The sequence below is a fragment of the Mustela putorius genome, unplaced genomic scaffold (genome assembly GCF_011764305.1).
Source record: "Mustela putorius furo isolate JIRA1106 unplaced genomic scaffold, ASM1176430v1.1 tig00003898_pilon_pilon_pilon, whole genome shotgun sequence".
In the NCBI taxonomy this organism is placed as follows: domain Eukaryota; kingdom Metazoa; phylum Chordata; class Mammalia; order Carnivora; family Mustelidae; genus Mustela; species Mustela putorius.
Genome location: NW_025422047.1, coordinates 28451881 through 28665918, shown reverse-complemented (window position 1 = coordinate 28665918; position 214038 = coordinate 28451881). Strand labels below are relative to the sequence as shown.

Here is a 214038-nt window from a genome sequence, read left to right as displayed (position 1 = left end):
TTAATCTCTGACTTACTTATTTTATTAACTGAAAGTTTGTATCTCTTACCCTTTACCTATTTCTCCCATCCCCCTACCCCACTCCCTCTGGAAATCACCAGTTTGTTTTTTGTATTTAAGAGTCTGTTTCTGTTTTCTTGTTTGCTCATTTGTTTTGTTCTTCAGATTTTACATATAAGTAAAATTATATAGTATTTGTCCTTCTATGACTTATTTCACTTAGCATAATACCTTCTAGGTGTATCCATGGCACAAATGACAAAAAAAATCTCATTCTTTTTTATGGCTACTATTCCATCACACACATACATAGACACACATTATATCACATCTTCTTTATCCATTCATCTATCAGGGACACTTACGTTGCTTCTATATCTTGACTATTACAAATAATGCTGCAATAAACATAGCGGTAGATGTATCTTTTCAAATTAATGTTTTCATTTGTGTAAGGTAAATAACAGTAGTGGAATTATTGGATAGTATAATTTTTCTATTTTTAATTTTTTGAGGAACCTCATACTGTTTTCCATGGTGGCTGCATCAATGTAATGTCCCATCAACTCAGCATAAAGTTTCCCTTTTCTCTACATCCTTGCCAACATTTGTTATTTTTTTCTTCTTTTAAAGATTTTATTTACTTATTTGACACAGAGAAAGAGATCCCAAGTAGGCAGAGAGGCAGGCAGAGAGGAGGAAGCAGGCTCCCTGCTGAGCAGAGAGCCCAATGCGGGGCTTGATCCCAGGACCCTGGGATCATGACCTGAGCCGAAGGCAGAGGCTTTAACCCACTGAGCCACCCAGGTGCCCCTTTTTTTTGGTTTTTGATACTACCCATTGTGACAGGTGTGAGTTATTATTACGGTTTTGATTTGCATTTCTCTGACAATTAGTGATGTTGGGCATCTTTTCATATGCCTTGTTGGCCATCTCTAACCTTCTCTGGAAAAGTATCTACTGAGGTCCTTTGCCTATTTATAATCAGAGTATTTTTTTGATGTTGAGTTGTATATGTTTGGTATATTAATTTCTTATTGAATATATAATTTGCAAATATTTTCTGCTTTTTTGTTTTGTTGATGCTTTCCTTTGCTGTGCAAGGGCTTTTAATTTTGGTGTAGTCCCATTAGATTATTTTTGCCTTTGTTTCTCCTGTCTGAGGAGGCACACTCATAAATATTTTGCTAAGACCAATGTCCAAGAAATTACTGCCTACATTTTTAGGAGTTTGTGGCTTCAGTTCTCACGTTTAGGTCGTTAATCCACTCTGTTTATTTTTATGTATTGTGCAAGAAAGTGATCCAGTTTTCCCAATACCATTTATTGAAAAACTTTCTTTTGGTCATTGTATATTCTTTCCCCCATTATCATAGATGAATTGACCATGTAAGTATGGATTTATTTCTGGGCTCTTTGTATCCTGTTCCACTGACCTATGTGACTATTTTTTGTGCCAGTACCATACTGTTTTGATTACTATAACTCTGTAGTGTGTCTTAAAATCTGGGAATGCGATACCTCCAGCTTTGTACTTCTTTCTCAAGATTGCTTTGGCTATTTAGGGTCTTTTGTGGTTCCCTAAGAATTTCAGGATTATATGTTCTAGTTCTGTTGTCTTATATTCAGTTTACACTGAATACTGGACATCAAATATAGGATAGTAAAAATGGAAGTAAATAGTATTTATGGCTGAAATGTGCATGACTCTTTTTGTTAGAAACTTAATGTACAGGACTGAGTTAATTTAGTCAGGAGTTCATCTTATTTAGGTTTTGTTGTTGTTATGGTTACCTTCAGTACACCACTGGCTTCAAACCCCTCTGGTATTACCTTGTGCTTAAACTGAAGGATGGGTTCCTCCACTCTTAGCTTTTAATCTCTCTATTCATAGTCTTTACCCCTCCTCCACCAGTGGATACTACTAATATATTATACTTAGTGTTTGCTAGCTTGCTGTGGGGCAGGGTATTCTCTGTTGTCTTGATCTAGCCTTAGCTCAGATAAGACCTATGTCCCTGAATCTTGGTGAATGGGCTTCCTCAGTGATGCCAACCCTCCCCTCAATGATAGGATGTCTTTAGTGGCCAGGGTTAAGATGACTTCCTGTTCTCCCCGATGACTGGAGGGTTTTCTATTTCCTCTCCTACAGTCATAATGTGTCTTCATCTGAGGACAGTTTTACTACCGTCCCCTAGTGACTTATTGGTGTTTGTTTTATAGGAAAGGAAAGTCAGGAAAGATTTTGTGTTTTTCTCAAAGCATCAGCTACTCTCCTTCTCCAGGCCTGTACTACTCAAGGCTTTCACTAGTCCCTTGTCCCATGTTCAAGTCTTCTCTTGGGCACCCTGTGAGGTCCACAGAGAAAAACCCATGAGTGGGTGCAAACTCCCCTCCAATAGCAGCTTCCAGGTGTGCTAGTTACTCTGTTATTCCACACTCAGTTGTTAGCAATTTGTTAAAAAATTTTCACTGGATTTTTCCTACCTGCTATTACAGGGAGTTTGTCATCTTTTTCTTCTGTGTTTTGCCAAAGGTATACCTGCATCCTGTTGCTCCTTGAAGGGATCTGTCTTTTCATACATTTCAGATGACTTGGCTGTTAGGATCTCTGGTGGGTTTAAGAAAAATTATGATTTTGTAGATCACACAGTTTTTTCTTGTATAATGCTCTTCCTAATCTTCTCCAACCTCAGCAAAATTGAGACCCTCCAGTAGTTTGATGTTGTTTTGAATGTCACAAGCTGGCCCTAAAATTTATATAAAAATGAAAAAAAATCAAGAATTGCCAAAACATTTTTGAAGAACAAGGTAATGATAAACAAAACAGTGAGTTATTGGTGCAAAGGCAGACAAATAAACCAATGGTTCAGAATAAAAGTCCAGAAATAGAACCATAGAAAGAGAGACATTTAATTTACAACAAAGGTGGTACTGCAGAAAAGTAGAGGAAAAGGACTGTCTCAGTGGACAATTAGATAGCCACAAGAAAAAAAAAGCCCACAAAATGCTTAAAGGCTATCTCAAACTAATAACCAAAAAATAATTCCAAGTGGATTATAGAACTAAATGTAGAAAGCAAAACAATGTTAAAACTTCTAGAAATTAACATAGGATAATATCTTCATTGCCTTGGGGCACTGCACAAAAATCAATAATCATAAAGGAAAATAAAAAATTTGAACATGTTAAAATTAAGATTGATTGTCAAAACGACAACATTAAGAGAGTGACAGACAAATCAAAATAGAGTGTGAAAGATATCTGCAACACAGAACTGACAAGGATTCATAAACACTCCAAAAACACAGAAAAATGGGCAAGAGATGTGACTGGACAGTATACAAAAGAGGAAATCTAATTAGCCAATAAATACATGTAAAGGTACTCAACTTCATCTGTAACCAGTAAATGCAAAGTTAAAACCACAACGAGATACCAACTAAACAACTACCAATAATCCCACTCCCAGAAATAACAATGGAAATTTAAGTATGAAATACCAAGAAAATATGTACAAGAATGTGCAAAGCAGCACTATTTGTAAGGATAAAACATTGGAATCAATCCAAATATCCATCTACAGTGGACCAGGTGAGTTGGGTATATTCAAACAATGTAATGTTCTATAAGAAATAATATGAAAAACTGCTATATGCAATAGTAGATGTGGAACTCAGAAACAATATAAAGCAGTTAATATAGGGCAAAATAAAAGTCATTAATATACAGCAAAATACTGCATAACTCCATTTAATATAAATTGCAAAAAATAGGTGAGACTATAATGTTGAAGGGTATAAGCTTAGGTATTAAGATATTAGTATATGGTTATTTTTGTAAGGGAAGGAGAGCACAACAATTGTGAGAGAAAATACTGAGGCTTCTGTGAGGTCAGTGTTGGTTTACTTCTTAACCTGGTTGGTAGTTACCTGGGTGTCCACTTTGTAGACAACTGACCTATATATTTATGTCTCCCATGCTTTACTCTGTGTGTGTGTGTGTGGGTGTGTGTATAATACTTCATTATAGCCTCTTCCCACTTCCCCCCACCCCAAAAAGCTTCTGGCTTTTGTGAATTTATTTTTTTATTAGAAGTGTTTCCGATGGAGTGATATAAGTATCTGAACTCTAATATACTTTTTTTTTTAAGATTTTATTTATTTATTTGACTGAGAGAAATCACAAGTAGGCAGAGAGGCAGGCAGAGAGAGAGGAAGGGAAGCAGGTCCCCCCGCCGAGCAGGGAGCCCAATGTGGGGCTCGATCCCAGGACCCTGAGATCATGACCTGAGCCGAAGGCAGGGGCTTAACACACTGAGCCACCCAGGCGCCCTCTAATGTACTTTTGTAGAAAGATATTTGGTATGTTTTTGGAATGTGGAGGTTGGTGGGGGGGTGGGGTGGAATTCTTCCCCTGTTTATAACTGAGAAACACAGAATTCAGATAAAGGTAAATAATATTAGCTATCTTACTGACAAAAAGCTGGATTAGAGGATATGTGACCACAGTGGGCTACCTAGATGGACTTGCACACCCAAGTCCAAGGCTGAGATGGACAAGTTTCCCTGCAGCCTGCCTTAGAAAGCTCAGGATTTGGTTGAAATCAAAGAAATTCAGACAGGTAGAAATTTACCCATAAGATGCATCACTCCTCCTTCCCTGGCATGAAGAGAGTGGGGCAGCTTGCCTTTGCCTCCTGGAGAATGGAAGACTAGCTGTGTCTATCTTTAAAGTCAGCTCTTTGAAGCTTAGCAAAGGCAGCCACAGGCTAAATTTTAGAATAAGCTTCATTCTTGCTCTTATTGCTACTTTTTCTTCTTCTACTTATGAACCTGTATATATAATCCAACCACCATCTTTTCAGTGCCTTTCTTGGAAGAATCTGCAGAGACTTGTAGGCAAGGGTAAAGGAGAAGAGGGCAGGCGATTTTACATGAAGCTCTTTTCGAAGTCGTATATTTATGAGAAAAAAAAAAAAGACCTTTCCCATTTCCCTATGAGATGTATTAAATTGGCACACAACTTTTATTGTCTCTGGAGCTTCTTTAAATCATTTTTTTTCTAGGTAAAGTTATGCCTAGTTCAAGTAAATGCTTTTTGTTATTTAGAAGTGCTCAATGATTATTTATATCAGCCTTGTCTGAAAAAAATGTAAAAACACAAATATATATCTACAACTTAAAGTCATTATTTCCTTCTAACAGTGATGAAGGTTGATTACTGTGTATTCACAAATACTTCTATTCATGATTTTAATTAGCATGGATAATTTGGCCCAAGTCATTTCAATTCAGACACAGCAGCATGTGTTTATTTAATTAAACATTCATTCATTCATTCATCCACTTATTTATTTATTTTTAAAGATTTTATTTTACTTATTTGACAGAGACACAGTGAGAGAGGGAACACAAGCAGGGTGAGTAGGAGAGGGGAAAGCAGGCTTCCCACAAAGCAGGGAGTCCCATGTGGGGCTTGATCCCAGGATCTTGTGATCATATCAGGAGCCAGCCGCTTAATGGCTGAGTCACCCAGGCACCCCCTAAACTTTTATTTTTATGTTGAGGCAACTGTAGATTCACATGCAGTTGTAAGAAATAATGCAGATTCCATTTTGCCCTTTTACCCAATTTCCTCCAATAATAACATCTTGCAAAACTACAGTACAATAGCTCCCAAGATACTGACATTGACACAGTGACAATAGAGAACACATTTCCATCATCACAAGGATTCTTTATGTTGCCCTTTTATAGCCATGCATAATTCTCTCCCTAGCAACCCTCCCCCCTTAAATTCTGGAAACCACTAATCTGTTCTCCATTTCTATAATTTTTGTCATTTCAAGAATGTTCCATAAATGGAGCCATATGGTATAAAACCTTTTAGGATTGGCTTTTTCATTCAGCATAATTCTCTGAATTCACTGTTGTTGTTACATGTATCCATAGTTTGTTCTTTCATACTGCAGACTAATATTCCACAGTATGGATTTATCACAGTTTGTCTTACTACTTGCCCATAGAAAAATTCTGGGTTGTTTTTAGTTATTACAAATAAAAATTCCATGAACAATCATGTTCAGTTTTTTTTTTTTTATGGAATATAAGTGTGTGAAAACATGTTTATAATGACATGTAACTCTTTGCCTAATTTTCTGGCTATTTAAGTCAGAGGCAAAGCAAAAGATGTAAAGGTATTTGCCAAAGATCATAGACTGGTTCTTTATCAACCAATGATTCTTATCAGTACTTGCAACTTTGTAACTATCTTGCTACCTGACCTTGGGAAGCCCCCTGAATTTCTCTGAGCCTCCATTAGTAAAATAAATGTTTTTCAAAGCATAGCATTTGAAACACAAACTCCATGAAATGCTCCTAAAAGAGGACAAGGGAGATTTTTCACAGTCCAGTAAGTTTGAGGAAATGCTGAATACCACATTTCTCTTTTGAAATAAATATATGCTCCTTGCTATAAAAAAGGAAGGATCCAGTATCCCACTGCCCAAGTTCAAATTCCAGCTCCATTGCTTGCTGGAATAGTAACCTTTAGCAAGACACTTAACACACCCATACCTGTTTTGTCCTCTATGCAGTGGAGATAACAATAGTACCTCACTCATATGAATGGAAGATTAACTCTAATGACAAGAAAATACTTGATAAATTGTTTCCTATTATTCTATTTCCATCATAATCAGATCATCAAAATCATTATAATCTTGTTAAAAAATATACATGTCCAGGTCCACCCCTGCAGATTATATTTAGTAAGTCTAGGGTAAAGCCTGGTCCAGATGAAACAGAGGTCTATTTATATTAAGAATGTATCCAAGATAGCCCAAAGCAAAATTTAAATCTAGACCCAACTTGACTGATGGAGAGCATCATAGTCATATCAGCACACAAATTTAGTAAATTCTTTAAATGACTAACTCTGTAGTCCCACAAAAAGAGCACCTTCTTTCCTGAATGGAAGACTGGGCTTCTAACACAAACTCATGATTCCCCTAGGGGATGTTCATTAAAATAAATGCAGTTCTGTGCAGTTGGTACACATCAGCTTTCAGAAAAATTCCTAAATGTAGCAGTTAGCATCAATATATAAAAATTTTATTTGTGAGTCATTGCTTAGCAAATTAAATCTGAAAATAAGACATTATTTCCTTAGAAATAGAAGAAAACAATTATGATTGCTATAATTCCTGTAGGTTTCATCACCACACCGCTGATTTCCGAAAGTCTTCTTATTGTTAAGCACCAGGCAAATTTCCAGACCACTTGGGGCACTCACTCTAGAGGTGGTGGCAATCTTTTTACCACTTCTGCAGCAATCCTTAGGTAAGCTTTGGCCTGGAAAAGAAGAGATTCATTTGTTCTGTACTTCTCCCCAGCAGACATCAAATGACTCATGAACTGTCTGCCAGAGCTGTCTCCTGAATGGAATAGGGAAAAGGCTGAGTGAGATGAGGAAATTCAGCAGCAAGAGGATGCTGTTGTGTACACTGAAGGTGTGAAAGGGTAGGAAGAATTTTAGATTCTTTATTGGGCAAATACTTACAAGGTGAATTTCTGAAAAAATATTTAATACCAGCAATTACTGTTTTTAAGCTTTAATTCCCATTTCAGCCAACCAGCAATCCAGTCTAGTTGTAGAAAAATTTTATCTTCCTCTTCTGACAAATTGATATCTTGAGTTAGATACTGTCAAAACTTCTTTGGCATAAGAGCTGTTAGTAATTTTAAATAGGACTGTTTATTACCACTCTATGGTTTATCTTTGGAAAGCACCTTCCTTATCTCTCTGAGAATGGCATCTAGTACCAGCAGTGAGCACCTCATAGGCTTCTTCACTTGCTGAATTTTGGATCCCATCAAAGAATTCCTGGGGTCAGTTGTTACACCCTTCTTCTGTGGGGTCCTTAGTGCAGCTGAATATTAAGAGCAACCCCCAAGCCACTGTGCACCACAAACTAAGCCAAAGCCTACATGGCCCAGTCAGATCAATGATCATGACATCTGCATCTTAGAAGCTCCAGACAATTGCAATTGTAAATATTACCTATTTTCCCTATCTTATCTATAAAAAGTATCTGTAAGACACAATAGTAAGATCTTCTAAAACCATTAATTTCTACATTTACATACTTGGAGTTATGCATGTACTACTGCCACCACCACTGCTACTACTCTTAGTACTACTACATCTACTATTCTGATAATAGCTAAAATTTACTTGAGTACTTCATATCTACCAAGTACTGTTTCACTTAAACTTGCAGCTACCCTAAGGGATAAATTCTGTCATTAACCCCACTTAAAGATAAGGAAACCAAGAACCAGAAAGGTGAATGGTCTTGCCCAAAGCATTATAGTTAATATGGGATGAGCTGGTCTTAAGTCTAAAATTTTTGTGATGAAAATGTAAAGTTCACTAAGGCAAGCTGACAGAAGGCCATCATTCTATCATCTTTAAATTCTTACTTATGGTAAATCACAGTCATAAACCTATCAGACTACAAAAAGAGATGAATGATTCCAGAATAATCAAATTTGCTACATTTAACCTTTGTTTTTTAATGGACTATCTCCAAGCTTAAACTTTCAATATATCACACTCAAAGTACTGATTAGACTGTCATTTGCTAAGAAACCACCGAAAGTGCTTAGTTTCAGTTTCAATTTCTACAAAACTGTTGAGATTGAATTTTTTCAGCCAATGCAGTATCATTTCAACAAATACATTTTGGTTCTTATCATATGCAAGTTACTGTTTTGGGAATCTGTGGGATGTAATGATACAAAAGGAAGGCAGAATAGCTCACTTGTGAAGAGTTGAGGCTCTGATGTCAGACAAGCATGGTTTAAAATCTTAGCTCCATCACTTATTAGCTATGAGGCCTTAGGCAAGTTACTTAATTTAACCCTTCTAAGACTCAGTTTCCACATCTCTAAAATGGCTAAAGTAATAGTATCTATCTCAAGCATTTGGGGGAGTATTAAGTAATAATAAAGTATGTTCAGTACTGGCACAAAAGAAGCAAACAGTTAGTAGCTGCTATTATCACTGTTACATCCTCAGGTAATTTACAATCTCACTGAAGAGTTCATATGAACATGTACCCACAGGTACTTCTCCTGGGCTAAGGAAAGGTACCTATGGATTTGTCTAATCCATAACTAGCAAAAGGCAAATATGTGTATCATATGTAAAAAATATGATTTAGATTTCTCAAACTGTTAATACTCTCTCTTTCATCACCTCAAATATACACAGAATAACACTTCTATTCAAGATCTTTTATTGGGCCATCCAGAAGCACAGATAAGACAGCTGGATCCCATTTGTCTGCTGTATATTAACAAGTTAAAGGAAAGGGATGGCAATCAAAGTGCAAGAAGTTTTATAAAGAACTTTTTCCTTTGTCTTTATTTTTAAATATCTGAAGTTCTACTTTATCATATACAATCATTTCATATTAACATCATAAGGTAATAATTTAGAAGTTCTAAGATAATAAAGATAATAAAGCTTCCACATTACATTGAAAGTCTTTACCAGGAATACCTTATAGCACACCTTTCTGTATGCCAATATTAAGACCCTTTATTTGATAACAAAAGGATGAAACCACAAAATTATTAGTCAATCATGGTTCCACCACTTGTGTCCTGGACTCAAGTAAAGGCAAAAGATAGATAAAGTTAAATTAGCAATTATAATCACACCAACAAGAGGCAATGCTACTGGATTTAAGAGTTCTGAATCCGAAATGTCCACTTCCTCTCCCCTCTTCTGTGGCTTTCTCTGGCTATTATACACTACTATATTTGGAGTTTCAATTACTCCCCTTTCGTTAGCAGTACACATGTTCAGAAGATTTTGCCCAATGACTGAGGAGGCAGCAGCTTGCTGGTACTTTTTAATTGGTGCAGTAGCTCCTTACAACTTTTCTGATGATGCCTTAAATTCAGCATAAATCATATTTGAAATTAATCACTATTACTATAGTATTTGTGTCCACTCAAAGTTAAATGTTCCTGGGAGAATGAAGCCCCTGTTGCCTATTTTTAAAAGATGGGCTGTGCAGAGAGTGACAGTCCTGGAATCTGGGCTTGGGAGAAGGGAGTGATAGAAAACGGAGAAGGTGGAGTTAGAAAACAAAAAGCTAAAAATGAAACCTTTACTAATTAATAATTTTACTTGTAGGTCAACCCCTAAAAGCAAACAATAAAAAGTGTTCATCTAAGAGGCCAATGATTGACAATTTTATTTGTTCAGTCCCATTAACTTTCACAGGAGTTTATAATGTTGAAAAGTATAAACTTTATTCTTTAAATGAAGACATGTAAGTAGAATCGATATTAAGCTTCCACAAACAACAACAGAATTTGCTGAGAGGGATGTGACTAGCTCCTATGAGTGTATTTCTGTTAGTGTTCATAGGGTAAAAGGGAAAGAAAAAGTTTATCAAGAGGCAAGATTCATCACAAGAGTAAACAGAAGGATCCTGTGATATGAATAGGAGGCGAACCGAAAGCTAGTCTAAATGTATATCACAGACACCGAACTAATCCCGCAGTTTATTAGGAAGTGAAGTACTGCATTCATAAGAGAATACATAGAGTACGCTGTCAAAACTGAGGGGAAATAGCCTCTAGCACTGTCTTGGACAGTTCTTTATTGTAAATGAACCTTTGCTTGTTCACCTGAAAAATGGAAATTATTATACATATCTCACAAATGTGTTAAGAGAATCAAATAAAATAATGTATTTACTGCACCCAAGTATTGTACTACCTTTTAAAACAAATTAAAGAAATCAAACCTAAGACCTGGGAGGTGATATAATGGAAAGACGCCAATGTTTGCAAGGAAAACCCTTGTCTATTAATCACATTTTATCATTTATCTGTTCTATAACCTTGGGAAAATTATTTAAATTCCCTGTACCTCAGTTTCCTCATGTGTAAAATGGGGACTATTTATACATTGCATTAAATTGTTGTGAGCATAAAATTATGTAAGTAAAATGTCTGACAGCATCTGTTACACTGTAATTGCTATTATTATTAGGAGGATGATTACTAATAATGAATGTCTGCAATCTAAGAGTAGGAAGTAATATTCTGGAAACAGAATAAACATTTTTTTTTTCTTTTCATGGCCATGCCTAAGTCTCAAAATTGCTCAGAAGTTTTCTTATTTAAGGTTGACAATGTGGAACACGAAATTCTCACTACTCTTGCCAAGACCTCACCAAATCAAACCTAGCACAAGCTACAAAGGGTTAGGCTGTCCTCATTCTCATAAATGTCAGTGAGCAACAGTAAAATAGTAGGTCCAATGTTTATGCAAATGTAAATGAGATTAAAAAAACTTAACTCCAAAAAACTACACAGACACTACTGTTTAGAGTTTTAAATCACATTATCTTTTGATGGTTGCTTTATGTTTTCTCTTTTATTACATTCCTTTTACTTCTTTTCAGAAATCTCAAAGAAAAAAGTAATAATGGATAGGTGGAGAAAATACTTAAAAATCTAAACTCATAATTGATATAATTTAGTAAGTAATTATTCTATAAGAAATCACCATAGAATGTCTTTAGTCTATTCTTTGGAGGCATTTAAAAGTATGTAATTAGGGGGGCGTCTGGGTGGCCCAGTGGGTTAAAGCCTCTGCCTTAGGCTCAGGTCATGATCCCAGGTTTCTGGGATCAAGCCCTGCATCAAGCCGACCAGGGAGCCTGCTTCCCTTCCTCTCTCTGCCTGCCTCTCTGCCTACTTGTGATTTCTGCCTGTCTGTGAAATAAATAAATAAAATCTTAAAAAAAAAAAAAAAAAAAGAAGTATGTCATTAGAGGCTCTTGGGTGGCTGAGTGGGTTAAGCCTCTGCCTTCAGCTTGGGTCATGACCTTGGGGTCCTGGGATCAAGCCCCCCATCGGGTTCTCTGCTTGGCGGGGAGCCCGCTTTCCCCCCTCTCTGTGCCTGCCTCTTTGCCTACTTGTGATCTCTCTCTGTCAAATAAATAAAATATATTTTTTTACAAGTATGTAATTAAAACACACTCGAATTTCATACAACTTTCATCCACTACATAAAGTACACCTATGGTAGCTGGGTTGCCAGACTAATTATGAGAATAACAAAGGGTTACAGTTTTTGCTTATCTGGGAGATTTCTAAGAAAAGACTGAAAAGGAAATTTAACATTTACTATCTGTAAGTCAGAGAAAAGAAACACAATGATAAGTGCTACACATTATACTCTTCCTCAGAGATCATATCCCCAGCAACTTAATCACCTACACCATAACTGTGGACTTTGAAGAAAGGGAAAAGACCTTGGGCCCCTGAAAGAAAGAATTCTAAATGAAGGTACTTTACTTATCCAAGATTGGTGTTCATAGGGTAACCATCATTTTTACCCTTACTTTATTTTTAGCTTTAACCAACCTCAGCTCTTTTATTTTCCAGTTCACACAAGATTTGAGAAGGGAAGGAATGAAAGTAGTAGTAGTTACGGATAGCCAAAATAATAGTACTATAAAGGTAAACCCATGAGCTAAGGAAAAACAAAAAGGAATAACAGTAAGAAGGCTGACTGGGGCTTTTCAGCAAAGAAGCACAAAAACTACATCAAAGCTGATGCATCTAGATGATAGCTGAGCTTCTAGCTTATATAGCAAGTGTTACTTAGGACAGAAGAAATACATATAATTAATTTTATTCCTATCTAAAAAAGAGAGTAAAATAAAAGATTTTATTCTTAAAGTCATAAAGCTTCAGCAGTCTTGAAAATCTATCAACTATATCTCCAATGACGTTGGCTCATGAAACACAACCAGTTTTGACCTTACCTCCTCAATCATATTTATTAAAATATATGTAGTGAAAATCCCATCTCTAATGCATAAAACAACTTCCTTATATCCAACTTAACACTTTTTCTTTCTTTCTTTTTTTTTTTAAGGTTTATTTACTTTAGAAAAACAGCATGAGCGGGAGAGGCAGAGGAAAAGGGAGAGAAAATTTCAAGCAGACCATGCACTGAGTGTGGAGCCTGATACGAGGCTCTATCTCACGACCCCAAGATCATGACCTGAGTTGAAGCCAACTGGGATGCTCAATCAACTGCCTCATCCAGGTGCCCCCAACTCAATACTTTCTTACATCAGTTTTCCTTCTCCTAACAATCAGATGAACGTCTAATACTGAAATATGGTAATCTTGGGTATTTAGATACTGCTAGCCAGAAAAATAAGAATTTGATAAACACTCATTATTTGTGTTCTTCATGAGAAAACTGGCTAGGTGATAGGCCTTTGCAGGTAAACTTGTTCAGATAATAATTCAGAGCAAGCACTGATATACTTATGATATAAAATAGTTAAAGATGCTTTAAATAAATTAACTTATCTTTGTTTAAAAATGCATTGCAAATAAACTGGATATTCCCAATTTTCTTTGTAAATATCAGAAAGTATATTTATATCCTGTAAAAAAAACACTAAAATACATTTATAAAAACATCACTTACCTCATCACTTTCAGGCTGTGAAAACACAATCGGCTGGCCTGTATCTGAAGTTTCCCTTATATTAAGATGTAAGGGAATGTCTCCTAAAAGAGCCCACCAGACATCCATTAATACTACAAAAGTTTACATAGGCATTTGGAATTTCACTATTTGAACTTCAGAAAAAAAACACAAAAAAACAAGTTTAAATTAAATTCATTCAAGTCAACTTGAACTATGACTATCTTTAAGTTGCTAAATCTCTGAAAAAGGAATTTCAAATGAAAATTAGGGCCAACGTATTTCATTGGAGGGTAGTTCGAGGATTGTGTTATGTATATATGAAAGCTATATGGCAGCCGATCAAGGGATAAGGCCTCTGATTTATTCTTTGCTGGAGGTCTTCCAGCAAGAGATGGCTTGGAAGACATTTGCAGAAGTATTTCTCTTGGTAATATCTGATATAGACACATCATACCAAGCAATAAGAGGAAATGAGACAAAAAGATGGGGAGACAAATTCATCAAAAAAAAAGTGTAACAAAATTATCTTCCTGATATTGGCAGATGAGTGAGCTAAGAGAACTGCTGAAAAGTAAGGCAGATCTGTTATCTCCACTACCTTTCTCTTTATCCGATGGAACTATTTTTCTTTTATCATGTATCGATCTTTATAGCATTACATAAAACTTGTGAACCAGATGAGATCTCAGGAAGTATTTAAGAACCTCCTTTATACACACTTGAGGTTGAAAAGGTGGTGTGTCTTTCCTGTGTTACTATTAGATGGTAGAATTTAGGGGGAAAATGCTCTGATCCATCATACAATTGACTCTACCACCCCTTTACAAATGAAGCCTTTCAAAAGATTTAGACTTAAAATGCAGTAAATGGAGTCATAAGTAGAAAAGTTGACTTGTCATGATACTGAGCATTCCTAGAACCACTCCAAATCCATGCAAGCATTACTGAAACATACATGTGTGTTTATATAAGTAAGTCAGCAGCACCAGGCCAGGCTAGATAAATAAAGCAGAAGTATATGCTACAAAATTAAAAATCTATTACAAGTTATATTATAAAGTACATAGAGTAACATAATTCATTCTTCTCTTGTCAGCAAATTATTTTGTCTTAATCAATTCTTTAAATCTTTCCTAAATGTCAATAGCCAATGACAAAATACCTGAATATTTCTGTAGTCACTTAAAGATTAGCTTTTCAGTAAATCTGATGTCTATTCTATATATCAATTTAAGAGTGCAAGAAACTGTCACAGGGGTACGGAAAAATATGTTAAAGAAAATTCTTAGAAACCCATAAAGCTTTTTCCTTGATTTATGCCATCATACTAAGGAATCCTGAATGGTTCCAGTTCTACCACAATCATGGAAGGAAAAAAAGCAAAACTGTTTTCTTTATATATAGTCACCTCTCAATATAGTTTCTGCCTTCTAGAGACTCATAATCCTATCTATAAGCAAAGAAGAATTGATGAAGAAAGACGAAAACCTTTTTAGAAAACAGGTGGCACACCATAGTGAGACTGGTAATGGGCTAACAGCTATTTAACAGAGAGGGACAAAAAGGAATAAAGATATGTAGAGTGAGTAAAGTGCAGCCTGGCCTTTAAATTATCTTTGAGGGGCTAGGTCTGAAGGAAGCAAGGGCATATTTCAGAGACATAATGACTATGCATAATCTGTCCTTGTAGGTAATACCGAGAAAGTTCTGACAGCCATTTTACCAAATAATTTTTTAAATATAGCCCAGTGGATTTAAGTAAATTAAATGGCAGCCAGGGAGTCAGTAAAGGACATATAAGGGTTCCTGGGGAATTCAACCAGCCATAAGGCCATAACTGGAAGAGCTCTTACCCTGACTTCAGTTCCTCCTTCCTGCTCCAGATCATGGGAGGTCTCACTGAGCCCCATGACTGCATTAAAAGGAAGAGATGTGCCCTGTATTGGAACACTGAATTATTTTTCCCAGAACACTATTAGATACAACAACCTATAAGCACTATCTGTTTTTTGTGATCAGTATTCAGTGTTTCTGACACATTTTTAGGGTAACTAAACATTTGTGAGCTGTTGATTAAAATGGAACTTCCATATGTGAAATTGTTTCTCTATGAGATATATTTCAAATTCAAAATAAGTGATTTACGATATCATACCACCTATTTATAAATCAGGGAATTATAATATTGTCAGTAAAATTCAATAATGCCATTATAATTACACATTTACTTTATTACATAAGTGAATGTCAATCTGTTGTTATTACGCAGATTTGGGAAATTGAACTTTCGAGGTTAGTTAAATAAAAAACAGTTGCAGAATATAATTAGTGGCTATAATTATAGCAATGTATCAAAATATATCATTAGTATTCACCTGGTACTGTGGTGGCTGCTACAGTACAAATGCATAATAACAATAACACATTTAACATCAACTTTTAGAAATTTAATTATAATCAAGAATGTTTTGAAATTCCCTGATCTCTAAGGGATCTTAATTGTTAACTACCTAAAACTAATAATTCACTCTCTTCCTCCCTTATTCAGCATCTAACATCTGCCTTTGCCCAGAACAGAAACTCATTCAAAAGGAAAATATCAATACGTTTCCTAAAACGTCCATTAAGTTGCCTGTGGATTTTTAAAGAATTATGTTTTACTTAAAATCTATGTTTTGCTCACTTAACACCTGGTTTTACTTCTTACAACACTAATTAATCCCTCAATTCAGTAACATGAACAGTACATATAATGTGTATTTCAGGTGCCATATCTTTTGGACCAAAAACATATAAAGAGATTACAGAAAACAGAAGACATTATCTTTCTAGAACAAAAGGAGTGACAAGTTCAGAACTTCTCAGACAGGCATTTTTTCATATATACCAAGAACTGAAACTTAGAAAGGTTGCTACAACATATTAACCAGGTGTTTTCATATACCTCTTTATACTGAAAGATGTGTCCCCTTAGCAAACAACCAATGACCATTATTTAAAATAAGGACTTCAATTACAGTACTCAAACCATGAAACTCTTCTCGAATTCAAAATACAGGCAGTTTTTACCTACAGCAAAAGTTATAATTGGCAGAACAAACCTCCTCTTCAAAAAGCCTTCTACTAATGAAGTATTATAAAAAGCAAAGGAAGGTTAACACATACAACTCCCAATACTGTCTTAATTTAAAGCACAAACTGAAGACAATTCATCATTTTCTGAGCCATTTTTCATCACCATGCTTTATCCCCGCCTTCCTTTCTGCCATTTCCTTTGCAAGGAATATCCTGTGGTCTTACCTAGAACATCAAGATCAAGAGTCCGTGCTAGTCTTCTTGCACCATCAGCACCAAAAATATGAGTTCTCTGTTTACATTTTGGACACTGGAAAACACTCATATTTTGGACAAGGCCCAGGATCTAGAATAACAAAAACCACTGAAATTAAAACAAAATTAAACCAAATTTTTTTCTATTTTATTTCTTTTCAGTGTTCCAAAATTCATTGTTTATGCACCACACCCAGTGCTCCAAGCAATATGTACCCTCCTGAATACCCACCACCAGGCTCACCCAACTCCCCACCCGCTCCTCTCCAAAACCCTCAGTTTGTTTCTCAGAGGCCACAGTCTCTCATGGTTTGTCTCCCCCTCCTATTTCCCCCATCTCACTTCTCCTTTAATCCATTATTTCAACAAGTTTTTACTGAGTGCCCACTGGGTTCTAGTGATACAGTCATAAATAAGTTACGGTCTCTGCTTTAAAGAGAACTCACAAACTAGTGGGAGAGCAAGACACATGTAATTAACTTTAGTAATGTGATAAATGCTAAAGATAATGAAATGACAGGGATAAGAAAAATTCTGTCTGGGAAGAACAAGAGATATCTCTGAGCTGCCCATATTACCCAGAATTGTTTCATTGGGTTGAGGGTGAGAGGGTTGAGGCAGGAATTCTAGGCAGAAAGTGGAACACAAGTCAAGACAGTGAAATATAAATGCACATGGCTTATTTGGGCTGCACGCTCTTGGGGGGCAAAGGCAGAAGCTGGCTTGATAAGGGAGGTCAGGGTGCAATGGCAAGGTGCTAAATGCCACTCATGATTTTCTTCTTGTGACAACAGAAAACCACAAAAGATTTTTAAAGTTGAAAAGATGGTCCAGGAAAGGTTTTTCAAGTTGAAAAGATGGTCCTAAGAGGTAATATTACACAATCAGATCTGTATTTCAGAAACTTAGCTCTGATAACGATACAGAAAAAATAAGCAGAAAGACGCAGGGAGAAAAAAAATGGAAAAGAGGCTATTGTGAATGAAGTCTTATGATAAATGACAGCTAACAAATACTGAGTGCTTATTATACACCAGGCACGGGGTAAGTGTTTTAGGTGAACTATCTTATTTACTCCTATCAAAAACTTTATGAGATGGGTATTTTGTCACCCTCATTCCATTGCTGAGAAAAAGAACACAGCTAGCAAAACACTAAAATTCAACTCTTATCAGAATGCTATCATTTGAAACAAAAATTTAAAGTCTTATAGAAAGTATCCATCTCTGAGTTTCATTAGCTTCTGGAACAAAATAGATACTTTATAAACATGTGCTGAATAAATAGGCTCTGCAAATATAATCCTTATTCATGTTTCTTTTAATCCCATTTTCTTATTAATGAAAAGCAGTGAGTCTCTTCTAGAATAAAAATAAGGAACACAATTATCAAAGGCTTAGAGATAACATGTCTCTATCATCTTATCAACTCCACCAAAAAGATCATCATTATAGGAGATTTCTGTTAGAACATTTGCATTTTAAATGAAGAATAGCACTGACAATCCACAATGAACCATACAGACAAGAAAATTTCTTATTCTTTCTGAAAAGGGAAACTGAACAGACTAAAGTTTCCCAGAACATAAGGCAAATGAAGACAAATTGTGAGGGACATAAATTTGTAGCTAAGCATTTTCCATGCATCTAATATATCTTTTGCTGATGCAAAGTATTATAAAAAATAAATCATATTGTACTTTTGTAATTCAATACCATCTCCAAAAAGCCAGCAGAAAACATAGCTAACGACAGCAACCCCTTATTTGTTTATTCAGTATGTCTATATCATACACCCATTGCTTGGGCAGTTTTACTGCCATTTATGTTAAATGTGATATACTCCCCTCACTGTACAGCTTTCAACTTAAACATAAAAATATCACTCAAGAAATGGGAAAAGGGAAAACACTTAAATATTGTGAAAATGTAGGTGAGGGTATATTCTAATCCAAAGAGAATAGGAAAAGCATCTCTACTCCAGAATCTCTTGGACTCCCCAACACATAGGAGGGTATGGGGCAAGACTGTATTTTCAACTTACATGATTAACTTATTATCAATATCTTATTATTGTTCTCCATGGCCTATATAAATGTCTCAGTCATGTTCTCTATATAGACTACAAAATGTCACAAACATAAAACCATAAGCAAACTCAATATTTAATAAGCTCCTATTACATGCCAGTAACTGAGCTAAACAAAAGGAGTAGCATACAGAGGTAAGCAAAACAGACTTGATTCTTGCCCTCCTGGAGCTTGCACACTAATTAGAGAAGCGGACTGAACAATTAATAGTTCAAAAATCTACTTTGAAGATGGAAGAGCTTCTCTGGAAGCAAAGCACAGAGGATTATGAGAGCATAGAACAGAGAAAACCGTATCTATCCTAAGAGTCACAGAGGAGTTCCTTCAGGAAATATGTAACCTAAAAGTTAAAGAAAAAGCAGGTAAAAATTAGGAGAAAAGGAGGGAAACTCTCAAGGAAGAAGTAGGGGTACAAGTCTCCTTCAAGGAACTGAAAGACCAGCATGGCTGAGTTATGGTGTGAGCAGTGTGAAATTTTTCCAGCAGGACAAAAAGCACTAAACATAAATTTAAAAATTATTTTGTTAAACTGGCTACATTAAAATTAGTAACTTAGTTGGAAGACACAATTTAGACAGTGAAAAGACAAGCTATAAAGCAGGAGATGGGATTTATAATACACATTCATGACAAAGGGCTTTTATCTGGAATATATAAAGAACTCTACAAGCCAATAAGAGAACATCAGAAATTTTTTTAAAATGGGCAAGACTTAACAGGCACTCCTTAAAGACAAATAAACTTGAAAATAAAGTTTTCAAACTTCACTAATCATCAGAGAAATGCAAATTAAAACCACAATGAGATGCCACGCATTCATTCTTAAGACCTGATTAGAACAGTGGAATGTCTATAAGACAGCAACAACATCAAATACCAAATCATGGTGAGGACACAGAGCAAGTAAAATTCATAGTTTCAGCCGAATGCAAACTGGTACAACAATTTTAAACTGGTAAAACCATTTAGGAAAATGAAAACTTATTTCAATTCAATTTAATTAATATATACTATATTATTAGTTTCAGAAGCAGAATTTAGTGATTCATCAGTTATAACACTCAGTCCTCATTACTTCAAGTGCCCTCCTTAATATCACCCAGCTACCCCAACCCCCTCCCTTCTCCCCTCCAGCAAATCTTAGCTTGTTTCCTGCAGTTAAGAATCTCTTACGGTTTGTCTCCCCCTGATTTTGTCGTTTTATTATTTTTAACTCTCTTCCCTATGATCCTCTGTTTTGTTTCTTAAATTCCACATGAATGAGATCATATGATAACTGTGTTTCTCTGACTGACTTATTTTGTTTAGCATAATACCCTCTAGTTCCATCCTCATTGTTGCAAATCACATCGATTTTATTTTCTCAAGTATGGTGAGCAGATAGTGGTATCTCATTGTGCTGGACTGTTCAAAATCATTAATCCGTTTATACTGGGAATTGTATTTCCTAGAGACTTTCTTCCTTTATAGCTCCTCGTTAAAGTTCCCTAAAAGTAAAATGACACAAGTTTTAGGAGGTGGAAGTGAAGCCATAGGCATTACACTCTATAGTTTCCTTTGGTTAGAGGTGGGGAAAGAAATGTGCAGGACTGCAGGTATATTCCAGTTGGTCCTCTTTCTTCCTGACATTGGGCCCATCCTCTGTCCTGAGGTTTTAATTTGCATTGCCATAATTATTAAAGAAGTTGAGCATATTTTTACATGTTTATTGATCATTTGTATATTCTCCTCTGTAAAGTGTTCAGTTCTCTTGTCTATTTTTTCCATTGATTATATAGGTCTTCTTATTGAATTATAAGAACTCCTAGTTTTTCAATAGAATTCCTTTGTTGATAGGTTCTCAACTTTGATATTGATTACACTAGTATATTATTAAAATTAAGGTCATCTGGGTTTTTCCCTACATTTTAAAACATGGGTACTAAAAATTTTTACATCACATTTGTAACTTGCATTACATTTCAATTGGAAAGCACTGTTGCAGACAACTAAAGAGTGACCATAGAACCGATTTTGGTAGTTCCCCTTAATTTTATGTTGTTTCAAGGTCCTAAAGATGAACAAAAACATTTATGAGGATCAGTGATTTAGAGTACTTTTAAAAATTGAAGGAACATGAAACCTTTACCTCCAAGACTATATAGGAAAGACAAAATGTCAAGTTTCTTTGCTTTTAGTTGAAATTACATCAACTGAGTGTGATAACACACATATTTATCTGATTAATTAGAAAAAGAGAACAAATTACTTATTAAAATATGCAGAGTATGTGGTAGACAACTTTTTGAAACCACAGGGTTAGCTGGAAGAAAATTCAGAAAAGAACCTCGAGTATTAAAAAGATTAGAAAACACTATGCTAGTTTTTAAGAGTAGAGTTCTATAATCAATGAGTTTTGAACAGGAGCAGTTAATAAAATTAGAAAGAACATTAGAATATCCATATGACAATTTTATTCAAAAAAATTCTTTTAAACAGGAAAGCGTTCATGTCCATACCATCCTCTACTGTCCTCCCGGCCACAGCTTTATACTGTATGAATACTTTATGTGTTCTTAAGCTGTTTATTATAGAGCTATTACGTATATCTTTCATAGTAGAAACATTAGAAAACAGATGCTTTGCTAGAGCTTAATTTACATAATACCATTGAGATGCAGCTGTAAGCATGCTCAATCATTTTTTTTAAATGTCTCATCAAAATATAAGATCCTTTTTTTGTGTCAACTAGACTCAAATAGAAAAAAATTTCGGAGGAAAAAAATGTATAAGATCCTTATCTCTTTTTCTTCTGCTATTTGTATACTGAAAGTAAATGCTACATGCCTGCTTAACATCAGCCACCACAAACCTTTTATGTGTTATTTTTATGTTATTCCAATCCATCGTTGCCTCAGAAGGGTACTTCTTTTATTAACTTTTAAAAAATCGACTCTCTTGAAATATCAATGTTGCTCTGAAATATTGGATTTTTGTGTCCAACTGAATTAAGCAAGCTCAAAAGGCCCCAATTCTAATTTCTTCTTGGTATTTTAAATTCAGATTCAGGTAAGTAACAAGTAAGATTTTCAGGCTACTATTTAATCCAATTTCTCAAGGTTACAATCAGGTTTAATTCTTGCTGCTTGGAAATTGTCACAAGGATTAAAAACTATGATTTAAGAAAAAATGAGGAGAAATTGATTGTTAAATAGAGAATGAATAACAATAACTGAAATAGATTAGATTCTTAAGTGCTATTCAGTTCACCATTAGCATTGAACCAGTTTTTATTATATTTCCTGAAACAAGTGTACAAATATAATTTTTTTAGAGACTTATTTTCATTTACTTTAGAGAGAGAGAGTTTGAGTGAGCATAGCGGAGAAGAGCAGAGAGAGAGGGAGAGAGAAGTCCCAAGGAGACTCTGCACTTGGAAGTCTGCAGCGGGGCTCCATTCCGTGACCCTGAGATCACCACCTAAGCCGAAATCAAGGTTGGATGCTTAACTGTCTTGTTCACCCAGGTGCTCCCAAATATTATAATTTTTTAAAAATGAGATGGGTGGCTTGTTTTCTCTTTCAGAAGAAGTAGTCTGGCATGGAAAGAACAATAAGTGGGGAAACCTTACATTCATGTTCCTTTCAGGAACCAATTAAATAGTTGTGGGTCCTTGAGGTACAATTCAACTTCTTTATATCCTGAATCCCAAAATCAGGGTTTACAACAAATGATGATCTCTATAATAATGACTCCTAAAATCTAACACTAGAACAATAACATTCAGAGCCACCCTTATAATACCATATATACATATGGTATTATTTTGATATATTTTGATATACATATGTATAATCTCATTGAATTGCCAAAAGGACCAATGAAATGGATCACAAAACATTGAAGGTATATTATTTGCTCTAGATCACACAGTTAATAAATAACATAGCCAAAATTCAAACCAGCTGAGTCATTGGTTTGTATGTGGAAGTCACCAAGAAAGACAAGTAAATGGACTCCAGGATTTTGTCCTTAGAACTAGGTTGTCTGAAACAATGATGAGTCAATACAGTTTAGTAGGGCAATTTAGCACAGTAATTAAGAGCACAGTTATAAAGAAGGACTAATTTGAACCCTCTTCATACTAACTACTGCAATCTAGGAGGCTTTAGACTTCACTTCCTTCTCCTGGCCATGGAACTCCCCTTACCTAAAACACATTCATTATACCTCTCTTGACTATCAAAACCTATGGCCCCTTAACTCCTCCCCATTTTTCAATCCACCCATTTCCTGTCTCACTTGCCCATCTAGACAGTCAGAACCTAATGGTAAGCAAATTTATACTAAAATCTATCTATCTATCTATTAAAATCTATACTTTGTTTCCAGGTCAACTATAGCAGACAGGTAGCTGTTGACCTAAGTCCATGGTCTCATCTTGCTTGGCACAGATCTAACCTACATTTCTTGGGCTCCTCGAGAACAGTGACAAGTGACCACATGACTGAGTTTTAGTGAAACATGTACACACACATATGTATGTCTGGTCCATAAAAATTTCCATAAGCATGCCTCTATGCTATCTTTCCCTTCTGGCTGGTTCAAATGAGAATAGCCCCAAAGGTGGGCTTAGAACTCATTTTGAACATGGCAGAGGCTATAGTGGCCTAAATAACTTCCTGGAAGAAGACCACTCTGATCACCTGTTCATCTCTGAGTACTGTCCCAAGAGTAAGAAATAAACTGCTATTGTATTTGCATCATTATATATTTTGAGGTTTATTTGTGACAGTAATGAACTGTATTAAATAATGTAAATTTTATTTAAAATTTTTTTTTAAATAATGCAAATTTTAAATAATTTTGACTCTATATAACTTTAGCAATTTAATCTGTATGAAGAAAATGGTTTAGGCTCAAGTGAAGTACTCATGGAATAAGGAAGTCTCAAAGACAATATTCATCTAAATTTTTAACAATTTCTTATTAAAATTCTTATTAGCAAAAAAGGAACTAGTCAAAATATGTAGGCCAAATGCAAAAATATCTATGAATTACAAATTTATCTGATTCATGATAACATTCTAAAAGTAATTATGATAAACAACATTAGTTACATTGACATTGGTTGGTCAGCCTGTGCCAAACACTGTGCTAAGCCCTTTGTGGGCATTATCTCATTTATTTCTCCCCTCAAACTTCTGAAGGAAACAGTACTATAATTCCCGCATTATGAATTAAATAACCTGAGTAGGTCCTACAGCTACAAAGTGAAAGAGCTAGGATTCAAACTATAGCATTCAGACTTCTGAGCTCATTCTCTTTACCACTATGTAAAAATGTCTCTGTAAGTAGCACCCTATTGCTTAAAAAATAATTATAAAATTTCTAAAGCAATTTAATTTGCAACCATAAAAGAGGTTATACATATATTAAAGAATATACCTCTCCCAGTGCTAAGAAAAAAATCAATCTGTGTAAAAGAGGCTACAAATATACAGATTAATAAATCTGGTTTTGTGAGGAGAAGGGATGGTCACATATATCATGTGATCTGAATAGTACTAAAAAGGCCAACACCAAATCATTTTCTCTACTAGTCTCTTCCTTGCCAAACAGTTTTAAATCACAACCTTCATAGAGAATAAGGGCAGGGATCTGTGACTGAGAATCTAGCCTCTTATTTCTACCTCACCATCATCCTGAGCAAAAAACTAGCTCCTGGTAGATTTATTAATGGCAGCCTAACTCTCAAAATCTCTTAGATTTCTGCCATTTTTTTTTCTAACCACCCCACCCTATGTAATCAATTGCCAAGCTGTCAATTCTTCCTTCAAAATGCCAACTACATTTATTCCCCTTTCCATCTTCAATGCTGTTATTCTAGATCAGACTCTTCCTCCCATCACCTACACCAGTGTTTTTCCAAATTATTAAAACTGTAGGCAGAGGGAGAGGAGCCCAAGCAGCCTCCCTGCTAAGTGCGGAGGGAGCTCAGTCTCAGGACCTTTGAGATCAGAACCTGAGCAGATACCAAGAGTGGGCAGGCATCCCTGTATTGATCAAATATGAGACTGAGGTGAATAGGCCATCAATCTGTTTGAAAGCATATAAATCATCCTTCTCTGAGCTTTAAAGAGGCCATATCCATAGCAGAGTCCAGGGAGCACCATAGCATGTGTGTGGGAGTATGTATCTGGCGGTGCCTCTTGGAGCCATAAGAGATAGAAGAGAAGAAGAGCAGCAATTCTAGAAACAGAAAATTGACCACTTTCTGAAAGGGCTCTACAAAAAGCATTCAGGGAACAAAGGATCTGGCCAGCAGATTACTTAGACTGGCCCCTGGCAAGGACAGTGCAATTCTGCCTCAGGCAAAGGCATTTGAGAATCACAGCAACAGGCTCCTCCCCCAGAAGATCAGCAAGAACATCCAGCCAAGACCAAGCTCACCAATCAAGGAGAAGAGCAGAATTACAGAGGAGGGGAAAGCAAAGCATAAAATTCATGATTCTTTAGTCTTGCAAAGTTAATTAAATTTTTAAAACTTTTTTTCATATTCTTTCAAATCTTTTTCATATTTCTTTCATATTCATATTTTTCATATTCATTTTAACTTTTACTCTTTCCTATTTTTAACATTTTTTTAACTAGTTTATCTTAACAATACCCTTCTTAAAAACATCTTTTTGAGGGGTGCCTGGGTGGCTCAGTGGGTTAAGCCTCTGCCTTCAGCCCAGGTTATGTTCTCAGGGTCCTGGGATCGAGCCCCACATCGGGCTCTCTTCTCACAGAGGAGCCTGCTTTCCCCTCTCTCTCTGCCCGCCTCTCTGCCTACTTGTGATCTCTCTCTCTCAAATAAATAAATAAAATACTTTTTAAAAAAAAATCTTTTTGAACCTTCATTATTATAGTCATATTTTATCCTTCATTGTATCTAACTTTATTTTTTGTATACATATAGGGTGTTTTGTTCTGAAAAATTTTGGAATACAACTTCTAATAGATCAAAATATACCCTAAATCTAGTACAGGGCTTTGTTCTAGTCTCCAGCTTGAGCAAATTCTCTACACTTTCTTTGTCTTTCTTTTCCCAACCAACTTACCTTATCAACTCCTTTTTTAATTTTTTAAAAAAATTTTCAACTTTACAGGGGGGCCCGTGTGGCTCAGTGGATTAAAGCCTCTGCCTTCGGCTCAGGTCGTGATCTTGGATCCTAGGATTGAACCCCATATCGGGCTCTCTGCTCAGTGGGGAGCCTACTTCCCTTCCTCTCTCTCTGCCTGCTTGTGATCTCTCTCTGTCATGTAAATAAATAAAAATCTTTTAAAAAATTTTATTTATTAAAAAATTTATTTTTATTCTTTAAAAAAAATAAAAATTTTCATCTTTATAGTCATATTTCATCCTTCATTGTATTTACCCTTATTTTTGTATATATATGTTTTTCTTTCTTTAAAATCTTGGGAGGTAGTTTCTTCTAAGAGACCAAAATACACCCCAAATCAAGTGAGTGGCTCTGTTCTATTCACCAGTCTAATATATATATATATAATTTTTATTATATATATTATATATAAAATTTTTATTTATTTTATTTTAATTTAATTAATTTATTTTAATTAATTTATTTATTTTAATTAATTTATTTATAATTTATTTTCTTTTAACTTCTTTTTACCCGCTTTCTTCTCCCCAACATCTGGGGTCACTTCTGATTTGGTTAACGCACATATTTCTGGAGTCTTTGCAACTCTTTTATTTTTTTATTCTCTCGTTCTTATATTCTTATCTAGATAAAATGACAAGGCAGAAAAACTCACCACACACACACAAAAAAGAATAAGAGGCAGTACCGAAAGCTAGGGACCCAATCAATAAGGACATTGGTAATATGTCAGATTTAGCGTTCAGAATGACAATTCTCAAGGTGCTAGCTGGGTTCGAAAAAGGCATGGAAGATGTTAGAAAAACCCTGTCTGGAGAAATAAAAGCCTTTCTGGAGAAAGAAAAGAACTAAAATCTAACCAAGCTAAAATCAAAAAAGCTATTAATGAGGTGTAACAAAAAATGGAGGCTCTTACTGCTAGGATAAATGAGGCAGAAGAGACAATTAGTGATATAGAAGACAAAATTATGGAGAATAAAGAAGCTGTGCAAAAGAGAGACAAACAACTACTGGACCATGAGGGGAGAATTCGAGAGATAAGTGATATCATAAGATGAACAATATTAGAATAATTGGGATTCCAGAAGAAGAAGAAAGAGAGAGGGGGGCAGAAGGTATATTGGAGTGAATTATTGTGGAGAATTTCTCTAATATGGCAAAGGGACCAAGCATCAAAATCCAGGAGGTGGAGAGAACCCCCTCAAAATCAGTACGAATAGGTCCACACCCTGTGATCTAATAGTAAAACTTACAAGTCTCAGTGACAAAGAGAAAATCCTGAAAGCAGCTTGGGACAAAAAGTCTGTAGCATACAATGGTAAAAGTATTAGATTGGCAGCAGACTTATCCACAGAGACCTGGCAGGCCAGAAAGAACTGGCATGATATATTCAGAGCACTGAGAAAAATTTGCAGCCAAGAATACTATATCCAGCTAGGCTATCATTGAAAATAGAAGGAGACACAAAAAGCTTCCAGGACAAACAAAAACTAAAAGAAGTTGCAAACGCCAAACCAGCTCTACCCGAAATACTGAAAGGGTTCTCTAAGCAAAGAGAGAGCCTCAAAGTAGTAGACCAGAAAGGAACAGAGACAATATACAGTAACAGTCACCTTACAGGCAATACAATGGCACTAAATTCATATCTCTCAATAGTTACTCTGAATGTTAATGGACTAAATGCCCCAATCAAAAGACAGAGAGTATCAGAATGGATAAAAAAACAAAACCGATCAATATGCTGTCTACAAGAAACTCATTTTAGACCCAAAGACACCTCCAGATTTAAAGTGAGGGGGTGGAAAACAATTTACTAAGCTAATGGACATTAAAAGAAGCTGGGGTGGCAATCCTCATATCAGATAAATTAGATTTTAAGCCAAAGACGATAATAAGAGATGAAATAGGACACTCTATCACACTCAAAGGGTGTGTCCAACAAGAAGATCTAACAATTTTAAATATCTATGCCCCTAATATGGGAGCATCCAATTATATAAACCAATTAATAACAAAATTAAAGAAACACATCGACAATAACACAATAATAGTAGGCGACTTTAACATCCCTCTCACTGAAATGGACAGATCATCCAAGCAAAAGGTCAACAAGGTAAAAAGGCCTTAAATGACACACTGGAGCAGATGGACATCACAGATATATTCAGAGCATTCCATCCCAAAGCAACAGAATACACATTCTTCTCTAGTGCACATGGAATAGTCTCCAGAATAGATCACATCCTGCATCACAAATCAGTTCTCAACTGGTACCAAAAGATTGGGATCATTCCCTGCATACTTTTAGACCACAATGCTCTGAAGCTAGAGGAATTTGGGAAGACCACAAATACATGGAGGCTAAAGAGCATCCTACTAAAGAATGAATGGGTCAACCAGGAAATTATGGAAACAAATGATGATGAAAGCACAGTGTTCAAAATCTGTGGGACGCAGCAAAGGCAGTCCTGGGAGGAAAGTATACAGTGATACAAGCCTTTCTCAAGAAACAAGAAAGGTCTCAAGTACACAACCTAACCCTACACCTAAAGGAGCTGGAGAAAGAACAGCAAAGAAAGCCTAAACCCAGCAGGAGAAGAGAAATAATAAAGATCAAAGCAGAAACAAATGAAATAGAAACCAAAAAAACAATAGAACCCATCAATGAAACTAGGAGCTGGTTCTTTGAAAGAATTAATGAGACTGATAAACCCCTGGCCAGACTTACCAAAAACAAAATAGGAAGGACCCAAATAAATAAAATCATGAATGAGAGAGGACAGATCACAACCAACACCAAAGAAGTACAAACAACTATAAGAACATACTATGAGCAACTATATGCCCCCAAATTTGACTATCTGGAAGAAATGGATGCTTTCCTAGAGACACAAAAACTACCAAAACTGAACCAGGAAGAAATAGAAAATCTGAACAGACCCATAACCAGCAAGGAGCTTGAAGCAGTCACCAAAAGTTTCCCAAAACAGGGCGCCTGGGTGGCTCAATGGGTTAAGCCACTGACTTCTGCTCAGGTCATGATCTCGGGGTCCTGGGATTGAGTCCCGCATTGGGCCCTCTGCTCAGCGGGAAGCCTACTTCCCTTCCTCTCTCTCTGCCTGCCTCTCTGCTTACTTGTGAACTTTTATCTGTCGAATAAATAAATAAAATCTTTAAAAAAAAATTTCCCAAAACATCCACAAATCAACCAATGTGATACACTACATTAATAAAAGAAAGAATAAGAACCATATGATACTCTCAATAAATGCTGAAAAAGCATTTGACAAAGTACAGCATCCTTTCTATTTTTTTTTTTTAAAGATTTTATTTATTTATTTGACAGAGAGAGATCACAAGTAGGCAGAGAGGCAGGCAGAGAGAGAGAGGAGGAAGCAGGCTCCCTGATGAGCAGAGAGCCCGATGCGGGACTCGATCCCAGGACCCTGAGATCATGACCTGAGCAGAAGGCAGCGGCTTAACCCACTGAGCCACCCAGGCGCCCCGACCTTTCTATTTTTTTTAAAGATTTTTATTTATTTATTTGACAGACAGAGATCACAAGTAAGCAGAGAGGCAGGCAGAGAGAGAGAGAGGGGGAAGGAGGCTCCCTGCTGAGCAGAGAGCCCGATGTGGGGCTCGATCCCAGGACTCTGGGATCATGACCTGAGCCGAAGGCAGAGGCTTTAACCCACTGAGCCACCCAGGCGTCCCACAGCATCCTTTCTTGATCAAAACTCTTCAAAGTATAGGGTACATACCTTAATATCATCAAAGCCATCTATGAAAAACACACAGCAAATATCATTCTCAATGGAGGAAAAACACAGCTTTTCTGCTAAGGTCAGGAACACAGCAAGAATGTCCATTATCACCATTACTATTCAACATAGTATTAGAAGTCCTAGCCTCAGCAATCAGACAACAAAAAGAAATTAAAGGCATCCAAATCAGCAAAGAAGAAGTCAAACTATCACTCTTTGCAGATGGTATGATACTTTATGTGGAAAACCCAAAAGATTCCACTCCAAATCTGCTAGAACTTGTACAGGAATTCAGTAAAGTGTCAGGATATAAAATCAATGCACAGAAATCAGTTGCATTTCTATACACCAATAACAAGACAGAAGAAAGAGAAATTTGGGAGTCAATCCCATTTACAATTGCACCCAAAACCATAAGGTACCTAGGAATAAATCTAACCAAAGAAGCAAAGAAAACTATAAAGTACTCATGAAAGAAATTGAGGAAGACACAAAGAAATGGAAAAATGTTTCATGCTCATGGATTGGAAGAACAAATATTGTGAAAATGTTTACGCTACCTAAAGCAATCTATATGTTTAATGCAATCTCTATCAAAATACCATCCATTTTTTTCAAAGAAATGGAAAAAATAATCTTAAAATTTATATAGAACCAGAAAAGACCTCGAATAGCCAGCGGAATGTTGAAAAAGAAAGCCAACATTAGTGGCATCACAATTCCAGACCTCAAGCTCTATTATAAAGCTGTCATCATCAAGACAGTATGGTACTGGCACAAAAATAGACACATAGATCAATGGAACAGAATAGAGAGCCCAGAAATAGACCCTCAACTCTATGGTTAATTAATCTTCGATAAAGCAGGAAAGAATGACCAATGGAAAAAAAGACAGTCTCTTCAACAAATGGTGTTGGGAAAATTGGACAGCCACATGCACAAAAATGAAACTGGACCATTTCCTTATACCACACACAAAAATAGACTCAAAATGGATGAAGGACCTCAATGTGAGAAAGGAATCCATCAAAATCCTTGAGGAGAACACAGACAGCAACCTCTTTGACCTCAGCCGCAGCAACGTCTTCCTAGGAACATCGCCAAAAGCAAGGGAAGCAAGGGCAAAAATGAACTATTGGGATTTCATCAAGATCAACAGCTTTTGCATAGCAAAGTAAATAGTCAACAAAACCAAAAGACAACTGACAGAATGGGAGAAGATATTTGAAAATGACATATCAGATAAAAGACTAGTATCCAAAATCTACCAAGATTTATCAAGAACTTATCAAGCTCAACACCCAAAGAACAAATAATCCAATCTAGAAATGGGCAGAGGACATGAACAGACATTTCTGCAAAGAAGACATCCAGATGGCCAAAGACACATGAAAAAGTGCTCCACATCACTCAGCATCAGGGAAATACAAATCAAAACCACAATGAGATACCACCTCACACCAGTCAGAATGGCTAAAATTAACAAGTCAGGAAATGACAGATGCTGGCGAGGATGCAGAGAAAGGGGAACCCTCCTACGCTGTTGGTGGGAATGCAAGCTGGTACAACTACTCTGGAAAACAGCATGGACGTTCCTCAAAAAGTTGAAAATAGAGCTACCTTATGACCCAGCAATTGCATTACTGGGTATTTACCCTAAAGATACAAACACAGTGATAGGAAGGGGCACATGCACCCGAATGTTTACAGCAGCAATGTCCACAATAGCCAACCTATGGAAAGAACTTAGATGTCCATCAACAGATGAATGGATAAAGAAGATGTGGTATATATGTACAATGGAATACTATGCAGCCATCAAAAGAAATGAAATCTTGCCATTTGCAATGATGTGGATGGAACTAGAGGGTATTATGCTGAGCAAAATAAGTCAATCAGAGAAAGAAAATTATCACATGATCTCCCTGATATGAAGAATTTGAGAGGCAATGTGGGGGATTTGGGGGATATGGAAGGAAAAAATGAAACAGGATGGGATTGGAAGGGAGACAAATTATAAGAGACTCAATCTCACAGAGCAAACTGAGGGTTGCTGGGGGGAAGGGGGTAGGGAGAGGGTGGTTGGGTTATGGACATTGGGGAGGGTATGTGCTATGGTGAGTGCTGTGAAGTGCATAAACCTGGCGATCCACAGACCTGTACCCCTGGAACTAATCATACATTATATGTTAATAAAAAATAAAAATTTAATTTAAAAAAATATCTCTTACCATAAGAGAAGTATTTTAAATCTTGATCCAATATAAATGCATACTTATATATATGTACAACTGAGACCAAGTCTTTATGAAATAACACTTTGTCTTCCTAAGAGCAATCTACCCTAATATTGTTTAAAACCTTTGGTTTTGGGGAGCCTGGGTGGCTCAGTCGGTTAAACATCTGCCTTCAACTCAGGCCATGATCCTGGGGTCCTGGGATCAAGTCCCACATCAGGCTGCCTACTCAGAAGAGAGTTTGCTTCTCCCTCTTCCTCTGCTATTGTGCGCTCGCTCTCTCTCTGTCATAAACAAACAAACAAATAAATAGATAATCTTAAAATAAGAATTCTAAAACCTTTGGCTTCATCTTTCACTGTATTGGTTTCATGGCTTATTGGTGGGTCACAACCTGCTGTGTAACTCTGGCCATTGCAAATACTTCCTTAATGCTTTAACTCTCCTGGCCCCTGTCCTTTCTATTCATTTCTACCAAATTAAATATTTTTAAAGCTCTATTCTAATTAAGTCTATTTCCCAACCAACATTATTTATGGACTCCTCTAAAATTCTCAAGAAGCAAGTTCAAATCCTCAGCTGGTTCAAGCTCTACCAAACTTGGGCCTAGCAGAGCCACAATGAAACATGCAACTTCAACTATTGACAAACTGAACAATCTCGAACACAACTTGTGATCTCCTGATTCTTTTCAGACTAAATTCTGTCCCTATTCTCGTCCTCTGATAGGACTATGAAAATCCAACTCCATTCATTCATTCTGTGTATATTTAGTTGAGAGCTATATGTTCTTGGCACAGAGGGAGGTAAGGGGTCCCTTAACTCAGAGCTTACAGCATGGCACTACAAATGCTGTAGTAAAAATGAAAGTACTGACAAATATGAAAACAGTTACAAAAAGGAAAATAGAGTGTTACTAGATCACACACTAGAACGAGTTCACCTGGTTAACAGTCTCTCAGAAAAAGAATGATTTAATCTAAGTAGCAAAGGATAAAAAGGAGCTACCAAGTGAAAAATGAGGGTAAAGGGCTTTCATGTGGAAAAACAGCATGCTCGAGGCCACAAAGAAAGAAACTTTGTGGGAATCTACAAGAAGAAAATGATCAGTCTCGCTGACAGAGAGAATGCAAGACAGAGTGGCCTGTGAGTTGGGGATAAAGACAACAGATTGTGGCTGGCATTATATACCAGGTCAAATGTCTATATGATAAGTATTTATCATATGTCTGCTATACACCAGGTAACTGAACATTTAAGAATAGTCAAGGCATGGGGCGCCAGGATGGCTCAGTGGGTTAAAGCCTCTGCCTTCTGCTCGGGTCATGATCCCAAGTTGTGGGATCAAGCCCCACATCGGGCTCTCTGCTCAGCAGGGAGCCTGTTTCCTCCTCTCTCTCTCTCTGCCTGCCTCTCTGCCTACTTGTGATCTCTATCTGTCAAATAAATAAATAAAATCTTTAAAAAAAAAAAAAAAAAAAAAGAATAGTTAAGGCATATTTTCTTGCCTTCCAGAACTCACTTCTTCTGTGGAGAGCCAAACCAGAAATATGTTCAAGTAGTTCAGAGAAAAGATTAACCTTTTTGGGGAGTATGATAAAAGCTTCCTAGAGAAAGTAATGCCTGCACAGGGATTTGAAACATGAATCTGAGTTCCCAAGCTAACAATGGCCTATCAGGAAAGGGACCAGGATATGCAAAATAACATGGACATGAAAGAAATCATGACTTTTCCATGAAAGCCCTACTTTAATAGCCCAAAGAAGAAATGTCTTGTGTTCTTCAGAATTCAGAACCCCTTCACCATAATAGAGCTAGTCTACAGGATGATAAGGTACTTGGCAAAAAAGGCTTCATTTGTCTTCTTTTTTTTTCTAATCAATAAGGGACCTTATCACAGTATTTTCCTTATAGAAGGCACTCAGTAGGAGTAAATATATATATTTGTAAAATAAACTACTTACTGAATTAAAATTAACTAAGGGATCCTTATGTACAGAAGGAATAAGAGGGGAAATATACTTTAATACTTCAATATATTTATCAGGAGCTGGGAAGGAGACTGCCTGCCCAAGGAGTCAGGGCTGGATAGTGAAATCCCTGTAACTCTACAAGTTCAAATGGTAGAAGAGCTCCAAATTGAGGTACCTGGGCCTCAACTGTAGAAGAAGCAATAAAAATGGGTAAAAATGACATAAGGCAAGAAGTACCCACCGTTCAAAACGTGTAAGATTGAAAAAAATTTATTATTTAAAAAAAAACAGTTTATCTACAAAAACTGAAATAATCCAGGATTTGGCAGAGCTGATATGATTTCAGGCACAGAACAAAGAATTCCACAGTTATCTCTTCTTCTCCTTCACCTATCCAAGCCTTGAGGGTTTTTTTTTTTTTCAAGATTTTATGTATTTATTTGTGAGAGTGAGTGAGTGAAAGAGAGAGCACACGAGTGGGGGGAGGGGCAGAGGGAGAAGCAGACTCCCTGCTGAGAAGGGAGCCCTTTGTGGGGCTGGATCCCATGGCCCTGGGGTCATGACCTGTGCTAAAGACAGATTCTTAACCAATTGAGCCACATAGGCACCCCAAGCCTTTAATTTTAAGAAACCATTTAAATCAACTTTAAAATGTTCTTGTAGACATTACTAAACTGTCCATACCAATGAATTTCAATGACATCACTGTTTCCATGGTAACTAATGCACTTCAAAAGGGGCAAAAACAGAAAGCAAGACTAAAAACCAGGAAAAAAATGAAGTGGTATAAACAAAGCATAATATTACTCCTTTGCATTTATGGCACACTTTCTAATTTAAAATGTTCTGCCATTACTTAGACTCCAAGGCTCTTAAATGCCAGAAAGATCTCAGAAATAATCAAATCCACATCGCACTCACAGCCAGGATTCCCTTTACAATGCACCATGGTTGTCCAATTGTTTACAGAACTCATTGCTGGAAAGTTCTCTCATTCACTTGCAAAGATTACAGAGCACCTATTTTGTTCTGCAGGTTTAAGAGATGATTAAGATATTCTACCTCCTTTTAAAATTTTTGCTATTTAGAAATAATTGAAACATAGGGGTGAAAAAAAAGAGGGTTATAATAAAGATACAGGACAATGTTAAAGAGCCAACTTGGAAGGATCATCATTTCTGATGACTTTCACTTGTATTCCATTTCAGCCCCACACACCCATCCATAACCAACCACACCCCGGGCTTTGTCATGACCCAGAACCATTCCAATTCTGCAAACTTAAACCCCAACATTAACTTTCTGTTTACAAACAGCTCTTTCATTCCCTAATACTGCACTAGTCTATGAGCTTTATGCAGCCCAAGATCCTTCACGTGAAGTATTTCCTCGCTGTATTTCCTTGCTGATATCTTTAACTTTCATTTTCAGTGACACCCACCTAGCAACAGCCTAATATGAATGTAGTGACCAACCCCCTTCCCCATTGTTATGTCCCATAGGAGTCTCTGTCTCACCCTTTGTCCCTTTATCCTTGAGTGTAGAGGAAAATCTGTTAGAACAATTATGAGATTGTTGCCTCTTTACTTACAGGGCCATAAGAATCAGGTGCTGTGGATAAGTGAAAATAACCTAAAGACTTAAAGGTACATGTGCTGAATTTGCCAACTATGGTCATTAGACCATAGACTAGTAAAGTGCATGTAAAACCTGCCCCGCAGTCATAGTCACATCAAGTGACAACACTGGCTGAAATAGTCTCTTGGTGTACAAAATAATAATTTACAGAGTGAAGAATAAAAAGTGCTGGTTTCTGCTTTTTTTTTTTTTAATATTTATTTATTTATTTGGCAGACAGAGATCACAAGTAGGCAGAGAGGCAGAGAGAGAGGAGGAAGCAGGCTACCCGCTGCATAGACAGCCCGATGCAGGGCTCGATCCCAGGACCCTGAGACCGTGACCTGAGCTGAAGACAGAGGCCCCAACCCACTGAGCCACCCAGGAACCCCTGGTTTCTGCTTTTAAAAAACTTTTCCCCCAAGAATTTCATAATGCTTTTAAGTAAACAACATATGCCTCTATCTTCATCTTACAGAATGAGAAATTAAGCATTCACTGATATGCTGATAGGATTACTACTGCCTTTGGAGTGGCAATAACAGACCGTTGGCCCTGTTACATAATTTCTGCTAGAAAGAAGGATTATGTATCACTTGCTCTCATAATTTTTGGCAGATAGCTCTCTAACTTTTTGCTGACTTATATTTTAAAATCCAATATAAATATTCTTATTTAGTTATTTGGGTAGGTAATACTTGCACCTGGTTTATCTTGGAGGGCATAATAGGAAGTCACATTGCTCAAACTATGTGTTTGAGACATTTTTCTATGGTGCTCATTTGGTTACCATTGCTTTAAAAAAATTTCCAAGCTAAAATTCACAACAGAGAATACAATGGGGGTTTTATCACTCATTTATCCAAATATAAAGACTGGACTTTAATACTTTCTGATCATGGAAATACTCTGAGATTATCCTTATCGGGCTCTTCAATTTTCCTAAGACAATTTTCCTAAGACAATGCTCTCAGATTATCCTTATCGGGCTCTTCAATTTTCCTAAGACTTCAATTTCCCAGTGCAAAGCTCCATGGAGTGTTAATGCCTACAGCTCTGCACTAACCGGCAAGGAGAAGAGATACCTGTCAAAGAGGATCATCTCAACTCCACTACTCTACTGTTTTACACTTCTCAGATGCTCCCCTGAGAGAAAAACATCTATGAGAGTCCATTCATGCTAGTGCATCACTGGATCTCATACCATTTCAGTTTCACTGAAGAATTCAATGAAAGTTATAATTCTTTCCATACCAAAACAAACTCAAAGTGAACATATCATTTGGGGATGGGGAAAAGGAGGAGGGAGAAAGAATCATGAGACCCCTGAAGCTAATTCATGGCTGAAGTCTAAAAAACTCTGCTCTATAAGCTCTAAAATCTATTCCTGAATTAAACTAGGCCACTAGATAGTCATATAGATGGAGGCATCACATTGGCTTTGTACAAAAATGCTTGTTCTAAACCATACTCTGACGTAAGTCCACTTGCTTTTGCTGATGCACACTAGGAGGAAGAAACCTCTATGGTTAAAAAAAAGGTAATGAGAGTGTGTTTATCATATAAAGGGTTACTTTATTCAGAGAACCTAGGAGAGATTTATGCCTCTCTGGTCTCAGTTGCTGTGCTCTGTCCAACCTTATAGAAATGGGCAGTTTTATAAAGGCCCTACATGGTTGCTAGAAAATTCATGGATTACTTCTGGCATGTATTTAAGTCCCTTAATGGCCTGCAGTTTGTTTACAGATTCACTTCTGTTTCTGATTTTAATTGTGTTTTGTCTTAATACTATTACATTTTTATTTTGTCATATTGCATAGAAAATCCTTGGATATTTTTTAGAAGGTGGTGACCTATGAATGAGTTATGAATGAGACAGATGGAAAAAAATCACCGTTTTCACCTGTCCTCCTATCAGTGCCTTATTCAAGTATCTCCTTCTAAACACTGATGTGGGGGTGTTTTTGTCAATAATATCTGCAAGTATCTGGAGAGGTAGTACTTGGTCACAAAACTCATACCTGAAAGATGTTTCAGAATTCTTCTAAAAATATTTTAATGCAATTAGAATTTTTCTTGATTAATATAATATATATACGTGTTTGCACCTGTATGCATGTTGTTAAAGTAACCATAAAGATGAAGTAGGTTTTTCTACAGATTTCTGTAAGAACTAAATTAAAATTTGGACTGTATTTCTCAATGACTTGTTTCTTCAGTTAGAGTGTTTCATATAATAACAATGAAGCTGTAAATGCTTACAGGCACATGGACTTTTCGAAACATCTCAGCACCCTTGCGTGCATCCATCAGTGCAATGTCCTGGGGTGTGGAGACAATCACAGCACCTAGCCAAGAGAAAACAAAACAAAAAGAAAGTAAAATGATGCCATCATTTAATTCTCTATGGAAAGATTACTTCCATAATTATATTGCTTACATGCTGAAAGAGTACTACATTAACTAGGTAATTTGTATACAGTTTATTTTATTTATTTATTTTTTTAATTTATTTATTTGACTGGCAGAGATTACAAGTAGGCAGAGAGGCAGGCAGAGAGAGAGAGGAGGAAGCAGACTCCCCACTGAGCAGAGAGACCGACGTGGGGCTCGATCCCAGGACCCTGGGATCATGACCTGAGCCGAAGGCAGAGGCTTTAACCCACTGAGCCACCCAGGTGCCCCTGTATACAGTTTAGACACATGAATGGGAAAGATGAGGAAATGTCTACCTTGCTCTTGCCTATTTTTGACTCCTCAGTTCTAAAATAATAACTGACTGACCAATGATTCAAGATCACAGATATATCATCAGAACTTTCTTCCAGACAATGTGCTAGTTAGAAGATGCACAAGACAGGCACTACTTTCAAGAAGCTAATAATCTATTTGGAAAATCCAAAAATTAAGGATCACAAAACAATGTGCTAAGCAATGTAACAGAAGTATAAGTATGCCTCTTTGATACTCTGGAGTTAAAAAGGAGAAATAAAGGAAAAGAGAAGTAATTCATTCTATGGGTCAGAAAGGCAAAGATGATAATGCATGGGATGAAAAAGGAGAGAGGGAAGGTTTCAGAGAGAGGTGATTCCTGAGCTGAGTCCTGAAAGTTTGTATTAAAGAAACTCACTAGTGAAGAAGGCCCTATGGAGAATAGTTTGGTGGGTAAAACTAGAAGTTGTGATAGAAACTGAGATGCAAAACAGAGGTGGCCTCGATGAAAGCAGTACCAAAAGTAAGTGGAAATCAAGGCTTTCCTAGGTTTCTACTATGACCCTGCAGAAACCAGATGGTTCTACCATAGTGTTTTGAGAGAAAGTGTTGTGTAAACTTTTAAGTAGAAACACCAGAGGGGAGGTTATGATTTGTAGTTTGTGATTTCTTAAATTTTGTGGGTTCTTCTACATGATAACCTAAAAAATAATTAAAATAAACATATCCTACGTGACCTGGATGACCATATCTTCTAAATAAATATACATTGACATGATATTTCAGAGCTCCAAACCATCAAATTGGTACCAAGTGATAGTAGTTCATCACAACTTATGAAAAGATAGGTAGTATCAACAATAAATAAGGGACTATAGCAAATGAAGATCATAAGATACTACGAAGTATTGCTGAAGGGATATTTTGAAGTCAAAACAAAGACAAGTAGCCGGGGAACCAAGTTAGCACAAAGCACACTGCAGTACAAGCTTGCCAAACAAAAAATGTGTGCTATAAGAGTTAGCTACAAATTCATCTTGCAATCAGTATTTTCCTTTCAGCCAAAACACACTCTAACTTTCCTATTAATGTCATTAATTTTAATTTTATTGATTTTTTAAAGTTTTGCTTTTTTTTAACTCTAATGTTTTTAGTTTTTAAAATATTATTTAAGAACTATAAATTTAAGAAATTTACATTTACACATAGTTAAGTAGTCTTATGATAAAAATAAGTCAATATGGGGTATGGAACAAATTATTTTTCCCTCAGAAGGAGGGCCTATTCATTACTCAAGTCTGAGAAACACTACCTTTGGAATTCCAACAGAATCAGAATTCAAATTTTTATTCCATAGCCAACTTCCTCTGTCACTAAGGTAATTACCTTAATCTCTCTGAGATTGGTATTATCATGCCATTTTGTAGATGAGGAAACTAAATTTCAGAGAAATAATTAAATGAAACTAATATACCGAAGATGCCTGACATGATGCCTAGACACAGGATAAACATTCAGTCAATAAAAGGTAGTTGATGTTCTTGTCGCTCATATAATCACATTATCTTTATTACTGTTATTAATAAAATATCTTAGAAGTTGCTGGGAAGGTAAATTCTATACGTACCATCAGGCAGCTCATTCTACTTTTCAAACTGTTCCATGGGTCACTACAGCCTTCTATTTTTATTTGCTCTGCCCAAGGAACCAAAAACTAGTCAACCGTTCTCTTTCCTGTCTTTCAAAGATTGATGGAAATCACATCTCTGTAAAAACTGTACTCAACTCTACTTCACAGATCCAATATATATCCACAATTTGTCACCTTCTAGGTTCTTTTATCAATCTATTTAAACTGTTTTTTCATATCCAGGCATTTGGAAGGAATCAGATTCCAGTACTGCCCCCATCCAGCTGTGTGACTGACCTTTGGCAAGTAACTCAGACTCACTCTAGGACTCAGTTTCCTTAGCTATAACATTAATGCAAGGACTAGATAGTCTCCAAGGTCTCAGCTAGCTCTGATTATATGCTTTAGCACTGCCTCTTAACTATAGTTTCTAAAGCCACTCCTGTTCATCCTGACTGTTCAGTGAACCTATTTAAGTGAATGTGAAATACTATCCTACTCCAAGAATAATGACCTCTCAATCGCAGAGCTACTCTCTTCATGTAAATAAAACCTCCTTGGCTATTTCCACCAAATTCTATCTTAATTATATACCTGTACACAGGGAGTTTTCTATTGCATTAGCCCTAAAAAGCACTTTTAGCTTTCACAGGATATACTCATTTTATTATTCTAAATTACCTTTGTCTACTATTTGTATTACCACTGTATAATACAATTTCATGGACAGTTATGATTTTTCTCATTTTTTAATCAAACAAAACTGCTATAATGCTATGTACAAAATAGGCACTTAACAAAAAATAGGTGATTTAAATAATTTTCTTTTATTTTCAAATCATCTATCCTGGACTACTGCTGCATGAACTCTTAGTGGGTAACTCCTTGAACTAGGAGTTAAGAGCTCTGGATTCTGGCTCTGTTTACTATGTCTTTGTAACTATACAACCTTGAATAGTTCACTAAATCTCAATACATCTCAATGAACTCTTCTAAAAAATCCACCTATTTCCATTGTTCCTATTTAACTTAAAGAGATATCCCATTTAAAAAAAAAAAAGAATGTGAAAGTGTTATAAAAATATTTGGTGACATTATTTTGATAGCTATAAGATCCTAGAGAGAAGGACTGAAGTGCCTTGGTTTTTCTCTGTACTTAACCCTAACACAGTATCACAAGTAAGCATCCAAAACATTTGAGTTTCTCTGTAATCTAAATAGTACCATTCATACACCAATTAATAACAACTTTTTTTAAAAAGATTTTATTTATTTATTTGACAAAGACAGACTGTGAGAGAGGGAATACAAGCAGGGGGAGTGGAAGAAGCAGGCTTCCTGCCAATCAGGAAGCCCAATGTGGGGCTCGATCCCACAACCCTGGGATCATGAGCTGAGCCACTTAATTTAACCAACTGAGCCATCCCGGTGCACCTAGTAACAACTTTTTGACAAGGACAATGAACATCTTCTATGTCTCATCAAATACTTACAAGATGTAAACATTCCATTAGAACAACTAACCATATATATAAAAGATTTTTGCGGGGTGCCTGGGTGCTTCAGTTGGTTAAGCATCTGCCTTTGACTCAGGTCATGATCCCAGGGTCCTGGAATTGAGCTCCACACCGGGCCCCTTGCTCATTGGGAAGCCTGCTTCTCCCTCTCCCGCTGCCCACTCTCCTTCATGCTGGTATGTAGGTGCTCTCTCTCACTCTCAAATAAATAAAATCCGTATAAGAGTTCTTTTGCTGAAGTACATGTTCTTAAATAATTAAGTTCTTAATCACAATGTAATCAGTCTTTAGGATTATTCGGAAAAAAAATTTCTAGCCTTCTTTGAAGAATACAAAAACAACTGGCTCATGCAAAAATCACTATTTCTTTTGTTGTATCAATTTTTATTTTATTTTTAATATTTTATTTATTTGTCAGAGAGAGAGGGCATGCAAGCTCAAACAGGGGGAGTGGCTCACAGAGGGAGAAGCAGGCTCTCCACTTAGCAAGGAGCCTGATGTGGGACTCGAACCCAGGACCCGAGATCATAACCTGAGCCAAAGGCAGATGCTTAACAGACTGAGCCACCCAGGCATGCCTAACATACCAAATTTTAATACATCATACAAGTAACCATTTCAGATAGCCCTACAATGACTTTTAAAATGTAGAAGGAAATAAAGCAAGCAACAAACAAAACCTATGTTAAAATTAAATTTAATCGTTACTCATCAATCTGTGTCTTACAATCTAGATTTTAAAATTTTCAAGGAATTATATCAATTTTTTTCTTGTTACCATATCTCATTTCTTAAAATATGGTCTCTAAATCTGTTATTACATTTTATCTTTATGATTCTTGGCTGTCTACCTCATAAATTTTCATTTTTATCAGGGCAATAACCAATATGAACTAATCCAAATTTTTCCCCTTTAATACCATCACTGATGATGTCACTTCAGTTTTCTGATGGGAGGGTTAGTTGGGAAACTTGTGCTCTTTTTACTGACAACAAGGAATGTTAGTAGTAACAAAGAGAAGGCTCAGTTTGTAATAAATGGAAGTATCTTCTGGGGGTAAAACACAGTATCATAAAAACCCCTATCTCAAGAATCCCAGGGAGAATTTTCTAACCATTTTCTAGAGTAAATGTCTAAGTCCAAGCAATTAAATAATATTTTTAAATGTTATCTTCCAAGTTGTAATCTTTTTAAAAGGTCCAACTAACATCTACTATAAAAGATTATCTCGCAGATTCTGGCAAGTATGTAAACATCCTAAACAATAATTATTCAGAGTATTGTTTTAATTGCTAATTATCTTGACTATTAAAAAGAAAATCTGTAACTGTATATCTGAATTTTGGTCAGAGTTCAGAGAAGTGAAACATTTGAAATTGATTATTCCAGATGTTGAGCTGATCATAATGATACCAGTGTGGAACTACTCAACTATGCCACGTTAAGACTCAGGGTATAAATTATATCTAATTCCCATGCTTGATTGAGAACTTCAGTGTTGGAACCCAATATGTGCAACAAAAACTGCTCATACCTAGATGAGCAACTACATACTTTACAACTTTTGAGTATATCAATATAAAGTCAATTAAGACTTAAAAGAATAAATTAACTGCTATTGTTTGTTTGTTTGTTTTGTTTTTTTAAGTAGGCTCCATGCCCAGCATAGGGCCCAGTGTGGGGATCGAACTCATGACCTAGGCTGAAATCAAAAGTCGGACATTTAAACCACCCAGGAGGCCCAAATTAACTATTCTTAATGTTCACAGAACTCTAATATTTAGTGGTGCTGATTCTCTTAGATACTTGCAGTAAAATAACCATTCAACTTCTGTTAGTCTAACATAAATAATACCAAATATATCATTGTTTATTAACTATAAAGTAGATTAGCTTTGGCATTTTTTTAGCTCCTCCTTTCTCCTCTGTAGCCCCCAAATTCCTTAATTATAAAAATTATTTGCTGTAAGATCAAAGAAAGTCCACTAATACTAGATGTAATTAAATAAAACATGATTAAAAAGGTAAATCTATCCAAAATGTACCCACAGACTGTGTTTCAACAGGAAATATAAATAATTCTTTCATGAATCAGTTTTGGACTCTATACTCCATTCCAATAGAGAACTGACTATAGTCACAAAGGGGATATGTTTTACTAATCTAAAGATCAATCATTATTTTGCTCACTTTAGAAATGAATTATGGCACAGGAAGTTTGTAAATGGCTACCAAAAAGAATTATAAAAACACTGTAATTAGTGGAAACCACAGTATTTCAAAATTACTCATGAGAGAGAGTGTGCTCTTCAGAACTTTAATAAGAATTCAAGTTTGTCAAAGGAATCTAGATGTGTCTGCCACTTAGGGACAAAGACTGGCTCTTCAATAACAGAGTTAACAGGTAATGGGGCTTCCAATCACCTCATCTTAATGATGTTAATAAAGAATTCACTAGGGCTATCCAGACTGCTGGTCACTAAGGAACCATCTGGGACAAGTGAGACTTTCAGAGATTTTAAAGAGCTTGGGCTGGAAACAAACAGCTCATACTCTTCACTCATGCTCTCTTGCTCTTTTATTCTTTTCTTCCCCTCACTTTTGATGTTTCCAGTAAAGTTAAGATAAAACCCTTGCTTCTTTCCAGTCTTGACTCCATCCTTAATCGGATCAGTAAACACCTTGGGGAACCTACTTGTTGTATACCTATGTTTCTACAACAGAAAGAAAGCTCTTTTGCTCTTCCATGATAGTCTGTTCATATTGTACTCTTAGATTTAATATTTTACATTTCAAATTCTGTTAGATGCATATATAGTTCAGTCTGCCCATGCTCACAGTGAGCTGCCACCAAAGGCTGTTTGTTTAATAATGAATCACATTCCTTTTATACATATTCTTTCTCTAATATAAACTCTAGAGAGGAGAATTACTACTCCCTGATTACCCTAACTTTATTTAAGCAGGTATGTCTCAGGAAATAGAGACTGAGACTTAATATGGAAAAGCTTTGTTCCATTTCCAAATACCATCATACTTGAACGTAAAAACAATCTTCAGAGCTAAGCTTCAGATTCTAATCAAATTTCTAAAATGTATGATCAAGCGCAAAAACTTTTAAGTGATGGATTGTAGAACTTGTATTTTTTCTATATACAAATAGTTAATGAATTTAAAAGTAGCTTTTAATATGACCCTGACTAACCATCGGCCATTATACTATTCATTGAACTTTAAAACATTAAGGAATTTTAGCTGTAAGTTATATATCATGAAGGAAGTACCCAGAAATTCTTAAACAATGAAACTGAATGAACTACCTCAGAAGCTTCCCAACCAAACACAAGCTAAATGATTCAGGAATTCAAATGTCAGATAGGTTGGTCAAGACAAAGTGATTCTGAAAACCAATTATATAAGAATCATTTGAGGAAAATTTTAAAATCCTGGATCTTTCCATGTCATAGTTCAGAATTTGTTAATTCTCAGACTATTTCTTTGAACTATTAAGTGATATGTTATAACTTCCACCTATAAAATATGTTAATGTAAATATAAAGCCCCAAAAAGCTTATTTCTTTAAAATTTAGATTGAAAATACTGTTGTTCATTAACCAATGACATCATATTTAATTTTATAATTTGATTCCTAATGTAACAAAGACTGAAGTTCCAGACTGAATACCAGAAATCCCCTAAACAATAAAACCCTGGAATAGTTTCTATTCTTTAACACCTGGCTACAATTTGTGTAACAAAAGGACATATTTATTTTGAAAAGAATTCTTATAATTTGACAAATAAAACAATAATTCTCTCCTCTATCATGTAACTCTTGACAAATATCCATTCATTTTAACTCTGCCCAATATTTGCATGGAAATACAGTACACATGGAAGAAGTCCAAAATTGACTGTCTCCTTCAAAGTTCCATTCTGCAAATTGAAAACATAAATGAAGATTTAATATCTTTGAATAGGAACAGCTATGACCTAAGTTTTCTACTTTTGAAGTATCAGCATGTTTCTAGCTTTACAGTTTGAGGTCATTATAAAATGTAATTTTATATTGTTTATATTAAATGTAAGGGAAGCAAAGCACTAAAATCCAAAATAGCCAAACATTTTTCTTTCAGTTTAATAGTTTTTCAAAAGATCAGGACTGGATCTTAAAAGAATTACTCTTTTATTTTTTATTTTTTTTTTAAAGATTTATTTATTTATTTATTTGACAGAGAGAAATCACAAGTAGATGGAGAGGCAGGCAGAGAGAGAGAGAGAGAGAAATAGGGAAGCAGGCTCCCTGCTGAGCAGAGAGCCCGATGCGGGACTCGATCCCAGGACCCTGAGATCATGACCTGAGCCGAAGGCAGCGGCTTAACCCACTGAGCCACCCAGGCGCCCCAGAATTACTCTTTTAAATTTGAAAACAATTCTAATAAGGAAAAGAAATAGCTATACAAGAAAAAATTAAAAATATTTCATTTAGATTACCTAAGTGAAACCACTGTGCTCCTTTTGCTCTGAGAGAGTAAATACCAAATAACAAGGAAACTATTTCAAGTGATGGCCTAAGGTAATTCACTTACACAACAATAGTAACAATAAGCTTCTGATCCTCCCAAACCCAACAGGTTTTCATGTTATCAAAACAACTGTCCAAATTAGTAATCAAAGAGTGTTACCTGAAAAGAGATCACTGATTAGGCCAAACTACTGGTGGAGGCAAAAACTCTAGTGTGGACTTGTACAGCTTTTTCTCATGTATCTCTGATGAATGAATCGGTTACTGTAGCAATAAGCCCAATGCCTTTCACAAGCAATAAATGCCTTTCATTTTAAACAATGACTGAAATATTAAGGTGCCTTAATTTAAAATTCCTACCTCATCTCATTTAAATGAATGAGAGGCAGAAAGGCTTCTGGCTTTCCTTCTGACCACAGGGGCCAGACAGAAAGGGTCATGAAAGAAAGGTCAATACCTCATTTTTGTAATGTAAACACCAGTTTGCTAGAGCAGCTTCTCTTGAGCCCATGGACATTCAGCATATTATCTAGCTGACTACTCTGCCATATACAGTAACTCCCTCTCTAGGAAAAAGAAATCAAAGCAGGACCCACACTACAACTATCTGGCTGTTTTCTGTTTCACTTCTGCCCCTCCCTGAAAGAAAAAGAGAACAAAGAAGGGACCATGATGGCTCCCCTCTCCAGTGTTCAATCTTTGTCCATTCTATTATAATAAGTTTCCAAAAATTTCACTCCTACATCAATTTTTACTTAATAAAGGGCAACTTCTTTTCATAACTCTATCCTATCAAAATAAATTCTTTTATACATTACTCCCCACTATACAGAATATACTTATGTCACTGCTTATCTACAAATAAATAGTCTGTTCATAAACCTGATGACAGTACAATTTTGCCTTGTGATCGTATGGATTTTCACGACTTTGACTTTATTACTGGTATCTGTATTATCCACAAATCTTTGCTTTGTATTTCATCTACTGCAAGCCACTAATTCACAATTATAATGAGGACCAGAAGAAGAAGAGAAGCTGTTTTAGTTATTTTCCACTTGTTGCACTTCATCTCCTTCCCCCCACCAAGTTCTGCTTCATTCTTTACCCCTCTCTGTCCTGACCAGTGTCTGGGTAGCTGACCTCTGTGGACTGTACCACCTGAGTTTTCTTACCTTTTGGCTTCCAATGGGGAATCTGCCAGTAGGAGGCACCTGCAGGATATGAGACTGAGAGGAAAAAGAGGCTGAAGTATTATTACCTACCTCATACACCACTCATTCGCTGCCTTGCAGCAGTTCTGGCCATGGCTTAGTTCCTCTGTGGCCACACTTCCAAGAGGCGGACCCTCTTCCATGGCTCAAGCAGCCTCTAGGTTCTACTGACACAGTTCATCCCTTGGCCCCATTAGGCAGAGGGGACAGTAATGACTTCTTGTCACTAGTCTCTGGGTACTTCATCCTCTCTTGCTGGTTTCCTTAATGCTGCCTACACCTCTATTACCAGTCCCTTCATTAACTTCATTCTGTTATTCCTTTTAAGGTATGTCATCTGTTTCCTGCCCAGACCCTGATTAATATAGCATCTGAATACAAATAACTTACTAAAACTCTCCAGTGTCTTGAATAAGAAAATATGCTTCACATAAAAATGTGAAGCATCAACTTTTCACTTAATTTCAAGAGTTAAAATCAAATTCAGATAGTCTTTATATAGTCATGAAGAGGACCTCAGTTCAAGCAAAGGAAGAAAGAAAAAAATTAGGTAACATCTTTTAGAATTCAAGTATCACTACATGCAAATATTTTCCAAATATTCAAGGTACTTATAATGTTCATCAAAGAAATATTAATCCTCTTCTACTATGGAAGAGCAGATAAAGGTCTGAAAATTCCCAGGAAGGTACTCAAGGGAGAGGGGGGCCAGACAGTGGAGGAGTAGGGGACCCTATTTCCAGAGCTAGATATCTACCAGACCACTCTGAACAACCACAATATCAGCCTGAGATGTAAGAAGATATATCAAGATCTATACCAACAAATTATCACCAGTTGGTTTCGAGGCATGAAGCAGAAAGCCATGATTCCAATCTTCTACTGGAAGATAAATGGAAGGGAAAGGGAGCCTCTGGATCCTGGGCCATAGGCGTGCTAAAGCCTCCTGTGCTGGGGACTGGGCACAGACAGGTAGGTAGGGTAGGTAGCCATAGGGAAAGGACGTTAGGGCAACCCCCAGACTGAAATCTGGAGCTACAGGGCGCATGTGCAAATTAGGAGCAGCAAATTTAGAAGCATAAAGGGGAGAGACGTCCCTGGACCTGGAAGCAAGGGCTGGGAGGGCTGCTATGGGGCACACAACCCAGGATGCTGCAGCTTTTAGCAGCACAGATGAAAAACAGAAGCAGTATGGCCTGGAGAGATCACTAGAGAACAGACTCCAATCTCTCTGTTCTGAGATACTGTCACTTCTGCTCTGACTCCTGGAAGAGATGCAGAAAGCTACCAGATAAAGACCCCAGAGAAGAAAAGCCCTCCAAAAATGGTTTTCACTAAGCCCATCCCCAACAGGGGGCAGGGCAACTCTGCCTAAACAGCATTGTCTGAGCAAGAGCACAGCAGGTCCCTGCCCCAGAAGACAGGCTGAAAGATCAAGAGGCCAGCAACCCTAAGGTCCCTTATAAAACAGGTGCCATCTTGCTTGGGTTGTAGGCAATAATTTGGACTCTGTACATTCCCTCAACTACTCCTCAACAGAATGACTAAGAGGAGGAACCCCCAACACAGGAAAAGTTCAGAGACTGTGACTTCTGCTACAGAACTAACAGATATGGAATAAGCAAGATGTCAGAAACAGACTTCAGGGTAATAGTTATGTAGACAACAGCTATAATGGAGAAAATCATTAATGGCAACATAGATTCTCTAAAAGCAGAAGTGAGAGCTGATCTGGCAGGACATAAAAATTATATCAATGAGATCCAATCAAATCTAGACACTCTAACAGCTAGTGGTAAATGAAGCAGAAGAACGAATTAGTGATCTAGAAACAAACTGAAAGAAAAGAAGGGTCAAGAGGAGACCTGAACAAACAGCTTAGAATTCATGAAAACAGAATTAGAGAAATAAATGATGCCATGAAATGTTCCAATGTCAGAATTATTGGGATCCCTGAGTGAGGAGAGAGAGAGAGAGAGAGAACTAGAAGATATATCTGAGCACATCCTAGCTGAGAGCTTCCCTAATCTGGGGAACAAAACAACCATTCATATCCAGAGGCAGAGAGAACACCTCCCAAGATCAAGGAGAATAAACCAACATCCTAGCATGTAATATTAAAACTCTTAGAGAAGCAAGCTTCCTGCTAGAGCAGAGAGCTTGGTGTGGTGCTCCATCCCAGGACCCTGCAATCATGACTGGAGTTGAAGGCAGATGCTAATCGACTGAGCCACCCAGGTGCCCCCGAGAACCATCTTTCATGCCCAACCGACCACAAAAGAAAGCTGGGGTAGCAATTCTCATGTCAGACAAATCAGATTTTAAGCTAAAGACTGTAGTCAGAGATACAGAAGGATACTATATCATTCTTAAACGGTCCATCCAACAAGATATGACAATTGTAAATATCTATGCCCCAGCCAACTATATAAACCAACTACATAAACCAACTGGTTCATGAAAATAAAGAGACACATTGATAATAATATGGTAATTGCAGGAGACCTTAACACTCCACTCTCAGCAACAGACAGATTATCTAAGCAGAAAATCAACAAAAAAATGAGAGCTTTGAATGACACACTGGACCAGGTAGACCTCATAGATATATACAGAACATTCCACCCTAAAGCAACAGAATACTCATTCTTCTTGAGTGCACATGGAATTTTCTCCAGAATAGACCATACACTGGGTCACAAATCAGGTCTCAACTGGTAAGAAAAGACTGAGATAATTCCCTGAATATTTTCAGACTACAATGCTTTGAAACTGGAACTCAATCACAAGAAAAAGTTTCGAAGAAATTCAAACACATGGAAGCTAAAGACCATCTTACTCAAGAGTATTTGGATCAACCAGGAAATCAAAGAAGAACTTAAATAATTCATGGAAACCAATGAAAACAAAAGCACATTGGTTCAAAACCTATGGGATATGGCAAAGGTGGTCCTAAGGGAGAAATACATAGCCATCCAAGCCTCCCTCAAAAAAGAAAAAGAAAAGTCCTGAATACACAAACTATCTTTACACCTTAAAGAATGGGAGAATCAATAACATATTAAGCCTAACTCATGCACAAGAAGGGAAATAATTAAGATTACAGCAGAGATCAATGAATTAGGAAACCAGAAATACAGTAGAATGCATCAATTAAACTAGAAGCTGGTTCTTTGAAAGAATTAATAAAATAGATGAACCACTGGCCAGACTTACCCAAAAGAAAAGTGAAAAGGCCCAAATTAATAAAATTATGAATGAAAGAGGAAAGGTCCCAACTAACACCAAGGAAATAGAAACAATTATCAGAAATTATTATTAACACCTATATGCCAATAAGTTAAGCAATCTGGAAGAAATGGATGCATTCCTGGAAACCTATAAATTTCCAAGACTGAACAAGGAAGAAACTGACAACCTGAACAGACCAAAAACCAGTAATCAGATTGAAGCAGTGACCAAACACCTCCCAAAACACAAGAGTCCAGGACCTGATGGACTCCCAGGGGAATTCTACTTAACATTCAAAGAAGAAATAAAACCTATTCTCCTGAAGCTGTTTCAAAAAATAGAAACAGAAGGAGAACTTCCGGATTCTTTCTCTGAGGCCAGCATTACCTTGATCCCCAAACCAGGTAAAGACCCTATCAAAAAGGAAAATTTTAGACCAATATCCCTGATGAATATGGATGCCAAAATTCTAAACAAGATCCTAGCTAATAGGATCCAACAGTACGTTAAAAGGATTATCCACCATGACCAGGTGGGATTTATCCATGGGATGCAAAGATGGTTCTACTTTCACAAGTCAATCAGTGTGATAGAACAAATTAATAAGAGAAGAGAGAAGAACCACATGATTCTCTCAATTGATGCAGAAAAAGCATTTGAGAAAATACAGCATTCTTTCTTGAACTCTTCAGAGTATAAGGATAGAGAGAACATTCCTCAATTTCATAAAATCCATCTATGAAAAACCCACAGCAAATATCACTCTCAATGGGGAAAAGCTGAGAGCCTTTCCCTTAAGATCAGGAACATGACAAGGATGCCCGCTCTCACCACTATAGTTCAACATAGTACCAGAAGTCTTAGAAACAGCAATCAGAAAACAAAAGGAAATAAAAGGTATTCAAATTGCAAAGAAGAAGTCAAACTCTCTCTCTTCACAAATGATATGATAATTTATGTGGAAAACCCAAAAGATTCCACCCCCAAATTATTAGAAGTCATAGAGCAATTCAGTAATATGGCAGTATACAAAATCAATGCACAAAAATCAGCTGCTTTCTTATATACTAACAATGAAACTGTAGAAAGAGAAATTAAAGAATCAATTTTGTTTGCAATAGCACCAAAAACCAGAAGATACCTTGGAATAAACCTAGCCAAAGAAGTAAACAATCTATACTCTAGGAACCATAGAACACTTGTGAAATAAATTGAAGATGACACAAAAAGATGGAAAAAACATTCCATGCTCATGGATTAGAAGAATAAACATTGTTAAAATGTCTATGCTGCCCAGAGCAATCTACGCCATCCTGATCAATACCATCGGGATTTTTCAAAGTGCTGGAACAAAAAATTCTAAAATTTGTATGGAACCAGAAAAGACCCCAAATTACCAAAGAAATGTTGAAAAAGAAAAACATAGCTGGGGGCATCACGTTGCCTGACTTCAAGCTATTCTACAAAGCCATGATCACCAAGACAGCATGGTACTGGCACAAAAACAGACACATGGACCAATGGAACAGAATAGAGAGCCCAGATATGAACCCTCAAGTCTATGGTCAAATAATCTTTGGCAAAGCAGGAAAAAATATCCAATGGAAAAGTCTCTTCAATAATCGGTGCTGGGAAAATTGGACAGCTATATACAGAAGAATGAAACTAGACCATTCTCTTACACCATACACAAAGATAAACTCAAAATGGATGAAAGACCTCAACGTGAGACAGGAGTCCATCAAAATTCTAGAGGAGAAGAGAAGCAGTAACCTCTTTGACATCAGCCACAGCAACTTTTTTCAAGACATATCTCCAAAGGCAAGGGAAACAAAAGTGAAAATGAATATTTGGGACTTCATCAAGATAAAAAGCTTCTGCACAGCAAAGGAAACAATCAACAAAACAAAGCAACAACTCACAGAATGGGAGAAGATATTTGCAAATGACACCACAGGTTAAGGGCTGGTATTCAAGATACATACAAATGGCTAACAGACACATGCAAAATGTTCATCATCATTAGCTACCAGGAAATTCATATCAAAACCACACTGAGATACCACCTTACACTAGTCAGAATGGCAAAAATTAACAAGCCAAGAAACAACAAATATTGTAGAGGCTGTGGAGAAAGGGGAACACTCTTACACTGTTGGTGGGAATGCAAGCTGGTTACAGCCACTTTGGAAAACAGTGTGGAGGTTCCTCAAAAAATTAAAAATAGAACTACACTATGACCTGGCAATTGCACTACCGGGTATTTATCCCAAAGATACAGATGTCATAAAAAGAAGGCCCATATGCACCCTAACATTCATAGCAGGAATGGCCACGGTAGGCAAACTGTGGAAAGAGCACACATGCCCTTCAACAGATGAATGGATAAAGAAAATGTGTATTAAAAAAAAAAGAAGAAGAAGAAGAAGATGTGTATATTCAATGGAATATTACTCAGCTATCAGAAAGGACGAATACCTAGCTTTTGCATCACCGTGGATGGGACTAGAGGAGATTATGCTAAGTGAAATAAGCCAAGCAGAGAAAGTCAATTATCATACGGTTTCACTTATTTGTGGAACATAAGGAATAGCATGGAGGACATTAGGAGAAGGAAGGGAAAAGTGAAGGAGAGAAAATCAGAGGGGGAGAGGAACCATGACAGACTATGGACTTCAAGAAACAAACAGGGTTTGGAGGGTGGGGTGGATGGGTTAGCCTGGTGATGGGTATTAAGGAGGCTATATTGCATGGAGCACTGGCTGTTACATGCAAACAATTAATCATGGAACACTACATCAAAAACTAATGATGTACTGTATGAAGACTAACATAATTTAAAAAATTAAAAAAAAAAAAAAAAGAAAATTCCCAGGAGCTCATCACTATGTCTTAAAAAACCCAGAAGTCAGCCCTGAAATTACCCCACTCAGTATATGGCAACAAGTAATTTAAATGCTAAACAAACAACAAGCAAAAACCCAGCAAACTTAATCACTTGGAAAAAAAGCGGGGAGGAGGGAGAGTAAGAAAAATAAAACCAGCACTAACAACTCTGCCTTTGTGCCTTGGCGAGTTCAACAAGAACAAATCCAAAGACTATATCTGGTTATCTCCCATCCTTTATTCTGTCTCTTTTCCTTCTGGTAAGCACTATAACTTCTAGGTATTTGTAGCATGTAATGATTCAATAGCCCATGTATGCTTAAATTTAAATCATTAGCCACGAATACTGCTATCAACATATTTATTACTGTTGTTGGTACACAACACTTTAAACACAAGGATTTTTTTTTTTAAGTTTCTTCTTATAATGAGCTTGTTATCCATTCGATGGAACAAAAAAATGGAATGCATACAAAGAGTTGCTAATTAGCATTCAGTAAAAGGATCTTCTTGCTTATACAGGTCTGCCTCCATAAATTTTCCAAAAGGATGTCCCTTTACAAATATAAAACATTTCATTTCATTCTCAACATGGCATGGAGACATGCAAAGTTGATATAAAGGCTCTTTCTAAATGACAACATCTCACCACCATCCCCACCAAAAAACTCAAAGTAGTTTCTAAAAAAATGTAATACATTTAGGTGGAGCTTTTACATTATCTTATTTGACCCTTATAAATCTGTGGGGTAGACAGGTATTCCAAAGGTAAGGATAAAAAGTCAGAGAGGCAGTTAGCACCTTGCTAAGCATCCCTGCAACGCTAATGATTCTCCCTATTAATTTGGTACAGAGCCTGTATGTAACCAAAGAGCAAGTGTCCGCATGCACATTATTTCCCAGACACCAAAACAAAGTTAATACTAAAAGGTACCATTCAAGCCACAAGGACATTATATAAAGAATAGGAAAAAGGACAGCATAAGTAAATCCCTAAAATGAAAATATTTTTCTCTCAAAGGGAGAGTGAAATAAAATGCATGTTTTTAAACTTGTACAGAAAAAACACCTGGATAAAACCAGTTGGGGTGGAGGAAATCACAGGACTGAGCGAGTCGGATGGTAAGAAAGATGAGGCACAAATCTGTTTATATAAACAGTGATAACTAGTCAACTATCTTTGTTATTTATTCAATCAATATTAATTGCATAAGCCACTGTCCAAAGTACTCTAAGAAATACTATGGTGAATAGGAAAAAGTTCTAGATTGAAGTAGTTTACCTCCCAGTTGAGCAGATAATACAGACATATAGATAAAACACTCATTCACTGATTCAACATTTACTGAGTGGAAGGCATGTGGTTTGGCACTGTGTGAAATACAAGGATGAATTAAACAAATCCTTAGCCCTCCAGGAAGTAACATTCTGAAGAAAACACAGTTTTGCAGGCTATAAATGGAGAACATTAGAAGTGCTATAAGAGCAGTCTAAATGAAATGTTATGTGAATTCCAAAGAGGGAGAAATGATTCCCAAGTAGGGATTTGAGGAAGATAACAGGAAGTAGAAATTTGAAATAAAGGGCATGTAGGATTTGGGTACCCACTGATTAGAGGGTCAGATATATATAAAGACAGAAACTTTGGGAAATAAACGGAGGATGGAGGTGGCAGTGAGTACTTAAGGGTTTGGGGAGGGGACTCCCAGGTTATGTGAAGGAGTTTAGGAGGATGGAACGGGAGGTTAGATCACAGAGGATGCTCAAATGGGAGTCTAAAAAGCTTATATGGTTTACAGGATATGAGACATAAGAAAAGGTAGAATACAGAGTATCTTAAAAGGGTTCTAAAGTCAATGATAAGAGGAAAGGAAAGTTAGGTTCATAATTAGAGAAGAGATAATTCATTCAGGCTTAGAAAGACGATATGAATCTGATAGGCTGTTTCAGATGATACAAGTTGATGAAACCCATGATTCAACCCAGTTCAGCAACTCCTTGGTTGGTACCCTTCCTGGGAGACAGCTCAATTTTTATTTCCTCAGATATATTAACTATGAAATGACAATGGCCTGAATAAAACCAAACCTCAGGAACTAAGCCTTTAACACACACACACACACACACACACGCATACACACACACACAAACACATGTATCTCCCCCTGCCGCCAACCCCCCACACATCATTTGGTAGGATACTTTTATTGTTGGATTTTTGTTTGTAAGTATAAAATTAACAGATGTTCAGTATAAAAAATCCAGTCTTTTCATAGCTGTTAATTTTAATATTGACATAATGACCCAGAGTATGAACGTACTAACAGTGATAGCTGCAATCCTATACTGAGAGCCAGTGCACCTGGAAAGTAGCCAACTGTCCAAGACCAGTATGATCAGCCCAAAGATGATACTGGTCTTTTCAAGAATCATTTGGGGCTCTGCTCCTAAAGGTCAAAGGAGACTGCTTCTAAATGATCTCTAGACCTTCCCTGGAATATATGAGTTAAAGAAGCCCAAAGTAATCTCTCAGGAATAAAAACAGAAACAAAACTGAATATAGTAAACACTAACACAGACTGCTGGTTGGATACTTAACATACTTGGGTGCACAAATTTATTTTTATCAGAGATCACCTACATTAGAATAATGTCAACCTAATGGGTTTGAATGGAATAGAACTAAACTCAGAAAATGAGTGAGTCAAATGTTGTTGGGCTTTGTATTAGAAGAGTTTTATGTAGAGGTTGAGAGCATGATATTTAAACTGAATCAGAATTGATATGAACCTTAGCTATGGACTACAGTAACTGTGTGACCTTGGGAAAGTTGCTTAAATCTTCAAAGATTTAAGAAAATAAGGATAATACCTGTGATAATTAAATATAAAAATTAATATATGAGAGACTGTCCTTAAATGGCAGTTTATTGATAATGGGCAATTATCATGGTACCAATTTATACAGAAATCTGTCCTTAAAGAATTAGTGCTTTATATTTACTTTTTTTTTTTTTAGATTTTATTTATTTATTTATTTGAGAGAGAGAAAGAGCACAAGCAGGGGAAGAAGAAGAGGGGGAGGAGGGAAGCAGGCTCCCCGCTGAGCAGGGAGAGCCTGATGCGTGACTCGATCCCAGGACCCCGGGATCATGGCCTGAGCTGAGGGCAGACACTTAACCATCTGAGCCACCCAGGCATCCCTATATTTACTTTTTTAAATTAAAAATAAAAATATACTCATTAAAGAAAATTTAGAAAATACTGATAAATAATAATTTTACTTCCATAGTCCAGAAATCACTAAGTTTATGAATTTTCAAAAGCATCTTTAGGACCTGGATCTATTTTTTTTTTAATGGATCAGACTTTTTTTTTAAATGGGAAGTAAAACATGTGTTTCTATCACAGAATTATAAACACCTTCAGTTTCATTTTCTGATTTCTATCCCTTGGGGTGAGAAAAAGCAAAGCAAACAAGGTATGGTGCTATCTTGAATGCTCTACAATGTATCATATTTATTCTTTTTTTTCAGAGACCAGGAGAGAACATGCAGGGATGGGGCAGAGGGAGAGAGAAGAGAGAGTCTTCAGTAGCCTCCGTGAGTTCATGACCTGAGCTGAAATCAAGAGGCAGATGCTTAACAAACTGAACCACCCAGGCACCCCTCATATTTATTCTTTAAAGCTCATCTCCATCAAGTGTTTTACAATTCTCTCATATCCATCTCTTTTTCCTTTGAGAGACCTGGTATCATGGGGTTTAGATTTCTCATTTAGCACTTTTCACACTGAATGGTAGTTCTTTTCTTAGCAGCCATTTGTTCCCCCTGCCCTTCCCCTTGTTCTACAGTCTATAGCCGGGGTTTCTAACCTAAGAACTGTGGACCTCCTGAAAAAACACATTAAAACAGTGTTTCTGTAGATACAAATACATCTTCCTGGAGAGAACCTATGTATTAATCTACCTCAAAAAAGTTCTGAGTATCAAAAAAGGTATGGAACTCTGATCTAGGGAAAATATTTGTGGTTTTAATTATCCTTGGATCTTCTACAGTGCTTAGCATCTATCTTTATACAGATAAACATTTGTTGATTTAAAATTGTATTAATAAAGCATAAAGTCAAACTGGATATATAAAGTTTATCTATCTAAAATATATTTTCCTAATTCATCATTTCCTCATCTTTTTTTTTTTTTTTTAAAGATGTTATTTATTTATTTATTTATTTGACAGAGAGAGAGATCACAAGTAGGCAGAGAGGCAGGCAGAGAAAGAAGGGGAAGCAGGCTCCCTGCTGAGCACAGAGCCTGAAGAGGGGCTTGATCCCAGAACCTGGTAGAGGCTTTAACCCACTGAGCCACCTAGGTGCCCCATCATTTCCTCATCTTAACATAAAAAATATTGTTTCTGAAAGAATAGTGGTTATCTGGGTTTAGTGAGAAGAGGAAATGAAGAGTTATTGTTTAACAAATATAGAATTTCAGTTTGGGAAGATGAGAAAGTTCTGGAGTTGGATGGTGGTGATGGCTGCACAACAATACGAATGTACTCAATACTACTGAACTGCTAAATTTTACCACCACTACAACAACAAAAAAACCTGCTTTTTATTATCAGATGATATTAATGACCTATTTGTTACAGGGCAGACTCTTCATCAACAGAAAGGAATAAAGAAATATTATTGGTTAAATTTTAGTATATAAGAAACAAATCTTAACCTCAATCCACACACTGTTGATTTTAGAGTATAAGCACAAATAAAAATAGGGTGACATAATCTTAAATCCTGTCCAAATGCAGGAGCTGTTATTTGAGTAAACAAAGGTAAATTGCTTGGGGCTATCAGTTTATCTGTGTGAAGTAAATTAAATTTTTTCAATGTACCAAGTCACTATTTAGGGAACAGACAATAATTTAGCCCAATTATATCAATGTATTATCCACATAATATTGTAAGTATTCTGGAAATCTGCAACAGGCATTTCAAGGTGTCTGGAGCACATTTTATTCAATAAACATTTAGTGAATATTCTTAGGATTCAAAAATATACAAGTCCCAAAATACTGGAAAAAAAAAAGATTATCTAGTACGCTGATTACAAAAAAGATGTATTCAACTTCTTTTGTGTTATTTCAATTTACTCTCATTTCATTATTTTCTAGCTTGCTTCACCAAAGAAAAAGTCTCAGCCTCAGGTAAGGTAATAAATGTATTTAAATATCAAAAATATTCATGTTACTGCCCTTTGAGGCAGTGGTCAAAAAAAATTCATTTTGATGATGCTGTATTGATATTTCCAATCAATGTGTATAACTTATCAAAAATCTAGATTCTAAACCTTTTGATGATTGTCAGTAATATTTCTTGGTTATTTATTACCAATAGATATTTGATTTGTAATGACATTTTAAACTTCCATTATTTTCCCAAAGTCTTTATATATAAGGGAGATTTACAATTATTTCTCCACTGGAATTTAGGAAAATCCTTGGAAACAGATTCAACATAAAAGTTAACTATTGAATTAAATTTTGTATCATGGAAAAGATATCTACTACCATAATGAAAAATTGGGTAGTTGATGTAAAGCTAATATGTCTATTGCTCTCTTAAGGTTAACATTAAATAATTAGCTGAATATAAAATTTTCCCATGCTTGTATTTACCAAAAAGCCAAACTTCCCTAATATTTACTCATATTCAGTATTTACTCAATATTTACTGAGTGCCTGCCATGGAGCAGGCATTATGCTGTCACTGCAGGACAGCTGTGAGCCAGTCATGTTCTACCCAAGCAACATTTAAGTGTTATTGTTTTTCTAGAACACAGATTTATATCACCACCTTTTCAAAATGTCTTTATGTTTTTGTAAACACACTCATTCTGGTAAAATTTTGAAAAATTTAATTTATGAATCTGATCTCTAAATAAAAATTTATGAATAACTATTTTTGAAGACAAAAATGTTTTTCTGTCATAAAGTTTGTTTTTCTATATAGCAATAGCAAAACAATAAAGACAGCGACAAATTACTTTAAGGTTTAAGATTACCTGAAATGGGAATATTCTGTGTGACTGATAACTGCACATCTCCAGTTCCTGGTGGCATGTCAACAACTAAATAGTTGAGTTGGCCCCAATCTACCTAAAAACCAAGATGAAACAAATAATATCACTGTATAACAATTACAGTGAATAGTGATATTAACAAAAATAAATGTATTAATAACAATATCTATAATAATAGTTTTCACTTAAACCATTACTATCAGGGACTACATTGAAGGTTAAAGATAAATAAATAAATAAGAGACACTTCCCAGCTCCAGAAGACCTTCTCTGAATGAAAAGGCTAAATTTCCCAATGACCACTCCTCTCTTACCCTACCCTCAACACACACACACACACACACACACACACACACCACACACTAAAGGTAAACCCATTCCACAGTGGGCTTCTATTCAGGACCATTACTTTATTTTCATTGGGAATTGCCTAGGAAGGCCTTAGCTTTGTGTCCTTGGATTTTGTGGTACAACATTTCCTATGGAAGATCCTAATATAACTGTTAATGAACTTTTTCCTTCATAAAACTAATAATGATAACCAAAGCTTAGAAATATAACTAGACTTCCAATACTATTAACATTTTGATTATTTCCTTCCAGGCATCTTTCTAGGTATCTTTACCTAGAAAATTCGGCTATATTACCAAGTTCTTAAGGCTCAGCCTCAGATTAGATAGGTCTTAAGGGTTCCTCAGACTCTTTTCTCCTTAGATGGCTACTCCCTCTGAGTAAACAGTCTCAGTGAATAGCCCTATGTTCTTCTCATTTGCCAAAGGTGGAAACTTGGAATCATATTTAACTCTGCCCTTTCTCTTACTAGCCCCAGTCACTTATTCTACCTTCTGAAAATCTCTCAAGTGTATCTACTTATCTCTTTCCCCATTGCCAAGAACCCAATAGAGAACACAACCATGTATCACCAAAGCTTCCCAACCAGACTCTCCACTTTGACACTGTCCACCCAGCCTGTTCCTAACACTGCTGAAAAATGGTCCATCTAAAATGCAAGTCTTATACTGCCACTTTTTTGTTTAAAATTCTTCTACTGCCTTCAGGATAAAATCTGAGCTGAAGCTCCAGAACACTGCCTGGTCTTCTTCACCTGCTAATTGATCCTCACTCTTCAGATCCCAGCTTGAAAGTCACTTCCCTTAACTTCCATTAGATTAGATACAGTATTCCTACTAGGTACTTCTCCTTATCATTCATTCATTCAATCATTCACCCATAGAACATTTCAGTACCTACTACATATTAGGCATTGAGTTAGGTACTAATAACTAAATGGCTCCATGGTCTCTAACTGCACAGAATTTATCATATAGAAGGAGACAGATATCAAGCATATAATGAAATAACCTCTGCAAAGGAAAGAGGTTAGTAAATGTAAGCAAGTGAAAGAAGATCAACATAGCTAGAGAGCAATGGTTCATTCATCTATTAACACATATATTCAACACATATTTATTGAGAATTAATTAGGAACCAGGCACTGTTCCAGGTGATGGGGATAGAGCAGCAGACAAAAACAAAGTCCCAGCCTTCCCATTGCCACTGTGGAATGAGTGAGGGAGTCAGGCAGACAAACAGAAAGACAAATCTAAAGGTACAAAGTGCTATGAAGAAAGTAAATTCCTTTACTATAAAAAATTGCTTCGTTCTTAATTCAGATATATAGATTAAATAGAAAGAGATAAGTTAAAAATGTCTTTAATATCTGAATTTCTGAAAGCAAGTAGTAAGAATTCAGAAAGCAAAGGATTTATCAAAGAACTGCTCTTTAAAAAAAAAGATTTTCTTTATTTATTTGAAAGAGAAAAAGCGTGCAAGAACACTAGTGGGGGGTGGGGTAGAGGGACAAGCAGACTCCCTGCTGAGCAGGGAACCCATGACATGGGGATCCATCCCAGGACCCTGAGATCATGACCTGAGCCGAAAGCAGATGCTTAACGAACTAAACCACCCAGGTACCCCAAGAATTTTCTTTTAATCTCTTTGATTCCCAAAGTCAAATGGTAAAGATACACTTACACAGTAGGGAAAAATAATAGAATGGTGGTCTAAGGTATTACTTTAAAGTGAATGAAGTCAGAAAATAACTAAAGCAGTTGACTAAAAGAAACAAAGCTTTCCAGGCAGAAGCAATAGCAAGTGGAAAAAAGGTTCTAACCAGTGAGGGTCTGCTTTGCAAATTCATGGAATAGCTAGGAGGTCAGTATAGCATTTCTAAAACAGCACCTCCACCCCCAACTATCAATCTCTCTCCTTCTCTGACTTTGTTTTTCTTCAAAACATTTATCATTATTTATTAACTTGTCTTTTAGGAATTTTATGATATTTTTCAGACACAAGTATTTGATAACTGATTGAATGACATATTTTAAAACAATGATGAAATGATGAATACAAAGCAGCTCATTTTCAATTTAGGGCTCCTTGGTTTGAAAAATAGTTACCCCAAACTTACCCAGGGCCATCATCTATGAAACTATCTATAAAAAAGATTAAGGACACTCTTCATTTTATATCCTCTACACTGAAACTCTTGGCACTGGCAGACTGACGAGCCTCTTCGCTTCAGAGAACATCAAATGACTGGTGCTAACAATTTATCATTGTTGTTCCCTGGCATTTAATCATATTTATCACACTGGCTCCAATTTCTTATTTCTTTAAGGAGAACTGCTATTAGGGTTCCAAGGAACTAAAAATACGTCACTGTTAAGACAATTTCAGATGACTCTTAAATTGCATTTAAACGAAAAAATGATTCTGGCCCAGCACCTTGATCACACACAGAAGGCATTCCACAAAGGCATGCAGACTTGAATTAAAGTCAGTATATGAATTCCTGTCCTACAGCAGTTACTAGTACTAACACTACAATATACCGGCTGCCAGCAAGTTCCAGTTCTCTTCTAAAAGAGTAAGCAAAGCATTGGTTTTAGAGTGATTTGGGTATTCTTTAGATTCTGCTTAGTGTTTGTTTATTCTTGTAAGTTGTGTGTTACTAAATGCAGGTAAGTAAGTAATAGCAAAATACCCAGGTACCTCATTTAGTAAAAACCAGTGGTGGATCCCACTGAGATTCTGTATGACCTGAAGCATATACAATTTGTGTAATCCCTTCTATGAATAAGAATACAAAATTATAGCACCTGGGTGGCTCAATCATTAAGCCTCTGCCTTCGGCTCAGGTCATGATCCCAGGGTCCTGGGATCAAGCCCTGCATCAGACTCCCTGCTCAGTGGGAAGCCTGCTTCCCCCCCCACTCCCCCTGCCTGTGTTCTCTCTCTCTGGCTTTTTCTCTGTCAAATAAATAAATAAAATCTTAAAAAAAAAAAAAGAATACAAAATTATGAAGGCAAATTTAGGTATAAAAATAAATACTTATTTAGAACGTGACAAGAAATCACCCTAAAATGCTGAAGCTTTAGAGATTCAAGTTCCTTTCTCTGAGATCTCTTGAATAACATAAATGATTACATAGAAATGCTTCCTGACTGCAACCTGCTTCCTCTCTCCACCTGGAACATTCTACACTCCCAGCATCCCACAGGAACCTATGTGAGCATGGAATCTGGAGTTTAAACTTCATTAGCCTCATGGCAACCTCACCTCTGGTAAAACCCTCTCAGGCTCCAGACTAAAAGGATTCCATCAATACAGAGTTAATCAGTCTATAAGCAGAGTTACCAAGCTCAGAGATGCCATGCAGGTAAAGAGGTGGCACTACAGCAGAGAATTCAGCAATGTGGTAGGGAGTCAAACATGTGCATCAAATCTGAAGTGGAAGGTGCCTCAGGGGCTCAGTCAGTTAGGCTTCTGAAACTTGGTTTTGGCTCAGGTCATGATCGTAGGGTCATGGGATTGAGTTCCACATGGGGCTCAGCAATAAGTCTGCCTGAGATTCTTTCTCCACCCTCTCCCTTCTGCACTGCTTCTCCATTTGTTGGTACTTATATACACACACTCTCTCTAAAATAAATAAATAAATAAACTCTTTAAAAAATAATCTGAAGGGGAACGCAAACAGCATAATGGGAGGATCAAAAACAATACCAATGGTCAACAATATCAATGGTCAGACATCTGTGCAAGATGTCTCCCTTATACAATAACATATAACCTCTAAAGGGTTTGAGATAATGGGATTTTAATATCCAAATATAATGGAGTCACTGAGCCTTTGTCCAAAGCCATTTAAACAACATTAGAACATCGTTTTTTCATCTGTCCCATAGATACATATGCAGTTGTAAATTGTTACATCACCTCCACTTATGTTATTGCCTTTCTTTAATTGCTCTTTCACTTTATTAAAATATTCAACACTTGAAAGTTATGCCACCAGGAGTAATTTCCAAACCTGTATTAAGTTATTTTCATTTCTTTTTTTTGCAGGGGGGTCAACCTTATGAAGGGAAACTATTCCCAACTAGCACCAATTGGGGTCATTTTAGGCTGACAGGCCTTCTCCAAACAATAGTTTATAATTTATATTCAAAATAACACTTGATAATCTGTAAGTAAAAAACTGGAATAAAGGCAATTCCCTCCTTTCTGAGGAGATAAAATGTATCTTCTATGTGGGTAAAGTAATTTATCATTTTCAGGACATTAGTTATGGAGAGTGTCGTGCTATGAATGGGAAAAGAACATGGTCCACTTTCTTCCATGGGCACTTCTGTTAAGAAGCTGACTGAAGCAGCAGCAATCAGGCCTCACTCTAGAGGACAATGGGAGCTTAAGTGCAAGCAGGTTGAGGTATAAGTATGAAAAGGAAGAGCCCACAGATGTATTCCATCTTTGGCTTCCTAGCTGGCTCAAGCAGTTTACCACAGTCAGCCTCGAGGGTGGCAGTTTCCATCATCATCATTAGACAATTTAAGCACCACAGGGTCAACATACGCTTCTCCAAAGCAGAGGAAGTGTCCCAGAAATCTTAGGTCTGCTAGCAAGGCCAATATGAGTCAGATGAAGATAACATCAGTCGGGTAGACCCTGAGCCCTGTGGAATCAGGGAGGAAAATCATAGCCAAGAAAGAGAGGCAGAGCTATAGCCTGCTGGAGGTAAAAGTAGTGGCCAAGAAGAATTAAACTCCTAAGGGCAAGAGAAAGGTGTAACTAAAGAACAAATAGAGAAATAAAAAAGCAAGATAAATGGGAAAAAAAAATCTAGATTGAATATTTAAAAGTGGGCTGTAACAGGCAGCCCATTTATAAGGCGCTCGCTCTGTTAAGTGAGAAGGCCAATTCTTAAAGTTAGTTGAGCTGGGCCAGACACTGTCTCTTCCCTTCCAATCTGCTCTTAATTACTTACTGTAGAGTTGGGTTTTGACTCTTATGCCTACTTTGACTCATAATTAGTAGATCTCAAGGTGGTGTCCCTATGTATGATTCTGGCCATGTATCTGTTGTTACATCTGCCCTATGACTAAGTTCTTCCATCTGTCTCTGATTTCCTGGTTCTCCAACTCTAGTTAGGTACAGTATTACCCAAATAGCAAACAGAACAGTAATTGTGCTTTGCTTGGAATCCCAGACATGAAACCATGCCACTACTAGGATAGGACATGAGATGCAGCTAACCTTATCTCAGGCCCATGGACAAATTGTTGGGCAAATTACCAAGCTCCCAGGATTTTCAATTCAACTAACTTCCAGGTTTTTACTGGGCCTTCAAGTTCTAAAACTTCTAGGGTACTTATTTTTTTATACATAGCTATTTCCCCAACTTCAGTGTAAGATCCCTGAAGGAAGAGTCTATTCTTTATTAATCTCTGGACTCTGCCTCCACATCCAAACTCCTCCATAATGCCTAGGCAGTTTTCCATTAATATCCACTGAGTGATTCTAAGAATCAAGTTGCCCTTTACAATTTTAAGTCACTAAAATTAAAATTTTGCCACGTGAGACACCTTTTATATACAAATAAACCTAACATAGAACATAGAGTGGTTCTCTTTAAATCTGAACCATATTTTTGCTCTATCCAATGGCCTATTCATAAAATCATACAATATTTTATTTTGGTTGTAAGAAGAAAATTGCTGCAAAAGTGGATTTAGATATAAATACTACAATAGGAATAAAATCTGAATAGCACAAGATTTCTACTTGAGTTGATGGGCTTACTGAATTGTGAAAAAAAAATAATAAATTTAACCATGAAGATTATTTTGATGAGACAGCTGACCCAATTATAAAATAAGAAAAAAATTATTCAAGTTATAATGATACAAATGTTTTCCCTAATATATCCACATCTTTTAGATGATAAAGTTCTCTAATCCATTTTCACATATGTTCCTTTCTATAAGTAAAGGTGTATGTGTGAGTGCTGGCAGGCGAGACAGGAAGATACTTGAATAAATACCTCCAAGGTACTACCAACCCAAGCTACAGCAGTAATGTTCTGAGAGCAAAGAGAAGAGAAACTTTACTCTTCATTTTTCCCTTTATCATCATCTCTTGTTTTTTCAGTTGGTCTAGTAGAGGTCTAGGGCAGACTGGCCCTGACAACATGGAGACAGCAAAGACGACTTCTTGTCTAAAAGTGGATATATGGGTCAATCTCTGGTAACTCTGTACCTAGTTTCTGAAATAGTATTTAAAAGATTATCCAATTCCCAGGCCAGCCCACAGATGCCCATGTAAATCCATACTACAGCTAAAACAGTAAAACCTCACAACATAAAAACAATGACACTACCACAAAAGAAAGAGTATTCTAGTTCATTATGGAACTATCTCTCTAAGTTTTCTAGAGTCCTGCTGTAGGCCAACTGCTAATACAGATGTACATAACCTAGAAGCAGAGGTTAGTGAAGGACAGGCCTGGTACCCAAAAAAACCCCTAAAATATTATAAACCTGAGAATCAAGATATTTTATTTTTAAAACATTGATTAAAAAAATTTAAAACTCTTCCTATATACCCAAAGGCTGGAACCGCAGAATTTCTTTTTTTTAAGTAGGAGTAATGCATCACTTTATTAACATAATTTGGTATAGTCTATAAAATACATTTAGACATGTAGTACTTTCTTTAACATGGAAAACTATAATATTCTTTAAAAGAATATCCTTAGAAAAAAACACTGTAGTGGCACCTGGGTGGCTCAGTGGGTTAAGTCTCTGCCTTCGGCTCAAGTCATGATCTCAGGGTCCTGGGATGGAGCCCCAAATCAGGCTCTCTGCTCAGCAGGGAGCCTGCTTCCTCCTCTCTCTGCCTGTCTCTCTGCCTACTTGTGATCTCTGTCTGTCAAATAAATAAATAAAATCTTAAAAAAAAAAAAGAAAAAGAAAGAAAAAAACACTGTATTGGGGGAGAATTCAAGGTCCTAAAGGAGCAGGATTATAGCTGCCATAAAAGCTGCAAGGAGCCTCACTAAGAGAATGCACAGTCATTGTCCAGTTATTAAGGATATAGAAATCGGGGGTACTTGCTTCAGGAGACCAGCCTGCCCAAGGCACTAGCCAGGAATAATGTGAATAGCTGCCCCTGTTGTGTTTATTTAGTTCAGTTACTCGCCATGTGAAGTCCTACTTCAGAGCCTTAGTCTATCAGGGGGAATTGGACCAGTGAAGAGGGAAGAGGTGGAGAGTAGGTCTATAGGTAAGTAAAGGAGAGCAGGAGGAAAAGAACTATTAGTGAGAGCTTATTATTAGACAGGCACAAACACTTTTTACAGACATGATTACAAAATATTATAAAAGAGGCATTATGATCACTATTTTACAGATAAAAATACGAAGGACTAGAGAAGTTAAGAAAGTTGCCCAAGGTCAAGCTGTTGGTAAGTGGTGGAGCAGTGATACAAATCCTAGTCTGTGTAACTCAAGTCATACTCCCAGTCTCTCACAGAACGGGGTTCAGCATTACTCTTCTCCAAGCCCCTGAAGAGTTCTGCTAGCAAACCTCATTACCACAAGAACATATTAACTTTTCTATATCACTTCTTCAGTGTAAAATAAAATAGATACATAAAATGAAGTCTACAGACCCAGAGAAAATTATTTACTTAGATAACAGAAGTAAGAAATATAAGAATTCATTCACTTCCTTTATTTTTTTCCTTTTCTGGTTAATTACAATGTTTCTTTTACTTGAGATTGTTTTTTATGATTTGTCATAGTTCATATTCTTTCCTTATACGATCCTTTAAAAGTGTTTTACATTACAGAGCAAGGGTCCAGTAACTATGGAAATGTTAACTATAAATTTCCTTTGAGCTGTTAAAGAATAATTTAGCTTTTGATAATCTACTATTAAATTTTGGTTTTATTTTAAATCAGTAACCATAATACAACCATTTATACAAAAGAATTATGTGGAGTAATTGTTTAAATCAAAGTAAGTAACTTATAGAAACTAAAAAGAGAAAGTAAATAAAGATTTTTTTAAATATCTACAGGTTTTGAACATAATATTTTTGAAACTGGATCGGATTTTATTCTAAAAATTTATAGATCTAAATCATATCAAGTAGGAAACCAACTGTGAGAAACTGTAGTTCCATATGCCATTGTATTTTAAGTGTGAGCTACTATAATGCAGTTTTTGGGTTTTAAATTCTGGTTCAGAAATTATTACAATGTTTAAAAAAAAATAAAAACAGCACAGCACTGTAAAGGAGGAGTTTGGCAAAAATCTAGACTATGAATCTAGCTGAGTACAGAAAAGAATCCAGATACCTACTCATCAGATAAAAGGGTTTTAGTTTGATAATTGGCATATCTAAATTCCAATAATCTTTGTTACTAATTAGCTATACAACCATGGGTCAGAGAATTAACCTCAGTTAAACTGGACCTCAGTTTTCTCTACAGTAAAATAAAGTGTTTTACACTAAATTTCTTTGCAACTACTTAAAAAAAAAAAGTGTGACTATGATTTACTTGTTTCAATCGAAAAATATCTGTGAGGAATTTTATATGGAATAGTGAATTAAAGCTGTTTTTATATAAAAACAAAAAACTAGGGTCGCCTGGGTGGCTCAGTGTGTTAAAGCCTCTGCCTTTGGCTCGGGTCACGATCTCAGGGTCCTGGGATCGAGCCCCGCATCAGCCTCTGCCTGCCTCTATGCCTACTCATGATCTCTCTCTCTCTCTGTGTCAAATAAATAAAATCTTAAAAAAAAGAAAAACCTAAATGTTACTTGTTATACTGAATAAATTTTATAGTGATCATATTGCCTTTAGAAAATTAAGCTAAGGGGCGCCTGGGTGGCTCAGTGTGTTAAACCTCTGCCTTCAGCTCAGGTCATGATCTCAGGGTCTTGGGATCCAGCCCCGCATCGAGCTCTCTGCTTATCAGGGAGCCTGCTTCCTCCTCTCTCTGTCTCTCTGCCTGCCTCTCTGCCTACTTGAGATCTCTGTCTGACAAATAAGTAAAATCTTTTAAAATAAATAAATAAGAAAGAAAGAAAATTAAGCTGAATTTTTCAAAGAACTTATATTTAAATTTGTACTGAACTACAATCTACTCTGACTGCCATCCTAAAACACCTCATCCTAGCTCATCTAGAAATTAATGTGTTATATCTATATAAAATGTCATAATTTACAAGATTGATACAATCCTGAAAAGTTGTGGAAGGGATTGTCACTGAGGTGAGGAACAGGAAGGAATTCAATCACAAACCCTTAAAGGTTGAGAAGTCTAATCTAACTTTCCAAATAATATAAAACTTCTTTCTATAAACACTCATGATAGCAATATATATACTCAGCCAACAAAACATTCCAATGCTTACTACACACTCAAATACAAATTTGGATCAATAAAAGGACAGAAGAAAATTGTCACTTAATAATCTTTCTTATTGGGGCGCCTGGGTGGCTCAGTGGGTTAAAGCTTCTGCCTTTGGCTCAGGTCATGATCCCAGGGTTCTGGAAGAGCCCACATTGGGCTCTCTGTTCCGCGGGGAGCCTGCTTCCTCCTCTCTCTCTCTCTCTGCCTGACTCTCTGCCTACTTGTGATCTCTGTCTGTCAAATAAATAAATAAAATCTTAAAAAAAAAAAAAGAATCTTTCTTATCCAGTGATAGACAGATTAAGGAAGATGTGCTATGGAATGCAATATTACGCAGTCAGAAAATCTGCGTTAAAAAAAAATGAGATCTTGCCATTTGAGACAACATGGGTGGGCCTAGAGGGTATTACGCTAAGTGAAATGAGACATACCATATGATTTCATTCGTATGTAGAATTCAAAAACAAAATAAAATATAAAAAATAAAAACAAAACAAATGAATAAACAAACAAAAAAACAGAATTAGACCTATAAACATAGAGAACAAATGATTATCAGAAGAGAGGAAGGTAGGGGGCTGAGCAAAATAAGTCAAGGGGAGTGGGAGATACAAGCTTCCAGTTATGGAATAAATAAGTCATGGAAATAAAAGGCACAGCATAAGGAATATAGGCAATAATAAATAATATGATGCATAGGGACAGATGGTAGTTACACTTGTGGTGAACATAGCATAATGTATAAACTTGTTGTACATCTGAAATAACATAACACTGCACCTCAACTATACTAAAAAAAAAAAAAAAAAAAATTTTTTTAAATATTTCCAGGATACCGGGATGGCTGTCAGTTAAGTATCTGCCGTTGGATAAGGTCATGATCCCTGGGTCCTGGGATGGAGCCCCTGTCATTGGGCTCCTCTCTCTCTCCCTCTGCCCCTCCCCCCACTCGAACCCTCTCCTGCTTTCTCTTGCTCTCCCTCAAATAAATACATAATCTCAAAAAAAAAAACTTTTTTTTTTTTTTTGCTACATGTGAGACTGGATTACTTCTGATTTACTTATTACTCATACTACATAACTTCAGATATGCTTTCTCTTCTGATTTGTTTTTAGTTGTCATGGGAATTGGTATTTATAAGAACTCCCCCTTTTAAAAACATGAATGAGCACCTACTAAATTATAAAAATTTAACTTGAAAATGCAGAAATATATTTTAGCTTTTTATTTTTCGTTTTTTAAAAAGATTTTATTTATTTATCTGACAGAGGGAGAGAGATCACAAGTAGGCAGAGAGGCAGGCAGAGAGAGAGAGAGGGAGGGAAGAAGGCTAACCTGCCGAGCAGAGAGCCTGATGCGGGGCTCGATCCCAGGACCCTGAGATCATGACCTGAGCCAAAGGCAGAGGCTTTAACCCACTGAGCCACCTAGGCGCCCCAACTGCTGTATTTTCAAATAGAAAAGAAATCAGCAAAGTTTCAGTAATAGGCATAAGGACTGTGGGAAAGGGTCAATAAACAGCTAATCAGAAAGTCAGATATCAAGGTATTATTATTAATTCATTATTTAAACACAGCCAAGGGCTCAACTTCTCTGTGTCCCTGTCCCTTCATTTTACAAGAGTATAAACATAGAATTACAGAGCTTGAAAGAACCTCGGAGATTATCTTGCCCACTGCTCTTATTTTACAGATAAAGAAAATGAAACTAAGAAGTCAAATGACTTGCCCAAAACTTACTCCACAAAATAGAGATAATAAAAAAAACCTTTGTCCACTTTAGAGACGTTTTTATCTGAAGAGGAAATGAGATCATAGATTTAAAAAAGGTAGCACTGGGTAATTAAGCAATAGTATAACACTGAAAAAAATCAAAGAGAAGTTTTTCTTATCATGTAAGTCAAAATTTAAATTTCTCTCAATGAGCATACCATGTTTATTCTTTTAACTAAATGCTAAGAAAATATTTGCCCATTTCTGAGGTCACCACATTCCAAAATGATTGAAACAAATAACTTAAAAAAACCTTTTCCATATGCCTAGATGACATAAGCAGTTAAATAGCTTTTTGCAAATTAAAGGAAAATTTCACATGCGCAAATACTACTAAGCTTGAAAATATTCAGTCACAACACAATTTAAAAATATGTAAATGACTAAAAATAAGGGCAAAGAAGTGAACAGAAAAGAAGTCTTACATGTTGTTTGAACGTATTAAATTTCTACATTTTAGTGACCTCTACCTTGTTCCTGTTAAGTAGACCTGCCATCTACAAAGCTATAGAGAAAAACAATAAATTTACTGTTATAAATGACTTCCTAATGATAACTAAATAATGCAGCAGCTTTAAACTATAACTACTTTTAGCACAAAGGATTTTGAGAAAAATTAAGGAATACATTTATGAGAATAGAGATGGAGATGATACAGATAATAGATGGGAAAACAGGTTTGAGGATTGAGGAAAAAAATAAACACATAAAACAACCTAATTCCCATCTCATCAGCTTCAGCAATTTCCAACTTCCTAAACTACATAATTACTTCAGAAGTACCCAAAAGACATGTAAGAAACCTGAGATCACTAAATTGCAAAGAAATAGGAAAACAGGCTAAATTTTATGCATCTCATTAAAAGACCATTAAAAGAGCGGCTATTCCTTCATTCTCATTTAAACACACTGGTCTATATTATATCTAGGCTTGTTCATAATAATTTTGTACCCTGATGAGCAAGTGAACATAGCAATGTATCTAGAAGTTGTTCTTACCTGAAAAGGTATCTAGTGTGCTCACATTTATCTTAATATTATAGATCACACATTAATATACATGCTTAAAGGCAGAGTATACACAAGCAAGTACAGAGGATAATTCTTACAAGGTTTAACTCTAAGAAATTAATACTAACATTTACATGTGCCCACCACTGTTCTAGACACTAAGAATGCAGCAATGAACAAGAAACCTGAAGTTCCTGCCCTCGTGAAGCTGGGAAAAGAGGACAATAAGCAAACCACCTAGTACATCACTTGTCATCTTGATGAAAGTCATCTTTCTAGACCTCGCTTTGCTCTCTATACAACTAGAAAGGTAATATTACCTAGTTAAGTATCATTATAACCTTCTCAAACAAAAATTATGCCCAAACCCCATAAATCAATAGGGCTTGAACTCCAATATTCCCTGCTCTATCCCTGCCTCCAGTGGCACATACATCACAGAATGCAGACCAGTGTAGGAGGTGTAAGCCATGCTATGAAACAGAAGAAAAATAATTGGATCATGGTGAAACTCAACACAGATCTGTGTTCTATATATAAACTAACTACTTAGTAAGTGATGTTTCTCAAATAAGATAATAATGATAAATATAGATTATTTGGAATATATTTTCTCAGTTTCAGTACCAGTGTCCAGATAAGTCATTTTTATTTCAAATATGTTTCAAATATCATGACTGCCAGTTTAAAAATCTTTTAGATTTTTAATTAGATTAATATTAGATTAATTAGATTAGATTAGATTTGTATTAGATTAGATTAATATTAACCAGACTATGATTTTAAGCCACATTTTAACATGATAATCTTGTTTTTCTTACAGTTGAAGAAATAATTTTATATGATGTATCCAAACTTTTGAAGAATTGCAAGAAAACAGGCATAGTCTGACATTTGAGTCTTGTATTTAAAACTGCAAACCAGACGGGCGCCTGGGTGGTTAAGTCGGTTAATTAAGCCTCTGACTCCTGGTTTTGGCTCAGGTCATGATCTCATGGTCATGAGATAGAACCCCACATCAGCCTATACAAACCATGCCTATAGCACCTCAAATAAATAAAATCTAAAAAAAAAAAGATTCCCTCTACCTTACCCTCTGTTCTTCCCCAGTGCCATGATCTCTGTTTGTCCTTCTCTAAAAAAAAAAGAAAACAAACTGAAAAGGTAACCTAGTTAACGGTAGAAAATACTTGACAGTTATATCTGATGATAAGATGTTACTATCCAAAATACAGAAAGAGCTCATATAACTCAACAGCAAAAAACTTAAAACAACCCAATTAAAAAACTGGACAGAAGAACTAAAAAGATATTTTTCAAAAAAAAGACATAAATGGCCAAAAGTTTCATGAAAAGGTACCTGATATCACTCACTAATCATGAGAGACATGTAAATCAAAACCACAATGAACTACCAAGTCACACCTGTTAGAATGGCTATCATCAAAAAGACAAGAAATAACAAGTGTTGGCAAAAATGTGAAATCCTCATGCACTGTGCTGGGAATGTAAACTGGTGAAGCCGTTAAGGAAAACACTATGAAAGTTCCTTAAAAAATTAAAAATAGAACTACCATATGATCCAGCAATCCCACTTCTAAGTATAAATTTTTCAAAGAAAATGAAAACAGGGTATCAAAGAGATATCTGCACTCCTTTGTTTATGGCAGCATTATTCACAAGAGCCAAGATGTGGAAACAACCTAAATGTCAATAAACAAATGGAGAAAGAAGATGTGGTGTATATGTATATATAATAAAATATTACTCAGCTATGAGAAAGACGAAAATCCTGTCATTTGTGACAACATTGAATGGACCTTGAGGGCATTATGCTAAATGAAGTAAGTCACACAGAAAGACAATACTGCATGACATCGCGTACGTGAAATTTAAAAAAAAAAACAACCCTCAAATTCATAGAGAGTTGTAAAGTGGTTGCAAGAGGCTGGAATGTGCAGGAAATAAGGAGTGGTTATTAAAAGGGTACAAACTTTCATCTGTAAAATGATTAAGGTCTCAGGAACTATTGTAAAACATGGTGAGCATAGTTGATAACACTGTACTGTGTAACTGAAATTTTTTAAGAGAGTAGAACTTAAATATTCTTACCAAAAAAGAAAAGAAGTAAGGGAAAGGAAGAAAGGGAGGGAGAGAAAGAAATGAAAGAAGAGAAACTGGCTCTCAAAAAACTTGGTATAATGTAAAGGCACCTAGGAAAATATCAAATTCACAAAGACAAGAACTTGGTTCACTTAGCCCACACACACATATATGTACACCATAATCCATGCTTTATTAGGTTAATAAACACAGAAATCATACATCCAAAACAGTGCTATCTCATATATAAAGATTTTGAGGCAATATTTTTTAAAATAAAGAAAAAATGGCTCAAAGAGCAATATCCTTTAATGAGAAAATAGTTAAATAAATAATTAACCAACACACTGTAGTTGTTGTGCATACAAAGACAGAATTAGGCCCAGTGACCTCTCCTCACCCAGGCTGGGTCCTGCCCTACTCTATTCCCCCTTGTCAGGATGCGCTTGGTCAAGAGCATCCCAGTCACTCCAGTGCCGCCTCCACTGGGCAGGGACGGCAGATCCTCATTTATCCAATACAGGTATCCTGTGCACTCCCATCCAAATGCAAACCCCACAGCCCAGCCTGCTCACAAAGGAGCACCTAGAAGGTCCTAATCAGGCCCAGGACTCAAATCCCCACTCTCCTACCTTTGGCGCTGCAGTGGAGACCCCCAAACATATTGGTAAGCCTATTGGTAAAACAGCTGAGTGAAGTATGTGAGACAGAGGTCCACAAATCAAATCATCCCCCCAGGGCCTGTTATGTCCCCAGAGGCACCTTCATCTGAATTGGGCATGTCTCTGAACACCTAGTTATCCCAGATGACACTCTGAAGCCAGACTGAGTTCCCCTCCAAGATGATGTTTTCCACGGAGGAAACAATTCAGCTGGCCATCCAGGGCTCAAACATACTCTTGTGAGATTTGAGTCTCCCCAGCCTTCAGGTTCTAAGTCCAACAGACAACCAAATGGCAAGATACTAGAGAGATCTCATCTCACCACTGTGCAAGATGACAATGCCTCCAGGATCCTGATACAAGAGGGTGGCAGTCTTCTCCCAGAAGTGAAATGTTAGGGAACTAGAGGAAGGAGGAATTCTGGGAACTAGACTTCTAAAAACCTGAGACTGAGCAGGGGAGCAAAACCAGGGCCATAACAAGGAAAACCAACATTTCCCTTGGTAGAAAACTAGGCCTTGTTAGACTCCAGCACTGGGTTCATCCGGGGCCTTGTAATATTCTGTCTTCTCACCCTTTCTTTCCCTGGGAGACTGGGGAAAGGCTCATTTTCTCTAACTCCCCCTAAACTAAGATAGGGCTAAACTAAGATAAATGTGTAGACATGTATGTAACTTAAAAATTCATTCTAAAGACAACTGCAAAAGAGAAGTTCTTTTTAAATACAACACCCCTGAATAAACATATTGTGTTTTGTTTAATCCCTATATAATTCCTTACAATCTCAATGCTTGTGTTTTTTACATGACAAGCCACAATAAACCTATGCTGAATAAAGAAATAAATGAATAAATGAGCAAAAGAATAAATAAGGAAATCTACGCAGAATAAAATATGTCTCTGCAAAGAGCCAATCTGAAAGAAGTTCCCAGATTTATACCATCTAATAGAAGAGAGTAAAGAAGAGAAGCAGATAATAGCATATTTCTGGTAGAAAGGTCATGATCTACAACTCCATATGCTACACATGGAGGATGATAAGAGGAACCACCTTGGCCATGACACAAATAAGCCCAACTCTGCAGCACATATTGTGCTGGAGAGGGAGAGCTTCCTAAGGACACAGGAGGGAATGCACCGGTCTGAATCATCTATGTATCTCTAATAAATATTAGGGTAAAATTACTTTGTCGGTTAAACATATCATTTTATTCTAATAACCCTTATGAACAACTTCCCTTAAGCATTATGTTGAAATGACAATACTTACTTGGAAATATAAATGTACTTATATAAACATATATTTATTTGTTTATATATGTATATATATTATATATATTTATTTTTAACAAATACATTGTTTTTATGCTTTTTTCTTTTAAATATTTTATTTATTTATGAGAGAGAGAGAGAGAGAATGAGTGGGGGGAGGGGCAGAGGGAGAAAGAGAATCTCAAGTAGACACTATGCTGAGGATGGAGCCCGACATGGGGCTGGATCTCATGACCCTGAGATCATGACCTGAAACTAAATCAAGAGTTGGACATTTAACCAACTGAGACATTCAGGAGGCCTTCTATTTTTTTTTTTTTTAATAAAGAGATCTCATAGTTTTATAGTTTCAGCTCCTCTAATATATTTATCTATAAAGTATTTCTCAGTTCCTTCTTGATAGAAGATATAATTATAAGTGTTTCATTATAATTCACATGTCATGAAATGTTTCCCAAATTTTCATATCATATATAAACACATATCACAAATTTTAACCTCTACTTATGTAGATACAAAAAAACAGCTCTTAAGATAAAATGTGACACTAATTACCCCAAATACAAATATTTTAAAATAAATGCTACAAGAAAATTTGACATTTTGTGAACTTTTTGAAATCTTTCTGAAGCTTTGCTACAAAGCTAATTCTGTTGCACATGAGCCTTTGAAAACACTAATAGTGAAAATGCCAGCTGAATTTTAAATACTTTCACTACGCAACAAAACAATATAATGTTGATATTCTAAAAGTAAAAGATTAATAATATTAATCTTCCTAGTATTCAACAGCTTCATAAACATTTAATTGACTCACTCAAAAAACACTGACTGAGTAGCAACTATATTTGCTAGTTATTTATAGAGAAAGTCCTGGAAATCTAAAAGTGAACAAGATAGGTAAGATCTTACCACTACCCACATGTAGCTTCTACTCTAATGGGTAGAAACAATGAATAAATAAATAAATAGAAAAGGAAATGTCAAATCAGGATGAGTGTTCTGATGAAAACAAAACTAGATTAGATGATTGTCACAGCTAGCTGTTCTCAGGTGACATTAAAATAAGGCCTAAAAAAAAAAAAATCAAAATGAGAACTGAATGCCAACAGGGGACAGATACTGAAGATCTAGGGGAAGAAGGTTCCAGATAGAACATCAAATTCAAGGGCTGTAAAGTAAGAATGAATTTGGGGTATCTGAGGAAAATGGAAAAAGCAAGTATAATGTGATATGGGGTAAGTAGATGTCAGACTGCGTCGAATCTGCTAAAATAAAGAGTTTGGATTAGAGTCTAAGTGCAAAGGCTTTTTGTTTTAAATTTAATTATAGAAAGTTTAAATGTGTGTGAAAAAAAAAGAACAGAGCAAAAGGGATCCACATATATTTATCATCCAGTTTCAACAATTATCAATTCATGCCTAGTCTTGCTTTATCTGTACCTTTATTCATTCCCCATCTACCCCCGAGACATACCATTTTTTTGGTTATGTTAGTCACCATACAATACATCATTAGTTTCTGATGTAGTGTTCCATGATTCATTGTTTGCATATAATACCCAGTGCTCCATGCAATACATGCCCTTCTTAATACCCATCACCAAGCTCACTGATCCTCCCACCCCCTCCCCTTCATTTCTATACATTTTAACATGTATCACTAAAAGATAAGGACTCTTCTTACAAATATAACCCCTATCAAAAGTACTATCACTAAATCATTATTTTCAGTAATAATTTATTAAAATCACCAACTATCTAGCCAGTGTCCAAATTTTTCTGTGTATCAATTTTTTCTGAAGCTCACTGGTTCAAGTCAAATCCAAATAAGGTCCAGACTCTTCAGTTACTGAGTTTTGTGGTCTTTTAATATATAGATTATGATTCCATCACTTTTTTCTCCTTACAATTTATTTGTTGGGAGGCAAAGAAAAACTGGGTTACTTGTCCTATCGGATTTTCCACACTCCAGACTTCCTGATGGCATCCTTACAGTATCACTTACCACGTTCCTCTGTCTACTGTATTTCCTACAAACTGGTAGTTAGATATGAATGTTTAACCAGATTCAGGTTCAAACTTCTAGCAAAACTACTCCATACCATAGTTGATGTTATGGACTCTGACTGGGAAGCACATAATGTGTTCTCTCTATATGCATATATTAGCAGTTAGTAATAATTATCTTAGATCTATTATAATACTTAATTAGGGGTTGTAAAATATTGATATTACAATTCTATAATTCCTTCTTTATTTATCAACTGAAATACATCAGTAAAGGAAAAACTTCCTTCATCAACCATTTGCTTAACAGTGTAAGAAAAATACTTGATTCTCTTTATTTTTAAGTTTGTTTTATTTTATTTTATTTTATTTTATTTTATTTATTTGACAGAGAGACATCACAAGTAGGCAGAGAGGCAGGCAGAGAGAGAGAGAGGAGGAAGCAGGCTCCCTGCTCAGCAGAGAGCCCGATGCGGGACTCGATCCCAGGACCCTGAGATCATGACCTGAGCCGAAGGCAGCGGCTTAACCCACTGAACCACCCAGGTGCCCAATTTTTAAGTTTTTCAAATAATAAAATGGCTGCTTAGTGTACTGATTAGTTTCAGTAGGGAAGTTTTTAAAGATCTTTCTAAATACTGTCAGGAGAATACAGTGATGTGTAGGAAAGCAAGAGTGAAAGCACCGACACCACTTAGAAGGCTCTTGCAGGAGTCTAAATGACTCCTAATGATGATGAGTTATACCAGGATGGTAGAGAAGATGAAGAAAAGCAGACAGATTAAATATATATTTGGAATGTAAAGTCTAGAGGACTTGCCGATAGATTATATTTTCGTGGTTAGGGGAAAAAATATCAACAAGCATCTAAGCGCCTTAGTTTATGGGAAACACTAAAAAGAGAGCAGATTTAAGGAAAATTAAATAAATATTTACCAAATCCTTATTACTGTTTTTTTCTTTATCCTGACTGAAAATAATTAAAAATTTCAGAAAGTAGAAATAAAATAGTCTTATGGTATTTTTTGATAATAATTTTTTCCTAAAATAAAAATAACATCAAAGAAGATAAATCTCTACTCTTTTTCCTCAGACAACTCATTTTCTCACCTTTCCCCCCATATAAATTAACAAAGGACACCGTGGCCAAAAAATTTTACTCTTGATCTTAACCAAATGGCTGAGAAGCAATACTGGGTAAAAAATTTTAAAATGTAATAAATATTATTACTATCTTTTTAAAAATATTTTTAATTTAAGTTCAATTAATTAACATATAGTGTACATTATTGTTTTCAGAGGTATAGGCCTGTAACCTTATAATAAATATTATTTTTTATAAGATTTTACTTATTTATTTATCTGAAACTGAGAAGGAGAACATAAGCAGAGAGAGGGGCAGAAGAAGAGGAGAGGCAGGTTCCCCACTGAGCAGAGAGCCTGACATGGGGCTTGATCCCAGGACCCTGGGATCATGATCTGAGCTGAAAGCAGATGCTTAACCAACTGAGCCACCCAGGTGCCCAGTAATAAATATGGTTTCAAACCAGAATAATTATCAATCTCTCATACAAGCTAACATACCACCATAAATAGAATGGATATACAAACAGCTGGATACAGAAAAATTAGAGAAACAGAGCTCAAAAACATTAACCAGTTACTTAGCATTAACAACTTAATCTTGGGGGAAGATGGGAGCTCCAATTCATCTTTTACAAGCTAATTTTCCATTCTCCCATTTCTAAGTGAGTAATAATAATTCAAATAGTACTGTTGGGTCCCTTGTCTCTCCCTCAAAAGGGAGAATATGGAAGGTTTAAGAAGAAAGAAAAGAGCCTAACCTCAAATTATTATCAACAGCAATAAAAATAGTTAATATTACTTTCTGAATGACAAGATTTCTAGACACAATACCTCAATTTTCATATACAAAATGGATATGAGATTTGCCACAAATCATTTCTTCATATAAAAATTTCATAATGTGGGATGCCTGGGGGGCTCAGTTGGTTAAGCGGCTGACTTCAGCTCAGGTCGTGATCCCAGTGTCCTGGGATCGAGTCCCACATCGGGTTCCTTGCTCAGCAGGGAGCCTGCTTCTCCCTCTGCCTCTGCCTGTCATTCTGTCTGCCTTGCTCACTCTCTCTCTCTCTCTGACAAATAAATAAAATCTTTAAAAAAAAAATTTCATAATGTTACCCTATTTTGATAACATACATTAACAGAATATCTGATTAATTGGTAAGATAAAAATGACAAATGAATCACTCCTTTGTAATGAATCATTCTTATATGTATTATACTTATGAGTAACAGCTAAACAAATGCTACTGATCTCCGTTAGGCCTTATAACTATACTTATGCATAAGTGCAGCTTATTTAATGGTAACTGTATTCTAGGATACAATGTCCTTCTTCTAATATGCAAAGATAGCTCTGGGTTACATTTCCCTACATCAACACTGCTCCTGTTAATTGTACTCTATTGAGCTACTCAGAGCAAAACAAACAGTTCTGTCAGCTAAAAAAAACTACAAGGTGAGAAAATAAGATACGTATAAATAAATTCTAAATATTACAAATACAGATAAAATATTTCAATAATTGAAGAGAGAGATATCCCGGACCTATAGGAAACTGTTGAAAAGAAAGGAGTCTAAGTTCATCTGCAAAAGCTATTAAGTCTAAAGAATTTTTTAAAAAAGATTCCATAAGATCTTCAATATAAACATTAAAATACATAAAATTCTATTTCTTATGTACAGTTATAAAATATTTTGAAATCTGACATAGGATTTTCTTTAAATACTACATTTTAAATGCTACTTTTAAATGCTTGTCTTGACATTAATTTTAAAAGAAAGATAATTAACTGTTTTGTGCTTCTGTGTATTTTCCTTGCTGAGAATCATGAATGTTTTAATGCAAATCAGCTCCACCAAACATCTTCATAGATGACATTATGTATTCTGAATATCAATTATTCAAAAATGCATAGTCAGAAGATTTCCAAATCGTTTGTTTAAACACAGAATGTACAAATATCAAACAATATATCAACATTCTCTGTAATACAAAATAGATCCTTTATATTCATGTATATGTCATAAGGCAGACTGACTCTTACCCTTAAATGCTTTTGCTAATCTACATTCTCCATCTAAAACAGCACATTTTTTCTCTCATTCCACTTCATTCCCACTGCCTCCCCTTGGTAAAATTTTGTTTCTTCCTTCTCATTCTCCCTTTCTAGATGCTAAGCAATCCCCAAATACAGTTTGTTACTCTGCCAATCTTCTAATAGATTATCCTTACCCTGTAAATAAGGTGAGAAATAGAGTTATAGCTTAGCTTGACAATAGCAGAGCACATATTTTCATTCCCTTTACCTTTCTCATTGCTATTTCTTTGACCTCCTCTCAAAAATACTTTCTCCCACAGTATTAGTGTGGGAGAAAGTATTTCTGTAAAAATTAGTGTAATATAGTTTCCAAGGAGTTGGGTTAGAATGTCACCCTAATTACTTTATACAAGTTAGAGATATGCAAACCCAGAATTTCAAGAATTTCAAGGATTATCTGATCCCAAGGAAAACTGTTGGGGCTTACTGAATCAAAATAAGCATTTTAATAAAAACTCCAGGTGATTTATGGACAGTCGAATTTGGTATCTTAATAGATTTTAATAGATATGTAACTAATAGATAATAGGAAAGACACAGGTAATAAGTGGATGATCCCATAACATGATCTTTGAGAGAGAAGTGAGTTTTTATAATTCAATGGTTAAAGAACATTAATTATATAATGCCAGTAGAGAATTAGGCCAATCCTAATAACATCTCTGGAGCTTGAGAATTCAGAGTAAAAAAGGATCACAGGTATTCTTTTATTATTTTGGTATGGTTTTCCTATCCCCTTCCTTTATATTTCTCCAGGTTTATCTTCTGTCTTGGGGTTTGGTTTTTGTTATATTTTTTCATGTTTTTATTTTAGATTGCCTCCAATTTCTTTTGTAAAAATATGGGATATTTGGGGTACCTGGGTGGCTCAGTGGGTTGAGCCACTGCCTTCGGCTCAAGTCATGATCTCAGGGTCCTGGGCTCGAGCCCCTCATTGGGCTCTCTGCTCAGTGGGGAGCCCGCTTCCCCCCTCTCTCTCTGCCTGTCTCTGCCTACTTGTGATCTCTCTTTCTCTGTCAAATAAATAAATATTTTTTAAAAACGGGATATTTAAAAAAAATCAATTCAAAAAAGTATTCATACATATATACATATATCCACACTCTTGGGTATACCTTTCTCTAACCTAATTTACTGACCAACTTACTTTCAAAATTCTGTGTATGTCTATCCAATCTTATTAAAATATCATCTCCATGGAAATATTCTTTGCCTAACCTCCAAAGTTTTTTTTTTTTTTTAAAGATTTTATTTATTTGACAGACAAAGATCACAAGTAGGCAGAGAGGCAGGCAGAGAGAGAGGGAGAGGAGGAAGCAAGCTCCCCGCCGAGCAGAGAGCCCGATGCGGAGCTCGATCCCAGGACTCTGAGATCATGACCTGAGCCGAAGGCAGAGGCTTTAACCCACTGAGCCACCCAGGTGCCCCTAACCTCCAAAGTTTTAAAAATGAACATAAATGACCAAATATTATATAACAGAATTTCCCCCCACTTTCTCCCTAAAACTAAACTTTATGAGACCAGGGATGGATATACCTATACAACAAAACACAATTTTGAAGAACATCTATTCATAAATCACTACCAAAAACTCCAAAGAAAAAGAGAAATTGGAAAGTTTAGTTTAAGACATTCTTCACATTCTTTTATTCCTTACCAATTAATGAACTAACATAGCTTTTAGTGCTACAAGAAATGCTAAATGCTACAAGAAATGCTAAAATTTGAAGCTATTTCTCTCCTCAAACATTAGGTGACACAATCCTGCCCTGGACTGTTCAGATTATCATTACCTCCCTGCCAGAAAGAAAATACACGAAGAGATATTTAAATCTATTCTTCAAAGTACCTGGAAGCATACCAAATAATAGTATAAAATAAAAACACGAGTTGAGAAGACAACGAACAAGGAAGGCCCACACCAATCATCTGAATCTGAAACTCAAGCTCACCAAATTTAGTCTATAAAAAAGCAAACCTCACATGACAAAATCACTTATCACAAACTCTGTAAGGTTGTAGCCTCTGATGAAAAAAATACCTAATGATTAAACAAACCATGTAACTGGCCATCTCTTATCTCAGTTCTCCAAATAGTCTGATTTTTAATTTTTTTTTCCTGAGTAATTAAGCTCCCTTTGAATTTTTTTTAAAAGATTTTGTTCATTTATTTGTCAGAGAGAGAGAGTGAGCACAAGCAGGGGGAGCAGCTGGCAGCAGAAGAAGCAAATCCATGTGGTTCCAGGGTCAATTTTAAATATATTAAAATTTTTAAAAATATATATCCTACTGGTTTGCTTCTCTACGTGAAATGTGACACAGATTTTAAAAGATGTAAGAGAAACACAAACCAGTTACACCATAATTGTTTGGGTACAGGCTTGAACAAAATGTAAAAAACTTCATAAAATCACTGAGGAAATTTAAACACAGACTGGATATTTGACAATATTAAGAAATTTTTGCTAACTATTTTCAATGTAATAATGGTATTTTGCATATTTTTTAAAAGATGCAATTACACTCTTTATAGAATGGCTAAAATAAAAAAGAATGACAATACCAACTATTGAAAAGATTGCAAAGCAAATGGAAATCTCATACAGTACAGGAGACGACTTGTACAAAATGTTTGTAATAGCAGCTTTATTCTTATTTTTAAATTATTTTTATTGACATATAATGTATTATTTGCCCCAGGGGTCCAGGTCTGTGAATCACCAGGCTTAAACATTTCACAGCACTTACCATAGCACATACCCTCCCCAATGTCCATAACCCAACCATCCTCTCCCTACCCCCCATCCCACAGCAAGCCTCAGTTTGTTTTGTGAGATTAAGTGTCTCTTATGGTTTGTCTCCCTCCCAATCCCATCTTGTTTCATTTTTTTTCCTTCCCTACTACATACCCCCCCACCCTGCCTCTCAAATTCCTCATATCAGAGAGATCATATGATAATTGTCTTTCTCTGATTGACTTATTTTGCTCACCATAATACCCTCTAGCTCTATCCACATTGTTGCAAATGGCAATATTTAATTTCTTTTGATGGCTGCATAGTATTCCATTGTACACACACACGCACACACACACACACACATATATATATATCTTCTTTATCTGTTCATCTGTTGATGGACATCTAGGTTCTTTCCATAGTTTGACTATTATGGACATTGCTAGCAGATTTATTCTAGCCACACAAAGATACAAAAAGAGAGACAATCCTTGTTTATTTACAAGACAGTAAATAAACAAGCTGTGGCACATTAATATAATGAAATATTATTCAACAATAGAAAGAACAGATTACTAATACACATGGCATTGATAAATCTCAAAAACTTTCTATTGAACAAAGGAAAAACTACTCTGTGATTTAAAAAACTCAGAAAGTGGGGGCACCTGGGTGGCTCAGTGGGTTAAAGCCTCTGCCTTTTCCTCAGGGTCCTAGGATGGAGCCCCACATCAGGCTCTCGGCTCAGCAGAGAACCTACTCCCCCCCCCCCCGCCTACTTGTGATCTCTCTCTCTCTGTCAAATAAATAAATAAAATCTTTAAAAATAGAAAGTAAATAAAATAAAAAATTCAGAAAGTGATTATCCCAGGGGTGGGGAAAGAAAATAACTGAAAAGGAGCACTAGGGAAGTTTCTGTTGTAATGGAAATGCTCTTTATCTCATTTTGGATGTTGACTACATGGATATAACTGATATCCAAAACTCACCAAAATGTTCAATTATTTATCCTTGCACCTTATTTTATATAAACTATACTTCCGTAAAATAAATACAACCAACCTATCAATAAAACCAGCTTTTTTCCTCAGACTAGTAAAACAAAGTAACATTTTGACAAGTATCATTAAGAAAATATTAGAAATAAGCGTTTTAAGAACAGCTATGAAACAAAGTTTTGATATTGTAAGAAAATACTAAATACATCATACCAATAAAATTTTCAAACTACATGAAATGGACCATTTTCTTAGAAACTACAAATTAATAAAACTGACACAAGAACAGGTAGAATACCTGAATGACTAAATAAATAACACACACAAAAAAATAGAAAACAGTCAAAGACCAACTCATAATCCTGTGAAAATAAAGGAAACCTCATTAAAATGGAGTTGTAAAGCTCTGAATGAAGAGCTCTTGTGCATGTACCACTCATTGTTGCCTACATAATCAGCAAGAAGGAAGTTAAGAATTATTTGAATAAAAAAGTACAGTTTTCACACAGTAATTTTATCTCCTGCTTTTTTTTTTAAGGTTTTATTTATTTATTTGACAGAGAGAGATCACAACTAGGCAGAGACAGAGAGCGGGAAGCAGGCTTCCTGCAGATCAGAGAGCCCAATGCGGGACTCGATCCCAGGACGCTGAGATCATGACCTGAGCTGAAGGCAGTGGCTTAACCCACTGAGTCACCCAGGCGCTCTTATCTCCTGCCCTTTTTTTTTTCCCTCCTGCTTTTAAGAAAGGAAGACCCCTCCTTGCCCCAGCAACAGCACACAAACCACTGATGGCAGCCATGACGACGACCTCAAAACTACCTAAAACTCTTGTTTTTCACAAATAAACCTTTGTTTAAACAACCCTTTCCAATTTCCTCCTGAAACAAAAAAAGCCGACCTTTCCACTGTCTCTTTGGACTTGGCTATAGGTTTGCTACAGCTTATCCTGAACTGCAATTCCTCTGCTATTCTTGAATAAACTCATATTTTACTGAAATAAAATTACTCTTAGCTCTATTTAAAGTTAACTCCCCAAAAGGCATTTGATCCAGAGAGTTTTGAGGAAGAGTTCTTCCAATAAGGAAATTAATACACCAAAAAAAAAAAGGGAAAAAAAGTGTAATCCTATATTTAAAAACTAGTACACTTAATCCAGCAGTGGATTAGGGAATATGATCCTAAAAATGTAAAATTTGGGGACGCCTAAGTAGCTCAGTTGGTTAAGCATCTGTCTTCGGCTTGGGTCATGATCCCAGGATCCTGAGATTGAGTCCCTCACTCTGCCCCTCTCAACCCCTGCTTGTGCTCTCTTTCTCAAGCAAAAATAAATCTTTTTTAAAATCCATGTATCACTTTCGACTCCTTAAAAATTTAATTACAAATAGCCTACTGCTGACTAGAAGTTTTACTGATAATATGAACAGTTAACATATTTTGTATATTATATATACTATATATTGTATTCTTACCACAAAGTAAGCAAGAGAAAGTAAAACATTAAGAAAATCATATGGAACTCTCGATTGGTGGAGTCTGAGCCGGTATGGTGGTGCCTGTGTAACCCAGTTGGTACCGGGAGTACCCACACCTCCCTCTGACCAGTGGGCCCTTCCCTCACCTCCTTGAGGTATCATCCTCCTGACCATTCATGGGCATGCCATGTAGAAACCAGTCTGTTAAGATGAATACCCACCCTCTTCCATACTGGAATTGAAAAGCTTGATGATATCATAAAAAGAATTTTGTCTTTGGAAATGGTGAATCAGAAGATGAAACTAAAAATTAAGTAAGGGCAGTTGATGAACAAGATCATGGCAAATCATGAGGTCACCAGTTTCGTGGAGGCTCAAACTGTTGCCTTGACTGTCAAGATCTGCACTTAGAAAGAACGCACACATACGTATCCAAAGAACAAAGCCCACAAGCACAATCTGCTGATAAGCATCGATCAGAAGAAAAAGCGGCTCAGAAACCTCCACAAGACAAACTACAGTGTCAGCATGCCTGCATGGTTCAGTCAGTTAAGCATCTTCCTTCAGCTCAGGTCCCGATCCCAGGGTCCTGGGATCAAGCCCCGCCTCAGGCTCCCCGCCTGCTTTGTGGGGAATCTGCTTCTCACTCTTCCCCTCTCTCTGCCCCTCTCCCCCAACTCATGTTCTCTCCCTCTCTGTCTCAAATAAATAAAATAAAATCTTAAAAAAAAAAAAAGAAAGAAAGAAAGAGAGAACAACTATGATGTCTTTGGGAAGACAGGCAAGGAATTGGGGATTGAGTGTACCTTCCCCCTCTGTACTACTGAAAAGCCCACCACTGCTGGTGACCAAGAAGGCTCTGCGCATTCACATTTTCCAGGAGGTACAAAAGTTGTGGGTGGGGTGGGAGTGGGGGCTTAAAAGCTGCGGCAGCAGCAACCTGGAAACAAGGCAAGAAGATTCCAGAGAGCCCTTTCAACCTTCCAAAGCTAGACCAGAGGCAATCAAAGAAAACCAAAAAATTTTATTAGAGTTTTAGAAAAGTCATAAGGAAAAGAAAATATACTCACAGTAGTTACTAAAAAAAAGTATGTAGAAGCAGACCTATGCAGTTTAAACTATGCTGTTCAAGAGTCAGCTATACTTTAATTCAAGTTTTTAAACACAGTAAAGCTATGAGAGTATGTGCAGAAGGTGGGGAATCTGAAACATAAAATAATTAAATGAGTTGCCCAGAGCCTAATCCAACTAACTACTTTTGAAACTGAGCAAGCTGAATAAAGAATGAAGTAAAGTCAGCATAAGTAGTAAAAGAATTACAATCTAGGTTCAGCTTCATTTCAATATAAAGAACTAGAAAGCTGGAATCACCTTGAATTCCTTAGTTTATATTATAAATCTGACTTGAGTTGTAGATAAAATTGAGATTATCTACTAGTGATGCTCTTTCCTAAGAAAGGCACAAAAAGGAGGCAGTGTTATTCCTGAATGATATTCACAACAATGGATAGTTGCCACAGTGTTGAAATGTTTGGCCCTGGGTTTTTAGAGCATAGGGCACTTCCAGGAATCAGTCTCTCAACTGTCCAGTTACACACTGAGAACTGACAGCAGTCTTCGAGCATCTCAAGAGCAAAATATTATTTGATTCCATTCCTGACACCTACATTATGGTTTGGCAGATATTACCTAGTAAATGTTTTCATTAAATGATTGAGTGGAAGATAGGAAAAGTTATAGCGAAAAAAAATTGAGCCCTCTATTGACTAAGCTAAGTAAGTGAAAACTGCCAGTAACAAAACAGTATCCATTTTAGAAGTGATGATACAAATCCAGAGGCACCAAAAAAAAAAAAAAAATGTAATGTGTCTAAGTCAAACTTAATATATACACTAAGTACGGAATTTTGAAATCAAGCTAACCAGCTTGATTGTCTATGTATCTTGAATGTCTATTACTCTCTCCTTTGTATTTTCCACTTTTTCACATTCTCCATTTCACTGTGGATTATTTCTTCAACCTATCTTCTGGTTCACTAATTCTCTTTTCAGTATTTTACTGAAAGAGTGCAAGAGGAGAGAAAAGCAGAGTGAGAGGGGGAGGCACAGTATAATCCAATCTGATGTTAAAGTTAAAGACTAAGTTTTAAATAGTATTTTTCCACTTCTGGAATTATCTAGTTCTTCTTCAAACCTGCTAGGTTAAATTTTTCAAGCCTCCAGTTCCTTGCTAAATTTTCATTTGAGCTTTATTTCTTCGAAGATAGCAAGCTTATTTGTTTATAGTCTGTATCTAATAATCCCAGTATCTCATTTTCACTGACTCCATTTCTATTTTCTGTTATATCTGCTAGTATTCTTACTCATCATGTCTTTTCTCCTTTTACGCCTGATTATTTTTGCCTGCACTGTGGAAAATGTAATTAAAAAACATTATTTCAAAAAAGCAACCTGATACATTGGATAATGGAATGCTCCTCAACAGAGAATTATTTACTTCTCTTATTTTTCTATCAATCTGAGAAAATCATAGCCCAGATTCCAGATTTAAAATTCCCTGATCACATGTTGAAAAGTTGTGTTGCAAGTTTTTAGGAGGGTTAGATTATCATTAATTCACTCTTACTCTGAGGACCCAGTATTTTGCTATTCCAGCTCACAGTAAGGGAAGACTACACATGGCACACTCTAGTAGGTTTTTATTTGTATCCCCAATTTAATGAAATATCTGAAAGCAGGAATCAGTTTCAAAGCTGGTAGGTTATGATCAATAAATATTCTTAGAAAAAAGTAGTTTTGAGAAAATGAGGTTATTTCTACCAGTTCTCATTCTCTCCCAGAGTCTTCTAAGAATTTGTTTCATATTTTACCCAGCTTCTTTAGTTGTCTTTGGCAGGAGAGTTAGACCAAATTATCTAGACTAACATCATATAAACAGAGTCTTGTTCTAAATCATTAAATCTATGTAAACTAAGAATAAAAGGAAATCTCCATAACTTGCTAAAAAGATATACTAGAAACATATGGCAAACATCATACATAATAGTGAAAGAGGAGAAACACTGCTATCAATATCAAATATAAGAGAAGGATGACTACTATTATTATTATTTATAATTCAACTAGTGATGCTAGACAATGCAATAAGAAAAAGAAAACAATTAAGAAATATAAACATTACAAAAGGACTACCTACCAAGAAATTCTTTTTTTTTTTTTTCCTTAAGATTTATTTATTTATGGGCACCTGGGTGGCTCAGTCAGCCAAGTATCTTGCCTTTGGCTCAGGTCATCATCTCAGGATCCTGGGATCTAGCCCCACATTGTACTCCCCGCTCAGGGAGGAGCCTGCTTCTCCCTCTTCCTTTCCCGATCCCCCTGCTTGTGCACATGCTCTCTCTGGCCAATAAATGAATAAAATCTTTTTTAAAAAAGATTTATTTAGGGGAGCCTGGGTGGCTCAGTGGGTTAAGCCTCTGCCTTTGGCTCAGGTCATGATCCCAGGGTCCTGGGATCGAGCCCTGCATTGGGCTCTCTGCTTGGCAGGGAGTCTGCTTCCCCCTCTCTCTCTGTCTGCTGCTCTGCCTACTTGCGATCCCTCTCTATCAAATAAATAAATAAAATCTTTAAAAAGATTAATTTACTTATGTATTTTACTGAAAGAGTGCAAGAGGAGAGAAAAGCAGAGTGAGAGGGGGAGGCACAGAGGAAAAAATCTAAAGCAGACTCCTTGCTGAGCATGGAGCCCAATAGAGAGCTCAATTTCAGGACCCTGGGCCGAAATCAAGAGTCAGATGCTCAAACAACTGAGCTATCCAGGTGCCCCTACCTAGAAATTCTATTAGAATAAGTAATACTATTTAGATGGCCAAACACTGGAAATAGACACAAAATCCATTCCGTAGACAACAGCAATTACTAATTAACATATACATATAAGCAAAAAGATTCCATTAGTATAGAAATAAGAAGAGTTTAGGTATAGTTCAAGTAATATGATGCTTTAATCTTTATGTTCTGATAAAATTTAAAAACTTGTACATTTAAATATAGGTTTCTGTGTTATGGATCATTTATAAAAAGGTAAGATTTGGGGATATAAAACCCAACTGAAATAAACTGGTGCTTTTTTACTTTTTTTTACTTGCTTATTATCTAACTCCCTTACTAGACTATACAAGAGGGCATAGACTGTGCCTGTTTTGCTCATTGTTATATATTCTGCATACAGTGACTAGTACATAGGAGGTAAGATATACATATTTATTGAATAATTATAAGTGAATAAACTCATTCAATTTTCAATAAACATCTTTATACTTTAAATTTTGTATAAAATTTACATTAAGTAAAGTTCACCATTTATTTGGTAATCAGTTTAAGAGAATACTAAAATCTCAAGTTCAAAATAAGGTAATAAATAAGTCATAACTGTGGCTTTCCAGTATTTAAAAGCAATCTGAAAGGATGATATAGAAACACCTACTCATAGTAACAATGACATCTCACAAAAACAGGGAGGAGCAGAAATCAGCCAGGTTATGACTGCAAAATAATACTACTCGAGGAGGACCATGAGAATAAGAATCCTAACTCTTTTTTTTTTTTTAAAGATTTTATTTATTTATTTGACAGAGAGAAATCACAAGTAGGCAGAGAGGCAGGCAGAGAGAGAGAGAGAGGGAAGCAGGCTCCCCGCTGAGCAGAGAGCCCGACGTGGGACTCGATCCCAGGACCCTGAGATCATGACCTGAGCCAAAGGCAGCAGCTTAACCCACTGAGCCACCCAGGCGCCCCAGAATCCTAACTCTTGATCATTAAAAAGTTATTCACTTTTGCAATCATACAGCTATCTCCAGAATCTCATTATAGCTCATGCTTTTAGAAGTTTCTCTGTTCCTAGTAAACCTGGATTTTATTTCCTATGGGTTTCATAAAGATACTTTCATGTTCTAAGGTGGTTCTAACAAAATATTTAATGCATCTACTCAGTAAATACTTTTCAAATAATTCTTCCAAAATTTTTACAGCACAACACAGGAAAAGAAACAAGCCTATTTAACTGGCTGTCAGTTTCCATTTTCTCACTTAAGTTAATGAGAAATAGATAAATATCAAGTAAAAAGCACCTGAATCCACTAAAAATATGAGTGTTTTAAATGCTGTGACGCAAAGTAGTCAAAAATACTAGCTTCAATTTTTCCCTTTATATAAAATATAACAAAACTTAGATTTCAGCTGACAACTTCTATAGTAGGTTTCAGCCAAAAGCAATTTAGAAATAGACAGGTCAGAAACTCCTTAAAAATAAATTAGGGTTTATAATGGAAATGCTGACAGTTGCTTTCTTTATAATAATGCCTAGTGAGTGTACTACATTTTACGAATGACTACATCACAATATGTATGCAAGTGTTGAATATTAAAATGCAACAGCATCTAGCTTATAATTAAATCAAGACCATGAATAGTTTGGTAAAGTATGTTGTAAAGAAAGTGTGATGTGACAAGAAAATACACTGAGTTAAAATATAATGCAAGTAAGGATTTATTAGAACTTGCCTTTTAGAAGACTTAAACAAGAGAAAATATTAACATAAATACTGGGGAAAGAAGTAAAAAAGTAACTCAGTAAGGCCTAAAAATAACTGACTTCCAATGTGAATGGTGTATACCATAATTACTTATGAAACCACATCTATCATGAGATGATCATACTCTTAGACTAAGACAAAACATAAAATCTTAAATATATATACCAGTTAAAAAAATTTGTACTCCTACTTCTATCAGCTGCCCAGCTTTCTGCTCCTGCTATCTTTTCTAATCATACTTTATACTGTCTTTGTCTTTCATTATTACAAGCCACCATTTCCATCAACCCCTAATTTTTACTTCTCCATACCTGTACTGCAACATATAATGGTTGTCAAAGCAATTTGGGGCTAAAAACACAGTATAAATAATTCTACTACCACCAAAGAAATATAGTGAGCCTTTCTTTCTTTCTTTTTTTTTTTTTTTAAGATTTTATTTATTTATTTGTCAGAGAGAGAGGGAGAGCGAGCGAGCACAGGCAGACAGAATGGCAGGCAGAGGCAGAGGGAGAAGCAGGCTCCCCGCCGAGCAAGGAGCCCAATGTGGGACTCCACATTGGGACCTGAGCTGAAGGCAGCTGCTTAACCAACTGAGCCACCCAGGCGTCCCATAGTGAGCCTTTCTTTACTGAGAAGCTAAAACTAAAGAATCAACTTCATGTTTCAAAGCAAGGCAGAAATGCAGAAGCATTACACAGACAACTTCTTCATTATAAAGCTATATACAGGCCTCAATATACAAGTGTATATAGTTCATCTTAAAACAAAAATTTGCAATGAGCTTTCTTAAATGATAATCACCATTTTCTCTAACTTCTTATAATAAAAAACTGGATTTGTTCCTTTTTTTAATTGAAAGACCTAACTGGCTTTATCAAACAAACAGGCATCATCCCATCTAGCACATAGAAGGGATCTCCCTGGATTTGTCTTTTGCATGGGTATGCTCTAGTGGGCTATTCACTAAGTCAGTAGTTCTCAACAAGGAACAATCTGCTCCCCACAGGACACTGGGCAATATCTGGAGTAATTTTTCACTGCCATGAAAGGAAGAGTACTATTGGCAACTGATGAGTATTTAACAGCCAGAGATGCTGTTAAAAATCTTATAATGTAAAAGACAAAACAATTATCTGACCCAAAATATCAACAGTCACTGTCACTGTTGAGAATCTTCCACTAACTTTGTTTGCTTACCAAATAGCAATTCTCTGCAGTTTCCCTCATTTTTAACCCAAATAAATAGTCAAGCCATCAACCAAAATTAGAACTTAAGGTACAGAGGAATGAAGTATACAGATGAATTCCACTAATAACTGACTCATTCACTCATTCAACAAACACATCAGGCACAGTATTCGGCATTGAAGATACTACAGTGGCCAAGACAGACATGATCTCTTCTTTCATGTAGCCTATATTTTAGTGATTCTCAGGTTGAAGAAATCTTCAAACTAAGTAAAAACAAAACAAAACAAAATAAAAACTTTAGTCCCTTACACATTCTGGAAAATTGATGCAGCTATGGCCAATCCAATAAAGTATTAACTCTATTTTTGGAAGAGTATTTTAATGAGCCAAAATAATCTTTACTACAGTTTTCACCCTCTGATCATAGTTTTGCTCTCCTAAATCATGAAAAACAAATCCCTGTTCCATATGGCAACCCTTTATAGATTTAAAGACAGCTATCATGCATCTCTGAATTTTGTGTCCTAAAGGCTAAAATAATTCCACCAGTAGCTCTAGTAGTCCTTCCTAAGACATGAGCCATAAGATGGGGAAACAAATGAGCAAAAATACTAAGGTTTTATAAGAATTTAGGCTATTAATGAGGAATTACTAAACTTTTTTTGAACAAAATTTCCTGAACCCACAATACTGATTTTAATAAGAGTGTAACATTTACTAACCCTATGTACAAAACAATATAGCTGACACTGTAGAAGCATTATCACATTTAATTATCACAACAGCCCAATGAAGTTGGTAATACTATATTCACTTTAGATGAAGAAATAGGCTCAGAAGATGAAAGAAATTTTTCCAAGGTTATATTCTTACTCTAAACCCATCTTTTTATTAGACCTAAAACTTGTATTGGTACCTAAAAATTGTGTTGGTTTTCCTGTTTTAATTCAATCATTAAGTTTTCATTATTTCCATGAATCAGTTACTGATTAGTGAAATTAAGTCTTAGAGTAGTTTATACTTACACAAAGAAGAAACTGGTTTTAATAAAAAAGCATTCTAATAAGTACATTTTAATAAGAATATACATATTCTTATACACTTATCATAATGAGCACTGAGCAATGTACAGAATTGTTAAATCACTGTATTGTACACTGTAACTAATATAACAGTGTATGTTAACTACACTGAAATTAAAATAAAAACTTGAAAGAAGGGGTGCCTGGGTGGCTCAGTGGGTTAAAGCCTCTGCCTTCGGCTCGGGTCATGACCTCAGGGTCCTAGGATCGAGCCCCGGGTCAGGCTCTCTGCTCAGCGGGGAGTCTGCTTCCCTTCCTCTCTCTCTGCCTGCCTCTCTGCCTACTTGTGATCTCTGTCAAATGAATAAATAAATTTTTTTTTAAAAATTTAAAGAAAAATACATGTATTCTTGTCCTATCTTCACAACTCTCCAAATGGACACAGGTAAAAGAGAACTCTCAGAACTGATAAATAAATGGTGGTTTATTCATTCTGGTATGAGTAACAATTAATGAATGTACAGAATTAACAGATTCTATGTAATATATGCTTTCACAACTTGTTAACTATTAAGAAACCAGTCTCACTAAGAAAGACATTTGGGGCACTTGGCTGGCTCAATCCGTAGAGCATGCAACTCTTGACCTAGGGGGCATGAGTTCAAGCCCCATGTTGGGTCTACTAAAAATAAATAAATAAATAAATAAATAATTTTAAAAAGACAACATTTAGTGGAAATTTACATACATATTAGCTATACTGGCTTAATATACAATACTAAAAATCCTTAAAACTCATTCATGGAAGTCAGGCAGTATAATATAATAGCAAAGACCATATAAAACAGACTAGATCCATAGCACTGAACAGCCTCCTAAACTTTCTGGACCTCTGTGTTCTAACCTAAAACTGGAGAAAATGATAGAACCTATCTCACAGGTTGCTGGAATACTAAAACTACTTCCATTCTTCTTGCCCCTTTCTTCCCACTCCCCCTATTCTATTCTCTCTCCAAGCTGCCAAAGTGATCCCTTGAAAACAAAAATCAGATAATAGGACTACACTACCCAAAAACAGAGCTCTAAGGGCTTTCATCATATTTGGAATAAAATTCCAAACCCTCACCACAGCCTGTAAAATTCTAGAAGATCTAGTCCCTGGCCTCCTTGCTCACTTTTATACTCGTTCCCTCCATTCTGAATGTTCTAATCCCAAACACCTCTTGGAAGGCTTACTCTCTGTCCTTCCATTCCAGACTGCTTTAAACATCACCTTCTCAGATAAGCCTTCCCTGGATCATTTATGTATTTTTTTCCCACAGCACTGATCACTAACCAATATTTACTTATGTGTTTATTCCTGTCTCTCGCACCAAAAAGAATGATCCATGAGAACAAGGTCTTTGTTTACCACTGTATCTCTAGCACCAAGCATGGTGCCTAGCACACTGTATGTATTCAACAGTCAATGAATAAAGTGAAATAATTCAAGTGAAGAGCTTAGCACAATGCTGGGCAAAGAGAAAACATTCACACAATGTTAGCTATTAATACTACCAATTAACAGTATCTCTGTTATTTATCACACATTCATTAAACAAACCATCACTGAACACTAACTTTGTCCCAGGCACTATACTGTGTAATTTTTTAAATGTTGATGTTGGGAAGTATTTTTTAAATCAGCTAGACAGCCAGTGGTAACAGATGATAATTGCAATTCATAGAGCAATTAAATGCCTCCCAAAGGCTTCTGGAATTCTACTCCTTACAGAATTTATGGTTATTCCCTTAACCTGATGTGGTTAGATCCTATTAGGCCAGGCATGATATCAGGCCATAGCGGTCAATCACAAAATGTTAAAAGTAGGGCACTATAGCTTCTTTCTTTGATATATTTTTCAGGCTGTTGGTTTTTTAAAAACCAGAAACCAAGAGACATACTCTGGCCATGAACGAACAATTACAAAATATATAAATCATCAAAGCTACCCAGAGGCACTGAATGTATTAACAGTTCAAATGAGAGGCAGCTGAGGTGTAATAAAAAGTCCCTTCACAGCTATATATGACTTTATGCAAACTCCTTAGCTTCTCTCTCTGCTTGCTTCCTTATCTGCAAAACAGGAAAAAAGAGGATTTCATCAAAATATTATGAAAATTAAATAAAATTAAGGAGGTAAGAATTCCAGGCACAAGCTAAATGTCTGCTATCTCAGCTCATGGAGTATAAACTCGAGCAATAGTGCAGAATCTACAGAAAATGCTTTACACTTTTGTGTATGGTTTACAATATCTGGCATAGAGTAAATGTTGGCTTTATATTAAACTGTATGGGGGAAATAGACCTAATTCCCTAATGTTTTGATGATAAAAGAATAAGAGAAAGTGAGCAATCTGTCTAAGGTTTTGTGAGGCACTAATGAATTGAAACCAACAACCATGCATTTTACAAAAGAGAATCAGTATTTCTCTAGACTTGAAAGACCCTTAAAATTGTCATAATTCACATGACTTCAGAAAACTCATGTCATTTTTTTTTGACTCATTTATTCATTTAGTCAACATATCTTGAAATTCAATTACATGCCAGGTACTATTCTAGATGCTAGAGATGAAAAGAATAAGGCTAAGTTCCTTCCTACCCATAAAGGAATTCAAGGGCTTTTTAAAATAGCTAATCTTAAAGGTTACAGAAGCTCTGAGGAGAAAATCAATTATTTTAGAAAAGGCTTTGTAGCAGTGCTATCTAATAGAAGTTTCTTCAATGAGGAAAATGTTCTTTAACATGTGTTGCCCAAAACAATAGCCACTAACTACTAGCTATTGCATACTTAAAATGTGGCTAATACGACTGAGGAACTGAATTCTATTTTTTAATTAGTTTTAATAGCCACATGTGGCTAGTGGTTACTGTACTGGACAGCAGAGCTTTACAGAATAGGTAATATTTGAGCTGAAGTCTTGAAAGAAGGAAAGCAAGTAAATACCAGGGATGAGGGATAGTCCACAGAAAACAGAAAGAGCCCAAAGTATATGAAGGGCTGTGAGAACCTTAATATGTTCAGTGAAGGCTCCCTATGATACAAAAATGTGAAAAGGAGAAGAGAAAAATTAGGTTAAAGGGTTAGACAGGGTCAAAATATGAATACCCATGAATATCAGACTAAGAAGTTAAACTTTATGCAGCAGACACTGGGGAAAATATCAAAGACGTTAAAGCCAGGTAACATATGACCATATCTATGCTCTTGAAAGACAATTTTGACAATAAGTAATATACTGAAAGAAGAGATCAGCAGTAGAAAAGATCAGTTAGATATGAGACTACTACTTAAAAAAAAAAAAGATATGAGACTACTGCAATAATTCAACTTAAATGATGAAGACTTAACAACTGCAATCACAGTGAGAATGGAGATGAAGGAACAAATTCGAGAGGTATTTTGGAGATAATATTGGTAAGATTTAGATTAAGTGTGAGATATGGCAAACTAAAATAAAACAAAGTAAAAATTTCTGAGGTACCAGCCAGGAAAACCAGATAATTTAGGTACTTTCCATATTGACTGAAAGGATATAGAAAGTTTATAGGCTCCTGTTCAAAGAAGTTGATAAGAAAACAATCTAAATATCGATTATTAGCTTAAAAGTTAAATTATGGAATCATTTGTGATAGTATATTATGTATTTCTTAAAATAGTTTTTTAAAGATTTACTTTTTTAATGATTTACTCACTTATTTGAGAGAGAGAGTGCATGTGACAGTTGGGGAGGGGGAGAGGGAGAGAATCTCAAGCAGACTCCCTGTGACTGTGGAGACCCACGCAAGGCTCTGCTCCATCTCATGACCCTGAGAGATGATCTGACCTGAAATCAAAAGTTGGACACTCAAATGCTTGAGCCATCTGGTGCCCCAAAATCATTTTTAAAGAATACATGACACCAAGGTAAAATGTTCATGATATGGGAAATGAAGTCAGTAGGCTTTTACAAAGCAGCACATATAGCATTATCCCAATTTTTTTCCAGTTCTGTTTTATATGTTGATAGAATTTTTCTAAGTGAAAGAATATGCCAAAAAGTCAACAGAGACTTAATTTGATAGCAGGGTAGTAGGCCATTATAATTTCTTTCTTGAATATTCTTTGTCTTTTTTTTTTAAAGGTTTTTTTTATTTATTTGACAGAGAGAGGTGACAAGCAGGCAGAGAGGCAAGAACAGAGAGAGGAGGAAGCAGGCTCCCTGCTGAGCAGAGAGCCTGATGCGGGGCTCGATCCCAGGATTCTGAGATCATGACCTGAGTTGAAGGCAGCGGCTTAACCCACTGAGCCACCCAGGTGCCCCAAACATTCTTTTTCTGATTACCTACAACAACTGTGGAATATTTTTTACTTAAACTTTTGTTCTAAAGCACTGTACCTTAAGTGCTGGGACCTGTGGTAATCTACTGAAGCCTACAGCTATGTCACAAACAGAGGGAGTCTGACACGACCAGACCCCAATTCTACTGCAGGTTCATTATAGGAAACTAAATTCACAGCAAATTGATTAAAGCAGTGCTTTTTTTTTACTTTTGGAAAGATTTACCACAGTTACACAGTATAAAATGGATTACTTCCCATTTAAATTATTAATAATGTCTTCTCATGTATGGTTTGTTTTCTGTACACAGGCAACTACCAAGTGGGACTTCGGTATAAACCTGTATTTTATTCTGTGTAGTCATGCAAAAACAGATTTATTCTGATCATACTCAATTTCAATTACTCAAGTACATTTGATAAAAAGCAGACACTATATGCTGAAGAAGTGGCTCAGCAATACTAATCTCTTTTATGTGTACATGGAAGTCCCTTCTTGCACTTAACAAAACCTGGCTTTCCAAGTTCTAAATTTAGATTTACAAGGAAATCCTGACCTGGCAGAGATAAGCCGACTATAGAGGCATATGGCTGTGGCAAATCTTCCTACATCCTTGATGTGAATAAAATACAAATTAAGCAATGTAATAACTTTCTTCATTAAATAGGAAATGGACAGAATATTTCAACTATAAATTTAATCACTTTACTTTGCCATAGGATAGGATGTATGTGTCTTGGGAAACCACATGTACATTAAAAAGAGATTCTCAAGTTAATTTTTCTAGCCATATGACAAGCCTTATCTAACCATGTTACAGAAGTTGAAAATAGAGCTGGAATTAAAAGCATTTTTCCATTTTAGATGTCTAGAAACCTTGTTTGATTTCCTTAACTAAAATTAGTTGCATATCTTATTTCTATGTTTTTCTATTAAAACATACTGGAAAAAAAAAAACATACTGGTAGAGAGGCAGTCTTTTCTCTAGGACAAACTTGTAAATAAGCCTCAGGACTAAGTAGTAGCAATGGGTTCATTGAATAAATATAACAAAATTGACCAAGGTCAAACTGAGACAAGAGAAGATCTGGGACTAAGGCCAGATCTCCTGGTTTGAAATTGAGTGCTCTACTCTGACAAGATTACAGTTCTTAAATTAAAATATATTTTCTCTGAGAGCTGAAATAGAGGATACATTTTAGGATACTCATTAGTGAAACTTGGGAAACATCATCTGGCTCTCAAATCCAGAAACTGCCTTAGATGTTTTAGCTAACTACCACATACTGCATAGAGGGAAAGAGTCACTAAAATAATCACTCCACAAACAAAGAGAATTCAGAAATCTGCAACAGCAATTAGCCACCAGTATCTTACTATGTTTCTGTGATCTGATGTCCATTTCCATGGAAACAGAAAAAGAAGTAAGAGGCAGCCAAGAGAAGAGATGTCAGAACTTGTCAGGTTCAGTGGCTAGAGCTGAAGGCTGCAAATGCCATTTTTTTTCCCCCCAAACAGCATCAGCTGACTTTTGGCACATAATCGATTCTCAAGTTAGGCAATGTCAGCTTGCTTGGAGAAGCATAAAGCTAAACAGACTTGAGTTTCTATTTTGTTTTTGAGGGCTTGGATTAAGGGGGAAGGAGACACAAATTAAAAGCAAACTATTCAATATTTGAAATTCCTAGGAATGCAACAGAATTATTTCAAATTTCACAAAATGAACAAAAGGATTTTTTAGCTATGCTGGGGGAAAACATAGAACTACCACAGAGCACTATCTGGAATGAACAGCAACAGGGAGCAGGCAGAGAAGATAGAGGAAGAGGAAAGAGCATGTACAAAGGCCCGGAGACAACACAGTGTCACTGTGACAAGTTATCACTAAAGAGTCTAAATCAGGAAAGTAACATGATGAGATCTGCATTTAAAAAAGATTAGTCAGGGGGCACCTGGGTGGCTCAGTGGGTTAAAGCCTCTGCCTTCAGCTCAGGTCATGATCCCAGGGTCCTGGGATGGAGCCCCACATCGGGCTCTCTGCTCCGTGGCTCAGGGCTCTCTGCCTGCCTCTCTGCCTACTTGTGATCTCTGTATGGCAAATAAATGGATGGAATCTTTAAAAAAAAAAAAAAAAGAAAGAAAGATTAGTTGGACTATTTCAGATTACACAGGGATATAGATGTGGAGTGTTACAGCTTTCCTGGGGAGAGAGATAAGGGTAAACTACACTGGGGGTAGGCACAGCAAAAGAGATGGGAGAACAGGACACAATGAATATGAGCAGTGGGAGAAAAAGGATGAGTCAAAGATGACACCCAGGATTTTGGTCTTTACAGCTACGTGGATGATAATGTCCATCAGTCTCTGTCACAAGTAAGGAAGGAGGAGGGTCACACATGTGCAGGACAATGAAGAGTTCTAATCTGGATTTCCAGACTTTGAGGTATCAATATGACTGTCAAGCAGAGATACCCAGCCGGGAGTTGCACTTGTGATAGGTGTTTGTACAACTCAGGAGACATTTTGGGGATGAACGTAAGTATCTGGGTTTCAGGAATGAATGATATTGCCCAAGGAAAGCACAAGATCACAGAGATTCCAAGAGATGAATTATAAAACCTTTATACTCTCTTCAAATGATGGCTGCACTATTTACTAATTATATGACCTAAGATCACTTAGTCTCTAGGCCTGTAAAATTGGGATAGTTATACCTGTGCTGAGGACTAATATTTTAAAAATTAGTAGAGGAAGAGAAACTATACAGTAGAATGGGAAAGAGACAATAAAAAGTATATAGCATAGGAGAATGCAATGTGATGGACACTAATGGAGAAGAGTATTTAAAGATTAAAGCTAACTGACCAAATACTGTAGAGAGAAAGATCAATTAAAATAAGAACTGAAAGGTAAACAAAGCGTTTAAAAAAAAAAAAAGCAAACCCTCTGACGACCCTGGCTAATGCATGGTAAAGATAAATATAGATAAAAGTAGATGAAAGATAAAACAGAGACATATTCAGAAAATTCGTTCAAGAAGCTTGGCTGCAACAGAGAAGGAAAATTAGACTAGTATCTAATGGAGTCAAAAATAGAGTTGCTTATTCTTGGTTTTGTGGGGGTCGGCTGCAAGTAACAGAAAACATAGCAAACAATGCTTAAACCCCTGGGACATTTATTGCTTATTTAACAAAAAGTCAGTAGACACCCCTAGGGTTTTGTCAGAATCTTTGTGATGTCACCAGACCAACCTCTGCCACAAAATGGATACCACTGCCAGGCATCATGTCCGTACAATATATTTCCAACAAAAAGAAAGCAGAATTACAGGGTGCCTGGGTGGCTCAGTAGATTAAGCCTCTGCCTTCAGCTCAGGTCATGGTCTCAGGCTCCTGTGATCGAGACCCACAATGGGTTCTCTGACTGAGGGGAGCCTGCTTCCTACTCTCTCTCTGCCTGCCTCTCTGCCTACTTGTGATCTTTCTCTCTCTCTGTCAAATAAATAATTTAAAAATTTAAAAAAAAAAGAAAAAAAGAAAGGGGAATTATAAACCTAGACCCTCTATTAGGAAGCAAAACACATTACCCAGAGCCCCATTCCCTACATCTGACTTTCCCTCATGTCTCATTGGTTAGAACTAGGTCACATGGTTGGCTCTTCCTAGCTACAAGAGAATCTGAGTAACTATACGACTTTCCAGACTCTATTTTGAGGAAGTAAGGGAGATGAAGGTGGAAATGACTTTTACATAGTCAGTCAATACTGTCTGCCACATGCATGTTTAAATACTTATGTGAAAGAGTTATCAGAGAAAGAAACCAGAGACACAAAAAGGAAGAGGTCAGAATGAGTTTAGCTACAGGTAAGTTTGTAAGAAGGCTGCACAGGACTTGAAAGAGTTTGTACCACATAAATTTAATTTTCTTTGTCAAGCAGAAAATCAGATCAATCTAAAAGTCAAGGGGAAGATACAGCGAAGGACAGAGGTCTTCAGAATAACAAAGTAGATTTTTCAGTAGTCCTCATGAAGATAACAGGTTTCTAGGCGAGAGAGAAAAAAAAGAATAGAAGAAAAAACTTCTCAGGGATTACTGGACAACAGAAGATTCAATTTTAGAAATCATTAATTCAGACTGCCATTTTTAAGGACTTCTCCAGCAGCACCCAGCAGCCTGAGAGGAAGAAGAGAGAAAGAATGCTGAATCCAAACTAGACTGGATTTGAGGTAGGTGGTACAATGGAAAGACAAGGGTACAAAGGAGATGAAGTTATCAGTAAGGTAGTGAAATAGTGTGTCATGAAATCTTTGTTAGGAAAGAAATCAAAGGTATGAAAAGACAGACAGAGTGGGACAGCCAAGGAACCTAAGGTACAGTGGCCATAATAAGAGGGAAGAAAGGATGAGACAATATGGTAAGATAAGGACAATGAATTCTACCAGAGGACAAGATTGAGGGTAAACCATGAAAACAGACAGCTGAAGCAGAACAAAGATTGAGGGAACTCATACTACGAAAGTGAAGAAATTGAAAGGCTAAGGATATTAATCAGAGTTAATGTACATAAACTCTAAAGTCATCCAAGATGGTGGCTGGAACCAAGATGGTGGCTGAAAAGGAAGTGTCCCTGTCTTTAAGAAATGAAATGAAAAAGGTGATCAAAGAAGAGAGGGAAAAGGTGATTAAACTTTTAATAACCATAATTATCAAAAAGAATATGATTATGGAGGAGAGCTAGAACAGAAGTTGCCCTAGGAATATGCAAAATCTCACCCTAAATCCACATGTAGACAATGAGTAAAGAATGAGCTGCATCCATTTAAGAAGACTTTGTGAAAAGCAGTGTCTACAAAGAATAGCAGTTTTCAGTTAGGGCAAAGAGACTGAGGAGTTCTCAGTTAAGGTTATTAAGGAGAATGCATTTAATAGAAACTAGAGCTCAAAACAACAATTTGGGAAGAAGAGGAAGGAAGTTATAGGTTTAGGAGAAAGGGAATCCTTAACATTATAAAAAAGAGTTTTGTTTTTTTTTTTAATGATCAGAGAGGCTTATATTTGGGCAGTTAACAAGAGTGACAGGAATATGGGGTATAGCAGAATCAGCAGGCCTCAAGATACCCAAAGCATTCCCAGAAATCTCTCTGGCTGGAAAACGCCACGCTCAGACCAACTATAATTTCCAGAAATTCCCATTCTGAGTTAAAATACTTAGACATTCCCAGTGTTTCTAACACACTAGATTTAGCCTCAGACACAAATTCATTCTATAAACAAGTATTATACACACAGTATCTGTATAGAATTTAACCTTGCCCAAAAAAGCAAACCTCCTCTCCCCCCAAAAGTGGCCTTTTACCAGCTTCTAGGAAGTAATCTCTAAGGTCTTTGTTCACCCAGTGCCTTGGGCTAGCCGGACAATAACAATGTAATTTAGGGTGGCTTTGGGTCATGCTTGGAGCAGCTAGAGATTAAAGACTGAGATCAGCCATACGTACAATCAATCATGACCATATGACAAGAGTTCCAACAAAGATATTTCTCCAAAGAAGACATCCAAATGGCCAACAGACACATGAAAAAGTCCTGAACATCACACAGCATCAGGGAAATACAAATCAAAACCACAATGAGATACCACTTCACACCAGTTTCAATGGCTAAAATTAGCAAATCAGGAAATGGAAGCTGTTGGTGAGGATGCAGAAGGGGAACCCTCCTACGCTGTTGGTGAGAATGTAAACTGGTGCAGCCACTCTGGAAAATAGTATAGAGGTTCCTCAAAAAGTTGCAAATACAGTTACTCTATGACCCAGCAACTGAATCACTGGGTATTTACCCCAAGGATACAAATGTAGCGATCTGAAGGGGTATCTACACCCCAATGTTTATAGCAACAATGTCCACAACAGCAAACTATGGAAAGAGCCCAGATGCCCATCAACAGATGAATGGATAAAGAAGACATGATATATATCTATAATGGAATATTACACAGCCATCAAGAAGATGAAATCTTGCCATTTGCCATGATATGGATGGAACTAGGGGTATCATGCTAAGTGAAATAAGTCAACCAGAAAAAGACAATTATCATATGATCTCACTGATACATGGAATTTAAGAAAACAAAATGGATCATAGGGGAAAAGAAGAAAAAAATAAAACAAGATGACACCAGTGAAGGAGACAAACCATGAGAGACTCTTTTAATCATAGGAAACAAACTGAGGGTTGCTGGAGGGGCAAACGGTGGGGGGAATGGAGTAACTGGGTGATGGACATTAAGGAGACCAAGTGATATAATGAGCACCAGGTATTATATAAGACTGATGAACCACAGACCTGTATCTCTGAAACCAATAATACATTATATGTTGATTAACTGAATTAAAATTTTTTAATTTTTAAATTTTCTTTTAAAAATTCATAATTTTAAAAAATATTTTAATTAAAAGAATAAGAAAAAAAGAATTCTAAAAACCAAGGTGAGCTTCCTTGCCTGGATATACTCAACATATAACATCATACATCAAGACCAGGAAAGTAATGTGCCCTCACATCACAGGAAGAAGACAATGGACGCTCTGCATTTGGTAATTACCCAAATGCTGCCCAGTGTGCTTCTTCTCTTAATTGGTTCTAATCTGTTTCCTTTCCCTGTAATAACCATACACATAAGTATAGACCTTTCAGTGACTTCTGTGAATCCTTCTAGCAAATTATTAAATTTAAGGGTGGTCTCAGCAATCCCTAAATTTGTAACTGGAGTCAGAAGTGAGGTCAGTCTTGTGGGAACTATGCCCTGTAACTTCATATTTGATCTAAACTCTCTGTAATATCTGTTCTGTCTAAATAAATCTGTTTGCAAGGTGAAAAGAATTACTTAAAAAGAACTCACTACCTGAGCTTTCAAGAGCTGAAAATGTCTAACTGAAATTACTAGAACAGTAACTAGTCTACTGAACTATTAATGGCCGAGTGTTTCCCTAAATTTCACTAAGCAGTAAAGAAGTCTCAACAATTAAATACTAAGAAAAGTACTATTGTGTTTTAATTTGGATATAATAAACACCAGCTATGTCACTGAGAGAGAAAGTCATTTCCTTTTACTAAAGTATAGCTTTTTTAGATAACTGCCTGGGAAATGCCATCGTACCTCAGTGAAGTATGATTCAGTCCAAATAATGGATATTTATAAAACAATTCAATTTTTTAATTAATAAAAAGCATTTTATAACTACTACAGTTTATAAATAACTTATATTACTACAGTTACTGACATCATAACATAAACATGTTTGTCAAACTTTTCACTGCCAAACACTACTAAAAAGACTTTATAACTCATCTCCATATAAAACTGCACCAAAGTAACAAATCATCTAAATTAATAAAATGCAGTGAGGGAGACTGAAAAGTGGCATTTAAATAATGAATAGCAGAGCTAAAAGATTGCAAAGACATTGTCTCAAATATGTCTTATAATGTACAAAGTACAAAATAAAAAATCTGCAGTCAATTGACAAAGGAAAGTTCTTAATAACATCAATTAGCATTTCAATAATATTAAGATAATATGAAAGTGAAAACTTGAACCTTTTGAAACTTCAGTTGATAGTTAAAAAACTTAGCTTACAGAATCAGAAATTACTTATGGGGCTCTTAATGCCTCAGTTTCTTCATTTGGGCAAAATAACAATAGTATTTATTATACAGAATTGTGTGGATTAAATGAGATAATACAGATCAACAGTATTTACACCTAATAAGTACCCGACAACAGGTAGCTGTTTTTAGTAGTATGGAATTATCTAAGGTTAATACATTAATTCAACCTATTTAATCTCATGTTGTCTACATTCAAAAAACTAATATACCAAATTTAAAACTCTATCAAGATAAACTAATTAGTTCTAACATACTTGTACCTATAAATATATGCATAGGTTTAGCGTAAACACAAAAAAGAAAGTTTTGAAAACGTTTTAATTGATCACAAGTCATTTCCTTTTATCAGCATAAAATGAACCAATATTTTATAAAACAAGTATTACATACAACCATCTACGAATATAAATTAGTACTGCATTATTTTCAAACTATGAAAGATACAGAGCATTGACAATTTTTTAAAAATTCAGTACGTGAAGGTTCACAGGAAAGAAAAGAATCTACAGTGACAGGTTCTGTGTCTTCTTTAATCACAATCTGTCTAAAATCTAACCATTGAAAGAATGAATAAAGTTAGAGGGTAGGTCGCTTTAATAAGTAAATAGGGAGATACTGATAGTCTTTGAAATGACTGACATCATTTGAGTTACATACTGGGAAGAATACTCTGGCAGTCTCTGAGTAAGTAATGAGAAGGAAAATTAAGCTAGTGATAGAGGAATGAAAGAGAATGAACAGGTTGCCAAAATTGCCACCAGCAGCTTAATACAGTCCTTCAACAACTGGGCGCCTGGGTGGCTAAGTCGGTTAAGCATCTGCCTCCAGCTCAGGTCATGATCCCAGGGTTTGGGGATTGAGTCCCTGATTAAAACAAACAAACAAACAAACAAACACCCTCCCTCCCAAAAGAGAGCCACCGGACCAAAATGAATGACATGGAATCACTCTGCAGTGATTGTGGAAAAGGCGAGAATACAATTCAAATGCATTAAAGTAATCACAACAAAATAATTAATGCGTCTCATCAAATAGAAAATACCACAGATTATAAAATACACCACCCATTATTTTATATACTAACAAAGAGAAAAAGTTAATAATTAAACTGATATAATGCCAAGATGTTGCTGATTATAGAACATAATCCAATTCAGAGATATGAAAATTTGAAATACATGTATCTTAAAATCAATTAAATATAGTATCTGCCTAAGTAATAATAAAGGGTCATAATCCCATGAAATCCTCAAAAGTATCCACAACTCCCTCATAACCTGCTTGGGATCCAAACCTTGTTGGAATTTGAATAGCTTTGGCAGGCTTCTAATATTTAACTCTAACCCCTTAGATGGGGTTAGAGTTAAATATTAAATCTACCCCAACTAAGACTCCCCATCTGCACCTGAGATGGGGCAACCCCTGACCAACTGACAGGGACCACAGGTCTAAGATTCTTAAGGGCCCAATAAGTAAACTTACATGACCTTTTTTTTTTTTAAGATTTTATTTATTTATTTGACAGACAGAGATCACAGGTAGGCAGAGAGGGAGGCAGAGAGAGAGGGGGGGAGCAGAGAGTCTGATGTGGGGCTCGATCCCAGGACCCTGGGATCATTACCTGAGCCAAAGGCAGAGGCTTTAACCCACTGAGCCACCTAGGCATTCCATTATGTGATCTTTTATTAATGCTCCCTGATCATGACTACAGAAATCAAGGCCCTCCCTCTAATCAATGTAGATTAAATCTTTAAGATCTGTATCAATAAGACAAAAGAGTGAAAAAGTTAGGATTCCAAAGTGTTCAAGGTAGAAATAGGATATTATAAGGGTTTGGGAACCGGCCTTTTAATTTATTCATTTTCTAAGGCAAATTATTTTAGCCTTACCAGCTTTTGCTAATGAATTGTGTCTGCCATCCTTCTATCCCCCTTTGATCAATGTATTTCACTGACTTGGCACATTTTTCTATTAGTGCTTCCTTTTGCACTAATTTTGACTGCTGCGTTGAATTAAATGAGACAGTCCATTTTATCAGTTCTGTTATAAACAAGTCAGCATTCTTTGTACTTGTGTCAGAGCTCTAGTTAGAGCTCACACTTATATGAACTATCCCAGGACCTCTAGACTGCCCTCTGGTAAATACTTCTCCTGGGCCAGAAAGAAGGAAATGGGAAGTTTCTCTGTGTTGTCATACAAATCAATACTTAAGCACCTTTGCTTCATCAATGAAACATTGGCCAAGTTTAAATCACAATGCTGACTTTGATTACTTGGTACCTGCTTATCCTTTCTCTTTCTTTTTACTTCCTTTCCTACTCCCCTTTCAGAGTCAGGCACCAGATGCTCTGGTTTCCTAATTGTCCTAACTCATTTATTGAGATGCCAGAACAATCATAAATGAAATCTGTTGTTAAAACTCATTTTGATCCGATAATTAAGTTGTGTCCCTCTTCCCATTCTATGCCCTGAAAGTAAGATTTCTGATTCTTTACGTTCACCGCTAAGAATGAAAATTGATATGAAGGGATAAAATCAGGGCAAGGTCCCACACACCCCTCCTTAGGAAGCACTTGAGCCAGTGACAGAGAAGTAAAACCGGTAATCTAAGCCCATGGCTTCAATCATTCTTAGAGCATGGGTTAGCCTATAAATGAGCTGAGAACTTGTTTTTCACTCAGATCAAAAGATCCATCCAAAGTAAACAAAAGCTTTGAACTGGGAAGAAAGGGAAAGGGAAAGATCATAGATGAGAAACCCAATAGCATATTTAAAAGTTCTGGGTAAGAAGGACATGTAACTAGATAGGTAAAGAAGCCTAACCTTGCCAAAGAAGAGGACTGGTATGAAAAAAGAGCTAATGATACACCAAATGGGAGAAGAGGAAGTGACTTGCTAGTTCCTGCACCCAGGGAAGAACAAGATGTAACAGAAAGGCCTAAAACCTAAGTAAGAAATTCAAGGAATTCATGGCCAAGAAAAGAAAAGTACCTTCATCTTCCAAAGGTACCAGGACTAGGGCTGATCCAATGAGGCCAATCACTCACATAGAGCAAAAGGTAGTTTGGTTCAGCTATATATAATGAGAGGGCTGCACCAGGAGGCTTTCCCTGGGTGTCAGGTTAGAAAAGAAGCTCTAAAAGTCAAGGCCCTCCCAGCCTTACAAATTACTCCAAACCAAAACTACACAGAGTAAGAAAGGAGAATATCAGTTGTTGACACTGAAGAACAGTAACTCTCTTTTTTTAAATGCTTTCCTTGCTTTATTTCTATCGTTCTATTTTTTGTTTTTTTGTTTTTTTTTATAAAATTACCCACTTAAACCTTCAGGTCACTTAGTTTTATCAGGTGAAAAGTATCTTTATACCTGTTCTAATAGGAACCAGAATAGAAGAGTAAATTAGTAATGACACTGACCAGACCTACACTAACTCTTGAAAACCCCAGCAAAAAATGACTTGGGTAGAGGGCTGGGGACAAAAGATACCAATCTGAAAAACTATACTAGCTTTCCCTCTTACGTATGTACAATAGATATGTACAATACAACATGTGAAAAAAGAACATTACAATATTGAAAACTGCATGTGTTAAGTACTCAGGCATCACAGTGAGTTGGAGGTACTCATGAATGTCACCTCTGATTACTGGAAAAAGAAGAGCATTTTAATAAGAGGAAATAACCAGCAATTAATATTCATAAGCTGTGCCTAATTCCTCAGAACATGTTCTCTTTCAATGCTAAGACCACATGTTTTCTTCTATGGCATAGAACCCAAGTGAATCCATGAAATCTGGTATCCTATAACAATACCACCAACAAGAATGGTCAACACTAGATAATACTTACACTTGATCTCAAAGTTCCAACTTTAACTGCCTGAAATAAAACACTGTTAAAAAGTATCTGAGAATCATCAAAATTTCTAATATACCTAAATATCCTGCTTATGACTATAAATTAACACTAGGTCTGTAACTAAAAGCTTTATTTTACAATTTTGAATTATGTCTTATACATCCATATGTCCTCAGCATCTAACCAATGCCTCTACAGTAACTGCTAAATGTCTCCTGTTGCAGATGATGAAAAGCCCAATGACATTTTAAAAGTACAGCAATAATTATATGATGCCAGCTCAATACATTGTTGAATGAACGAATGAATGAATGCACAATCAAACCAGATTAATCAAACTGAGCTATTTACTAGATAATACTGCCTCAGAAAAATATTTCAAAGAATTGGGCTTTAGTTATATATCTACTTCCTTCTTCACTAATCTATAGTTTTAAAGGGAAAGGAGAGAGGCTTAACATACTTGACTCTTTAGCCTCAGATTGAAGTTCCAAAGAAATCTAAGAGCACTAACTTATATGTTTCGTGTTTGTTTAAAAGGGTTTTAAGGAAAAAATTAACTAATTAGTGTTCTTTATTTCTTAATGCTTCATGGAGACCTAGTAAAGTATTTTTATTTATTAAATATTTTTAAATATGAGACCTGCTAAGTATCCAATGATGCAAGAATCATAGAGAGGAATGAGTAAGAAGGTCAGATGCCCAAAACTGACAATGACGACAATCAGTAACTTTATCTATACAGTCAGTGCGTAGTCTATAAACCTTTTCATGCAAGGCAACAAATTTTTTTGGTATATTTAGATATGGTTAACTTAATTATCTTAAGAACATCATTTAATATTTTATCTCTTTGCCTAAGCATTTGGGAACTTCTGAAACCTAATATACATATAAATCTGGAAGAGAAAGGTAATTTATTAGTTATGTCAAAGGAGAAAAACGGGTATTTCTTTAGAAACTGTTTAAACTATGAATGACTAAAAGAAGGTCATTGATAATAATTTTCTCATGCCTCCATTTAACTTAAGAATCAGAAGACCTCTGGATTTAGTAGTACTGCTAATAGTACTCAGTTGGAGGTACCTTACAACTACTGCTTTACAACTACTAATATTTAAACACTGAACTATTCAATGGTTTACTTTAAAGTGAACTATAATGATAATAATTACCATAACATTTTTGTATTCAATAGTTTGAAATCAAGTGGGTTACAGATTAGAAAATAGGATTGTGTTATATTCCCTTGTATTTGAAATGGTACTGGTAATATAATTTCATATATATCTTTTCTACAACATGCCAGCCAATACTTAATAAATCTCTGTTACCTTAAACATCAAATACAGAAAAAAAAAATGGTTGTTGATTACCTTTAACACTGGGAAAAATAGACCTATTATAGCTCTTTGTACAATCACTTACCATTTGAAAAATGATGTATCAAACTCCTTTGGCTCTTCCCATGAGAGGTGCTTAGGGAGCTCAATTTTTTTTTTTTTTTCACTTTACACAGGATTAAGCAGAGCTTAGCCCACACTCAAAAGCAAAATTCTTTAGGAAACCAAAGGCTGAGAACATTCCTTATTCAGAAGTGAAATTCCATTGTCAGGGAAATCACTAATACCAACTATCAAGGGAAAATGTCTCATTCCTACCACAGGATCAGCTAAAGTAAAACTGCTTCTTCAGTTGCTAGGAAACAACCAACTCATTATATGCCATTATCAGAACCCTAGAGAAGAAAACTGGCATCTGCATCGCATTTGGGGATACTGGAGATTGAACTAAAAGCACTGAAACTGCTGCCAAATCCCTGGTCTCCAGGGTTTACACTGTGACCACAGCAGGAGCTGACACCAGACTAGCCTTTGAAGTTTTTCTTTCCGTAGTGCTCTAATATCTAAAATTATTTTTCCCCAATATCCCACATTTTTAAACTCAAAGATTCTAAAACTAGACTTAGTCATTTGAGTTAAAACTAATGATATGTATGTTGAGCACAATTTAGGAGAAAAAATACTACTCAGTAATCTTAACAAACAACAAAAGAATTTAAAACATTAGATATTCATTGAATGAAATGTACTAGATGTCTCTGTCTTTAATTATTTAAAATCAAAATAGAAAATAAAAGGAAATTGTTTCAAAACTCAGGAGAATAAAAAAGGAGACACACTGATAAATCCAGTGCTCAAAATGACATTCTAACATTTATCTGCCTAATTATCTTAATTGATCATAAAATTCAACTGCTATTTTTATAAACTGACATGCTTTTTCACAATGCAACACCAAAAACATTATGAACATATATCATATTCATTCCTCGATCTCTTTCCTTCCTTTTACCAAGTGAAGCAGAAAGGAGATGGAGTGAAATTATGCCTATAAATTACTAGACATTGGCAAGTTGAAACCATGAGACTCCCTATACTGTCAATTCTGTATGCAGAAAAATATGTTATCCTCCAGAAGAAGCTCCAGATGTCAGTAAAAGAAGTTGACCAAATATCTTCCTTCACCAAATTACAAAGAATGATCCCAGTAAGGTTCCCCCATCCTAATATAATTCTTGCCCCGTCTCCCATTTTAATGCATACCTCTTTCATTTACTCACACCTGCCACTCTCCACTAACGTTCCCTTGACATTACTTCATATTTTGACACTCAAAACCCCACCATGCCTACCTTCTCCCAACCTGACTCTTATACACCTTCCTGTGTGTCTTATAAAACATCACCTCCACTTAGCATTGCCAGATTTAGCAAATAAAGTAGAGGACCCCCCATTCAGTTAAGTTTGAATATCAAACTTTTTAGTGTATGTCCCAACCAATATTTGTGACATACCTGTACCAAAAATTATCCATTGTGTATCTGATATTCAAATTAACTGCTGGCAACCCTATTACTGCTCCACCATGAGATACCTTGATACTTGACATTTTTCTCACTTGAATAGAAACCTGAGTTTCCTCAATAATACCTCATTTTCCAATTCCATCTGAATTTTTTTTAAAAAGAAAGAAAAGAAAAAGAGAAAGAAAAAGAAAAGCCTAACTTTTCTAATGTCCCTTCTCAGAATAAAATCAATTGATCTGTCACTTTTTTCACCAGTTCCTTCCCTAGCTACTGAAGCACTTCTTATCACAGGTGATTTTCTATTATTTAATCCCTCCAATTTTACCCATACTCCTAATTCCTCCTCACTACTGTTTGACTGGAAATCAAGCCTAGATTTCAGTATTTCCCTCATTAATGCTCTAAATTACTTCCCCCTTTAGACTTTCCGCCATGCTGATCCTGAATCCAACAAGTTTGCATGTCAGTTTTCAGATTTCAGAGAGTTGCTAAAGACATTACAAAAACTTAGCAAAACTAAAAATTCACCATATTTAGCATCTAGTGGGGCTTTGTGACGACATAGGGATCCTATCATTAATCTCTTCATCTCTCTCTCTCTCTTTTTTAATTTTAAAAGCAGTTAAAAAGCACTACACCTCTGGACAGTTGAATGCCTAAGCCTGACCTTTTAGAACCACCAGCATTAGTTAAGCCAACTGGGATCGTCTATTAAAAATGCAAACTCTTGGTTCCTCCCCTGGATTTCAACTGAAAATTCAACTGAATTTTCAACTTGCTCCCCATAAAATTTTTATGAATACTGAAATTTATGGATCAAATTTGCTCTATTGAGTAAACTATCTTTTTCCTTCCACTGAGAAGATGTAAAGAAAATGTAATTCTTGTCTTTTTAGTACCAGGTACAATGGGCTCCCTCATCTACTCTTCTTTCCATTCTACTCACCAAACATGGAACTAGACTTATTTTCCAAAACTAATTCATTTACATAAATTTTTAATCCTATTCCCTTTGACTCTTTCCTAATAAGACCTTCCCAGTAATCCTCTCACATTCTATGTCTTCAGTCCCTGTTCATTGTATCCTACGCCTTGGAACAGATATGGCTGCCTCTTTTGGAAAGCAAATGAAATGCGCTTTCAAATGGAAAGCAAATGAAAAGGGCCTCCTTAGGCCTTCATCCTATTTTCCTTTCCTTTTCCACACCTCAAAGCCCACAGCACGGCCAATTTTATCTAACAAGCAGACTATACCTCTACATCCATGGTCTTGCTGTATGTATCCATTCTTAAAACCCTATGACTTTTTTCATTCACTGTTCTACTAAAGGATTACAAGTAACCACCTAACATCTATTATCTCCTTGCCTGTTTTCAAGCCTCATTCTCAATAACCTATTCTTAAAACTTAGAAAACCACTGGCTCCCAAACTTGTCTACACGATGGTATCAGTTGGAGAACTCCAAAAATGCTGATGCCTGGGTTACATACCAAGAATTCATGATTTAACCAGTCTAGAGTGTGACCTGAAAACTGAAATGTTTGAGGTTCCTACATGATTCAGGTAGAGGTAAGGGCACCTGGCTAGCTCAGTCGGTTAAGTGTCTACCTTCAGCTTGGGTCATGATCTCAGGGTCCTGGGATCAAGACCCACATTGGGCTCTCTGCTCAGTGGGGAGTCCGCTTTTCCCTCTCCCTCTATGTACACGCTCTCTCAAATAAATAAATAAAATCTTTTTTAAAAATCCCAAATGATTCTAATATTTAGGTATGTTGAAGAACCACTGCTCTAAACACTTAATTTTCATGACATTAGTATCCTTGTTTTCCTAATTCTTGAAGTACTTCTTTTCCTCTTTATTATTTTCTTTTTCTCCCACAAAATCACCTACTCTAAACTAGGAATGTCAATCAAACAGAAGTCCTCAACCCATTACTTTTCTCTTGCTGTAATTAATATAGTTGAAGCTATGAAAATAGAAAAGGTGTCTCAGGGAGGATGATGATGATGGTGACAATAAAGATGATACCTAACATCAACAAATCTAATACCACACTGACTATATATGATGAATCCTTATTTTATGAATCACTGAAAGAGGAAAAAAACACCTAAGATGAGGAGGAATCTAATACAAGAATCCTATATACAGCTGGGGCCCCAAAGGACTACTCTCTCTTAAACTAAAGACAGATGAAATATAAAACCACAATTTAGAAATAAATTTCAAGGAAATGTTCATCTCTCAATTTGGGCACTGGTATAAAGCAGAAAAATACCTCCATAAGAAGATAAATTGCAAGCTGTTAAGCATGCAGCTTTCACATCTGAATTTATACCACCAGACTGGTCTCAAAACCTCCAACAGAGAAGTCAATTTAAAGTTGCCTCAGGTTGAAAGTGCCCCAGGTTACTGGAGAAACACAAAACCTCTGGGAAAGAATCTGACAAAGCTGGGAATAAAGCAATTCTAAGAAGCCATCTCTAAGAAGATGCACCCTGATTAATGTTAAATCATACAAAAACAGTCTAATTTGTATTACAAATAATAAAATACAATAGAAACAGGGCACACTTAGAGTTACTTAATATGCTTTTTATCATATTACATATTAAATCATTGAATCTTCACAACTACTTAACTGCCATAAGCCCCATTTTATACATAAGGAAACTATAGCTCAGGTTTTGCCCAAGGAACATATAACAATCAGATGTGCAACTGAGATTGGAACCAAGCAAATGTGGCTCCAGAGTCCATGCCCTTAGTTCCTGAGCTATGGGCATATTTCTGGAGAATATCAACGTTTAAGTGGTATACAGAGAAAAAAATACATTAATCACAAGGAAAAATTATAAAAATGATGGCAGATTTCTCATTGGAAATGATGAAAGACAGATGACAATGGAACAGCACCTTTAAAGAATTGAAGAAAAAAATACCAACACAGAATTCTATATGCAGTGAAGGTAAAAAAGATATAATAAAATGAATGTTGAGAAAATTCTTCACCAGCAGACCCACACAACAAGACACTAAACAAAATTCTTCAGGATAAAGAAAAGTGACAGATGAAACCCAAATCTAAAGAAATGAAAAGCACACATATAGCAAATTATGTGTAATTACAATAGACTGTTTTCTTAGTTTCTTTAAAGAATCACTATTTAAATAAACCAGTTAACACCATATTGTGAGATTTGTTATGTACATATATTTATTTTTTTTAAAGGTTATTTATTTATTTATTATTTGGGACAGAGAGTGAGAGAATGAGCAGGGAGGGGCAGAAGAAGAAGGGGGATGATGAATGGGGAGCAGAAGGCAGGGCTTGATCCCAGAACCTTGCGATCATGACCTGAGCTGAAGGCACCACTAAAGGATTGAGCCACCCAGGTGTCCCTATAATGTACATATATTTAAAATACATCACAACAGGGACACCCGAGTGGCTCAGGTGGTTAAGTGTCTGACTCAGATCATGAGATAAAAAGCCCCACGTAAGGCTCTGCATTGAGTGTGAAGCCTGCTTGAGATTCTCTCTCTCCCTCTCCCTTTGTCCCTCCTTCCCCACTCTCTCTCTCAAAATAAAAAATAGGTAAAATAAAATATATCACAACAATACACAAAGGATGGGAGGTGGTGAAGCAAACTATACTGTTATAAGATAATTAATTTTATAAGAAGTACACTACAATCAAGTAAGATTTATTCCCATGATGCATGGTTCAGTATCTGCAAATCAATCAACATGATTTATCACATCAACAGAAAATATCAAAATCATATGATCATTTCAATAGGTATAGTAAAAAATCATTGACAAAGTATACATCCATTCACGATAAAAACCCTCAAAACAAAGCAGGTATGGAAGGAACATAGCTAACATTATAAAGGCCATATATGAAAAAACCCACAACTATCATCATACTCCATGGGGAAAAACTGAGAGCTTTTCCTGTAAGATCAGGGACAAGATAAGAATGTCAATTCTCACCACATTCACTCAACACAGTGCTGGAAGTCCTGGCCGCAGCAATCAGACAAGAGGAAAAAAATAAAAGGCATCCAGCTTGGTAAGGAAAAAATAATCCTTCCATTTTTGCAGATGACATGATACTCTATATAGAAAACCCCAGGGGCGCCTCAGTGGCTCAGTGAGTTAAGGCCTCTGCCTTCAACTCGGATCATGATCCCAGGGTCTTGGGATTGAGCCCCACGTCAGGCCCTCTGCTCAGCAGGGAGCCTGCTTCCTCCTCTCTCTCTGCCTGCCTCTCTGCCTACTTGTGATCTCTCTCTATCAAATAAATAAATAAAATCTTTAAAAAAAAACTATCAATATTAATTAACATTAAACTATTAATATCCTCACAAATATGACATAAAACTTAATAAAACATTAGCAAATTTAATCTAGCAATATTTTAGAAGTAATTACAATATTACTTATAATAATTAAAATATTATGACCAAGGAAAATCTATCCCAGGAATGCAAGGTTGGCCGAACACAGAAAATCAATGTCAATCACCAAATCCATAAAATGAAAGAGAAAAACCATATCATCATTTCAATAAATGGGAAGGAAAAAGCATTTGAAAAAAATTCAATGCCCATCCATAATAAGAACAGGGAGGTCAGAGGTCACCAGTGAAAACCTACCACTATCATTCTTTAAGATGAAATACTTACCGTTACTGTACCCTACAAATCCAGATGAAGACAAGGATATCACCTCTCATCTTTTCTACTAGGCAATACAATAAGAAAATGAAATGAAATGAAAGAAATAGATAGGAAACGAAGTGGTGAAGCTGTTTTACTTACAGACAACATAATCATGTGCATATAAAATACCTAAGAAAGTTACTAAATCACGTGCATATAAACTACCTAAGAAAGTTATTAAATGTGCATATAAAATACCTAAGAAAGTTACTATACTACTTAAGTGATACTCTGTCCTAACAGCAAAAATTTGAAATTAAATACAAAATACAATTCTAAAACCATCTCAGAACATAAAATATTCAGACTAAATCTAACAAAACTCTAAGACCAATTACTAAAAACTATATATTACTCCAAGAAATCAAAGAAAATCTAAATAAATATAAAAACATACCATGCTCATGGATTAGAAGCCTCAATGTTGTCAGGATCTTGATTCACAAAACACTGATCTATACATTCAATACTATTCCACTATACATTCAATAGCAACGTAGTGAAAATACCAACATGCTTTTCTGTACAAACTGACAAGCTGAATCTAAAATTTATACAGAAATGGAAAAGAAACTAGTGAAGGTTCTTTTAATCTTAAAAAAAAAAAAGTTGGAAGACCCACACCTTCTGACTTTGAGCTTTCTACACAGCTACAAATATCAGATAGTATGGTTTTGCTGTAAGGCTTAAATAAGACAGATGGAATACAATACAGTATTACCCAGAGATAAACCCATACACATATACTCCACTTATTTTCATCTAAGGTATCAAGTCAATTCAATGGGGAAAATGAAATCTTAAAACAAATGGTGCTAGAACAACTAGATAAACTACTATGTGTTTTCCTACTCCAAACAATTAGTTTGATTCCGATATTATCTGGATACAGCATAAGATCCCACAGGTCTGATTAAGGGCTCAGTCTGACTAGACTACTACCACTTCAGATACCAATCACAAGTTCAGGTTGTTACCTATGCATGCTTCTGGACTGACTAGCTATAAATCAGAGGTTTCCATGAACTCCGCCTTCAGGTTTGATTAATTTGCTAGAGTGGCTCACAGAACTCAGAGTAACATTTACTTATGTTTATTAGTTTATCATAAAGGGTATTAAAAGGATATAGATAAATAGCCAGATGAAGAGATACAAAGGGAGAGGTCCAAAAAGGCCCTCAGCGTAGAAGCTTCTGTCTTCAGGGAGCTAGTTTTGCACAACCCATCAGGATATAGATACACTCACCAACCCAGAAGCTCATCAAGAGTTTTCACAGAGCTTAATCTGCACTCCACCCTCCTTCCCCTTCCCAGAGGGGGCTAAAAGTCCTAACCCTCTAAACAGTTGATCTTTCTGGTGATCAGCCCCATCCTGAGATTATCCAGGGACCCCACCCTAATTCATCTTACTAGCCTGAACTCAGGTGTGCTCAAAAAGGGGCCCCACATGAGTTACAAAAGCTATTCCTATCATCAGGAAATTCCAAGGGTCTTAGGAGCTTTGTACCAGGACCCAGGAACAAAAAACAAATGTATTTGCTATTATACCAAAACTATGAATAAATATATACCCTTATCTCACATCCCACAGAAAATTTAAATCTAGATGGGCAAGCCAAAGCTATAAAGCTTTGAGAAAAAATATATAAGAATATCTTCATAACCTTGGGGTAGATAGGCAAGGATTTCTTAGAGAGGACACAAAAAGCATTCAGCATGAAAAAAAATTTTTTGGATAAATCAGATTTCATGAAAATTTAAAACATCAGTTAATCAAAAGGCAATCCACAGACTGGGAAAAATATTCCCAATACACATATTGGGAATGACAATGGACTCACAGCAAGAATATATTAAAACTCTTGCAACTCAAGTACAAGAAGAAAAATGAGCCAATTAAAAAAATGAGCAAAAGACTTGAATAGACACTTCATAAAGGAAGATACAGTGTGATATCTAATATACAACAGTAAGAAGATACTATTTTATACCCACTAGTGAAGAAAATGACACAGCAATAGTGACAAGATGTGAAGCAACTAAAACTCTAATGAACGTGTATAAGTATTTATAGCAGCATTACTCATATTAGCCAAAAACTGGAGTCTACCCAAATGTCCATCAACAGAAGAACAAACAATATTTGATTATATTCATTTGATGGAATACTACTCAGTAATTACTCAATATTACTCAATAATATTGAGTATTACTCAATTGAGTATTATAGTGCTCAATATTACTCAATACTCAATTGAGTAATACTCAATATTATTGAGTAATATTGAGCACTATAACTTTTTATTACTGAGTATTATAACTCAATATTACTCAGTAATAGAAAGTACTCAACTACTGATATAGGCAACAAGAGGATGATGTTCAAAAGCATTAGGCTAAGAGAAAGAAACCAGATAAAAAAGGCTATACAATCTGTAGGGTTCCATTTATATGAAGTATAAGAACAAAACAGAACTCATTTATGATACTACAAATCAGAACTGTGATGGCTTATGAATGGGGGATTGAACAGAAGGAAGCCCAAGGAAATGTAGTAAGGGGATGGAAATGTTCTCTATCTTGATTGAAGTGTGGTTATACAGGTATATACATTTATCAAAAATAATTGAACCATACATGTAAGATCTCTGCATCCCATAGTACATATAACTAACTCAATAAAATATAAGAGACAGGGGTGGGAAAATACTGAACTTTCAGTTCATATGGCAGACTGACCACAAGTATTTATCTTGTTCCCCCAAAAACACCAACTAGGAAGAGACATGACTTGAACACTAGTATTCTATTTGTTATGTCCTGAAAAAATATAAAGGTATTTTCACTTAGGGATAATCCATCTATCTGTACACTTATGATTTGTACACTCTTTTATGTATATATTACATTAAATTTTTTTCATCAGCCAATGAATTAGGCAGCCTCCACAATCAACTGCGATACAGAGCATCTACTGAGATAGTAAATTTTCACAAGGGCTGTTAAACTTCCGAAAACTGGTCTACTTTTTAAAGCAAAACAAAAAAACAAAAACAAAACACTCCTTAATTAGCAGTTGACATGATCAGTACAGGTCACAGGGTAGTCCAAAAATATTAGGTTTTAAGCTCCAATTAAGATGAGCAAATGATAATGGTAACTTTTCAAAAGACTGCAAGATAAATATGTAGTCTAGTGTCCTAATATCCTAATATTTTACCTAATATCTTAGAAGCCTTATGAAATACCTAGAGCATTCTAATAAAATAAGTAAAGGAGCCATTTTGTCACCCCATCTTCCATCCTGATATTTTATAGCAAGTTTGCTAAAAATGTACTTTCAGCACTTATCAAAGTAAACTGACTTTTATATGATTTATGTGTCAGAGAGCCAATTCTCCAAATCTCCACTAGCTCCTCAGCCAGACTATCAAATTCCATAAATAATTTTTAAGCTTGGCATCTGATGAATGTTGAGAAGAACATGAATAATGTCAGATGACTAAAGTGATGAGAGTGTAGCTGAATTCAGAAATCAAAAATGTATATATTGCCAGCAACTAACACAATTATTCTACACTCTCTGACAGTAATCAGCAGTAGATAAAAGAGGCTGGGTTATAGAGGGATATTGACTGAGAATATGAAATGGAATCCTGCCCCTCTTCTCTTTCCCAATTCCTCACAGAATGAAAAAAACAATATATTCTGGTTCTTTCAGACTTTTGATCATCCACTTCTAGTCTAATAAAAGTTTTCTTCATTTATAAAAGCAGTTACTAAACTGCTAAGTTTGAATTTTAGGTGCAAAATTTTTTGCAGCCTAATTAACTTGTACTGTCAGGTTTACTCTCACTTTTCCCATGGGACACCTCCTCTGTCCCTCTCCTAAGGGTATGTGCACACGGATCTCTCTCTTCCACGTTCAGGGGCTCCTTTGTAGAGATGTTTTCACCACCTGTTGCAATCTGAGGTTTAAATGGAACTTAATACTCAAAAAGGACACTTAAAGACAGGATCCTGCATCCCTCAGAGGGGAACACAAACACTTAGCTGTGTGACTCATATCACTGACTAGGGTCTCTAAGTCTCTGATCACTGTGGAAAGTAGAAGTATTACTATCTTCTTGTGGCCATCCATAAGGCTTAGAAGAAAATCTGAATCATTCCCTGTTGAGAATTACAACACTAACAGAGGAGGGGAAAAATGAGTACTGAAAATATTCTGATGACAAAATCAGAATTTTCCTTTCAGTGTTTCTAAATTTCTATTGATTCTAACTTTAAATATAAACTAAATAAAGACTGTTTTATAATTTCCTTTAAAAAAAGAGAGAGAGACTGGTTAATTCACAAAAATAAAGGATAAAGATCAAGGTCACAAAGGAAATGATAAAGAAGGGGTATTGTTGGGAATATAACTGAAATAGCCAATTAGGATCTGAGTATAAAAGTGGAGGAAATGCAGCTGAGAAACTTGAATGCACTAGTAAGTAGGAGGATTCTGGGACCAGAGATCAAAGAGCACATTTATGAAAACTCAAGCACAGAAGGAAGACAAGATGTGACAATGAAAAAAGAAGAGTTTCAGAGTCCAAGATATATTTCAGCTATCAACTCTTACAAATAGAAATGAATATAGAAATATCTATGATTGAAATTATCAACCTATGGCATGATGCCTGACCCAAAGTGAAATCTGAATATATCAGGGTAATTGCTGTAAATGGTAGAGAAATTCCAAATTACTTATGGTACTTACCAAAACATAATTAACTGTAAATTCACAGCTACCAGAAAAAAATTAAAATTATTTCTATAAATAACATATAGCCCATCTGATATTTTTAGATTATCCAATCAACTGTTCTCTTCCTTAAGGATAAATTTAAGCTGATTGGACAGATATTATATACATAAATATAGAGCCAGATATACTCAAAATAAAACAAAATTTCATTTTGGTCTTTTTTTTTTTTTTTTAAGACTTTATTTATTTATTTGACAGATCGCAAGTAGGCAGAGAGGCAGGCAGAGAGAGAGGAGGAAGCAGACTCTCCTCGGAGCAGAGAGCCCGATGTGGGGCTCGATCCCAGGACCCTGGGATCATGACCGGAGCCGAAGGAAGCGGCTCAAGCCACCCAGGCACCCCTCATTTTGGTCTTAAGCAATTTTAAAATGAGCATGATTTACGTAAATTTTTCTATATCCAAGAACTTCTATACTGCCCTTATAATCCAACATTGGCCATGATGAGATTAACCATAAATTTAAAGAAGAGAGATTACTTATCAAATAGATTTGTCTCAAAACAGATTCAACAAGGCAAAAGAATAATGTAAAATAAGATGTTAGGATTTTCCCTACTCCTAAGCAATAGGGAAGATTAAATCACAGACCAGTGAAATTGGTCTTTGCACCACAGAAGTCATTATATATTCAGTTTATCAGATGGATTCTTTTTTTTTTTTTCCCTATCAGCTGGATTCTTCTGCAAAACATCTCAAACCTGACCACAAATTCTATTTATTTATTTATTTATTTTACAGCTCAAAGGCCTCACGTTTATTACCAAACCAACCCACTAGTGCAGAGCTATAGTAACAGAAAAATCTTTCGCTGATAAATGGTATCTATTGGCCAGGCAGAAAGGTGTTTACAGGGTGATGGAATAGAACACATGATCCTCAAGTAGCTTAATTAAATACGTGGTGCCAATTAGGTGTGTCATCGCGTGATGTGGGATGCCTTAGAGACCCAGCTTGGTTCTCCTCCAGTGCCTCCTCTTGGAGTTGTACCTGATTTTATAACCAGTTTTTATCCGAATCTACTGGGGAATGGGACGATTCTGCTTTTGTTTCTTGGCCAGGAATCGCTTAATCCTGAAAGTCTTGTGAGAAGATATGGTCAATTAAAAGCGCGCAGCACGTGGCAGGATGGCGGCGAAAAAGAGAAAAAAAGACCTGACCACAAATTTTAACAACTCTCCAATCAGCAAATGCATTAACCACCGTGTGCCAATAATAAAATGATACTCAATGCAATTTTCTTACCTGCCTTAATAGTTTCTCAATAGCTGACATTACCATAAGGCCTCTCCAAACAACTGGTGCAGTCTCTTCAACCAGGAAGCCCATAGACATACTGCAATAGTAAACCAAAAATGCAACTAATTTACACATATTAATCAACATTATTCTGAAAAGTAGCATAAAAAAAGTAACATATACTTACCAAGCAATACCATAATTCAAAAGAGGCCTCATTAGATTGCCTGAAATTTAAAAAACAAAAAAACCCTCTCTTTTAGAATATATAAACGTAATGACTTTTTTTTTAACAAAAAGTGTCAAATTAACCAAAAAAAGTATCAAATTAAAAATACAAATGGCTACTCATACTGCTGCTCTTTAACTTTCAACTGATTCCACCTAAATCTGCAATAGTTTAAACATTATACCAAGCATACAACCAATACTTCCAATAGATGCACATCTATAAACAGCTGGAATACAATTTTATTAAGAAAAACCCAGCTGGGGTGTTTGGGCAGTTCAGTCAGTTAACCATCTGCCTTTGGAAAGGGGCATGATCCCAGGGTTCTGGATCAAGCCCCATGTCAAGCTCCCTGTTAAGCAGGAAGCCTGTTTCTCCCCTGTCCCTCCCCCTCATCACTCATGTTCTCTCTATCTCCCTCTCTCTCAAATAAATAAAATCTTTTTAAAAAATAAAGGAAAGAAAAGAAAAAAAGAAACAATCCATGTATAATTTTTAAGTGTCTCTAAAAAATAGCCTCAATAAATAATTTTATCCACCAATTTTATTCATATATAGATATATAAATTACATTCTTAAGTTTATGTAGTATGCATTTACAAGACAAGTACACAAATATGCACACAGGCATCTAATAAGTTATCCCTATTTCTTTTTTCCTTACTTGAAGAATTTGTAAAGTATAAAAAATCCAAGAGTAGAAAAACTCTACTTTGTATCTCAACATAATAAAAGCAGTATATGAAAAACCCACAGCAAACATCATACTTAACGGTAAAAGACTTAAAGATTTTCCTCTAAGATCAGGAACAAGACAAGGATGCCCACTTCTGCCACTTTTATGCAACATAATACTGGAAGAGCCAGAGCAATTACACAAGAAAAAGAAATAAACAGCATCCAAATTGGAAAGGAAGAAGTCAAGTTCTCCCTTTTCACAGACGATATGATCTTATATAGAAAACCCTTAAGATTCCAATTGATGCTGAGAAAACTGGATATCCACATGCAAAAGAATAAAGTTAGACCCTTACACATATAAAAATTAAGTTAAACTGAGAGCTAAAACTGTAAGATTTTTAGAAAAAGAAAAAAAAACAACAGAGTAAAAGCCTCATATCATTGGATTTAGCAATGTTTCCTTGGGTATGACATCAAAAGCACAGGCAACAAAAGTAATAGACAAATTGGACTTAATGAAGAAAAATTTTTATTTAAAGATTTTATTTATATATTTATTTGTCAGAAGAAGAGAGAGAGAGAAAGCACAAGCAGGAGAGTGGAAAACAGAGGGAGGAGCCCGATGCAGCACTTGATCCCAGCACTCTGGGATCATGACCCGAGCCAAAGGCAGACATTTAACCAACTGAACCACCAAGGCATCCCTGGACTTAATGAAAATATTTAAATATTGTGCATCAAAGACAATATCAACAAGTAAAAAAGCAAGGCACAAAATGAGAGAAAACATCTATAAATCATATATCTTACAAGGAATTCATATCCAGAACATATTAAATCTCAAAACTCTACAATGACAATAAAAAACAAAGCCTAATTTGAAAACCAGCAAAGGAAGCGAAGAGACATTTCTTCAAGAAAGATATACAAATGGCCAAAAAGCACATGAAAAATGTTCAACATCACTGATCATTGGGGAAATGTGTATCAAAATTAAAATAAGATATCATCTCATACCTATTACCATCCCCCCACCAAAAAAAAAAAAAAAACCACAAACAAAAACAGAAAATAACAAGTATTGGAGAATATGGAGAAATCTGAAGAAGTTTATACACTATCGGTAGGGATTTAAAATAGTATAGCTGCTATGGAAAATAATAGGGTGGTTCCTCAAAAAATTAAAGATAAATTACCACATGATTCAAGAATTCCACTTCTTGGTACATACCCAAAATAGATGAAAGGAGGGTCTCAGGGTCTCAAAGAGGTATTTGTCCACTCATGTTCATGGCAGCATTATTCACAATAATTATTCACATTCCACAATATGGAAGCAACCCAAGTGTCCACTGACAGATGAATGGATAAAGCCATGTCTCTCTCTCTCTCTCTCACTCACACACATACACATACATACACATACACACACACACACACACACACACACACACAGTGGAATATTATTCAGTCTTTAAAAAGAAGGAAATTCTGACATATGCTACAACATGGATGAACTATGAGGACATTATCCTAGGTGACACAAAAAGAGAAAAACTGTATAATTCTCATCAGATGAAGTACTTAAAGTAGTGAAAATCAAACAGACAAAAAGGAGAATGGCTGTTTCCAGGGGCACAAAGAGGTGTGTTACTGTTTAAAGAATATGAAGTTTCAGTTTTACAAGACAAAAAGAGCAATGGAGATGGATGGTGGTAATAGTTGCACAATGTTACTAATGTATTTAATACCACTGAACTATATATTTAAAAAGGTTAAGATGGTAAATTTTATGTTATGTGTATTTTACCAAAATAAAAAAAATATTTTAAACTCTACTTTGTAATCTGAAACAAGTTACACTAATCTCAAAGGAAAAACAATCTACTGATTATGCCCAAATCTAAAAAAAGATACACTTTATATAATCAACTAACAAGTATATAAACTATAAAGTAGTTTAGATTACTGTAAAATATAGTTTCTTTTATCAAACTATCTGTGCAGCTACATTCCCATATATAATGGAACATTATTCAGCCATCGAAAAGAAGGAAATCTTGCCATTTGCAACAATGTGGATGGAGCTACAGTATACTACAATAAGCAAAATAAGTCAGTCAGAGAAAGACAAATGCCATTTGATTTCACTCATATGTGAAATTTAAGAAACAAAACAGATGAACATAGGAAAGGGAAGGAAAAATAAACTAAGATGAAAACAGAGAGGGAGGCAAACCATAAGAGACTCTTAACTGTAGGAAACAAACTGAGGATTGCTGGAGGGGAGGTGAGTGGAAGCACTGGGTGTTACATGCAACTGATGAATCACTAAAATTCAACCCCTGAAACTAGTAATATAGTATATGTCACCTAAATTAATTCAAATAAAATATATTTTTAAAAATAGACAAGTTGTACTATAAAATGGTTACTGAAAAGCAATATCCTACAACCCTCTCCCATTTCTTAATTCCCAGAGCCAACAACTCTCAATTGGTTTTTTTAACTCCTTATTTTGAATTAATCTTAGGCTTACAGAAAGTTGCAGAAACAGTACAGAATCCTCATATACCCTTTATCTAGCTTTCCATAATGTTAACATCTTACATAACCATAGTATAATTACCACAATCAGTAAATTGATTATGATTCATTAATCTGTGAACCTTATTTAAAGTTTCAAAGTTTTCAGTTATCTCATAAAATATTATAGGATATAGTTCTTATTCATGAACACAGGCACACTTTTCATGCACTCATCCTCTCAATATAATTATATCACCATTTTTATTAGATAATCACATAAAGGTTATTAACAGCTGAGTAATATAGCATACAATATGATTATTTTTCCTTTGTCTCCCTAAATTGGAGGTAGGGAGATCTTTGTGATGCACGTATGTGTGTCCTTCATTTTCTAGTATTTCCTAGTAATTTGTTCCTAAACTATCTTCCAGTTGTGTATCAAATATATTCATCAAATGCACTAGGCAATAATATTCCTTATCTTGAAAAACCCTCTGCTGAACTTTTTTTTTTTTAAAGATTTGAGTTATGTATTTGACAGAGATAGAGTGAAAGCACAAGTAGGCGGGGTGGCAGGCAGAGGGAGAGGCAGAAGCAGGCTCTCTACTGAGCAGGAAGCCCAATACGCAGTTCGATTCCAGGACCCCCGGCATCATGACCTGAGCCGAAGGCAGCTGCTTAACCAACTGAGCCACCCAGGTGCCCCTCTGCTGAACTCATTATAGTGTCTTTAGAAAAACAGAAGCTTACTTTTTAAATATATGTTTTTATATTTTTATATTTATATATTTTTATATTTTTCAATGTGCATGTGCGTGTGTGTGTGTGTGTTTTTTAAAGTAATCTCTATACCCAATGTAGGGTAGAGAGATTTACAACCCCCAAATCAAGAGTCACATGCTCTACTCACTGAGCCAGCCAGGCACCCACACAAGTTGTTATTTTTATGTAATCAAATAAATTAATTTTTTCCTTTATGGTTTATCCTTTCTCTTACTGAAGAAAGCCTTCCCTAATATATTGTCATTGAGATATTCTCCTATATTGTCTTCTAAACCCTTTATAGTTTTACATTTCATATGTAAGTCCTTAAACCATCTGTAATTAATTCTGTGTAGCGTGTAAGAATCCATTTTCTTTTCTTTCCAAGTGGATAATAAATTGTCCTACGTTCAATAATCTGCAATGCCAGCTTTGTCATAAGTCAGGTTTCCATATATGTGTAAGTCTGTTTCTGGGCTCTCTTTTCATGCAGTTCCACTAATTTGTCTATTCTCAAGCCAAAACCAAGCAGGGTGCATGCAATACCTTTACAGTAAGTTCTACTCTGTGGCAAAGTAAATCACCTACCTGGGTCTCTCTCTTCAGAAGTGTCTTACCTATTCACAGCCTTTTGCTCATCTTTATAAATTGTATATTCGGTCACTTCCCACAAACAGAAGTTTGACTAGATTTGTGATATTATTAGAAAAAACTGACGTCTTTATAAAATTCTGTATTCCTATCCATGAATATCTTGTTTTTCTGCTTATATACATCTTTGAAATCTTTCTATAAAGTTTTGGAATTTTTTCCACATAAAATTTGTACACTTTTTGTTATATTTGTCCCTAGGTGCCCTGTATTTTGTAAGCTATTTATACATTTTCTGAAACTGTAATTTCTAACTCATTATTGCTAGCACACAGAAATTTAATTTTCTCATATATTATTCTTATATCTAGCCACCCTGCTAAATTCTCTTATCCATTTTCATAATTTAAAGTTTTTTTAAAATTTTCTATTTTAATAATGATATTTACTACAAATAATTACAGTTTTTTTTATTCAATTCCCCATTCATGAATGTTACTGTGTTTGGATTTATTTGCAGATTAGGAGTGCCTGTGCGATGTTAAATAAAAGCTATGATACCAGGACTCCTTGTCTCATTCCTAATTTTAAATGAAATGCTTTAACAGTTCACAGTATGATGCTTGCTATGTATTTTTTATAAATCAGGTCAAGTAAAATTCCCTCTTAGTCCTAGTTGAAGAAGATATAAATGCTTATTCAGATTTATAAATGCCTTCCCTGCATCTTTCTGAATTATCATATACTTTTTCTCCTTTAACCTACTAAAATGGTAAATTATATTAACAAACTTTTTTTTTTTTTAATGTTGAACCAAACTTGCTTCCCTGGATTAAATCCAATTTAACTACAATATAGTTATTTTATAAATGCTAAATGGCTTGCTAATATTTGCTTAAAAATTTTTACATACATTAATTAGAGAGGCTGGCCTATAGTTTTCCCTTTTCAGAAATTCTTCTATCCTACTAAGGTTTTACTAGCCTCATAAACTAAACTGGGAAGTATTATATACTTCTATATATTTTCTATTCCATGAATTAGTTTGTATATAAGATTGGAATTATTTATTGAATATTGGCTTGCTATGTTCATGGTAAGATTTTTAACTACTACTAATTCCATTTATTAATGGAATAATATAGATATTCTATTTCTTCCTCAATCTGATTTAGTTATGTGTATTTTTCTAGAGATTTCCCATCTCAACAAAATTTTCAAATGTATTAGCATAAAGTTGTCCAAACATCTTCTCTACTTGAAACCCATGGTTATACCTATCAAGTTCTTTTTTTTATTTTCAATATATTTATAGGTCTTCTCTCCCTTTACTTTTTAATTTTACCTTGCCACGCATTGTCTAACTTATTAGTTTTCAAAAAACCAATTTTTGTTCTCTTGATTCTTTACTGTATCTTTGTTTTCAAGTTCATTAACTTCTGCTCTTAATCACTTCCTTCCTTCTACTTCCTTTGGATTTATTGCATTGTTCTAACTTCTTAAGTTAAACAGCTCATTTATTTTCAGTCTTTCTTCTTTTGTAAATATAAATACTGAAGTCTATCTCTAAATATTATTTTAGCTTTATCCCACAAGTTTTCATTTTCATTATTTCTCCTTTCGACCACAGGTTATTTAGAAATTGTTTTTAATTTCCAAATGCATAGATGTTTTTAGTCATTATTTTGCTATAAACTTCTAAAGTAATTGCATGGTAGTTAAGGAATGCAGTCTGAATGATACCAATCTTTGAAATTCACTGAAACTTGCTTCATGGCCTATTCCATAATCAATTTTTGTAAATGTTGTAGGTGTGCTTGAAAAAAATATTCTATTTATGGCCATTAGATCAGGCTTGTTTATAGGTATTCTTTAACTTCAGTAATACTTTTGCTTTAAAGTCTATTTTGTCTGATATTAACATAACTATACTTACTTTCATATCACCTGATTTATGTTTTTCAATCCTTTAACTCTCAACCTATGTATATTTTTATGTTTTAGGTGATATCTCTTGTAAATAGCTTTAACCTATCTGGGTTTTGGTTTTATTTTTCATTTTCTCTTGACTTACAATATTATGCTTTCACTGGTAAGTTGTATAATATTTATATCTATATTGTTGATATATTTGTACTTAACATCTACCATTCTACTTTGTTCTTTCTTTACCTCACTTTTTTTAGTAGTCTTATTTTTTTAGATTCTTCCCCTCATTACATTTTTCCCTCTTTTAGAATAGAAATCATATACTCCATTTCTACTCATACAATGATTATCTAGTATTTTTTAAAAACATATTTAAAGTATAAAGTTAAGCAATACTTCTATCTTCTTCCTCTTTGATTGTTTCAAATCCAATCACTGTCCCTCCCAAACCAACACATGTGCCACTGTTTTCCTGAATCTTAGTTCTATCTCCAAAAATTCTCAGCCATTATCTCCTTAAATGTCACCTCTGTTTGTTTCTCCATTATCTCCTTCTAGAACAATGATTAGACCTATGTTGGACCTTCTGGTATCCTCCATGTCTCTCAAACTTTTCATTTGTTTTCCAGTTCTTCTCTATGTACTATGTTCTGAGTACTTTCTTTTCATCTATATTCCAGTTAATTTTCTGTTCAGTTGTTCCTAATCTTATCTGCCATTTCTTCCCAGAGACAAGGACAAATCTAACACATATCCCCAATAACCACTAATGCAGGGAAGATTTATTTCATTGGTCATTTAAGGATGACATCCTAAGGGTGCCCAGCTCTTACATGGTGATTCCCCATTGAACTTTCCTCCTGCCTTAGGTGTCAAACTTTGTCTCCATTCCTTCACACACAGTCCTGTAAAATATAGTCCCAAAACCCCCAAGGATTATCAGATAACACCTGGGTAAATGCCAATTCCAGTGCCCACTTACACCAGTTGGGCCACACTGTTATTTCTGAGTTCTGAGAAATTCCCTTCCTTTCCTACTATATCAGACATATACTGAAAAGTCGTTTTTGTTAATATTCCATGTAATATTTTAAGGTATGCTATTCCTGGAGAGTCTGCCATATTGCCAGTATTGGAAATGGAAAGCTACTGATTTTTAGTGATCTTATATCCCCTATGGTATCTTCCAGAACTCTTACTTTTCGAATAGTTTCCTGATCATTTCCTTTAAATTTTCTACGTGGACAACCATATTTTGCCTTTCCCTTTCCACTATTAATAACCCCTACTACTTTCCTTGTTTTAGTGGATTGGCTAAAACCTGCAATAGCAGGGGTGCCTGGGTGGCTCAGTGCGTTAAAGCTTCTGCCTTTGGCTCAGGTCATGATCCCAGGGTCCTGGGATCGAGTCCCGCATCGGGCTCTCTGCTCAGCAGGGATCCTGCTTCCCTCCCCTCTCTCTGCCTATCTCTCTCCCTGTTTGTAATTTGTCTGTCAAATAAATAAATAAACAATCTTTATTTAAAAAAAAAAACTGCAATAGCAATGGCACTACACTTGTTTTTAGTGTAACATGGAAAAGTTTACACCAAAATAAAACAGGAGAATATGGATATCATCTATTCACCTAATCCTCCATTTGAAATAGATGATCTAAGGACTTAGATCTGCTCAAAACATGGCTTTAAGTTCAAACTAAAATTGGAAATTTAAACTATGTGTTAGAAACTGAATGTTGTGTTCCCGTCTAAATTTATATGTTGAAATCCTAACCCTCAATGTGATGGTATTAGTAATTAGGTCAGGAGGGCAGAGCTCTTGTGAATGGGCTTAGATACTCCATGGAGAGTTCTCTTGCCCGGTCTGCCATGAGAGGACAGAGTGAGAAGACAGCTGTTTATGAAGCAGTAAGCAGTTTTCATTTTCATTATTTTGATCTTGAACCTTGATCTTGAATTTTCTAGCCTCCAAAACAGGGAGAAATAAATGTTTGTTGTTTAAGCCACCCAGCCTAGAGTATTTTTGTTATAGCAGCCGGAACAAACTAAGCCACTGGGACAGTCCAAAGCCTTTTCACAAAATTGAAAACCAAAATCTCTAACACCATATGTGAATACTCTTTAATCTACTTTATCAGTATGCCTAATTCCAATTCAGGGAAAATGTGTAATTTAAATATTTCTTGTAGTTTAGTGAATGATAAATTGTAAATGAAATTAGCAATGTGAGTAGATTCATCATTATGTTAAAATGCATTTCTTCAGAATTTAACAGAGAAAAATGTACACTGAGAGTCCTAAACATGTGCAGCATATACAGTAAAAAGAAAGTTAGAGGCACATTCTTCTTTATCTTTTCCAGCATACCAGTAAGCAAAATCAATAATGCCTAAAAGCATTTTATCTTAGTTAGTAAAATTACCAGAACTGAATGACCACACAAACTGAAACCATACTTTTAAATTAGTAGAGAAATGTTCTGAACAACAACTCATGATTTCAGGTACAAATTAGTTTATTTTCCATAAAATTTTATGTTTAAAAAATGTGTATAGCAATTCCTACATAAAACCTAATAGAAAAACTAACAAAGTACCAGTGGTTGAAAGTTTACATTGAAACTTTGGAATCCACTGTCCTGTAACAGCTTCACCATTATCTGAAGTCTGTATCTCATGATACAGATCATTATTTCCTATTTCCTTTTTTTTTTTTTTTTTTTTTTTTAAAGATTTTATTTATTAATTTGACAGAGAGAAATCACAAGTAGACAGAGAGGCAGCCAGAGAGAGAGAGAGAGGGAAGCAGGCTCTCTGCCGAGCAGAGAGCCCGATGCGGGACTCGATCCCAGGACTCTGAGATCATGACCTGAGCCGAAGGCAGCGGCTTAACCCACTGAGCCACCCAGGCGCCTATTTCCTCCTATCTTTGTGATAGCTCATACATTGAAGCACAAAAGATTCTTACTGCAAGTCAAACCATTTCGACTGCCATAATGCCATTCACAGAATGAATGACACTATACCACATCCTCCTCACTCTATTACAACAAAGTTCCATCATTGCTAACAGGTGTGAATTTAATTAATGGACTGTGTGTCACTAGTGGATTTCAAACAGGCTTAGGGATCACTTTTATATCATAAATTAATTGTCAAGCTAGAAAAGACATTGTGACCATGTCAAAGAGCTAGGCAAAAAGGAAAAAGGCATAAGAAAGGCTGCTTTAAATCTTTCTATTAAAGTTGAAATTGTTAAATGTTCCAAGGATAACTCTCATCTAGAATCAGATTTTCTTTTTGTAGGGATCCCACTGTTCATGAATCACCTAAATAGTAGACAATCCCACTTAAGTTGGTATTAGCAATAAGCTGAAAAATCTCTGTACCTTCTACTCTGTTCGCTGGTTCCAAAAATAAAAGAAGAGTTTTAAATACAGCTGAACACCAAGGTTCAGGAATATATTTCTGAAAAAAATTGTAAGTTGAAATCACATAACAGAGATATTAAATCCATTTTTTTAATGAGGACAGAGAATATGCACCCTCATTTCATGAATTTTAAAGAATACTTAAACATAACATAGATGCAATAGTTTATAAAAACAAACTTTTATCCACATATTCATGACAAGACATTCAAAGGGTACAAAAACCTTCAGAAAGTAGGAAAGGACACCCAGTATGAAGTATACAATTTCACGTTCTCACCATCTACTTTCCTATTTCTTCTTTTCTTTCTAAAACCAAGATCCTTTCTCATGAGAAATCAGATGCAAGAAAGAAGTTGCATCCTATTCTTTCAGGAGAACTTCAAGTGGCTGGATTTGACAAAGTAGTTCCACCAAGTTAGTATCCAGAAAAGGTTTAGAATACCCTACTTGCTTACTGGAAGAAAATGATTTAGAAAAAAGATGAGTAAAGGTAAGAAAATGGAATGGATCAAAAAGCAAATGCCAACCTGGACTACCTAGTATAGTATAATAATACTGTACAATAATACTGTAGTATAATATGCAGTATAATAATACTGTATCTAAAGTAGAAAGGAAAGAGATCTAGAAAGGGAGCAGAAAGACTACAAAGAAAAATCTTCAATGTTTTTCCAATTTTACACCTATCACTTTTGATATTAAAATTTCATTTACCAGGGCACCTGGGTGGCTCAATCGATTAAACAACTGACTCTTGGTTTTGGCTCAGGTCATGATATCAGGACTCTGGGATTGAGCCCTGCATTGAGCTCCATGCTTAGTGGGGACTCTGCTTGAGGATTCTCTCCCTCTTCCTCTGCCCCACCCCCACTTGCTCTTTCTAAAATAAATAAATATTTTAAAATTTTTTTATTATGGGGACACCTGGGTGGCTCAATCAGTTAAGCTGCTGCCTTCAGCTCAGGTCATGATCCCAGGGTCCTGGGATCAAGTCCCAAATCAGACTCCTTGCTCAGCAGGGAACCTGCTTCTTTCTCTGCCTCTGCCTGACTGCCTGCTAGTGCGCGCTCTCTCTCTCTCTCTCTCTGACAAATAAATAAATAAGTAAAATCTTAAAATTTTTCATTATGGATAAAGAAAATGTGGTGTACACACACACTATAGAATACTACTCAGCCATCAAAAAATGAAATCTTCCCATTTGCAACAATATAGATGGAACTAGAGGGTATTATATTAAATGAAATAAGTCAATCAGAGAAAGACAATTATCATATGATCTCACTGATATGTGGAATTTAAGAAACAAAAAGGAAGATCATAGGTGAAGAGAGGAAAAAGTAAAACAAGACAAAATCAGAGAGGAAGACAAACCATAAGAAACTCTTAATCATAGGAAACAAACTGAGGGTTGCTGGAGGGGAGAAAGGTGGGGGAATGGGGTAACTGGGTGGTGGACGTTAAGGAGGGCACATGATGTAATGACACTGAGTATTATATAAGACTGATGAATCATAGACCTGTATCTCTGAAACCAATAATACATTATATATTAATTGAATTGATTTTTAATTTTTTTAATTTATTTTTTATTTATTTTCAGCATAATAGTATTCGTTATTTTTTCACCACACCCAGTGCTCCATGCAATCCATGCCCTCTATAATACCCACCACCTGGTACCCCGACCTCCCACCCCCCGCCCCTTCAAAACCCTCAGATTGTTTTTCAGAGTCCATAGTCTCTCATGGTTCACCTCCCCTTCCAATTTCCCCTAACTCCCTTCTCCTCTCTAACTCCCCATGTCCTCCATGCTATTTGTTATGCTCTACAAATAAGTGAAACCATATGATAATTGACTCTCTCTGCTTGACTTATTTCACTCAGCATAATCTCTCCCAGTCCCGTCCACATTGCTACAAAAGTTGGGTATTTGTCCTTTCTGATGGAGGCATAATACTACATAGTGTATATGCACCACATCTTTCTTATCCATTCGTCTGTTGAAGGGCATCTTGGTTCTTTCCACAGTTTGGTGACCGTGGCCATTGCTGCTATAAACACTGGGATACAGATGGCCCTTTTTTTCACTCCATCTGTATCTTTGGGGTATACCCAGTAGTGCAATTGCAGGGTCATAGGGAAGCTCTATTTTTAATTTCTTGAGGAATCTCCACACTGTTTTCCAAAGTGGCTGCACCAACTTGCATTCCCACCAACAGTGTAAGAGGGTTCCCCTTTCTCCACATCCCCTCTAACACATGTTGCTTCCTGTCTTGCTAATTTTGGCCATTCTAACTAGTGTAAGGTGATATCTCAATGTGGTTTTAATCTGAATCTCCCTGATGGCTAGTGATGATGAACATTTTTTCATGTGTCTGATAGCCATTTGTATGTCTTCATTGGAGAAGTGTCTGTTCATATCTTCTGCCCATTTTTTGATATGATTGTCTGTTTTTTAATTTTTTACAAGATTTTATTTATTCATCTGACAGACAGATATCACAAGTAGGCAGAAAGGCAGGGAGAGAGAGGAAGGGAAGCAGGCTCCCTGCCACTCAGAGAGCCCAATGCGGGGCTCGATCCCAGAACCCTGGGATCATGACCTGAGCCGAAAGCAAAGGCTTTAACACACTGAACCACCCAGGCACTCCTATTAATTGAATTTAAATTAAAAAGTTAGTAAATCCCCTAAAATAAAATAAAATATATTGCATTTATCTTCAACATACTTTCCCTTTTGTACCACCTTGGAGTCTTACTATCTCACCCCAGGGATCCACCCATCTCAAAACTGAAAGCCATCCAGGTATCCCTTTTAAAATCCAACCTCTATCCCCAGGAAAGAAACTGCCCCTTTCTTTTCCAATGCATCCCTTTCTTAATGAAAACTCATTTTCTAATGAGGTTTCCATCAGGAAAAGAACCTGAAACAAGTAAATCACTTTGAAAGCTTAAGCTTTGTAAAAGATACAAGTATTTTTAAATGGAATCTACTCAATAGAATATAAATGGGGAGGGGCACCTGGGTGGCTCAGTCAGTTAAGCCTCTGACTCTTGATTCTGGCTCAGATTATGATCCCAGGGTTGTGAGATCAAGCCCCATGTGGGGTATGGAGCCTGCTTAAGGTACCCTCTCCCTCTGGCCCCTGTCCCTGCTCGCATGCACATGCATGCTTTCTCTCTCTCTCTGTCTCAAAAAAAAAAAAGGAAAAAAAAAGAATATAAATGGCAGACTATCTATATAAGGGATATTTTAGAGCAATGGTGGTATCTTAGACTCTTGTCTACTATAGGGCTAAAATTCTATTCATTTACTTAATCACTCAGCAAATACTAACTAGAAGCATAGAAAATAAACTTGATATCCTACCTCTGAAAACTTGCTAATTTATATTGTAGATTTAACAGGAACAAATGAAAGGAAAGCTAGAAAAAAACAGGTGAAAATGGAACTTTCGGTAAAGACGATAAATACATGCATGCAAGTATGCTCTAACTTCCACAAACCATATACCACCATTCCTGGCCTCTGGCCACTTTATACCTGCCTTGGCATCATTAAATGATCACTAACTAATTGCTAACTGATCACATTCCTTCCTGCTGAAACCAGATAGAAACTCAGAATTTTTCCACATTATGTGCCAGGTAACCAGTTAATATTTAAGATGGAAACAATGTGAGATCTTAAAGGGAATAGTCAGGCATCTGGGAAGAAACAATTTAAAAGATGACAGAATGAACCACTTACATTCACTCTAGAGGAGTAACACAATAAGAGTTACTATTTTTTTTTAAAGATTTTATTTATTTATTTGACAGACAAAGATCACAAGTAGGCAGAGAGGGAGGCAGAGAGGGGAGGAAGCAGGCTCCCTGCTGAGCAGAGAGCCCAATTTGGGGCTCCATCCCAGGACCCTGGGACCATGACCTGAGCTGAAGGCAGAGGCTTTAACCCACTGAGCCACCCAGGCACCCCAAGAGTTACATTTTATGTCATGCAGCACTGCATGCAGAAGGTAGTTTACAGATACTGTCTTTCAATGAAACCTTACAACAATCCTATGAGGCAAGTGCTTATCTTTATTTTACAGTTAAGAAAAGTGCAAGTCTATCCCCAGCCTCCTCTCTGCTTATCTAAATCCCTTTCTTCCCTGGCAGCCTCCAGACCAGCTCTCCAAAATCATTTCCTCTTCTTATCTTCTCTAGGATCTAACACTTACCAAATGTTATCCTGTATGATTGTTTATTTTTTGTGGCTCCAAACTATCTCCCCCCAAAAATACCATATTCCACTTACTTAGTGTAACTGGTACTCAAAACTTATGTTTATATAATGACCAAAACAATTTTCTGAATAGCTAAATAGTCAAAAGTAAATAGATACTGAAGGAAACCTGAAAACCCTATATTTGGTCGTCCAGGCATTTGTAGTGCAGTAAAATATTATTTATTATAAGAAATTAGGGGTCCCTGGATGGCTGAGTCATTAAGCTTCTGCCTTCAGCTCAGGTAGTGATCCCAGGGTCCTGGAATCAAGCCCCACATCATCATAGAAATGAAAAACTATTTTAAGAAGACTACTAAAAAAACTGATCTAACATAACAAAAATGTTATGTAGTAAAAAGACACAGCTGTACAATGTCCACAATAGCCAAACTATGGAAAGAACCTAGATGTCCATCAACAGATGAATGGATCAAGAAGATGTGGTATATATACACAATGGAATACTATGCAGCCATCAAAAGAAATGAAATCTTGCCATTTGCGACAACATGGATGGAACTAGAGCGTATCATGCTTAGCGAAATAAGTCAAGCAGAGAAAGACAACTATCATATGATCTCCCTAATATGAGGAAGTGGTGATGCAACATGGGGGCTTAAGTGGGTAGGAGAAGAATAAATGAAACAAGATGGGATTGGGAGGGAGACAAACCATAAGTGACTCTTAATCTCACAAAACAAACTGAGGGTTGCTGGGGGAGGGGGTTTGGGAGAACGGGGTGGGATTATGGACATTGGGGAGGGTATGTGCTTTGGTGAGTGCTGTGAAGTGTGTAAACCTGGTGATTCACAGACCTGTACCCCTGGGGATAAAAATATATGTTTATAAAAGATAAAAAATTTTAAAAAAAAGACACAGCTGTAGAATATAAATAAATTACAATAAAAACGTAAAAACTATCAAAGATAATACATTTACAAAACTCAGGGGCCAACTCCCTTCCATAAATATTTTGTGTATACAATAAAAGCCTTAGTACATTACCCATTTAGTTATACTAGAGGTTTGGTGGCTCATATGAATAGCCCATATATCAGAGTATATACATAAGAAATCAGAGGGAAGAAGGAATAGCAAGTATTGTCACTGATATCTGTGACCCCACAGTAAACTAGACACTGTACAGAAAGGTAATGAAACACTGCAATATCAGATAGTTGTGTGATTTTGGTTATAGGGCTATCATTAAAGTAGTTCTAGAATAGTAAGTGCTTTTAAAAATTTCATTCTACATCATTTAGGATTAAAAGTCATTAACTTATATAATAGCTATAACCCTAACAAACACTAAATATAAATTACAATTCTATAAAAATGAATTTTATTTTATTCATTTATTCATTTATTTAGTGTTTATTGAAACACTATTCACTTAAGAGAATTCTATCCATTCATTCACTCATTCACTTAGTATATAGTATCAAACACTTCAAAATTTAAAATCACAAAGTTAACAGGTCAGATTCTCTAGTATGTTTGATCTCTTAACCAAACAAAACAAAACATTTCAAGCACCTTTAAAAACAAATACACACATAGTGTCGCAAGGATTATAAAACTTCTTCCTAAACTTAATATAAAATTATTAATAATAGATCTGTTTCATAACTAAAGGTATCGTGTTCACTAAGATATGGTTTAGGGATAGTGATCATCAGTCAGAGAGAGTCAAGAAAGGATCACAGGGCTCCTAGCAGAGTTCTACCTGGCTAGCATGCTAAATTTCTTCTTACATTACTAAGACTTTCAAGCCCATTACTTTTCTTGCAATGCAATATATCATGCATTCCTTCCATTGCTTTAAACAACCTCCTAACACAACATTTAATCACCTGCATTAAGCCGGTGATATTCTGTATACTATACTCAGATTCAACTAACCTCTTTTTTTTTTTTTAAGATTTTATTTATTTATTTGACAGAGAGAGAATCACAAGTAGGCAAAGAGGCAGGTGGTGGGGGGATGGGAATGAGGCCCCCTGCTGAGCAGAGAGCCCGATGTGGGGCTCGATCCCAGGACCCTGAGATCATGACCTGAGCCAAAGGCAGAGGCTTAACCAACTGAACCACCCAGGAGCTCAACTAACCTCTTTACTGACTGATTGGATTCTGCTTTTTTCTCTTATTTTTCTCATCTGACTCATGCCACAATACTATTCTTTTTATTGACAGGAAAGAGGCAACAAAGATATTAGTTTGTAGTTTACTGCTGCTGCTCTTACAAAATGATAACCAACAATTAGGTATGATATAAATCATGACTATAAAACATAACCTTGCATGCCCACCATTACTTCCTACTTGACTTTCATGGCTGGCTACTTATACAATCTTACTAACTACTCTAAAAGGTTGAAGGTAATCTTTTCAAAGAGTAATCAGCTATCATAGTAAGGCCAAGAAACAGTCCCTATTTTCAATGGCTAGCAATAAACTAGATAGCAAATGGTAAACATAAACATTACAATAGCCAAACTGCCAAAACTGTGAGAGTTTTTGAAAGTGAGTAAGCCTAAATGAAGTTTCAACGTGTAAATTCAAGTATCTCACAGTAACTGCAGTTTGTCGATTCCTTAGAGCTAAAGGAACTTAAGATGTTAGGGGGAAAAAACCGATGGTGGGGACAAAAAAATCACAGACAATCAATAGGGAAATAAAAGATTAAAGGAATCTGATGAACCCAGTTGTTTCCTTTCGTACTTCCATAACTATGGGGGTTGAGTAAGTATACTATAAAGAAGTAAGGAAGTTAAAGAACTGATTCTAGCCCTTTTCTTCTTTATTGCCTTGCTCACCATTTTGTACTGGGTAATTAAAAATGCATTCACTACATCACTTCAGAATACACCAAGAAATAATATTCAAACATGGGCAACTTTTATTTAAGTGGCATATTGACAAAGTGACCCATGACCAGAAAAATAACTAAAACGGTCATCCTACTCAAAAATGTATTAATAGGAGAAAGAGCTGAAAGCTGGAAACTGCATACCTGAGAAAAAACCTGAGGCTGCAATCATGGTGTACAAATATCTCACATGTTATCAAAAGAAAATAGATTAGGTGGTTCTCATAAGGACAGAACTAGTGAAAGCACGTCAAAGTTATAAGGTGGCAGATTTTTGTTCAAAAGAATAACATTAAATAGACCTGTCATGAAATAGCAAAATCTCCCTCACTGGAGGTGTTGAGACAGGAGCCAGATCACCACCTATTATACTTTTGTGGATTCCATAATTTTATAATACCACAAACTGAGAGTTTCACATCAGCTAAAGGTACAGAGCAACAGCCATTTTAATTCATGTTCCTAATTTGTTGATAATTAAATGTTCTCAGTCTCTGTTCATAATAAGGAAAGCCAATAAATAAATTAATTAATTAATTAATAAGAATTAAATAAATAAAAATTAAAAAATAATAATAAGGAATGCCTCATTTCCACCAAGGTTCTTCTTAATGACTAAGAGACTGAATTAATTACCTATCTATGTCTATTAATAAGTTCAAAGTAGAAGAGGCATGTAACATACAGCTGACATAGAAATACAGCTTACATATAAATCATTGCCACTATTATGTTTTAGAGTTGAATAAACCACTTCAATATACATCAATATTTTATTCTCTTTCCCTCTGGTAGTCTTTTCGTCTGATAATTTTCTTATACACAAATACATTGTGGGCTACAGAGTATCTAGATTCTAGCCTACTACTCTGGGCAAACTTTGTTTTTTGTATCACCCTCCTTATCTGTAACACAAATTTGCACATGAATTTAATGGAATCTAGAAAATATAACATTATTCCTTCCTCCCTCATCAATTCTTCAGTGCATACACAGAATACTACTAGGAGTAACTATATGCATACAAAAAGGCAAGCAGATGACAATTTATAAGATGGATGTTTCTCTCATTTCAAATCCTAGGACTGAGTCTTGAAACACCTTTGTTTTTTTGTTTTTTTTAAGATTTTATATATTTATTTGACAGACAAATCACAAGTAGGCAGAAAGGCAGGCAGAGAGAGAGAGAAGAGGAAGCAGGTTTCCTGCTGATCAGAGAGCCCTATGCGGGGCTCGATTCCAGGGTCCTGGGATCATGACCGAGCTGAAGGCAGAGACTTTAACCCACTGAGCCACCCAGGCACCCTGAAACCCCTCTGTTTCTGAAGGAAAGGGCCAGGCAACTACTATAACCCTGTCTTTGTTGATTATATGTCACTCACCCTTCCAGTTCACCTTGTCCTCAGACCTGGGGAGACTCCTGTATAGACTGCATCAAAAGCAGAGCAGAAAGAGGAAGGAGAGGGAGGTCAGGGTATTTCATTTCCTTGTTTTTCTCTCAGTGGGGTGGTCTTGGGCTGGCTGGGTCCCTCCACTGAGTGTCAATCACTGATTCTCCCAAGGCAGACATCTCTATAGGACTGTCTCCTTCAAGATTTGGATATGCTTCCTCTCTTAACCTCTTCAGGCTGGAAGCAGTAATTGCTTCACTGTTAATCAACAGTTATTCTATCTAATACAAATAGTCCATCTCAAATAATCATGTCTTTTTGTTGGAAAGTGGCCCCAAGAAAAAGATCCTCAAAATGAGACTAAAGTTATTCTAAAATGAAGAGATAATCTCTATAGTGGAAAGAAATGGGACCACTAGAAATGTATTTCACATTATCAAGATTCATGATTATACAAATTAGATGAAGAGCAAAGCGGGGACACCCAGTAGAGCAGTGGCTAATTTTGGCAATTTGACCACGGGGTATCCAGAAAAATGATTTAACATTATTTGGGGTGTACCTGTGAGAGTCTTTCTGATAAGATTAACATCTGAATCAACAAATAGAGTAAAATAGATTATCCTCCCTGGGTAGGCTTCATCCAATCCACTGAAGACCAGAATAGAACAAAAAGGCAGAATAAGGCAGAATTTGTTCTCTCTGCCAGTCAGCTGCCTTCATAGTCAGACTGCAATTTACACCATTGGTTCTCCTGGTTCTCAGGCCTTTGGACACATACTAGAACTACACAAAACAGCTCTCTTGAGTCTCCAGCTTGCTAATTGTAGGTCTTGGGACTTCTCAGTCTCCTTAACCATGTAAGCCAATGTATCTATCTGTATCTCTTGATTCTGGTTTTCTGAAGAACCCAGATTAATACAGGTAGCTATGGCACTAAACTGCTTTGAAAACAAAAGTAACTGCAAAGATGGCAAACTCATCTGAATTCTTGGTGCTCTAGAGCGTATATAGGAAAAGGAAAAAAAAAAAGTAAAAACTATGAATATAACTTTGCTTCTGGTTGATAAAAGAGTAGCAGGAGCAGAACTGGCTCTCTAATAATCACCACCACTACCCCCCAATACACATACTTTAAAAAACTAAACAAAACATGTAAAAGTATGTTTTTAGACATGCTACAATAGGTAGGAGGACCACGATCCCTAAAAGAAGAGAAACAAGAAAATGAGTCCTATGACTGCTACAGTATACTGCCCTAGAAGCAGTTTCCAGGCTGTAGCCCAGAGAGGGGAAATTCAAACGAACCCCAGTAAGCTTGCTGAGCTGAGACAACAGAATCAAAGTTAGGCAAGACAAAGGCAGCTAGAATTTATAAGGCAGAATATCAGAGAGGGAGGAGCAACACAAAGAACTCAAGAGAACCACAGAGGGTACCTATGGAGTCCCTGGCTGAGTATTCATCTGCATAGGAGTGAAAGAAAATTCCACAGGACTGACGAAAGAATCAGTGGAGGGCTGTACACTGTACAATTCCCCCAAATGGCACACAGCTGGAATACTTACGTTTCCACCAGCCAAAGAGGAGAGATCTCACAATACATGGTAAAGTGTTCAGAAAGGTACTGCTATAGTACTGGAGTATATTAGCCATAGACTAAAGACTGCTCTGGACCCACCCAGGCAAAGTTTAAAAGAATCAAATAGATTACAAGTAACTTAACTGCATACAACAGAAACTGGCAAACTTTTCAGTAAAGGACAAGACGGGCTCTTTTACATGGACAGACCTCTAGAAGTGGGCAAAGTGTGTTAAGATATTTATGACAGTTGAGGCTGAACAAAATCATATTCAATTAAAGAAGGAAATACTTGGGGAGACCTTGCCAACTATCTTCCCAAAACCATTCCCATTCATTATATAAACAAACTAAGGCAAGAAGAGTTTAAAACAACTTGCCCAGAGTACACAAAAGTAGTAACATAAGCTATAGCCAGGATCTAACTGCAAGCCTCTTAGACTCTAAAGCCCTACTGTAGCTTACTGCCCACCTTGTAATAAGTCTTTTGCTCTGTAACAGATAAATTCCATCAAATCATGCTATTAACCAATTAATGCACTTTCTGTTACCACTGACCATTTGTAAAGATAGGGAAAAGCAGTTAACATGTATTAAGAACCCTTAAATTTATTAACTCACTTATTTTTTCATACTGCCTTCAAAGTTGTGGAACTTGCCCAGGAATACACAGCACTGAGTACTGCCATGGGAACTGGGGGGTGGGTCAGCCTGAATGAAAGCCCAAGATCTTTCCAACACAGCACATTGGCTTAAAAGAAGCACAAATGACAGTCCTCATATCAGTTCAAAGAAAAGGAGTAAAAGAAAAAGTACATCCCAAACCACAGAAAGGGAAAAGGGAATATAAACAGAAAAAGGGATGAACAGAATTTGAGAAGGAAAAACAGTAATTGAGAAATATGATATGTTCTCTCTGTACCTTGCCACATATTATTTCCCCATTTCCATTAAGGTACAATTTAAGTCTAGTATCTTCACGGAGCTATTCTCCACTTCCCCAGCCCTCAATCTTACCCTCATGGGTCTCCTGTATCTCCTTTAAATCAATTATGTGATAGCATAGAATACATTATATTGCTATTTCTGAGTGTTTTATTAATCAGGTTACAAGTAGCTTGAGGACAACTTTGTATCTTACAGTCTAGATTCCAACATGAATGCAGTGTTTTTGTTGACAAAAATCATATTCAAGTATTACATTTTTTTAAAAATTATTTAGAAGTTTTTTAAAAACAAGTTATTGCCCCAGGCACCTTAATGCCAGTACAGTAAACAAAATAAATGGAGAGAAAAGAACTAGTTCAAGTCTCTACAGGATTGTTTACAAAGTGCCACATCTAAAATATTATTTCCAGACTTCAAACATAAACTTTGGACCACTCACTTCTACATCATTTTTTAAAAAAAGGAAAAAAATGAAGCAAATAATTTTGTGAAATCCATAATAAGAATTACTAAACTAGAAAGTAAGACTTCCGATTTCTGATTAAAGAACCTTCCATTAAGCCAACAGTTCTCCAAGTATGGTCACTGGTCCTCTGGAGATCCTCAAGAACCTTTCAGATGATCCAACAGGGTAAAACTATTTTCATAAAAAATTAAGATATTATTGGCTTTTAACTGAGTAGACTTTTGCACTGATGGTTTAAAAACAATAGTAGGTAAGACTGCCAGCACCTCAGTAGAAACCAAGGCAGTGGCAGAACCAAACTGTATTTAACAGTCATCATATTCACCACCATGCACAACAGTAAAAATAAAAGCCAATTTCACTCTAGAATGTCCTCAATAAAGTAGTGGTAAGTATTTAATTTATGAAATCCTGACCCTTGAATGCATGTCTTTTTAACAGTCTGTGTGACAAATGAGAAGTACACATAAAGCAGCTCTGCCATGTACGGCATTCCAATGGCTGTCTCAGGGGGAAAAACACCTGTGTAACTGTTTAAGTTGCAAGCTAAACAAGATGTATTTTTTTACAGAATACCATACATAAAAAAAAAAAAGACAAACTGAGAGACACATGATACTGTTCAGATTCGGATACAGCCCCCAGTTACTACTACCATTTCCAGTGTCATCTGAGATTACAAAGAAACAAAAGTCAGCAGAGAGGAAGGAGGAAGGTTATAGAGCAGACAAGGCAAGCCTCAGCCACTGAAGACAAAGGACTATTTTGGGGTGGAAGTAGCAGAAGGATGGGAGATTAAATTATGATTTATAAATACATCCCACATACATATTTTGTTTATGACAGATGGAATATCACCCATAGTTTAAATGTTTGTTTTTTGTTCAATATCAAAATTTAAAACAAAATTTAAAAGATAAATATAATCTCTTTCTTTCTCTCTCTCTTTCTCTCTCTCTAATATGACCAAGTCTCTTATTCTTTTTTGTGCCTTATGGTTCAAAGGCTTATCAGGGTCCAGATCTGGCTGGCCTACATCACAGAAAGATGCTAAGCGAAATAAATCAATTAGAGAAAGACAATGATCATATGATCTCTCTGATATGAGGAATTTGAGAGGCAGGGCGGGGGTCGTTGGGGGTAGGGAGGGAAGAAATGAAACAAGATGGGACCTGGGAGGGAGACAAACCATAAGAGCCTCTTAATCTCAGGAAACAACCTGAGGGTTGCTGGAGGGAGGTGGGGGAGGGATACGTGGCTGGGTTATAGACATTGGGGAGGGTATGTGCTATGTGAGTGCTGTGAATTTATAAGGCTGATGAGTCACAGACCTGTATCCCAATAATACACTTTATGTTAATAAAAATAGATATATATGTATACACACACACACACACACACACACACATATACATATATATATATATATATTTTTTTTTTTTTAAATGGGTGCCTGGGTGCCTCTGTCATTAAGCATCTGCCTTCTGCTCAGGTCATGATCCCAGGGTCCTGGGATCAAGCCCCACATCAGACTCCCTGCTCGGTGGGAAGCCTGCTTCTCCCTCTCCTATTTCCCCTGCTTGTGTTCCTGTTCTCACTGTCTCCCTCTCTGTGAAATAAATAAATAAAATCTTCAGAAAAAAAAAAAAGAATAAGTTCCTCTCTTTTTCCATGATCCTCTGTTCCTACCTTCCCATAGTACATAGGGTGCTAACATTTTCCATGTCCCCCCCAGACTGTAAGCTCCTCAAGAACAGAGTTTACATCTTACTCATCTTTATTCCCTAGAACATAGCACAGTATCATTATAGACATGTTCAATAATTGCTTCCCAAATGACTGATTTCCCAATAACCATATATACTTGATAAAATAAATTTCCTCAAGAAGCAAAACGCAAGTTGTACTGTCTTCGAAAGTAGTTGGAAGACATTGTTAAATTTAAATATAATTTTAAATTATTACCTTATTTAGCCACTCTGAAAATGTTTACTTACTACTCCCTCCTAAAACTTCCTCTTGGCTTTTAAGGGGCAGCATTTTCCTTGTCTTCTTTCTACTTCTCTGGTCAGTGCTTCTCAGTCTTTTTCTAATCCCTTTAGGTTAACCTCCCCAAATTCTACCCTCAGTCCTATACCTGACTCCATTTATAACCCTTTCGGGCTATCAGATAAGTCAGAATTTCTCAACCACAGCATAACTCACATTTTGGACCAGGTAACATTTTATTGTAAGGGGATGTTTAGTGCACTGCAGGGTGTTTTAGCAGCATCCCTGGCCTCTACCCACTAGATCCCTCATTTGTGACAATCAAAATTCTCTATTCATTGCCAAATGTCTCCTGAGGGAAAAATCACTCCAGGCTGAAAATCAGTCATCTAAACTAACAACTTCAAATATCATACACATACCCACACACTGCTAACTCCCAAATCTGTATTGTTAACCCAAACCTCTCTCCTGAACACAATATATTCCAACACCTGTTGACTCTCTTTGGACATCAAATTCAATAAACCTTAACTCATTACTATTTTCCTCAAATTTACGCCTTTTTCCTCTCTGCTCTATCCTGATGAATGATACAACTATCTAAACAATCACTCAACCCAGAAATCCAGGAGCTGTCCTAGAGACCTTTTTCCCAGTAATACTCAATGAATTACCAAACCCTATTCTTTCAATCTCTTGAATATCTTTCAATTAGGACCCTTCCCCTCCAGTTCACAGACTTAAATCAAGCCTTATCACATCTCACCTGGATCACTTTAATAGTATCCTAACTGGCCCTACCCACCCCCACCCGGTGGGCCTAATATCTTTCCTCCCCAACACTGCCAAAATGATCTTCCTAAGATACAGAACTGATGTCACTCCCTTCCCTAAAATCCATGACAGTTTCTCATTGCCTGTGAGTTACACTTCAGTTCCTCGAACAAGCACAAAAAGGCATTTATGGTAAGACCATCACCTATCTTTCTGGGCCCAATCTTACTCCTACAACTTCACAGAGAATCTCCACAGTGATTCCACAGAAGAATAGCCACAGAGATTCTTCACTTCTGCCATACCAAGCAGTTTGCATTCTGCGGGCTTTTGACACATGATATTCCTTCTGCCTGGAATCTCCTCCTCCCTTTCAATCCCCAACCCCCTCTTACAACAAACTCCTGGCTTATCCATTTTTAAAAATTTAGCTCAAAAATCATTCCTCCAAGAATGACTCCTCTCTAAATTCCCTGCTTTAGAGTCCTCATCTCGGTTCACAAAGAAGCAAGCCCACACTTATTTTATAGCATTTACTTATGCTTATTATGCTTATGATCACTGGCTAGTCTATCTACTATAAGCTCCAAGAGAATGGGTATCAAACCTTATTTGATCTGACAGTCAACAAATCAAATATTTCTCATGCTTACTAACTATACAATACGCCCATTAATATTTGCTACGTAAACAGAAATACCTCTGCAAGTGTTCCACTCTCCCCAAATCACGTGTTCACCAATGAAGCTCCTGCCTTCCTTTTAAAGACCGAATAACATTGTATTCTATGCATATACCACATTTTGCTTATCTAATCATCTCCCAATAGATACGGGATAGCTTCCACGTAATGGAATAATGAATAGTGAATTCATAATCGTAACAGTGAATAATGCTACTATGAACATGGGGATATAAAAACTATCCAATTTTGACAAGAAAAATCTCATTCCAATGCATTACCCTGTATGCACACCACATACACAAAATCTAGAGTAGAGATCCAGAAGGAACGTGAAAAAGATTACTTCTTTTTTTTTTTTTGTAACATGTCTAATCTCTTCTAAGTTAGCCTAACCAAATCTAGACTATCAAAACCCAAAGGAGAAGGAGAAACTGACTCTGAGCAGGGAGCTCAAAGGTAGCTCAATTCCAGGGCCCTGGGATCACGGCCTAAGCAGAAAGCAGATTCTTAACCAATTGAGCCACACAGGTGCCTGGGTCTTTCACCTTCCAAACTCATTTTACACCCTGCTTTTACCTAATTACTTTCCTAAATGCTTTACTTTCTGTTAACAAGAAATAAGAAAGAAACAAAGAAACAAAGAAGAAAGGAAAGAAAGAAAGGGAGGGAGGGAGGAAGAAAGGAAGAAAGAAAAAGAAAGAGAAGAAAAAAGAAAAGAAAAGAGAAATGGTGACATTTATGGTATGTGAATTATATCTTAATCAAAAATAAAAATAAAGCTCTGTTCTCCTGTAAAAAAAGGAAAAGGAAAAAAAAAAGAAATACATTTTAAGTACCCCTAAAAGGTTTCTAAAGTACCCAGTAAATTATTAAAATAACTATGAATCAGCAATAATGAAGTCTATTTTAAAAAGCAAAAATTTGCAAGGCACATAAATAAAAATAGAGTATTAAAAATAAAATTGCAAGTTAATCCTCCCACTACCTAACAATAGCAAGTTCTTTTAATTTTTCTCATCTGAGAGAAGATATTGAAAATGTGCCAAAAATTTTGAAAAACACTGGGAATGATCAGAGATTAGGAAATAAGAAAAAAAAAATTTTTAACCTGGAATCAGACTAGAAAAGAGAAACGTGAAGTACAAACAGCCCTAAAAGATATGGCATATTACAAATGTACCATACCACTAGTCTACACATCTTAAGGACAGCTCCCTGATATAACTCAAAAAGTGAAAGAGACATAGACGAACACCCATTTATCTTGAGGGAGGTGTTAATCATAAACACAAAGTTTTTTTTTTATTTTTTCAGTGTTACAAAATTCATTGTTTATGTACCACACCCAGTAATACGTGCCCTCCTTAGTACCCACCGCCAGGCTCACCTAACCCTCCACTCCTCTCCCCTCCAAAACCCTCAGTTTGTTTCTCAGAGACTACAAAGATTTAGGACCTGCCGATAACAAATCTTTCACAGTTTTTCTTTATTGTTAATTAGATAATTTTTTCTGCAATAGAGAGTATAACAGGATAAATTAAAATGTTAAAATACAGAAATGTCAAAATGAGGCCAATTAGTATAATGGTGGCAGGTTTATCTAAGATTCAAAAAAATAATTTATAAGTTTGGGCCTTTAAGAATCCACATTCTTTTAAGTGAATGCCTTAACCATTCAGTTTATTTCTTGGGTGACTTAAGATCAGCTTGTCAACACAAAAGAAGTATTCTTTTAAGGCTTTCCAAGATTTCCAGTATCTCATCTTTACCAGAAAGCCTATTTAATGGCAGCCAATTTGCAAACATCAAATTTAAGATTACAGCTTCAGTAAAACAAGAAGAAAGAAATTAAAGTTCATTTCAAGTATTTATGTTGGCATAGACTGAACAGACTACTTAAGAAAAAACTGACACCAGGGCTCCGTTTTGCCATCACTCATGTGCTGCTGCACCACTTTTCACATTACTTTAATCAAGAGACAGACATAATAAGTCTATCATTTAAAGTACACAAATTCATTACTCCTTTGTGAAAGTTTGACATCTTGGCATATGTCACATATTTGCAAACTAAGTATGCATTCCACTGAAAGGACAAAGAAAAAAGAAGCTAGAATAACTTAGCTTTTTAAGTTTATATTTTCATCAAACAAGAAAACTAAGTGGGTGTTTATGATATAGGACTGCTAGGGTCAATTTTATCATCACTACATCTTCAAATTTCCTACAATTATTCAGAACTTAACACTGTAATTGACTCCAACAACGAAAACACAAACAAAAGCACATTAAATAGCAGACAGTGCCTAATTAACATTTAATGACAACAACAAAATACTTCTATTATTTACACAGATAATCCAACAAAAACCCTATAGTAAATAGTCATTTTGTTCTAGATCTATGGAAAAGAAAAAGCCCAATAAGAAATGAGAAGAAATTCTTCAATTATATACTCTAGTTATAATTTGAAATACAATTTTCTTTAAACATTCATTTGTTTGAGAGAGAGAGAGCACACATGAGCACAGACAGGGGAAGGGGAAGAGAGAGAGAGAGAGAATCTTCAGGTTGACTCCCCACTGAGCACAGAGCCAACGCACAGGGCCCCATCCCAGGACTCTGAGATCATGACCTCAGCCTAAATCAAAAGCCAGCTGCTTAACCAACTAAACCACCCAGGCACCCCTATAATTTGAAATAAATTTGAATAAGTTAATTTCATTCACTTAAAACCATTTTTCAAGAAATTACAAGTTTTCCCAATACTTTTTTTTTTTAAGTAGTCTCCACAGCCCAATGCAGCCAGGCACCCCCATCCAATACTTCATTCTATGATCACAGCATCTCCTTGTTCTTTTTTTTTTTATTATTATTTTTATTTATTTATCTGATAGACAGAGATTACACGTAGTCAGAGAGGCAGGCAGAGAGAGGGGGAAGCAGGCTCCCCGCTGAGCAGAGAGCCTGATGCGGGGCTTGATCCCAGGACCCTGGGATCATGACCTGAGCCGAAGGCAGAGGCTTTAACCCACTGAGCCACCCAGGTGACCCCTCTTTGTTCTTAATGCTTTATATTTTCCAGCTTTCCAAGAGAGTGTAATAACAAGCAGAGTAAATATTAAAAGATTTACTCAAAAAATTACTGTCCTGGGGCACCTGGGTGGCTCAGTGGGTTAAAGCCTCTGCCTTCTTCGGCTCAGGTCATGATCCCAGTGTCCTGGAATCGAGCCCCACATCGGGCTCTCTGCTCAGCAGGGAGACTGCTTCCCCCTATCTCTACCTGCCTCTCTGCCTACTTGTGATCTCTGTCTGTCAAATAAATAAATAAAATTTTTTTAAAAATTACTGTCCTATTAATAGCAGTGAAGGCTGGAAAAATAAACTAATGTTTTGGGTGGTTTTTTTCAAAATACCTTAAGACAAACATGACAAAAATTTGATTAGAAAAAATGTCTGCTAACACAAATATATACTTTCTATTCAAATACTTTCAAACATCCAAACACTTAGTGTAAAGAGATAATGATCACTGACTATGTGCCATGCACAAGGTCAAATGCATTACACTTAATAGCAATTTCTTTTTTTTTTTTTTTAAGATTTTATTTATTTATTTATTTATTTGTCAGAGAGAGAGAGAGAGCACATAAGCAGGCAGAATAGCAGGCTGAGGCAGAGAGAGGAGGCTCCCTGTCGAGCAAGGAGCCCGATGCAAGACTCGATCCCAGTACCCTGGGGTAATGACCTGAGCCAAAGGCAACGGCTTAATTGACTGAGCCACCCAGGCATCCTGCAATTTCTAACTGAATGATTTCTCACAGCAAAATTGTTAAGTTTATTTTACATAAGGGGCAGAGGCGAGGTACAAAGAGGTTAAACAATTCAGCCAAAGCCACACAGTCAATAACAGAGCTAGGATTCAAACCCAGACAGTGTGGCTCCATTTCTGATTTCAGAATTACCATACTACACTATGCTGAAGGTACACAGGGTACATGGCAAAATGCCTGAAACTCAGGAGTTAATTTAAAAAAAAAAGGCATAACTATTATGTCTAACTATATTATCTAGCTTGTCTTTACTTACTCTGTGATAATTCTGGACTTCCTTTCAGATTCATCATCTTTGGAATCGAAGGGCCATACACATCCACATCGAGCAAACCAACAGCCTTTGACTAGAAGGAAACAGAAATTATTGTAAGATTATTTCCACTCTTTGTCAATGATAACACACACAGCAATAGTAAATCTAACTATAAAGAAGAAAACTCGCAAAATATTCCAAAATCCTAACCTAAACTTTCTCAAAGCAAAAGTAAGGTAAAAGATCATAAACTACTTAGATAAATACTTCTTATTGGTTTACCAATTTCTTCTGGATAACTGAGGAGAGAAACTCCCTGCAAACACTTTACACATTGTGCTTCAGATCTCCCATAGAGTCTCAAATAGACTAAGACCTTTTTGGTCTGAAGACTAACAATTTACACAAAGACAATGTTAAAATAATGACATACAATGGCAAACAAAACCACAGGAAGATGGAGCATCAACCTTTGGAAAGCCCATCCAACACACCTAAGAATACAAAATAAAAAAAAAAAAAAATCATGGGACTAAGACTTAATAAAGCAAGTGAGAAATTCTGACACAGACCCCACATGGAAATACTAATGAGGACAGTGGCAGACATAATACAGAGACAACCTCTTACATGGAAGTCACAGTTAAACACCCAACGTCCTCCGGAGAATTCATAAACAACTAAAACTGTTTTTCATTGACGACGCATCTACCTACCACGGGCAGAATAACCTGATTGTCCTCTTTACTAGTTGCCAGTTCATCAACGACATAGCCAATTAAAGGGAAACAAAATACACTATTCCCAAATATGTTTTTTTTTTCTTCTCCCCCCCACCCATTTCTCCTTTGATGGGAGTAAATCAATCTGTTACTGGTTTTTCCATACATGAGCAAACAGAATGCTAACACTAACTATATGTCTTTGAGTTATGTTTCACCAGGACTTGGAATCTCCTCCCTCTCTCTCTCTGTATCCTGGCAAGATAAAATCCTTAACCCCTCAAAAAAACCTTTTTTTAATTAAATAATCCCCCACCTTCCATGTTATTTACCTATTTCCAGACACAAAATTACTTTTTAAACCTTGCTCTCTGGTTCCTATTAATACATAAAATAAGGTACATTCAACACTTATGTCCCTAATTTTATACTAAAACTGCAGTTCTCAGAAAATCATTTAACGTCCCTGTGTGACTCACAGAACCTGAAGGACTAGGGATTAAAATCTGCCTCTACCAAAATCTCAGCTTACTGTAAAATAAGTGAGAAAACAGGAAGAATACTTTAACTTTAATAGAAAGATAGCATATAAAATTTAGGTTTAATGCATTTAAGTATTAGCTTTAAAAAGGGTTGGAATTCCCAATGAAAAATTCTGACCAGTTCTGAACTCTTTTTTAAACCATAAACTGATTTAGTTAAACTAAACTAGAACAGAATTAAATTTATTATGGATAAAAAGATTTTCAGGGGTGCCTGGGTGGCTCAGTTGGTTAAGTGTCTGTCTTGGGCTCAGGTCCAGGGATCCAGCCCCATGTCAGGCTCCCTGCTCAGTGGGGAGTCTGCTTTCTCCCTCCCTCTTATCCCACTCCTTCTCTCTTTCTCTCCCTCTCTCTCTCCAATAAATAAATAAATATATTTTAAAAAGAGATTTTCAAATGAGGGAGACTAAAGCCTTATGAAATGTGGGTAACTGTTGATACTATTATCCAAGGGTCTGCTAATGCTAGAACTATTAAGGTAAAGAAGCTGAAGAGACTCCATTCTAGTAGGACTCATTTACTCATGATCCATATTTGCCTCTGAATAAGCCAAAGAAGCTCAGTTCCCACTGTAAGAGGGAAGCAAAAAAGTTAACCATTCTCTGAGCTTTGTCCTAAGCCCCAAATACCTGATAACACCTAAGAAGAGCTAGATCCCAAATATGTTCCAGGACATTAGCTTGAACAAACCTCAGCTGACACTAGCACCAATAGTGCTACCTTCAGTAATTTATGAAACAGTGCCTATTGTTCACTTGACTCTCACCTTTGATCAGACCCTACCCTGGATTCCCAAAGGAATACATGCCCTAGACCCCTTTCCAATATAAAAACCCTAGCCCCAAGCAACAATGAGACTCATTCTGTTTTCCTTTCCAGATTGCCCAGAGAGACCATCTTGTTCTGTCGTTTATGCTATTCAATAAACTCTTTCACTTTCTCCAGCTCATGTCTGATTTCTACCCTACACACAAGCCAAGGACTCTCTTGGCTGGTCCTGTGGAGAACCCCCACTCTGGATCCTTAGACCCAAGCTGCCTACACCAAGTTCACAAAATAATAAATGTTAATAAAAACAAAAACTATTCTAACAATTTTTTCTGCTTTGTTATTTATATTAATGTTGGTTTTATAATAACTTGAAAAGGTTAGGTCCCAGGTTTCAAACTGATTTCCTAAAAATAAAGTCAAGTAAAATAACTTAACTTCTAAGTTTATTTTCATGAAACAAGGAAATAACTAAGTGATCCTGCTTGGGTCAATTTTTTCATCCCTCAGTCTTTAAGTTTCCTTCAAAATGTTAAAGAGAATCTATCATCTATTTGTCCTGAAAATATGAAAACCATGCTTATCTAAACATTCTTGGCATCAAGCTCAAGATCTGCCCCAAAATTTGCTGTGGTAAAAACAGATTTTACACACACCTAGATGGCTATTAATATACATAATAACATAAGAATAAAGGGGGCAGCCACAAGTATGCTCACTCACTCTCTTAAAAAAAAAGAATAGAGGGTGGAGGGGGAGAGGCCATTACAAGATTTTAGAGTTCCTTTGTTTCCTAGAAAACAGAGCCAAAGATAAGAGAATCTTCAGTGTATTAGGTTCTCTGCATACTCTCCCTAGGAGTAGTTACTACTCACTGACCTAAATTTAGTACCAAGGTTTACATATATCAAAAAGGAAACAGAAAGGAAGGCATGAAGTTCAGGAAGAAGAGAAGACAAGAAGGACAGGTAAGAAGGGAGGGAGGAAAAGATGGGAAGTTAATCAACAACATTATATTAAAATATGGATAAAACAGACCTCTACAGCCAGTTCTATGGACAAATTAGAATCCAGAATTTTTTTTTTTGGTTAATTTTAGGAAGAAAAAAAAAGAAAGAAAATTTTTAGAAAGCACGCCATCCTAAATTACCCAACTAAACACCTAAACTTCCCCCTAATTATACCCCCTTATTGCTTGAATTCCTTCTTGATGCCAAGTACCCTAAACATTTTATTTACATTTCTCCTTGACTACTCATAGCAATGGTGCAAGGTGGTATTATGCTTACCTATGGATGAGAAAGCTGGAAACTAACACTCAAAAGTGTGTGTGTTTGTGTGTGTGTGTGTGTGTGTGTGCGTGTTTTAGAATGAAGCAGAGTGAGAAATTAAACCCCAAAATACTAACTTCAAAAATCTCCATCAGAACTTTAACACGGTCTGACTACAAAAAGTTTAGATATATGGCAGGGGTCAGCATGCTTTTCCCTAAAGGGCCAAACAGTACTATTTTAGGCATTGGGAATCATATGATCCACAACTACTCAACACTATCACTATAGCACAAAAGCACAGACAGTATGTCCATGAATGAACATAGCTGTGTTCCAATAAAACTTTATTTACAAAAACAGTCAGGGTATGGTCCACAGATCACAGTTTGCCAACTTCAATTTAGAAAATAAGTTTTCGGGATGCCTGGGTGGCTCAGTGGGTTAAGCCACTGCCTTTGGCTCAGGTCATGATCCCAGGGTCCTGGGATCAAGTCCTGCGCCGGGCTCCTTGCTCAGCAGGGAGCCTGCTTCTCTCCCCGCCTCTGCCTGCCTCTCTGCCTGCTTGTGCGCTTTCTCTCTCTCTTTCTCTCTGACAAATAAATAAATAAAATATTTTTTAAAAAATAAACGTTTTCATGACCAAGTTATTCAATCACCCAACAATCTAATTTTGGTTTTGCCAAGAGCAGGTAGAACACAGTCATCTCTTTTAATGTCAGAGGAGCTATCTCATTAAAGATTTCCATATCTTTAATTGGGTAGTTTTTAAAAGCAATAAAGAGCATACTTTTCATGCTGTTTCACTGGAACTAAGCATGTCTTGAATATCATGAATAAAATTGGTGTCCATTAAACAAAAACACTGAGCCTATACTAATTAAATCATATTGTACTTAGAATTGGCATAGTTCCTGGACCAGTAAAATTACCATAGCTACAAAAATTACCTTGAACATATTTTCAACTCAAGAACTCAATAATGTTCAAAAAGTGCCAAAAAAGCCTCGTTTGTTTTTCATAATTTACTCCATTGTTTTTAAATAGACTCCTATTATAGGTGTATAAATAGTCTGTTAATTTAAATTTTCAGAGTTTTATACTGTAAGAACACAAATGAGCAAGATAGAAGGCTATAAATAAATATATGCAGCTGAGTGTCTAACTAGCTAAGTTTTATGAGTCCCTTCTACCTCATTCCTCCTGAAATATTCAGTCAAGAAAGCTCCAATTAGAACTTCTCTTATATTTAATTTCAGCCAGGCTTAAGAGAATAGTCACATAAAAGTCCCACCAAATACACAACAGATAAAAATGATTAGCAAAAATAACTATAAACTTACTATCTTAGAGTGTGATTGCTCAAACTTTAAAGTTGTCATAAATGTAACCTAATATGTTGGTACCTAACATTACACTCTTTTTCTGACTCTCCTGAAGTTCTCAAAGTCTAGCAGATGACATAAAACAAAACAGACCAAACTCCAAAATACTATTTAGATTTTGGGATTTCTTTCTTTACAATTCATATCACCCTGTAATATGGCAGATTTACTCAGAGTGATTATACTGTTTCATTACTACCACATGAAAGCTATAATTTGAGAGCCTACAAGTCCTATTTTCTTGTGTTGGGTTTCAAAGGCACCAATAACAGTTTTAATACTGCTTCGTTCTTTCAACAGAATTTATATTAAAGATCATAAAACTTCATGACATGTTCCTTTTATCCTTGTCATCTGTTAACAGATCCCACCAAAAAACAAACAAAAATAATTTTAGAAGGATCTCACCCAATTATTTCTAGGCATACATCTATTTAAGACTAAGACCTACCAAAAGGTTTTCCTTTCCATAAAAGTATCTAGTTAAGGGCGCCTCGGTGGCTCAGTGGGTTAAGCCTCTGCCTTCGGCTCAGGTCATGATTCCTGGGATCAAGTCCCACATCGGGCTCTCTGCGCTGTAGGAAACCTGCTTCTTCCTCTCTTTCTCTCTCTCTGCCTGCCTGCCTGCCTACTTGTGATCTCTGTGTGTCAAATAAATAAATAAAATCTTAAAAAAAAAGAAAGAAAAAAAAAAGGCAGAATCATCATCTAGTTAAGAATCTCATGATTCCCTGCACATTACATTTCACTTAATCTTGGACTAGCATTTGGGATTTAAGTTCAGTCAAGGCTCTTCTCTTTCTGCCTTGTTTTAAGTCAAGCTGCCATTCACTAGAATTTCAATCTCTTGGTAGAGAAAAATATGTTTCTTAATTATATTAGCTAAAATTAAACAAGAATCTGATGGGGACAAAACTAATGGCTAACGAACGGTTAAACAAGGTGACAAGGAAACTATTTCCTCCTAATTACTAAAGGACTGTCTAAATCTTCAAGTTTGGTAACAAAAAGAGGAACAAGGGCAACATAAAGGTAAAAAGGAGCTATAAGGAGCTCAAACTTCGGCTATAGGAGCACAAACAGAGATAGATTCATGAAAAATATACAACAATCCCAAATGATTAACTAATTACTTGCGAAGAGCTGGGGGAAAAAGCAGAAACAGAAGAGAAATAATAGATTTCAAATTACAGACTATTTTAGGGCAGAAGGAAACTTAAAGAGATCATCTTAGTCTTCTGTTCACTTTTTAGTGGTGAAGCAACAGATCCAGAGATAATGCCACAACTGGGTCTAGTATCCAAATCTCTCTCCAACACACAATAAAGCCCAAATGCTAACAGTCACCAGCCATTCCCCTTTATCTCTCTCATCTCATCCTCTATCCTTTTCCTCCTTTTCCTTCCATTCCACAGACACGGCCCTCCCCGCCCCCCACCCCCGCAGCATCTTAAACACACGAAGCATGCATCTGCCTTCTGCAGTTGTTCCTTCAGCCTACAATCCTGTTCCCCCAGATACCCACCTGGTTCTCTCCATTACTTCCTTCAAACATCACTGCGTAGTGATGCTTTCACTGGCCACCATCTAAAATGCAGTTTCTTCACCATTCTACTGGACATTTCCCCCTCCCTTCCTACTTTTTCTTTCTTCTTAGCATCTCTACTGATACTTAACATATGTATATTTACTTACTTGTCTTATTAATTGTGTCTCCCCAGTAAAATGTTAATTCCATTACAGTAAGGATTTCTGTATGTCTTGTTCTACTGTACCTAGAACCTTGAACAGTAGGCAGTCATAGAGACCCCGTGTTCTACCCCAAGAAATTCTGCTTCAGTAGGTGTAGGCTGGGGTCCAACAAACTGCATTTTAATGTTCTAAGGTATAAGATGACTACGATGTGAAAAACAGTAATATAGATAATACAGGAAAGAGTAAGACAAAATTTGCAGTAAGGGCACAAGCCTTGGAACCAGCAGGATCGTGGTAATGGTAATTTATAGTAAGCAACAGTAACACTGAAGAATTTAAAGTGTATATATATATAAATAGACATAGATATAAAAGAGTAGTTAACATTCTGCCATATGGGTGAATAGTCAGTCACATATTGCATGGGACATATATATACAAAAATTATTCGCTGTTTATCTGAAATTCAAATTTAACTGAGTGGGGTGTCCTATATTTTTATTTTCTAAATCTAGCAACCCTACCCTGGCATCTCTCATCAACAGTGCAGTCAGAATGATTCAGTTAAAATGTAAGTCAGATCATGCGTGCTCAAAACCCTCATTACACCCCCAACCTTCCCCCATTGCACTCATGTAAAAACCAAAGTCCTCACAATTCACCACACTCCACATAATCTAGCCAGTTCCCTACCTCCTACCTCCCAATTCTGTTAATTTCATCACCTATTACTCTCTCCACTTCTAAGCCAAGGAGCCAATTGCCTTTTTACTGGCCCTTGAACAGAAAGCTAGACATGCTCCTATCCATTTGCCCTTAAACTGGCTGCTCCTTTTGCTCGACAGACTCTTCCCTCAGAGAGTCATAAGTCCATTTTCTCATCTCCTTTAAATCTCTGCCCAAATACCATCTTTTCAATGCAGCTTACCCTAAATCTACCTTCACCCTCAAGCACCACCCCAACCCCAGATCACTTTTACCACTTTCTACCTCTTTAGCTTACTTATAATGTTTATTATCTATTTACTACAAACTCCTTAAGGGTAGGGACATCTCCAGCACCTTAAACAGTAAACATTAAATAAATATTTGTTCAGTGAATGGATGGATGAATGTTCAGTGAATGGGTAGGGACATCTCCAGCACCTTAAACAGTAAACATTAAATAAATATTTGTTCAGTGAATGGATGGATGAATGGATGGACTAAAAAAGAAATGAACAAGCCTCCATTTGTTCCTCTCCACAATATCAGGATAGTTACTATATGATCCCTAAGATCCCTCTTCAGCTTTAACATTCTATGATTTCATAAAAGTCCCTCTTCTACTACTTCTATACAAACATTTTAACTTACAGGATTTAAAATCACATAATGTATATACGGCTAAAAGTATTCTGGTGTTAGAGAAAGATTTATATCCTTGCAACCAATGCCTAACCTAACCACCACTTTTCCCAATGAAAATCCATGTCATCGGGGCGCCTGAGTGGCTCAGTGGGTTAAGCCGCTGCCTTCGGCTCAGGTCATGATCTCAGGGTCCTGGGATCGAGCCCCGCATCGGGCTCTCGGCTCAGCAGGGAGCCTGCTTCCCCCCTCTCTCTCTCTGCCTGCCTCTCTGCCTACTTGTGATCTCTGTCTGTCAAATAAATAAATAAAATCTTTAAAAAAAAAATAAAAAAAAAAGAAAATCCATGTCATCTTCATTTTTCTATTGATCTCAACTCCAGAAAAACAGGACTTCCAGAAAGATCTAGTGCAAAGAATGGCTATGGTGGGATACAGTAAATAAATAAATAATCAAAGTATAATAGATAAATCTTTGAAAACAAAAGCCACAAACATGGTATGAGAGGGCCCATTAAAAAGAGAGCAACTTTTAAACCTGCTCACTAGCAAGATTAGGTTCAGTAGAGTTTCGAATATAAAATGGCTGCACCAGACTTCCATTGTGGTTTTTTCCTTTCCAGAACAAGATAAGTAACATATTATTTAACAAAAGGCAATTCCCTTAAATTCCACATTTTCATCTAGTAACAGAGACAGTAAATCACAGATAAAACAACTTAATATTAAGAAAAGAAAAACCTTAAATCCTTGGCCTGTATAATTCAAGGCGGGGGAAAGATATTATTGTCCTCAGTCAAGTCTTCAAATACAGAGAATAATTAGCCTATTATCACTATGGTAATTCATAAAATGCTGAAAAAGATACTTCTAGACAGTAAACCCTAAAAATAAGTCATCGCATTGTTACATCAACCAGCCAGTTTTTTGCCAGAATCCAAGCCTACAAACTTAGAAACCTAACCAAACAAGAACCTTTCCTAAACCAGATAAAGTACTACAGCAAAAGCACTGAAAACCAACATCAATTCCTTTAGAATATTCTTAGCTAGACTGCAATGCAGGGGAAAGCATTTACAATTCTGAAAGCAGCTCTTCCAGAGAAGAGCGATAGAGCAATCACAGGAATTGGATGTGAACAGAGCACTAGATCCACCCTCCAGACTCAAAATCATAGGAGCCAAGCAGCTGGTTTTGAAACCCCTTCTGCTCATTTCCTCTCAGTGGCCTGAGAGGAAACTCTGCCCTGCTGAGGATGAAGAGCCCTCCTTATTCCTCAAGGAGATGGGATGGGGGAAAATAATTTACTGAGAAAAAAAAAATTGAGAGAAGTAAAATGAATTGGTGAGAACCAAATTAGGGAAGAGGCAGGAGAACAATTAAGAAAGAAAGATAGATTGTTCTGTGAAAAAGATCTGGGTAACTTCTTACTGGACAGAATCAGATCCAGAAATTCAAATGATATGCAGCAGTTTTGCCACAAATATGTTATACATGAAATGAAAGTAAGAAAGAATATACCAAATGTAAAACCAGGGTAAGTGTTCTAACTCATAATCAAATTCAGCAACTTCCATGAACAAAGTGAGAGAATGAATTACTGGCAGCAAGCTGCATTTTCCCAAAAGAAATTTAAAAGGTAGGCCAAAGGGTACTGAAGAGGAAACACCCAGCCAATAGATTCTTTAGAACTATTCAAAACAAAATTGCTACCGCTTCTAATTGGAAATCTCAAAGTATGTTGTGCATAAAGCTTCCTGAAACCATGTAGAAAATAGAGAAGAAGGGCAGTTTTAGGCTTTTTACCTATCTGAAGATTATAAAACAATATTTCTATTTCATCCTGTTGGGTGAGTGTGGTATATTGTGTCTGTGTGCTTGTGGAGGAAGAGGAAGAAAAACCAAGGAAGGATTCCTAAAAGAAGATTGGCTTTAGGATTTAGTTTAACATACTTCCACCCCTCTGTTAAATAATTTTATTAAAATTGCCTCATCTTGGGGCGCCTGGGTGGCTCAGTGGGTTAAGCCTCTGCCTTCAGCTCGGGTCATGATCTCAGGGTTCTGGGATCGAGCCCCACATTGGGCTCTCTACTCGGCAGGGGGCCTGCTTTTCCCTTCTCTCTGCCTGCCTCTCTGTCTACTTGTGATCTCTCTCTCTGCCAAATAAATAAATAAAAATTAAAAAAAAAAATTTTTAATTGCCTCATCTTTTATTTTAATATTTGATTTTAAGTTCTTACTCAGTACTCTGAACTATTATAAAAGATGCCATAGAGGCAGACACATATGTCTCAAGTCAGTTAATACGATTAATATACATTAGTGGTTAAAATTAGTTAACATTACTATCTCTATTTTCTATAAAATGTGTGAACCTTGGGGATCTGGATAATCTACTTAATCACAGATAGCATCCAGATCATAAGTGAAAAAAACAATTATGAAAAATCCTCAAGGTACCATTATGATTGTCATCTACAAAATGATGTTACAAATTACATAGATATGCTATATACTTATACATATTATATATTTAATTATATTTATATACTATATTATATAACAAAATATAAAACTTACAAACTAATTTGAATTAAATAGCTGTTGCAATATACAACACATTTTTAAATATCTCCATTACCTCTTGATGTGGTATTTTTTTTTTAAGATTCTATTTATTTATCTGAGAGAAAGAGAGCACAGAGGAACAGTGAGAGGGAGCAGAAGACTACCCAGTGAGCAAAGTGCCCAAAATAGGACTGGATCACATTACCCTGCGTGCATGACCTGAGCAGAAGGCAAACACTTAACCAAATGAGCCATCCAAGTGCCCCTTGATGCAATATTTTAAAGTAAAGGTCAACAACAGATTTTTTTCAAAGTATTAACACCCTACTCAAAATTCAAAAATGGTTAATTTATTAATTCTATTGCAAAGTAGCAAAAATGTTTTTCTGATAAATGAAAATTGGTATTACTTAATACCATATAAATCTCATAAGTGATTGCTATTTTTAGAATTTTTTTAATAACTAACATACTAACGTCATAGTCGAATGCATGAAGAAGCAATCTAGGATTTGCATCACTAAATAAATGCGCAATGGGACACCTGGGTGGCTCAGTTGGTTAAGCCGCTGCCTTGGGCTCAGGTCGTGATCCCAGCATCGGGCTCCTTGCTCGGCAGGAACCTGCTTCTCCGTCTGCCTCTGCTTGCCACTCTGTCTGCCTATGCTCACTCTGACAAATAAATAAATAAAATCTTTTACTAAATAAATAAATAAATGGGTGATTGATTACAGATAAGTTGCTAATCTCATGGAACTTTAGTTTATTACCGATAAAATAAAGATTAAGAAGACACCAACCTTACAGGAGTTTTGTGAAATTACAGAGCAACATAAATTCGTGAAATGTAAAGGAAAGCTAACAACTATATAGTACTACAGACCAGGCACTTTCTAGAGACTTTATGTATGTTAGCTTATTTAATCCTCACAACAACCTTTTGAAGTAGGTGTATAATAATCCTCAATAAAGAAACTGAGGCACAGAAAGGTTAGTAATTTACCCAGTCAGGAAGCTTTAAGTGCAGAACTGGGACACAAACTCAGGCAGCGTGTCTTCAGAGTCTACAGGTAATACTACAACATGCTGTCTCTGTCCAATGAAACAAATTAAGTCAAATTCCTCAAGCAGCATAAGTTCTCAATGTTAGTGCCTTCCCTCCCTTCCACCAAAACCCCTTTATACACTGAAACTGGAAAAATAAGCATTCACTCTCAACAAGGAGTTATTCCCCACACAAGACAACCACCTAAAAAAAATTCTCATTATTAACCCAGGTAACTACATAAGCTTTGAGAGTAACAAAATGATCCTTAATGTGCACTTATTACTTTCATCTGAATTGATACTGTTTTTTGTTTTTTAAGATCAAGAACTATGTCTAGTTTAAGGTTTTATATGAAAACACTGTGAAAAATAGCCTCTACTATTATTAAGTAACATATTTCACAGAAATTGGATTTAGAGTTTTTGGTATACCTGATTTTTATAGATTGTACAGAACAGACGCAGCCAAAAATGCAGTTAAGAAAACAAAGACTCTGGGAAACAAACTGAGGGTTACAGAAGGGAGGGGGTTAGGGGGTTGGGATAATGGGTAACGGGCATTAAGGAGGGCACGTGTTGTGATGAGCACTGGAAGTTATACACAACTAATGAATCATTGAACACTACATCAAAAACTAATGATGTACTGTATGTTGGCTAATCGAACATAATAATAAACAAATAAACAAATCTTTTTAAAGATGTAAAAAAAGGGGACAGATGGGTGGCTCAATCAGTTAAGTATCTGCCTTTGGCTCAGGTCATGGTTGCAGGGTCCTGGGATTGAGTCCTGCATTGGGCTCCTTGCTCAGTTAGCAGAACCCTCCCTCTGCCTGCTGCTCCCTCTGCTTGTGCTCTTTCTCTCTCTCTCTCTGCCAAATAAATAAAATCTTTTAAAAAACAATTTTTTAAATGCAAAAAAAGAAAACAAAGATTCAAATGCTCAAGACTGGAAGATATTTGGCTGGACCAAAAGGAAATCAGCTACTGATAACAATGGATACTAAGAGAAGCAAGCACCAAGAGAAGCAATTTACTATAGTCTGTTTCTTATTTGCCTTTTGTTGTAGTTGTATAGAAATCTGTGTTTCTTTGCTAATTCAAATATGTAGTACTTACTACAGGATAATACCCAAAAAAACAGTGGGTTTTTTTTTAATTTAATTTTTTTTCAGTGCTCCATAATTCATTGTTTATGTACCACACCCATTGCTCCATGCAAAAAAAAAAGTGATTTAATGAATGTTTACAATGTACCAGTTACTATGCTAGACACATTGCATACGTATCCCTATATTTTACAATAGCTCTATATAGTAGCTACTAATGTTAGCAAAACCTCTGGCTCAACTATAGACCCCAACAATTAAAACCAGTAACAAACAAGACTGCTTAACTCATGCTCTAACTAAAAATCATTATGCTTATTTCTAATTGCACTTTCTTGAGGCACTGACAAGACATTCTACAAGGACCAGAACATTCCAACCACCAAACCAGAAAAGTCCTGACAGCAAAAGAATGCCTAGACCACACATCCTCTTCCCTGCCCATAATTGTGAGCTGAACACATACAGAGTCCCCCCACCCATGACCATGCACTCTCTGCCTGCTCTCTTGGCATACCCCCTGAATATCTCCTGTAAAACTCTAGATGTCCATCTTGCCGGTGGAGAGGTCAGTTGGTAAGACTTGACCCTGCCACCTGTCCTGGCTGCCAATATCTCAAATAAGTTTCTCCATTTCTCTTTTCCAAATCCTCATTTCTTGAGTGACTGGTTTCTCTTGCAACAAGTTTATTCGAGTTTCTTCAGCAAAAGTGTTGGCAAATCCAGCACAGGGGTTATGCTTTCAACTTCTCTAGGCCCCTCAGATTAGCCAGGACAGAGCAACTGACCACAGCAGTGCCAAGGGGCACCCATTCATTTCCTAGGTTAGCAATTGTGGTATATCATTTGGTAACATTAATAATAATATTACTATTATTACATATATCACAGGTAGGGGGCCTCAGCTCTGAGAAGTCAAGTTCACAGAGTTAATAAGTGAAGAGCGGGGATTCAAATACAGGTTTGCCTAAAACTGAAGTCCACACTTTCCCTACCAAATATATCCAAACCGAGCTGTGTATCAGAATTACCTGGGGATCTTGTTAACAAAATTGATGGTCAAATCCCAGACCTAAAAATATCAATTCCCAGAAATTCTGATTTAACAAGCTCCCGAGGTGATTCTGATGTAGCAAGCTGGCACTGGTCCTAGAAGTAGCACTTAAAAACTGCCATGCTACCTCCACTTCCTCCTCCATGTTCCATTACATTAGTAATTAGAAAGTAAGATTAAAGGGTCCTAGGAATCAAGTTTTATGGACAATAAATGTTATTAATAGAGTAAGGACCCAATTCAATTTCAAATTGGGAAATACATTATGGTAAATGGCATCACCACCTTCTCATTCACCACCAAAGCCTAGAGTAGTCCTTAATCCCTTCTAACCTGTCTATTAAATCTGTCTCTTCCTTTGCCTTTTTACTACTAACCACAGGATATTAGCATCTGAGGACTGCTGGTTGTTAGCCCCCTGAGAAGCCTTGCCCCCACCCCTTCTTTTCAAAGGCAGAACACACCTCCTAATATTAAGGTGTAAAATGTCAGATTCCCCACTTTCCCTTGCAGCTAAATCAGTCATAAGATCCAATCCTGGTTAATGAAACTTCAGAGTGCCTAATGAAAGTTTTCTTCCCTAACAAAAAACCGTAAGAAAACACACGCTTTACCTTCTCCTCTTTATGACTAAATGAGACAGCCATGGGTGACCACAAGGATTAAGCCAAAAGAAATGCAGAAATGCTACCTGATAGAGCTGGGCTTCCTTTTAACCAACTCTGTAACTTCCACATTTCTTGTTAAGTGATTTAAAAAAACAACAACAACTATTTCTTAAGTCAATTTTAGCTGAAAAGTCAACTCTCACTTTGGCTATTGTGACAGTATCCTTGCCACCCATCTGTCCTAATTTGTTGTTCAATATCACTATAAATCTTACCTCTGAAAGCATAAATTTTATCACGTATTGTGCATTAGTAGAAAACTTTTTAGCATATCCCACTGATTATAGGACAAAATCCAAACTCTTTTACAAAACATAAGCATCCAGTCTATCTTCCGTTCGACTCCCCACAAGCCCTCTGGTCCCAATACACCATACACTAGCCATACAGATTACTTCTTTTTTTTTTTTTTAAAGATTTTATTTATTTATTTGACAGACAGAGATCACAAGTAGGCAGAGAAGCAGGCAGAGAGAGAGGAGGAAGCAGACTCCCTGCTGAGCAGAGAGCCCGATGCCCGAGCTCCTTCCCAAGACCCTGGGATCATGACCTTAGCCGAAGGCAGAGGCTTTAACCCACTGAGCCACCCAGGTGCCCCCATACAGATTACTTCTGATTCCAATACCTCCTATCATGACTTTGCTCACATAGTAACTTCAACCTAGAATTTTCTTCTTTTCTGCTATTTTTCTACCTGCCAACATTCTACTTAATTTTCAAAATACTGCCTTTGCTTAAAACTGGAATTAATTCCTCTCCATTATGGTATTAACACATTCTGTTTATACCTACCAATTACTATGCTTGCTGCATTCTTCCTCATACATAAATAAATACATGTAGGGTGCCTGGGTGGCTCAATGGGTTGGGCCTCTGCCTTCGGCTTAGGTCATGGTCTCAGGGTCCTGGGATCAAGGCCCGCACTGGGCTCTCTGCTCAGCAGGAAGCCTGCTTCCCCCTCTCTCTGCCTACTTGTGATCTCTCTCTGTCCAAATAAATAAATAAAATCTTAAAAAATAAATACATAAATCTTTTTTTAAAAAATTTTTTTAATAAATAAATAAATAAATACGTGTATCCCACAAGGCTGGAAACTTCATAAAAGTAGCACCCATGAGTAAACACAGTGTCTGAAGATGGTCCTTATATTGGTCAACTGAGTTTGCTCATAATCACCTCGGCATTCTCAACTATGTTGTTTTGGAGCCAAAAGGGATGGACATTGTATTTTAAAGGGAAAGAAAAACTATAACAAAAATATTTGAGGTAGTTGTAAAGATCATTTTTGTGGAACCTCAAAACCTTTTGAACCTAGGTATAAAAGTTAACTGTTAATTGCTAAATAAGAACCAAAAAGAGAAGGTAAAGCCTTGCAAAATGCAAGTCATATATATATATATATATATATATATACATATATATATATACACATATATATAGTCATATATGCAAATCATCTCTACTCTTTTATGATTAAAATGACTTCTTAAATTCTACTAGCCAGTAAACTGCCCAGCTTCAATCTCATTATTGCTTTAGTTTGGTTTTATCATTTAGTTTTTATTGAAACTACACTGGGAAACCACTTCATACCCAGAAATATAACTATAATCAAAAAGAGAAAGTAAGTTTTAGAAAAGGATGTTGAAAATTTGGAATCTTCCATTACTGCTAGAAGAAATGTAAAATGGTGTTAAGTATGAAGTTTGGAAATACTCTGGCAATTCCCCAAATGGTTAAACATAGAGTTGAGACATGATCCAGCATTCTCTACTAGGTATATCCCCAAGAGAACAGAAAGTGTATTGGACATACACTTTTATATAAAGTTCATATAAAAACTTTATAAAAAGTTATAAACAGGGGCACCTGGGTGGCTCAGTGGGTTAAGCCTCTGCTTTCAGCTCAGGTCATGATCTCAGGGATCATGTCCCTAAGATCTCAGGGATCGAGTCCTGCATCGAGCTCTCTGCTCGGCAGGGAGCCTGCTTCCTCCTCTCTCTCTCTCTCTGCCTGCCTCTCTACTTGTGATTTCTCTCTGTCAAAAAAATAAATAAAATCTTTTAAAAAAAAAAGTTATAAACAAATATTCATAGCAGCATTATTCATAATAGCCAAAAAGTAGAAACAACCAAATGTGCATCAACTGATTAAACAGATAAATAAAAAGTGGTATACCCATACAACAGACTCAGCAATACAAAGAAATGAAGAACTGAAAGATACCACAACATGGATTAATCTTGAAAACATAAAGCTAAGTGAAAGAAGCCAGTCACAAAAGACCATATTGTATGATTCCATTTATATGAAATGTCCAAATAGGTAAATCTATAAAGACAGAAAATAAATTCATGGTTGCCTAGAACTAAGGGTACATGGAGAAATAGAAGCTAAGGATATAAGGTTTATTTTTTGAGCAATGAAAATGTTCTAAAATTGATGATGAAAGATGTACAATTCTGTGACTATATTAAGAGCCATTAAATTATACTTCAAGCAGATGAACTATATGGTATGTGAATTTTATCTCAAACCATTAAAAAAATGATAGGAATGAAAACACAACATTCCAAAATCTTGGAGCTAAGAGAGACGTTTATAACAATAAAGGCCTAATAAAAAAGCAAAAAAAAATCTCCAATACCTAACCTTACACCTAAAGGAGCTAGAAAAAGAAGAACAAACAAAATCCAAAAGCAGCAGAAAGAAGGAAATAATAAAGATTAGAGCAGAAATAAATGAAATAGAAACAAAAAACATAACAGACTAACAAAACCAAGAGCTGGCTCATCAAATGATCAACAAAATTGATAAAACTTTAACCAGACTCATCCAAAAAAAAAAAAAAGAGAGAAAGGTCTTAAATAAACAAAATGAGAAATTCAAGACAAGACAAGAAATAGCAATGACACCACAGACATACAATCGTAAGAGAATATTATGAAAAATTATATGCCAACAAATTGGATAACATAGAAGAAATGGATAATTCCTAGAAACATATAACCTTCTCAAATCGAATCAAGAAGAAATAGAAAATCTGAACATGAAATTCAGTCAGTTAGCAAAAAACTCCCAACAAATAAAAGTCCAGGACCAGATTGCTTCACAGGTGGATTCTACCAAACATTTAAAGAAGAGTTAATACTGATTGTTCTCAAACCATTCCAAAAAATAGTAGAGGATGGAAAACTTCCAGATTTATTCTATGAGGACTACATTACCCAAAACCAGATAAAGACAGTACAAAAAAAAGAGAACTCCAGGCACATATCTATGATGAACAAATAAGCAAAAATTGTCAGTAAAATATTAGCAAACTAAATCCAACAATATATTAAAGAAAATCATTCACCATGATCAAGTGGGATTTATTCCTGCAATGCAAGGGAGGGTGGTTCAATATTTGCAAATCTATCGATGTAATACATTGAATCAATAAAAGAAAGAATAGAGGTGCCTGGGAGGCTCAGTGGGTTGGGCCTCTGCCTTCGGCTCAGGTCATGATCTCAGGGTCCTGGGATCCAGCCCTGCATCGGGCTCTCTGCTCACCAGGGAGCCTGCTTCCCCCCCTTCTCCCTCTCTGCCTGCCTTTCTGCCAGCTTGGGGCCTCTATCAAATAAATAAATAAAATATTAATAAATAAATAAATAAAAATAAAAGGATAAAAACCATATGATAGTTTCATAGATGCAGAAAAAGCACTTGCTGAAGTACAACACCCATTTATGATAAACACTCTCAAAAGTAGCAGAGGGAACATACCTCAACATAACAAAGTCCCCACATGAAAAACCCACAGCAAACATTGTATTTTAAAGGTGAAAAACTGAGAGCTTTTCCCCTAAGATTAGGAATAAGACGAGAACATCCACTCTCACCACTTTTATTCACCATAGTACTGTAGGTCCTAGCCCAGAAATCAGACAACAAATAAAAGGCATCCAAATTGGTAAGGAAGAAGTAAAACTGTCACTACTTGCAGACATCATACTATATATAGAAAACCTTTAAGAGGAAGGAGTGAAGATGGCAGAGTAGTAGTGGGACCCTGGGGTTGCCTCGTTCTTCAAGCCTCATTCTTCAAACACAGCTAGATCAACGTCAAATCATTTTGAACAACTAGAAAATTAATGAGGATTTTAAAAATAATCTATACAGGGTACCTGGGTAGCTCAATCAGTTAAGCATCTACCTGTAGCTCAGGTCATGATCAAGTCCCATGTCAGACTCCCTGCTAAGCCCTTTCCCTCTGCCCTTCCCCCCTGTTGTGCTCGCCTTCACTCTCTCTCAAATAAATAAATAAAATAGAAAGAAAGAGAGAGCGAGGGAAAGGGAAGAAGGGAGGGAGGGAGGAAACAATATACACAATATATACAATTGGAGGGAAGAACGAGGCAGATAGGAGGTTGAGAGACGTGAATTAGGAGAGAGAAAAGCCATGGTGCCATGGAGGGGTGGGAACACTTTTCGAAGAGTAAAGTCAGGAATAGGGGGAGAGAGATCAGTGAGTAGGGTTTGTGCAAGACATCAACGTATAGGGATCCCCTGGGTCACACAAGGAGAGAATGTTCCCCTTCCTGGAGCACAATTGGAAGACGGTATTTTGCCTCTCCAAGGACAAATGGCCCTCCGAGTGGTACTGAGGGGACATTCAACAGCAGGGGACAGAGGCACACAGGCAGATAAACCTAGCAGCAGCTCTTTACTGTGCTTCAACGTAAGACTCCAGACACTCATGCAAGCATGCAACTGCTTTTCTGGGACAGAAGAATGCCAAGAGTAACACTGCAAGGCTCTCCTCCAGAGGACGGGAGAGAGTCCATGTGCTGCTGGGTACTTTAAACTTTGTTTTGAATCCCAGCCACTGGCCAGAGATAAAACTCAGAAGCACTGTGGCACCAAGCGTGCAGACAGCCAGGCAAAGATTAATGGAGGACAGGGATCTTATGAAAGCCTGGGACACAGGTAAGGAGACTGTTCACTTTTCTCTGAGGGCCTCCTTAACAGTGGCAGCCCCAGGTTCCCCTCTTCGGGGATGAAAGGATAAGGGGACAGCATTTTACACACACACGCACACACACTAGCATGGCTGGACTTCAGAGAGAAACACAGCACCTCCAGCAGAGGCTGGAGTCACTTATACCAAACCCTGCCCCCTACACGGCAGGAGAATCTTTACAAGGGCAGGTCTGACTCTGAGCCACTGCAGTGGGCCTCTCCCTCAGAAGACCAACATAGGCCCTCCACATGCATCAAGGCTACTGATCATAAAGTGCTCCCAAAGAGTCAGCTTCAATTCTGGTAGAAGTAAGACCAGGCCTTTTTTTTTCCTTCCTCCTGGCTTGTTTCCTTTTCTCAGTTTTTTGGATCAGGCTTTTTTTTTCTTCCTCCTTTTTCTTTGGAATCAGGCTTGTACTTCCTTTGTTAGTTTGTTTTCTTTTTCCTTTTCCTTTTCTCTTTTCTGGGATCAGGCTTTTTTTTTTTTTTTTTTAAATCAGGCCTATCTTCACAAACAAATAAACCTAATTAAAGGTCCAAACACTCCTCACTGCAAGAAGGAAGAACTCTGTAGAGGACCCACCTGTGGTAAAGAGCAGCCAAACACAATAGCAGAGTGCACACAGCACACACCAGAAACACTTCCCAGAGTGCCAGGCCCTGGACAGTGTAGGACCCATTCTTTTTTTTTTTTTTTAAGATTTTATTTATTTATTTGAGAGAGACAGAGCAAGCATGCATGAGTGGGGGAGCAGGGGAGCCAGGATGACCAGAGGGAGAAGCAGACTCCCCACTGAGCAGGAAGCCTGACATGGGGCTTGATCCCAGGACCCTGAGATCATAACTTGAGCAGAAGCTTAAACAACTGAGCCACCCAGGCTTCCTAGGACCCCTTCTTAATACAGGATCTCTCAGAAGCATGAATCAGTACATGCTTTCATAACATGCAAAGGGAAGAAACCTAGACATAATGACAAGACAGAGGAATTCTCCCCAAAGGAAGATCAAGAAATCACAGCAAGAGGGATAAAAATATATGTTTATAAATTTTAAAAAAATTAAAAAAAAAAAAAGAAATCACAGCAAGGGATTTGCTCAAAACAGATACAAGCAATATATCTAAATAAGAATTTAGAAAAACAGTTATAAGAACACTAGCTGAGGGGGGCCACCTGGGTGGCTCAGTGGGTTAAAGCCTCTGCCTTCAGCTCAGGTCATGACCCCAGGATCGAGCCCCACATCAGGCTCTCTGCTCAGCGGGGAGCCTGCTTCCTCCTCTCTCTGCCTACTTATGATCTGTCAAATAAATAAATAAAAAATCTTAAAAAAAAAAAAGGAACACTAGTTGGGTTTGAAAGAAGCATAAAAGTAACCAGAGAAACCCTGGCTGCAGAGATAAAAGACCTAAAAACTAGTCAGGCCAAAATAAAAAAATGCTGTAACTGCAATGCAAAATTGACTGGATGTAATCCCAATGAAGATGGAAGAAGCAAAAAAGTGAATAGGTGATAAAGAAGATAAAATTATAGAAAATAATGAAGCTGAAAAGAGGGAAAGAAAACTACTAGATCACAAATATAGACTTAGGGAACTGAGAGATTCCACCAAGTGCAATAGTATCCATAGCATAGGAGTCCCAGAAGAAGAACAGAAAAAAGGAGCAGAAGATCTGTTTGAACAATTATAGCTCAAATGCATTAAAGCCCAAGAGGCAAGGTGAACTCCTTTCAAGATCAACAAAAACAGGTCAATACCAAGACATATCACAGGGAAACTTGCAAAATACAAAGACAGAGAATTCTGAAAACAACTGGAGACAAAACACCCTTAACCTACAAGAGTAGACACATAAGATTGGCAGCAGACCAGACCACAAAAACACAGCAGGCCAGAGAGAGTGGCATGATATAGTCAAAATGCTGAATGGGAAAAACATGCAGCCAAAAATACTATATCCAGCAAGACTGTCTTTCAGAACAGGAGAGATAAAGAGTTTTCAAGATAAGCAAGAACTAAAAGAGTTTATGAACAGAGTTCATGAACACTAGAACACTATAACAGCTCTGCAAGAGCTTGAGCAGGAAGACTACAAAGGAACAGAAACAATCTATAGAAACAGAGACTTTATGATAATATAATGGCACTAAATTTATAACTACCAATAGCTACTTTGAATGCAAATGGACTAAATCCTAAATCAAAAGACACAGGCTATCAGAATAGATTTAAAAAAAAAAAAAAAAGACCTATTTATATGCTGCTTACAAGAGACTCATTTTAGACCCAAAGACACCTCCAGATTTAAAGTAAGGGGGTAAAGAACCATTTATCATACTAATGGACATCAAAAGAAAGCTGGAGTAGCCATACTTACATCAGACAAATTAGATTTTAAACCAAAGACTGTAATAAAAGATGAAGAAGGGCACTCTATCATAATAAAGGGGTCTATCCAACAAGAAGATCTAACAACTATAAATTTATGACCTCGACTTGAGAGCAAATATATGTAAATCAATTAATAACAAATGAATATATAATATATAAATTAGTTAAGCTTAAAGAAATTCATTAATAATAATACAATAATAATATGGGACTTTAATGCCCTACTCATACAGTAGGTATGGTCAGATCATCTAAGCAGAAGATCAGCAAGGAAACAAAGGCTTTGAATGACATAATGGATCAGACTTAACAGATATATTTGGAGCACTTCAGCCTAAAGCAGAATACACATTCTTTTGAAGTGCACATAGAACATTCTCCAAAACAGATCATATACTGGGTCACAAACCATGCCTCAACCAATACAAAAAGACTGAGATGATACCATGTATATATTCAGATCACAATGCTTTGAAACTTGAAGTCAATCACAAGAAAAAATTTGGAAAGACCAAAAAACATAAAGGCTAAAGAACAGCATACTAAAGAATAAATGGGTTAATCAGAAAATTAAAGAAGAATTTAAATAATACATGGAAGCAAATAAAAATAAAAACACAGCAGTCCAAAATCTTTGGGACACAGCAAAGGCTGTCATAAGAGGGAAGTATCTAGCAGGATCTAACAATAGAGTCTCTCCTCAAAAAGCAAGAAAAGTCTCAAATGCACAACCTAACCTCACACCTAAAAGAGCTAGAAAAAGAATAGCAAATAAGGCCTAAAACTAGCAGGTGCAGGGAAATAATTAAGATCAGGGCATGAATAAATGATAAAGAAATAAAAATAAAACAGTAGAACAGATCAACAAAACTAGGAGCTGGTTCTTTGAAAGAATTAACAAAATTGGTAAACCCCTAGACAGACTTATCAAAAAGAAAAGAGAACCCAAATAAAATCACAAATGAAAAGGAGAGTTCGCAACCAACACCACAAAAATACAAACAATTATAAGAGAATATTATAAGCAATCATGTGCCAAAACACTGGGCAATCTGAAAGAAGTGGATACATTCCTGGAAACATACAAACTGCCAAAACTGAAACAGGAAGAAACATAAAATCTGAACAGAGCCATAACCAACAAAGAAGCTGAAGTAGTATTAAAAAAAAATCTCCCAACAAACAAGACCCCAGGACCAGATGGCTTCCCAGGGGAATTCTACCAAACACTTAAAGAAGAATTAATACCTGTTCTTTTGAAGCTGTTCCAAAAAATAGAAATAGAAGGGAAGTTTCCAAACTCATTCTACAAGGCCAGCATTACCTTGATTTTAAAACCAGAGAGACCCCACCAAAAATGAGAATTATAGACCAATACCCCTGATGAACATGGATGCAAAAATCCTCAACAAGATACTAGCTAACCAAATCCAACAGTACATTAAAAGTATTATTCACCATGTTCAAGTGGGATTTATTCCTGGGCTTCAGGGGTGGTTCAATATCTGCAAAACAATCAACATGATATACCACATTAAAAAAAGAAAGGACAAGAACTATATGATCCTCTCAATAGATGCAGAGTAAGTATTTGACAAAATACAGCATCCTTTCTTGATAAAAACCCTCAAGAAAGTAGAGATAGAAAGAACATATCCATAGCCAACCCAGAGCTAATACCATCCTCAATGTAAAAAAACTTAGAGCCTTTCCTCTAAGGTCAGGAACACAACACAGATGCCCATGCTCACCACTGTTGTTCATCATAGCACTGGAAGTCTTAGCCTCAGCAATCAGACAAAAAAAGAAATAAAAGGCATCCATCTCAGCAAGGAAGAAGTCAAACTTTCACTCTTCGTAGATGACATGATACTCTATATAGAAAACCTAACAGAGTCCACAAAAAAATGGCTAGAACTGATAGAGGAATTCAGCAAAGTTGCAGTATATAAAATCAACATACAGAAATCTGTTGCACTTCTATACACCAATAATAAAGCAGCAGAAAGAGAAATCAAGGATTCAATCCCATCTACATTGCAACTAAAACTATAAGATACGCAGGAATATACCTAACCAAAGAGGTTACACTGAAAACTATAGAACATTTATGAAAGAAACTGAAGAAGACACAACGAAATGGAAAAACATTCCATGCTCTTGGACTGGAAGAACAAATATTATTGGGGTGCGTGGGTGACTCAGTGGGTTAAGCCTCTGCCTCTGCTCAGGTCATGATCTCAGGGTCCTGGGATCAAGCCCCATTGGACTCTCTGCTCGGGGGAGAGCCTGCTTCCCCCTTCTCTCTCTGCCTGCCTCTCTGCCTACTGTGATCTCTCTCTCTCTCTCTATCAAATAAATAAATAAAATCTTAAAAAAAAAAAAGAACAAATATTATTAAAATGTCTATACTACCCAAAGCAACCTACACATTCAGTGCAATCCCTATCAAAATATCAAAAGCATTTTTAACTAAGCTAGAACAAACAATCCAAAATTGGTATGGAATCAGAAAAGACCCCAAATAGCCGAAGTAATTTTGAAAAATAAAAGCAATTGGGAGGTATGACAATAGCAGACTTCAAGCTGTATTACAAAGTTATAATCATCAAGATGGTATGACATTGGCACAAAAACAGATATACATCAATGGAATCAACTAGAGAACCTAGAAATGGACCCACAACTATATGGTCAACTAGTCTTCAGCAAAGCAGGAAAGAATATCCAATGGAAAGAAGTCTCTTCAACAAATGGTGCTGGGAAAACTGAACAGCAGCATGCAGAAGAATGAAACTAGACCACTTTCTCATACCATACACAAAAATAAATTCAAAATGGATAAAACACCTAAATGTAGAAAACATCAAAATCCTAGAGAAAACAGGCAGCAACCTCTTTGACCTTGCAAGAATGCAGAGAAAGGAGAACCCTCTTACACTATAGGTAGGAATGCAAACTGATGCAGCAACTGCAGAAAACAGTATGGAGGGTCCTCAAAAAGTTAAAATAGATTTACCCTACGACCAGCAATTGCACTACTAAGTATTTATCCAAGGGATACAAAAATACTAATTCAAAGGAACACATGCATTTCGATGCTTATAGCACTATTATCAACAACAGACTAAGTTTAGAAAGAGCACAAATGACTATTAACTGAAGGAATGGATAAAGAGATTCGTTATTTACATTACTCAGCCACCAAAAAGAATAAAATCTTGCCATTTGCAATAATGTGAATGGAACTAGAATGTATTATGATAAGTGAAATAAGTCAGAGAAAGACAAATACTGTATGATTTCACTCATATGTAGAATTTAAGAAACATAACAGATGAACAAGAGGGGAAGGAGAGGAGAAATAAAGTAAGATAAAAAACAGAGAGGGAAGCAAACCATAAGAGACTGTTGAGAGAACAAACTGAGGGTTTCTGGAGGGGAGCTGGGTGGAGAGAATGGGTAAATGGATCATGGTTATTAAGGAGAACACCTCTGATGAGCACTGGATGTTGTATGTAAATGATGAATTACTAAATTATACTCCAGAAACTAATACTACACTATATGTTAACTAACCTGAGTTAAAAAAAAAAAAAAAAAAAAAAAAAGCAAGCTTGGGGGGAAAAAAAAGAAAACCCTAAAAACTATACCAAAAAACTACTAGAACTGATAAATGAATTCAGTAAGGTCACAGGACACAAAATCATTGTATAGAAATCTGCTGTATTTATAAATACTAATAATGAAGCAACGAAAAAAGAAATCAAGAAAGCAACTCCACTTATAACTACATAATAAAATACCTAGGAATAAACTTAACTGAAAAGGTAAAAGATTTGTACTCTGTAAACTATAAAACACCAGTGAAAGAAACTGAAGACAACACAAATAAATGGAAAGATATTTCATGCACATGGATTAGAATAAAATAGAATAGATTACAGAATATAGAATGAGAATAATACTGTTACAATGTCCATACTACTCAAAGCAATCCATGGATTTAATGCAATCCCTAACAAAATACCAACAGCATTTTTCACAGAACTAGAACAAGTAATCCCAAAATTTGTATGGAATCACAAAAGACCCCAAATAGCCAAAACAATCTTGAAAAAGAAAAAGAAAGCTGGAGGTAGCACAATTCCAGATTTCAAGTTATACTTCAAAGCTGTAGTAATCAAAACAGTATGATACTGGCACAAAAACAGATACATATATCAATGGAACAGGATCTAAAGCCCAGAAACAAACTCATGATATATACCCAATTAATCTTCGATAAAAGAGCCAAGAATATGAAATGAGAAAAAGACAGTCTCTTCAACAAATGGTGCTGGGGGAAAAAAAACAGCTACATCCAAAAGAATGAAACTAGACCACCCTCTTTTACCATACACAAAAATAAACTCAAAATGGATTAAGGATCTAAAGATGAGACCTGAAACCACAAAAATCCTAGAAGAAAGTACAGGCAGTAATTTTCTGGTATCAGTCATGCAACTTTTTTCTAGATAGGTCCCAGAAGCACAGGAAACAAAAGCAAAAACAAACTATTGGGACTACATCAAAATAAAAAGCAAATAAAAAAAAAATTCTTAAAAGTGGCAGTACTCCAATTATAAAAATTCACAAACCTCAAGCAAGGATACAGATTACTTATAAGTAGGTGAAACAATATAGACTAAAAAGTACTGCGCTCTTCTATCCTGACCAAAAGTTGACTGGAAAAGGTCAACATATTTCTGAGTTTTTGCAATCAGGGCAATTCTACTGTATACCAAATCTGAAAATAAGTATTTTTCGAATGCATTCGGAAAATGTATCTGATATCAATTCAGTTGTACAATCAAGAAACCTGGAATGGAGGTCATTGCTGAGTCCTTCCTCTCCTCTCCTATATCCAGTCCATCAACAAGACCTACCAAAACTCCTCTTCCATTTCCTCTACCAACACCCTAGTCTAAGACCTCACTATGCTCTCCTGCTTAGGTTGGTGTAATAGCTTAAATTAGTCTTCTGCACCCACTCAAATATTCCTTCCATTCACCATGTAGCAGTAATGTAATTTTTAAGTAAATCTGATCATGTCTATCCGCTGTCTAAAATTGCTTCCCATTACCAGTATGATATATTCTAAAATTCTTGACACCATCGCTAAGGTTACTACTTTCCCTCTCACAGTGACTCACACTGACTACCTCACTGGCCTTCTTTCAGTTCCTTCATACCACCACACCCGTGCTTCTTTCGACCATGGTTTCCTGGCATAAAGGCCCTTGTCCCAGGAGTTTTCATTCCAACTGCAGGGAAAGGGAGGAGGTGGAGACATGGAAGCAAAAGATAAATAAGAACTACCTTGAAAAAAGTGAAACACAGTAATGTGACAGAGAATAGTGGTGTTTGCAGGAAAGCAGGTATCATTAATCCCTCTGGGAAGTCCTCCCTCAACCTTCAGATTAGGATCAGCATTCTGTTAAATGCCTTGTAACGATGGGATTTCTCTTTGCAGCACTTATTACAGATGTAAATAAACAAGCTGGACTGTCTTATCCACCACTCTATCCAAAATTCCTACCATGGTATCAGACATACAGCAGATATTTAATAAACACACTGTAAAAGAATGCGTTGGGTTCTCCAGTTTCACAAACTGAGTCATAAAACCACAGGCCATGTAATGTAATTAGCTAACCTATCCAACTCTGCCAGAGTCAAAACCTAGAGTCACCAAGTTAAGTTATCTGTCCCACCCCTGCTCCATGAGCCTCAACAATACCCTCTCTGCCACCTTTGATTTAGTACTGCCTATGTCATGTACCCTCCAATGTTTCGTAAGACACGCACTTCAACAACAGCTGGCTTCCATCATCCCTATTTAATCATGTATAAAAATAAAACATCATTTATATTATCACAATCATTTCCATGGCAAATATGAAAATATCAAAGTCCTAACTCAAGGACTACAAGAAGTCACAGCTTTGCAGGGGATTTTTGTCGAAGGCAGATGTTAGCTACTCAAGTTCCATTTATAGGGCTTGTTTCCAAGCAAATCTGTTCTTTCCTGACTTCAATTTCCTCTTTTAAAAATGACATTTGATAGACTCTCTAGATTCTCAAATTTTCCTTTTTCTTTTGATTACTTATAACACCCTTTGGTAACATGAAATCAACCCCTTCTTTCCCCATTATAAAAACAATTTCTACTACCAGACTACTTTTGTAAAGATTTGATGCTCAAAGCATGTATTATTTATAATGGGGAAAATTCTTTTAAAAGAATTGATATTCACCAGCTCTGCAGTGTGACCACTGAGAGGAACAAAACTGAGAGCTAATTAAGCTGAGCAATTCTCATTAAATGAAGAAAAACAAGTAATATTAAGATTTGGCTCTTAAGTACTTGGTCAAATGCCTAAGAACCACAGTGCCTAGGGAAAGTTCTACCCAGTATGTTGCAAACATCCTTCTTATTCCAAATATGTCCTCCACCCCATCTCACCCCACCAGAGTGGTCTGATCCTTCTTTTGAAACTTAATCCTTTGGAAAAGAAAAGAGACCAGCAATCTAAGTAAAAAGCCTCTCTGCTGTTTAAAAAAAAAAAAAAGTACACAAATTTTCCTCAAAATGTCTTTCCCCTGGATGAATGCCACCTTTAGTGGTGCACAGCTGGTGTTTGCTCACTAAATGCTCCATTCATAAACAAGCCCCCTCTATCCTATTATCACTAGCATCTATTAATTTTCAACTATCTCTACCATGATAAAATTACTATGCTATGTAGTTTTTGGAAATAACCATTCTTGTCAATACCCAAGTCATCTTGCCACAATTTTTTAATTTCTCAGAGAACTCCTAAAATACCAAAGCTTACCACTATTTTAAGACAAAGAAAGGAAGGGAATTGGCTAATAAACTAACAAGCAGACAACCACTTAAAACCAATGTGCTATACCAATTAGAATATTTTTGAAAAATATCAATTTTTTAAACTCTCTCACAGTTGCTTAAACCAAAATCAAGAAAGCTAAAAAGAAATGAAATTCAGATACATGCTACAACATAGATAAATCTTGAAAACATTATGCTAAGTGAAAGAAGCGGACACAAAAGGACAAATACTGTTATGATTCTGTTACATGAGTACCTAGAGTAGCCAAATTCATAGAGAACAAAAGTAGAATGCCAGCTGCCATAGGCTGGGAGTGGGGGAAATAGGGTCTCATTATTTAACAGATACAGAATTTCAGTTTGGGATGATAAAATAGTTCTGGGGATGGATAGTGCTAATGGTTATATAATAGTGTGAATGCATGTAATGTCACTGGACTCTATATATAAAAATGGTTAAAATATTAAATTATGTAAATCATTTCACTGTATCAAAAAAAGAAAGTAACAAGAAATTATCTATTTCCTTAATAATCCACAACCAATTTATCACCAAGTCCTCCTGTCTCTATCTTCAACATAATTTTAGAACCTGAACACTTACCACTACATCTTTACTACCACCGTAGATCACGGTCCAAGCTATCATCTTCAGCTTAAACTACTGCATTAGGTATTAGTCAAATCTCCCTGCTTCTATTCTTATTCCCTTACATCTATACTCTAAAATAAAACCACATCCTTTTAAGGAGTGAGTTAAATCATATCACCGCCCTGGTCAAAAATCACCAGATCATACTCAGAAAAAAGTCCAAATTTCCACCAAAGCTCATAAGGGTTTACATAACAAGTCCCTGCCTATATCTCCCTGAGTCCACTCTAACTAACCACACAGATTTTCGTGCTGTTCTTTAAAATAAGCTAAGTTGAAACGACCTCAGGGCTTTTGCCTTTCCTGTGGCCCAGTTTCTCAATTCAGTGAGATCTCTATTCAAATGTGTTCAGAGAGCCCCTTCCTGACAACCCCATCTAAAAGACCACCTTCCATTACTATCTCCTTACACTGCTTTACAATCTTTCATAAATCTTATTACTACCTAAAAGTATATGTTTATCTATTATATCTCCTGTACTAGAATATAAACTCCTTAAGAAAAGAAACTTAGACTTTTTTACCACTATATCTCCAGGACCCAGAAAAGTGCCCAGCAAATGGTAAATATTCAGTAAATACTTGAACAAATATAAGTCTTCTTATTTGTCAAAGCACCAAGTATTAGACCCTTCATTTTCATTTCATATAAATAGACACTATTATACATTAAAGGAAATCATGTTATTTGAAATAACCAAGAGGAACCTCAATCACCCAATATCCCATATACCTTTTTAATCAGAGTCACCCCTTGAAAATGGAACAAACCTTTGAAAATGGAAGAATGCAATCACTGTGTCCCATAACACAAAACCCTTGGTCAATGTGAATTTCACCTCAATTTTTAAAATTAACTAATTAAAAAAAAAAAAAGACTATTGTATCAGCACCAGTCAACTCCTCACACAGCTTCAGCCCAGATTTTCCCCTTCTGTTCACCAATTCCCCACTAAGGAAATAAGAAAGACTATGTTCAAATTTCTAAACATTACCATAAATATAAACCTCTCCCTAAGTTTAGATAGACTGATCATTTTAGAAGATGTACTACTGAATGTCTATAATATCTGAATATTTAATTGTCTTAATTGCTCACAAGTGCTTTTAACTTTTATGTCTCCACCATCAGCACTTAAACCCCATTTCACCTGGCAATGGTATGATAAAATAATACCCATGCCTTAATTTCTGTAACAAGATCCACTCCATCACTAAGCAGGTAAATGGAAATTTAGCATTTGTTATTCTGTTGCATATATAAGCACAAAGGCCAACAAACAAGACACCAATATGAAAATTTTCATTCATGTTTCTTGGCCAGAATATCTTCAAATGCATGGAATATTTTAAATAACCTAATAGAAATGATACAACTCTCCTATTCTATCTTAAGTAAGCTGTATTTTTAATTATTTTTGAAGAAAACATGTAAGTGAAGAACAGGATTAAATATGTTGGTCATCTTTTATTTAAGCCACCCCAAATAGCTCAAAGGATAGAACTAGATAGAGCCTGATCAGTTTCCATGGTGACTGGCAAAGAGCCCCATCACACTCCAGATAACATTCCAGCAGATTTCAGAGCAAACTCTGCTTCAGAGTTTGAAGAAAACTTGTGTGTCTTATTCTATTCAGGAAAAATCTAAACAGAGAACAACCCATGCAGAGAACTGCTTTTAAAGGCTACTCCAGTCCCACCTTAATTTAAGAATGTTACATTGTTTAAGAGCCACAGGCATAAACCAACTTTGTCATTTATTGCTCTTAGAAAATCCTAGCTTATTATCTGTCTTGACAGTAATAAAATCATCTTTTAAAGCTACAGTAGGATAGAGTTCTTCCTTCCAACTCAGCTGAAAAATAGGCAGTTACACTTTATCAATCACGGAAGTAGAACATACTGTCTGCTCTCTTTAAGTGACCATTTAAGATTTTTATGGAAGTACAAAGGAGACTTATGTCCTTTTGGAAGACAAGAAGAGAGAGACTTTCTGAAGAAGCTTCTTAAGAATAATAGCTAAAGAACTACTAAAAACAGCAATCCATTTTCTATAAAATTGGTTGATGTGGTTAATTTGGCAAAGCACTTGAGAGGCAAAGGAGGAAGCAAGAATATGGCGAGAGGTTCAAGCTTATAATTATTTAGTCTTATTACACCAACAATACATAAAGACTCTTTAAAAAAGTTCTTCCCCCTTTCATCTGAACACTCAGTGACCCAATTCTGCACAGCAGTGCTGACCCTAGCCCTTTCACAGAGTGCAACTGCCAAAAGTGAACTATCACATGTTTCTGACAAAAGAGAAATAGGCTGGAATGAAATCTGTAATGTGGAATATTTCAAGGCCAAAATTAGAGCTTAAAAATGCCACTACTGAAAACAATACTATTCTGATCTCAACTTTATCCTTCTAGCTTTGAATCTTATCAAAGATTGTTTTAAATCTAATACTTGCCCACTTCCCTAAATTTTCTGGCACACAAGAATAATATTTCAAATAGGTCTTTTTGGGTTTTGTTGTATATGTTTTAAATGAAATAAAATTGTTGAAGTACAGAATATAAACTCCCTTATTTAAAAACTTTAACAGACATTTAATAAAGCCCAGTAACTCAAACCTTTGGAGAATTCCACCAAAGTATAATCTGTTTCCAATCAACCTAGCAAGCATTTACCAAGTATGTAATGATGGGCCAGCCAACAGTGATGGATGATTTAAGATATAGTCCCTGGCCTCATGGAAGCTACAGTCACCCTAATGGCAGAAGATAAATATATAAACAAATAATGGAATAACTGACATTATTTGAAGTCTCTAGGAAGACTTCACATAGGAAGGCACAGCCAACACGAGACCCAAAGGATGAAAGGAAGTGGGAGAGGAAGGAAGACAGTCAATTCAAAGGACCAGTTAACACAAAGTCAAGTGCACACTGGAAATTTAGGTAGAGCCAACCTTTAAGAGCTAAGCTATGCAATTTGGACAGAGACCTGTACGTAGTAAGAACTATCCTACAATCAATATGAGGAATTATTTAATTCAAGGTGAGAGAGATTACATAGATCAAATAAGAGGTTACAGAAAACTCTAAAATGAAATATGATCAAATTCTTACCAAGGTTCATTATAATGGAGAAAAGCAGGTATTTCTCAAATTAAAAAGGCCAGTACTTAGTGGCTGATACACAAAAGAGGAGTGGGATTAGAGAAATGAAATACAAGGATAATATCAAGGTTTCTAAGCAAGATACGAGCGGATATGGTATGGTAATTTTAAAACATGGACACGTATTTTTTGATACCCCTCCCAGGAAGTTCAGTATATGTTTCCTCTTCCTGAATCTGGGAAGGACTACTTCAATCCAGAATTTAGGCTGACTATCAAGCCTAGGTCAAAGAAGACCATACAGCTTCCCTATTCCCTGGGACACAAACTTGGAGCCCTGAGCCACTATTTAAGAAGTCAAACTACTACACTAAGGCCTCCATGCTATAAGGAAGCTCATGTAACATGGAAATGCACTCCAATCAACTATCCCAGCTAAACTCAGTCTTTAAATCCAAGAGTTAAAGATGTGAGTGAAGAGCCTCCAGATCGAGCCTTTTGAGTCTTCCCTTGTGAAGCCTCAAACATTGTAGAACAAAGACAAGCCATCCCTGCTATTTCCTATCCCAATTCCTGTCTCACAGAATCTGTGAACATAACAGCTGTTGATGTCACACACTTTAGGGTAGCTTGTTTCATAACAATAGGTAACTGAAATGGGTGATAGTAACATATAAGTGAATTATTAAGGAATACAGGAACAGAGGTTTGCAGAGAAAGAGGTTCCATTTCAATCACTTAAATCTGTCATATTTACAGAATGGCTAAAATTAACAACACAGGAAATGAGATATTGGCAAGGATGCAGAGAAAGGGGAACCCTCTTACACTGTTGGTGGTACAGCTGGTACAGCTAATACAGTGCTGGTACAGCCACTCTGGAAAATAGTATAGAGGTTCCTTAAGTTAAAAGGACAGGGTGCCTGGGTGGCTCAGTTGGTTAAGGGACTGCCTTTGCCTCAGATCATGATCCTGGAGTCCCAGGATCAAGTCCTGCATTGGGCTCCGTGCTCCACAGCGAGTTCTGCTTCTCCCTCTGACCTTCCCCCTCTCATGCTCTCTCTCTCTCTCTCTCTCTCTCAAATAAAAAAATAAATAAATAAAATCTTGAAAATCTTAAAAAAAAACAAAGACAACTACCCTACAATTCAGCAATTGTATTTATCCAAAGGATACAAAAATACTGATTCAAAGGGGCACATGCACCCCAATGTTTACAGCAGCACTATCAACAATAGCCAAGGTATGGAAAGAGCCCAAATATCCATTGGCTGATGAATGGATAAAGAAGATGTGTATAAACACAAACACATACACACACACACACACACACACACACACACAACACACGCACACACACACACACACACACAGGAATATTACTCAGTCGTCGAAAAAGAATGAAATCTTGCCATTTGCAACACCATGGACAGAACCAGAGTGTATTATGCTAAGTGAAATAAGCCAGTCAGAAAATGAAAAATACCATATGATTCCACTCATGTGGAGTTTAAAAAACAAATAACAGATGAACATAGGGGAAGGAGAGGAAAAATAAGATAAAAACAGAGAGGGAGGCAAACCACAAGAGACTCTTAACTAGAGAACAAACTGAGTGTTGCTAGAGGGCAAGTGAGTGGGGTAATAGGGGTAAATGAGTGATGTAGAGGGCACTTGTTGTGATGAGCACTGGGTGTTATATGTAAGTGATGAATTACTAAATTCTATTCCTAAAACTAATACTATACTACTTTGTTAATTTGAATCTTGGAGAATAAACAAATACATAAATAAATAAATATATCTGACATAATCTGTAAAACACCATATGGAGATCTTGAGTAAACTACTGAAAATAAGGATTTTAAAAAAGACATAGACACTGAAAACAAAGGAGGACGTGCACGTATGAGGGAGAAAAATCAAGAGTTATGGAAATGGAATAATATGAAAAGTTAGAGAGGATATTGAAAGAGTCAGAGAAAGGGAGAAGAATTAAGACAGAAGGTTGTTGTAAAAGCCAAACAAATTCTCTTAAGGTGTCAGCAGTATCACATGCAGCAGGAAATCAAGCAGGATCAAGAGAAAGGGAACAAATACACTTGGCAGAGAACTGGTAACTAGGAGAGGAAATTCAGTTGTATGGTGATAAGTCAAATTATGGAAGTAGCAAAATAAAATAGGAATCTATACTGACATAGCCAGTATAGATTACTCTCTCCAGTATGACTATGCCTATAATGGGAAAGTAACAGAGGGCAGAAGCTTGAGGGAAACGAGGTAAAGACAATCTGCTGTTTTATTCACTAACGCAAAAAATGCACATTTATATTTTTCAGGGTGTATGAGTAAAATGAGTAGATCAATAGATCAAAAGGAAGGAATTAGTAAAGAGAAACTGAAGATAACCAGAAGGAATTAATGAATCAAAGTCTTAGAAAAGGTAGGAAGTGAAGGATGAAGAGTCCATATAAAGATACCAGATGTGGGGCGCCTGGGTGGCTCAGTGGGTTAAGCCGCTGCCTTCGGCTCAGGTCATGATCTCAGGGTCCTGGGATCGAGTCCCGCATCGGGCTCTCTGCTCAGCAGGGAGCCTGCTTCTCTCTCTCTCTCTGCCTGCCTCTGCCTCTCCATCTACTTGTGATTTCTCTCTGTCAAATAAATAAATAAAATCTTTAAAAAAAAAAAAAAAAAAAAAAAAAAAGATACCAGATGTGATATCTCTTCCTCTGAGGTAGAAAGAAATGAAGAGCATGATGACTGTATAAAAATATACTAGACAGACGAAGAAAACAGTAAATACATTACCAATGAAAAGTCATGTGGAATGGGAACGAAGAAACTGGAACAGTATAGAAGGCTAAAGAGCAGAAAAAGCCATCTGTGGTAAATGGGAAAGAAAAAAGACAGGAAACAAGAATCATCAAGCCATACAGAGATCCCTGCTTTGAATGGAAATAAAATCCTCCAGTTACTCAGGCTGTAAATTAACTAAAATGAGGACAGACACAGGGTTTTTTCAATTCTGTATCCCACGCTAAGCAGAGGACCTAGAGAATAGGCCTTCAAATGGATGGCTGATGAATGACTGAATGAATGAACAAATCTATATATGAAGGAATAAGAAAAAGTAATTCATTAAAAATCTATTTTTTCACTGATTATAAAGTGATAATCCCCCATGTATGTATGAGTATGTACATATCACAATTATCAAATATTTGCAATAAAAGTCATCAGTTATTACAAATAGTTCCATTTATACCAAAAGAAATCTTAGTTTTAGTAAAGACTTTTGTTCTAATTGCAAATACATTTTTGGAGACTTTTTCTCCTTGGTAAATGTCAAAATTTATTAATTCAAATGCACTTATAAAACACAGTTCTTACCAAGAATTATCTTTGAATTGAAGAACAAAAAGAAAAAAATTACAGTTTTGTAAATGTTCCTTCTGGATCTCTTGCCCCAGTTTCCCTTTAACTTTAAAGTTATTATACTTCAAACACTAATAGTGTACCCTTTCTCCAAAATAGCTAACCATAATATTGAAACAAAATATATTTATAAGAAATGTATGTTACATATACTAAAAAACAATAATTAAAAAAAAAAAACATTAAGAACAGGTCAATTTGAAAATAATGCAACCCCCTCATAACACTGGCATTAAAGAAAAGATAAGCCCCAACCTTACAAACTTGAACTAAGTACTATACATCAGGATTTCACATAGGTAATTGTGAGAAACACAGTTTCATACATATTTAATCCAAATTCACATCATAAAAATAATCCAGATTATAATAACATATGCAGGGGCACCAGGGTGGGTCAGTTGGTGAAGCAACTGCCTTTGCCTCAGGTCATGATCCTGGAGTCCCAGGATCGAGTCCCCCATCGGACTCCCTGCTCAGCAGGGAGTCTGCTTCTCCTTCTGACCCTCTCCCTTCTCATGCTCTCTCTGTTATTCTCTCTCTCAAATAAATAAATAAATAAATAAATAAAAATGTCCAGGTTGGCATGTGGAGTACTACAATAGCTAATAAGTATAGCTCTTATTAGCATTTATTATATGCCAGACACTGTGCTTCATGCTTTATATACATTACCTCCTTTAATACTTAAAACCTTAGGAGATAGGTACAGGCCAAAGTCATATAGCTTCCAAGAGGCAGAACCAGAATTAAGCCCAGTTCTGTATACAAAAAAGCTATACACATAACTATTAACTGCTAATACATGTAACTATTAATGAAGAAAATTACAGTGTTTTAAGTGGTGGTAGATAACATATTCCAAGATTGCTGAACTTTTCAAAAACCAAAACTAAATCTTGAAGGAAATCTTGAACTAAAACTTCCTAATTTTTCATAACATGATCACAAAACTTCACAGGCTTAATATAATCTTAATTACATTTAAAGAACCACTAGTGATAATTTGTGAAGAAGAAAAGTATGTCTGGAAAGATTAAGTGTAAAGACATTATGAGATCATGGGAAAAAAATATTTTAAGATAAACATCAATGGGAAAAAAAAAAACAAAAAGACCCAAACTCTTTGAAGATAATACTGCTTCACTTTCCATCTTTAAGTTCAATTAAAATTCTAATTAATGATTCATTCTAGCAATGGAAAATAAGTAAAAACCTAAAATAAGTTTTGCAAAAACAGTCAAGTAAGTAAAACATGTATCAGCTTTTACTTTTAAATACTACTTACAAAAAGCTTTTATTTAGCCACCCATACCAAAAACTGATTTAGAACTTACTATGTATCAGCCGGAGTGCTAAGCTCTTCACATACATTATCCCATTTAAATTTTAATTACTTCATTTCCTCAGGAAAAAAAAAGCATAATTTAGCAGTGAACAACTTATTCAACAGTTAGAATTTGCCATAGAAATGAAATATATATGTATGTGTGTATATATATTCACAACCAGTCTTCATTTAATATGTCCCACAGTCTTTACCAACATTTATCAAAAAGCTACTATGTATCATCACTGGACTAAGCACTGAGGATTTTTAAAAAAGAGTTATAAAACCAAAACTATTGACCCTAAAAGGTTCACAGATTAGCATAGGAGATAAACAAGTAAACTCTTCTAAAATAATATGGTTAAGTGTTAGTCCTTTCCTCAAAACATCATAGCAAAGAAATAGACAGCAGGGATCACCTCACAGAAGATACACAGTTAAGAGTCTGAATAAAGCAGCAGCATTAAGGAATGAAAGGAGAGGACACAATATACAGAATTTTAAGTGGTAGAAGCAGCAGGGATGGGTGACCAATTTGAAGGCAGGCAGGAACCAAATGATCCCACATGACAAAGAAAGTTATAGGGAAAAAGGGTTTGGTTTTACACACACTGAGCTTGGATGCCATTCCAGTAGATGTCTACAGAGACAACTAGACAGACAGGTCTGGTACCCAGGAGAGAGATCCTGGCTGGTAACGAATTTGGAACCAAGGGCACATCAGTAGTAACTGGAGCAGGGATTTGAAAAAATGAGATTAGCAGATAGAGAGTATAAAATGAGAAAAGGGTTAAGTGGAATCATAGAATGTACCATGCTTTAAGAAGCAGGAAAAAAACAGTGAATAGCCCACTAAGCCATAAAAAGTCCTCTTGTCCCACACTACCTCTCAAAAAACAAAACAAAACAAAGCTTGGCACTTGACATACTATGAAACCATTCTATATACTTAATTCATCTGTGGAGCAAACATTTATTGTGCATGTCCAAAATCATAAAGCACTGTGCTGTTGCTAAGGATAGCCAAGGATGAAGACAACACAACCTTTAACTATAAAAATCTACCTAAGATAGAAGCAGTTGAGCAAGTAGGTTAAGAGCACAGGATCTAGGTTAGCATTCAAATCTTGGCTCTGCCATTTACTTCTCAGTGACCCTGGGCAAAATACTCAACTTCCAAATACTTCTGCTTTCTAGCTACAAAAGGGATCATAATAGTATCTATTCCCATATGGTTGCTATGAAACATAAATGAGTTAAGAATCTGTCATGAGGGAAAGTGCTTGACATATAATAAATGCTCAATAAATGTTAGTTATATCATTTGTCATTATAAAAATTACCACAATGGTTGCATAAGAACAATAATCATACAAATAAATAGTGCTACTGGATTTCCCAAGACAGAGAAAGAAAGGAATTTAGGAAGCACTTCACTAAGCTGCCCCTCAGGGCAAAGCTGGCTCATACAGTGCCTCTGTGTGAATGAGAATGCAGCCTGCAGGGGTGCCTGGCTGGTTCAGTAGGTACAACATGTGACTCTTAATGGACTGTGAGTTCAAGTCCCAAGCCAGGTCTAGAGCTTACTTAAAAAAAAAATAAATAAATAAAACAAAACGAAGCCTACAGTTGTACAAGAAGAGGGTAGTCTGGATTTCTATCATACTCAACCTCCTTGACAAGTACCCTTATGCATGATATAACCAGCACAGCCATAAATGGTAGTCTGGAAGATAGGGCATGTAAGCTGAAGAAAGGTGAAGAGAATACTCCATTTCAGCAAGAACATAGTACATCCAAGCCCAAATTGGCAAGAAACTTCAAGTAACCCAGATTGGCCAGAGCACAAAGACCATTTAGATGATAGACTGAACACAAACCTATGAAGGCAGATGGAAGCCAGATCGCTGAAGATCTTGAGCAAAAGCATTCAGTAGTGACACTAAGCAGGAATGATGCAATTCCAATAATGCTTTAGTAAGAGTAATTAGGCATTATGTACTGAATGGATTTGAGCATAAGCAGGTAATAGATTGGACCACTGCAGTGGTCTTCTAGTCTGAGTTACTCAAAGGCAGGGACCAGGTGTCTCATTCCTTTCTATATCCTCCAAATAAAGTGCTTAGGATAAAAGAGGCACTCAAAAACTGAAGTATAAAATGAATAAAAGAGCCAAACAGTAATGTGGGTCTTAGTTAGAGTGGGAATAATGACAATAGAAAAATACATATTGGAAAAACATCGCAGGGATAGAAACAAGGGTATTTGCTGACTGATGAAATGTGGCAAGGAAAGGGCAGAATCAATAAAGACTGTAAAGCTGATAAATACTATGACATTGCATTACAGGTTTCTGTGAGAACCAAATACAATTATGTGCATGAAAATGCTCTATAAAAAAAAAAAAAAGATCACTTTTCTCTGGAAGAAAAGCTACTCATCCTAGAAGGATACACTACTATATTTGACCTTGAATATATCTCGTCATTTTAAGACTTTTATCTTCCTTTTGTGTTCACAGGATTATAAAACCTTTAAGAGTACACAACGTGTCTACTCTTATGAAGCACAATAAAACCTTACTGTTGTCTTAATTAGCACTTTCTCACTCACAAATGATTACTGAACTAAATTTACCTATACACCACCAAAATATACACACACACAGATACACAGAAATATGTACACACCTAAACAAACACATATACACACACACAACACTGTTTTGTGAATGTAGTCTTAGGCTGTGAACTTCCACAGCACATTTACTTTTCTTTATATTCTCAGGGTATCTGGCAACAAGTGTTATAGGAACTCAAATATTTGTTGGACTAAAATGAACTGAACTGACAGGAATCTCACAGAGCTAATCAATGGTATCTGGTAGTCTTTAAGTTTCCCTCTCCCAGTCTCAGTGCCCTTCTCACTGTTTATTAAATCTACACTGTAAAAGAATGAGACCCATAACATGGTTAAGAAGACAGAAAAAAGGGGACACCTAGGTGGCTCAGTCAGTTAAGCACCAGACTCTTGATTTTGGCTCAGGTCACGATCTCAGCATTGTGAGATCACGTCCTGCATCAGGCTCTGCACTGGGTGTGGAGCCTGCTTAAGATTCTCTCTCTGCCCCTCCCCAAGCCCTGCCCCTCTCTCCCTCTCTCAAAAAAAAATGATTGGAAAATCAGAGGGGAAGATGAACCATGAAAGACTGTGGACTCTGAGAAACAAACTGAGGGTTTTGAAGGGGAGGAGGGTGGGGGGTTGGGTGAGCCTGGTGGGGTATTAAGGAGGGCACATATTGCATGGAGCACTGGTGAGGTGCATAAACAATGAATTTTGAAACACAAACACACACACAAATAAAATAAAATAAAAAAGATTGAAAAAAAGAAAAATCAAAAAAGGATTGTCAATATATATGATCTGTGGTGTGCCAGGAAATGTTTAACAAATGGCTCAAGATGTGGTGGGGTTCTGATTTTCAATATTTGCCAACTTCCATGGTTTAAATATTCCCACAATGGCCTATTTCATGGTAACAACATGGTATCAACTAGTTCCCAAATTCCTGAAAATTTAACAATTGGCCCTCACAAACAAGCATGAGTCAGCTCCAACAAATCACTGGATGCATTATTTAGATGCATAGCACATATGATCTCAAACTCTACTCTGCAATACTACCTTCTACATCCCCCAAATGAAAGTACAAAAGACAAGGGAAAAGGAAAAGCTGCACCCTATTCCCATTAAGGCCTTTACCTCAATCTATAAAGTAGTCTTCTTATAAACTGGGCATCTGATCCAGCCCAGAAATTTCTTTTGCCTAGGCTAGTGACATCTGAAATTTTCTGATCATGCACTCCAATCAGTAAAATATGTTTAAGCATATATCCTTAATATATGTTAATATATTTGTTTATAAATTACATTGCAACTACCATATATACTATATATACTAACATAGTATAAATTATAAAGCATACACAAAAAACATAAATTTTAAAAGATAAAAATTAATACAAATAGGAAAGAAAAATTTCCTTCCTACATCCCAATGGACTATATTACATACACCCCTGGGGTTTACACAATCTTGTTTAGAGACTACTAAGGTCAATATCAAAAGTAAGATGAATAGCTTCCTGGTCCTATATCCCTTTCCTGGATCTAGATCTTCTATTCCAATGCTGAAAAAGGGCAAGTACAACCCATAGAAAAGAAAGGAGGTAAAAGTTAGCAAGGTCTTAAACAAAAATGGCCTATAGAGAAGAAAATCAGAGACCTCTTTTATAATTCAAACTCCACAGAATTAAGCCTCCCTGGGAATGAATTACTGGAAAGGCTCCAAAGACACCATCCTAACTGGAGTTTTTAACCCCATAAAGAGACATATTCTGGCCATCGATATCAACTTAGGCAAACAGAAGAGCTGGGAGGAACCATGAGCTTCCCCTAAGGACCAAACATGTCCTCCAAATAAGTATAATATTAATAAAATCTTAAATTGGGAAATAGAAGAGTATAAAACTATGCCAGATACATATAAATCATATAAAACAGATATAACTCTTCTTTTCTGTATGCAAGCTGTCCTCTGGCAGAGCACAGTTTAAATTAAACACGCTAGTCCTGAATCAAAAACACTAACTTTGCTTAAAAAAAAAAAAAAAATCAAGAAATGAACAACAAAAAACACCTTCACTAGGATCACAGAATACTAAAAACCTTCCTAAGGAAGATTTTACAAACATTAAAAACAGTAAGGATACTCAAGGTTACTAAATGAGCCAGGTGAAGTGTCACTGCTTTACCTTTCTTGTTGCCAATTTCCGTCACACATATAAAGCACTAAAGATGAATCTGCCTTCAACCCTGCTCCTTGAAAGAAGAGAAAAGGAAAAAAAGAAAAACACAGAAATAAAAAAAAAATTTCTGAACTACCATCTCATCAAGAGTAGCAATATCTGGGGCACCTGGGTGGCTGAGTCAGTTAAGCATCTGCCTTCAGGTCTGGTCATGATCCCAGAGTTCTGGGATCAAGCCCCCGGTCGGGCTCTGCTCAGCAAAAAGCCTGCTTCTTCCTCTCCCTCTGCCTGCTGCTCCACCTGCTTGTGTGCTCTATCAGATAAATTTAAAAGATCTTAAAAAAAAAAAAAAAAGATAAAGAGCAATCTTTAACATGAAGGAATCAACCCCTTTTTAACTATTCTTTTCATCCTTTGATCCCTATTACATAGCTGCTTCACACTGACTTAAGACTCAAGGCTTTGACTAAAATGATAACCAACTTAAAAGATCCCCACACTGGGATGTCTGTATGGCTCAGTCATTAGGCATCTACCTTTGGCTCAGGTCATGATCCTAGGGTCCTGGGATAGAGCCTAGCACCCAGAGGGCTGCCTGCTCATCAGGAGGCCTGCTTCTCCCTCTCCCACTCCCCCTGCTAGTGCTTCCTCTCTTGCTGTGTCTCTGTCAAATAAATAAAATCTTAAAAAAAAAAAAAAAACCCACATCTACAAATTATCTACCTTCCCATCTATTGACTCTTCCCTATCTCCTTCCTTCTTTAACGAAGATGGTGTCTCTTCTCCGGGGTAACTAAGTCCCCTAAGAGAAATTATTTTTAAAAATATATTACTGGCACTTACTTCAATAAGGCTGCCTAAAAACACATGATTATCTCTCTTCTTTCCAAATTCCCATTGAAACAACAAGAGAAAAAATGGTTTAAAACCAAATAAAAAACATAACCACACTAGAAAACAAAAAAGGATGCCATCAGCAGACAAGAGTTTTCACAAACTCTAGATCCATAATTCTCAAACATTAGCATGCATCAAAATCATCTAAGGGGCTGATTAAAACATAGATTCCAGCTAATATAACACTGTAAGTTGAATCCACTTCTATAAAAAAAATTAGATTAAGTTAAATCAAATTAAAAACAGGTTGTAGAGAAAACACACAGACTGCAGAATTCTACCTTCATGGATTCTGATTCATTAGGTTTAAGATGGGCTCAAGATTTTGCATGTCCAACAAGTTCCCAGGTGATAATGATTCTGCTGGTCTGAGGACCATATTATAAGAATCACCATGCTAAGTAAGTAGAGATCACTAAAAGGAAGAATTTTTAAATTAGTTTTAATTAGCATCCTCAAAGAGATTCAAATGAATGACAGACGCATTGTTTCTCACTATTTGTAATATAAGAAAGAGTTCTGGAAACCTGGAAAAAATACAATTCTGGAATTTAAAAATAAAAATCAGAAGGGCTAAATAACAACTAAAACCCAACAAAGTATGTGGAAAATAGTCTAAGATATCTTCCAAAACATACAACAAAAGACAGAGATGGAGAATATGAGAGAAAAATTAACATGCAGGGGCACCTGGGTGGCTCAATCGGTTAAGCCTCTGCCTTTGGCTCAGGTCATCTCAGGGTCCTGGGATTGAGCCCCGCATCAGGCTCTCCACTCAGTGGGGAGCCTGCTTCCCCCTCTCTCTCTGCCTGCCTCTCTGCCTACTTGTGATCTCTGTCTGTTAAATAAATAAATAAAATCTTCTTTAAAAAATCAACATGCATAAAGGATTAATATCTATCTAATAGATTTCTGGAGACAGAACAAACACACCACTTAAAGTAATCAAGGAAGAAATTTCAAAACTTGAAAACTGCCTGGCTAATTTCCAGTCAGGTAAAAAATTTTGAAGTCAACAAGTGGATGCATACTTGTGACATTTCTAAACTTAAAAGACATAAAGAAAACTCTAAAAGCTTTGAGGGGAAAAACACAGGTTATTACAGAGCAATATGAATCAGACTAGCATCAGATATTTCATTAGCATGACAGAAGAAAAAGGAATGTTGTTTACAAGGTTCAGAGATGCAATTATTTTGAACCTGAAATTCTACATCTAGGCAAATCAAAGTCAAATCAAATATAAAGGCAAAATAAAGACATCTTTGGAAATTTAAGAACTAAGAAAAATGATTTCCTATATTTATTTCCTACTTCTACTGTGAGAAATTATCACAGACGTCCAAAATGGGTTTCAATGAGCTAAAATTAAGGTGTTGGCAGAATCACATATCTTTTGGAAGCTCTAAGGAAGAATCCATTTCCTTGCCTTCTCTACCTTCCAAACGCTGCCTAAATTCTTTGACCCCTTCCATTTTCATCATTACCATTAGATGTACTCGGTACTTATGGCAGATTTCTTAGTTCCTTAAAGAAAAGCAAGGGACTACAGCTACACGATATAGCCCCTGACAGAATAAATGAAAAATACGCTCTTTATCATTTCCTTAAAAAACATTTTAATAAATTAATGTTTTTATTAATAAACACCTACCGAATCATTCGCTGCTAATGCAAGTGCAAGGTTCACTGTAAGAAACAAAAAAGTAATTAAACTTAGTGACTTTCCCTCTATTAAAATTCAGTTTGCCTTCTAATATTTTCAATGTAATAACCAAAGCACAGGAATTTTTAATATATTTCCTTTACTTATAAAAAATAAAGACAGAGAGAATACAGAAAGACAGTAACATCCCAACATAAGCAATCGATGCCTGCCCTACAATTAACATTTTAAATGACTCATTTTTATAATCTGTTATAATGTTGTTTAAATAATCTACTTAGCTTTTAAAAAACAATGTTACTGATATATATAGTTCAATTATTTTCAAAAACATTTTGCCAAAAAAGTATGTACCTTTTAACAAATAAAAATATATATGATCCTTTGCCTTTTAAACATAAATGCTGAAACTGCAGGAATTCCAAGTACCTAACTCACAAATACCCCTGTATGAAAGGCTGGACCACTGTGCAAAGGAAAGAGAAGAGGGTCAAAGGTAAGGTAGTAAAACATATTCCCAAAACTGCCTATTGCTAGTGAATCCCAAAGACATAAAGAAGGAAAGTAGTCCCCAAACCACATTGAGCCCAGCAACAGAGGTATGTTACACCTGAGATAAAGAGATCCCAAGGTAACAAAATTCCAAGAATGATTAGTAGACTTCCATATTGTGAATCAACCACCTTTAACAGAACAACGTCATTAATGATGCTGAGATTACTTCCTTTAAAGTAGTTAAGAGCATAAATTTTCAAGGCAGACCTGGTTCAAATCCTACTTCTACCACCTTCTATTACATAACCTTCAGTAGGATATTTTACCCCTAAATTTATTTTCCTCCTCTATAAAACGAGGATAATTCCTCTTTCATAACTGTTGTGAGAATTAAATGAAATACTGATATAAAGTACTTAGACTAAGACATGACACTTGACAAATCAATTTTTATAAATTATCAAATAATTCTGAATTTTAGGTATATTACAGGTTATACAATCTAAGTATTAAGCAGAAACTTTTAGAGAATACTTCATTTCATTGTTAGGATCCTCTCACATTTACACAATGGAATCAGAGCATGTTTGGATTAACCATGTATCATCATTATAACTGAAAAAAATCTCTAGCATACATATTCAAATGGGAAAAATTTTGAGATAGTTTGGAACATATATTTAGTTTCAAACATATATATGTGTGTGTATATATATGCAGACAGAGCTGTTAGAAAAAAAAGTAAAGGCCAGTTCTTTGGGACAGATGGTTTAATGCTAACAAAGAAAAAAAGCAAGGAAGGGGCATTTACTGAAATACTACTGTATGTCACAACTGCATATTTTTTCATATATTTTCCTATTTAAATGCTGTCACATTCCTTGGCAATAGATGATCCGCTAACCAAAAACAAAAACAATATTTTAAACAAGTACTAGCCTACAGACCCAACAAATTATATTGCATAAAACTCAAAGAACTTAGGGATATCATCATGAAAATATTTTCCAAGTAATCACACAGCATCCAAAGGAATTCACTTTACTGAAAACAAATAAATGTACTCTGAATTTTCAAAAAACAGGAAGAGGTGGATTCTAGAACCAAAGACTAAAAGCTTCTAAATTTTATTTTTTTTAAGATTTTACTTATTTATTTGACAGAGAGAGAGAGATCACAAGTAGGCAGAGAGTCAGGTGTTGGGGGGTGGGAGGGAAGCAGGCTCCCTGCTGTGCAGAGAGCCTGATGCGGGACTCAATCCCAGGACCATGAGATCATGACCGACCTGAGCCGAAGGCCAGCGGCTTAATCCACTGAGCCACCCAGGCGCCCCAAAGCTTCTAAATTTTAAAAACAAAATATTAAACAGATGGATTGTAGGCCCTTAGGAAAGAAAGTAAAAATGTGTAGCATAGGGATGCCTGGGTGGCTCAGTTGGTTAGACGACTGCCTTCGGCTCAGGTCATGATCCTGGAGTCCCGGGATCGAGTCCCGCATCGGACTCCCAGCTCCATGGGGAGTCTGCTTCTCTCTCTGACCTTCTCCTCGTTCATGCTCTCTCTCACTATCTCTCTCTCAAGTAAATAAATAAAAATCTTTAAAATAAAAATAATTTTTAAAATGTGTAGCATATAGCATTGGAACAATCACTAATCTTTCTTAAGTAATAATATAGTATCTATCAAACAATAATAATATTAGAGGTCTATTATAACTATAATACTTGGTAAGTCTTATTTTCTTCAAAACATAGAGTTTCTGAAAAACTCTTCCACAGTTACCTTCAGGTAAAAATGAGAAAAAAATTAGGCTAATAAACTATATAGTTGGATTTGTAGCTGGTTGTACAACCATAAAACTGCTATACTGGGAAATTACTAAAAATGGCATTTTAAATGAAGACATAAGATCTTTAGTCACAAAACTCCGTACTAGCCCTTCTTATTTCAAAATGTCATTGATTTCAATGGAACTGAAGAATTTTAAGGTACATATATCCCCCAACTTTAGGTTAATAGTCGGACCAAAAAAACTATAATTTAAAAGATCTTGACAATCTGGAACTACACCAAAATCAACAAATAAAATAGTAATTTTTTTAAAATTACCTGCAAAAAAAAGATCAACTGGATAAGACTTGAATTAGCAGTCATTCCTATATTAATGACTGAAAATACAAGGCAACAATAAGATAATAGTGTTTTCTGACTCCAGGAGCACCTGGTAGTGCAGGCAGTTAAGCAGCCCACTCTTGATTTTAACTCATGCTTTGATCTCGGGGTTGTGAGGTTGAGCCCTGTCTCAGGGCTCAGTGCAAGAGTCTGCTTTAGATTCTCTCCTTTCCCTCTGCCCCTCCTGTTCATGCTGTCTCTCTCTCTCTCTGTGTCTCTAAAATAAACATATCTTAAAAAAAAGGGGTGGGGGGTTTATGACTCCAAATTAATAATACGAATTGTGTTGTAGGACCAGAAGAAGGGAAATTATTACCCTTTTACCCTTATTACACCGGAATAATCATTTTAGAAATAAGAAATTCTGGGGCATCTGGGTAGCTCAATTGGTTAGCTCTTGATTTTGGCTTGGGGCATGATCTCAGGGGCCTGGGATAGAGCCTGGCATTAGGCTCCATGCTCAGCGGGTAATCTGCTTAAGGATATTCTCTCCTTCCTCTGCCCTTCCCTCTGCTTGTTCTCCCCCTCTCTCAAATAAATCTTTAAAAAAAATTAAAAATTTCTTTTGAAAAATTTTAGGAATATCCAGTTATTAGTCTTGGCTGGTAACTCTTCTATTTCTGGTGATATTTCTCCTATGAATCTGAAAGCAGCATTTCAGTCACCATGAAATCTACAATCAATTCAAAAGAGCCACCAAAAACAAATTTTCTGCTCCAGTATTATTAATAGAAAAGATATAAAGATTAGATGATATTTTAAACAATTAAAACAATGTTAAACCTTTACAAACATTTTCAGGGGCGCCTGGCTGGCTCAGTGGGTTAAAGCCTCTGCCTTTGGCTCAGGTCATGATCCCAGGGTCCTAGGATCAAGCCCTGCATCAGGCTCTCTGCTCAATGGGGAGCCTGCTTCCTCCTCTCTCTCTCTCTGCCTGCCTCTCTGCCTACTTGTGATCTCTCTCTCTGTCAAATAAATAAAATGTATAAAAAAGTTTTTTTTTTCAAATATTAGATCAATGCTTATTTTATAAATGTTGAAAATTACATTATGGTTAAATGAAAAAGGTCTTAATAATCTAAAAAGTCTCATTGCAATTTTGTAGCTATATGTACATTCATAGACTGGAAGAGAACATCAAAGAACAGAAATAATTTAGTATTAAAGTTATTAAATGTTTAAAAAATAATAACAGCAACCAAATATTAAGCACTTACTAAGAGACTCTGAGCTAAGTGGCTAGCATGTTTAATTTACATAGCCACCCTATGAAAAAGGTTATCATTGTCATTTTACAATTAGGTAAACTGAAGATCTGATGGATAATCTGACCACCTTTTCCTCAGTTAAGGAGTCAAGCATCTGGCTATGTACCTAGCTTTTTGAAACTGCTAATCTAACTTCCTAATCACTACCAACTCCTAATACTACAAAATCAGCTATTAACAATTTCACAAATAACTCTTTAAAAATCAGAACTATTAATTTTAATGCTGTGCACTTGCCAGTTGGCATAAATTCCTACTTGAGATCAGAATATCCTATACCCTATAATACCTGCTGTAGTAGACTTTCCAACTCCACCTTTTCCAGAAGCCACAACTATAACTTGCTTTACACCTTCTATTGGTTTCTGCTTTGGAAGTCCTCGGGACATGATTTGCATTCTTCTTTGTTTTAAGGTCTCATTGTCAGCGCCAGATAACTTAAAAAAAAAAAAAAAGTTTTAAAATAAGCCATCTCTATTATCATGCTGTTAAAGTAAAAATTCGGAGTTTGTTAGAGGGCCTTCCTTTTGATCTCCATTTGTTAGGTCTTTTGTACTATCTACCTACCACTATTGATCACAGTTGTGGAAATACACTGTTTAAGCTGAAATTTACCTGCCAGCATACGCAGACATTAAAAATGGAAAGTAAGTAAACTGTCTCCTTACGGAGTTAAATCCTCCACGTGTTTACTTCTCTTTAATCTATTTTCTAAATAAACTAACAGATAAAACAATGCACAAGTCACACATCCATGTTCAAGAATTGTTTCATATTCCGCCACTCCTCGGCCAGGTCCTACTGGGGGCCTGCTTGGAAACTGGGGACATCCAGCCAACCGGGGTCTCATTTTACCGTCTAGCTGGCGGGGACCCGTTAAGATCTGAGGTGAGGCCTCCGCAAGAGGTTATGCCAGGGCACCTAGGGCCCTGCCGCCCGAGCATCTCCGTCCTCCCGCCTCCCCCTGTCCAGCAGCACCACGAACCTGGCGCCGACAAACCAACACTCGGCTTCCCCCAAGCGGGACACATGCCCCGCCACCACCCCGAAGCGATACCCAGCCAAAAATCAAGAAACGCCGCCAAAACCCCATAGCGTGGAACACGGCCGTAAGCCCAACCCGGAAACCGTCGCGGCCGGCGTGGGATGATGACGTCACGTAGTAACGCTCGGCTTCCTCTCCCTAGAGACAAGCCGTCTTTGAATTTCTTCAGCGGGGAAACCCAAGTTAATGCAGTCTCGTTCGTAGCCAGGTACAAATGTTTACGGAGTTAACCAAATGTTTGTGAAGCGTTTTTCACATACCTCATCTGTTTGGTCCTTAACAGAAATCCTCGGGTAGGTAGGTAGGGGCCTCTTACTAGTATTCTCTTTTCAGTAGTAATAAATGAGACTGAACAAAGTCTAGCGACTTGACCCGACTGAAAACAAGTAGGAAATTGTGTAACTTGAAAATGACTCCAGATTCTCACTGCGCAGAATATGGTAACTTAAACATTCCCACCCCTAAGGATTTTACCTCTCCCCTCCCCGAACCCGCGTGATCTACAATAATAGTGTGTGTGTGTGTGTATATTTATATTTATATTTATATTTATATTTATATTTATATTTATATTTACTGCTGTGTTGCTTACAATTCCCTGAAAGAGAAGTCAGGTGCTTTGCTGGGCTCAAAGAAGTTTAGTTAAATCAGAAAGCAGGTCTAATAAAGTCAGTTTCACTCATGAAAAAGTTAAGTTAGACAAAACATGAGGGCAAAAGTGGAATTTATTTTGTATAGAGGAATGAAGTATTCCTGCATCCAAAGCGGATGAGAGTGAAGGAAACAGAGGTACAAGAAAAGCTAGAAAGCTGATACAGAAACCCAGACCCAGCAAAAGGATTATTTAGGGTGTAGGTTGCCTTACTCTGGCATATTCTCCATATTTTCTAAGGTTGATTTTAATTTCTGTTGTTTGCTGCTTATTTGTAGAGAATTTTTTGTATAATCATTCAGTTTGTTTTGCTCTACTTTGATCTTCAATTTTCTTGTCTTTACTACGGGCACAACATTTCAGTCTCAAAGAATTATTGCAAGGATTAGGTTTACTAACAAATACATTTATTTGTTATACTTACTTGAAATAAGCTCTGAAAAAAATTCAGTTCCTTGCCTTTTCTCCCCCAATCTCACCTTACTGCTTCCTTTGGCTTATCACTTTCTTATTTTGCAATATGTTTTCTCAGTTAATTTTATCAATTTTTATCTGCTCAATTTTTATAAATTATAAGCCCAAATAATAAGAATAAAGAGAATGGCTGTCAGAATAATCCACTCAGTAAGCAAGAAATGCTGAATATCTGTTTCTGTCCACGTGGCTTTTCAACTTCTTCTAGACTTATGAAGATACATTCATTGAACAAATATTTACTGAGCAACTTACTATGACCAAGTACTACCCTAAACATAGGATTTTCAACAAAACCAGATAAAGTCCTTCCACTCAAGGACTTTACCAATCAGTGTCAGAGACAGAGTAAGTTAATTGCAGTTCAGCATGGTGTAATAAGTATAGGAAAAAAGCACTGAGAGATACAGAATTACAAAGAAGGCGCACCTAAATCATTCAGGGAAGTCTTTTGGATAGGGTAACCTCTAAGATGAATCCTTAATGTGGGTAATGTGTAGGCATCAGCTGAGAGAACAGCTAGAGGGTGGTTGTGCAGAAGTAAGAAATGAACTGGTAAGAACTTTAAATAATTTTAAAGGCTTGCAAATAGAGTGTGAGGTACAAGATGGTGCAGAGAGATGGAAGTTGGCAAAGATGAAGAGTGCATAGATCATAAAAGACTTTATATATCATTTAAAGGAATTTGGACTTTATCCTAGGGAAACCACAGAAGGGCTTAAAGTGAGAAAATAACATAATTAGATATCTATTTTAGAATTACTACAGATTACCACATTTTTTAAAATGGTTGGGAGAGGTGAGGTGTGACCAGAGTTAGGGAGGTAGAAGATTATTATACTAATCCAAGAGAAGTGTTTGCTTATAAGATAGATAATACCTGGGCGCCTGGGTGGCTCAGTGGGTTAAGCTGCTGCCTTTGGGTCGGGTCATGATCTTAGGGTCCTGGGATCGAGGCCCGCATCGGGCTCTCTGCTAAGCAGGGAGCCTGCTTCCTCCTCTCTCTCTGCCTGCCTCTCTGCCTGCTTGTGATCTCTCTCTGTCAAATAAATAAATAAAATCTTTAAAAAAAAAAAAAGATAGATAATACCTACTTGTAGGGTTGTTGTAAGGTTAAATTTAAAATAATGCATGTAGAAAATATAAACATACATACATACATAAAATAATGCATGCAGAATACCTATCACAAAGTACACGTATTCAATAAATGTTAGCTATTGTGCTGCTTATTGGTTATGTAGACGTTTATGACATGGACAATTAGATAAATGGTCTTGACATTCTCTGAGAGAGATCATAAAGGGGGGAACAAGTAATACCAGTGTTCGTAGAATGAATAAATCATTAATTTGATTTACCTTTCAGCAGAATAGAGTATCAGAAGAGTTGTAGAGATGTCCATTATTTCTTCTCTAGCAACCACTACCACAAACACACACACACACACACACATCCATGGCCCCTTCTCAAAAGACTATTCTCCCTTTTCTCCCAAGAATATCTAAGCCATCTGACCCCATCCCATGGTCACTAACTGAGTTAAAGATTGACACAAAAATAAAATTGGACCAAGAGAGTCTTTCTCCAGAAAACTTTAAAACAAGAGATGTTACTCAATCTTAGTTTGCTTTGGAAATGGTGAGGCTGAAGTGACTAATTTCTTCTTTGTGCACAGAGAAGCAGAAAAAGCTAATTCCAAGAAAGAAGAATAAAGCAGACCATAAGAGATCATGTGTTCAAAGAGGGAGGGGAGAGCACTGATTCATAATAGCTTTCCAATTCCTGGTTCTAGTCCATAGTGAGGTTCAAGCTATACTTCCTATTCGTAAATCCATAAGATATACCTACAGCCATCTAAAAAATTCTCTTTCTTCTGCCTTGGCCTAATTTGGGCGTGTTTCTTTGTACTTATAACTATGGTAAGATATGTTTTGTAGTATTTATAAAGACTTTTTCCCCTATAATTCCTTGTTACTTATATAGCCCTTCCCTATTTTGATAAACTATTTGGCATCATTTTATGATACATAAAAATATTAGAGAAAAGAAATTTGTTTCTTTGTTTTCAGTTTTCAAAATTGGGACCTTTAAGGAGAATGGAGACAGCTCTGGCAAAGACAATAAATACCTTTGGGATTTATTGATATGATATAAAACCATTTATTGATATGATATAAAACCATGATATAAAAACATGGTTTCTTACCTATATAAGTTAGGATTACATTGGCTGCAAGTAGCAGAAAACTCTGTCATTGTCTTAAATAAGCAGAGATGTATTAGTCTCATAAAGAAAAGGTCACTGGTAGACTATTCAGGTCTGATGCAGTGGCTCCACTGTGTTATTATGTGCCAAATTCATTCTTCAGCTTCCATCATCTTGTTGCCTTTCTTTTGTCCCCAAGGTGGTGGCTGCACCTCCAGGCATCAAAGCTATGTTCCACACAGGAAAAGAGGAGAATGACAAAGATAAAAAGCTTTCTCTAGTGAGTATTTGCCCTTTGAGGGTCGGGGGAGAAGCCATATACACACCAAACTGTCTAGAATTAGTTCACATGACCACCCCTATAAGCAAAAGTAGCTGAGAAATCAAACATATATATATCTTTAACCTAGAGGAAAACCATGGAAAAAATTATTGGAAATGGGTATTGAATAAGCCAACTCAATATCTGTCCTAGAAAGACTATATAAAATTTTGTGGGATTATGGGGAATCAAGACAGAAGAAAAGTGAGAACTTAGATATTCACAAGTTCTTAGGCCAGATAACATTTTCAACCCTCAATTTCCTTGCATCATACAACTATAGAGGATGGAAAACCAAATACTTACTTTCCTAGTCTCACTTGCTAATTCTAGACATAATTCTTGGCAGGTATGGTATAGTTCTGGACAACATGGTATAAGGGAAATTTTCTGGAGGAGCTTCTGAGAAACTTGCTATATAAGGTAGAACATAACTGATGCTACTCCTTTTTCCCATCTTAACCATGGAAGTGACACCTGGAGGTGTGACAGTCATCTGGTGAACATGAGAAGCACAGTGATAACAGATACAATGACAAAAGCCAACAGCTAAGGGTAATGAAGTGAACATATGTCAGGTAGATGAATTCTTAGTCATATAGTTAAGCTGTTATGCCAATACTGAACTGAATCTCCAGAGCTCTTGTTGTGTGAGATAATTAATTGTTTTAACCACTGCTGATTAGGATTTTTGTTATTTGAAGTTAAAATAATTAGTGCTTATTATAGAGTCAAAGAAAGAATGTGATACACTGTGATTACCTCTCTCCTATTGAATCTCAGTAAAGAGGGGGAACATCTGAGCCCCAAATCAGGGTAAGAGATACAAGAACAATAGAATCAATGCCCCCATTACCAGTGTAGTGGCAGAACCACAGAATAAAAACAGCTGAGTGTTGTGTGTAGGCAGACAGTCTGAGAGATCTCCTGTAAGAGTGGCCGAGAGAAAGCTGATCTTTAAGAGAACTTAAGGTCAAGAATAAGGGAAGAGTTGGCAACAATCTGCATGGTTAAAGATCTGGCATCTCAATCAATGCTGGTATAAATAGATAAAGATCTTGAAGATTAAAGGTCACATCACCATGTGGACATCTGGACACTACATAGGCACAGTCCTGGTTTCTACCAGCCAAGAGAAATGAACAAATTTGTTTGAAACAAAGAGGATTCTTTTAAATGTCTCCTAACTATGAATAGAGTAATACTTTGTATTATTTCCTAGAAAGCATGTATTTGTATCTGCTAGATTTCCTCCCTCCGTACCCCCCAAAAAGATACTCAGATGACCACAGACATCCTGAAAGTTCAGATTTCCACACAGAAGCAGTGCCTGCCTCATCCACTGTCCATAAGCCTCACTTTTCAGCTGAGAACCTGCTTCATTCCTCTGTTCAATTCACTAAGGAAGAAGAGAGTATTACAGTTTCCTGTCTGTTAAATATACTAACTAAAGCTTAGAAACTTGTGCCAGTTCCTTCATTTTAAAGTTGTTGTCCCCAACTGAACCTTTTATCCTGTCCAGAGGGCTTGCTGAAATGAAAACCTCACCCCATCAATGCACCTGTCTAAATGACAGCCCCAATTATTGCCCCTACTTTGTCCTATGGTGTGATTTTTTTCTAAATATCTCTGCTCATGACTAAACATGACACTGTTTCTTACCTATATCTAATATAAATTTTCACATTGAAATATAAATTATTTCTGCTTAGGTAAATAGCTTCTCAGTGAGTCAGTCTTTCTGTAGGAAAGCTGGTCTAGAAAGTTTTCCCATATCAAACACTTTTTAGTACCTTAGCTCAAGTTAACTAAGGTGCTGTCACAGAAACTCCCCAGTCTTATTTTTTTAATTACATAAAGCAAATATATGTATATTCTTAGACTAGATAGTCTTCTGAGACTAGACCTCCCACTGACTAAAAATTTACCTCTAGAATGAGACAGGATGGGTTTCTAAATACCAGTATTCAAAGCTGGATAAATCATGGGTGATTTGACATTTGAATTTCTGATTTATAAGACTCAGCTGAATCCTTGGACAAAGGTCACAGGGCTCGAGTTATAGCTGAATATATTCTCTATTTACTGTTTAAGGCTTCAGAGAAGATCCTATCCTGAAATAGAAGCCACAAAATCAGAATTTAGAAAAAGTATTGTCCCCCAAGACAAATACTTGCTACACACAGAGCCTTAGTATTCTCATGCTTTTGCTTTTTTAGTTCATTTTCTCCAAGTAACAAGCCTGTATTCATTCAGCCAAGTCCTTCCTACCCTCCAGTTCTATCCTAGAGATTAGAAGACGTAAGTCTCTACAAGATTTTGCTAAAACCTTACTTCATTCTGTATTCAGAAGAGAATTTTCCTGTGTACTTTGGAGAACACACCAAGGACAATGACAAAGCAGAGCCCCATCAAGATACCAAACCTCCCTATCAGCTAATGTGAAGTTCTATTTTCTTCAGGGAAAAGGAGATAATGTAGATTTTTGTCTGTGGTACACAGCCCCCCAAATGTGAGGATGTCCTCTATAATAATAATATGATAATATAAGCTTATATAATGTCTTAGTCTACTTGGTGTTCTGATACCAAATCTTGTCTATTCATTTAATAACCTTTTCTATTTAGGATTTATTAACCATATATATATAGGGATTACACATGACATGTTAAAAATATGCAGGCAAAAAATTTGTTCCATCCATTTATAAAAGTAAAGAGCTCCTACCAAACCACTACAATCTCTCAAAATACAAATGCATGCTGATTTAGAGCAATAAAGTGGAAATACCATCATTAAGGGCTATAATATCGATATGATCTAGGATAGACAGACAGACTTCAAAGTCTGAAGTTTATCTTTGTCTTCAACCTTCCACATAGCTCTTAAGCTGTTCAAAATGCTCCAATTCATACCAAACAACCTTTTAGGCAATATTTGGGTCCATTTTTCACTGCATCTTAAAATAGAATTTTCCAGGGGTGCCTGGGTGGCCCAGTCAGTTAAGCATTTGACTCTTGATTTCAGCTCAGGTCATGATCTCAGAGTTGTAAGATGGAGCCCTGCACTGGGCTCTGTGCTCAGTGTGGAGCCTGCTTGAGATTCTCTCTCTCCCTGTGCCCCTCCCCACAACTTGAGCATGCTCTCTGTCTCTCTTTCCCTCTCTCTCTTAAAATAATAAATAAATAAAATCTTCCCCCCCCAAAAAAGTAGGATTTTCCTAACCACCTATGATTCAGACTAATAAATTTACTTTCATTCTTATTAGCAGCCATCTACTGACTATAACACAACAGTCTAAACACTGTTGAAGTGATAATTACTAATCTCTTCCATCTCAGGCTTTTCCAGTCTTTGCTAGTCTTTAAAAGAGAAAAAATATTTTTGCATAGAAAATACTCATTTGGTACATAATTATTTTAAGTAGTTTAAAAACTGGTGTTTTGATTTGATTAAGAATACAAAAAGTTCTTTTAATTACCGAAAGAAGTTCTGTCCATTTCTCAAAGTCAAAGACTTTATTATATCAATGCCACATTGAATCTCTTTTGCAAGTTTCTAATCATATGCAAGAATTAGGGTTTTATTTAACCAAGGCCATTAATGTGAAGGAACATGCTGGCAATGTGCTATTGAGAATGACATTTTTAATAGATATGTTACCAGTATAACAAAATAAACACCATTTACTAATGCAGTACACTTTGCTGATGAAATATATACACATATAATTATATTTTCTCTAATACTTTTCTGAAGTACTATTTGCCACTTTTCCAGGGTCTGATATAGGGCTATCTCATATCATAATTGACAGTACTGGACAAAGAACAGAATAGTAGAAGAAGAAAATAATGTGCTTATTAGTTGGCACTTATTTGTTTATGATGCTGTATAGTTAACAGGAAATCAATTTAAGCCAATCTCACTAATTCCTTCTGGATTATAGAATTAATTGAGAATGATCTCTTCATGGGCACCTCTCTGTAGCTTATGTTATACAAGAATCATTTTCTTGCCAACAGACTCTAAGATGACCCAAAATTATCCTTGTCTCTTGGTATTGATACCCTTTTGTAATCCTCTCCCTTTAAGTGTGACCAGGACCTATAAATTGGTTCTCACCAACAGAATACAACAACAGTGATAGAATGTCACTTCTGTGATTACAATATGTAGGACTGTAACTTTTGGTTTTCTAGGGCACCTCCTGGCTGGCTTTGACAAAGCAAACTGCCAAGTTATAAACTGCCTATGGAAAAGGCCATGTGGCAAGGAACAGGTGACAGCCAGCAAAGAACTGAGGCCCAACAGTCTGCAAGGAATTAAATTTTGCCAACAACCAGACTGGAAGTAGATTGAAAGTAGATGCTTCCCAGGTGAGCTTTCAAATGAGACTCCAGCCCTGGATGACCCCATGTTTGTAGCCTTATGAAAGATCATGAAGCAAAGGACTCAGTTAAGTTGTACCCCGATTCCTGATCCATAGGAACTGTAAGATAATAAATGTGTGTTCTTTGGAGCACCTGGGTGGCATAGCTGGTTAAGCTGTTGGTTAAGAGTTGGTCCAACTCTTGGTTTCAGCTCAGGTCATGATCTCAGGGTAGTGAGATAGAGCCCCACATAGGACTCCGAGCTCAGCTTTGAGTCTGCTTGAGATTCTCTCTCTCCCTCTGCCCCTTCCCACTCCCTGTATTCTCTTGCTTACTCACTCAAATAAATAAATCTCGTTTTAAAAAAAAAAAAAAAAAGTATGTTGTTTAAGCTGCCAAGTTTATGGTAATTAGTTATGCAGCAATGGATAACTAATATTCAGTAACCCAGATTTTGGTAATAATATAGTCAAGGTATGGTTTCTTGTAGCAGTTTTTTTTTTAATTATTGAGATATAATTGACATATAATGGCAATTCTTTTTTGCCATATAAAAATGTGAATATTTGCTAAGAAATTAAATCCTTTGTGTATTTCGAACCTATGTTGAGAATTTTAAGTGTTATTATTTTAGTATTAATAGTTATGTTATCAAACCTCATAAAATATTATTTTAATATGCGATACTAAAGAATAGACACATGAAGGCAATGAACTGAAGACTATCTTTGCTTCACAAATCACGTTATGTTTTTCTTAGTAACAATTGAACACACCTTTTATTTTAAAGCAGGCTCCATGCCCAACATGGGGCTTGAATGCATGACCCTGAGATCCAGAGTCCCATGCTCTACCAACTGAGCCACCCAGGTTCCCCTTGAATCTACTTTTGATAACAATTGAACTCACTTTCTAATGAAAGAAAAATTAGTGTTACAGTTCTACTCTTTTTGCTCTTCTCTCAATGATCAAAATAGTTTCTCTTTGGGGAGCCTGGGAGGCTCATTGGGTTGAGCCTCTGCCTTCGGCTCAGGTCGTGATCTCAGGGTCCTGGGATGGAGTCCCACATCAGGCTCTCTGTTCAGTGGGGAGCCTGCTTCCCCCTCTCTCTCTGCCTACCTCTCTGCCTACTTGTGATGTCTCTCTTTCTGTCAAATAAATAAATAAAATCTTTAAAAAAATAGTTTCTCTTCAGTTATGTAAGAAATTCGAGTTTCATCTTCATTATCTGCATTAGCAGTTCATCATCATTCCTAAATAATTGCACTAATCTGGATACAAGTATAAAGAAAGCAATTTTTTGTACTTAATGTAGAAGTAAAAAATAATACAAACAAGAATTTTTCCAATGATATTCTAAATAACAACTCACTGCAAAGTTGTAAATCTGCCAATTTGATGAAAGATGATTCAGTACATATGAAGCATTCAATTAATCATATTGTACATAAATCATACAGTTATCTACAGCCCAGGAAAAATATAATAATGTCCATTAGAGTCTTTGGAGACAAGCCAAGTCAATACTACAGAGAATTCTGCAGAATTTATCCCTAAAAATATTTATAGAATCCCGACTGAGCTATATCTGTACAATTATTGTTATTTATTGAATCTTATACCTGAAAGATTTTCAAAGCATTTTCACACATATTATCCTTTCAGGTTTCACAACTGCTATGAGGTCGGTAGGGAAGTTATTATTGGTCCCATCTCTAGATAAGGCAATGAGATATTGGAGACGTTAGTTTATTTATTTTAGGACAAATTGCTGAAAGCAAAATGGAAAAACAGGTCTCTCATTACCTTTACAGGAATATTGTCTAAAAAAAAAAACAATTCCATGTGGACCAGCTCCCATAGGAAAAGCACCTGGGCAAAATAGCACCACCTCTGCAAGAAGAAATCTAAATACCGACTTGACTAATTCAGTAGGCATTTCCACCTCTAAGCTTCCCAGACAAATTTGGGCTTCACTAGGTTTAGTTAAAAATAATTTATTTCAGAGACCCATAAACATATTTAATGGCCTTCTCTTGCACTGCATTGAAATAACATTTTAATTTATAAGGTATTCAAATTTTCATTAAAATATTAAATATTCTTATATATAAATATATTTATAATATAAAATATATATTTATATATATTTACAATATAATATAAAATGTAATATAAATTATATTAAAATAAAATTTCATTAAAATATTTTAAAACATTTATAATAGTTTATAATCCTTTGCCCTTCATAATTTTATCATTCCTTGAAATTCTTTCTCAAACCCTACTTCTTCCATTAAGCCTTCTCTGATAATTTCACCAAGTATTAATCTTTACATTCCTTAACAGTTGTTAACATTTTGTTTAACAGAGCATGAATTTAAGGTGAAATTTCATTGCTTTCATTTTATACATTTAAGTTAGCAAACTAAGCCTATTTCAGGTCTCCCTTATACAACCTACTCTCGATTACAGTTCAATATTCCCATAAAACAGCCATGTTTATTTAAAATGAAGCACAATATTGCTTCTATGTGCATCCATACCACTTTATCTTAAAATCTACCCAATTTGGAACATTATTATATATTGCCTTTTACTGTTTTCTAATTGTGACTTCTCTTACACAGGACTCTATGGTGTTCGAGGACCAGAGCTATATCATAATGGTAATTTATATCATCTATACCTAGCTTCCTGCCAGGCACATACAGGGGTGTGGGGGTTAGTGACTGGTTAGCTATTGTCACAGAATACATGGTGGAAATATTAGCCTGGAATATTGTCAGAACTTTGCTACTAAGTAACTATCTGATCTTGGATGAATCATGTACCCCTCTATTTCTTCATATGCAACATGAAAAGATTAAACAATCTGTAGATTTACTTTCCAAGCTTATACTGAAGGGTACAAGGTTGTGTAACTTCCCTTTTCCCAAAATAATTTTGAGAAAAATAAAGGCAAAATAGTTTAGAGATGCTGCAGACCAGAAAAAGCACAAAGTTTATTGCCTTCCTTAAATAGGACATAAATCAAAGAGTTATATAGAGGGTTTTCGCATTTAGAATCACTAGTTCATCTTGGAAGTGGTTTCTGTTCCATTTCTTGGGACCTCGATTTTTGACTTCTCATGCTCCAGAGAGTTTGCAACTCTAACCACAGTTTCTTCCTAAGAAATTATTGTCCAAAGTCCTTTCTAAGTAAACAATACAAAATGGAAGAAACAGATTATTATAGGTTCTCTTCTGGCCTAGGTCATAGGAGACTGATCAGACCCTGTTTTCCTTCTTGACAAAGTATTAAAATATGTCAACCTATATAAATATCCATTTTCAAAAATAGGGACACCTGGGTGGGTCAGTCAGTTAAGCGACTATCTTCAGCTCAGGTCATGATCCCAGGGTCCTGGGATAGAGCCCCACATCGGGCTCCCTGCTCAATGGAGACCCTGCTTTTCCCTCTCCCTCTGCCTCTCGCACAGCCTACTTGTGCTCTCTCTATCTCTCTGTCAAATAAATAAATAAATAAATAAATAAAATCATATATATAGATAGATAGATAGATACAGATATAGATATCTATATATATCTCAAATGTTTCTTTC

The 214038-nt window shown here is 36.2% G+C and overlaps 1 protein-coding gene, 2 long non-coding RNA genes and 2 pseudogenes across 8 annotated transcripts; 3 read left to right on the top strand and 2 right to left on the bottom strand.

The window, feature by feature from the left end:
• Nucleotides 1-795: 795 nt before the first annotated feature.
• Nucleotides 796-202521, bottom strand: NUBPL (nucleotide binding protein like). 6 transcript variants are annotated; one of them, XM_045067688.1, is made up of 12 exons: nucleotides 202344-202520; nucleotides 201648-201795; nucleotides 197413-197447; nucleotides 153061-153151; nucleotides 124029-124068; nucleotides 123848-123938; nucleotides 73141-73182; nucleotides 59483-59576; nucleotides 37969-38054; nucleotides 16849-16969; nucleotides 13546-13628; nucleotides 797-2750 (listed from the first exon to the last, which is right to left on the bottom strand). In XM_045067688.1, the coding sequence occupies exons 1-12, from the start codon at nucleotides 202449-202451 to the stop codon at nucleotides 2646-2648; spliced, it is 1044 nt and encodes a 347-aa protein (XP_044923623.1). In that variant the 5' UTR covers nucleotides 202452-202520; the 3' UTR covers nucleotides 797-2645. The 6 variants fall into 6 exon arrangements, with proteins under 6 accessions (XP_044923625.1, XP_044923623.1, XP_044923624.1 ...); XM_013047446.2 differs by lacking the exon at nucleotides 797-2750 and adding an exon at nucleotides 7094-7355 and having other exon boundaries at nucleotides 202344-202519; XM_045067689.1 differs by lacking the exon at nucleotides 73141-73182 and having other exon boundaries at nucleotides 798-2750.
• On the top strand, nucleotides 56872-73627 carry LOC123388291. The gene is made up of 5 exons (XR_006602841.1): nucleotides 56872-56902; nucleotides 58593-58625; nucleotides 67251-67305; nucleotides 72203-72357; nucleotides 72871-73627. It is a non-coding gene; the product is annotated as an uncharacterized LOC123388291 (long non-coding RNA).
• Nucleotides 73887-75571, top strand: LOC123388352 (annotated as a pseudogene).
• On the bottom strand, nucleotides 123345-123699 carry LOC106004041 (annotated as a pseudogene).
• LOC101679658 lies at nucleotides 202506-213818 on the top strand. Its single transcript, XR_001176886.2, has 4 exons — nucleotides 202506-202611; nucleotides 205938-206018; nucleotides 210263-210439; nucleotides 213064-213818. It is a non-coding gene; the product is annotated as an uncharacterized LOC101679658 (long non-coding RNA).
• The last annotated feature ends 220 nt before the right edge of the window (nucleotides 213819-214038 follow it).

Bases quoted from the DNA above. Each gene is read 5' to 3' on its own strand.
- NUBPL (XM_045067688.1), bottom strand. From the start codon at position 202,451: ATGGGGTTTTGGCGGCGTTTCTTGATTTTTGGCTGGGTATCGCTTCGG. The intron at 153,152-197,412 runs GTAGGTGTTTAT...GTTTCCTTCTAG, and splicing joins CATTAGCAGCGAATGATTCG to TCAAAGGCTGTTGGTTTGCT. The intron at 16,970-37,968 runs GTAAGCATTTAC...TTGTTATTCTAG, and splicing joins TTCGAAAAGTCCATGTGCCT to ATCCTGGGCCTTGTCCAAAA.